The 287310-nt window shown below is 36.9% G+C and overlaps 2 protein-coding genes and 1 non-coding gene across 4 annotated transcripts; 1 reads left to right on the forward strand and 2 right to left on the reverse strand.

Moving 5' to 3' along the window:
- Positions 1-42978: 42978 nt before the first annotated feature.
- LOC131144790 (putative callose synthase 8) lies at positions 42979-216844 on the reverse strand. 2 transcript variants are annotated; one of them, XM_058093652.1, is made up of 42 exons: positions 216379-216844; positions 214595-214695; positions 200083-200174; positions 199867-199984; positions 199643-199753; positions 199017-199136; positions 198735-198827; positions 198559-198650; positions 198117-198243; positions 190428-190565; positions 190277-190353; positions 189888-190158; positions 188467-188592; positions 188259-188376; positions 171427-171755; positions 155511-155563; positions 155346-155406; positions 133662-133743; positions 133517-133566; positions 133119-133205; positions 132910-133044; positions 132729-132823; positions 132560-132644; positions 132315-132475; positions 131996-132119; positions 131826-131917; positions 131613-131742; positions 131262-131413; positions 118916-119022; positions 118681-118803; positions 118415-118504; positions 118220-118288; positions 117856-118024; positions 117658-117772; positions 95363-95482; positions 95173-95288; positions 75895-75978; positions 75467-75579; positions 75154-75383; positions 73949-74797; positions 43553-43738; positions 42979-43463 (listed from the first exon to the last, which is right to left on the reverse strand). In XM_058093652.1, the coding sequence occupies exons 1-42, from the start codon at positions 216596-216598 to the stop codon at positions 43233-43235; spliced, it is 6042 nt and encodes a 2013-aa protein (XP_057949635.1). In that variant the 5' UTR covers positions 216599-216844; the 3' UTR covers positions 42979-43232. The 2 variants fall into 2 exon arrangements, with proteins under 2 accessions (XP_057949635.1, XP_057949634.1); XM_058093651.1 differs by lacking the exons at positions 42979-43463; positions 43553-43738; positions 200083-200174; positions 214595-214695; positions 216379-216844 and adding an exon at positions 54893-54995 and having other exon boundaries at positions 199867-199942.
- On the reverse strand, positions 107075-107182 carry LOC131145281 (small nucleolar RNA R71). Its single transcript, XR_009134065.1, has one exon. It is a non-coding gene; the product is annotated as a small nucleolar RNA R71 (small nucleolar RNA).
- A 44112-nt stretch (positions 216845-260956) lies between the features above and the next one.
- On the forward strand, positions 260957-263725 carry LOC131144791 (uncharacterized). The gene is made up of 5 exons (XM_058093653.1): positions 260957-261946; positions 262082-262139; positions 262224-262307; positions 262488-262623; positions 262759-263725. Exons 1-5 carry the CDS (start codon positions 261343-261345, stop codon positions 263026-263028), a joined length of 1152 nt encoding a protein of 383 aa, XP_057949636.1. The 5' UTR covers positions 260957-261342; the 3' UTR covers positions 263029-263725.
- Positions 263726-287310: the final 23585 nt, after the last annotated feature.

Below are 287310 nucleotides of genomic sequence, written 5' to 3' on the forward strand. Positions count from 1 at the left end.
GGAAGGATTCTCTTCAAGATTTGTGGATCGGATCTTCGTTCTGGGCATTTTCGGGTTTTGGCGTAAAATCGAGGTAAGGCTCGGTTTTCATTTTTGATCCGATAGTTTTGTAGAGAACAGAGTTGTGAGTATATTTTGTACTGTGTTTTGTAGGTTTTGAGAACTTGGTTCGTTGTTTAGGAGTCGTAGAGTTTGGGATTGGTCATTTGGGGAAAAGGTAAGGGGATTCTGTTTATGTCAGTTATTTTTTGAATCAGACTCGGTTGATCTGTGGTTCACGGTCCTGTGTGCGTTTTGGTTACTCATTTGGGGAGATCTAATAGGCAAAACTATGGGTTTTTCATGTTACGATTTTGGGAAAAAAGGGGGTATTGGGTTGTATCCTTGGTTTTTTTGGAAAACCATAAATATATTGTGATATATATTGTGTTGTAGGGATGGCCGTGCCTTGACTTGTTTAAACTGTATATGTTTGGAAAATCATGATTTTAGATTACTAAATGGGTGTGGTTTGTTTGATTTTATAAGCATGCATGGTTGTGTTTTGTTGAAATGCAATAGGAACTGGGTTCCAAGTTGTTCCGGGTACTGAAAGAGTGTCCGAATCTAAATCCAAGGGTGTATGAAATTGCTGGCCATATTTGGCAAGAGTGTCCAGTTCTATATCCGAGGGTGTGGGCCTTACTGGCTGATCACTGAAGGGTGTGGATCCACTAGTTGTACCGGTATGATGCCATGGGAGTTTGGGACAACGCCATGTGCTGGGGACGCCGTGTAATGCGGGCCGGCTTCGGGAAGAAGGGTGTGACGACACCAGGTTGCTTGATCATGTGTGTGCGTGCGTGTATGTACTGTATTGGAACTGTATTGTGAAAATACTGGAATTGCATTGAACTGTGAATGTTTTGTATCATGATAACACTCAAATGCCACACACTGATATAACCTGTATCTGCCTTACTGAGATGTGTCTCACCCCTACTGTACGTACATAATTTCAGGTCCTTCGAGTAACCGGAACTAGCATCCTTGAGTTAGGAGCGTAGTGGTCGGTGTACTGCGGATAGTGCTTGTGTAAGTGCTAAGACTTTTGTTTTTGGGATGTCATTTTGGGTTATGTTTGGCACCCGGGTTTATGTTTTATGTTATAGAGCCTGGATTCCTATTGTATAGACTTTGGTATGGTACTGTATATGTATAGAAAGATCTTTTTTTGCTGTGTATATGACTTGTATATGGATGTGTATAGGGTGCTTGGGAATCCTCACGGGGTCGGACCTTCATTCATTATGCTGTATCTTGGGTTATTTGTATGATACAGGGACATGTTAGATTACATACTCACCCCTGGGTCCCTTTATCGGGTTCGGGGCGTGACAGCTTGGTATGAGAGCTAATCAGGTTGTTAGGTCTTGTAGACTTGGTTAGGAGTAGCTATATGTATATACCATAGCATAGGATGTGGAAAATGGGTAGAGTGGGTCGAGGGTTGTTTTGTTACTAGATAGGGATTTGTTGGTGGTGTTCCGTGTTTTTCCTGGAATGACGATTTCAGTAAAACCATGGCAAACCATTGATGACTTCTGTGTCGGTGTGATAGGACAGACCTAGACTTGAGAGGTGGTAGTTAACATGATTAGTTGTAGATAATTGTGTTAACCGTACTTGTGTAGGAATGCTAATTGGTTCCTATTGGATTTTTATAATGGAGCCCAAGGATAATAACTTGAAGAGTGGCTCCGAAGAGACTGGGAATGATGAGTCCACTTTAGTGCCTCGGGGTTTGACGAGGTAGGTCATGAGGGACATCAGGCGGAGTGTTAGGAGACACGAATGTTCTCCTACGGCTGCGGGGTGTACCATCGAGAGGTTCACACGTATGCACCTTCCGACGTTTTCAAGAGGACCTGATCCGTTGATGGCTGAAGATTGGGTTGAGAAGACCGAGAGGATTCTAGAAGTCTTCCACTGCACAGATAAACAGAGGGTCCTATATGCTACCTTCTAGTTGTCTAGGGAGGCGGGGCGTTGGTGGACTGCAGTGAATCTGCTGGAGAAGCAGAGAGCCGGTGTTTCAGAGATGTCTTGGAGCCATTTCAAGGTGTTCTTTGAGAGATACTTCCCGGTCTCCACTCTTGATGTGAAGAGGATGAGTTTTTTGCTCTGTCGCAGGGAGATATGACCGTGTAGGGTTATGCTACTCAGTATATAGAGCAATCCCGTTTCGCGCCATGTTTGATCTCGAGCGAGTACGAGAATACTCAGAGATTCGAGAAGGGTTTGAGGAAGGATATCTGTAGGCTAGTGGGTATGCTTCAAATTCGTGAATTCTTGGTATTGGTGGATAAGGCCACGGTGATCAAAACTGACATCTAGGAGGATGAGGTGGATTTGGAATCGAAGAAGAGGTCGGTACCTTCTGGGTCTCAGTCAGGGTCTCGTTAGGGATCATGGAAGAAGAAGAGCAAGGGCTCGGGTTACCGTTAGAGTGCTGAGCATAAGAAATCTCAGGCGAGTCAGTCTAGTGATCGTTGTATTAGGTGCCACAGATGGCATAGCGGTGAGTGCCAGCCGTTTGGGGGTAACTGCTGCAACTGTGGTCATTCATGTCATATGGTTCGGGATTGTCATGCGCCAAAGAGGTGTACACCCGCTACGAGTCAGAATCGGGGAAGTAATAAGGTATCTCGGGGAACTTACCAGGCAAACACAACTTCAGTTAGGGTATACTCACTTACTCCAGGGGGTGCTGAGCATTTGGGGAATGTGGTGACAGGTACTTTAATGTTGCTTTTAAATAGAGCTATGGTTTTATTTGATTTGGGTGCGACCCATTCTTTTATATCTGCTAATTTTGTGAAACTATGTGGGATTGAGATCCAAGTCATAAATGAAGAATTGTTTGTAATTAATTAAGTATTTAGGGTAAAGTAGATTACTCCACCCGAGGGCTTGCTGAGAAAGGCGAGTACGCTGGTAATTAATTGTGGGTACCAGAGTAGAGGAAAGCCACTTGTATGGGTGGGTGATCTTCCCTATTTTCGGTGACTTTACCTGAATACACAACCCGAGGGCTTACTGAGAAAGGTGAGTGCCCTGGTGTTAGCACTATAGTAGAGGGAACCCACTTGTATGGGCAGGTGGATTTCCTTATTCTTGGAAACTAACATTAAAATACTGATCGGTTATGGGTATGTGATTGGATGATAAGGACGTTGATCGTATGCGATTATAGGCATGTTATATGGCTTCTTGTGAACTGTGTGTACACTTTAGATGGATATTTTAATTGTATTATAAACACTTTAGCCACACACTATTATAAACTATTTCTTCCTTACTAAAAGTTGTCTCACCCCGACATATGTTAAATCTTTTCAGGTTAACTAGGTGATCGAGCTTAGGTAGCTCCAGGGCGAGGTAGTTTTGTGAGTTAAATATTGTAGATCTGATATATATTTAGTTTATGTTCAATATATATGAATTCTGGATTTATAATATGAAGGATTAGGTTGTAATTATTATAGATCAATGTATGTAAATATAGCACTCTGGTATTTTCTGTTGAAGATACTTATTATTACCGCTGGGTGAGTGGTATCATAGACGCGTGTCGGTCTCTTAGCGCACCGGGCCCGCATGGCGGGTCTGGCGCATTACAATTGGTATCAGAGCATAACGGTCTTGTGGACTTAGGAGGACTAATACCAGAGTATAGGTTTGAATTGAATAAGGGTAGGAATGGGTAGAATAGGGTATTAACAGGAGATTGAGGATGTTTCATAGCTTGGAGGCATAAATCCCTTGACGGACTTCTGTGATTTTCTAAATCAGTTGACGGTTTCAGAAAATCACGGTAAATCCATTGACAGTGATGTTTCCGACATGTGAAATCGAGATTTGAAATCTAAATATTGAAAGTTCATATGATTGTGGATAAATGGATGTTGGATATTTAATTGAGGATATGGATATTAATTTGGTTTTTTTTCGTTATGAAGTGTATGTCAAATATATAAAGATATGGAGATTCTGAATTACCTTTGTTGTACATTTATATTCAGAGATGGATCCTAGAGGCAAGGGTATGGATGAAGGAGGAGGAAGCGAGATGGGAGCTTCCAATAGGGACGAGATTGACACCTCTCAGTTGTTACGAGGAATAGCTTATCAAGTTAGGGAAGAAATGAGATGGGATTTTGGGGGAACAAGCTATCCACCAGCGCACTAGGGTTGCACCATCGATAAGTTCACTCGTCTGAAACCCTCATCTTTTGAGGGTGGCACTGATCCGATAAAAGTTGAGATGTGGATGCAAGAAATGGAGAAAATTCTTGCCATGTTGAATTGTACCGAGGAGCAGAAGGTCCTTTTCGCCACTTTCAAACTGTCCGGGGAAGCTGAATGGTGATGGCTTGTGATGAAACTATTGGAGGAACAGCAAGCGTTACCAATAGCGATGACCTGGGGTCATTTCAAGTAGGTCTTCTACGACTGATATTTTCCTGCCACCACTAGAAATGCAAAGGCAGAAGAATTTTTCAGCTTGACTCAGGGACGCCTCACTATTCAGCAGTATGCCGCTAGATTTCTAGAGTTATCTCTTTTTGCACCTTCTGTGGTTCCTGATGAATATCAGAAGGTGAGGTGGTTTAAGAGGGGCCTAAATAAGAGGATCCACGAGCATATGGTGTGTTTGCAGATTCAGGATTTCACGGAATTGGTGGATAAAGCTATGGTGGCAGAGTCAAGTCTGTAGAGGGGTACGGAGGCATCAAAACGAAGGAAAAGGCCTATGTCTCCACGATCCCAAACAAATTCCAGACAAGGATCATGGAGGGGAGACATAGATGCAGTAGGCCAGGGGTCAGAAAGGAGTGATCGGGGGCAGCAGGGTGATTCGTCACGTCCCCACTGCCCTAGATGTAATTAGTGACATTGGGGAGAATGCAGGGGTAGGAGTCTTATATGCTATAGGTGCGGTAAACAGGGACTTATAGCTCGAGAATGTCGAGGACCTCCGAGTAATGCACCAGCTCCAAACCAAAATCAGAACCAAAGGAACAACCTGGCACCTCGCGGCGACAAAGGCTTGGTGTGCGTCTACATTTTTGGTACACTTGAGGAAGGAAAGACAAAGGGCCCAGGTAATATGCTTATGTGTAATATATTTACATTAGTATATGTGTTAATTTTGTTTGATTTTGCATGATTTTATGTTGCACATGTTAGAATTGCTTGGGATTTGTGAATGAGGTTAGTTAACTTTTTGATATGTAAATGGGTGAGTAACGAATTTCGGGGACGAAATTCTTTTAAGAGGGGGAGAATGTAACAACCCGAGTAATTTTTTTTAAGTAAATAATTTAAGATAATAAAGAAGATAGAAAGAGAAGGAAGAGCAAATTCGAAAAGGTGGCAGCAATCGTTCGTTGACAAACGGATTGGTCTCGTTGACGAATGTTCTTCTGAGCTCGTCAATGAGGGTATGTGTCTTGTCGACAAGGAAATACCGAGAGGGGATTTTTCACAAACTGAAATTCGTCGACGTGTTCACTATTTCGTCGCCAAATTTTTTACACGACACGTCAACGAATCCTCATTTCTGTGGGAATTCTCTACATGTTTTCTCTTTCTTTCTCTCTCTCTCTCTCTCTCTCTCTCTCTCTCTCTCTCTCTCTCTCACACACACACACACACAAAAATTCGGCACTACCACCTTCTCTCTTCGATTTTGGGTCGGATTTCCGCTAGTTCGACAATCTGAGGCCACCACGACACTCCTGGAAGAGTTCTCTACAAATATGCTGGAGTGGATCATCGGTGGGACTAGTTAGGAATTCATCCTAGATTTAAGGTAAGGTTTTTCATGTAAAATTTCGCTTTACCCTAGTTGTAGGAAATATTATATGCGAAGAAATACTGAAGTTTAGTTTTGAGAGATGTAGTTTTCAAGGCATGAACGAGAAACCCTGCGGGTGCAAGACTGGTTATCTTAGGAGGCTTTTCAGGAATTAGGTAAGGGGAAATATTTTATAATAGTTTTTAGTAATTATTAAAATGACTAATTTTGGGTAAAAATCCTACATATACAGGCATAATTTTCTGAACCAAATTGATATTGAAAATACTGTTTTAATTATATAAGTATTAAATTGGGAAAAATTGTGTGGTTGAAACCATTTTGATCATTAAATTATTGTTGAGCTTAGTGGAATGAGGAAATTGTTGAGATTGTGAATGTCATTTGGCTGAAATTCTTGTCTGGTTGAATACACTGATTGGATTGTGAATATTGTTTGGTTGAAAATAATGGATGGTTGAGTATATTGTGGTATTTGTGTGGACATGGTTGATTGGTCAGGTTTGTGATTGATCTGTGGTGTGGTTCATATAAATGACGATATAACGTTGGCAGTGGTATGAGGAGGTTGTTATATCGTACCTGATATAACCGTCATATAACGTTGGCAGTGGTATGAGGAGGTCGTTATATGTACGTTTATACTGGGAGGTAAACATTGGCAGTGGTATGAGGAGGTTGTTTAACTATTTATCATGAACGGGGTGTTTGTTTTGTAATTTGTGTGGTTTAAGCAGTCCTGTGTGGACATTTATACTGTGCTTGATTAGTCCTGTGTGGACGTTGGTGTTGTAGTTGAGCAGTCTTGTGTGGACATTGATGCTGTGTGATTTGATTAGTCCTGTGTGGACCAGTCCTGTGTGGAAACTGATGCTGCGTGATTTGATCCTGTGTGGATTGATTATAATATGGGCGTATGCATGAAATTCTATGAAGCGATTGTGTTGGCTGTGTACAAATGTTAATTAATTAAGTATTTAGGGTAAAGTAGATTACTCCACCCGAGGGTTTGCTGAGAAAGGTGAGTACACTGGTAATTAATTGTAGGTACTAGAGTAGAGGGAAGCCACTTGTATGGGCGAGTGATCTTCCCTATTCTCGGTGACTTTATCTGAATACACAACCTGAGGGCTTATTGAGAAAGGTGAGTGCCCTGGTGTTAGCACTAGAGCAAAGGGAACCCACTTGTATGGGCGAGTGGATTTCCCTATTCTCGGAAACTAACATTAAAATACTGATTGGTTATGGGTATGTGATTGGATGATAAGGACGTTGATCCTGTGCGATTATGGGCATGTTATCTAGCTTCTTGTGAACTGTGTGTACGCTTTAGATAGATATTTTAATTGTATTATAAACACTTTAGCCACACACTATTATAAACTATTTCTTCCTTATTGAGAGGTATCTCACCCCGACATATGTTAAATCTTTTCAGGTTAACTAGGTGATCGAGCTTAGGTAGCTCCAAGGCGGGGTAGTTTTGTGAGTTAAATATAGCAGATCGGATATGTATTTAGTTTATGTTCAATATATATTAATCCTGGATTTATAATATGAAGGATTAAGTTGTAATTATTATGGATCAATGTATGTAAATATAGCACTTTGGTATTTTCTGTTGAAGATATTTATTATTTCCGCTATATGAATGGTATCATAGACGCGTGTCGGTCTCTTAATGCACCGAGCCCCACGTGGCGGGTCCAGGGCGTTACACGCTGAGCATGCAGGGAACGTAGTGACAGGTACCTTATTATTGCATTCAAATAAGGCTTCTATTTTGTTTGATTTGGGTGCAACTCATTCCTTTATATTTGTGAATTTTGTTGGACGGTGTGGGGTTGAGAGCTAAGTCATGAACAAGGTGTTATTTGTTACTACGCCATTTGGGAATGTATCTTTTTGTAGGAGGATGTTGGAAGACTGCCCAGTGGTAATCCAGGGGAAGCTGCTACCTGCAAATCTTGTGGTATACGACATGTCGGGGATCGATGTTATTTTGGGGATGGATTGGTTGTTCTCTAGTTATGTTGTGATCGAATATCGTAGGAAGGTGGTAGTGTTCAGACCTCCTAGGGAGCAAGAGTATGAATTTGTGGGATCATGTGTGCATCCAGAGCCACCGATTCTATCGGCATTGTAGGCGAGGAGGCTACTCTTAGACGAATGTTAGGGGTACCTAACTTGTATGGAGGAACCGCCGTGGGATGAGTTGAGACTCGAGGATATTCAGGTAGTCAATGAGTTCCCGGATGTGTTTCCAGATGATTTACCCGGTTTACCTCTAGATCGTGAGGTGGAGTTTGCGATAGAGTTGCTGCCTGGCAAGGCACCGATCTCTAAAGCTCTGTACTAGAACACTCTAGCAGAACTTCGAGAGTTGAAGGAGCAATTGTAGGAATTACTGGACAGAGGTTTCATTCGACCTAGTGTTTTGCCCCGGGGAGCTCTAGTATTGTTTATGAAAAAGAAGGATGGGTCGATATCCTTTACCTTATATAGATGATCTCTTTGACTAGTTACTGGGGACGCAGGTATTTTCAAAAATTGACTTGCAGTCATGATATCATCAGGTGAGGGTCAGATCGGTGGATGTGGTGAAGACTGCTTTCCGAACCAGATATGGCCACTATGAGTTTTTGGTCATGCCTTTTGGGTTGACGATTGCTCCAACGGTGTTCATGGATTTAATGAACAGGATTTTCCATGAGTACCTGGATCAATTCATGGTGGTATTGATTGACGATATTCTAGTATACTCGAGGAGTTCATAAGAGCACGAGAATCATATGAGGTTAGTACTACAGACTTTGAGGGAGAAGAAGCTGTATGCTAAATTGAAGAAGTGTGAATTCTGGTTGAGTCAGATTGTACTCTTAGGCCATGTGGTTACTGGTGATAGTATATCAATTGATCCTAGCAAGATTGAAGTTGTGGTTGACTGGGTGAGGCCGAAGAATGTGCAGGAGGTTCGGAGTTTTCTAGGACTGGCGGGTTACTATCGTAAGTTCGTGGAAGGGTTCTCTAAACTGTTTGGGCCTCTGACTCGATTGACCAGAAAGAGGTGCAATTTGAGTGGACTAGTGATTGCAAGCAATGCTTTCAGAAGTTGAAGCACCGGATGGTTACTACTCTGATTTTAACCATTCCTTTGGGGGATGGTGGGTTTGTGATTTATAGCGATGTGTCTCTGAAGGGTTTGGGATGTGTGTTTATGCAATAGGGTAAGGTAGTAGCGTATGCTTCTTGGCAATTGAAAGAATATTAGAAGAATTACCCTATGCACGATTTGGAGTTGGCTGCTGTTGTATATGCACTGAAGATCTGGCGACACTATCTGTATGGGGTACAGTGTGAGATCTTCACTAATCATAAGAGCCTCAGGTATTTCTTTACGCAGAAGGAGTTGAATATGAGGTAGAGACGGTAGCTTGAGTTGATTAAGGACTACGATTGCACAATCAGTTATCACCTGGGAAAAGCTAATGTGGTGGCTGATGTGTTGAGTCGGAAGTCAAAACCTGCGGTTGTAACTCAGTGTTACATCAGACGGGATTTGGAGAGCTCGAGTATAGAGTTGGTATCTGAGGATCATCAGGCTTTCTTTGCTAGTTTGGTGGTCCAGCCGACTTTGTTTGAGCGTATAAAGCCGCTCAAGCTAGTGATGCAGAGTTAGCAGAGGTTATGGAAAAGGTACAACAGGGATTGGCTACAGAGTTTAACATCTCTGAGGGAGGTGTGCTGAGATTTGGGACCATGTTATGTGTTTCAAACGACAATGAGATCAGAAAGACAATTATGAAGGAAGCGCATTGTTCTTTGTATACGGTACATCCTGGTAGTACAAAGATGTATCGTGACTTGCACGATACCTTCTGGTGGTGTGGTATGAAGAGACAGATTGCCCAGTTTGTGGAGCAGTGTCTGACGTGTCAGCAGGTGAAAGCTGAACATCAGAGGCCGACAGGGTCGTTGCAGCCTTTGCCTATTCTGGTGTGGAAATGGGAGCATATTTCCATGGATTTTGTGACTGGATTGCGATCAGTACTTCACGAGCAGAATGCTATTTGGGTGATCGTGGATAGGTTGACGAAATATGCTCATTTCATATCGATGAAGGTTGGCTATCCTTTAAGTAGGCTAGCGGAGTTATATGTGCATGAGATTGTGAGAATGTACGGAGTACCGGTGTCCATTGTTTCAGATCGAGACCCGAGGTTTACTTCTCGATTCTGGATGAGCTTGCAGGAGGCATTGGGGACAAAACTTACTTTCAGTACAGCGTTCCACCCCTAGACTGATGGACAGTCGGAGATGACGATATAGATCTTGGAAGATATGTTGCGAGTTTGTGTGTTAGACTTTGGTGGTAGCTGGATATAGTTTATGCCACTAGTAGAGTTCGCTTATATCAACAGCTTCCAGACTAGTATAGGGATGACACCGTTCGAGGCTTTTTATGGTCAGAGGTGTCGATCTCCTTTGTGTTGGGATGAGGTTGGTGAGTGTCAGGTGTTAGGACCTGAACTTGTGCAGCAAGTGTCTGAGAAGGTGGGTTTGATTTAGGAAAGGATTAGATTAGCTCAGAGTCAGTAGAAAAGTTATGCAAATATTCGCCGCCGTGATTTAGAGTTCGAGGAGGGGGTTAAGGTATTTCTGCGTATCGCTCTGATGAAAAGGGTGATGAGATTTGGGAGGAAGGGCAAGCTGAGCCCGAGGTATATTGGACCATTTGAGGTTCTTGAGCGAGTGGGTTTGGTAGCCTACAGGATTGCACTACCCCAGCACTCTCGAGGGTCCACGATGTGTTTCACATATCCATGATGAGGAGGTACGTGCTGGATCCATCACATGTTATTAGTTATGAAAAGTTGGAAATTGGGTATACTTTAGCGTATGAGGAGATACCTGTTCAGGTTCTGGACCGCAAAGTTCAGAAGCTTTGTACCAAAAATATACCGTTAGTGAAGGTATTGTGGCAAAATCATGAGATTGAGGAAGCTTCTTGGGAACTGGAAACGGAAATACGCCGAAAGTATCCATAGTTGTTTTGAGTATTTGTATGTCATCCTACTTTGGGTTGGGATAGGTGGTTAGTCATCAAGAGTGTGTATATTGTGAATTCCTAAGATAGTTTATGTTGTAACCACGATATTCCTCCGCTATGAGTGAGGGTATGTATATATGTATGTGTTATGATGGGACTGCGCTGTAGTAGTCGCCAATTTTCTCTGTAGTTACGTGTATGTATTCAGTTGTATGTATGAGTTTGTGAATGAGAGATGACAAATTTTGAGGACAAAATTTTTGTAAGGAGGGGAGATTGTAAGAACTCGAACTGTGATATATGGGTTTAAATAATTAAAAGAGGGGTAAATTTGGAATTTGAACAAGCTTCGTCAACGAGGCCATAGTTCATCGACGAAGGCCTTGTATCCCTCGTTGACGAAGTTCAGAGGCTCGTCAACGAGGAGAAGCCGAGATATTTTGGGAAACCGAGGATCTCCAGCTCGTCGATGAGGCCACCGCTTTGTCAACGAAGGCAATGGCAGACTCATCGACGAGGACGCCAATTCGTCGACGAAGATGCCCGAGTCAAAGGGCTACAAATAGAAGTTTCATTACTTCCAAGCTAAGAAAACTCAAATATCTTCTCTCTTTCTCTCTAGAACTCTCCCTACTCTCTATCTCTCTAGATTTTTTCATCGTTTGTCTCGAGAATCGTGAATCTAAAGTTACCATGAGGATCGTGGAGGGATTCTCTACAAGTTTTACGGATCAGAATCCCGTTTCTGAGATTTTTGAGTTTTGGCTTAAATTTAAGGTAAGACCCGATTTTCAATTCTGATCTGGTAGTTTAGTAGAGAACAGTGTTGTGAGTATCTTTTTGTACCATTGATTGTAAGTTTTGGAACTTGGTTCGCTGTTTAGGGGCCTTAAAGTTCGAGATTTGCTATTAAGGGAAAGGTGAGGGGAATTGTGTTTATATCGATTATTTTTGAAATCGAACTTGGTAGAACTATGGTTCACGGTCCTGAGTGTGTTTTGGCTACTCATTTGGGGGGGATCTAATGGGGAAAACTATGGGTTTTTCATGATTACAGTTTTGGGAAAAAGAGGGCGACGGGCTGCATCCTTGGTTTTGTTGAAAATCGAGCGTATATGTTGATTTATACTGTGTTATAGGGGTGGCCATGCCTTGACTTGTCTTAAACTGTATATGTTTGGAAAACCATGATTTTAGATTACCAAATGGGTATGGTTTGTTTGGTTATATGAGCATGCATGTGTGTGTGTGATTGGTTGAAATGCTAGTAGGAACACGGTTCCGAATTGTTCCAGGTACTGAGAGTGTCTGGCTCTATATACGAGGGCGTATGAAATCGTTGGCCATAGATTAGCAGAGTGTCTGGCTCTATATCTGAGGGCATGAGCCTATTCTAGCAGATCAGGCCGAAGCGTGTGGATCCACTAATTTAGCGCCGGTACGATGCCATGGGAGTCAGGGACTAGCCATGTGCCGGTGGCGCCGTGTTACGCAGGTTGGCTACGAGCCAACACTGTATGTCGTGGGCCGGCTTCGAGCCGATGGGTGTGACGACACCGGGATCACTGATCATGTGTGTTTGTGCGTGTATGCATTGTTGTGAATTAGTACTGGAACTGCATTTAACTGCGTGTATGTTGCATCATGATAACACTCAAATGCCACACACCGATATAACCTATATTATTCTTTACTGAGAGGTGTCTCACGCCTACTGTACGTATATTTTTATATGTCCTTCGAGTAACCGGAACTTGCGTCCCGGTGTAGGGAGCGTAGTGGCCGGTCTATTACAGGTAGCGCTTGGGTAAGTGCTAGGACTTTTATTTTGTGGGTTACCATTTTGAGATGCGTTGGACACCCGGTTGTACATTGTTTGATGGAACCTTGATTATGTCCTTGTATAGACTCTGGTATGGTACTGTATGTATATAGTAAGACCTTATTCCACTGCGTATATTTTGTTGTGTTTGGATGTGTTAAGGGTGCCTGGGAACCCCACAGGGTCGGACCCTCATCCTTTGTCCTGTATCTTTGGATGTTTTGTATGGTACAGGGACTGGTTGGTTTACATTTTCAGCCCTGGGTCCCATTTCCGGGTTTGGGGCATGACAGCGAGATTTTCACTGACCATAAAAGCCTCAGGTACTTTTTTCACGCTGAAGGAATTAAATATGAGGCAGAGATGGTGACTTGAATTGATCAAGGACTACGATTGCATCATCAGTTATCACCTGAGGAAAGCTAATGTGGTAGCCAATGCGTTGAGTCGGAAGTCAGAGCATGCAACAGTATCTGCAGTTGTAGCTCAACATCATATCTGACGGGATCTGAAAAATCTTGGCATAGAGTTGGTGGTTGGAGATCATCAAACTTTCATTGCTAGTTTGGTGGTCCAATTGACTTTGCTTAAGCATATTAAAGCCGCGCAAGCTAGTGATGCAGAGTTAGTTAAGACTATGGATAAAGTGCAGCTAGGGTTGGCTACAGACTTTAACATTTCTAAGGGAGGTGTGTTGAGGTTTGAGACCAGGTTGTGCATTCCAAACGACGACAAGATCAGAAGGGCGATTCTGGAGGAAGTGCATCATTTTATTTATACGGTACATCCTAGTAGCACAAAGATGTATTATGACTTGTGTGAGACCTTCTAGTGGAATGGTATAACGAGGAAGATTGCTCAGTTCGTGGAGCAGTGTCTAACGTGTCAGCAGGTGAAAGTTGAACATTAGAGGCCGACAGGGCCGTTGTAGCCCTTAGCTATTCCGAAATGGAAATAGAAGCATATTTCCATGAATTTTGTGACCGAATTGCTGCCAGCACTTCATGAGCAGAATGCCATTTCGTTGATCGTGGATAGATTGACAAAATCTGCTCATTTCATACTGATAAAGGTTAGCTACCCTTTGAGTAGGCTAGTGGACCTATACGTGCAGGAGATAGTCAGAATGCACGGAGTGCCAGTGTCCATTGTGTCTGATCGAGCCCGAGGTTTACCTCTCGTTTCTGGAAGAGCTTGTAGAAAGCACTGGGGATGAAGCTTACTTTCAGTATAGCGTTCCACCCCCATACTGATGGACAGTTAGAGAGAACAATACAGATCTTAGAGGATATGTTACGGGCCTACGTGTTAGACTTAGGTGGTAGTTGGTTACAGTTTATGCCACTGGTGGAGTTTGCCTATAATAATAGCTTCCAGGATAGTATCGGGATGGCACCATTCGAGGCTCTATATGTCGATCTCCTCTGTATTGGGATGAGGTTGGTGAACGTTAGGTGTTGGGACATGAACTTGTGCAACGGGCGTATGAGAAGGTGTGTTTGTTCCGGGATAGGATTAAATCGGCTTAGATTCGGCAGAAGAGTTACATGGATGTTCGCTGCCTTGAGTTGGAGTTTAAGGTGGGGGGTAAGGTATTTCTGTGAATCACTCCGATGAAAAGGGTGATGAGATTTGGAAAGAAGGGCAAGTTGAGCTTGAGATATATCAGACCATTCGAGATTCTTAAGCGAGTGGGTCCGGTAGCCTACAGAATTGCGCTGCCCTTAGCACTCTCGACGATCCACGATGTGTTTCACGTATCCATGTTGAGGAGGTACATCTTGGATCCATTGCATGTTGTTAGTTACAAGGACTTGGAAATTGGGGATACTTTAGCATATGAAGAAATACCTGTTCAGATTCTGGTCCGTAAAGTTCAGAAGTTACGTACCAAGGATATACCGCTAGTGAAGGTATTGTGGCAAAATCATAAGGTCGAGGAAGCTTCTTAGGAACTAGAAGCAGAGACATGCCGGAAGTATCCACAATTGTTCTAAGTATGTGTACATTACCCTACTTTGTTTTGGAATAGGTGGTTAGTCGTCAAGAGTGTGTGTTATTGTGAACTCCTGAGACGGTTTATGTATGTAACCATGGTGTTCCTCCACTATAAGTGAGGGTATGTATAGATTGTGACGGGGCTGCGTTGTAGTAGTCATCGATTTTTCTTTCTAGAGTCAAGTGTGTGTTTGAATGAGTTTGTGAATGAGAGATTACAAATTTCGAGGACGAAATTTTTGTAAGGAGGGGAGGTTGTAAGAACCCAAACCGTGATATATGAATTTAATTAAGGAGGAGAAGGGCAAATGGTAATTGAGTAGGCTTCATCGACTAAGCCAGAGTTTGTCGACGAAGGCCCTTTATTACTCGGCGACGAAATGCAGGTGCTCGTCGACGAGGTCACCATCTCGTCGACGAATTGTCTTCAGTACCTCATTGACGAAGTCACCATCTCTTCAACGAGGGCAGCCGAGTCAAAGGGCTATAAATATCTATTTTTATTACTTCCAAGCTAAGAAATCTCAAATCCTCTCTCTATCTCTCTAGAACTTGAAAATACTCTCTCTCTCTAGATTTCTTCGCCGTATGTTGCTGGAATCGTCGATCCGACATTACCACGAGGATCAGGGAAGGATTCTCTTCAAGATTTGTGGATCAGATCTTCGTTCTGGGCATTTTTGGGTTTTGGCATAAAATCGAGGTAAGACTCGATTTTCATTTCCGATCTGATAGTTTTGTAGAGAACAAAGTCGTGAGTATATTCTGTACTGTATTTTGTAGGTTTTGAGAACTCGATTTGCTGTTTAGGAGACATAGAGTTTGGGATTGGTCATTTGGGGAAAGAGTAAGGGGATTCTGTTTATGTTGGTTATTTTTGAAATCAGACTCGGTAGAACTATGGTTCACGGTCCTGTGTGCATTTTGGTTACTCATTTGGGGAGATTTAACGGGCAAAATTATGGGTTTTTCATGTTATAGTTTTGGGAAAGAGGGGGTATTGGGTTGCATCCCTGTCTTTGTTGGAAAACCGTAAATATATTGTGATATATATATATATATATATATATATATATATATATTGTGTTGTAGGGATTGCTGTGCCTTGACTTGTTTAAACTGTATATGTTTGGAAAATCATGATTTTAGATTACCAAATGGGGGTGGTTTGTTTGGTTATATGAGCATGCATGGTTGTGTTTTGTTGAAATGCAATAGGAATTGGGTTTCGAGTTGTTCCAGGTACTGAAAGAGTGTCCGACTCTAAATCTGAGGGCGTATGAAATCACTGGCCATGTTTGGCAAGAGTGTCCGTGTGACGACCTTATTATTTTTCACTCTTTTTTTTAAAATATATAATAAGAAAATCAATATCACATATTCCAGCTCAGCAGATTATAATCCACTTGGACCCGTGGGTACCAGGGATACATTAGAACACAAAACGGAAGCCTAAGCAGCAGGAAACATATAATCACAATATTATAAATACAAAACATCCATCACAATACTATAAATACCAGAGTCACTATATGCACTATATTCTAGTATATACATCCCAAAAAAAAAAATGTAGGGACATTTCCCACAAAATTCAACTGTCCCTACTAAACTTACCCTTCAAAAAGGGCAGACAACAGCTCTAAATCAGCGGGACTTTTCCCGCTCTCCTATCTGGGGCTCCTGAAAAGTTTATAAAATTTTGGGATGAGACACCTCTCAGTAAAGGAAATAAACTAATACCAGTGTGTGGCAACATGAGTATTCCGTGTCATATATATACCATACCGAATATATTCCATAACTGTTATGTCAAATCTGGGAAAACATATATGTCATCAAAACATGACAGAACATACTGCATTTTCATAACATATTTTATCTCATATAATAATAATACAAAAACATTCCTGGTAGGTAGCTGGCTGTTGTCATGTATTACCCCCACATGACTGGGTTGTGTGGCCCAAAAGCGGGACCTGACAATGGTTGGCTGACCACTGCCAAGTCAAAAGTACAGTCTGTAAGTTTGATGGGTCTGCCAGACTTGGTCTGTACACCAGGGGCGCTCACACACTTCTTAAAAACCATATGGATCATCCAATCTCACACTACTCCGTACAACGGTGTTAGCACAAATATTATGATCATGAAGACCATTGACACATAGCAACGGTACCATGCAAGTGCTAGCCTAGACCAAGCGAACTAGGTTCTGATATCATATAATATATACTGAAACTGTGATACATGGATATTTCATATCATTAATTATCAAATCAATTACATCATTTTGCATATATACGTATATCATGAAAATCATCGGCCCGTACGCCGGTATTTCACATTTTATCATAACTCGGCCCATACGCCAGCAAATCATAGCACAACCCGTATGCTGGCAAATCACATCCATAGCTCGGCCCGTACGCCGGCAAATCATATCATAGCACAAATCGTACGCTGACAAATCACATTCATAGCTCGGCCCGTACGCCGACAAATATATATATAAAAATCTGTCCGTACGCCGGTTTTCCATTATAAAAATCTGTATCATAATCACATTCCCAGAAAACAGTATTTCATAACAATTTCTACTCATGCCACACTAACAGGTTTTCCGCATATTCAACATACCATCATTTTCAACAGTATTTTTCCAAATATATAATTTATATATAAATATATTTATTTTCTGAAATCAAATGCTATAAAAATATACATATTTTCATAAAATACTGACTTAGTTTATCCCCTTACCTGATTCTTGAAAAGCCCCTAAGAAAATATGCCTCACACCCGCAGGGTTCTCAACTCAACACCCTGAAAACAAAATTCCCCAGAACTAAAGTTCAATATTTCTAAGCGTATAACACTTTCCTCAACTGTCAAAAATCCAAATATTAAGTAGAAAGCCTTACCTTAGATTTGGGATGGTTTCCACCTTACTTTCACCAACGATTCGCTCCAGCAGATTTGGACAAAACTTCTCCGGGAGTGTTGTGGTTGCTTCGGATTGTTGATCCGGTGTAAATTTAGCCCGAAATTGATGAAAGAGAGAAAGAGAGAACCGAAGGGGAGAGAGAGAAAATAAAAATAGCTTAACTGTGAAGTAAAATCCAGATTTTTCTATATTTATAGAACTAGATTCGTCGACGAGCCACGTCATTCATCGACGAATCCTTTAATAATTTTGTTGACGAAATTTAGTCCTCGTCGATGAAATTCAGCTGGTTCAAAACCTCTTTCGGTATTTCTTCGTCGGCAAAATTTAGTCTTCGTCGACGAATTCTCTTAAACCCTCGTCAACGAAGTCGACTTCCTCCTTCTGTTATTGTCTCCATTTCCCTTCCTCTTTATTATTTAAATGCCATTATTCTTCAGATTGTTACAATCCGACTCTATATCCGAGGGCGTGAGCCTTACCGGCTAATCACCGAAGGGTGTTGATTACGCATCAAAACTGCGTAATTGGGCATCTTAACCTGGGCTTTACGGTTTATATTTTTAATTAAATGTCTAAAATTGTCCAATATTTTAATAAAGTGCCGAAATCATCATTCTTGAACTTTATTGCACTATTTATGAAGTTTTGGTAATTTTTTGTCGCAGGAAAATTCTCGGGAACCAAAACCAACACCTGTTCATATTTCATGCATAACTTTTCCGTATGAGCTTTGATCGAGACAATTCAAATTTTTAGAGAAAGAGGAAAGGATTATCTACAACTTTCATGTTTTGAGTTTTGTGAGATACAAGTTCCAGAAGAGTCAGATTTGCGATGAACAGAGAATGAAAAAAATGAAAAAATATAACAATCCGGGTCGGGTCTCCTATCTGGATCCGGGTTTAGGGCTTTCCCCCCCTATCCTTAAATTCCCTTCTCTTCCTCCCCCTAAGGAGCCAGCCCACGAGGGCTTCCCCTCTCCCTTCTCTTCTTCCTTTCTCTTCTTTCTTTTATTTCTTTCATGTTTTTGTTCTTCTTCTTTTTCAATCTTTCCTTCTCTCTGCATCTCAGTTATTCCTTTCCTTCACCTTATCTTCCTCTACTTTTCTTCTTTCTCCAACCTCTCTGTTTTTTAGCCTCTCTCTCACTTAGCTTCCTCTTCCCTCTGCAACTCCCCGCAGCGGCCGAGTCCCTCCACTGCAGTTGCTCTGGACAGCCACCGCAGCATCAGCCTAAACTAGTCAACACCAGCAACCCTCTGCTTCAGCCATGCACACACTAGCATTAGCTCTGTTCCATGACTCCAGCCTAGCACCACATCTTCCTGCAGACACAGTAGCAGCCTCCACGAGCACAGCAGCTCCAGCAGAGCACAGCAACCTCCTGCACAATCACAGCAACCTGAGCACATTAATCCACTGCCATACCTGCTGCCAGCAACCCATCTCTCTCTCTCTCTCTCTCTCTCTCTCTCTCTCTCTCTCTCTCTCTCTCTCTCTCTCTTCTCTCTTTTCTTTCTTTCTTTATTTCAAAAGTGCAACTGAATATTTCTTTTCTTTTTATTTAGTTATTTATTAGAGTATTTGAAAAACTTGTTTGAATGAGTGTTAAATAATTTTAATTTGTTTTAGTGAAGTTTAATTTTTATTTGTTTATGTTTCTCTTAATTAATGTTACCATTAGATTTGAAGAATTTAATTTAGTTTCTTTTATTTATTTATCGTTCGGTTTAGTTAGGGTCGGTTTTGTTTAAGTTCGTGTTTTATCGTATTCCATTATCGTTTGAATGTTTTTTTTTTTTTGAAGTTTATGGTTGTGTTTAAATTGTGATTGAGGTTCAAGTTCGTGTTAAAGGTTCAATTTTTATTGTATACATTTGTGTCCGATTGAGTTTCCATTATGTGCTTTAATTCCATGATTAATGTTACCATTTTTAATTAGCGCGTGTTTCGATGTTTCCTTAGGTAGATTAGAGTTTCTATTCTTACGTACTCTTTAAATTGAAGCATGCTAGTTTTAGGACTTTAATTTAAGTTTTTGTTTAACTCTCCAAAATCTTGAAAACCCGAATCTGAACTGAGTTCAGTACAATTTAATTTCGATTGGAAGAACGTAAATTTTGAGATTAAACGCATTCCCTGAGGAGACGATCTAGCTCTTGGGCTTAATATTACACGACAGAACTCCTATACTTGGGATAGCTTCCGAGCTGCTCATTTTTCGAGTGAGTCAGGTGTGGATCCACTAGTTGTATCGGTACGATGCCATGGGAGTTTGGGACTACACCATGTTCCGGGGACGCCATGTAATGTGGGCTGACTTCAGGCTGAAGGACAACACCGGGTTGCTTAATCATGTGTGTGCGTGCGTGTATACTCTGTACTGGAACTGTATTGTGAAAATATTGGAATTGCATTAAACTTTGAATGTTTTGTGTCATGATAAGACTTATATGCCACACACCGATATAACCTGTATCTGCCTTATTGAGATGTGTCTCACCCTTACTGTACGTACATAATTTCAGGTCTTTCGAGTAACAGGAACTAGCGTCCTTGAGTTGGGAGCATAGTGGTCAGTGTACTGCGGATAATGCTTGTGTAAGTGCTAGGATTTTTGTTTTTGGGGTGTCATTTTGGGTTATGTTTGGCACTCGGGTTTATGTTTTATGTTATGGAGAAAGACCTTTTTCTTCTGTGTATATGATTTGTATATGGATGTGTATAGGGTGCCTGGGAACCCCCATGGGGTCGGACCCTTATTCATTATGTTGTATCTTGGGTTATTTGTATGATACAGGAACAGGTTAGATTACATATTCACCCCTAGGTCTCTTCATCGGATTCGGGGCGTGACAACTTGGTATCAGAGCTAATCAAGTTGTTAGGTCTTGTAGGATATAATAATATCCTTATATTATATTTTTGGAATCGTTATATTCTCCCCTACTTAAAAAATTTTTGTCCTCGAAATTTTGCTAGACGTAACTCTAATTAAAATCTAGCGTAACAAAATAATATGTTTAAAACTATCTTAACCTACCCATTCCTACCCTTATCATAATTCATACCTATACTCTGGTAAAAATCATTTCTAAAGTCTACAGAATATATATCTTGAGGGTTCTGATACCAAATGTGACGACTCGAACTTGAGTAGGTTCCTATAAATATTTGACAGTGGAAGCACATAAAACCTCAAATACATTTATTACCAGAGTACTAATTACTTTATTAAAACAGTATCTCTAATATTAAAATAAAAATATAACTAAATTAATATTTATGCTAAGCAGCTTTTTCTAATCCCACCCACGCTTTTGCTACGCCACTCTTATTTTCGGCACGCTCTTCAATCCTATTTGTAATATAAAATAATGATTAGGGTGAGACAACACTTAGTAAGTATAGGCTAAATTATTATCAATGTGTGACTAAGATGAACTTTATATTAATTTAATAATTTAACTGTTAAAAACCACATTTTGTAAACAGTGAACCACATATATATATATATATATATATAAATATATAAACTTTTTCTTCAAAACATTATTTAGGCCTAATAAATGTCTCTAATCACATAAATATATAAATATGTATAAAAAAAAACTCCTTTGGCTTATAGGTGTCATGTTTACCCCCATGACTAGGTTGTGCGGTCCAAAGACTGGACTTAGCTAGTTGGCCGACTAGATTTAATCAAACTGTAACATGTTTGTAAATGCGATTTCCCTATCACATCCTGGTTTGGAAGTAGATGTGCATTCAAACTCATACTCAGGACAAATCCATTGTCATCCACCAACACTTACACAACAGTGTGGTTGCACTCATACTCATTTGTAGTTACGATACCGAGCATCCACAACCTTCGAGCTATTAGGGTTCTTAAAACATATAATTATAATTTATGTAATAAAAATAGTATCATAATAATTCCATCATTATAAGTAATAATTATAACATATTAAAAATTCATCCTTGCTTATTTATGCAATAAAAAAAGCTTATGCTACACGATTTGCGTGCTAATCATTATTATAATTAAATTCACATACTTAATTTAATTTAGGTATATTTATGAAAATTTGACATAATTAAGTCCACTTACAAATAAACTTGGATATATATATATATATATATATATATATATAAACATTTTATAAAAATCTGACATAATATATTTAAATAAAATAGTTATAATTAAATTCACATTGTAACGCCTCGGCCTTCTAGGTGGCCTGGAGTGTTACTAAACACACATAACATACATACCTTCCGATACCTTACATATACAACCCGCCCAAACAAGGGAAAAACGAGTGTTTTATACTAATCTGTATAAACATACATAGAGGAAATACAACATCATCTAATACTTACCAGAGTTTCTAACCGTTTCTCATATACATCCATACATAATTAAAACATAATCTGTTACTACACTCCTCAAAAGACCAACACTGACTAACATCTCACCAGCTCTGACAAGGACTATCAGCTATCTAACTCAACCCAGAAGAACGCTAGTGTAATAACCCGAGAAAAAAAATTAAATTAAAAAATAAAATAAAAGTAAAAGTAATTAATTAATTGGTTAAACACTATTAAATTAATGTACCAAATAAACAAGTAAAATTAAATAGTATAAAAAAAAATTAAAAGTAATTATTAATTAGTTAATTAATTAATTAAATATTATTAAATTAAGTAATTAAATTAATAAGTAAAATAAATAGTATGATAAGGAAATATATATATATATATATATATAGTAAGTAATACATGTATATATATATATATATTGATTAAGTTAAAAATAAGTTTAAAGAAAAAAAAAAAACAAACAAAACAAAAGAAGAAAGCCAGAGGCTTCTTGCGAATGCAGAAGCTTTCTGCTTCTTCTTTTCTCAGCTTCTCTCAGTGTCTCCTTTCACTCCTCCGTCCTCTTCTCTCTCCTCAATTTCGTTAGTTTAACGAGCGTCGATCGAAAAACGGAAAGTGCCGTTGGGTTCCTAACTCCACCACCGACATTTCTACTGAAGCAGATTTTTCATAGGAACGACTTAGGCATTGCTTCTGGGGAAAGGTAATTTTTCCCCAATTTCTCAATTTCTGGTAAAATCTGCTGTTGAATCGACGATCAGGCACCACCACGGGGTCCTAATCGTCGTTGTCGTCATTTTGTTGTAGGTAATTTTTCAATTGGGGTTTTTTAGGCCCTACTCCAAAGTGAGAGTGAGATTTGAGAAATTTGGTAATTTGTCTAAATTTAAGGGTATATTTATTTATTTAGGAATTATGGCCCTAGGAAGTATTAAATTAATATTTTATTCATGAATAATTTATTGGAGCTAGGAATTTAATTTCAGGGTCCGGGTGAGCGCCGCAGGTATTTTCAGAGTCCTTGTTGGCGTAGTTCAAGAAATTAGGTAAGGGAAAAAATATATATTAAATCAGAATTTTTATGAATTTAATGGAAAAAATAAATTGTATTATATGTACGTGTATATGTTTCAGTATGGGTAAAATGCCAACTGTTTAAATTATATTTTTTTCGAGCTTAGGGCATTTTATTAGATATGTATATGTGAAAATGAATTGATGAAAGTGGGAAATATTTTTAGGATAATTAAGTAAGAAATGAAAGGTATTTTCAGTATATAAACATTAAATATTGGTTGGCTTATTTTACAGGCAGTGTGTGAATTTTACTATTAAATTGTGTGACATGAGAATCTGTGCAAATATATGTTAAATGTATGAGATGCAGGCTAAGTAAGTAAAACCATGAAAATAAAATATGATATGGACAATGTTGCCTGTGTGTGTTAATGCAACCATGTAAACAACTGAAAGATGCTGGGTAAACAGCTGAAAGATGATGGGTAAAACAGCTAAAAGTGGCTGGGTAAATGTGTCACAGCTAAAAGTGGCTGGGTAAATATGTCACAGTTGAAAGTGGCTGGGTAAATGTGAAACAGCTGAAAGTGGTTGGGTAAATGTATAACAGCTGAAAGATGCTGGGTATGAAATGAAATGAAATGAAAAGGAAAATGAATGAAATGGAAATGAAATGTGCAATGTAAACAATGTAAAATGGGAAAGAGTCACTTAAAGTGAAATGTAATGCAATGTTAAGCCATGAATATAAACAAATGTGTATGATTAAATAATGATAGAAAGAATGATGTATTATGATATTAGAAGTATGTATGTATATAGAACATGTTACGATTGGGCAAAGCGTACCTTTCGTCTGAGGGCTTACTGAGTAAGACGAGCGCACTAGTAGCTTTAGATGTGGCAGTAGCTGCATAACGCGTTAGGGCAGAGGGAACCTACTTGTATAGGAGGGTAGAATTCCCTATCCTTAGGGCCTTTGCCGGTAAACTATTGTTGAATGCGTGAGTACGAGATCAATCTAACACTTGAGGGCTTACTGATTAAGGTGAGTGCTCTAGTATGCTTAAATTGTGACCTTCGGGTTGCTAAATGTTTCAGAGCAGAAGGGTGCTACTTGTATGGGCGGGTAATCACCCCTATCCTCGAGTAATCTCATGGGTTAAACATTTGCATGTGTTTGTTTAGGACCAGAAAATGACTTTCAGTATTATGTTAATGATTTGCAAATATTATAAAATGATATGTATAATCTCATGATGGCCACACACTGAGTTTAATATATTGTTTCTTCCCTTACTGAGATGTGTCTCACCCGAATATGAATTCATTTTTTTTTTTCAGGATTTCTCAGGATCGAGCTTGGGAGCTCAAGATTTTATAACATTTTTGGAAGATATATGAAAAATGGTATATCTTTATGTTAATTTTAATATGTATATTTTATGTTTTATAATTTATGTTTTAAGTCAGTTATGAAAGGATAGTTGTGAAACGTACTGGTATTAGTGAATAATGGTTTGAAGACATGCATATATTTAAATACTGGTGGATGATTAATTTATTATGATTGGTAGTTAGAATTAGTAAACTCTGGTATTATGTTATGTGGAGACTATGGTTATGTATTCCGCTGCGTATATTATGGATTATGGATTATCAGGGATTTTATCAGGTATAACGCGCCGGACCCAAGTTTAAGAGTTCGGGGCGTTACAGATGGTATCAGAGCAATGTCCAGCCGGAAGTGTGATTAGATTCACATCGCCTGGATAAGGAAATATTAGAGTATTAGGTTAAGAATGATTTATACCAGAGTATAGGATTGAGTTGCGATAAGGATAGGAATGGGTAGATTAAGATACCGTTAGGAATTCTGAGTTGTGTTTCGTAAGTTTGGGGGCAGAAATCCCTTGATGGTCTTCTGTGTTTTTCTGAAGAAGTTGCTAGCTTCAGAAAATCATGGTAAATCCATCGATGGTGATGTTTCCGAGCGGAGAAATTCGAACTTGGGATTTGAACTCGAAGGTTAGGTTGGTTGATTTAGGAAGAATAATTTAATTGATGTGATTAAATGGTTTGTGGTCAATTAGGTGTTTGATATTTAAATTGGAGTATATGGAAATTTGTTGTATGAGGTTGACTAGTTGATTTTAGAGGTTATGGTATTAGGAGAAACTAGCAGGAACCACTAGGTAGAGGTGGACGAGCACGTGGTTATACGATGGTCCTGGATGAGGCAGATAAAGCCAAGAGGGCAGGTATGAATTTATGTTGAAGATGATGATGATTTTATTTAATTATTGATGATGCAAAAATTTATTTGGGAGACATATTTATTGAATGGTATGAGGTTGGTTAGTTGGTTTCAAAGGTTATGACATTGAGATATAATGAGTTATGAATTCCTGAAATGAAACGAATTTCGAGGACGAAATTTCTTAAAGGAGGGAAGAATGTAATAACCCGAAAAAAAAATTAAATTAAAAAAATAAAATAAAAATAAAAGTAATTAATTATTTGGTTAAACACTATTAAATTAATGTACCAAATAAACAAGTAAAATTAAATAGTATAAAAAATAATAATTAAAAGTAATTATTAATTAGTTAATTAATTAATTAAATATTATTAAATTAAGTAATTAAATTAATAAGTAAAATAAATAGTATGATAAGGAAATATATATATATATATATATATATATATATATATAAGTTAAAGTTTAAATACACACACACACACACATATATATTGGTTAAGTTAAAAGTAAGTTTAAAGAAAAAAAAAAAAAAAAGAAACAAAACAAAAGAAGGAAGCCAGAGGCTTCCTGCGAATGCAGAAGCTTTCTGCTTCTTCTTCTCTCAGCTTCTCTTAGTGTCTCCTTTCACTCCTTCGTCCTCCTCCTCTCTCTCCTCAATTTCGTTCGCTTAATGAGCGCCGATCGGAAAACGGAAAGTGTCGTTGGGTTCTTAACTCCACCACCGATATTTCTGTTGGAGCAGATTTTTCATAGGAACGACTTAGGCACTGCTCCTGGGAAAAGGTAATTTTTTCCAAATTTTTCAATTTTTGGTAAAATCTGCTGTTGAATCGACGATCAGGCACCACCACGGGGTCCTAATCATCGTTGTCGTCATTTTGTCGTAGGTAATTTTTCAATTGGTGTTTTCTAGGGCCTACTCCAAAGCGAGAGTGGGATTTGAGAAATTTGGCAATTTGGCTAAATTTAAGGGTATATTTATTTATTTAGGAATTATGACCATAGGAAGTATTAAATTAATATTTTATTCATGAATAATTTATTGGAACTAGGAATTTAATTTCGGGGTCCAGGTGAGTGCTGCAGGTATTTTTGGAGTCCCTATTAGCGTAGTTCAAGAAATCAGGTAAAGGGAAAAATATATATTAAATCAGAATTTTTATGATTTTAATGGAAAAAATAAATTATATTATATGTACGTGTATATGTTTCAGTATGGGTAAAATGCCAACTGTTTAAATTATATTTTTTTCGAGCTTAAGGCTGTTTATTAGATATGTATATGTAAAAATGAATGGATGAAAGTGAGAATATTTTTAGGATAATTAAATAAGAAATGAAATGTATTTTCAGTATATAAACATTAAATATTGGTTGGCTTATTTTACAGGCAATGTATGAATTTTACTATTAAATTGTGTGGCATGAGAATCTGTGCAAATATATGTTAAATATATGAGATGCAGGCTAAGTAAGTAAAATCATGAAAATAAAATATGATATGGACAATGTTGCCTATGTGTGTTAATGCAACCATGTAAACAGCTGAAAGATGCTGGGTAAATAGCTAAAAGTGGCTGGGTAAATGTGTCACAGCTAAAAGTGGCTGGGTAAATGTGTCACAGTTGAAAGTGGCTGGGTAAATGTATAATAGCTGAAAATGCTGGGTATGAAATGAAATGAAATGAAAAGGGAAATGAATGAAATGGAAATGAAATGTGCAATGTGAACAATGTAAAATGGGAAAGAGTCATTTAAAGTGAAATGTAATGCAATGTTAATGTAACGTCCCTGAATTTCTTAACATAAAATGTCACATAATAAATCAAATGGTCAACCCGAACCCGTGGGTAGCGGGGACACTTGTCAAACACAGCGGAAAACCTAGCAGCAGTAAACATAAAATCTCAAACATCCAATCATAAAACATAATACCAGAGCTTTCTATAACATCAAAATACTGTTATGATATACAACCTCCAAAAGTCAAAATAACACTAGGATTAAATAACAAAAACTCCTGATCCTAATTCAATGCTTACCCTTCTAGTAGGGAAGCTCCAATCACTCAATGGTGGCTCTAGCCCGCCGGTCTGACTGGATTTCCTGAAAATCATTTAATGTTTCGGGGTGAGACACTTCTCAGTAAGGGAAAATAAACTAAATACAGTTGTGTGGTAACATGAATATTTAATGCATTTATACGTATACAGTACATTTCATAATTCTAAAAACATCATCATATCGTACTGGGTAAACATATATTTTCACATCTGTTAATAAATCATAACATACATAAAATCATCTGTTATAACTGTAGTACTGAAAACAAACCCAGGATGACTAGCTAGCTGGTGTCATGTATTACCCCCATGACGGGTTGTGCAGTCCGAAGGCGGGACCCGACAATGGCTGGCCGACCACTGCCGAATCAAATATGTCTGTAAGTACGATGAGCCCGCCACACCCTGGTCCGGACTGCCAGGTGGACGTCCACACTCTACTAAAAGCCACGTCGACTATCCATCTCTCATCCCCTCATGGGATGGTTAGCACTAATCTGACGTAGATATCTGATCTACACATATAGCTACGGTACCGAGCCCCTGAACTGAACTAAACTAACATCCTGGTGGTGATAACATATAATACATGATCATATATATAACATCATTATGGCCTCGTGCCAAAAATATAGTAATTACGGCCTCGTGCCGAAAACATAAATACATGGCCTCGCGCCAATAACATTAATACGACCTCGTGCCGGTAACATAAATACATGACCTCGCGCCAATAACATAAATACGACCTCGTGTTGATAACATAAATATATGGCCTCGCGCCAAAATTGTTTCAGGTATATATATATTTAGAAAATACATCATTTATCACATAATCGTCAAACCATCACAACATAACTCATATTTTCATAATACCTGAAATCATGCTTTGTTCGTAAAATCTTTCACATCATAATACATTTCACATAAAATAATATTCATGCCACACATATGCTGTTAAAAGTCATACTTCATATTATAAAATCGTGAATTACTAACATCTTATACATACATATACATTTTAATCATCATAGCAGTATTTTCCCAATCGTACATTTCATTCGCAATACACAATATAACATATGCTTTTCTGAAAATAAATTTACTTATAATCAATAATAATTTGTATGGAAAATTACTGCTTTAGTTTATTCCCTTACCTGCCTATTGAGAAATTCGTTATGATCCAAAATTTCACGCCCTTGGCGCCCAAAATTTAACTCCTGCAATTTACATTTTTCCCCAGATTAATTAATCTATTTCTCCAAAATAATACTCATCTAGTCTTCCCTAGGCTCCATATACCTCAAATTAATATTTAAACTATTATTTAACATCCCTAATTAATTTTTCCAAATTTTGCCTGCGGGTCCCAAAATTACCCCCGCGGCGCTCATTCGGGCCCTAAATTCCAGAAATCCTACTTCAGTCCTAGATGCTTAATATTTTAGCATTTATAAATTAATGCTAATTAATTAAAAATAAGTCCCTTAATAATCGCCGCACCCCAAATTTGGGGTTTTGGCCCGACACCCCCACGAGAATTCTGTCACACTAGACTTGTAGAGAATCATCCCTAGATTCTCATGGTGGTGTCTGTTCATCAATTGGGTTTATATTTTACAAGAAATTAAAAAAGAAAAGGGAAAAATGGCTTACCCCAGGGAATACGCTTACGTCGCTCCTACCACCGATCCGCTTCGGTAGAAATGATGGCAGCGGCGAATGGAGTCCAGTGGTATTTTCAGATTTTCAATTGGGCGAAAATTCGTCACGAAATCGAGGAGAGAGGGAGAGAGAACGTGAGGAGAGAGAGAGAGAATACAGAAGTTGCAGAGAAAAGCAGAGAAAAGAAAAGAAAAGAATAAAAGAAGAAGATAGAAGATAGGCGGGGCGTGCCAATTGGAATCTACTTGAAGCTTCAAGCTTCAGGTAGTTTAGTAATAATAATAATAATAATAATAATAATAATAATAATATATTTTTAATTAATATTAATAATAATATATTTTATTAAAAAAAATAAATAAATTTTAATTAATTAATTTTTTTCCTTTTTCTTTTAAATCCGATTAATTAATTAATTAATTAATTAATTAATAATAATATAATATATATATATTTTTTGAAATCAATCCACTAATTTTTTATATCACTTTTTGGGATTTTTACAGTTAAGCCATGAATATAAACAGATATGTATGATTAAATAAGGATAGAAAGAATGATGTATTATGATATTAGAAGTATGTATGTACATAGAACATGTTACGATTGGGCAAGGCGTACCTTTCGTCTGAGGGCTTGCTGAGTAAGGCGAGTGCACTAGTAGCTTTAGATGTGGCAGTAGTTGCATAACGCGCTAGGGCAGAGGGAACCTACTTGTATGGGCAGGTAGAATTCCCTATCCTTAGGGCCTTTGCCGGTAAACTATTGTTGAATGCATGAGTACGAGATCAATCTAACACTTGAAGGCTTACTGAGTAAGGTGAGTGCTCTGGTATGCTTAAATTGTGACCTTCGGGTTGCTAAATGTATCAGAGCAGAAGGGTGCTACTTGTATGGGTGGGTAATCACCCCTATCCTCAAGTAATCTCATGGGTTAAACATTTGCATGTGTTTGTTTAGGACCAGAAAATGACTTTCAGTATTATGTTAATGATTTGCAAATATTATAAAATGATATGTATAATCTCATGATGGCCACACGTTGAGTTTAATATATTGTTTCTTCCCTTACTGAGATGTGTCTCACCCGAATATGAATTCATTTTTTTTCAGGATTTCTCAGGATCGAGCTTGAGAGCTCGAGATTTTATAACATTTTTGGAAGATATAAGAAAAATGGTATATCTTTATGTTAATTTTAATATGTATATTTTATGTTTTATAATTTATGTTTTAAGTCAGTTATGAAAGGATAGTTGTGAAACATAGTGGTATTAGTGAATAATGGTTTGAAGACATGCATATATTTGAATACTGGTGGATGATTAATTTATTATGGTTGGTAGTTAGAATTAGTAAACTCTGGTATTATGTTATGTGGAGACTATGGTTATGTTTTCTACTGCATATATTATGGATTATGGTTTATCAGGATATGATCAGGTATAACGCGCCGGACCCAGGTTTAAGGGCCGGGGCGTTACAGCTAGACTCAATCCCTCGGAGGACATGAAACACATTTGTATACTAGGGTGAGATACCTCTCAGCAAGATGGATTACATTATCATCAGTGTGTGGTTAACATGAGATGTTGTGCTTACATAATACTGCTAACATTAATCATTTAACTGACATTTAAAATTGTACTCAAATGTATATTTGAAAATACATGCTTTCATAATAACATATTGCTCGCTCAATATAGTTTTCTATAGTAAATGTGCTCATATATGCTTAGAATATACAACTTGGTCTGTAGGGCTAGCGTTGTAATAACCCAGATAATTATTGAAATTTAATAATAAAAGAAGAAGGAAAGGAAAATTTCAGAAAGGGCTTAAAGGGTCTCGTCGATGAATTTAGGACTTTGTCGACGAGTATTCTACTGGGGATCGTCGACGTAGACATGTGTCTCGTCGACGAGAAGTTACCGAGAGGGGGTTTGGCAATCTGAAATTCGTCGATGAGGGGTTCATGTTCAGCGATGAACTTCCTTCATGGACTCATCGACGAGATGACGTGTCTCGTCGATGAATCCGAGTCTATAAGTAAGCCAAAAATTAGATTTTTCGCAGAAAATTGCGTAGGAACTCTTTCTCTTTCTAAAAACCGACCCTTTCCCCTTCTCTCTTCGATTTCGACTCCATTTCTCACCTGTTCGATGATCCAAGGCCATCACGACACTCCTGAGAAAATTCTCTTCAAGCTTGCCGGAGTGGATCATTGGTAGGGCTGACTTGAACTCCATCCCAAATTCAGGGTAAAGCTTTTTATTTAGTATTTGCCTTTTCCATAGTTATAGGAAATGTAGTAGTTGAAGAAATACTAAAATTTTGTTTAGGGAGATGTTGTTTTCAGGGTGTTGAACGGGGAACCCTGCGGGTGTAGGACCAGTCATATTAGGGGCTTTCCAGTAGTTAGGTAAGAAAAATATGCTATGTCAGTTAAAATAGAGATTTTTACCAGTAAAATATAGAATATGTTTATGGGTTTTTAGAATAGGAAAATTATACAGTTTTATAGGTTATATTTAATGAGTTTCAATTATTGTGTGGCATGAGAATATTAATATAGTACAGAATTATACACAGTTTTTTACAAAATTAAGATTACATAGTTTCTATAGAATCATGATATACAAATTATACAATTTTAATACAAAACTATGGCCACATAGTACTTACAGAATCATGTTTTACAGTATATATACAGAAAAATATTTTTACAGTATTTTCAGGATCATGATTTACAGTATATACAGACAAGAAGATGTTTTTACAGTTTTCATAGTACCATGATTATACAGTTTTACAGAACCATGATATACAAATCATAGAACCATGACATATAGAAATACAGTTTATTATAGCGTAATGGTTAATACAGTTGATATAAAATCATGGTAAAACAGATAGATTTTATATAGAAAGGTATTATATAGTGTCAGACCCTGATAGACCATTACAAATCAGTTTACAGAGCACGGTACCGTAGCTATTTACAGTTTAGAGTGCAACCACATAACTTAGATAGTATGTGGATTTACAATAGTCGATCGTGCCTATGTAGTTGACAGGCTCCCCATCAGTTAGGGTTAAGGAGGCCGATCTGACTTTCAGAGTATAGTGACTTATCCTAGTAGGCCAGCCAGTGATAGGTCCCGCCTATGGGCCGCATAACCCTATTATGAGGGGTTAAATCATGACATACAGTTATCCATCTAGGGAAATTTTCTCAGTTTTTATATGTATATTCCGATTTACAAAAATAGTAGATGTATCTATGAATATTAGAAGTATTATGAATAGAAAATTCATAAAGACAGTTATGTTAAGTAACATAGATATGATTTGCACATGTTTTTTTATATTCAGTTATCTATGGTATTTCTAAATCAGATTTTACAAATATGTAACTCATTTGCCACACACTAACAATAACATATTTCGGCTTACTGAACATTGTCTCATCCTAGTGATTTAACATTTTTTAAGTGATCCAGTTAGGCGAGCAGATCAGGCTCGCAGATAGAGGGGGCTATAGTATTGCCCTATTTGTAGGGTGAGTATTTTGGGAGGTTATTTTTGTATAGCCCTAGTTTCAGTTGAGGGTATTTTTGGAAATAGTTGTGTATGAATAATTTGGGAAATATTATGATACTCTGGTATTGTATATATATGGTTATGGTTTTATGAATTTAGCTTCTCGCTACTTAGGTTGTTTGTTGTGTCTCAGATTCCATGGGTCCTATCTGGACCGTGATGAGGGTTTGATTTATATTAAAAGTTATCAGAGCAGTGAAATTTCACAGTATATATATATATATATATATATATATATATATATATATTTCTCAGTAGAAATTTTACATTTAATATATATAGGAAAAAAATATAGTATGAAAAGGCAGGTCGCTACAGTTTAGTATCAAAGCCTAAGTTGATAGGTTCTATAGACTCTAAAGTGCAGCGGAAGCAATACCAGAGTATCAGAAAGAATTTGAGGTTTTATTCTGTAATCTGGGTACAGGATTTCCGTGGTGATTTCTGTGTCTTTTCTGGGGTGACGATTTCAGGAAGTTATAGTAAACTATTTTCGGGTCGTGTGTCTAGGTTACAGGATTTGATTTTGAAATTTAGAACAGGGGGAATAGTTAAGTGAGAATATTGGATTTCAGTTGAATGAAATAGAATAGGTTTGCACGGGAGATAGGGTCTTTAAAGTGTGTTCTTTGTTTTTCAAGATGGACCCAGGAAGCAGTGGTACGAACATTGGGGGAGACAGACAAGGATCTTCTAGTATGAGAGGTGGAGATACTGATGCAGTATTGCGCAGCGTCACCCAACAGGTGATGGTTGAGATGGCCAGGAGCTTAGGGGAGCGTAGTTGCACGATCGAGCAGTTTACGCGGATGAAGCCCTCATCTTTTGCTAGAGGAGCTGACTCGATTATAGCTAAAAATTGGGTCCTGGATATTGAAGAGACGTTGGCAGTGCTTCCATGTATAGACGAATAGAAGATAGTATTTGCGGTGTTTAAACTGACAGGAGAGGCAAAACGCTGGTGGAGATCAGTGAGGTTGATTGAGGAGCAGAGGCCGGATTCAATGCTAGTGACATGGATTCGATTCAAGGAGCTGTTCTTTGAGTGATATTTCCCTGCTATCGTTCGGAGCGTGAAGGCAGCAGAGTTTATGCACTTAGTCCAGGGGCAGATGATAGTATCTTAGGATGCAACTCGATTTATTGAGTTATCTCGATTTGCCTCGCATTTGGCACCAGACGAAGAGAAAAAGACAAGAAAGTTTGAAGAAGGTTTGAGGCAAAACTTGTTTGAGTAGGTTATTGGTTTTCGGGCTCAGACATTTGCGGAGGTCGTAGATAGGGCTGCAGTTATTGAGAGTGGCATATAGAGAGGTATTGCAACTCAGAGTCAGAGAAAGAGGCCCACGCCTCAGGGTTTTTAGGCAGGTTCCAGTCAGGACCCATGAAGAGGAGACCGTTATCGGGGAGATCAGAGACAGACGACAAGACCTCGTGAGAATTAGGGTATCCAGACCTACCCGGTGTGTCAGACGTGCAGGAGACGACATTTGGGGGAGTGCCGGGTAGGGAGAGATGTTTGCTATCATTGTGGGAGACCCGACCAAATGGCACGAGCATGCCCAAGACTGCCAATCTAGGTCCCAGCTCCCAGACCCTATCGAGGAGGTTATTAGGCGCCTTGTGGAGGCTAGCAGAGGAATGTAGCCCCAACGAGGGTTTCTAATTTGACGTCGGGTGATGCTGAGACTACCGCAAAGGTAGTGAAAACTACTTTTACTGTTCTACCATATCAACTTATTGTTTATTTGATTCAGGTGCTACTCATTCCTTTGTTTCTACGACCTATGTCAAATTGTCTGGAAATGAGACCTAGTTATTAGATGTAGAATTGTCAGTAGCTACATCATTAGGGTCAGTGATGAGGTGTCGAAGAGTGCTAAGGGGTTATCCAATAGAAATTCAGGGGAGAGTGTTACCAGCTGACCTGATCGTATTAGGTATGTATGGGTTTGATGTAATACTAGGTTTGAATTGGTTGGGAGTTAACCACGCCAGTATTGATTGTCATTATAAAGAAGTTTTTTTTAGACCCCTTGGCAAGCTAGAATTCAGATTTGTCGGTTCACGTGTACGTGCTTCGTCGCAGTTAGTATCAGCCATGCAGGCGAGCAGACTGCTCCTAGATGGAAGTTAGGGGTTTATGGCTTTTGTAAAGGAGGTGTCAGAAAATGAATCGAAGTTTGATAGTACACTAGTAGTAAGGGAATTTCTAGATATTTTTCCAGAAGTGCTACCTGGGTTGCCTTCCGATCGCGAGGTAGATTTTGCTATAGATGTAACTTCAGGGACAGCACTGATCTCTAAGGTTCCTTACTGTATGGCTCCAGTTGAATTGGGAGAATTAAAGGATCAGTTGCAAGACTTATTAGATAAAGGATTTATACGACCCAGTGCATCGGCGTAGGGAGCTATGGTGTTGTTCGTATAGAAAAAAGACGGGTCTATGAGGATTTGTATTGATTATAGGGAGATAAACAAGGTAACTATTACGAACATATATCCTCTACCCTGTATAGATGATTTGTTTGATCAGCTCCAGGGTACACGAGTGTATTCCAAGATTGACCTCAGATCGAGCTATCATCAAGTGAGGGTAAAAGCAGAGGACGCCTCGAAGACAGCCTTCAGGACCAGGTATGGGCACTATGAATTTCTCGTTATGCCATTTGGTCTGACGAATGCCCCAACCGTGTTCATGGACTTGATGAATAGAGTCTTTCACTAGTGCTTAAACTAGTTTGTTGTGGTTTTTATTGATGATATACTAGTTTGCTTAAGGAGTTTTGAGGATTATAAGGCGCACTTGAGACAGATACTGCAGACGCTCAGGGAGAAGAAGTTGCATGCCAAGTTTAGTAAATGTGAATTTTGGTTAGAGAAAGTGTCATTTTTGGGTCACGTGATCTCATGGGATGGTATTTCTTTAGATCCCAGTAAAATTGATGCGGTGGTGAATTGGGCCAGGCTGAAGAAAGTTCAAGAAATCAGAAGTTTCTTGGGATTGGTAGGTTATTACCATCGATTTGTTGAGGGGTTTTTAGCCTTATCAGGGCCTCTTACGCGTTTGACCAGGAAAAATTCTAGATTTGCATGGAATGATGAATGTGAGTAGAGTTTTCAAGAATTAAAGTAGCGGCTCGTCATTGCACCAGTACTGACGATTCCATCAAGAGGTGATGGTTGTGTAATTTACAGTGACGCATCTTTGAAAGGGCTCAGCTGTGTATTGATGTAACATGATAGGGTGGTAGCGTATGCTTCCAAGAAGTTGAAAGAGTATGAAAAGAACTATCTTATTCACGATCTGGAATTGACTGCAATGGTACACACACTAAGGATTTGGAGGCATTACTTATATGGTGAGAGATGTGAAATATTTTCTGACCATAAAAATTTAAAGTACTTCTTTACGCAAAAGGAGTTAAATGTGCGGTAAAGGAGATGGTTAGAACTCATCAAGGATTACGATTGCACCATCAGCTACCACCCAAGTAAAGAAAATGTGGTGGCTGATGCATTAAGCTGTAGCTCAGATGGTACAACGTAGTTAGCAGTAGTAATACATCACCCAATTCAGATGGACTTGGTAAGACTTGGCGTGGAGTTAGTGAAGGATGATCCACAGACATTTATCGCTAGCCTGGTTGTGCAGCCTACACTATATGAAAAGACTAAAGTTGCTTAGGGGGATGACCCAAAATTAGCAGAGGTAATAGCCAAAGTACAGGATGGTCAAGGATAGAAATTCAGCATTTTTGACGACGAGGCTTTGAGGTTTTGCACCAGATTGTGTGTGCCTGAGGATGATGATATTAGGAGAACGATTCTAGAGGAGGCTCACAGATGTCTATACATGGTTCATCCTGACAGTACTAAAATGTATAGGGATTTGTGAGAGTATTTATGGTGGAGTAGCATGAAAAGAAAAATTGCCGAATTTGTGCAGCAATGTTTAATGTGCCAGCAGGTTAAGGCTAAGCACCAAAGACCGATAGGGTAGTTACAGCCATTATTTATCCCTGAATGAAAGTGGGACCATATATTTATGGACTTCGTCACTAGGCTACCACCAGCACCACATGGTCAGAAGGCCATCTGGGTAATTGTTGATCGGCTAACGAAGACAACTCATTTTCTACCCGTTAAAGTTAACTATTCTATGAAAAGATTGACAGAGATTTACATTCAGGAGATTGTTCGACCCCATGGAGTGCCAGTGTCTATAGTCTCAGACCATGATCCACGCTTTATATCACGATTTTGGAAGAGCTTGCAGGAGGCTTTGGGGTCTCAGTTAGCATTTAGCACCGCTTTTCATCCGTAGAGAAATGGTCAGAAAGAAAGAACGATTTAGGTACTTGAGGATATGCTGCAAGCGTGTGTATTGGACTTTGGGGGTAGCTAGACCCAGTATTTGTCGCTGGTTGAATTTGCCTACAATAACAGCTATCAGGCCAGCATAGGCATGACACCTTACGAGGCGCTTTATGGTAGGAGGTGTCGTTCTCCTCTATATTGGGATGAGTTAGGTGAGAGGTGAGTTTTGGGGCAAAAAATAGTGCAGCAGGCGTTTGATAAATCCGACTTATTCGAGATAGAATCAGTGCAGCACAGAGTCGACAAAAAAGCTATGCATATACTCGCCGTCGGGAATTGAAATTTGAAGTAGGTGACCATGTGTTTTTGAAAATAGCACCACTGAAGGGAATCATGAGGTTTGGGAAGAAGGGTAAGTTGAGCCCTAAGTTTATTGGCCAATTTGAGTTACTTGAGAAGATTGGGTCAGTTGCCTATCAGCTAGCTTCACCACTAGCTCTATTCAGAATACATGACGTATTTCATATTTCTATGTTAAGGAAATACATCCCAGATCCTTCCCATATTATCAGTTATGCATAATTACAATTCAGTGATGCTCTAGTATATGTGGAAGCTCTAGTGCAGATCTTAGATAGATAGAAACATGAATTGTGCAGTGAGAAGATACCACTAGTAAAAGTCCTGTGGAGGAATCATGCGGTAGAAGAAGCTTCTTGGGAGCTAGAAGATGAAATCAGATAGAAATACCCACACCTATTTAATGGGACACAACAGTGACATGTAAGTTACAGTAATGATAATTTTATTTTATTTAGTACAATATTATTGTAATGTAGAGTATATGATAGGTAGTGTTTTTGGTTTTGGGAGAATTTTTCTTTTATGGGTATAATTGCTATCTCCCAAAACTGCTAATGTAACCACGGTATTCCTTCGCCATAAGTGAGGGTAAGTAATAAAATAAGTAGCCTATTTTCCTTAATGAATGGCGTTCAATACGGATAGTAAATCTCGAGGACGAAATTTTTTTAAGGAGGGGAGAATGTAATAACCCAGATAATTATTGGAGTTAAATAATAAAAGAAGAAAGGAAGGAAAATTTTAGAAAGGGCTTAAAGGGTCTCGTCGATGAATGTAGGACTTCGTCGACGAGTATGCTACTGGGGATCATTGACGTAGACATGTGTCTCGTCGACAAGAAGTTACCGAGAGGGGGTTTGGCAGTCTGAAATTCGTCGACGAGAGGTTCATGTTCGGCGACAAACTTCCTTCATGGACTTGTCGATGAGATGACATGTCTCGTCGACGAATCCGGGTCTATAAGTAAGCCAAAAACTAGATTTTTCGACGAAAATTGCGCAGGAACTCTCTTTTTCTAAAAATCGACCCTTTCCCCTTCTCTCTTTGATTTCGGCTCCGTTTCTTGCTGGTTCGACAATCCGAGGCCACCACGACACTCCTGGGAAAGTTCTCTTCAAGCCTGCCGGAGTGGATCGTTGGTGGGGCTGACTTGAACTCCATCTCAAATTCAGGGTAAGACTTTTTATTTAGTATTTTGTCTTTCCCATAGTTATAGGAAATGTAGTAGTTAAAGAAATACTGAAGTTTTGTTTAGGGAAATGTTGTTTTCAAGGTGTTGAACAAGGAACCCTGCGGGTGTAGGACTAGTCATATTAGGGGCTTTCCAGTAGTTAGGTAAGGGAAATATGCTATGCTAGTTAAAATAGAGATTTTTACCAGTAAAATATAGTATATGTTTATGGGTTTTTAGAATAGGAAAATTATACAGTTTTATAGGTTATATTTAATGAGTTTTAATTATTGTGTGGCATGAGAATATTGATATAGTACAGAATTCTTCACAAATTTTTACAAAATTATGATTACATAGTTTCTATAGAATCATGATATACAAATTATACAGTTTTAATACAAAGCTATGACTACATAGTACTTATAGAATCATGTTTTACAGTATATATACAGAAAAACGTTTTTACAGTGTTTTTAGGATCATGATTTACAGTATATACAGACAGGAAGATGTTTTTACAGTTTTCATAGTACCATGATTATACAGTTTTACAGAACCATGATATACAGAACATAGAACCATGACATATATAAATGCAGTTGATATAGAAATACAGTTTATTATAGTATAATGGTTAATACAGTTGATATAGAATTATGGTAAAACAGATAGATTTTATATAGAAAGGTATTATATAGTATCAAACCCTGATAAACCATTACAGACCAGTTTACAGAGCACGGTACCACAGCTATTTACAGTTTAGAGTGCAACCACATAACTTAGATAGTATGTAGATTTACACTAGTCGATCATGCCTATGTAGTGGACATGCTCCCCATCAATTAGGGTTGAGGAGGTCGATCTGACTTTCGGAGTATAGTGACTTATCCTGGTAGGCTAGCCAGTGATAGGTCCCGCCTATGGGCCGCACAACCCTATCATGAGGGGTTAAATCATGACATACAGTTATCCATCTAGGGAAATTTTCTCAGTTGTTATATGTATATTCAGATTTACAGAAACAGTAGATATATCTATGAATATTAGAAGTATTATGAATAGAAAATTGATAAAGACAGTTATGTTAAGTAACATAGATATGAGCTATACTGTACGTTATTTGTACATGTTTTCTTAGATTCAGTTATCTATGGTATTTCTAAATCAGATTTTACAAATATGTAACTCATTTGCCACACACTAGTAATAACATATTTTGTCTTACTGAGTGTTGTCTCATCCCAGTGATTTAACATTTTTTAGGTGATCCAGCCAGGCGAGCAGATCAGGCTCGCATATAGAGGGAACTACAGTACTGCGCTATCTGTAGGGTGAGTATTTTGGGAGGTTATTTTTGTATAGCCTAGTTTCAGTTGAGGGTATTTTTGGGAATAATTGTGTATGTATAATTTGGGAAATATTCTGACAGTCTGGTATTGTATATACATGGTTATGGTTTTATGAATTCAGCTTTTGACTGCTTAGGTTGTTTGTTGTGTCTCAGATTCCATGGGTCCTATCTGGACCGTGATGAGGGTTTGATTTATATTAAAAGGTATCATAGCAATGAAATTTCACAGTATATATATATATATATATATATATATATATATATATATTTCTCAGTAGAAATTTTACATTTAATATATGTTGGAAAAAAAAATATAGCATGAAAAGGCAGGTTGCTACAAGCGTCGTGACGCCATCACCTACACGTGCGAATGCTTCCCCTCATAACGGGTTGTGCGGCTCGAAGGCTGGATTTACCGACTAATGCTAAGTCAAACATAATGTAGTACGATGGTGCTTAATCAATCCGTACCCGAAGGCTGCCCAAAGGCTGAGTCATCCGGAATTACTACATCGGATGGAGCCCCAGAAAACCTTTGGGGAGTGCTTTACCCAGGTCACCAATCACCTTTCCCATCCACACTCTCGGTGTGTGGATTGCACCTCTACATACATTTAGCTGCGGTACCGAACTTCAACATGAGAACATAATAACAAGGCTCTACTATCATATATGACAATTTACATTGTATAAAACTGTAATTATAATTCATTTCATAAAATTGTACATATCTCTGCTACATATTTGTTGGATAATGATTCGGTAAAAATCGGCATATCATAGCATATCATATCTCATATCTCATAACTCATATCTCGAATCTCGACATATAACCGTTACATTTTAGTATTTCACAAAACTTGCTTATTTAAGGCTAATTAAAAACTATATTCATGCCATACAATATTTTTCATCAGTTAATTCATTATTATATTATCTACTTAATAAAGTAATTTCTACTGCTAAAACTGAGGTATGAATATCTCCAGGTTGTTACTTTATCAAATATAGGAATATAGTTAAATACGAGAAAAATGAAAAAATAAACCCCACTGTCTTTGGTTAATTTTAAAATAAGCTTATGATTTGAAATAACGATTTTCCAACCGGTGAAAACGTTCATAAAGACCAATACTACACTTTAAAAATATCATACTTAAATTTAAACGGTTGGTTTTTGAAAATAAAGTCGGTTCACCGAGCCCTAGGCCCAGAAACCTTAGAAAAGCCGTAACTAAATAAATAAAAATCATCTTTAGATTCTATTCGGTTAAAACTCTTAAATATATCTAACATAATATAATCTCTTTACCTGATTCTTAGAAACAACCCCAGACGCTCGAAAACTGAACCCAAACTTTTTCCCGAGTTATAGAATCTACTTCGTTAGACTCGTAGAGATTTGTCCCTTGATCCTCGTGGTATCTTCTAATCGTCGAAACTGGTGACGAACGACGAACGATTGAAGAAAGAGTGTAGGTGTGGGTTCTAGAGAGAGAGAGAGAGAAAATTTAGATTTCTTAATGAAGAAGTAAAGAAAAATCCTATTTATAACCCCTTGACCTAGTCAAATTCGTCGACGAAATGGCGCCTTCGTCGACAAACCACAGAAGGCTGTTCGTTGACGAAAGAATGACATCATCGATGAACCCTAAACTTGATATTTTTAGACGTTCTGGATCTTTTCGTCGACGAGACACTGAATTTCGGCGATGAAGCATAGAAGGGCCTTCGTCGACAAGAACATTGACTTTGTTGACGAAGCCTACTGTTCCATGTTGAAATCTTCCTTTCTTTCTTTCTTTCTTATTTAATTCTCGAATTCAAGTCTCTACACACGTACTTAATTTAAATCAGGTATATTTTAAAATAAAATCTGACATAATCTAGCCCCCTCCGAATTTCAATTTCAAGTGAGGGGGAGGGGGGTATCAGATTCACTGTCCTCATCTGAATTTCAATTTCAAATGAGGATGATCTCAATCTTATCATTATTATATATATATATATGTATGTATATATATATAATAATATAATATAATATTAATTAATTAATAATTTAATTTAATTAATTTAATAATAATATTTTTTAGGATAATTTACACTAATCATGTGTATATATTTTTGGAATCGTTACAATTATACATTTTAATTTTAATTTTTTTTAAATAATAAAAAATTGACAATAAAAAAAAAAAACTAACATAAATACATTCTCATAATCTACTTCTTCAACATATGACAATTAAAACAAAAAATATAGAAAAAAATGACACCATAAATTCTTAGACTACTAGTATTTGTGTTACACCAAGATAATGACCTCAATGATGAATAATTGATGATTCTTTAGGGTTTTTCACTATTTAAAATTAGGAGCAATGCTTCTTATTCAACATTAAATGAGTTAAATTAGAATTATTTTAATCCTAAAAAAAATTGAAAGGAATTTAAAATCTTTTATTGTCCAAAAAAGTCAATACTTCTGAAAATTTCAAATTTTATATTAAAATTAAAATATTTTAAATACAAAAAAATCAATTTGGTATGCAAAAACCTTAGAATCCTATGATGTACCTCACCATTTTAGGGTGAAACATAAAATCAGCGCTTTTGCTATTGGCGTAGTTGTGGGTGACTGGCCAACAATCTCTCCAATATTAGCTCCAAGAATGTGATGAAAATTCAAGTTTAAAAAGCTGAGCACATGCAGATGACATACATTGGTTATTACGAAACGCTTTTTATAAATTTTCTGTTATCTAAATGGCAGCTATAAAAGATATAAGGAAAAAAGAAAAAAGAAAAAAAAAAGCATCCTCGAACCACAAGGCTCTCTTCTTTGTGAGGGTAAGAGAAAAGTTATCACTGTATACGGTATTACCCCAACTTTTATGTAAAGATGTTATTTCCTTAAGCTAACTAGTTACAAAAGAGCAACCTTGTCATTAATCTAACGCAAACCTCAGGGCAGCTATAAAAAGGTACAAAATATAATTTTAGAATCATGGCATGAACGACTTGTCCCAAATTAAGCTCTTAACTGATCCAATGTCACAGAAGAGGACAAGTCAAAGACTTAACTTTGCCAAGCACATTTGTTTGAACTGTCCAAGATCATTGTTGAATTTTCAAAATTGTTCATCATAAAACAACAATTATGAGCATCTTTATGAAATTCTACGTTTTAACAGAGAAGAATGGTTTGAACAACACTGCTGTACATGAATGATATATACAAACAACTTCTTTTGCCTACTACCAAAATAGAATAAAAAAGAGAGAAGAAAAGCAGGGAAGAAGAAGAAAAAAACAAAACCAGATCCTGCCAGTATTTCATCTGTGCTTCTCCTTTCCTGCAAGAATTGGTTGTATTTGCAATCGCCTATTGAAAGCCTCATTGAACAGAAAACGAGTTTGGAACGCTGATATGATTGGGAGCCATGCTAAAATAGCTATGGGAGCGAAAAGAACAACACCCATTCCATAGTCATAAGCTCGAACAAGGACCTGGGTGAAGCCCCACAAGCCACTATTCTCTATCCTTGGCCTAGCAGCTTGTGCAACCTTGAACAAACCAGTACAATAAGTAAAGTTCAGAAAAAAAAAAATGTGCTACAGATTTCTCCAGAAAAGTATAAAAGCACTAAGCTTACCAATATTAATCCCCATCCTGTAGGCAAAAATGCTAAACAGCAGACAATTAAGTCCTTCAAAGATAGTTTGCAGACAACAGAAAGTGTAATTATAGTAGATAGAACACCCAGGAAAAGAAGTGCTTTAAATAGTCGGAATATAAGGTGATATTCAGCACTGAACCTTTTTCTTCCCACATTAACTACCTGCAAGGCAATTTGGCTTTATGTTATTGATTGGAGACGAATCATGCACTGGTAAAGAAAGTCCCATGAGCAAACTAGTGAAAGTCAAATCCTCAAAATGATGATAAGTTACTTTCAACCATATGTCGTTAACAAACAAAAGGAATATGGTAAGTAAAATTTCACTAGTTCTTTTAGCAACTGTTGAGATTTTTGATAAAACGAAAGACTTAATACAATGATAGGTCTCTCCCTAATAATATATATCGAATACATTCTAATGACCATTACACCATTACTAACTCTCATGTATTAACATAATACTAACACATTAATACTACTAAATGACTAAAATAACCATTAACACTCACCCTCAAACTGGAGGATAGATATCACGTGTTCCTAGCTTGTTACAAATAAATTTAACATGAGTAATTTCAGGAGCATTTGGTAAAAAAAATCAACAAGCTGCAGGTTGGACTTCACATAAGTGGTGGCAATGAGCTTCTGCACAAGTTTCTCCTGAACAAAGTGGCAATCAACTTTAATGTGTTTTGTTCACTCATGGAATACAAAGTTGGAGGCAATACGAGGAGCAACTTGATTATCACACATCAACTCCATTGACCGAGAATGTGGACAACCCAATTCTTCCAACATGTTTTTCAATCAAACAAGCTCACAAGTAGCGTGAGCCATGGCCCTAAACTCTAACCTAGTATTTGACCAAGTCACTATGGTTTGTTTCTTACTCTTCTAGGAAACCAAGTTACCACTTACCATCAACAAAGACACCCAGTTGTGGATCTTTTGTAAAAAGGTCATCTGGCGGCCCTAGCCCTATCTGCATAAGTATATCCTTAAATATAAGTGTAACCCTGAACTTCATATAAGAGATCTCTTCAAAGTACACTTTTAATATATCTCAAGATGCATATTACTGCATTCCGATGACTTTATCGGGGAATCTAGAAATTGACTCGCAACATTTGTTGCGAAAGATATGTCCAACTGAGAGAATGTGAGATAATTTAAATTTCCAAAAAGTTTTAGTTTTCTTCCTAGGTTAGTCAAACAAATCACCCATATTTGGCACTAACTTGCTACCAAGATCCATGGGTGTACAACTTGGATCCCAACAACCTAGTCTTATCCAAAAGATCAAGAATGCACTTAAATCTTTAGTCTGAAACTTAGTCTATGGAAAATGTTTTAGGCTCTAAATTCCTTCATTATCATCACCTGTAATTACAATATAATCCACATATATAATAAGAAGGATCCTACTTGATGAAGTGTGATGATAGAACACTAAGTGATCCACTGAACGCCATGGAAGGCCAAAATCAAGTACTACAACATTGAATCGACCAAACCATGCCCTAGGAGACTGTTTTAGACCATATAAGGCCCTATTGAGCCGACATACTAAGCCTAACTCCTCCTGAGCAACAAGCCCAGGTGGTCGCTCCATGTAGACCTCCTCCTCAAGATCACCATGCAAGAAGAAAGTGTTCACATCTAACTGATGTAGAGGCCAGTGACAAGTGGTGGCCAAGGAGATGAACAAAAGTACGGGTGTAAGTTTGGCAACTGGGAAAAAGTGTTAAATAATCCAAACCATACACTTGAGACAACAAGACATGCCTTCACACAAGCCACAAACCCATCAAGGTTGACTTTCATAGTCTATACCTAGCGACAATCAAACACAGATTTGTCAGGAGGAAGAGATACTGATTCCCAAGCATCATTATCATGTAAGACACTCATCTCTTCAACTATTGCATTCCTTCACCCAAAGTGGGCCGAGGCTTCAAAAACAAATATAGGAAGGGCAGTAGATCATAAAGTCTAGAAGTGGAGAAGAATTGAAATAGTATTTCTTATTATTGTAAAATTAGGTACAATCTGAATGTCTTATAGACTACAAGGATAATCTAAAAGGAAAGAATAGAAAAAAGGACGGAATGACAATTGCTAACAAATCTCTTAGAATATCTCCTAATGCTTGTCGACCTCAACATGTTTTGTTCTATCATGAAGCACTGGAATGTGAGCAATGGGTATGGTAGATTTGTTATCGCAATACAGTCTCATACGTAGCGGATTAGTGAATTTCAATTCTTCCAATAATTTTTTAATCCATGACACTTCACAAACTGCATGAGCAACTACTCTAAATTCTGCCTTTGCACTACTCCTAGCTACCACATTTTGTTTTTTGCTTTGCCATGTAACCAAATTTCCACCAACAAAGGCACTATAACCAGAAGTTGATCTTCGATCAGTTATACTCCCAGCCCAATTTGCATCAGTGTATACCTCAACTTGTAGATGGCTATGGTCTTCAAACAATAGACCTTTTCTTGGAGTTTCCTTTAAATCTCTCAAGATTCTATAAACTGCATCCAAGTGGTCAGGCCCTGGTGAGTGCATGAATTGGCTTACCATACTGACAACAAAGGCTATGTCAGGATGTGTATGTGATATATATAGTAGCCTTCCAATCAATCTTTGGTACTGGTTTCTATTGGTTACTTCCTCAGGCTTGGCAGGTTGTAGGTTAAGATTAGGCTCTATAGGTGTCTTAGCTGTTTTACACCCTAGTAAACCTGTTTCTCCAAGCAAGTCAAGCACATATTTTCTTTGTGAAAAAATACCTTTTCTTGACCTTGCAAATTCCATACCGAGAAAATACTTCAAGTCACCCAAGTCTTTAATCTCAAATTCATTAGCAAGTATCTATTTTAATTTCTCAAGTTCCTTGCTGTCATTACCTGTCGAAATAATATCATCAACATAGACAATTAGAATAGCAACCTTCCCTTCACTTGAGTGCTAATAGAACATGGTGTGATTAACCTGGCCTTGGCTGTAACCATGACCCTTTACAACCGTCCCAAAGCATTCAAACCAAGCTCTTGAAGATTGCTTGAGCCCATACAATGATTTTTTTTCAATTTACAGACCTTATCTCTGCCAAGATTACCTTCAAAACCTGGTGGTAATTTCATAAACACTTCATCCTCTAGATCTCCATTTAAAAAGGCATTCTTTACATCCAACTGTTGTAAGGTCAGTTAGAATGTACAACTAAGGAGAGTAACACTTGGATTGAGTTTATCTTGGCCACTGGAGCAAAAGTTTCTTGATAGTCAATTTCGTATGTTTGTGTAAACCCTTTTGCAACGAGTCTTGCCTTATATCTCTCTATATTGCCATCAGCCTTGCATTTAACTATAAACACCCACTTGCAACCTACATTTTTCTTTTCCTTTGGTAAATAAACAATTTCCCAAGTACTGTTGTTCCGTAGTGCATTCATCTCTTCAAGAACTGCTAACTTCCAATCCAGATGATACATAGCTTCTTGAATGGTCCTTGGAAAAAATAGGTGAGAAATATTGGATGTAAAGGCCTTATGATTATGAAAGAGTCTATGGTATGATAAATATTTGGCAATGGGGTGTGTGGTACAAGTTCTAATTCCTTTCCTAATGGCCATAGGTACATAGGTCAGTAAATTGATCAATTGGAAGTGTAGTAGAAGGATTACCTGGGATTTCCAAATGACCATTTTTTAAAGGTGATGATTGATTTTGCTATGAAATTGTGGGACGATCCTTAGTATTAGAACGAAACCTGGCTCTAGTATAAACATGAAGCTCAGAAGAGGGATTATTCTATAGTAATTCTCCCCCTGTTTGTGATTCCCTTATGCTTTGTACAAGCAAATTGGGATTTCCATTTTTTTCACTATTTAAAATTTCAATTCCTTGAAATTTTAACACTAAGCAGAAGTTATAACAGTTATAGCAAACTCAATATTTCCCAAGTAGATATGTATGCAGAAGTTCAAACCAAATAAATCATTCACAATAATTTAAGTGCAAGCATACACATATTGAAGGTAAAGAAATAACGGAAAGAGAAAGTGGCACACGATATGTTATCGGGGTTCAGCCAATACTGCCTATGTCCCCGCCTATAGCTCGCAAACCTGAGGATTTCACTAAAACCTTTGCTCATTTGTGGGTGGAGCAGCACCGTTTACAAAGCCTCTCTTTACTAGGCGAGGTAAACCCCAGCCAGATTAACAGGGCTGACCCCAACCTTTACAACCAATCCTTACAGGCTAGATCAACACCCCCTCAGGCCACGCCTGGAATATAACAGATAATTAAATGATTTTTGTGTACAATATCAACGCTTCTCCAATAAGCAAGTATGTACCAATACGCACAATACAACCAATGCACTCACAGATGATAACTATTTATGCTCAAGGTGAGATTGGTCAAGTTATATATTAGCTCTCAATACTATGTGTATATATGTATGTGCGAGAGACTGAGTTCTTTGATTCAAAATAGTATATTTGCAATATGAATAATCAAAGAAAACTCTACAACCCTAAACAAATATCTCAACAATATATTTCGAATGTCAAGCACGCTAGATATTAGGGTTAAAGCTTGCCAAAAGTATTTTTATCAAAAGCACAAAGTAAGCCTTTGAAACTTGCAATAAGGATGCAAGATCGCAAGAAAATATAGAATTTTCCCAAACAATATTTATGAATGAAAATACAATGGGAAAACTTTTAGTTTACTCTCAAAAATCAATATCTATCAATGCAAGTATGAGAGAGAGTAATAAGGTTCAAGAAATAAGTATGAAATGTGCACAATCAATAAGAAATCAAACTCCCTCTCAAGTTGCAATTAGTTTGCAACTAAGGAGTATAACAAATGATTCTCCTCAAAGAAAATAGTTTTTCAAATCAAAGTGTAAGGAGAATGAGTAGTATGCTTTTAAAGATTGAAAGAATTTAAGCAATATGAGGAGTATGAGTATCAAAGAATTTTATAGAATTTTTCTTAATGATTTTTGCTAATCCTCTGTTAATTAAGACAAATGGGAGAGTATATATAGATATTCATGGAAAAATAATCGTTGGGGACATGGAGGTCTTTTTCGAAAAAGATTAATGAATTAATTAAATTTAACCTAAGTTAATTGCGGTGAAAATTGACCAACCCGAGAGGTTCGGTCGACCAAGGGGAAGGTTCGGTCGTCCAAGGCAAATTTTGAACTACAGGTTTGATCGACCACCTTAGGGTGATTCTGAACCATTCGTGGGTTCGGTCGACCAAGACAAAGGTCTGGTCGGCTACTCATCTAGGTTCGGACGACCAAGGCTAACTTGAATTACATATTTGGTCGACCAAGTAGTTAGGGAGTCAAACACTTTATGGTTCGATCGACCTAGGACGGTGCATTCAATAATGGGTCGGTTGACCGAGATAAGTCAAATATTTGACTTTCACCCATTCGGTCGACCGAAGTGTTTATAACGCAAATCGGTCGATCGACCGAGACTTAGTCAAACTATTGACTTTTTGGCCTACGGTCTGTTCGGTCGACTGAGCTAATTTATACTGGAAAGGTTTGATCGACCGGTCGAACCCTGTTTTTAACCTTAAGTTATTTTAAAAACCTTTGTATGAGTTTAAGCTTTTAAGAAAAAGGTTTTGAGTTTAGGTTGGGCCCCCTAAGGTCAAGTTTGGATCCCTACGGTCAGACTATGGTCATTTTGAGCATAAACCTATCATGTATGCAATGCATTATTACAAACCCAAAATATAAAAACCAAATGCATTTACAATTAAAATTAAATGTCTTCAATTTTTTTGCTTGTGTCTTCGTGGAATGCCCCAGATATATATGATCGTGGATTTTCTTCTGGCTTCCAAGTCCCTTGATCTTATGTGTGCTAAAATTTAGACTTGTTCACATACTTAAACACACATAAGATATTGGTGCTTTGTCAGCATCAAAACAGAGATCGGATTAAAAAAGTCAACATTCTTGTTGTAGTCCCTGCCATAGTCCCTTAAGGACATTGAAATACTTAGTCACACTATCTTCCCCTTGTTGGTTCTTGGCAATTTTTTGCTGCAATTCAAAAATTTGAGAATAATTTCCAAGGTCAGAATACATCTGACTAACATTATCCCAAAGTTTTTTTGTAGTAGGATAGCACATGTAATTAGCACTTTGCATTCACAAGACAATCCATAATCATGGAATTTTCAGCATCGCATATAGTATATGATGGGTTTGTTTAGAGATAGCTTCTTGTGGAAATAATTCTCATTAATCGTAACATAGGTACAGGTCTGTACAAATGGATGTACAACATAAGAATAGAAGGAAAAAACCAAGAAGGAAAGAACCAAAGAGGCTAACTTCTAAGGAAACTAAATATTCTAGGATATTCACACATTTACAGCCGAGATTTTGACCAAACAAATTTGAAACTTTCCAACACTCCCCCTCAGGAGGTGTATGAGAGAAATAAAGGAGTTTCCCTACCAATCTTTGGTATTACTCTCCGTTGATCACTTCTTTAGCCTTAGCTGGTTGGAGCTTTATGTTCGACTCTATAGGTGTTTCTGCTGCTTTGCACCCTAGCAGACCTATTTCTCCAAGTAAATCAAGCACATACTTGCGTTGGGAAACAAAATTTCCTTTCTTTGACCTTGCAAATTCCATACCAAGAAAATACTTCAAGTTTCCAAAGTCTTTGATCTCAAATTCCTAAGCAAGGATCTTCTTTAACCTCTCTAGCTCATTGCTATCATCACCTGTCAGAATTATATCATCTACATAGACAATAAGGATAGCCATTTTACCTTCACTTGTGTGTCTATAGAATCCGCTTGACCTTGGCTGTAGCCATGACTTTTTACTACCTTCCCAAAGTGTTCAAACCAAGCTCTAGGAGATTGTTTTAGTCCATACAATGATCTCCTCAATCTGCACACCTTGCTTTTGCCACCTTTCCCTTCAAATCCTGGCGGGAGATCCATAAAGACTTCCTCCTCTAAGTCTCCATTTAAGAAGGCATTCTTTACATCTAGTTGATATAAGGGCCAGTTAGAGTGAGCTGGTAGAGAGAGCAGCACACAGATTGAGTTCATCTTGGCTATAGGAGCAAATGTTTCCTGGTAGTCAATTCCATATGTTTGAGTGAACCCCTTCACCACAAGTCTTGCTTTGTACCTTTCTATACTCCCTTCAGCCTTGAATTTTACTATAAATACCCATTTGTAGCAAACAGGGTCACCAATTTCCCAAGTGTCATTAGCAATTAGTGCATCCATCTCTTCTTGAACAGCCAATCTCCATTCTGGGTAATCTAGTGCTTCCTGAATGGTTCTTGGAATAAACAAATGAGAAACATTTGAAGGCCTTATGAGAATCGGAGAGTCTATGATATGATAGATGGTTGGAAATAGGATGTGTGGTACAGGTTCTAACTCCTTTCCTAAGGGCAATGGGTAGGTCAAGATCAGAAGAATTATCAAAACAAGGATTTGAAGAAGAAAAAGTACCTGGAGTATGTGAAGGAGGACCAACTTGTGTAGGTGATGATGATTGGCCTTGCTTTGGATTTGAAGAAATAGCTCTATTATTCTGATGATTTCTTCTTTGGTATAAACACGAAGCTCAGATGAGGGAATATTTGATAGTACTTCTCCCCCTGTTTGTGAATCACGTATGCCTTGTATAGGTAGACTAGGATTTCCATTATTTTCGCTAGTTAAAGTATCAGTTTCCTGACCCTTTAAAGAGTGGATGTCAATGTCAAGGAAAACATTTGGAAGAGGCTTAGAGGTTTGCCTGAACTCATCTTCAGTTTCCTTTTTCTCCCCCTGAAGATAGTTATGGCCAAAAAAGGGCTGGTTTTCAATAAAAACAACATCCATACTGATATGAATTTTTCTGGTTAGAGGGTTAAAACATTTGTACCCTTTTTTATTAGGAGCATATCCAAAGAAAACACATTTTTCTGTCCTAGGATCAAGCTTGGATCGAAGATTGGTTGGCATATGAACAAAAACAGTGCATCCAAACACTTTTAGTGGCAGGTATGATGTTATCCGACATGTAGGAAACAATTTTTTTAGGCAATCTAAGGGAGTGATGTATTTTAGCACTCGAGTAGACATCCTATTAATAAGATAACATGCAGTTAAAATAGCATCACCCCATAGATATTTAGGAACTTGCATTGAAAACATTAGGGCCCATGCAACCTCTAAAAAATGGTGATTTTCTCTCTTTGCAATGCCATTTTTGTTGTGGGGTTTCACGACAAGTAAGTTGGTGTTGAATACCCTTTTTTGAAAGTTCCTAAACATTTGTTAAAATATTCAGTACCATTATTAGTTCTAAGAATACTGATTTTCGTTTGGAATTGGGTTTCAACCATACTATAAAAATCCTGAAAAAATTTTTCAACCTCAGATTTGTCACTTAATAAGTACACCTAACACAAACGTGTATGATCATCAATAAACGTAACAAACCATTTCTTACCAGAAGAAGTAGTGATTTTTGAGGGACCCCAAACATGAATATGAATTAAATAAAAAAGTTTGGAAGAATGATAAGCTTTTGATTGATAGGTGCTTCGGTGACTTTTGGATATGTGGCAAACATCACAATGAAGAGAATTGCAATCCAGTTTTTTAAATAAGCTAGGAAACAAATGTCTTAAATAGAGAAAACTAGGATGTCCTAGTCTAAAATGCCAAAGCATTATTTGTTCATGTATAGAAACATAATTAGTACTACTACTCAGACCCTGAGCTTGTTTATTGTTGAATAAAGTTTCATCGAAGTAGTAGAGTCCATCAATCATCCTAGTACTGCCAATCATCCTCCCCGAGAGTTGGTCCTGAAAATCACAATGGGAATCAAAGAAAATGAAACAACAATTAGAATCCCGTGATAGTTTACTAATAGACAGCAGGTTACAAGCAAGTTTAGGGACGTGAAAGACAGATTTGAGTTCAATTTTTTCAGAGATTTGGACAGAACTTGTACCAGCAATGGATGAAAAACTTCCATATGCAATTCTAATCTTTTTATTACCAGAACAAGGAGAATAAGATTGAAACAATTGTGAGGTACTGGTGATATGTTCAGATGCACCAGAATCAATAATCCATGGTGCAAGATTTAAGCACAAAGGGTAGGCACTAGAGTTATCACCTGTTTGGGCCAATGAACCAGTAGGAAGACCAGAGGTAGAAGTGGATTTTAGAAGTTGAAGAAGATGATACACTTGCTCAACACTTAAGAAATTAGCTTCATTTGCTTTAAGGACTGCATGATTGCTACTAGAGGGTCCAAATTTGTTGCTCTTCCAGTTTGCTGGCTTTCCATGGAGTTTCCAGCAATTTTCTCAAGTGTGGTGTGGCTTATTGCAATAGTCACACCATACTTGAGGCTTATCTTCCAACCTCCTTTGATTAGAGTAAGGCCACTATGCAGAAATATTGGTAGTAGCCAAATCTGTGTTATTAGCAGCATGAGGAGCAGGATTATTGGCAGCAAGTAGAGCAGAATTTTCCACAGTCTCATACTTCTTTTTCTTCATCATCACACTCCTTCAACAATCTTCTCGTTATACTTCAGAAAATACTTCCCCGAGTGGGGGTAGAGGCTGTCTCCCTAGGATTCTTCCCCTTCATCAAACTCATCATTAAGTCCAGCCAAGAATTTAAAAAATCTTGCATTCTCCACCATCTTCTTATTGTGATTGCAATCAGCAGGATTTTTCCATTCATAATCATTAAATAAATCCAGATCTTGCCATAGGCCCTTAAGAACATTGAAATACCTTGTTACACTGTCGTCTCCTTGATAAGTATTGTTGATCTTCTGCTGCAGTTCATAAATCTGAGAGTAATTCCCCAGGTCAAAGTACATCTGACTCACATTGTTTTAGAGTTCTTTTGTAGTAGAATAGCACATGTAATTAGCACTAATCTCTTCATCCATAGCATTCATGAGCCATGCCATCACCATGGAATTTTCATTATCCCATATAGCATAAATTGGATCTGTCTTCTCGGGCTCCTTAGCTTCACCAGTCAGTTACCCTATCTTCCCTCTTCCACGAATATACATCCTGATAGATCACCGCAGGAAGTTGGCCTCATTCAATTGTATATTGGTAATTTGGACAGAGTAAGGTTTAGAATGGGTAGGTTTGGTTTCAGGTTTAGCTTTGTTTGAAGTTTCAGCCATGGCTACAGCAACAGAAGAGATTAGGGTAAAGTTGAACAAGGAAGAAAACCCTATGGAGATTAGGGTCAGATTGGAGCTACCAAGGGAAACCAGGGTTTACACAAGGCCAAGAGCCGGACCTAGCTCTGATACCATCTAGAATGAGATAGCTTTTTGTGGAAATAAATCTCATTAATCGTAACATAGGTACAGGTTTGTATAAATGGATGTACAGCAGAAGAATAAAAGGAAGGAACCAAGAAGGAAAGAACCAAAGATGCTAACTTCTAAGGAAACTAAATATTCTAGGATATTCACACATTTACAGTCGAGATTCTCTTAAAAAAATAGGAAAGTTGACTAAACAGATTTGAAACTTTCCAACAGTCTGCTTTGTCAGGGGCCTTGGTTTCACCAATACGGTACCCAATCTTATCTCTCCCGCGGATATGCATTCGAACTGACTGAGACCATCTCAAGAAGTTGGCTTCATTGAGACAATTATTTGTGATTTGGACTGAATGGGGTTTGCTATGGGCTACCTTGGTTTCAGTTTTGGTGTTCACCACAGGTTCAGGTTTGGCCATGGTGGAAGTTTCGGAAATTTCAGACATAATGAAGGCTGAACATAGTTAAGGCAGCGAGGCCTAGGTTTTAGAGGCTATGACTGCCGAAAGGAAAAGAAAACCAGGCTCTGATACCATCTAGAAGTGGAGAAGAATTGAAATAGTATTTCTTATTATTGTAAAATTAGGTACAATCTGAATGTTTTATAGACTACAAGGATAATCTAAAAGGAAAGAATAATAAAGCAAAGAATAGAAAAAAAAGGAAGGAATGACAATTGCTAACAAATCTCCTAGAATATCTCTTAAGAATATATCCTAGAATATCTCCTAAGATTATTTACATAATTACAAAAATTTCTCCTATAATCAAGGAGAGTTGACTGGATAAATTTTGAAACTTTCCAACATAAAGTAGTAACAAAACAATAATAGGAGGGTGATAAGAAGTAATAGCAAGCAAATTTTGAAATAGGATGCTATGTACATGAGTTTTTACCTTTCTGGACAGTAATGCGAGGATCAACATTGTGGGAAATATGATCGTTAAACGAGGAAACTAAAAGCATGGTAGTAGAAGCTAGAGGAGACTCTCTTCCTTGGAGCCAACATTGTTAATACACCTGCAAATTAGGACAATTAAGTTGATGAAAAGGACTCAAACTACATGGGGACATAGGTGGATGATGAGGTAAGGACAATAAACTAGAATAGGGAAGATTGGGTAGAGGAAGAACAGCGTATATAAATCCTTAGTACTTATTAAGGCTAACATAATTCGTAATACAGTTAAATATCATTTATGGAATAGGTGGAGTAATACAATATAAGTATCATCATCGGGGCACTTGGGTGTAACCATACTCTTGACCGAATCCTTAGTGTTTTAATCAACCTAAGTTTCACTTAAGATTTAATAAGAGTCGACAAACCAATTAGGTGACCAATCACACCTTGGGAAAATAGACTTGTGGAGACTCCAATCACATCAAACCAAATCAAAAACCCCGTCTCCATCCCATTTTGTGTTAGCCTTTGTTAGTTGGAAACCAATGGGGACAATCTGATGCTAATATCCTATTGATTTCCACTTCAGTTCTACTGGTCAACATATGCCATAAAAGTACTACAACAAGCAAACTGAGCAAGAGCTAACATGCAGACAATGAAGCAGGCTTTAGGTGATATCACCTAATAGGATCAGTTATCGCACCTGTTAGGGCACAATTTTGTCCAACTCAATGACTTGAGCTTGGTATTAGAGACTAGTTATGTTGGTCGAATTATGTTAGTATGTGCGAGTTAGTACGACTATTATGGTAATTGGTATGTACTACTTGACATATATTATAAATAGAGAGAGATGCCTATCATTTATGTTAGGTCTTTCATTTTACCAAAAATCTTAACATGGTATCAAAGCAAGACTAGCCTAACTCAACCATCATTGGAAAACACTAGGGTATTGTTGAGAATTCCACTTGTGAGTTTGGCCCACATTAGAAAAGTTGTATGGATGATGAGTGCTTATATACATGGTTGGGGCCAAGACCTAGTGGCTTAAGATTTTGGGTCAGGTTGGCACTCATCCATGTATATCAAGCCCGCATGTGAAGAACCCCGGTCCTAACAAGTGGTATTTAAGCCAACAATTCGAAGCTCGAGTGTTCATGCATGTGTTCTTGGGATGTTGATCCCATAGATGAGGAGCGGTGGATCCTACGGATGCTAGTCCCGTAGATGAGTGACCTCCCATGGTTTCATGCCCCTCCCATGGTTGAGTAGTGGCTCCTAGTTGGTTGCATGATGTTGAGTGATTAAGGGATGTCTTCCGTTCAAGAAGGAGCGATTGGAACTCACACGTGAGAGGGAGATTGTTGAGATTTCCATGTGTGAGTTTCTCCCACAACGGTGAAGTTAACTGGATGACAAAAACTTATATACATGGTTGGGCCACCTAATGACTTAAGATTTTCCTACAAACTAAATTTCAAACCTAGGACTTGGGACCATTGAAGTACTTCTTGGGTACAAAAGTATTAAGATCTCGTATAAGATTCATCATGTCATAGAGTAACTATGTTCTAGATCTTATAGATGAGACTGGGTTGTTAGGATCCAACCTATTGATAACCCACAGATCCTAATAGTAAGTTAGTGCCAGATTTGGTTTGTTACCTATCTAGGATAGTACCGGAGACTTGTTAGAAAGTTGAATTATTTCACAATTACTCGGTTGAATATATCTTTCACAACAAGTGTTGTCAAATTTTGGAGTCCCCAAGGAAAAGTCACTAGAACGCAATAATTCGCATCTTAAGATATCTCAAAGAGTGTACTTGGTAGAAATCTCTTATATCAGGGTCACACTCGTATTTAGGGGTATACATATGCAGATTGGCCTGGATCACACTCGTATTGGGTATTGTATCCTTGTCGGTGGTAATTTGGTTTCTTAAGAATAGTAACAAACAAGCTGGGGTGGTTGGGTCAAGTGATGAGTTAGAATATAAGGTAATGACTCACAGTACATATGAACTTGTTTGGTTGAGTTGTCAACTGAACAACAATTACTTCTTTCCTTATTTCAGCCCACAATTATTTCCTCATTTCTCCATTCAGTATTCTGTACAGTTAGCATATATTTTTGACAGATTATAGTTTACATGTATAGGGCTAGAATCATGTGGGAACTTATTTGGTTTCCATGTATAGAATTCTTGTAAAGTCTTATATAATATACAAAACTCACGGCCAAACCATTCGGTCATTCACACAATACTTTGACATGGTATCAGAGCCAGCTGACTACTAATTTTTTTTCCCCTCGATTTTTTTTTTGTCTTCTTGGTTTCGGAGGTGTCTCATTTCTGTGGCTGTTGTGGGTTTATTCTCTTATGGAATTTTTTGGTTCTCTATTTTTCGGTATTTCTGTGACTGAGTGTCTGTCGGAACAACTTTCTGTTGCTGTTCTAGTGCTTCTCTATCCTTGTGATTCTCGGCACAGCAGGTTTCTTGGTTCGCAATTTATTTTTAGTGCAGGTAGGTCGATCGGAACAACTTGCTATTGCTGTTTCTGGTGCTTCTCAGTCCTTGTGATTCTCGGCACAATAGGTTTCTTGGTTCACGATTTATTTTTTAGTGCAGGCAAGTTGATCTTGGTTTTCTTTGGGCTTCTAGATTTTCTCCTTATTTAGCATGGACTCTGAACTTGTGTGTGCCAAGTTTACGGGCAACAATTATTCTATGTGGGTTTTTCAATTTGAACTTTTCCTCAAGGGAAAAGATCTTTGGGGTCATATTGATGGCACGAATTGTGCACACAATCCTGATAAATCTAAGGATTCAGCGGCTTGTCCTTCATGGACTGTGCTTGATGCTCGGATTATGTCTTGGCTTCTTGGCTCAGTTGAGCCACATATTGTCCCCAACTTGTGGCCTTATTGCACCGCTCAATCCATGTGAACTTACATAAAAACAATATATCATCAAGATAACAGTGGCCGTCGTTTTCAGCTAGACTATGCAATTGCCATGTTTCAACATGACAATCGCTCCATCCAAGACTATTATTCAGCGTTTCTGACTCTTTGGAACGAATATTATGATCTGGTTACCACGGATGTTCCTATTGCCTCTCTTGCCATTATGCAACGTCTTCACGAGACTAGTCGTCGTGATCAGTTTCTTATGAAACTCCGCCTAAGTATGAATCTATTTGCTCTTCTCTGCTGAATCGCTCTCCTATTCCTTCTATTGATGTTTTTTTTGGTGAGTTACTCCATGAAGGACAATGGCTTAGTACTCATGTTACTCTGGCACAATCTCATGGTAGTTCAGGGTTCGTCCTTATGGCTTATGCTACTCAACGACGAGGACCACCTGCGCATTCTAGCACCTTGCAGTGTTTTTTCTGCAAAGAATTTGAGCATATCGCTGCTAATTGTTCCAAGAAATATTGCTCTTATTGCAAGAAGAAGGGTCACATTATCAAAGCGACATCCGCCCGCAGAATCGTCAAGCCCAAGCATTTCAGACTTCTGTTATTGTACCCCCGACAGTGACTTTTGCAGTCCCCGGCTCTTCTTCAATTGACTCCTCTATTCCTGCACCTCCTGCAGCGAATTACTGCACACCCGAAATGGTGCAATAAATGCTAATTTCGGCATTATTAGCAATGGGGATCCAAGGTAACAATTCTACTAAAATTTGGTATGTGGACTCGGGTGCCTTTAATCACATGACGAATAATCCCACTACTCTGTGTCATGTTTGGCCCTACGCTGGTTAATCTGTTATTCAGACTACCAATGACAACTCTTTGCAAATAGCTCTTGTCGAAGATGCCTCTTCTAAGTTCACTGATGTGTTTCTTGCTCCTCAACTTTCCATGAATCTTATTTTTGTTGGTCAATTAGTTGATAACAATTGTGCTGTTAATTTTTCTGATAATGGTTGTGTTGTGCAGGACCAGGAAACGGGGGAGCCGATCACGAAGGGACCTAAAGTGGGATGCTTGTTTCCACTACTTTTTCCTGTTCCAACACTTTCTCCAATATCATTTTCTCCAATTTCTTCCATTAAATCTTTTGCTTGTAATAATGTTTCAGCTCTTAGTATGGTGTGGCATCGTCATTTAGGTCATCCCAATACTCAGATCTTATCTCATGTATTGAACTTTGGTTTACTTGGTAATAAAGAACATTCTTATTTATCCATTGAGTGTGCTTCTTGCAAACTTGGTAAAAGCAAAACTCTTCCCTTCCCTTTGCATGGTAGTAGAGCTTCTTAGTGCTTAGATCTTATCCATTGTGATGTTTGGGAACCTTCCTCGATTAATTCACATGAAAAATTTAAATACTATGTGAAATCAGAATAGGTTTTCTCTATTTCTTGAATAATTTTGTACAAGCCAATACACAATATTTATAATACAATTGGGTACTCTAAATAAGGAAACAATCTCCTAAAATAATCTCTCTCAATAATATACAATCCTCTACATAAATACCCCCTAAATCACTCCAAGATACTCGGGATTTCTACACTCCCCCTCAAGTTGGATCATAGATATTGATCATATCCAACTTGCAGATGAAATCATCAAAACTCTGTCGGGCTAACCCTTTGGTAAAGATGTCTGTTGTTTGTTCCTTGGTAGGTACATAAGTCATACAAATGGTTCCTTCTTCAATTTTCTCTTTGATAAAGTGTCGGTCTACTTCTACATGCTTAGTCCTGTCATGTTGAACTGGATTGAGAGAGATACTGATGGCTGCTTTGTTGTCACAGTAGAGTTTGATAGGGAATTTCATTGGGATCTATAACTCTTCCAAGAGTTTCCGTAACCACATTCCTTCACATATCCCTTGTGCAACTGCCCTGAATTCAGCTTTAGCACTACTTTGAGCCACTACATTCTGTTTTTTACTCCTCCAAGTCACCAATTTTCCCTATAAAAGGTGCAATATCCGGTGGTAGACCTTCTATCTTCCGCTGATCCTACCCAATCCTCATCTGTAAAAACTTCTACTTCCTTGCTTTCATACTTCTTGAAGAAGAGTCCTTTGCCTGGAGAGCCTTTGAGATACCTGAGGATCTTGTACACAACATCTAGGTGAGTCTTTTTCGGTGAATGCATGTGTTGGCTTACCACACTTACTGCAAATGCAATGTTGGGTCTGGTATGCGATAAATATATTAGTTTACCAACCAATCTCTGATACCTCTCCTTTTCAATTGACATTTCACAACCTTCAACTCTCTTTACTGCTACAATGGGGGTTTCACTAGGTTTGCATCCAAGCAAGCCAGTTTCGATTAGGAGATCAAGGATATACTTTTGTTGAGAGACACTGATACCCTTTTTTGATCTAGCAACTTCCATTCCCAAGAAGTACCGCATTTGTCCTAGGTCTTTAACTTCAAACTCAGCAGCTAGAACTTTCTTCAATCTTTCCATCTCCACTGTATTATCTCCAGTTAGGATTATATCATCAACATACACAATCAGAATTGTTTTCTTACCACTTTCAGACTGTTGTAAAAACATAGTGTAATCTGATTACCTTTGTTGATATCCTTGGTTCTTTATCACCTTCGCAAATCTGTCGAACCATGCTCTAGGAGATTGCTCGAGTCCATACTGGGACTTCTTGAGTTTACATACTCTGTTTTCTTCACCTTTCTTACTGAAACCTAGTGGTATCGTCATGTAGACTTCTTGTTCTAACTCGCCATTTAGAAATGCATTCTTAATGTCAGGTTGCTGTAGTGGCCAATCCAAGTTGGCTGCCAAGGATAGGAGGACCCGAACTGTATTCAATTTTTCCACTGGTGCAAATCTCTCTGTGTAGTTAATGTCATAGGTCTGTGTAAACCCTTTTGCAACAAGTCGGGCTTTATATCGTTCAACATCAACTCTATATTTCACTGTGAAGACCCATTTGCAGCCTACTGGCTTCTTCCCTCTCGAAAAATTCATAACGTCCCAAGTTCCATTCTTTTCCAGGGCCCACATTTCCTCCATGACAGCTTCCCTCCATTTAGGAACCTCCAAGGCTTCCTGAATATTCTTTGGAATTTTTATCCTGTCAAGGTTAGAAGTAAAAACATGACACCTTGTAGACAAAGTTTTATAAGACATGTATTTTGACCAGGAATATATAGTACATGACCTAGTTTGTTTTCTGACTGTAATGGGTAAATTGATGTGATCAAGTGTAGAATTATCAGAAGGAAGCTCATGGTCATCTATTACCTAATCGGGATTGGGCGTGGACTCATGGTTTCTTAGAGCTATCAACGGTTCCAACTCTCTTGGTGCCTCAGGTATGAGATTCTTCCTGTTCTTTGTTTTTGGCTTTCTTGAGTAAACAAGTATTTCCTTATTTTGTTTTTCTGCATCTCCCCCTGAGTTTAAGTGGTCCTTTGTACATGACAAGTCAGGAAATGATGCAATGGCAGGCTCAATATATGGTACAGATTCATCAACAGAGATATATGGCACAAATTCATCAACAGAGAAATCAAAGAATCGATCTTCACTCCAATTCTCCCCTTAAAGAAAGGGCTTTGGAAAGTAAGGAGTGGTTTCAAAGAACGTGACATCAAGGCTAACAAACAAATTTTTTTGTGCAAGATCATAACATTTGTAACCTTTCTGAGTAGGAGAGTAACCAATAAAAAGGCACTTAATGGCACGAGGTTCCAATTTATCCCTATTGTGAGCATGAATATGTACAAATGCTGTACACCCAAAAATTTTCATGGAGAGATTGGAGTTGAGTCGAGAGTTGGGAAAATATTCTTGAAATTTTTAGAGAGGAGTGGCAAAAGAAAGAATTGACTAGGCATTCTATTAATGAGATATGTAGCTGTTAAAATGGCATCGCCCCAAAAATATTTTTTCGTATTTGTGGTGAACATCAATGCCCGAGCCACTTCAAGAATATGCCGATTTTTGCGTTCAGCAACCCCATTTTGTTGAAGGGTATCCACATAGGAACTTTGATGGATGATTCCATTTTCTTGAAGATAATTTCCTAAGATATTATTGAAATATTTTGTACCATTATCCAGTACGTAAAATTTGAATGTGAGTTTGGAATTGTGTTTGAATCATGGAGTGGAAACTGACAAAAATAGAACGGACTTCAGTTTTATCTTTCAACAAGTAAACCCAAAAAATACGAGTATGATCATCAATAAAAGTAACAAATCATTTCGTGTGAGTGTGATTAAGAGAGTGTGAGGGTCCCCATAAATCATTGTGAATCATAGTAAAAGGTCAATATGGTTTGTATGTGGATTTTGGAAAGGAATTACGTTGGTGTTTTGCAAGTTCACAAATCTCACACTGAAGTTCAGAAGATGTTTTATTTGAACAAATGGAAGGAAATAAACCTATTAAGTATTGAAAATTTGGATGACCCATCCTAGAATGCCATAACAAAATTTCACTATCCCTAGAAACAGATGCGGAACCACAAATAGCAGTTTTACATTGTTCACTCATACTTGCCTCCTCAAAGTAGTAGAGTCCCTCACATGCCTTAGCACTGCCAATCGTCTTCCCCGATGACAGGTACTGAAAACACAGTAAGAGGAAACGAATTTAGCAGAGCAATTGAAATCTTTTGTCAATAGGCTAATGGATAACAAATTGCAAGACAACCTAGGGACATGCAGGACAGATTTTAGAATTATAGAATGAGAGATTCGAATACTTCCTTTGCCTGCAACAGATGAGAGTGATCCATTTGCAATTTTAACTTTCAAATTCCCAACACAAGGTGAATAGGATGAGAACAGATGATAAGAATCAGTCATATAATCAGAGGCACCAGAATCAATTATCCGTGGTGATTTGTAATGAGAGAAGGTATTTAAGGCTGTCAAAAAATTACCTCGGTGGGCTAAAGAACTAGAAGGAATACTTGTGGAAGACTGACCCAATGCTTGAATGGTAAAGAATATTTTATAGAGTTGCTCCAACTACTCTGGACTGAATGCGCCTATTGAAGTGGAATTGTTATTTTTCTCACCTTGTAATTTTTCAGCTGGGTTTTCAATAGCAGCTTGTTAGCCACGATTTTTTTGATTTTGTTATGGCTTCCAATCTGCAGGTTTCCCATGTATTCCCCAGCGATTATCTTTTTAGTGGCTCGTTTTGTCGTAGTGCTCACACCAGGGTCTCCCATTTTGTGCCTTTTGACTTGTATCTGCAAGCGTTCTTGAAATTAGGGCAGACATCTCAGGCCCATTATTTCTGATTGGCTCCTTCAACATGACCTTGTGACGACTCTCATCTCGCCTCACCTTCGCGAAGACTTCCCGAGTCGAAGGTAGAGGACGTCTGCCGAGAATCCTCCTTCGCACCTCGTCCAAGTCTCAGTTGAGTCCGGCCAAGAATTCGAAGACTCGTTCATTCTTGAGTCTTCTCTTGTATTGGGTACTATCTCCAGGGCATTCCCATTCTTCCTCAACGCTTAGGTCGAGTTCTTGCCAAAGATTCGTCATCTCCATATAGTAGTCGGTGACGTCTCTCTCTCTCCTTGCTACATCTACCATAGCCGAGTCTTAATATCAAAGATTTGGGAGTAGCTTTGAACATATGAGTACGTCTCTCGGATAGCATCCCAGACATCCTTCGCCGTCAAGGTTTCATGGAGTTTATGAGCCACGCAGTCACCATGTAGTTCTTGGACTTTCACTTCTGCAAAGTTGCAGCGTTAGTTGAGGCGGGCTTCTTCCTCTCGCCGGTAAGGTAGCCTAACTTTCCTTTGTCGTCAATCACAAGTTTGACTGACTGAGCCTATTCATGGAAAATTTTTTTGTTCAGTCTCTCCATCGAGAGTGGAAGGGATGAGTTGTCTAGCCTATTCGAACCCATGGTGGAGGTGGCTTCAGTCTCGTCGTTGAGAGCTTCCGAGGTGCTCGACCCTCTACTGTTGATGGCTCCTTCGGGCATTGCTGACTAGGATTTTGAAACCCTAGCTCTAATACAATGAAATCAGAATAGGTTTTCTGTATTTCTTGAATAATTTTGTACAACCCAATACACAATATTTATAATACAATCAGGTACTCTAAATACGGAAACAATCTCCTAAAATATTCTCTCTCAATAATATACAATCCTCTACATAAATATCCCCTAAATCACTCCAAGATACTCGGGATTTCTACACTATGTGACTTTCAAAGATGATCATAGCAGATTTACTTGAGTCTACTTTCTTCGCTCTAAATCTAAGGTTTTTCGTACTTTCACTGAGTTTCTAGTGTATGTTGACAATCAATTTTCTGCTTCTATTAAGACATTACACACAGATTCTAGTGGCGAATATTTGTCTACTGAGTTTTAGGCATTTTTGTCTTCTAAAGGTATTATTCATCAACGTTCATGTCCCGCTACTCCCCAACAGAATGGAGTATCCGAATGCAAAAATCGTCATCTCCTAGATGTGGTACGTACTTTCTTGCTGGAATCCTTTGTTCCATCCATGTTCTGGGTTGAGGCTCTAAAAACTGCTACTTGATTAATTGTTTACCTTCACAAGTCCTACTCATGGAGTCTCCCTATTTCCACTTATTTGCTAAGCAACCTAGTTACGATAACCTCCGTACCGTTGGTTGTGTATGTTTTGTTCATTTACCTCCTCATGAGCACCATAAATTATCTGCTCAATCTGTTCGATGTGCATTCTTCAGATATAATGTGCGTCAAAAGGGGTTTGTTTGCTATGATCCTACATTACATCGTACACGCATTTCTAGGAATGTCCTCTGTGCCCTCCTCTTCTGCTGTGATTCTCCCCTCCTTTGAGGAGCAGTTCTTGGATCCTCATCAAGTCAGCTCTTGTTTTAAACTAGGTATTGTGTATACGCGATGCTCCCGCCCACAGTCTCTTCCGGTGGCCTATCCTATATCTGATCCTGCCACACTCCAGATTCAGTTAGTTGCAGCACCTCCAGAGCCCCTCCAGAGCCTTTGGTACGTCGCTCTTCTCGAGTGCCTGTACCCTCGAGTAGGTATGGGTTTCCCTCTTCCAGTTCTGGCAATTCTGTTTTGGCTCTTACTGCTGCATTGTCCAATTTAGATATTCCCACATCCTACTCACACTGCCAAGCATGATTATTGGCGACAAGCTATGCAAAAAGAAATTGCTGCTCTAGAGGCCAATCACACTTGGGATATTAAGCCTTGTCTTCCCACCATTGTTCCTTTGGTTTGCAAATGGGTTGATGGAAGTTGGGATCGTTACAAAGCTCGCCTTGTTACACTTGGGAATAATCAGGAATATGGTGTCAATTATGAAGAGACCTTTGCTCCTATGGCTAAGATGACTACTGTTCGTACAATTTTGGCTATTGCTGCTTCTAGTGATTGACCACTACATCAGATGGATGTCAAGAATGCTTTTCTTCACGGGGATATTAAAGAGTGTATTTATATGAAGCCACCCTTGGGCTTGTTTCCCTCTCCGAATTCACATGTGTGTAATCTTCGTCGCTCTCTTTATGGTCTCAAACAAGCTTCTAAGGCCTGGTTTGATAAATTCAGCACCACTTTGTTAAAATTTTCATTCAAGCAGAGCAAGTATGACACTTCATTGTTTCTTAGGAAATCAGACATGGGTATTGTTGTTCTTTTGCTTTATTTTGATGATATTGTGATCACTGGTTCCGATTTAGCTTTACTTGCTTAGCTCAAGACTCATCTCTCAGAGTCCTTTCATATGAAAGATCTTCGGCCTCTCACGTATCTTCTTGGTCTTGAGGTGCATCGTAGTCCCTCTGGTATTTCACTCAATCAACATAAGTATGCTAGTGACTTGGTGGCTATAACTGGCCTTCAGGAGGGTACTTCTGTTGATACTCCCATGGAATTAAATGTCAAGCTTCGCAAAGAGGAGGGTGACTTACTTGCTGATCCCAGTTTATACCGGAAGTTGGTGGGTAGCCTTGTCTATCTCACCATTACTAGACCGGACATTTCTTTTGCTGTACAGCAAATCAACCAGTTTCTTTAGACTCCTCGTCATCTTCATTTGGCTGCTGTTCGTAGGATCATATGCTATGTTTAAAGCACTTCTGCCCATGGTTTATTCTTCCCTGCAGGCAATCTTATTTGCCTTGCTGCTTATAGCGATGCTAATTGGGCTAGTTGTGCAGATACACGTCGTTCCATCACTAGTTGGGGTGTGTTCTTAGGTGATGCATTGATCTCTTGGAAGAGTAAGAAGCAAGGCAGAGTTTCTAAGTCATCTATGGAATTTGAATACTGGGCGATGTCTCCTGCTTGTTTTGAAATTATTTGGGTACGAGGTTTGCTTGTTGAGCTAGATTTTTTTGAGATTGATCCTACGCCTTTACATGCCGATAATACGAGTGCTATCTAGATCACGACCAATCTTGTCTATCATGAGCGCATGAAGCATATTGAAGTCAATTGTCACTCCATCCGTGAAGCATTTGAAGCTCGTGTCATCACTCTTCCACATATTTCCACTGAATTACAAATTGCTGATATCTTCACCAAGGCTCTCACTCGTCAGCGACATTGCTTCCTAAGTAGCAAATTGATGCTTGTTGATCAACCCACATCAATTTGAAAGGGGCTGTCAACGGAACAGCAATTACTTCTTTCCTTATTTCAGCCCACAATTATTTCCTTATTTCTCCATTCATTATTCTGTACAGTTAGCATATATTTTTGACAAATTATAGTTTTCATGTATAGGGCTAGAATCATGCAGGAACTTATTTGGTTTCCATGTATAGCATTTGTTGACTTTTTGAATCCAATCCCGTTTTTATAATGACAAAACACAATTATCTCATCTGTGCATTGAGCCTTTTTAGCAGGATCATTATTTAGCACGCACGGAAGATACAAATGGTAAGCATAATATGGAAGTCACGAGAAACCTAAAGAACATACCATCTGGCTCAATTCATGGAACTAGAAGTGAAGAAGAATGAAGATGCTAGCATTAAGTCCAAGATCTTCATGGGAATGGGTATTTAGAAATTGAATGTATTTACATATGTCGTATGATGAAATTTGAAGCTCAAATATGACCTTAAATTGACCATAGGACCTCCAAGTAACATGAAAAACCTTTTTTATAAAATGCCTAACTTATACAAATGTTTTTAAATGGTTTTGAAGTTAAAAGAAGGCAAAAACTAACTTTTACAAAGGGGTTAGTCAACCGGCCAGTCGACCGAACAGTAAAGATGAGCAATTTTCTTAATCAATTAGTTCTTATCTTAAAGGGTGCTCAACATGAAAGTTATGGGATGTTCTCTTAGCTTTCTATTGATACTAGGAATGTCTAATTTGGAATCGTATAGAAAAAGTTATGGCCAAACACTGAAAGGTATACGTAGTAGAAAAATTCCTTTCATGTTTCTTACGTCCCATTGATGGGCATTTTTATTAATCCATAACTTCTTATCTTAAAGTGTGTTCAACATAAAAGTAGTGTGTTTTTCTCTTAGCTTTCTGTTTACGCCAAGAACGTTCAATTTGGAGTTATATAGTAAAAGTAATGTCCAAAACACTGAGGGTCACTCACGCAAAATGTCGGTTCAGTGCGGATATGCGCAGAATTTTGTTTAAATAAATTGATCCAACGGCCAGAAATCCATCAAGAGGTGGCAAATTGTAAACAAAATGAGTTAGTTGAGGAGGAGGTATATGTATCTCAGCCTATTTCATATAATGATTCATTTATTGATTCATGTGATGATTTTTGTAATAAATCTTGCGATAAATCTTATGAAAAATCATGTGATGAATCTTGCATTATATTATGTAATGAATCATGTGTTAAATCATTTGTTGATAATTCTAATAATGATTCATGATAATTCTAATAATGATTCATGCAGTGTCCCTTGTGACAATATTGCTATTGATGCATGCAATAATTCAAATGATGGATATTATGACAATTCTTGTAACGAATCATGTGTGGAATCATTTGTTGATGATTCTGTTAATAATGCGTGCAATGATTCATGTGATGTGTACTGTAATAAATTTTATGTTGAATCATGTGTTGAATCGTATAATGAAAGCATGCCTTCATATGGAGATCTGGAAAAAGCCTTAGTTAAAATGCATAAGCTTCGAATTAGGATATCTAAGAAGAAAATGTGTTTGAAAAATGAAAATGAAATGATAGCTAAACAATTAAAGGAATTAAAAGATTATCATGCTATTCTAGAAAAGAAGAAAATCATGAAGATTCTGAAGATCACCTGTTTAGATAGAAAAATAGATGAACATCTTGAAACAATTTCCAGGGTTACAAGTGAATATAGTTCAATTAAATCCTTAGAAGTTAAAAGAAATTATATTTCTGAAAAGGGTTCAGATGTATCTCAAAAATTCCGTAGCTATGTCTCATCAAGCAAGAAGAAAAGAAATCAGCATACTTTCCCATGAATATACAAAACTTGCTTATTTTGTAAAATGAAAGGGCATACCTGATATAAGTGTCCATTTAGAGGTGTCCGAGACAAAGACAAGAAAATGACATGGGTAATCAAGAAAGGTTTCAATTGGAATTACACGATCATTTAATTCTTTCTTTGTTCTTAGGACTAGTTATAGGGTAGGTGATGACTAAAAACTTAGAAATGGTCAGTGTCTAAAAAGTCAAAAATTAGTTTATGCACTTACTACATAAAATTTTAAATACTAAGAATCTTGGAAAAGCAAGCCAATATGATTTCTTAGAAGTAATTTAACCAATCTAAACTTAATGAATATATATATTATAATGATCAGGTCAGATATAAAATATTGGTTAAAGCATGCTAACTTTGATTTGTTCAAAGTAAAAGGTTGAAAGCTTAACTAGCTAAAATATCAGGAACCTTATATCTTGGCAATAAGTAACACAAATCATAATATTGAAGAATAAATCCACTTCCAAATGGATTAAAGCATTGTTGTTTAGCAAATAATTCTTATTGCTTAACCTATGCTTAAATATTAAAATCTTAAGTTAAGCAGATCATGTCCATTGCATAAGACTGAGCCTTAGGAAATAAATCATATACTAAGCATCATCTAATCCTAAACTCATCCTTGGAGCCTTAAACCCCTAAATCAGTCATCACTCTAGCCACAAGCACTAATAATCATAAATTCCATATCTATCAAGTGCTTATTAAAAAACATCCTGTTATAATCAAATCAAGGGCATTCTCTAAGGGAATCAAATTGATTATCAAGACATTTTTAATAAATATTCCCTTTGTGCTTAAAATGTAAAATTCCCTAATTTTGATTTATAATTAAGTCATTTCCTTCACAAGAAATCTTTACCATACCATGATCATATCCGGTAAAGATTCATCTATCCTTGGCTCGATCCCTCACTTAAAATTGAGATCGTACTTGTGGGATACCATCCAATGGTGGGATAATCAGAAATACCCAAAGAGCAGTATTCAAAAATTAATATTCTCCCAAATTGCTCTTTGCCTAAGTAGTTGGATATATTCGCTTCCACGAAATATTTTGAATATTATCCACTCATAATGAATATTCTTCTGAACTTAATAATAATTTAATTGTTAAGAGTATTCGTTCAATCTCACTACACAAGCTCTCAAACCTCAAATCAAATCTATTAGAAGTCTTTTTGAATATGTCAAATGGCTAAGTTATTTGTAATAGTTTTCAATTTATATGAAAATGTAAATGACTAAGAGACCTATGCGTTGAGATCCATAAGAAAAGAAGCGATATAGGCTTATGGCCCTGAAGAAGAATCGTTTATGACTTTTTGGTCCTCTAAGCCAAAGCAGGTATAACCAAATATAAATCATTGAAAATTTTAGAACACTCGGCTAAACTAGTGAAGAATGATTAAAAAACAAAGGATATAAGAGGATGATAAGTGCATAATTGAGGGGGAGCACCTCTCTTTCATGATTATATAAATTAGATGTTCTCATGATCTTATTTTGCTTATGTCCATATGCATATGCAAGTACAGCACCACAAGTTACCATTCATATTGTGTTAAACAATCAAATCTCTTTAATGGATGGTAAGTATGTAGTATCATAAACTATTATTGGTTATACAAATTAATGTGGTCAAAAAGGGATAACTATACTGACTGCTAGTGAGAAATGAATTAGTTTATATCCAATATAGTTGTTCTAAAGATTAGGAATAATTGCTTATATTGCTTGGTATGATTAGTGAAATTAATCATTGATAAATATAAGCATTTCATTTCATCTAAGCAAGTATTCAAACTCGTAGGGGGAGCTTTTTGAAAATTATTTCCTATCTTATTATGCTCACCAATATTTTATGCTTAGATGTGCATTGAACATTCTGTGGCATGTACTCAAGTATGATGATCCTATTGAATACTCTAAATGAAAAATATTGAGTTAACCATATGATCTTGTTTTAAAATGCATCGATATAATTAGAGTCTGTATGGTTAATCTTTCTGGTTATATTTTTTTTCAGAATGTCTTAGAGCAAAATTATTTTAGATCTAAAGGGGGAGAGATATTTTTTAAAATGGCATAGTCTACAATGTGTATGAGCTTAAATGACACAAAAAAAGAAGAAGGGGGAGTTATCCTTTTAAAGCTAAGAAAATTTTAAAAAAAAATAGTTTACCCTTTTTCTGATGTCAAAAGGGGGAGAAGATTAATGAGCAAAATGATATACACCTTGTGTTTATGGGGAGAGGATTAATGTGTATATGCTTTATTGCTTTATCTAGACGCATATTGAGCTGAACTTAAATTCTCAACTTGAAATATCTCAGTGTCTTCTTTCTGGATATAATTGAATTACAATGTCTATTTTAAAATTTATGCATTTTGCTCTTGTATTTGTCATCATAAAAAGGGGGAGATTGTTGACTTTTTGAGTTAAATCCCGTTTTGATAATGACAAAACACAATTATCTCATCTGTGCATTGAGCCTTTTTAGCAGGATCATAATTTAGCACGCACGGATGATACGAATGGTAAGCATGACATGAAAGTCATGAGAAACCTAAAGAACGTACCATCTGGCTCAATTCATGGAACTAGAAGTGTAGAAGAATGAAGATGCAAGTGTCAAGTCCAAGATCTTCATGAGAATGGATATTTAGAAATTGAATGTATTTACATATGTCGTATGATGAAATTTGAAGCTCAAATATGACCTTAAATTGACCATAGGACCTCCAAGTAACATGAAAAACCTTTTTTATAAAATGCCTAACTTACACAAATGTTTTTAAATGGTTTTGACGTTAAAAGAAGGCAAAAACTAATTTTTACAAAAGGGTTAGTCAACCGTCCAGTCGACCGAACAGTAAAGATGAGCAATTTTCTTAATCAATTAGTTCTTATCTTAAAGGGTGCTCAACATGAAAGTTATGGGATGTTCTCTTAGCTTTCTGTTGATACTAGGAATGTCCAATTTGGAATCGTATAGAAAAAGTTATGGCCAAAACACTGAAAGGTGTACGTAGCAGAAAAATTCTTTTCATGTTTCTTACGTCACATTGATGGGCATTTTTATTAATCCATAACTTCTTATCTTAAAGTGTGTTCAACCTAAAAGTTGTGTGATTTTCTCTTAGCTTTCTGTTTACGCCAAGAACATCCAATTTGGAGTTATATAGTAAAAGTTATGTCCAAAACACTGAAGGTCACTCGCGCAGAACGTCAGTTCAGCGCGGATATGCGCAGAATTTCTTTTAAATAAATTGATCCAATGGCCAGAAATCCATTGAAGGCCGAGAACTCTTATAATATTAACCTAGAAACCTTAATACCTCAGTTTTTGCATAATATTGAGAGACTTGAACATTCTTGCACATCTCTTGAGAAGTTTTGAATACTCTTACAAGAATCATTGCCTGCATTGCAAAGAACACACTTTTACTTGGGCATTCACATATTCAAGATCTGAGCAAATACACGTGCAACTTCTGCTAAATCTAGGTTTGATCTTGAGGTTGGGAAAAATAGTTTATCGAGCTTTCAATTTTTTATTAATCAATCATCTTCTCCATTATTCGTTTATTGAAAAATCTTTTTGGGAGTAAGAAACTTATTTTCCCATAGTTATTTTTTTGAAAAATCTTTTGGAGAATAGCTTTCTAAAGTTTGAATCCTTGTGATATTCAAAGTTGTATTTTTATTCAAAGAGATTTATCTTATTGGTGCAAAAAGTATTTGAAAAATATTATATAAATCTTTGAAATATTCAAGGCCACATTTTTATTCAAAGATTTAATCGTAAGAGTTATTTGATAGCAAGAACTTAGATCTGCATAATACTCAAAGATTTTTCATCTCACAAACTTATTCTTGAATATTCATTTTGAGAGATTGGAATTATTTGATTGCAAATACTACGAGCCTCTAAATACATATCCTTGAAGGATATTATTTTTGAAATACAGTGTTTAAATCTTTGCAACATTCAAGGTCGTTTATTTATTCAAAGATTCAACTTGAAAAATTATTGATAGCAAGAACATAGATCTGCGTATTATTAAAGATTATTTTTGAAAGGATCTTATTTTCTAATCTTGCATAAAGTATTTTGGAATCAAATCATACGTTTCTCCAAAACATTTATTTATAAAATCATTTTTGGGAGATATTGATTTAAAAGGTAAATTTGTGAAGCATATCATTCATATAACGATCTTATCGTTACATGCATACTGAACTTCAAGTTTTATCATATGAATATGTGTTAGGAATTTTTATTGTACTCATTAGCTTGTTCAGAAGCATTTGAGTGTTCAGGAATTTCATCTATCTATTGTATTGACGGCTCGGGTTGTAAACCGGGAAGGAGGAAGCTGTGCCTTGTGTAAGCAGCGGAATAGGAGGAAGTTGCGCCTCTTGCAAGTAGCGGAGTAGGAAGAAGCTGTGCCTCTTGTAAGCATCGGGTTTGTAACGGGAAGCTCCGTCCCAATTAAAGGAGCGGATTAGTGCAATCCTTGGGGGTTTTGCCCAAGGCGAGGACGTAGGCCGGGTTTGGCCGAACCTCGTTAAAAATTCGGTGTCTGCGCTCTATCTCTCTATCTCTCTTTATATTTCCACACTTATATTCATATTATATCTGTTGTGCATGTGTTAAATATTAATATATTTGAATATCTAAATTACGTGAGAATAATTGGGTAACACTGAATTAATTGAGATATCCACGAATTAAATCAATTGAGTTGTACAATATTGAAATCAGTGTGTTTACAAATTTGTATTTGTAAGTTTGGGTTTTCAATTAAGGATTGTAGTACCAAAATATTTTTAAATACCCAATTCACCCCCCCTCTTGGGATTACACCTAAATTAACAACATTCTTGTAAAGTCTATATAGTATACATAACTCAAGGACAAACCATTTGGCCATTCACATAATACTTTGACATGAAGAACATGTTGGAAGAACAAGGTTTTTCGCATTCTCAGCCTATGGAGTTAGTGTGTGATAATCAAGCTGCTATTCAAATTGCATCCAAGGGCTCTTGCATGAGCGAATAAAGCACATTGAAGTTGATTTCCACTTTATTTAGGAAAAACTTGTGCAAAAGCTTGTTACAACCATTCACGTGAAACCTGATTTGCAGCTTGCGGATTTATACACTAAAGCCTTGCAAGGTGCTCGCATGAAATTCATTTGTAACAAGATAGGAGCATATGATATATATATGATTCATCTTGAGAAGGAATGTTGATGGTTATGTTGGTCATTACCATTATTAGTATGTACTAGAGTTATGTCAGAAAGTGTGAGTGAGGTTATTATGGTCAGTGGTATGTACAACTTGATATATATTATAAATGGAGGGAGAGACCTATCATTTATGTTAGGGCTTTCATTTTACCAAAAATCTCAACAGGGACATTTAATGATTATTTCTTCCTAACAAGTTAATAGAAAATGGGTAGATTATTAAAATTCTCAAAACTAAGCACACATTTAGATCTAGGTTATGCGTAAGTAATATTTCAAATATATAATTACACATGCACAAATGAATAGTGAGGAAATTTACCTTGACAAGTAGAAAAACTGCGAGAATCACGATCCATGAGAGAACATAAACCAGAAAATTTTTGTTCTCTTGCGAGATGTCAAGATGATAGACCAGGCCATATTGATAAATGAAAAACCGAAGAGAAAGTAGTACTTCAATTAACCTTGAACTTATCCTTGAATGATGAAGATGGGCTTGCTCATCATTCCACCAAGATTGCCAGCTCTTATCTTGTGGGATCCCTATACCACCCTGATGCTTGATCCACTTGTTCCAATCTTTCCAGTCATCCACAATCTTGCCCCAGTTGAAACCAGAGGGATTAAACAGAAATGGTGCAAACAGCCACGTGAGCGACATGAACCAGATAGAATATGTGATTAAAACATATGCCATACTGCTTTGGTAAGACCTCCTAAACAAATAATAGACAATCAAAAGGAGCAGTAGTTCGAAACCCTTGACAAAGTGGCTTCGAGAATATAATCTATAATTCTCAGTGAAGCTGGCATGGAACACGACAACTTTACGCCCGGTGGGTCGGTACTTAGCACCCCCATGAAGAATTGTTCGACCATAATAGTGAGATTTTGTTCCAAGGGAGAAAGTGAAAAAAACAGCAGCCAGCTGCAGTTGCATGAGGACAAAATCTTTAAGTGCTGTTAGAAATCCTTTCTCAAGTCCAATCTCTATGACCATAGGCAAGCCTGTCAAGAGTCCAAGCTGGATAAATGACTGGGAGGCAAGAGCTGTTTCTAATGATTTTATGTTTTGCATTCTGGCCTCAAGAAGAAGTGCTTTTTCCAGGCCACTAAGAACCAGGTATAACTGTCCATAGAGGAACACATAAATTCCAATTACCGACAACTGCATACACAACAAATAATTTAGCCATATTTAAACATCAGAATTTTAATTGAGTTATCCCATAAAAGAAAAAGGATAAAATAACCAACTAGTGCATATCAGATAATACAGAAAAAACAGCACTAATATTTGTACCATGATTTTTTTTTTCCCCAGTCAAACCAAGGCAGCACATGGATATGCAACTACATCAGTATCACTATCATGCTATAAATATGCCATGATTTATTATTGGTTATTGAATGCACTCATCTTACGTCCAAGCCATGAGCTGAGGAGAAAAGTGAAGATCAATTTATTTCAACTTCTACAGATTCTAAAACAATATGGCTTATTCTGAGGTTCAAAAAACTTACCAGACTGTTGAAGTAGAACCCAATGGTAGTGAAATAACAAGATAACATCCGAAAGAAATCGAACTGACGTCCGAGGCGGTACATGTCACGACTTAGAGTTTGCTCACTGTTCCCATTGGCTATTTTTGCTTCAAACTTAGATATCTGGTTTAGGCCTACATCACGACCTTTGCCAACTTGCAGGTACTCATGGTATGTAACATATCCCCGCCGCAATGTAGAATTAAATCCTATGTCAAATCAGATTATTTATAACTGCGGATAGAAAAATAACTGATTACATAATTGAAAAACTGAAGTTAGTTATCCCTACCAGCAAAAACATCCTCACTCAAATTAATTGTTTTTGATGCTTTGCTAATGCCACCTCTTGTTATGTGGAATATCCTGTTAAATATATCTGGATGCCCATAATGGAATCGCACCCTGTATAACAAAATAAACAGATAAAATAGAGGTCACTAAGCATTTGGAAACTAGTTAAAATAATTTATGAATTACCATAATCTTAATTTTTTTTTCCAAACAAGCATAAATTCTCAAGGCAATATTTTTAAAAAAAAAAAAATAGCAAAAACACATAAACCATAGAAGTATACATAAATAGCAGACATCACTAACAAAATTATTTGCAAACCCTATATTAGCAGGATAAGAATCTGTCGTTTGGTTGAGTTCAAGTACTAATCAGAATTTTCCACGTACAATAATTAATAATTGCTGAAATAAGGGATCTACTACCTGAGAGGGTTGGCCAGAAGTCTCTGACCAATAGTGACAAAACTGGTCTCTTGGTAAGACATGAACCAAGCTAGAGAGGAAACACTGCAGTAGGGGAGACAAAAGACTTAGATAATGAGTTACACTAATCATAAATACATCTTTTGCACAGTTGAGCTATATTTTTATAAACAACATATCATAGTAGTTCACATTGCTAAGTTTTCTTTTCATAATTTTTGGTGAACAAGCAAGCTATTAGAACAAAACAAGGACCAAACAGGCTATGCAACAGAAAAAGCAAAAAGAGCACAAAGGTTTCCATCCAAGCAAATGAAACCCGGATAACCTTAGTACATAACATCAAAATAAAAGAAAACGCCACCACCAAACATCAAACCAGAAAAACATGGTTGCTATGTGATAAAGATTCTCAAATAAGGCTAAAGCAGAAGCAGAACATCAAAGCAAGTCTACTAAACTCAATATTGTGTGGTTATCTCCAGAATGTGCTAACATGTATATTCTAGTTCGCACAGTATTCTCATCCTGTCATTGTTCTCTACCCTGCCATAAGCTCTATCTTCTATGCCCATGAGTAAATCTGATTGAATTCCTCTCTACATAATTCTAAGCACATTGTTATTCCTTCCCCTCCATACATGTCAAATCATCCACAATGACAAATGGAATTGTTAATGGTTATTAGTGTGTTAGCGTTATGTTAATGAGTGGAAGTTAGGGAGGGTATCATGATCATTTATATATACTTGACATATAGGAACAACGACAAATGGAATTGTCAATGGTTATTTTAGTTATCTAGCATTATTAGTGAGTTAGTGTTATGTTAATGAGTGAGAGTTAGCGATGGTATTGTGATCATTGATATGTACTTGACATATATTATAAATAGAGGGAGAGACCTATCAATGTGTTAGGTCTTCCATTTTACCCAATTATTCAACATGGTATCAGCACAAGATCCAACCTAAACCCTAAGCTCAAACGAAAAAACCAACCCTAAACCAAATCCTAAATCTCAAACCTGCTGCTGTAGAAGGATACTTCACACCACCAAAGACCAGAAGCAAAGTCCAGGAGCTGCCAGAAAATTCTGTAGATGCCAGAAAAATCCTGGAAGCTGCTGTCCTTTCAGAAACTCAAACAAACACCTAATATTTTGCAAAAATAACCACATAGCCACTCTCAGAAACTGCTGATCTGCTGCCCTGTGAAATTTCATAGCTGGAGTCTCCCACACGCTGCCATATGCTGTCCAGAAGCCGGAAGCACCAACTCCATGCGCCAGCGCAGGAGAGTGTTTTGAGCATGATCTGCTCCCATTATTTTTCCAGAATGTTCTAAATACCTCCATACATCATAATATCAAGTTCTTCGTCATGTATTTGTTAAAAAAAATCAAAATTTTTGATTCTTCACTCGGAACACTCTGTTAATGACACTTTGATACAGTTAGAGCTGTGTGCTGGTTTCTTGGGGTTCTGTCTAAGTTTTTTTGGTGCCACGGAAGCCTTATGCAGGTTTAGTCGTCACTCACACATGATGTGTCACCTTGTTTGTGGTTGCTCCAATTGTTCTGATGCTGTGTGTTCGCTTTTTGGGGCTGTGTCTAAGTTTCTTGGTGCTGTGGAAGCCTTGTGCTGATTTATTTGTGACTAGTTCATGGTAGGTCACCTTGTTCGTGGTTGTTCCCATTGTTCCAGCAATAAATCTTGTTATCATTGGTCTAAATCGAGTGTTGGGATGGAGTTCACAAATCCCAAAACTATGGTTCCCTCGTTAGTCACTTGTTTTAGTGAACCGTGTTGTGACTATCTTAGAGGATGAGTACTGAAGGTTTCTATAGCATCAATCGTCTCAACAAACATCTTATCACATTGCATATTTTGCCCAAAAAGGTAATTCTACAGTCTGTATATAATCTAGTATCTCTCCAACTAGTACCTGTGTTATCAACTTTGCTACAACTGACCATGTGACAGGTGCAACCAACTTCTTTTCTACCCTCTAGTATTCTAAAAACTAGCTCAAGTAACCCTTGTTAATGGGTTCACTACTATAGTTAAGGGGATAAAAACTGTAAATCCTACTCCCTCCATCTCTCTTTATTTTTTTTTATACATTCCTAAATCCCCTTTCAATCTCATGTCAGTTGTAAGCTTACAAAGTCACTAAATTGTTATGCAACCTTCTTTCCTGATTTTGTGATTATTCAAGATCTGAAGATGGGGAAGACAATTGGCACATGATGTGAGGCTTGTGGGTTTTACTACTTCGAGTCGCTCTCTCCTCCCGTTGCCTATACAGATGCTGTTACACCACTTCAAATCCATTGCTGCTACATTGCCTACCTTGCGTTTTGTGTCTAATCTTGAGTGAGTCTTGTCAATTGAGAAAACATTGTCATTTTCCCTTTGCTTCCCAGGCCAACAAATGGGCAGTTAGTCCTTTCATGCTAGTCTATTTAGATGTTTAGGGTCGTGGTCGTGTCAAGTCAATGTTGGGGTTTCAATACTTTTCGATGACTACTCCACGATGACCTGGTTGTATTTAATTAAAGATGGTTCTAAGTTGTTTAATATATTTCATACTTTTTATTCTCAAATAAAGACTCAATTTGATATGATACTCAAGATACTTTGCAGTGATAATGCTAAGGAGTACCCCAGTACCCAATTCACTACCTATATGACTAATTCTAGTATAATCCATTGGTCATCTTGTGCTCACACTCTACAACAAAATGGAGTTGCAAATAGACATGTTCTTGAAGTCACTCGTACCCTATTGTATGAAATGAATGTCCCTAAGTTTTTGGAGTGATGCAAGCTCACAGCTTGCTCCCTCATCAATGAAATGCCATCCTTTGTCCTTGGTGGCAAAAAAACCATATTTGGTTATCTTCCTAAGGCTCCTTTGTTCTCCCTTTCTCCTCGTATACTTGGCCATGTGTCCTTTGTCCATCAATTTACTCCAGGAATGAGTAAGTTGGATCCTCATGCTATCAAATGTAATTTTCTAGGCTATTCCTATACTCTAAAGGGGTATTGATCTTATAGCCCTACTTTACATGGATCCTTTGTCTTTGTTGATGTCACCTTTTTTCAGTCTACACCATACTACTTTGATTCTTTGAATTCTTTTGACCTTGATGAGTCTCTTCCTATGGCTTGCCTTCTAGATCTTGATCTGTAATCTGTGCACAATCCGCTTACATCTTCATCCAGTTTAAGTCCTTATTGTTGCTTGGATCATCCCAATTTGTTGGTATACACATGGCAACTCAAGGGAGGAGAGCCTCCTTCAGATTCTACTTCTACAACTTTAGTTCACTCATCAGATTATCTTATTTCCTATTATGTTGATCCTCTAATAACTGTTCGGAAAGGTAAACACACTTGTACCCAACATCCAATCTCTAATTTTGTTTATTGTAATTTTTTGTCACCCTCATATTACGGTTTTATTTATTTATTTATTGATAATAAAAGAAGCTTTATTAGATAGAAAGAAGAGAAGGTACAACGTGTGGGAACAAGGAGCCTGCCCAATAACAACAAAATACCATCAAAGAAAAAAAGAAAAAATAAAAAAAAAAGAAAGCTAAAAACTACAGATCACAAAATAAAACTAGATTAAATTAACTAAGGAAACCCCTTTTCAAACCCCTTTCCATCATAATTTATTGAGCTTTTTTTCAAATTCGCTAACTCTCTTTGATCATTCAACTTTTGGCTTTGGCCATCATCCAATCGCGCTTCATTTCCTCTATAATCTGTCAACTTTAAATCCATTTTGTCCCAAAGAACTTGAGCTTCTACCTTCTTCTTAGGAATCTCCTCCATCGGTGTACGCAAAATTCCATCCCTGTGCTGTCAATTATTAACCAGCTCATCATTTTCAAAATAGATATTCCCCCTAAACCTTATAGGAAGGGAGGATGAACATAGGATGAACCCCTAGTTCGTCACAAAAAATAGAAACATAACCTTATTGTTCTTGAATGTCATCCAACAATAATCCCCCACCACAGTCGAACTCACTAATATTGTTACTGTTTGAATCTGAAAAATCCCCCCATTCCTTTATCTCCTTTCCTTTACTTGGCCCATTGCCGCCCCCAATTTCCTTCTTTACATGAGATTCTTCCACTGTGCTAAATTCTCCTTTAGAATCTCTCCTTAATATCAATGGAACTGACTCACCAGGTTTTTCTCTCTTATCATCAAACAACTTCCTCATTTCAGCACCCATACGAGCTGCCTTCAAACAAGCATCTACAATTTTCTAGCGAAGTCCTGGTGACAATGAACTCTTCTTTCAGTGATGAAGCTTCAAAGCAGAACTTCCCTTTTTTGTCTGTTGGAATTCTGTCTGAATTTGAGAACAAGGCAGCAACATTTTTTTTTTCCCTGCAACACCGAGGAACCTTTTACCCCAACTTCTGTGTTTCTAGTCTTCTACGGCTTTCTTCCCTTTTTTTTGGGTTGGAACTACAATGATTTTCTTTTCCTTTTTCTTAAGTGGGGTTGAGTGTTGGTTGAAATATGGATTGAAGGGGCCCTGCGTACATGGAGAGATGGATGGAGACAGTAACTGAGAACGGTGGCTGTGGCAAGTGTCAACTGAGGATTTTGTGAGTGAAATGAAGTATGTTCTACAAATTTGATGTTGGAAAGGAGAGAAAGAGAGAGAGAGAGAAGAAGAAGAAGAAGAAGAAGAAGAAGAAGAAGATGAAGAAGAAGTTGTGAGGGAAAGGGAGGAGAGAGTTTCAAGCGAGAAGTGCAACAATTAATCTTCTAATTGAATAATCTCTAACATCCATAAGCCTATACTTAAAAGAAACTCTAAAAAAAAAATAGTAAAACTACAAAATAACCTCGAGGTAAATAAAATATCCAAAACAACTCAAAATTAAATTAAACTTCTAAAATAACAATTTCCCAACCAAAGACAAAACCACAATTTCTAAATATTTGGCCAGAATATGATCACCCAGAAATATCCAAAGGTGGTTTCCCATCACTGATTCACACAGTTCATTTACCATATTGAGGCAGGTAACAAGAACTATTTCACTCAATTTCACTCTCCATAGAGTTCATCTTGGAGAAAATCTGAGCATTATCATAAATCTATTATCTACTCCACTGCCTTAAGAGTCATTTTTTTAAAAATATTTCTTGATAATAAAAAAAAGTATATTAGATAGAGAAAGAGAAGTTACAATGGAAGAGGACAAGTGGTTGACCTCAAAAAATAAAATCAAATCAAATCAAATCAAATCAAAAAGTAAAAATAAAAAATTAACAATTAACCAAGGGATCCCCTCTTCAATCCTTTTCCTTCATAATTCACCGAACATTTCAAGTTAGCTAACTCCCTTTGACCTTTTTAGCTCTGTTTTTACACCCATCATAATGCACTTCATTTCCTCCAGGATCACAAAACTTTAAATCCAATTTAGCCATAAGATCTTGATCTTCTAAATCCTCCATTGAAATCTCTTCCAGTGTTTTTGTTAAAATTCCATCCTTGCACTGCAAATCATTAACCAACCCCCCCGGGGCAATCCTTCGAAAGGGGATGGTGTTAGCAGAATTGACAGCTAGATGTCCTATACGTTGGCAGAATTTGTTTAGGATGTAAATAATTTAGTTGAAATATTTTAGTTTATATTTATATTGTATATAACAAAATATTTGGCTGCAACTAAGGCTGAAAACCAGGCAGCATGTAGGGGCTGAACATGTGCCTGAAATTCTGGCAGCATGTTCCTGAAATTCTGGCAGCAAGTGCCTGAAATTCTGGCAGCACTTAGGTGCTGAAAATCTGCCTGAATTTATGGCAGCACTTGCGTAGATTTCTTCTATATAATGAAAGCAAACCCTATGGAAAGGGCATTCAGACCAAAATTGACATGGTATCAGAGCCCCTCTTCTGAGTTCGTTGTTCTCGGTTTCAGCAAGTTCCGTCTTGCTTTTCATGGGAGTCGGTCTTCTCTGTGGTGTTGACGTTGGTGGTTTTTTTTTTTAGTTTTGTTGGGAGCTGCTGGAGTTTTTTTTTCAGTTGCACATGCTGTCCTTGATTGAAGACTACTCATCTCGGTGTTTTCCCTTTTTTTTTCGTGGTGGCTGGGCATCTTTGTGGCTGTCAGCAGTTTTTGTGGTGGTCAACAGCTTCAACTCCTCTTCGTGTGATCGACAAAGGTGCTGGGTTTCTTCCTCGGCTGTGTCATTTTTCATACACAGGGCAGGCTTGCTGTTTATTTGGTTGACTGCTTGGGCTTAATTTTTCTTTGTGCCTTTCATCATGTCTATTGAAAAGACTATTGTTAGATATAATGGATAGAATTTCTCTACATGGGAATTCCAATATAAAATGTTCTTGAAAGCAAACGAATTATCAAATCATATTGATAGTTCTGCTCAAGTTCCTGTTGATGAAAAGGAATTTGCACAATGGGAGGTCAAGGATGCTAAGGTAATCTCTTGGCTGTTGGGGACAATTGAGTCTCACCTTGTGACCAATCTTCGCTGTTTTACTATGGCTCAAGTTATGTGGGATTATCTCCACCGCATTTACCAACAAGATTATAGTGCTCGGAAGTTCCAATTGGAGTTGGAAATTAGTAATTACAGTTAGGGTAATTTACCTATTGAACAATTTTACTCTGGTTTTATTAATCTTTGGAGCGAATATTCTGCTATAGTTCATGCTAAGGTTCCCCCCGCGGCACTCGCTGCTATTCAAGTGGTTCATGCTGAGAGTCAACGCGATCAGTTTTTGATGAAACTTTGACCTGAATTTGAGCCCGTTCGCGCCAATTTATTGAACTGTAATCTGGTTCCTTCTTTGGATATTTGTTTGGGAGATTTGTTGTGTGAAGAACAGCGGTTATCCACTCAGATGGGTATGACTTCTAAGCAGGTATTTTCTGAGGCAGTGAGTGTAGCATATGCAGCACAAGGGAGGGAGGACCAAGTTGCAAGGAGTTTGGTCATATTGCTCGTAATTGTCTGAAGAAAGTTTGTAACTACTACAAGAAAGTGGGCCATTTCATCAAAGACAGTCAAGTGCGGCCTCAACATCGCCAATCCCAAGCTTTTCAGGCTGCTGTTCGCTCCTCTTCTTCTTCTTCTGCGCCACCCACTGTAAGCTCTAATTCGTTTGTTTTCACACCAACAATGGTCCAACAGATGATTGTGTCTGCTTTTATGGCCTTAGGCCTACATGGCACGGCTACTAAGTCAACTTCTTGGATTGTTGATTTGGGCGCTTCTAATCATATGACTGTTAATATGATGGGTCTCCATGATGTTCGTAAGTATCAAAGCACACAATATTCAGATTGCTGACAGCAATACTCTTTAAATTACTGCCGTTGGTAATTTGAGCTCTTCATTTCGCGATGTTTTTATCTCACCTGGAATGTCTACCAATTTGCTTTCTGTTGGTCAAATGGTAGATAATAACTATGATGTTCATTTTTCTCGTGATGGCGTCTTGTGCAGGATCAAGTGTCGGGAATAGTGCTCGTGAAGGGGTTTAAAGTGGGATGTTTATTTCCTTTACTATTTTCTATTCCTAATGTTGTTTCTCTTGCTTGTACAGCTACTGCCAATAATAATGAAGTTTGGCATAAGAAATTGGGTCATCCTAATTCTGTTGTCATGGCTCATCTTATGAAACATGGTTTCTTGGGCAACAAAGATTCCTTTTCTTCTTCTCTTGTATCTTTTGACTGTGCTATTTGTCGCCTTGGTAAAAGTAAAACTTTACCCTTCCCTACACATGGTAGTCGTGCTTCTAATTTCTTTGAGATTGTGCATTCTGATGTTTGGGGTATGAGTCCTGTTATTTCTCATGCTCAATACAGATATTTTGTGATATTTATTGATGATTACAGTCGTTTCACATGGGTCTATTTTCTTCGTTCTAAAGCTGATGTGTTCTCAACCTTCCAAACTTTTGTTGCCTATGTAGAAACCCAATTTTCTACCTGTATTAAGATCTTACACTCAGATTCTGGGGGCAAGTACATGTCTCATCCTTTTCAATCTTTTCTCCAACAGAAGGGTATTCTCTCTCAGCGTTCGTGTCCTTCCACCCCTCAACAGCATGGCGTTGCTGAGCATAAGAATCGTCACCTTTTAGATGTTGTTCGTACATTGATGATTGGATCTTCTATTCCTTCTAGATTTTGGGTAGAAGCCTTATCTACGACTATATATTTGATTAATCGTCTGCCTTCTCCTACCTTGGATCTTGATTCTCCATATTCTCGTTTGTTTGGTGTTTCTCCTGATTATAATTCTTTGCATGTTTTTGGATGCGTTTGTTTTGTTCACTTGCCTCCCATTGAACGTCACAAGCTTGCTGCTCAATCAGTTTAATGTGCTTTTCTTGGCTATAGTAATTCCCATAAAGGGTTTGTGTGTTATGATGCCGATGCTAACAAGCTTCGTATTTCTCGTAATGTGATTTTTTTTTTGAAAATCAATATTTCTTTCCGTCTTGTACTAATCATGTTTCTTCCACTAATTTGCTTCCTCCTTTTGATGACATGTCTAGTATTACTACTCGTTTTAAGCCATGTTTTGAGTATCAGCGACTTCGCCCACTGCCTCTTCCTTCTTTTGAACCGCCACCTGATCCTGTCTTGCATCTGCTCCGCTGGTTTACTAGGGTTTCCCGACCTCCAGATTGGTATGGTTCTTCTTCTTCTACTCTTCAGGCCACTCTTAATACTACCTTTGTGCCTAAGTCTTATTCTCAGGCTTTTGCTCATGAGTGTTGGTGGCAAGCTATGCAAGACACACTTCAGGCTCTTCAGGACAATCACACTTGGGACATTGTCCCTTGTCCTACTCGAGTTAAGCCTATTGGGTGCAAATGGGTCTACACTATCAAGCTACATGCTGATGGTTCTATCGAAAGACATAAAGCTCGTCGGGTGGCACTTGGGAATAGGCAAAAGTATGGGCTTGATTATGAGGAAACAGTCGCTCCTGCGGCCAAAATGACTATTGTCCGCACTGTTATGGCCATTGCTGTTTCGAAAGGATGATCACTTTGCCAGATGGATGTGAAGAAAGCATTTTTACATAGTGATCTAAAGGAAGATATATTTATGTCTCCTCCAGCGGGCTCTGTATGGTTTGAAGCAGGCACCGTGGGCATGGTTTGAGAAGTTTCGTATTACTCTATTGGATTTCACTTTTACTCAGAGTCAGTATGACTCCTCTCTATACTTTCACAAGACAGCCCTTGGGATCATTATACTTCTTGTGTATGTTGATGATATTGTGATTATAGGATCTGATCCCTAGGTAATTGAGCAGCTCCTACAGCACCTCAAATCTTCGTTTCATATGAAATATCTTGGTCCACTGCAGTATTTTCTTGGACTACAGGTTCAACATTGTCCGAATGGTACACTCTTACATCAACATAAGTATACCCAAGAACTTCTTTCATTAGCCGGCCTTCAAGACTATAATTCGGCTCTTACACCTATGGAGGTCAATTTAAAGATGCATCAGGTGGATGGTGATCCCTTATCTGATCCTTCGATGTATCGGCAGCTGGTGGGTAGTTTAAATTATTTCACCATTACTCGACCTGATATCTCGTTTGCTGTTCAGCAGGTCAGTCAGTTTATGCAGGCTCCGTGCCAATCACATTTGGCTGCTGTCCGTCATCTTCTTCGATATCTCAAAGGGACATCTGGCCGCGGGTTGTTCTTCCCTTCAGGGAATTCTTTACAATTGATGGGTTTTAGCGATGCCAACTGGGCTGGATGTGCGGATACTCGTCATTCTGTTACAGGTTGGTGTATGTTCCTTGGTGATGCCCTCATTTCTTGGAAGAGTAAGAAGCAGACTCGTGTCTCAAAGTCATCCACTGAGTCTGAATATCGAGCTATGTCGTCTGCCTGTTCTGAAATCTTATGGCTTCGAGGGTTGTTAGGAGAACTTTGTGTTCCGCAGCTTACTCCTACTCCTCTTCATGCTGATAATACAAGTGCTATTCAGATTGCTGCCAATCCTGTTTTTCATGAACGCACCAAACATATTGAGGTGGATTGTCATTCCATTCATGAAGACTTTGCTCCTCAGGAGATTACTCTTCCACACATTTCCTCTGAACACCAAACCGCTGATGTTTTCACCAAGGCTCTTTCTTGTCCTCGCCATCAGTTTCTTATTGCCAAATTGATGCTTCTCGATCACCCAGCATCAATTTGAGGCGGGATGTTAGCAGAATTGACAGCTACATGTGCTGTATGTTGGCAGAATTTGTTTAGGATGTAAATAATTTAGTTGAAATATTTTAGTTTATATTTATATTGTATTTAACAGAATATTTGGCTGACACTAAGGCTGAAAACCAGGCAGCATGTAGACAATGAACAAGTGCCTGAATTCTGGCAGCATGTTCCTGAAATTCTGGCAACAAGTTCCTGAAATTCTGGCAGCACTTAGGTGCCGAAAATCTGCCTGAATTTATGGCAGCACTTATGTAAATTTCTTCTATATAATGAAAGAAAACCTTATGGAAAGGGCATTCAGACCAAAATTGACATATGGATGTACAAACAATAAGTCCCCTAGAAACATCATTGGAATCAGAAACATTTCCATATTGCTCCCTAATTTCATCCAACAGTAAACCCCCACCACAATCAAACTCACTAAGGCCGTTACTTTCACAACTAATAAATCACCCCATTTTGTTAGCTCCTTTCCTTTACTTATCCCATCACAAGATTTGCCCATCTTCTTACATTATGTGTTCTACAATACTTAAATCTTCCTTTAAATTCCTCTTTAAAATCTTTGGCACTACCTCACCAGAGTGCTTTCTCTTTTCTTCGGACAATTTTTTCATTTCTGCACCCATTAAAGCAATCTTCCAAAGAGTATAAACCTTGGGACCCTTATATTCCACTGACTTAAGGTTTGAGGCATCAGATATCCTTTCCAAAACACCAGAATCTTCAACCACTTTATCTAAGTGATTCTCACACCAAATGTCCCAGGGTTTAAAAAGAGAACACCACAAACTCTGGTTGGTTTTAATTTTTTTCAGAAAATTGAGTACAAGTCCAATCAGATATATACCCTCCAAATTATATATATAAAAGCAGAACAAGAGGCTCTTTTTTTTAGCCTACATAACCCCAATTCTAATTTTTGGTAATTTTGAGTTAAAAAATTAAACAAAATTATAAGAATTGTTAATGGTTATTTAGTCATCCAGCATTATTATTAATTGTACGAGTTTGGTTGTAATAATTGTAAGTTAGTAAGGGTATTATGGTTATTCCAATTGTACTTGACATATATTGTAAATAGAGGGAGAGACCTATAATTGAGTTTAGGTCTTCCACTTTATCCAATTGTTCAACATGGTATCAGAGCATGATTCTGAAACTTAAACCCTAAGTGTTACCACCACCATCAAACCGAAGCCTGAAACCCAAAATCCTCTGCATGTCTATCATCATAGAAGATTTTTCAGCGATACTATAACCCTAGAAAACAGCCAGCAGCAGCAGAAATTCAGACCGGTCGCTGGAATTTTCTGGGCCACACTGCCAGTTCGAGAACGCCAAATCCACTATATATTTGTCAAAACCAACACCATAGTTACCCAGACACTGCCGATCTGCCCCCCATTGAAATCCCACCTCCAGGTAGTGTCCCACACGCCCTCATGCACCGGACGAAGGCTGCCGGGGCCGACCCCACGCGCTGGAGAATGAAGCCACTTTAAGGCATGGTTTTGACCTGAAATGATCCAATCTCTCTATTAACATGTTTTTGGAGCTTTTTGTGATGTTTTTTGCCCAACATCTCACCTTTTTTGATTGCTTGAGTGCGGAACCCAAGGAATGGTTGTTTGATGTTTCATGAAGCAATTTATCAATAGTTATTGAGTTTATTGGGTCTGAAACAGTGGGATATACAGTGCTTTTTGATTCAATGATCTAATTCCTTCCATATATCAAAATATCAAGCTGTTGGAGATGTGTTTTGCTCAAAGATCCAATTTTTTTTAACCATGCACTAGTGGTAATCCGTCAGTTGTAGTTCGGTGTTAGTAAAAGTCATTGGTGACTTTCTTGGAGCATTGACAGTGCTCATAAGCTGTTTTTCGTGAAGCTATGGCAGTGTCATATAAGTTAGTTGGTGATTTCTCCATGGTAGTTTTAGTGGTTCACTTCTCCAATTGTTTCAATGCTGTGAGTTGCTTTTCTTGGGGCTGTGTCTGAGTTTCTTGGTGCTGTGGCAGCTTGTATTGATTTATTTGTGACTTGTTCATGGTTGGTCACCTTATTCGGGGTTGTTCAGATTGTTTCAACGATTAATCTTATGGTCATTAGTCTAAGTTTGTCAATGTTGGGATGGAGTTTGAAAATCCCAAAAGCATGGTTCCTTTGTTAATCACTTGTTTGAGTGAAGCACCACTGTAACTATATTAGAGGAGTATTCAAGGTTTCTTCAGTATCAGTAATCTCAACAAGCATCTTCCCCCATTTTGTCTTTTGCCCATAAAGGTAATCAACCAGTCTGTATGTGATCTAGTATCCTTGCTACTAGTCCTTGGATTATAGATTCTTTTGCCACTGACCATATAACAGGTGCAACCAACTTCTTTTCTGATATCCAGTATCCTAAAAATCTACCTCAAGTTACCTTCGCTGATGGGTTCACTATTGCTGTTAAGGGGATAGGAACAGTAAACCCTACTCCTTCCATCTCTCCTTATTCCGTGGTTATTCAAGATTTGAAGATAGCAAAGACAATTGGCATAGGAGGTGAGGCTCGTGGACTTTACTACTTTGAGTCACCTTCTCCACCCATTGCTTGCACAGTCGCAGCTACCCCACTTCAAATCCATTGTCACCTTGGTCATCCATCCTTGCACAAGTTGAAATAGTTGGTTCCTACATTGAGTTCAGTGTCTAATTTTGAGCGTGAGTCTTGTCAATTGGGCAAGCATCATCATGTTCCCTTTGCTTCCCGGATCGACAAACGAGTGGTGAGTCCTTTCATGCTTGTCCATTATGATATTTGGGGTCCTAGTCGTGTCACATCAAAGTTGGGTTTTGGTACTTTGTTACATTTGTTGATGACTACTCTAGGATGACTTGGTTATACTTAATGAAAGGTTGTTATGAGTTCTTTGCTGAGCTCTTTGCTATCTTTTGTGAATTTTGTTCCCAAATAAGGACTCAATTTGATATGCCAATCAAAGATAATTTGTAGTGATAATGCTAAGGAGTACTTCGGTACTCAATTCAATCCTTATATGACTAGCTTTGGTATGATCCACTAGTCCTTTTGTGCCCACACTACACAAAAAATGGGGTTGTAGAGTGGAAAAAAAAAACATATTCTTGAAGTCACTTTTACCCTATTGTATCAAATGAATGTTCCCAAAGTTTTTTGGAGTGATGTTCTGCTCAAAGTTGCAATCCTTTATCCTTGGAGCCAAAATCCCATATTCAACCATCTTCCGGCTCCTTTGTTCTCCTTTCCTCCCCGTATATTCGGTTGTGTGTCCTTTGTTAATCAGTTAACTCCAGAAGTGGATAAGTTGGATCCTTTTGCTATCAAATGTATCTTTTTGGGCTATTCCTATATTCAAAAAGAATATTGATGTTATAGTCCTACTTTACATCGATTTTTCGTCTATGCTGATGTTACCTTCTCTAAGTCTACACCATACTACTCTGATTCCTTGAGTCCCATTGACCTTAATGAGTCTCTTCCTCTGCCTTGTCTTCTAGATCCAAACGTAGTATCTATGCCCAATCCTCCTACATCTTCATCCAGTTTGAGTCGTTCTCGTCTCTAGGATCATCCCAATTTGCACGTGCACACACAGCGACTCAAGGGCGAAGTGCCTTCTTCAGCTTCTACTACTGTGCCTCTAGTTCCTTCATCGAATGATCTTATTTCCCATGATGTTGATCCTGTTATAGCTATTCAAAAAGGTAAATGCACTTGTACCCAACATCCGATCTCTAACTTTGTTTGTTATGATTTCTTGTCACCCTCTTATTACTGTCTCGTTAGTACTTTGTCTTCTGTTTCTCTTTCGAAATCTATTTCCGAAGCCCTATCCCATTTTGGGTGGAGGATAGCAATGGTTGAAGAGATGCATGCACGACATGATAATGATGCTTGGTATTTGGTATCTCTTCCTATTGATAAGTCTGTGGTTGGTTGTTGCTAGGTGTACATTGTGAAAGACAATCTTGATGGTTATGTGGCTCGTTTGAAGGCCCGCCTTGTTGCTAAGGGGTATACTCATGGTCTTAAATTTCCACGAAATTGTCAAAATTTCCGTCAAAATTTCCAATTTCCGTCACCCTCAAAATCGAAATGGCAGTCGACTTCCATCATGCATAATTTCTGTCGAAATCTCAATGAATCATCCGAAATTTATCTAAACCTCGAAATTTTAACTATACAATGAAATTTCATCGAAATTCAAACGAGAGATTCAAGAGTGAAGTGAAATTTCTCTTTTAATTTATTTTATTGAAACAAAAGGTAAACACAAGTGCTTTTGAAATTATATGAAAAAATAAACTTATAGTAATATTTCATGTCTAAATTATCAATATTTGTATAATAAATAATATTTAAATGAATTATGAATTTCATTTGCATTAACTGAATCTGTTTAATGTACATTATCTTACAAACATGTTTGATACACATGCTATTTTACAACTTTTTCACCCCATACAAAACATAGATGTATTTAATTTGTAATATATTAGTCTTAAAACTTATATTTTTATATTTGTTAACCATTTCTAAAGTTTCACAAAGAATTCCATGTTTTACTACTAGTTTCTATTATTTTTTCAAATCGAAATTTCCCTCGAAATTTCCGTTCTTTTGGAGCTTCGAAATTCAAGTCGAAATCGAAATTTAAGACCTTGGGTATACTTAGGTGTATGGTTTGGATTATTCGGACACATTCTCTCTGGTCACTAAACTTGCCTTAGTACGTTTGTGCATTTCTTTAACCATCACTTGTCATTGGCCTCTACATTAGTTAGGTGTGAAGAATGCTTTCCAACATGGTGATCTTCATGAGGAGGTATACATGGAGCAACCACCTAGGTCTATTGTTCAGGGGGAGTCAAGCTCAATATGTTGACTTAAGAAATCATTATATGGATTAAAACAATCTCCAAGGGCAGGGTTTGGCCATTTTAGTGTTGTAGTACTTGAGTTTGGACTTCATCGGTGTGCAGTAGATCACTATGTTTTTTTATCATCATACTCCATCTGGCAGGATTTTTCTTATTGTGTGTGTGGATGATATTGTGATAATTGGTGATGATGATCGAGGCATCCAAGACCTAAAACTTTTCTTATAGAGTAAGTTTCAGATCGAGGACTTGGGACCATTTGAAGTACTTCTTGGGTATAGAAGTATCGAGATCTCGTGTAGGAACTTTTTGTCACAGAGAAAGTACGTTCTTGATCTTTTAGATGAGATGGGGCTGTTGGGATCCAAACCTGTTGATACACTTATGAATCCCAATACTAAGTTAGTGCCAGATATGGGTGATTTGTTGCCTAGTCCAAATCGGTATAGGAGACTTGTTGGAAAGTTGAATTATCTCACTGTCACCCGACCAGATATATCCTTCGCAACAAGTTTTGTGAGTTTTGATTCCCCGAGAACAAGTCATTAGGATGCAGTAATGCTCATTTTGAGATATCACAAAGGTGCACCGGGGAGAGGTCTTTTATATCAGGATCAGGGTCACACTCATATTCAGGGATATACAGATGCAAATTGGGTCGAGTCACCTTCCGACCAAAAATCCGCAAGCGGGTATTGTATCTTTGTCGGTGGTAATTTGGTGTCTTGGAAAAGTAAGAAACAAATTGTGGTAGCCAGGTCGAGTGCTGAGTCAGAATACAGGGCTATGGTGCAAACTACATGTGAACTTGTTTTGCTAAAGAACATGTTGAAAGAACTAGGTTTTCCATATTCTCAGCCTATAGAGTTGATGTGTGATAATCGAGCTACATTTCATATTGCCTCCAACAAACAAAGCACATTGAAGTTGATTGCCATTTTATTCGAGAGAAACTTGTATAAAAGCTCATTACAACCACTCATGTGAAGTTCGAGTTTCAGCTTGCTGATTTGCTCATTAAAGCCTTGGGAGTTGCTTGCGTGAAATTCATTTGTAACAAGCTAGGAGTATATGATATATATGTTCCATCTTGGGGGGGGGGGGGGGGAGTGTTAATTGTTATTTAGTCATTTAGCATTATCATTAATTGTTATGAGTTTGGTTGTAATAAGTGTAAGTTAGTACAGGTATTATGGTCACTCCTATTGTACTTGACATATATTATAAATAGAGGGAGAGATCTATCAATGAGTTTAGGTCTTGCATTTTACTCAATTATTCAACAGTTAGATTACCACTTTACCTAAAAGCTTAAGCTATTAGGTTGTAGGCCAACAATGTTTATCAAGTTTTAGTACTCCTCTGCACGTCCAGCCCGATGGCATGTGGAGAGATAAACACATGATAAATAGCACCCATGATAGGGAACACAATAATTTTTTTAAACACCACATAGTAAACGCGGGTAACAAGACTAGAACCCAGGACCTCCTAGTAACCAACTCTGATATCATGTTAAACTACCACTTCACCTAAAAGCTTAAGTTGTTAGGTTGTGGGCCAGCAATGTATATCAAGTTCTAATACAATCAAAACATTTTTGTACAATTTAATAAATAATATTTATTCAACTCTTTTTAAAAAATAAAAAATACATTCTTTAAATGTATGGGTAGATACATCGATTAATTGCATGTTTTGTTTATAAAATATCCTAAATTGGTCAATTTAATTTTTATTCTTCATTCTAAGTCATATGCATTCTAAGGTATATGCTATTAGTTGGAAGTATAATAACGATACTTGTAGTAATTTAAAAATTTATTAATCAAATTGAATTGAGCAATTAGCTCTTGAAATAGAATAATAAATAGAAAAAGAAAAACCTTAACGATTTATTTTTGTTATGTTTTAAATTATATATTCATAATAATATTTGACTCATAAAGTTGTAAAAGACATATATATTGCAAAGTTCTTAAAAAAATAAATAGCCATTATCCTGTGCATCGCCTGAGTCACTATTAGTAGGTTCAAATCTTCAAAAGAATTGTAAACAGTAAAAATTGTACCAAAGACCACCAACTCAGCTGACAGAAGCAAGCGCTGGGGCAGACATCAGCAATCCACTGCATGGACTCTGCCTAGCTAGGGAAAGGACTTACATTAGTGATCTTGGGGATATGAATTATCTCCACCATGGCTTCAATTCAGTAAAAATAAAATATCCCCCACGCACAATAGAAAAAATTATCTCTGCATCTGACAAATACACAGTAGAAAAATTTATGTGTGCATCCCCCAAAGGAACAACTCAGTAGCAGTAAATACAAAATGAGTCCATGTAATGGTTAAACTTGGCAATCATTTTTCTTGGGTTATCTAAAGTACCAATTTTTTGGACAACAATGTCACCGTGAGCAACATCTTGATCAAAGAGGATCCTTTCAAGGAACATATGATCCTACATCAAGTGGATAGAAATCTGACTGTCAATAGACATCAATCACCTCAGGATCCAAACTAAGCTCACCAAAAAAAAGCCCCCAACAAAATAGCTTCCTTGACAACTGTTGTAATTAAAATATACTCAACCTCTGTAGTAGAAAGTGCAACCATAGGCTGCAGGAAACTCATGAATAGAGCCATGCAACCTTGCAAATGTTCTTTGCTCAGATTAGACATACACCTACTAAACACACTAACAGCATTTGCAATGTCTGGGCATGAGCAAACCATGATATGCATGATGCTGCCAACTGCAGTGGAGTGTGGGACTTGTGACATTTAGTCAGTGGAGACAAAGCTCAAAGCTTAAAGTGATCAGAAAGAGTACTCAAAGGTTTGGCATTTTTTTTTTGTTTTTTGTTTTTTGTTTGTTTTGTTTTGTTTTGTTTTTGTTTTTTGTTTTTTTTTTGTTTTTTTTCTGTTTTAATTTTATGCCAAAGTGCTCTAAGAGCTTCTGAATGTAATTCTTCAGACTCAAGTACAACCTTCCTGCTTTTCGAACACTGCATAATCTCCATATTAAGGATCTTGTGGGTTGCCCCTAAAGCTTTCATCTCAAACAGACCACTCAACGAAAGGCCTTCTGCTTGTTGATATTTGACATATTCTTGGCAGCAGCCAGCAATAAATATGGAGGTGCAATCCCCAACCACATTGGCTGTGCTGATCAACCGAGAGGAACACAAATACCAACCCTAGAGTATTTTGAGGCAACGGATGTTGTACATACCAGAGTCTAATCCTAATAACAAACCCTACAGATGCTAGGTCATGTGAATCCAAAACACACCCTATTTGAAAGCAGTCCCACACCACCAACTTTGGTTTTCCTGCAACTCTTAACCCTATGTTTGATTTGCAGGATGTCTACTTTTTGAATAGATTAGTTATAATAGGTTAGTTACAATTAGTTATACAAAAAATTATGTTGATTCCATAAATCAAATAACAATGCGAAACTTTTTATGAATCCATAATAAGGAATACATAAAGAATAACTATTCCCATATTTCACCGTGGGAATTTCTACTTCTTTCTTATTACATGTTGAATAAAATAATAAGAAACATATAAGAAATAGCTATTACCTACATTCCTAAATTTTCACTATATTCCTTCTTATTCCAAGGAATACTTATTCTGCGAGTCAAATCAACCGTAAATTTTCAACTAAGATATTATGATGAATATATAACTTGGAATAACTAATTAGGGAACAAAATAAATAACTTGCAATTTGTTCCTAAATTTGTATACCTCTGCTCATTTCAAAAAAATTAATGCATGAAAATATCAACTTGACCTTTAAACTTCTTGTATATAGAACTCAAAGGTTTATTTTACTGCAACTAAAAGAGAAGAACTGCTACAATTCTTAAACTTACATAGTCTAATTAATATTTTCAAATATTTACCATAATTGATTCCTTATCTTTGTTTTTAATATTTACCACGTTTAGATGCTTTACTATGTTTTTGCGAGTCATAGAATTATTATTAATAAAATGTAATACCACACAGCAATATCTAGTTGTTTTATTCAGGATATAGTAATGCTAATTTATAGGGCAACAGGAGCTAACCTTCCTGTGAATATGTTTTCCCTCAGACCAAGTATTGAAGGAGGTCGCTGTCCTTGGTGTATAAGAAATTCTTGTAAAAGATTTCTCATTTTTAAAGCTTCTTCCAAATAGTTGTCCTGTAATACAAAACATCTTAATAACAAAATGCATATCAATCAGTAATCTCTATGGACTTACAGGCACAACATACTTGATTCATATCAATTGTTTGAAGAGCTTCACCACGCGTGAAGATTATTGCATGATTTTGATTCTCAGGTTTCCCTTCTCCAATGTTTGGAGAACCAGGAAGCTTTATGCGATAAATTTCCTGTAACAGGTAAGGAAAATAGTGTGCCCTTTCAAACCTTACATAGTTCATACTTAGATAACAACATCTTAAATCGTAACAATTTAATATGTTGCAAGAAAAAAAATGATGCTGCAATGCATCTAAAGAATTGGAGTGCCCTCAGAAGATAGGAGAATAATTCATTATGACATAATTAATCCCACAGCTTATATTCCTCAAGTTATATATGTGTGTAAATCAAATTTTATATTTTAAAAATGTTACACAACAAGGCTTCATAGAACTAATATTGCAAAATGATAGTTTTAGGACTTCAACATTAATACAATACAATGTTCAATTGAACCCTTAAATCTTTTTTAATTTCTGCACTCAAGGATTTAGATCTCTGTTGGTCAAGCAAGTATAATTTACAACTTTATGAGTTAATTTATTGACATGCACAATCGCCCATTATCTGTAGTTGACTAGATGAGCTGAGTCTGCTGACCATGGTCTTAAATTTTCACAAAATTGTTGAAATTTCAGTCGAAATTTCCGATTTCCATCACCCTCAAAATCGAAATGGAAGTTGATTTCCGTCCTACATAATTTCTGTCAAAATTTCAACAAATCATTCGAAATTTATGAAAATCTCAAAATTTTAGTGAAACTTTTCAAAATTTGAACTATGCAATGAAATTTCCTAGAAATTTAAATAAGGGATTTAGGAGTGAAATGAAATTGCCCTTTTAATTTAATTTATTTATTTTTATCGAAACAAATGATTATTACAAGTGCTTTAGAAATTATATGAAAAAATAACTTACAATAACATTTTATTTAACCATTCATTTTTAAATTATCATTATTTGTATAATAAATTATATTTAAAGGATTTATGAATTTCATTTGTATAAACTGATTCACTGAATATGTTTAATGTACATTATCTTACAAATATGTTTGACGCAAATATTATATTACAACTTCTCCACCTTATACACAACATAGATGTATTTACTTGTAATGTATTAGTCATAAAACTTACATTATTATGTCTATTAATCATTTCTAAAGCTTCATAAAAGAATTCCATGTTTTACTACTGACTTCCATTATTTTTTCAATTTGAAATCAAAATTTCCATCAAAGTTTTCAGGGGTAAAACATGGAATTCTTTTATGAAGCTTTAGAAATGATTAATAGACATAAAACTTCGATGGTGACTTCTACCAGTGATTTTGTCACCAACTAATATTTTCCTTGTTTTAACCATTCATTCCTAAATTATCATTATTTGTATAAAAAATAATATTTAAAGGATTTATGAATTTCATTTGTATTAACCAATTCACTGAATATATTTAATGTACATTATCTTACAAATATGTTTGATGCACAAATTATATTACAACTTCTCCACCTTTATGCAGCATAGATGTATTTGCTTGTAATGTATTAGTCATAAAACTTACATTATTATGTCTATTAATTATTTCTAAAGCTCCACCATGGAAGTTTTCAAGGGTGATGTGGCATATATCAATTAATTTTTAAAATATCTAGTTATAATTAACATAGAATTATTTATTTTAAAAAAACTAGCATGTTCCCCTGTGATACATGAATAATATTATTTACTCATATTTTAGGAATCTTAAGAAAAAATTTTCAGCAAGTTTTGTGTATCATAAAAACTTAAACATGAAAATTTTCCCATTTTGAACCCGCACCTATATGATCTCTAAAGAAAAATATTCTAATTTTTGGATTTTTATTTATTTTGAAAAGTCTTTAGAAAAAGAACTGTTAGAAATATGGATTTAGGGATCTTTCATTCTACAGAAAATTAATTTTGAAATTTTGGGATAAAAAAATGAGATTGTATTGCAAGTAAGCTAGGGTTAATGATAGACACCATCCCTAAATAAGGCATCCTAAGTGATAGGAACCTAGAATAGGGCCAGTATGCCACCACTCTAGCTTATTAAATTTGAATGGTAAAAATTGAAACACTATAGACCATCACTTCTAGGTAATGACAATCAAGTGTAGGAACCATGGTCATGGGCCGCTACTACCAATTAATGCACCAAAGTAATAGAAATCCCTATGAACCATTACTCCTCAATCATGTGGATTAAAGATAGGAGTGGGTCTCACCTTATGACCATCATTCTAGACCTAAATGATTTTAAGCAATAGGAATTCACATTAAAGCGCATAGAGTCAACATGTCTTTATTTCTAGGAAAATAAAAAATAAAAAAATAAAACCAATTTTGATTCAAATCACATGGAGAGGCATCCTACAAAGAAGTCCAGGGTTGGGAATTATGCTTTAAATAAAGAAGGTTAATGAACTTTGGAAAAGGCCATTGACCACCTCAATTCGCCCTTTCAATCTTCTTCTTATGACAAAATTGTTGTTTTTTTAATCTTTTAACAAAATTTTCACACAAACAATCACATGTATATTCAATCAAAGAAAGCATGAAATGAACATTATTGATGAAGAATAATGTAATCATCAAGCATGCAAATACATCCAAATAATTAATAAAACATATTTGCGCAAATACATAGCATAATCGTTGGTCTATGACTCAACACCTAAATCCAGAGGAAGACTTAAGATGAGCAATCCATGGGGAGATTAATAATAAAAAATGCAAATTGTGCACAATGATTTGACGCTTAAGCCTATGTGGAAGGCCTAAGTTGAGCAAACAATGTGGACTCAATTTATGATAAACAAAATAAAAAAAGAACGAAATTCTAACATTAATCTAAAACACAAAAAGGTGATCTGGCTATATGGGTTTGCACTTATCACCTTCTTGAATAGGGAATCAAACTGATAAATAACTGTCTAGATCTCTAAAATTGAAGTCAGTGCCCCTGTTTTTCGGACACCATTTTTTAGGAATAATATCACAACACCTCTCCCCATCACCAGAGACACAACTACTTGAAAGTCAACCCTAAAAAGTTCCTTTTCCATCTGATTATGCATGTGGTCCCATGCGCTGGCAACAGAATTTCCAGCCACACCTCTTCGGAATATACAGTCTTTTCTCATCACACCATCACCATCACTGGAATCGCCTCCCCCAGTCAACCTTAGCACTGAAACCCATTGCAAAGACACTGCAGGCAATGTGCGTCTCATGCTGCCGATGCATTCATGGAAATTGCCACCCCTCTTCTGCTACATTCATAATTGTGAAAGCAGTATCACAGGCATGATATTTTTTATTTTCTCCATAACATTTAGAAGCTGATATAGTAGTGTTTGGTCCACATTTTTGACAGTCAATTGACACTGCCAGCATCAAGAATCAGATTTTCATTGCTTTCATATGTGGATTTCCTGTGAGGATTTTGTTGGTCCTTGCAATACACCCAAGATTAATAACTTAAAGACATATGCGAGAGAATGGGACTCTTAAGTTTGAGAAAATTATAGGAATAAGCTGAGAAAGATTGCAAGGTTGTGCTTAGGGTGTTTTGTAAGGTCTCAAATTCTCCCACTCACTTCGATTAATGTTTGAATGATTATGAAGTCTGGTGAACTTGCATAATTCCAAGGTTCATATTTTCATTAAAGAAAATAGAAGGAAAAAGCGGCTGCCCTTTTCCATATGAATTCCTTGGACAATTACTTGCTTGCATCATAGTCCCGCTATAAACCACTAGCATATTGTACATCATAGGACTATGCCTCATCATATACACTATCTTCAATATATTTAACGCGTGTGCAGTGTAGTAGTTTTAGGATTCACGTCACTTGTAGTAAAGTTTAATCTTCCTCAACCCTAATGTATCGTATTACATTCTTCCATGGATACTAACATGACTAATGAAACCATCTCCATTGAGCTTGCACATGTTGATACTCATTGATTGTTTGTTTAGACACTCGCCAGGACTCTAGGCCAAAATTTTGAGCGATTTAGTGAACAACTAGCACAAGTTCATAACTTGTTATGTATGAGCCCTAGTGTGGAAGACCTAGATCACTTAAAAAAATCTAATGAGACTCCATATTCTATTCATCCTGCTCAGGGAGTTCCTACACATCTCTACATGATTAGTCAGGCCCCTAACCACCTCATAGACTCGTTTCAATCCTCCAAGCTCAACTTGCCCTAGAGTCTAGCTGTCTAGGTTTGAAGAGGATAGTTTATATGAGATTGATCATGCAAGTACAGCTTAATTCTAAGCATCTCCCACACCCACTAAGCATGGTCAAGTGGATTCAAGTGACATCACTAAGAGGGACAAGGCTGATGTGCATGGTTATGATGGAAAATTAGATCCTAGTACCTTCATACATGGTAAAACCTAATATAAGTACCATAAAGTGTAAGTTTCCCATACCTAGACTTAAGTACATGCTTGATATGTTAACCAGCTCTAGTTGATTGAAGATTGACTTGCACACTGGGAACAACCAAATTTAAAATTATGCCAAAAGATGGGTGAAAAACTGCATTTAAGACCTAGAATGATTTATTTTAGTAGTTGGTCATCCTGACTTCTCAACACCACTAGCACCTTTATGAGGGTTATGACGCATTTATTGCAACCATTAATAGGGAAATTACTAGTTGTTTATTTTGATGATATACTCGCTATAGTAGGACTAGAGGGTGCAATTGGTACATGTTTGTTAGGTTTTATCAATTTAAGGGAAGCCACATTGTACACTAACCTAAGAAGTATAGCGTTCTCTTGCCTAATGTGCTCTTTCTTTGTTGTGTTGTTTTTGTACAAGATATAGCAATTGATATTGAGAACATTAAATTCATTAGGGAGTGGCCAAAGCCTAGGAATATTTTTTAGGCTTATAGCTTTCATAGTTTAGCTACTTACGATGGGCCATTCATTGGGTTTTGGAACTATTATGGTTCCCCTCACTAATTGCATTAAGAAAAGAGGAGTTTCATTAGAACCCTTCGGCTCCTAGAGTTTTGGGGGACATTAAGTAGAAGATGACTGATACTGAATTTAATAAAGACTTTGAGGTCGCTTATGATGCCTCGACGGGTAGGTATAGGTTGAGTTTTGAGCCAAGCAGGGCACCTTTTAGCATTTTCAGTGAAAAATATTCATAGGCTATACAAAAATGCAAAACATATAACGAAAAGTTCTACATTGTGGTGAGTTTATTGTGGGTTGTTGCAATTTTTTGACCACCTTTCTCTGTGGTATTCGAATTCATTTAAAACACCGAGTGTTAACATGATGATTGGGTAGAGTTTCTTGGAGTATACTTTCGTTCTTAAACATCACCCTCTGGCATTGAGAGTAAGTTAGCAAATTTTAGTTGACTTGTAGTCATAAGAGCTGAGATCATTAGATTTGATTGCTTGAAAGATGAGTATTCTAGTTTTGCTAATTTTTAGATCATTTTTAAGGAGGTGGGAGGGGGGGGGGGGTATCACGCAAGGCCTCCAAACATTCTCATCCATGAGGGTTATTTGTTTAGGGGCACTAGGTCATGCATTCCATGCAATTATTCAACGACTTCTAAGTTTGGGAATTGCATGTTGATGAGTTAGCTGGTCATTTTCGTATGGTTAAGATCATGCCTCATTTGAGGATAGGTTTTATTAGCCTTCTTTGAACAGCGATGTACGTAGGATAGTCTACGCATATTGTATTGCAATGCATGCCTTGGAGAGACTAAGTATCGAATTTGTTCTTAAGACTCCCTAAAATAGATAGAGGACACGATTTCATCTTTTTTGTAGACTTGTAGTTAATCAGTTCTCTAAAATGGCACATATCATCCTATGCAATAAGATCTCCAGTGCTTCCCATCTAGGTAAGTTGTTCTTTAGAGAGGTGGTCAATTTGCATGGTTTTTCCATATCCATGGTGTCTGATAAGGGCATCAAGTTTGTTAATTAATATTTTTTTATTCTTTGGAAGATTTGTGGCACTAATTTGATGTTTTATTCTGCTTGTATTCCCAAATTGATGGTCAAATTGTGGCACTACAGATCTTCTTACATGTGTACTGAGTAGGAAAAAAAAGGCAATTAGGACTTCTTGTTACAAAATGTCAAGTTTGTTTATAACAGTTCGGTGAATAGATAAGAGTCCTATTGAGTGTGTATTCGGTTCCAAACCACGTGCACCCGGTAATATTGATCCTTTGCCCCAAGATGTCCATATTTCAGAGCCAGCTAGTAACATGGAATGTAAACTTGCTCCTGATGTGCATTATAGAGCTAGAGAATTCAATGTTGTTGATAGTGTCATGGTTTGCATTAGATATGAATGCTACCACAGAAAATCCTTAAGAAGCTCCATGCCTATGCCACTGGATGCCCTTTCTCCACCTTTTAGAAATTTGGGCCTAATGTATATTTGCTTGATTTGACTGATCATAACCATTAATCCATTTCTATATGGACGATTCAACACTTTAACTAAGGTAGCTTTACGCCTCCTGCTTTGTATTCTAGTGTTGATGGAGATTCTGCAGTTCTTGAAGTTCTTCCTACTTCTCACCAAAAGACATAGTTAAGGCTATTCTCGATGATGAGATTGTTTCAAATTCTATATGGCTTACTGAAGCTGCTGTCCATGAGTGTGCTAATGAGTTGTTGGTCATATTTGCGGACACATTCTTTGAAATCAAAATCCTTTTAGCCTACGACTATGATGAAGGAATGATTTCATCATTTACGCCACCTATCCAGCATACTAATTATCAATGTAGATTTCGGATAACATGCATGAATTAGACCTTGTGAAGTATAATTTTATGTTTTGTTAGGTACAAAAGAAGGGGAAAGAGATATATTTAAACTTGCTAAAGTTAGAGAAAGGAAGAACAAGGACTTATAAAATGTAAAATGTATAAAATGTGAGGATGTTGGTTAAGGACGAATATACTAAAGAAAGATGGCGAAGTTACTTTAGTAAGTTGTTTAATGAAAACCAAATAGAAGGCTTAAACTTAGAATTGTCAAATGAGAAAAAGACTAAAAATAAAAGATTTATTCGCAAAATAAGAGTTAACGAAGTTAAGTTTGTACTAAAAAGAGATGAAAAATGGGAAAGCTATGGGACCAGATAACATCCCAATTGAAGTTTGAAAATGCTTGGGTGATAACGGAATTATATATTTAACTAATTTATTTAATACAATTGTAAAAACTAAGAAAATGTCAGATGAATGGAGGAAAAGCACTTTAATATCTATATACAAAAATAAAGGAGATATTCAAAATTGTAATAACTATCGTGGAATTAAACTTGTCATACAATGAAACTATGGGAAAGGGTAGTTGAACAAAGATTAAGGTTAGAAACGAAGGTCTCAGAAAATCAATTTGGTTTTATGCCTGGGAGATCTACCACATAAGCTATTTATCTTTTAAGAAGATCAATGGAAAAGTTTAGGGAAAAGAAGAGGGACTTGCATATGATATTTATTGACCTTGAGAAAGCATATGATAGGATACCTAGGGAAGTTCTATGGTGGGTTTTATAAAAAAAGGGTGTATGTTGTAGGTATACTGATGTCATTAAGGATATGTACGATGGAGTAATGACTAGTGTAAGGACTATAGATGGAGAAACTAGAGAATTTCCAATTACCATAGGTTGTATATCAAGGGTCTCCTTTGAGTCCTTATCTTTTCGCTTTAGTGGTGGACCAATTGACTAAGAGTATTCAAAAGGAGGTTCCATGGCGTATGTTGTTTGTAGAAGATATTGTATTAATTGACGAAACTAGGGATGGAGTAGAGACTGAGTTAGAATTATGGAGAGAAGCTTTGGAAACTAGAGGCTTTAGGATAAGTAGAAATAAGACAGAATATATATAATGCAATTTCAGTAATGGTAGGAGGAATATTGGAGACAAAGTTAAACTTGATGATGAAGAAATAAGTAGCACTTGTAGATTTCGATACCTTGGATCTATTATGCAAGCTAAAGGAGAAATTGAAGATGATGTAATGCAAAGAGTTAAATCAGGTTGGGTAAAATGGAGAAGTGTTTCAAGTGTGCTCTGTGATCGTAGAATACCCTTAAAATTGAAAGGGAAGTTTTATAGGATAGCTATAAGACCAGCTATGCTATATGGATCGGAATGTTGGGCGACGAACAAACATAATATCCAAAAAGTAAAAGTTGCCAAGATGAGAATGCTTAGATGGATGAGTGGTATAACATTGAAAGATAAATCAAGGAATGAACATATTCATGGTAAGTTAGGTGTAGCTCCTATAGAAGATAAGATAAGGGAGGGACGACTTAGATGGTATGGACACTTGCAATGTAGGCCAGATAGTGCACATATGAGGAAGAGTGACTTAGTTACTCTTGGGGGGGGGGGGCAATAGAAGGGGTAGGGGTAGGCCTAAAATAACTTGGGAGGAGAAAGTGAGTAAGGATTTAATATCCTTGAATCTATCAAAAGAAATGGTTCATGATCGCATAAATTAGCGGAAAAGGATTCATATAGCCGACCCCACTTAGTGGGACTAAGGCTTGGTTTTGTTGTTGTTGTTGGGGTTTCTAATTATGTGTTTTAGTTCTTTGTAGGGTATAAATACTTCAGTAGCTGTTTGTTTGGGACAATTATCAATTGGATTCAAAATTGTGTTCCCCCTTCTCTTCCCTAACATATAGCCCTCTTCTCTTCCTTTCTCCTTTCTCATCCTCTCCTTTATTTCCTTATCTCTCCCTTTATTCCACTACTTTTCTACCTAACAAACCTTGTGGGTGTTTTTGGGGGGGGGGGGGGTTGGTGGTGTTGGCTCAAGTTAATTGAAATGAATGTTCACTTGGAATCACTTCCCTAGTAGCTTGTGCCCATGAAAATGACTACAATCTCATGGGAATATTTTTATTTTCGGGGAATAAAAGATTATAATTTTTGGCATAACATGGGCATTATTATTTCAATTAGACTACCATAATAGCCCTAAACATGCAAGAATAATTAGGTACATTTTTGTGACGTGCATATGCACATACAATAATAACTCTAAGTGGGCTCGGATGCACTAGGGAGCATGTACTATGATGACATGGCCGCCACTATCCTCTTCCCTTTGGCTTTCATACCTTTCATCCCTTACAACCAGGCCCCTCCTCGACTGCCTCTCAGTGCCACGGCACTGCCACCACCGGTGGTCGGCAACCGCCACAGCATCTAATCCTGCAGTACCACCCCCATCATCAGCCCCATTATGCTTTGTACGCTCCTCCCCCAGCTCCTCTCCATGGCCAGGCTTTCCCTGGCAAGGTCCAGAACCCTGTTCATTGCTGGGCTCCCCAAATACGTTAAGCCTCATGAAATCTACAATCATTTTCAGGAGTTTCTAGGATTTGAATCTTCACATCTGCGTACTGATGAGTGTACGAAAGTGCTCTCTAAATACCCTATTATTGGACTAAAATTGAAATCATTGGAATTAATGTGTATTCTTGAATTGAGTTTCTATTTACTTTGGGATACTCTTAAGCAGATTTTTATGTTTAATTTCAGAGTTTATAAAAGAGCAAGTCAAAGGCCAGTCAAATTCAAAGGAGGACTCTCATGGGGTTTGAGAGCAATTTGGATCAAGAAAAAAAAAATCACAAGAGGAAATTGCAAGCCTGTCCAAATCTGAAATTCACTAGGAGACAGCCCGAACATATTTCTGTATTTTAATCATAACTCTCTCATCTGATATCAGATTGAAGTGATTCAAGTGGCGTTGGAAAGCTTACGGAAAGAGTTACAATTCATTGTGAGATAGTATTTCTCTAATCCGGATGTTTACTGAGTCAAAAGTGGGCCGCAATCCAAGCCCAGAAACCAGAGGATATTTTTCAGCGTTTTTATTTTTATTTTTTATTATTCCGTTTTTAGGTTTTGTGGAGGGACATATATAAGCTTAACTGTTTTGTGAAGAAGAGGGGGCTGGAGACTTGAAGGTTTTCTCTAGAATCTATTTGTTTTTCAACTTAGTATGGAGAACTAAATTCTCAAGTAGGGCTAGGGATGAACTTGCACACCAGGTGGTATTTTAAATTTATTTTTAACTTATGTATTTGATTTTCTATTACTAAACTCTTTTGTTTTATCATTCTCAATTCATTGTTGTTCTCTTCTCCGAAAAATCAAAGAATTTAATTTTTTTATGGATTCAGTCATGCTTTTTCTATTGAATGGATTAGTTCTTTGATTATGTTTGGATCAATTATTTATCTATATTGATTTACTTCTTTGCTGCAATATCGCTCCCTTAGTATGGAGAACTAAATTCTCAAGTAGGGCTAGGGATGAACTTGCACACCAGGTGGTATTTTCAATTTATTTTTAACTTATGTATTTGATTTTCTATTACTAAACTCCTTTGTTTTATCATTCTCAATTCATTGTTGTTCTCTTCTCTGAATAATCATAGAATTTATTCTTTTTATGGATTCAGTCATGCTTTTTCTATTGAATGGATTAGTTCTTTGATTATGTTTGGATCAATTATTTATCTATATTGATTTACTTCTTTGCTGCAATATCGCTCCCTGAGTATATTGTCGTCGTTGGATTTTCTCAATAGGGATAATAATTTACGTATTCTAAAAGTGGTGAATGATTTTTCAAAGGGTTACATTTGGATTAATTTTGATTTATAAATCCATACCTTCTGATTGGGAATTTTGGGAATTGAGTTCCCAATTGAGTTATTCAATGAATTAAGAATAATTAAAATACCGTATTTGTGCAAGGGATTCTTGACGCTTTACTACTCATCAAATTTGGGTACTTTTTCCGTTCGTCACCTTGCCTCACTTTAATTTGCATTTAAATCAATCTTTGTTTACCATTAATCATTTAATATTTTTCTTTAGTTCTTTTGTTCCTTCTGCTATTCTTTTAATTTGTCTCACTGTGGAATCGACACCCCAAAGTTGTACTACAACTACAGCGTTATTCTTTGGGCGTAATCAAATTTTGGCACCATTGCCTGGGAGACAGTAGAAGAATTGCTAGACAAATTTTCTTTTCAGTAGTTTGTAAAGGCGGTAACTTCGTTCCCTTTTTTAGCTTGCTGCATCTTTATTTTATTTTCTTTTCTTTTTGTAGTTTTTTTTAGTGTAGCATTTTTCTCTACCTTACATACACAGGTAAAGAGACGCCTTGGGTCAATTTGCTTATAGACCTATGTCAGAGTCGGAGTTTGATTTTTCTAATTATTTTGTTTGACACTTCTTCTAATTCTGAGGAAATGAGTGAACACAAAGATCAACCCACAAGGACCCTTCAGGATTACCTCCACCCTACACGCACAACCACACCATCATGCATCATGTTTTTAGCTAATGCTCACCAACTGGATTTCAAAACAGGGATGATACAGTTACTCCCTACTTTTCATGGCTTGGAAAATGAAAATCCATATTTGCACATTAGGGAGTTTGAGGAAGTAGTTGTGACTTTTCATAGTCAAAATGCAATTGATGATGTTGTGAGACTTAAGTTCTTTCCTTTCTCTTTGAAGGATAGAGCTAAGAGTTGGCTATACCCGCTGAGACCACAATCTATTGGGTCATGGAATGAGATGACTCAGGTCTTCTTTAATAAATACTTTCCCCTACATAAGACCAACCCTTTAAAAAGGCAAGTCTCCACCTTTGCACAAAAGGACAGTGAGACTTTGTATCAGTCTTGGGAGAGATTTAAGGAGTTGTTGAGTATGTGTCCTCACCATGGGTATGAGAATTGGCGCTTAGTGAGCTACTTTTATGAGCTACTTACACCTAGAGAGCGCCAATTTGTGGAGATGATGTGTAATGGTGAGTTCTTACATAAAGATCCTGATGAGGTCAAAGAATTCCTTAATGAGCTTGTTGAAAAAGCTCACACTTGGACTAGACCTAGTGCTACTGAGAGAACAAATTGGTCACGACCTGCAGGAAACCCAAATGGTGGTGGAATTCACCATCTTAGGGAAGAGGATAACCTAAAGGCTAAGGTTGAGATGCTCACTAGGGAGCTAGAGGTGTTAAAGACTAAAGAGTTAAAGCCAACACATGTGGCTAATCATGCAAAGATGAGAGGGATGTATAAGGAACAATGTAATGCCTTAGGTATGTACAAGAAGCCTTTTACACCTTTCTCTAATACCTATAATCCGGGGTGGCGCAATCATCCCAATTTTAGCTGGAAGTCTGAATACCAACTGCCTGCACAACCCCTTAGATCATATCCTACACCATTTCATGCACCTTCATCTTCTAGGAGTCTTTTAGAAGACACTTTGCATGCTTTTATTGAGGCATAGGGTAAAACTAACCAAAAGTTTGAATCTTTGATTACGCAGGTTGTTGAAGAAAACAAGGAGATAAAGAGCAAAGTGTCCAAGTTGATGAGCTCCTTGAGTGTGAATGAGCGAGGTAAGTTCCCTTCTCAAGCTCAGTCCGCACCCCATGGTCAACACATAGCGTAAGAGAATTTGAAGGATGTGAATGTCATTGTGACATGAAGTGGTAAGTCATTACACATCCCAACAACAAACAAATCAGAGGATGTGGAAAAGAATCAAGATAGTAGTGATGTTGAGCTACCCAAGGAACCTGAGGTGACAAAAGAGTCTTGTTAAGGTACCATTCCCTCGAGCTTTAAAATCAAGCAAGCAAACTATGGATCCTAACAATGAAATCCTAGAGAATCTAAGGTAGGTAAAAATCAATCTTCCACATTTGCCTGTGATTAAACAAGTTCCTACTTATGCAAAAGTTCTCAAGGATTTGTGTACAGTTAAGACGAAGCACCATGTGAAGAAGACATCACTTCAGATAGAACAAGTTAGTGCTCTAATTGAGCAGCGGATTCCTCCCAAGTATAAAGATCCTGGATGCCCAACCATCGCATGCAGCATTGGAAATTATGAGTTTGGGCAAGCTTTGCTCTAATTGGCATTGGAAAGCTTACGGAAAGAGTTACAATTCATTGTGAGATAGTATTTCTCTAATCCGGACGTTTACTGGATCAAAAGTGGGCCGTAATTTAAGCCCAGAAACTAGAGGATATTTTTCAGTGTTTTTTTTATTTTATTTTATATTTTATTATTATTATTATTCCGTTTTTAGGGTTTCGTGGAGGGATATATAAGCTAAACTTTTTTCTGATGAAGAGGGGGCTGGAGACTTTACGGTTCTCTCTAGAATCTATGTGTTTTTCATCTTCGTATGGAGAATTAAATTCTCAAGTAGGGCTAGGGTTGAACTTGCACACTAGATGGTATTTTCAATTTATTTTAACTTATGTATTTGATTTTCTATTACTAAACTCCTTTGTTTTATCATTCTCAATTCATTGTTGATGTTTTCTTCTCCGAATAATCCTAGAATTTATTCTTTTCATGGATTCAGTCATGCTTTTTCTATTGAATGGATTAGTTCTTTGATTATGTTTGGATCAATTATTTATCTATATTGATTTACTTCTTTGTTGCAATATCGCTCCCTGAGTATATTGTCGTCGTTGGATTTTCTCAATAGGGATAATAATTTACGTATTCTAAAAGTGGTTAATGATTTTTCAAAGGGTTACATTTGGATTAATTTTGATTTATAAATATATACCTTCCAATTGGGAATTTTGGGAATTGAGTTCCCAATTGAGTTATTCAATGAATTAAGAATAATTAAAATACCGGATTTGTGCAAGGGATTCCCGACGCTTTACTGCTCATCAAATTTGGGTACTTTTTCCGTTCGTCACCTTGCCTCACTTTAATTTGCATTTAAATCAATCTTTGTTTACCATTAATCATTTAATATTTTTCTTTAGTTTCTTTGTTCCTTCAGCTATTCTTTTAATTTGTCTCTCTGTGGAATCGAGACCCCAAAGCTATGCTACAACTACTGTGTTATTCTTTGGGCGTAATCACGTACTCGCACCAAACATCACATCCACTTGCTTTGACTGTCTTCTTGGATCAGCCTGCACACTCCCACCAAACATCACATCCACATGCGGTTGGAATATGCAAAATCACACAAGGGAGTGTGAGGGGAATGCGAAGGAAGGCGAAACAAATGCAGCAGAGCAAGCAAGGGCAGGAGAAACAAAATGATCATATGCAGTTTAGCACCAAAGTAACAACTGAATGTCAATAGTAGCTATTATTGGCTTGCCATTATTTTGAAAACTCCCACTATGGAAAATTGGAGTTTAATGCCTCCTCATATCTCTCCGCAAGGATCCTAGGTTTTTCTTGATTTAATGTTGTCTTCTAGGAGCCAGGTTTGGCTAGAAATGCTACAAATGGTCAGAAAGAGAGAATAAAATTTAGCAGAACATATTATCATACCTTGGGCTATAGTAGTGTTAGGATTAGTTTGCTTGTTTAGGATTGGAATAATAGAAGACCAAAATCAGCATATGAGCACAAACATGATACAGAATCTGGTTCCCACTTGGATGATGGTTGTCATGATCCTGCCCCCGTAACCCACTTGCTTTATTTCAAACTTATCTATGTGGAACCTTATCATACTTTAAAGGGTTTAGATAGATGAGAGGAGTGTGGTTTATCGGGAAGAGAGGGAAAGGAGGGTTCATCTGTGTAATGAGTTAACAATTGCTTTCGTTCAATGAATAAATAAGTTGGAGTCAGAATTCTAGGGTTCCTTGGGCTAAGGTTGGGGATTGCAATACTAGATTGTCCCATAGTTGCTAATGGGAGGAGATAAAGTGTTTTGTCAAATCTTAACATACAGCTTATGCTTAGCAAATTGGTACTAATATGGTATCAGAGCTGGTTACTAGGAGGTCTTGGGTTCTAATCTCGTTGCCTGCATTTATTGTGTAGTCTTTAAAAAATTATGACATTACCACTAATGGATATTATTTACCACGTATTTACCTCTCTTCATGCTATCATGTTGCACATGTGGGAGACTGTTAAAGCTTGATATACATTTTTAGCAGAAAACCTAGCGACTTAAACTTTTAGATGAAGTGGTAATCTAACATGTTTGATTAAAGAATTGGAATTCGATTTAGGTATGATGGTAAGTGGTCAATTGCAGATTGAGGAAGGAATTACTAACTTTTTAAAATACCTTTGAGGATTGTGGGAATAGGTTGTGGTGGAGGAGCTTGATTGGGAACTAACTGGGGAAGAGTTTGCTAATTGGATATAGACGTCGTTTGAAATGGAAGAGATGAGGAAGGCAATGACGGAGATTGATAAAGATAAAGCTCCAGGAGCAGATGGTTTTACTTTGGCTTTTTCCAAGGATAGTGAGGATGTTTTGAAGGATGATGTAATGAGTTTCCAGGGAATTTTATAAAAATGATGTGGTCTGTAAGAGCATTAATTCCTATTTTATTGTGTTCATTCCCAAAAAAGAGAGGTCATGGAAGGTGAGAGATTCAGACCAATTAGTTTAGTCACTAGCATATATAAGGTTCTTATTGAAGTCTTGTTGAGGAGACTTAGGGAGGTGTTGGGGGATTTTATTTCATTAGCCCAGTCCGCTTTTGTTAAAGATAGATAAATTCTAGATGCAGTTTCGGTAGCCAATGAAGTGGTAGAGGATGTTAAAAGGAGAGGTAAACAAGGCATTATTTTGAAATTATATTTTAAGAAATCTTATGATAGGGTTAATTGGGGATTCCTCGATAAAGTGATGGTTAAGAAGGGATTGGGGTTCTTAAGGTGTAAATGAATCAAAGGTTGCCTTAGTTTGACCAATTTGTCTGTGATTATTATTCGTAAGTTTAGGTAGTGGTTTGAGATGTCTAGGGGGGCTAAGACAAGGGGATCTGTTATCTCCGTTCTTGTTCACAGTGGCTATGGATGGTTTGAGCAGGTTGGTGTCACATGCCCAGGAATATGGCATGTTTAGGGGTTTGGAGGTAGATAGGGATAAGGTGGAGGTGCCTCACTTACAATTTCTTGATGAAAAATTTTCTTTTTAGAGAATAGTATGGGCAAATTTTGCAAGGTACTCACTTTACTAAAATTTTTTCAGAAGATTTCAAGACTAAAAATTAATTTGGTTAAAGTGACTTGATTGGCATTAATTTGAGTAGAAGAGAGTTGGAGGACTTTAGATTTTCTTGCAGGTTGTGATTTGTTGTCTTCGCCCACTTTGCATCATGGCATTCCTTTTGTGGGTAATCCGTTGACCACTGCTTTTTTGGATCCAGTGCTTAAGAAGATAGGGACGAAACTAGAAGGGTGGGAGAAGGCTTATAATTTCCTTGGGTGGTAGGATTACTCTCATCAGTGCTTGTCTCTTTAATATTCCTATTTATTGACTATATCTTTTTAAAATTCCTATGAAAGTATCCAGGAGTTTAGAGAAGCTTACGAGAGATTTTTAATGGTCTGTTATTAGGGAAGGTTAGAGAGATCATCTTGCTAGTTGGGACTTGGGAACCGGTTAGGAGACCAAAATCTGAGGGACGCCTGGGCATTGGTAGTTTGGTTTCTAAAAACATGTCTCTAATAGGCAAATGGTAATGGAGATTCCCCTTAAGAGTCAAGTTCCTTATGGCGCAAAGTAATAAAGAGTATGGTGTTCATAAGAATGGATGGGATACTAAGGGGAGTAGAATTGGTTCTCATCCATACAGCAACAACAAGAAGCCTTAAGTCCCACTAGGTAGGTCAGTTATATATGAATCCTTTTCTGCCAATTCATCTTATCCAAGGCACTTTCCTCTGCCAGCTTAAGGACTATAAGATCCCTTCTCACTAACTCATTCCAGGTTATTTTAGATCTAGCTCTGCCCCTCCTACAACTACTAATAATAAATAACTCACTCGTCCTCGCTGGAGCACTACTTGGCCTATGCTTCAAACGATCAAACCATCTAAGTTGCCCCTCTCTTATCTTATATTCTATAGGAGCTATGCCTACCTTATTTGCGAATATGTTCATTCCTTAATTTATCCTTTAAAGTTACACCAATCATCCACATTCCAACAATTTTTACTTTTTGTATATGTTACTTCTTAGGTGCCCAACATTTTGATCCATATAGCATGGCTGGTCTTATAGCCATCCTATAAAACTCCACTTTTAATTTTAAGGGTATTCCTATGGTCACATAGCATGCTTGAAGCCCTCCTCCATTTTAGTCAACCTGCTAACCTATGTATTAGTATTACATCCTCTTCATTCTCTCTCTCCGCTTGCATTATTAATCCAAGGAACCAAAATCTACTAGTACAATTAATTTCTTGATTATCAATTTTTTAGCTTATCTCCAACATTCCCCTTTACTTGGCTGAAGTTACATTTTATATATTTTGTCTTATTTCTACTTATTCTAAAGCTCAGAGACTCTAGAGTTTTCTCCAAAGTTCTAACTTGTTCTACTTCATTTATACTTTCATCAATTAGAACAATATCATTTACAAACAACATACACCAAAGAATCTCATTTTGGATCTTCCTAGTGAGTTCATCAATCACTAAAGCAAAAAGATATTGACTCAAAGTAGAACCCTAATACACCCTTAATGTGATTGGAAATTCCATAGTATCTCCTCCCTTAGTCTTAACACCAAGCATTACTCTATCTACATATCCTTGATGACATCCGTATGTCTACTGCATACTCCCTTCTTTCCAGAACCCACCATAGGACTTCCCTAGGTACTCTTATCATATGCTTTCTCTAGATCAATAAAAACCATATGTAAATCCCTCTTCTTTTCCCTAGACTTTCCCATCAACCTTTTTAGAAGATGGATAGCTTTTTTGTTGACCTCCTTTCAAAAAAAAAAGGGCAGCCCGCTGCACAAAGCTCCCGCGTATGCGAGGTCCGGCGAAGGGGCGGACCACAATGGGTCTATAGGACGCAGCCTTACCTTGCATTTTTGCAAGAGGCTGTTTCCACGCCTCGAACCCATGACCTCCAGGTCACACATCGACAACCTTACCGTTGCACCTAAGCATAACCTTATTCTTTGTTCAATTACCCTCTACTATAGTTTCATCATATGACTCTTAAGTTTGATTCCACAGTAGTTATTACAATTTTGAATATTACTCTTGCTTTTGTATAAAGATATTATTGTGTTTTTCCTCCACTTCTCCGACATTCTCTTCGTTTTTAATATAGTGTTGAAAAGATTTGTTAACCATACACTTCCAATATCCCATAGACACATCCAAACTTCAATTGAGATGTTATCTAGTCCTATAGATTTCAAACTTTTCATCTTTTTTAACGCCATCTTTACTGCATGAACTTTGATTTTAAGGATTAATTTTATATTTTAAGTCTTTTCCTCGTTCGTCAATTCTAAGTTCAACCTTTCAATTTGGTTTTTATTGAACAACTTATCAATGTATCTTTGCAACCTCTTGTTTATTTCTTCTTCTTTAACCAGGGCATTATCATTCTTATCCTTTATACATTTTACCTTACCTAAGTCTTTGCACTTTCTTTCTCTAGATTTGGCAAGATTATATATATCTCTTTCTCCTTTTGCATCTAGTCTCATCCATGCCCTTGGAAATTTGTCTCACAGATTTCTCGTTTTTTTTTTTTTTTTCATTCATTTTTTTGTTGGTGTTGGGGATAGAGTTTGTTTTTTGGAATATAATTTGGAAGGGTGAGACTTCGTCAGAATACCTTGTGCCTCAATTGCATAGACTTTAATTTGTGCATGATTCTCCTATATCTGAATTATGTTCTTTTAATAAGGGTCTTGAGTCATGGGAATTCCAGTTTGTAGGAGTCCCAATGAGAGAGGAATAGAAGAGCTCACCATTCTGTCAAGCATTAAGAGTTCATCATTCTCAAAACCAGGGGAAATAGTAGGCTTTAGATTGAGGACTCTTTAGGTTCATTCTCTTCAGAGTCTTTTTTTTGTTCATCTGACTAAAAACAATTATTCCCAGTCCTTTTCATCTAAATAAAGTAGTGTGGAAGACTGCTGTTCCTTTTAAAATTCGAGCTTTCATATGGACTTTGGCTCCAAGGTCATAATTTTCGATTTCGACTCAAATTTCGAAGCTCCAAAAGTACGGAAATTTCAACAGAAATTTCGATTTCGATGTAAATTTTGATTTCGATTTGAAAAAATAACGGAAATCAATAGTAAAGCATGAAATTCTTTGCAAAACTTTAGAACTGGTTAACAAACATAATAATGTAAGTTTTAGGACTAATATATTACAAGTTGAATACATCTATGTTGCGTATGAGGTGGAAAAGTAGTAATATAGTATATGTATCAAACATATTTGTAAGATAATGTACAATAAACATATTTAGCTCATACAAATAAAATTTATAAATCATTTAAATATTATTTATTATACAAATAATGATAATTTAGACATAAATGGTTAAATAAAAACCCTGCTGTAAGTTTATTTTTTCATATAATTTCAAAAGCATTTGTAATAATATTTTGTTTCGACAAAAATAAATAAAATTAATTTAAGAGAGAAATTTCACTTCACTCCTAAATCTCTTATTTGAATTCTAAGGAAATTTCATTGTATGATTAAAATTTCGACAAGTTTCACTGAAATTTCGGGATTTCAATAAATTTCAGGATGATTCGTTGAGATTTTGATGGAAATTGTGCAAGACAGAAATCGACTACCATTTCGATTTCGAGGGTGACGGAAGCTGGAAAATTCGACAAGAATTTCGACAATTTCGTGGAAATTTAAGACGATGTTTGGCTTTCAACAAGGCTAATACAAATTACTTGCTTCGGAATTCAGATTAGGAGGCCTCCTTTTGCATCAAGTCTCATCCATGCCCCTCGAAATTTGTCTCACAGATTTCTGGTTTTTTTTTCATTCATTTTTCTTATGGTGTCGGGGATAGAGTTTTTTTTTTTTTTTTGGGAATATAATTTGGATGGGTAAGACTTCGTCGCTATTCGGGAAGTTTTTTTTCTTATAGTTAGAATACCACTTTACTTAAAAGCTTAAGCTGTTAGGTTGTGAGTCAACAATGTATATTAATCAGGCCTTTAACAGCATAATGTTGATTTGGACTAAACTTGGAGGCTTCAAAAAATGATGAAAAGTGAAGCATGGAATTTTTTTATAAAACTAAACTATTAATAGACATAATAAGGTAAGATTTAGAACTAAAACATTACAAATAAAATACATCATGGTGTATAAGGTGCAATAATTGTAATACAATAACATTAAACATATTCAATTAATATAAATGAAAATCATAAATCAGTTAAATATTATTTATTACACAAAAAAATATATTTTAGACATAAAGCTCAAATTAATTATTGTCTTTCATATCTAAGATTAGTTTTTTCATATAATTTCAAAGTCTGAAAGTCAAGATAAATATCAAAATAATTGTTGTAGTTTATATCTAAGATTAGTTTTTCATATAATTTCAAAGTCTGAAGTAATTCATATCCTTCTCGTAATAACCTTTAGTTTCAACAAGAAAAGAAGATGACTGAGAGAAATTTCTATTTGGGTTTTGAATCTCAAATTTGAATTTGAAGGAAATTTCATTCTATAGTTAAAATTTCGAGATTTTGATAAATTTAAGGTGATTCATGGAAATTTCGATGGAAATTTTGTAAAAAGGAAATTGATTGCCATTTCCATTTTAAGGGTGGTGGAAAGCAGAAATTATGACAATTTCATGGAAATTTAAGACCATGCTCATGTTAATTAGCAACGAGTCTGTTTCTGCACCTTGAACTACATATTGTTGAGCTTTTGTACTCTACATTTTGCTCCATAAGGAAATGCACATTTTTATAGCATATTATTTTCTACTTCTTCTTTGATACTTCTTGCTTCTTCCTGTTGTTGTTTAAAGAGAGAAAACAGAGACAGTACAGTGCAGAAGGTGTCTTCCTAAATGAACAAGCAGACAAAATAAATAAATAAACAAACAAATAGATAAGCTTCGAGAAGGTAAAATAAAAAGAGGGGGGGGGGGGGGTTAACTTCAAATCATCAGTGCCAGCCTATCTCTCTGGAACTCCATAGAGCAAATTCATTTGAAGCAACCTGATGAGAAAGCCCAAAGTAACAAAAGAAATCCAATTCTATCCCACAGCAATGATAAAGTCAGTGAGAGTCCATTAAAAATATGGACATTTTGTTCCAACGCAGTGCCCCAAAGCAGTGGAAACACCACAAGTCAACAGTCATCCAGCATCTTTATCCCTACTCTAAAAGAAGTAAGCAGGAAACTCCAGCAAATCCAAGCATACCCAATTCTTCCAGAATAAACCAAATATGTCTTCTCAGGATATTATCTTGTTAATTGCTGTAAGTTAGAAGAGGTGGAAACAAATAGTCTGTGGAAACAATGTATTGTGTCATGGCCCATACTGCTACTGAAATTGCTTGGCTTCTTTGATTCTATCTTTGCCTCTCTTTTATTTCTTGGTCCTTTGAACTGTGAGAAGAGGGCAAACATGACCCTGATTTAGCACAATTCAACTTCCTATGAATGCACGAAGCACATCCAGATTATCACTTTGTCTGCACCATCAGCCGGGTTATACTGATTCACCATTTCCTCAGTACAACTTGTTAATCTCTTCAGAAAATTGCATGTTGCTTACATATCTTCACCAAATCACTTGTTTTTGCATACATCATCCACCTATTTGCATGAGCCCCATTTCAATTCCTAACTAGATTGACACACCATGAGTTTATTTAAGGTGGCATGGTAGGGAGGAGAGGTGTTAAGAATTGCACATAGTTAATCTTTTTGATAATTTTTTTTTCTTTATAAGGGCGTTTTTTTATCATTTTGCAACTAGCCTGTCTGTACTAATAGCCTTGGAAGTTACAGTGAAATGTGCCTAAATAATCAGAGTTCAAATTATTCAAGTACATGATACTGCACAAATGCTTTATTTCTACTCCCTGCACTCTTTTAACACTAGCATTATCATTCCTAAATACAATTCTTTTTGGTCTCTCTTCTGTCCATGTTTTTCTTGGGGTAGGGGATCAAGGGAGGGGTTTGACCAACAGAAGCTGCCTCCCCCTCCTTGGATTCACTTCTGGCTCGGGTATTTTCCAGTTCCACCTTAATTCTTGTGATTAATTAGCTGGATATTTTCCAGTATTTCTTCCAGAAAAAAGAGATGATAATGCAGCATAACAGCATGAAATTTATCAATGCTGATGAATATGAGACTAATCTTTTGCTTCATGAAAACCGTAATAGAATCTATGGTACATTACCTGGTCATAGCTACCAACAGCTTTTAACAGTATTGAAGCATAAACTTTTTGAGGGTTATCAACAGCCAAATTCTCTTCCTTCTCCTCAACATAAGCAACACGCAGAGATGGGTACCTTCAATCAATAGGTGCATATTTGCTATGACTTAGCAAATTAAATACTTCTCCAATACAGTTGTTTAAAGAGTGAATGATTACCTTATCATCAAATCAAGTATGTCTTGTGCCTGGGGATCCCCAGAAGATTTTTGTGAGCCAAACTCTTGACAAGAAATGACATATGTGAATTTCATGTCTGCTAGAGCATCTAGTTGAGCCGACAAGGCATCATTCCCCGCTTCAACAGCATCATAACCTTTAAGAATATCTGGATAATAGAACAAGCAATTGGGGAAAATGTGTCTCAGTGAAATTATTCTAATTGGAAAGATCACAAGCCTAGAAACAGCCCATATGTTGGGCTCTCATTGTAATAAGGGCAAGTACAGTATCATCTATTAAACTCTGCACACTATCATCAATGAAATCCAAAATTTCAATTTAATGCAGTGATACTACACACCTTCATCTTCCGCCATGTCAAGAAAAGCTTGTAATTTTATGGCTTTCCTATAGTACATCATTCCTCTAACTGTTAGAACCATGAGAGGCATTAGAAAAAAAAAAAAAAAGAGGTTCAATGCAGGACAACTGCATTATCTTCTAGCTGTGGATCAAAATATAGCTTCATGGAAGGTTACTGAAATTTTCAATTCACCTGTTCTGCTTAGCGTTTGCCCTCGGAAAGAAGCCCAATTTCTACGTTCTTCAGGATTGTCATCCAAATTTCCACACCCTGTGCATTCGTCTAATAAAGAAAAATAAGAGTAGGTGCCAAGAGTATTAAGTGCTAAAATATATTTATACATATATATATATATATATAGGTATGTACATATTTATGTATACATATGGATGTCTTTTGCAGAATATTTTTTTTATCAGTATCCAATTTCACAAAAAGTTACTGGATTTTTCCTTCACCTGCTCTTTTTGGCATTTGCTCCCCAGGAGCAGCCCAATATCTAAGCTCTTCATCCTTTCTTTCACTTTCTAATCGATCTGTAATTCCACACCCAATGCGTTCCAAGAAGTTTTTCCACTCATCTAGGTAAACAAAATAATAGCCAAATGCCAGAAGTTGAACTCAAACTTCATGGAATTAAAGACACACACACATATATATTCTGAAAGTTCCCAAGCTGTAAACCATAGTAACCTGGATATATTTTTTGCATATAATAGATAATAGAAACGCCTTCCTGGCTTGAACTAAGCTCCTTGAGTGAAAATTTGACTTCTTCCATATAGTGTGGAGTTATAATGCTGCAACCAAAAAATTGTTCAGAAGATCAGGGTAAAATTTTGGACATAAATTTTCCCTCATAAAAAAAAAAAGAATGCTAAAAAAGGCTTTAATTCACAATAACAATCATCATTGTCATTGGTGGATGCAAGTTTCACACAATGAATTTTGCCATAATGCTAGAAACCATACAAGCTGCAGGAAAAAGGTGAAGGATAATAGTAATTCAAGAGCAGTCCTATTGAAGAAATTAAGAATAAAACATGGCTCTTAGTAACAAAAGATACTCCAGAATTGTTCATTCACAATAGAGAGTAACAGTCTTCATCTCCTTTATAGCACTTAAAGGTTTTTCAAATTCCAGCACACAGTGTAAGTGTGCAACCAACATAAATGCTTGATATAAGTTAAAATCATGCCATCAGAACATAGGTGGGCTGATTAACTGAAACAACCACAAGTACAAGTTCCAAAACATAAATATGCATTATACTAATCCTCTTGAACTTCCCACAATAAGTTCTTTCCAACAATAACTCTGCCACAAAAAATCCTAAAGGAAAATGCAACCTGAGAAAATAATCTCAGGGAAAGTGAAACCTCTCTTTTGTTCCTTCTAATATGGATTGAGGTTCTTTCACAAGAGGATTAAGCACATTAAAGTTGAGTGTCACCTCGTTCGAGAAAAGCTTTTGCAAAAGCTTATCAAAACTGCTCACATGAAATCTGGGTATCAATTAGCTGATTTCAATGGTTTAACAAGTCAATTTATTTATTTATTTTTTTTTTTTTTTTTTTTGGGTGGGGGGGCAGCTTGAGGGAAAGTGTTATAGTGCTATTTTGCATTAGGGGGTATTATCATCCTTTTATGTATATGAGATACATCATATATCATAGTGAGAAACCAAATCATTCTGTAAGTTCTCTGGTTATCAGAAATTTTTTATCCTATTCCATTCCCTCTTCAACAGAACTAAAGTCATAGCAATAGAATTAAAGTTCTTATAAGAAAAAAAGAAGCCATATTAAAAGCACACAATCCTCAAGCTCCACATATACCTATCTCAAATACAGCTCGTCCAAACTCTTCCACCTCAAAAGGCTTCTCCAACTACAACTCTTTATAACCCAAAGTAGGAGACCAATCCAAATACAAATATTATCAAGATCAACAATTTGATTTTAAATACTATGGATAATATTGCTTGATCAATCTAGTTTAATTCAAATGTATTAAAGACAAGGTTTTCAAGGGTATTTGAAGCAGAGTACGCATGGCTTTTAAAATTCAAGCATCATTGGAAGGAACATGTACGTCCTCAAGATTTGTAGAATATAAACTCATTAAAAGAAGATTCGTGCTTGCTTAGGGGAATTCTTTGAATATTTGAATTCAGAATATCTTTACTCTGCAGCCTGCCAAAACAACATAAGGAGAAGCTGGCATCCGATCTATTCCAAATAAGAAAAGAAAATGTATTAAGAAAAGAGCAAACAGACATTACATTACAACAACACAACAACAACAAAAACAAAACCAAGCTTTAGTCCCACTAGGTGGGGTCGGCTATATGAATCCTTTTCCGCCAATTTATGCGATCATAGACCATTTCTTTTGATAGATTCAAGGATATTAAATCCTTACTCACTATCTCTTCCCAAGTTATTTTAGGTCTACCCCTACCCCTTCTACTTCACCCCACAGTAACGAAGTCACTCTTCCTCACAGGTGCACTATGTGGCCTACGTTGCAAGTGTCCATACCATCTAAGTCGTCCCTCCCTTATCTTATCTTTTATAGGAGCTACACCTAACTTACCACAAATATGTTCATTCTTTAATTTATCTTTCAATGTTATACCACTCATCCATCTAAGCATTCTCATCTCAGCAACTTTTACTTTTTCGATATTACGTTTCGTCGTCGCCCAACATTCCGATCCATATAGCATAGCTGGTCTTATAGCTGTCCTATAAAAATTCCCTTTCAACTTTAAGGGTATTCTACGATCACAGAGCACACTTGAAGCACTTCTCTATTTTACCCAGCTTGCTTTAGCTCTATGCATTACATAATCTTTAATTTCTCCTTCAGCTTGCATAATAGATCCAAGGTATCGAAATCTACAAGTTCTATTTATTTCTTCATGATCAAGTTTAACTTTGTCTCCAATATTCCTCATATCATTACTAAAATTACATTTCATATATTATGTCTTATTTCTACTTATCCTAAAGCTTCTAGATTCCAAAGCTTCTCTCCATAATTCTAACTCAGCCTCTACTCCGTCCCTAGTTTCGATAATTAATACAATATCATCTGTAAACAACATATACGATGGAACCTCCTTTAGAATACTCTTAGTTAAGTGGTCCGTCACTAAAGCAAAAAGATAAGGATTCAAATTAGATCCTTGATGTACACCTATGGTGATTGGAAATTCTCTAGTTTCTCCATCTATAGTCCTTACACTAGTCATTATTCCATCGAACATATCCTGAATGACATTGGTATACCTACTACATACACCCTTTTTTTCTAAAACCCACCATAGGACTTCCCTAGGTATCCTATCATATGCTTTCTCAAGGTCAATAAATATCATATGCAAGTCCCTCTTCTTTTCCCTAAACTTTTCCATTAATCTTCTTAAAAGACAAATAGCTTATGTGGTAGATCTCCCAGACATAAAACCAAATTGATTTTCTGAGACCTTCGTTTCTAACCTTAATCTTTGTTCAACTACCCTTTTCCATAGTTTCATCGTATGACTCATAAGTTTAATTCCACGCTAGTTATTACAATTTTGTATATCTTCTTCATTTTTGTATATAGGTAATAAAGTTCTTTTCCTACATTCATCTAGCATTTTCTTAGTTTTTACAATTGTACTAAATAAATTAGTTAACCATATAATTCTGTTATCACCTAAGCATTTCCAAACTTCAATTGGAATGTTATCTGGTCCCATAGCTTTCCCACTTTTCATCTTTTTTAGTGCAAATTTAACTTTGTTAACTCTAATTTTGCGAATAAATCTCTTATTTTTTGTCTTTTCCTCATTTGACAATTCAAAGTTTAAGCCTTCTATTTGGTTTTCATTAAACAACTTACTAAAGTAACTTCGCCATCTTTCTTTAATGTCTTCGTCCTTAACCAAGACAATATCATCCTCACTTTTTATACATTTTACATTTCCTAAGTCCTTACTCTTCCTTTCCCTAACTTTAGCAAGTTTAAATATATCTCTTTCCCCTTCTTTTGTACCTAATCTATCATACAAACTATTAAATGATCCATATTTAGCTTCACTAACGGCTTTTTTTGCATTTTTTCTTGCCTCCTTATATTTTTCAAAGTTATCTCTGTTTCTACATTTTTGCCACACTTTATACCAAATTCTTTTTGTCTTTATGATTTTTTGTACATCTTTATCCCACCACCAACTCTCTTTGCTATTCGAGAATCATCCCCTTGATTCACCGAAAACCTTTTTTGCTATTTTTTTTAATAGAGCTAGCCAATCTATTCCAACGAGTATTTGTAACTATCCCATCCTCTATGGTCCAATCCCCATCTTTGATCATTTTATCTTTAAATTTTATTATATTTTCTGATTTTAGGTTCCACCATCTAGTTTTCTTACACTGGCTAATTTTATCATTTTTCTTCCATTTTTTAATATATATATCTAACACTAAGACTCTATGTTGTGTGGTTAGGCTCATGGTCATAAATTTCCACGAAATGGTCGAAATTTCTATTGAAATTTCCAATTTCCGTCACCCTCGAAATCAAAATGGCAATCGATTTCCGTATTGCATAATTTCCGTCGAAATCTCAACGAATCATCCGAAATTTATCGAAATCTTGAAATTTTAGTGAATTTGTCGAAATTTTAACTATACGTTGAAATTTCATCAAAATTCAAATGAGAAATTTAGGAGTGAATTGAAATTTCTATCTTAATTTATTTTATCGAAACAAAAGATTATTACAAGTTCTTTTGAAATTATATGAAAAAATAAACTTACGGTAACATTTTATTTAACCATTCATGTCTAAATTATCATTATTTGTATAATAAATAATATTAAAATGATTTATGAATTTCATTTGTATTAACTGAATATGTTTAATGTATATTATCTTACAAATATGTTTAATGCACATACTATTTTACAACTTTTCCACCTTATACAAAACATAGATGTATTTAATTTGTAATATATTAGTCCTAAAACTTATATTATTATGTTTGTTAACCATTTCTAAAGGTTCACAAAGAATTCCATGCTTCACTACTAATTTCTATTATTTTTTCAAATCAAAATCGAAATTGACATTGAAATTGAAATTTTCATCGAAATTTTCGTACTTTTGGAGCTTCGAAATTTGATTCAAAATCGAAATTTAAGACCTTGGTTAGGCTTTCACCTGGAATAACTTTACAATTCTTGCATGATAAACGATCTAACCTCCTAGTTAAAAAAGAAATCTATTTGACTTCTATTTTTTCCACTTTTAAAGGTTATTAAGTGTTCTTCTCTCTTCTTAAAGCAAGTATTCATTATACTAAAATCATATGACATAGCGAAGTCTAAAATCATCTCCCCAGACTCATTTTCATCTCCATATCCATATCCTCTATGTATCCTCTCATAATTTTTATTATCTCTTCCAACGTGCCCACTCAGATCTCCTCCTAAAAATATTTTCTCAGTCCTTAGTATGCCTTCAATAAAACTATCCATATCTTCCCAAAATTGTCTCTTAAGATTTTATGCTAAGCCGACTTGAGGAGCATAAGCACTAATGATATTTATTATCTCTTGTCCTAATACCATCTTGATTTTTATAATTCTATCCCTTACTCTAGTTACACCCACAACGCTATCTTTTAAGTTTTTGTCTATAATAATGTCTACTCCATTCTTATGTTTTTCTTTTCCAGTGTACCAAAATTTAAATCCTGATTTATTAATTTCTCTACCTTTCTCCCCCATCCACTTAGTTTCTTGAAGGCAAATTATATTAATTCTTCTTCTAATCATTGTATCCACAATTTCCACGTCCCTATATTTCAAATTGTTAATCTAATCCTAGTTTCTTGAACTAATGTCTTTACCTGCCCATGTCCAGAATGATGCTGGAACCCTCACATATTTGACACCATACCCGGGCGCCAACACGGCTCGTCGCTTCAGGACAACGACCTAACCCACCCTCGCCCACTTTTTGCTACACTAGGGTGGTTCAAGTGCAACGCGTTGCTTGTGGTGCACGCCCTAGCAAATATTTGGGGACAAGAAATCTTCCAAAAACTGCCAATAAAAGAAAAACAAAGGAAAAAAAAAAACAAATGAAACTAAATAAGAATACCCCATTTTAAACTCTTTTCATCATAACTAATAGAACAATGCAAGTTTGTCCATTCATGTTGCCCTTTCTTTTTCTTTCTCTTTGATTTACCGCCATCCAACCAGACTTCTTTTCCTCTAGGATCAAACAGCCTCAGGCCCACCTGGTCCAACAATTCTTGAACTTCTAAATGCTTCCCTAATCTCCTCTGCTGGGGTGGGCAAAATCCCATCCCTACACTGCTGCTCTTTGCACAGACCATCATCCTTAAAAACAGGAATATCCTCAATAGCATGTGAGTATCTCCAAGTAAAGCCAATGAATCAGAGGCATGTCCATATTGCTCCCACAACTCATCCAATAATAAACCACCATTACAAGCAAATTTGCTAGTTATCACTCTCATCATCCAACATATGATCCCATTTCTTTATTTCCTTAAGACATTCACCTTTGCTCATCTGAACCAAGCTTTTCAGCATTTGAATATTCCCCTATACACAAATTTCCCTCAGCATTCCTTCTTAAAGATTTTATCACCACCCAATCCAAATTATCTCAATTCTCATCAACTTGTTTTTCAAAAAAATAATTTCACCGCCCCCTAACCTCTGTCCAGTGGTAATACCTTGCTTCCCCCAAAGTCTTATCACAATTATTACCTTTACCATTATCTCATTTGCTCTAAATAACTTCCACGCTCTATGTCTGAGTCGTGTAACACAGGTCTGGTTCAACCCAGTGAGGAGTAATTAATAGGGATAGAAAACCTTTATATTCCAATAGTTAAGCCCAGCAAAAAAAAAAATCAGAAATGGAAAAGAGTCCCAGTTTCTGCCTATTTACTACGGTGCACTGCAATTACTAAGTTGGGAAAGAAAGCCACATTCTAAGTGGCCACCATTTGGCCAAAAGCAGTGGGTAGCCAAGACTGAAACTCAGATGGTCCAACTTTCTACCAAAGACTATCAAAGTCAAAAATCTACACGCCAAGCCATTGGTGATCTACCTTAACAACAAGAGAATATCAAGAGGAATTTTGGCGAGAGGAATGTTGTTGCTGATGTATTTAATTGCAAGAATAGATAATAAAGCATGAGCAAGCATAATGTCAAGGGTGCAATGGAAGTTGTCAGTAACACTGTTAGTGGTGATCAGTTTCAGAAGGTGAATAATAATAGTGGAAGCAAATCAGGAAGTACTGGAGAAAGGAATTAAGATAAAAGGAATTAATCAAAGGTTGTACACAACTAAAACTTTAAAGAGAAATAATGGCAGAAGTTTTCTATATTGGAGAGTCAGGCTGACTTGAGGAATGGATCAAAAAGGAGGTTAGTGATGGTGGTTTGTCAACAGCAAATAAAATATGGGGTAATGAGTCTTATTAGTCTGACTATGATAATAGTGATTTTGCATGCAATGGATGTTTGCTATTGAACGAATTTGGTGACCAATATGGGTACGATTTGGATTCTTCAGATTTGATGAATGATATTTTCCATTTGTTTGCAATTTTCGAAGATGATGGCATGAGTTAATACTTAATAGATTCATGAAACTGATCTTTAAAGCAAGTGTATTTCGCCAACTCCCATCTTTTCTGAGGGAATGAGCAATGATGGATGAGATCAGCTCGTGGTTGTGTGCTCCAAGAGTACATCAAGTTCAATGAAAGTCCACACGAATTATCGAATTTAAAGTGCTCTATAAGTTATGATGGCAAGTTTTGTGAGAGAGACAGCTAGAATGTCCCCCTCTCTCTCTCTCTCTCTGCCTCTCGTGAAACTGAACTCTCTCCCCATGTGCATACGGTGCCATGAAGCCTTCTGGTATAGGCTATGATGGACCAAACGATACAGATCAAAGGAAAATCCTTCAATCTGCATTTGGACAAAGGTCAAGGGGATCTCATTTTTGCTCATGGTCGAGAACAATGCTGCTCGCAAAAGGTAGGTAAGGCTATCAGAATAGGCTGCATCATGGTTTGCTAATTGGTTGTCAGTTTTTGGTCAGATGGAGAGGGGTTTTCAGAGTGTTTTCAAGGATATTATGCAATACTGGTTGTTGATCAGGCAGATAAAGGTGGGAAAGTTCTTGGAGTCAGGGTTGGGATGGAAAAGTAAGAGATATTTTGTGTTCATTCCTGATGGTGCAAAGGGTGATCGATGGCAAAACTTTGCAAGTGTTTTGAGAGAGCTAGCTAAGGAGTTACAGAAAGATTTTGGTGGTCTAGTTGCAGATGGTCCTCCACGCATCTGATCGTGGAGTCTAGCTGATGCTGAAAGGCAATACAGGCAAAGGCGAGGGTCGTGACTCGTGACAGCCAAGCTCCTTCTGGAAATCAAAGTATGGTGACTAAAAGGGAATAGAGGTGCTCTAGATCTGGTGATGCAGTTCAGAAGAAGGTCTCTGGACTTTCGAAGGCAGTCCAGTTGTCGCAAACCAACTGGAGTTGTATAAGAAGGAAGCTAGGGTTCTGGCAGGGGGTGCGCTCTTCTCAGAGGTAACTAGGGTTGCATTTGGTCAGAAGCTGCGAAGAGGAGTGGGCTGGGAGGAATGCTTTTCGTCTTGGATCTGGCTCAATTAATTGAAAAGGAAGGTACCACTTTTTTATATAAACTGGGACATTTATTTGAGCAAGCCCAAGGTTTAGGTAATTCTGAGTTGGACTCTAATGAGGAGTCTAAAGGACCTTATTCTTTGGGCTATATACAGAAGGTTAATGGAGAGAGTCAGGATGTTGGCTGGGGGAATGGAGACCCAGCTAAATACTTTCCGGGTCTCAAGAATGAAAAGGCCCAGATTTCAGTCCCTAGAGTAGGAAACGAGCAGTGGGAAGGAGAATGCTAGACCTTTGGTAATGAAATACATTTCCAGTCTCTAACACTTCAAATTTCGAGTCGAGCTGAACGAACTCTGGATCATACCCAAAATATTGGTAGTTCAGAGCCAGAACTAGACCATGGTGTTAAACAACTAACTACTCTTGCACAACATTCATATTCTCTGATGTGGAATTGAAGCTCTTTCTCTGAGTTCTCTCTTGAAGCGTCCAAGTGTTTGGATCTTTGCTCAACATACAAGATTGAAGCCTTCAAACCCTAGCCATCACCAGACATTGCAGCAGCGCAGCATCCATTGCCTGGCATTGTTCGTTGAAGGCTTTAATCCTCTTTAAGAATGGTTTTCGTTTTCTCTCATGTAACAACCCTCTCACCCTCACGTGAACACGAGCAAGGCCGTATTAGCAGGAGGCGATATTAAAGCATTTGGTGGAGATTGAAGGAAAATTCTTCGAACTGAGATTGGATAAAGAGGGGGAGACCCATTTTCTGTGCATGCTCGAGAATAACGCTTCTTGAAATAGGTGGGTTAAATTCACAAAGGAGGCAGTTTCCTGGCTCACCGATGGTCTATATACTTCTGTTCAGCTGGAAAGGGGTTCCAGAAGCGTTCACAAGCGAACTTCCATTGTTGGATGGCGATTAGGTGGACGTGGGAGGAGAAGTTTCTGGAATTAGGGCTGAGGGGGAAAGGTAAAAATTCTTTCATGTTCATTCCTGGAGGTGTCAAATGAGTTGGACCGTGAAGGTTCGTGAATGAGTACTGTGAATTTACGGAGGAAATTTGCCACAATTTTGAAGGAGCAGGAGTGGCAAGCACTTCAGTCCCCAGATTGTGGAGTAAGGTGATGATGAAAGGAAAGGTAGGCAAAGGTTGCTCAAGACGTCCACAATCAGAAAAATTAAGTCTTAGCTGTGGGGCTGATCTGCGATTGAAGGAATTGGGGGTGCTGTTACCAGATTACAATGCGGCTCGATCAGAGGTGAACATCGATAAGGTGCAGGGAACTTGGGTTCAGGGTTGCTGCTAATCTTGCAGAGGTGACTCAGGCCACGGAAGGGGACAATGGGAGTACGAATTATAGGCCTGGTCATCTAGTTCTCATCCTGGAATTGGGTCAAGTTTGCAAGAAAGGTGGTGCTTCTTTTTTAACAAACTTGGGCAATTTTATAGCACAGGCCCAGCATTTTGATAAGAATGCTATGGGCCTTTCTCTGGATTCAAATGAAGTCTCGTATAAACAGGGGCTTTCACAGATAGGCCTCATATCTAAAAAGGCCCAGGGCAAGGATATGGGTGTTCAGGCCCTTCCCTTGCATGACCCTGTTTCTGGACAAGCCCATTTTCCTAGCCAAAATTTACATACAGGAGAGGTGGGTATTCAGCAAGATGTTAATGAAGTACAAAATCTTTCTCCAGCTCTCCAAAACAAGCAAGATTGGATCAAAATTCAGAGTGTAATCAGGATGATTCTAATTTTATTTTGAAATCAGTTTGTGGAGAAGAAGATAATAAAAGAAGTATCAGATTGGCTGTTGATTCTGGTTTTGCAAGGATTAGAGGCTGGTGTCGACAGGATTAATGAAAACAAAGAAGCTGGATTGGGTGGGAAGTTTGGTGTTTCAGGATTTAATTCTGAAAAATCTAAGGGTCCTAAGGTGTATGTTCTTTGAAAGGCTGCAATGATGGGTGCATAAATGAAGAAATTATATGAAGCAGAAAGAGAGCACTCTAGTAAGATACAGCCAAAGGTTATAAGGAGAGATTTTGAAGGAAAGTTGACATTGTGGAAGATACACTTGCTAAGATGAAGGATATAGCAAATGATGGAGTTAGCAAAGGAAAGGAGGTTAATAAATGGGGACATTGTTCAGATAATGATAGTGATAGTACCAGCGAATTTGACTGTGGTGGTGGTTTGCTGTTGGATGAGATTCGGGAACAAAATGGATATGCTTTTGATTCCTGCAATGTTCTTGGGGATCTATCATATGTACATCCTGCTCCGATAGAAGGATTGGAGGGGGTTCCTATTTTTGAGAACAATGGGTTGGATAATAACCTGCAGTGCAATGATGGAATTTTTCCTACACCTGTGGAGGTGATTTCTAGGAAGGGCTTAGAAGCCCAAGATATAATGGATAAATTGCATTTAAAAATGTGTGATGTTAGTGGAATTGAAAAGTGCTTTGATGGGAGAAAGTACAAGGGAAAGAAGGGTCACAAGGAGCTTGCAAATTTAAAGTGCTCAATGAATTAAGATAGAAAGGGATTGATAAGGGGTTTTCTAGGATAGGAGTGCTTTTTGATTTTTTTTTATTTTTTATTTTGATTTTTTACTTGTTATTTTTTATTTTTCATCTTTATTATTATTTTTTGTTTTATTTATGCTTTTTATTTTTTCAGGTGGACCTCTTGTTCTCTTAGGCTATAACTTCTCTTTCTCAACCTAATAAACCTTCTTTAATTAACAAAAAAAAAAAAAAACCTAGATCATGGTGTTAAAAATGCAACTAGCCATGATGAGGGTTCAAAAGGTGGGGCGGAAAGAAGGAAAAAACTAGGACCGGTTTTGCGGGATATTGATGATGTCTTGTGTCTGGATTCTGATAGATTTGAGGGAAGTAAAGTGTATGCTTGTCGAAAGGCAGCTCATATAGTTGCTGAGATAAGAAAGGTGTGTGATGAGAACAGATAAAATTCTGGTTTAACGGGCAAAGTTTTCAAGGAGAAATTCTAAAGGAGAACTTAGTATAGTGGAAGACTCTGTTACAAAGGAGGTTGGGTGTGGCAATGGGGAAAGAAAAGAAAAGAACAAGAGGTCAGAAAGTGATGATTTTAGTGAATTTGACTGTGGTGGGGGATTGTTGTTGGATGAGATTCGAAAAAAAAAAAAAGTACAAGTACGTTTCTGATTCTTGCAAGGGGGTAGGGAATTTATCTTATGTTCATCATCCCCCATTGGATGGTCTGGAGGGAGAATCTATTTTTGATAATGATGGTGTTAAAGCTTGATATACACTGTTGGCCCACAACCTAATAGTTTAAACTTTTAGGTTAAGTGGTATTCTAACATCGTATCAGAGCTAGTTACCAAGAGGTCCTGGGTTCTGGTCTCGTTGCTCATGTTTGAATAAAAAATTATTGTGTTCCCTGTAATGGATGCCAAGTGCTGTCAGGCTGCACGTGCGGAGGAGTGTTAAAGCTTGATATACATTGTTGGTCCACAAACATAATAGCTTAAGCTTTAAGGTAAAATGGTATTCTAACAGATGGTTTGCTCAACAATTTACATAGTAGGGATGGAATTTTGCCTACCCCCATGGAGGAAATTCAGAAGGACTTACAAGCTCAAGATTTTTTGGATAAAAAGGATTTGAAGTTGAGTGAGATTGGAGAAAATGAAGTATGCTTCGAAGGTGGCAAAAGTCGAAAGTTGAAGGGTCGAAGGGAATTAGCGAATTTGAAGAACTCGGTAAATTATGATGGAAAGGGTTTAAAAAGGGGTTTCCTTGGTTAATTTTGTCAAGTTGCATGTTGTGATCTTCTGTTTTTTTGTTGTTTTGTTTTTCCTTTTTCCTGTTTTCTTGTGGACTCCTTGTCCCGCAAGTTGTACCTTCTTTTTTCCCTATCAAATATACTTTTTTTTATTACAAAAATAATAATAAATTATGATGGGAAGGGGTTGAGAAGAGGTTTTTTCTGATTTGGTTGTATTAGGGCTTCTATTTTATTTTCTTTTGTCTATTTGGTTGAGGATTCCTTATCCTGTTTTTGAGTGTGATTCTTTCTTCTCATTCTTAATAAATTTATTTCGCTATAAAATATTAAATAAATAAATTTTAATGTTTTCAATGTGCACCTCCTTAACATCATTAGGAAATGTAGTATGTGTTGAAGAAATATAAACAAACACAACTTTCCTTGCTTCGGTGAAAACACTTTTCTATATGTATTCAGTGAACAAGCTTAATACACAAGTTAAGATAAAAAAAAAAATAAGATGCTAAATGACCAGAAAATAAAACAGGCAGAATGACAGAATGCTTTGACCTGAGTGACAACATGTTGCGCACTTTAGGAGCACTTGGTATATCCATAAAAAGGGAAGTAGCAAAGAATGAAATGCGCCTCTGAGCCTCTAAATTTGCAGGTATATCCATTGCAGTATCTTTAACAGTAAGCAACAAATGTAAACGCTTGATCTGTTATCCACAGATTAAAACAATTCAGAATTAAGATATACAGATCTATATCGTGTCTGTGTATGTAAACATGAAACAGTGGAAATATTATGTAGCACACAAAACTCTTACTGACAACACTTTCAAAGCTTAAAGTCAAAATATGACTTGACCCAAGTGGGAAAGAAGACAACACATTATAAAAAGAAGTTAAGACCACCTGTTGATTCAGGGGGGCAGTATCGGGCAATGGAAAATTAATAGATGCAAATAATTGGGGTTCAATTACTCCAGAGAAAAGAGTTGGACCATTCTCCATTGATTGGGAAGTGTGAAGCAAACTCAATATTCTGCACGCATTTATAACAAAATTTCTTTAAGTGACTCATTTTCTTTGAATTGAAAAAGGAAACAAATTCTGAATGTTGCAGACCTGGAACCATTTTTCATCATATCATTGGTTATGAGCTCAAAGATATCCTGGAGTATTTTTGTAACTTCATAACGGTGTCCATTTCTGTCAACCTTAATATGTTGCACAACATGTCACTAAGAAACAGAACACTCAAAACTTAAACAAAATCTTTGAAATGCAAGAGTTACCAGAAGTTCAACTAAATCACCACATTTAGCCAGTAGAGCTGAGAGCTCACTCATCTTGAAGTCCTCAAGGAAACTGGATTTTCCTATGCTTTCTTCAACTTCAGCCACTATGCATGAAACAATCCTGAAAAGCAGAAGTACAAAACACCATAGATTCCATAATGAGAAGCTAAAAAAATTATGTTTATAGAATCCATTACATGATCCTGGAAAAAAAGAACCAAAAAACCCTGATATAGCTCTCCCTGCATCACTGACAAAAGCACAAATGATTAAAAGAATTTTTGAACCCAAAATTATAAACAGAAGAGTAGACTACCTTTCCTCCAGATCACCAACAAGAAGAAATTTAAATATGTATTTTAGAGATTCATAGCATTCCTTTACAGCAGAGTACATATATGTATCTTTTTTAATCTTTCTGAAAAGTTTTTCGTCCCTCCCAACAAAATCTCTTGCAATGCTCAATGCTGTTGAAAACTGGTAAGAGTACAAGAATACATTACACACGTCGATAAAAATAATCGGAATTAATAAAAAATTTTAAAAATATAGGGACTGTACCTTATTTGCTAGAAGGAAAACAGGCCAACGAACAATTCCAGAAAATAACTCCGATGAGAAAGGTATAGTCATTAATTCTAACTCTCTGTTTTTATTAAGAATATTTTTATCAGGTGTTTACCAGGTGATGGCAGTGGAAAATGACTCTTAAGAATAAATCAAAAGCAACCTGTTGCTAATCAAGTCCTCTGATCGAAAACTGTTGATAATTTGGTTCCACACCAGAACAAACTTGGCAAGACCTTTTTTCTCATTTTTTGACACCTGAGACAATAGCAGCCTCAGCAGGAAGAGAACAAGAAACGTTTAAGAAGTTTAGAAACAATATCATCAAATCAAAAATCATTTACCTTCTGAAATCTCCTGTAGGAAAAACCTTTTCTGCTTTTCTCCTGATCTTTCCGAGACGCAGGTGGGATAAGCAAAGCATTGAATGCAGAAGGCAAGGAGTGGAATCTACTCCTAAGCATACCTAATGTCCGAATCTGTACATAAAAGGAAGTGGGAGATGAAATACATACTTAACAAACATTACTTTGCTAACGAAAAGACAAATTACCTCACCAAGATGATGCAAAATGCCATAAATACCACCAAATAGTGCACAGTACACTGAATACCATATCTGCACGTCCATGAAATACACCTGAAAATAAACAAAATTCAAAAATGGTCGACATCAAACACTTGGACTACACAGAACGTAATATTGATCAGAAGGCATTGAAGTATTAAATTTATCTTTACTGCAGAAATTGGTTGAATTATGTATTTATGTCACTATTTGCTTTCCATGGGTGAACTGGGCTGGTCCACATGCTTGAACAATTCTTTTGAGTGGGTAGCGTAAAACAAGGGGAGTCCATTAACCAATTAAATACAAGAAATCATACAGAATTTATTATTGCAGGTTGAAAAAAGAGAGGAACTTCTGCTGATATTTTGGTATATACTAACAAGTATTATAGGAGCCCAAACAGCCAAAATTGCTCCAGCATTATTCTTGACTGCATCAGTAAGACAAGTTTTGTTAGAAACACAAGTGCACGAAATTGAGACCAGTATTAAATTGTTTAAATCATGAGGTAGGAAATGGACTTGCCTTCTGGGAAAAGCTCATGCCAATCATATCTTTCCACACCAATTTTCATGATCTTCTTTGTAGGTGTTATGAGTGGTTTTATCTGCGATTAATCAATTGCTTGACATATAACTGGTCTATAAGTTCACATGCATGCAAATGTCTATAAATAATCAAAAATAAGAATGATAATACAGCTATAAGTTATAACAATCCCAACTAAAGAGCAATATTTTACAGTTTCTACAACAGTAATGATAAAAAAGGTAATGATTGTATGCAGACTACTTGCTTATATCTTAGCACAGTACAAAAGGCTAACATCCCCTATCATGAAGTTGGACTGTATGGATTAGGTTGTCAATGGAGGATTTGTATGGAGTTGGATGTCAGTAGGTCAATCCTGATGCCTTTGAAGCCAGGCTAAAGGCAATGGATCCAATGTCAGAAAGGAGCATAAGTGCCAGGCAACCAAAAATCAGCACAAAACTCTGCAACCAAAATCAGCTCTAAACCCTTGAAAAGTTTGTGAAACAAGTTAGAAAAGAAATGGGAAAACTTCTCACACAAAATTGGATCCCATCAATTGTGGCTGACTCACCAATTATGCCTCCAAGGTTGTGAAAAAGGTGTAAAAGGTCCTATTTCTTATCAGGTATCTGAAATTTACATTGAGCACAATTGTGGTGAATTGGTCAGTTTCAATCAATAGAAGCGTGAAGGAAGCTAGGGTTCTGGATGGTGCAGAGACAATCATAGAGGTGGCTAAGACTGTGTTCAGGGAGGAGGCGGTGAAGAGAATTGGTTCGGGCTCCATGCTTCTCTTTTTGGACCTGGCCCAGGTAACTAAAAGAGACGGTATTTCATTTTTTACTAAATTGGACCAACTAACTAAACAGGCCCAATGTTTAGGAAAGGTTGATTCAAGCTTTAGCTTGGATCCTGTTGGACACCCACTTTATTTAAAAGCTTAGGCTGTTAGGTTGGGCCAACAATGTATATCAAGTTTTAACACTTCCCCGCATGTGTAGCCCAATAGCACATTGAGAGAGCAACACATCGCAATAACACCCATTACAGGGATTTTTTAAAAAACCTCACAATAACCACGAGCAATAAAACTAAAGCCCAGGACCTCCTGGCAACTAGCACTAGTATCATTTAAGATTCCCACTTTACCCAAAAGCTTAGGCTGCTAATAGGGGTGTACAAAAATTACTAAAAAACCGAGCAACTGACCGAAACCAAACCATTTGAGATTTCAGTTCAGTTTTCAGTTTCAGTTGTCAAATTTTGAAATATTATGTTCTTATTTGTACAACAATACTTAATTATTTCTGTTAGTTCTGAACATTATTCACCAAAATAGTTTATTTTTGCATTATTATTAGTATAATTAAACTCATTCAAAAAAAATTTAAAATTTGAATAGGAGTATTTAACTATTTATAGATGTGGATGAGGGCAATTTCCCGTTCCATAAACGACGTGGGACAAGTGGTTCCATACTTCCTATTTCCCTTTTCCATTCCCGCATGTTCAGTCTTCATAAACCACAACTCACAGTAGCAGACTGTGCACTGCAGCAATCCTCTTTGTCCCACCTCGACTGAATAGAAAAGCTGGGAGTGTGCTTGTTGTTATTAAAGAACAGCTTGGACCCCTTTCTTTTCATCTGCGTGGGTTTGAGCTGAGCAAGCAATTTCATCTGGGCTGTAGACCTGCGTTTTAAGGGAAAGTTAGAATTTCCCTTCAAGCCCAAATTGTTATCCTTTCATTTGAGCTCAAAAAATTTTAATAACTGGTTGCAAAACCAAACCGAACCGGTAAACCGGGTTAACCATTTTAACCAAACCGCAGTTATTGGTTTGGTATCAATTTGGGAATTTATAGAACCTGTTGAGATTTTGACTAAAATGAATGACCTAACTTCGAGATAGGTCTCTCCTTCTATTTATAATACAAATCAAATACAGTCTAATGACCAAAATACCCTTACTAACTCTCACTAATTAACATACTAATACACCTAATAATAATAATAATAATAAAAGACTAAAACAACCTTTAACACTCCCCCTCAAGCAGGAGCATAAATATTATATGTTTGTAGCTTGTTACGAATAAATTTAACAAGAGCACCCCTCAAAGCTTTGCTAAGCAAATCAGCAAGCTGCATGTCGGACTTCACGTAAGTGGTAGTAATCAGCTTCTGCACAAGCTTTTCCCAAACAAAATGGCAATCAACATCAATGTATTTTGTGTGCTCATGAAAGACTGGGATGGAGGCAATATGAAGAGCAGCTTGATTGTCACACATCTACTCCATAGGCTGAGAATGTGGAAAACCCAATTCTTCCAAGTCATAAGTAGTGTGAGTCACAGCTCTATACTCTGATTCAGCACCTGACCTAGCTACCGCAGTTTGTTTCTTGCTTTTTCAAGAAACCAAATTACCACCAACCAAGATATAGTACCAAGTAGTGGATCTTCGGTCAGAAGGCGACCCAGCCCAATCTACATCTGTATATCCCTAAATATAAGTGTGACCCTAATTTCGATATAAAAACCTCTTCCAGGTGCACCTTTGAGATATCTCAAGATGTGAATTATTGTGTCCTAGTGACTTGTCCTCAAAGAATACAAATATTGATTCACAACACTTGTTGCAAAAAATATGTCCGGCCAAGTGACCGTGAGATGATTCAACTTTTCAACAAGTCTTCAGTATCATCTAAGATTAAGAAACAAATCGCCCATATTCAGCACTAACTTGGTATTAGGATCCATGGGTGTATCAACCAGTTTTGATCCCAATAATCCAATTTCATTTAACATATCAAGAACATATTTCCTTAATGACAAAACAATTTCCATACGAGATCTAAGATACTTCTATACAAAATAAGTATTTCAATGGTCCCAAATCTTTGGTTTCAAACTTAGTCTATAGAAAAAGTTTGAGACTCTAAATACCTTTATCATCATCACCTATAATAACAATATCATCTACATACTCAACAAGGAGGATCCTGCCCGATGAAGTACGAAGATCAAACACAAAGTGGTCCACTACACACCGTCGAAGACTAAATTCAAGTACTACATCACTGAATTGACCAAACCATGCTATGGGAGACTATTTTAAACCATCTACTGCCTTCTTGAGCCAACACACTAAGCCTAACTCCTCCTAAGAAACAAACCCAGGTGGTTGCCCCATATAAACCTCCTCCTCAAGATCACCATGTAAGAAGGCATTCTTCACATCAAACTAATGTAGAGGCCAACGACAAGTGGTAGCCAAGGAAATAAATAGACGTACTGATGTAAGTTTGGCAACTAGAGACAAAGTGTCGGAATAATCCATACCATACACCTGAGTATACCCCTTATCAACAAGACGTGCCTTTAGACGAGCCACAAAACCATCAGGTTGCCTTCCAGAGTGTACACCTAGCGACAACCAACCACAGACTTATCAAGAGGAAGAGATACCAAGTCCTAAGAACCATAATCCTATAAAGCATTCATCTCATCAGCCATGGCATTCCTCCACCCAGAGTGAGCTAAGGCTTCCAAAACAGATTTAGGAAGGGTAGTCGATGATAAAGCAGTAACAAAACAAAAATAGGAGGGTAATAAGAAGTCATACCAAACATAGTTGGAAATGGGATGTTGGGTACATGTGCGTTTACCTTTCCGGACAGCAATGGAAAGATCAACATCATGGGAAATGTGGCCATTAGACGAGGAAACCAAAATCATGGTAGTACAAGCAAGAGGGGACTCTCTTCCTTGGAGCCGCTATCGCGAATACACCCATAAATTAGAACGATCGAGACAATAGGGAGGGCTCAAACGGCATGGAGACATAAATGGTTAATTGCACAAGGACAACAAACTAGAATCTAGAAGACTAGGCAGAGGAAGAGACTCAATGAGATCAAAAGCACTCAAGGACTGGGTGTAGTAAGGTGTAGGCTCAAAAGGTAACATCTTGAAAAACAAATAAGCGATGCAACATAGTATTATAACAACGATATCCCTTTTGAGTATATGAGTAGTCTAGAAAGACACATTTTACAGCACAAGTAACCAACTTATCCACCCCAGGAGTTAGTTGATGAACAAAGGACGCACACTCGAATATACGAGGAGATAGGGAAAATAAAGGTGAATTAGGAAAGAGAATGGGAAGAGATAGTGAGTAAGGATTTAATATCCTTGAATCTATCAAAAGAAATGGTCCATGATTGCATAAATTAGCAGAAAATGATTCATATAGCCGACCCCACCTAAGCGGACTAAGGCTTGGTTTTGTTGTTGTTGTTGTTGTTGTTGTTGTTGTAATGGGGTAAGGAATTTTTAGCAATAAGAACATAGGATGGGATCATGTTGATCAGATAGCAAGTAGTAAGTAAAGCATTACTCCAAAACACTTTACATACATGCATTTGATAAAGTAAGGTGCGAGTGATTTCAAGGATGTGTATATTTCCTCTCTGGAACCGCATTTTGTTGAGGAGTGTGGACACATGATGATTGGTGAATAACGCCAAATTGAGTCATATAAGTAGTGAAATGTGTACTGAAATACTCTTTAGCATTATCACTCCGAAGTATTCGAGCTGGCAAACCAAATTGAGTCTTTATTTCAAAAGAAAGGCACAAAATATATGAAACAACTCATAACAATTTTTAATTAAATATAGCCAAGTCATCCTTGAATACTATCCACAAAGATTACAAAGTACTGGAAATCCAACTCGGATACAACTCTACTAGGACCCCAAACATCAAAATGGACTAAAATGAAAGGGCTTACAGCCTGTTTATTGACTCGGGAAGCAAAAAAGGACATGATGATGCTTTTCCAACTGACATTAGACACAAAACTCAAATCATGAACTAGACATGCCAACTTTTCCAATGAAGGATGACCAAAGTGACAATGAATTTGGAAAGGTGTGGCAGCAGTAGTGCAGGTGGTAGAAGGAGATAGCAGCTTAACGTGATAAAGTCCACCAGCTTCACGCCCTCTGCCAATCATCTTCCTTGCCTGAATAACCACAGAATCAAGGAAGAATGTTATTGAACAATTCATGGATTTAGAAATCTTTCTAATGGACATAAGATTGAAAGGAAACTTGGAAATATACAAAACCAAAGGAAGAGAAACAGAAGAAGTGAGATTTACAGTCCCAATTCTCCTTACGGCAACGATTGATCCATCAGCAAGACTAACACAAGGTAAATTTGGAGGATACTGAAGAGTAAAGAAGAAAGTAAGTATACCTATGATATGATCAATGGCAGCTGAGTCTATAACCCAAGGACTAGGATGAGAAGTACTGGGTGACAAGCATGTTGTGGGACTACTTGTTTGGTTAAGAGATGCAATGGGAAGAGAAGCTTGTTGTGAGGCTTGATACTGCAAGAACTTGGAATACTCTTCCTCTGACATGAATTTAGTACGTTGCCACCCACTTGGACCAAAAGGGGTGGAGTAGTAGTGGCTGCATTGGAAACACGTGAAGGTTAACCATGGAGATCCCAACACTGCTCAATAACTTCTTGTAGAAATAATTCTCATTAATTGTAACATAGGTACATGACTGTATAAATAGATGTATAACAGAAGAATAGAAGGAAACAACCAAAGATGCTAAGGAAACTAAATATTCTAGGATATTCACACATTTACAGCCGAGATTCTCTTAGAAAAATAGGAAAGTAGACTAAACAGATTTGAAACTTTCCAACACTCCCCCTCAAGTTGGCTTGAAGATATCTTCCATGGCCAGCTTGCTAATGAAGTGTTCAAACTTTTTCTTTAGCAGTCCCTTTGTCAGTATGTCAGCTACTTGCTTAGTTGTCGAGATATCTTGCAGACAGATTACTCCCTCATCTATTTTCTCCTTGATAAAATGCTTGTCTACCTCCACAAGTTTAGTTCTATCATGAAGAACTGGATTGTGAGCGATAGCTATTGCAGCTTTATTGTCACAATACAGTTTCATTGGTAGTTGATTAGTAATCTTTAATTCTTCCAGCAACCTTTTGATCCATAGTGCTTCACAAATTCCATAAGCAACAGCCCTAAATTTTGCCTCTGCACTACTCCTTGCCACCACATTTTGTTTCTTGCTGCGCCATGTTACTAGGTTTCCTCCAACAAAGGTGCAATAGCCAAAAGTTGATCTTCTATCAGTGATACTTCCAGCCCAATCTGCATCAGTGTATACTTCAACTTGTAAATTCCCATGTCCTCCAAATAATTAACCTTTACCTGGAGTCCCTTTTAGGTACCTTAGAATCTTGTACACAGCATCAAAATGCTTGGGTCCTGGTGAGTGCATAAATTGACTTACCACACTTGTTGCAAAGGCGATGTCAGGGCGTGTATGAGAGAGATAAAGGATTTTCCCTACCAATCTTTGGTATTGCTCTATGTTGATCACTTCTTCAACCTTAGCTGGTTGGAGTTTTATGTTCGGCTCTATAGGTGCTTCTGCTGCTTTGCACCCTAGCAAACCTATTTCTCCAAGTAAATCAAGCACATACTTGAGTTGGTAAACAAAAATTCCTTTCTTTGACCTTGAAAATTCCATACCAAGAAAACACTTCAAGTTTCCTAAGTCTTTGATCTCAAAGTGGCATGTGTTTATTCATCAAATTGTTGAAAAAAAAAAAAAAAAAGCGGAAGAAGAAGGATAAGCATTATTATTCAATGATCTGAAAAGTTGGAGAGTACATCAAGTGAGAAGTGTGGTCTACTGAGATATTTATTAAGATTCCGTTTGTATGTACTTGGAATTTTTGAATCCTTTTCATTTTTTTTTCATATAGCCCCGAACCCAAGCTGCGTTACAACTTTTTGTGTTGATCATTTTGATCCTAAGTAAGCTTTTGGAAAGAGTAGTGGAAGTCTCATTTGTTAGTGTTCCTATCATAAGATCAATGTTTGCTTGTTGCTTGTACATAAATGCCTAATTCCCCATGAGAGTGTGTGTACACCATTGTCAACTCCATAGAGAGAATCCTCACACGAAACACTTTTGTACCCATGAGTTATGGAGTTGAACCTTTTGCTTGAGATGTTCTTCATGTTGCATGTGTCAAGGCTTCTGGTTAGATGGATATAGTTTGGAACACACACACTCTGTGGATTGCTTTAGGTGGATTGCTTATGATAGGGTTATTGAAATCCTAAGATTGTTTTGATTTGTGAATCTGCAAAATGTGAATTGATGGGCCATTTTATTATTTTCTTAGTCTCTTTCATCTCTTATGCATGGATATTGCTAGGGACTAGCAATAAGCAAAGTGGGGGGTGTGATAAGTGTATGAAAGTGCTCTCTAAATACACTATTATTGGACTAAAATGCTAAAATGTGAATAGAAATCATTGGAAATAATGTGTATCCTTGAATTGAGTTTCTATTCACTCTGAGATACTCCTAAGAAGATTTTTATGTTTAATTTTAGAGTTTATAAAAGAGCAAGTCCAAGCCCAGTCAAATTCAAAGGAGGACTCTCATGGGCTTTGAAAGCAATTTGGATCAAGAAAAAAAAATGAAAAAAATCACAAAAGGAAATTGCAAGAATTCCAAGTCATAAATTCACTAGGAGAAAGCCTGGACATATTTCTGTATTTTAATCAAAACTTTCTCATCTGATATTGGATGGGCGTGATTCAAGTGGCATTGGAAAGCTTACGAAAAGAGCTACAATTCATTGTGAGATAGCATTTCTCTAATCCGGACATTTGCTGGGTTCAAAGTGGGCCACAATCCAAGCCTAGAAACTAGAGGATATTTTTCATCGTTTTACTTTTTATATTATTCCGTTCTAAGGGTTTTGTGAAAGGAGATATATAAGCTAAACTTCTTGTGAAGAAAGGGGAGACTAGACACTTTAAGGTTTTCTCTAGAATTTATTTTTCTTTCATCTTAGTGTGGAAAACTAAAATTCTCAAGTAGGGCTAGGGATGAACTTGCACACTAGATGGTATTTTCAATTTATTTTTAATTTATGTATTTGATTTTCAACTACTAAACTCCTTTGTTTTATCATTCTCAATTCATTGTTGATGTTTTCTTCTCCAAATAATCATAGAATTTATTCTATTTATGGATTCGGTCATGCTTTCTCTACTAAATGGATTAGTTCTTTGATTATGTTTGCATCAATTATTTATCTATATTGATTTACTTCTTCGCTGCAATATCGCTCCCTGAGTATATTGTTGTTGTTGGGTTTTTTTCAATAGGGATAATAATTTACGTATTCTAAAAGTGGGGAATGATTATTCAAAGGGTGACATTTGATTTAATTTTGGTTTATAAATCTATACCTTCCGATGGGAAATTTTGGGAATAAAGTTCCCAAATGAGTTATTCAATGAATTAAGAATAATTAAAATACCAGATTTCTGCAAGGGATTCCCGACGCTTTGTTCGTTCTTTGTTCGCCACAATGCGACACCTATGGTGCTTCTAGTAGTTTATGTTGATGGCATCATCATCACTAGCAATGACCAAAGTAGGATTGCAGATGTCAAGTAGTGGCTTCAAGAAAAAATTAAAATCAAGGACTTGAGTACTCTGTGTTTCTTGATATTGCGATTCTACGATGTAATGAAGGGTTGAATCTATCTCAATGAAATTATATCTTGGCGTTGCTAAGCAAGATTGGTATGTTGGGAGCTAAACTGATTGATACTCCTGTGGATCCCTTTATGAAGTTGTCTAAGGACTTTTTTTGATAATCACACTGAATAAACCATGGTAAATTTAAATCAATTTCATAAAATTTGCATGGTTATTACTTTACTTTGGTATTGAATCAGTTGATACTTGACACTAACTCTATTCTGCATTAACTAAGTTATGTTAATTGGTATTGGGAATTTTATTTAGGTTATTAGTTTCATGGTAGTCAATTCCATATGTTTGAGTGAACCCCTTCGCCACAAGTCTTGCTTTGTACCTTTCTATACTCCCATCAATGAACCAGAAGGAAGACCAGAGGCAGAAGTAGATTTCAGCAGTTGAAGAAGATGATCCACCTATTCAGCACTTAGGAAATTAGCTTCAATGGCTTTAGGGACTGCATGATTGCTACCAGAGGGTCTAGAATTGTTGCTTTTCCAGTTTGCTGGCTTTCCATGGAGTTTCCAGCAATTTTCTTGAGTGTGGCATGGCTTATTGCAATAGTCACACCATACTCGAGGCTTATCTTCCAACCTCCTTGGATTAGAGTAAGGCTGCTGTGCAGAAATATTGGCAGAAGCCAAATCAGTGTTACCAGCAGCATGAGGAGCAGGATTATTGGCAGCAAGTAAAGCAGAATTTTCTAGTGTCTCATCCTCCTTTTTCTTCATCATCACACTCCTTCAAAAATTTTCTAGATGTACTTCATAAAATACTTCCCCGAGTGGGGGTAGAGGCTGTCTCCCTAGGATTCTTCCCCTTACTTCATCAAACTCATCATTAAGTCCAGCCAAGAACCACCATCTTCTTATTGTGATTGTAATCAGGAGGATTTTTCCATTCATAATCATTGAATTAATCTAGATCTTGCCATAGGACCTTAAGAACATTGAAATACCATGTTACACTGCCTTCCCCTTGATAAGTATTGCTGATCTTCTGCTGCAGTTCATAAATCTGAGAGTAATTCTCAAGGTCAAAGTACATCTGACTCATGTTGTCCCTGAGTTCTTTTGCAAAAGAATAGCACATGTAATTAGCACTAATCACTTCATCCATAGCATTCACGAACCATGCCATCAGCATAGAATTTTCAGCATCCTATATAGCATAAGATGGGTCTGTCTTCTCAGGCTCCTTAGCTTCACCAATCAAGTACCCTATCTTCCCTCTTCCACGAATATACATCCTGACAGATTATGACCACCGCAGGAAGTTGGTCTCATTCAATTGTATATCGGTAATTTGGACAGAGTAAGGTTCAGAATGGGTAGGTATGGTTTCAGGTTTGGTTTCGGGTTTCAGGTTTGGTTTCGGGTTTAGCTTTGTTTGAAGTTTCAGCCATGGCTATAGCAACAAAAGAGATTAGGGTAGAGTTGAACAAGGAAGAAAACCCTATAGAGATTAGGGTCAAATTGGAGCCGCCAAGGGAAACTAGGGTTTACACAAGGCCAATAGCCGGACCTAGCTCTAATACCATCTACAATGAGATAGCTTCTTGTGCAAATAATTCTCATTAATCGTAACATAGGTACAGGTCTGTATAAATAGATGTACAGCAGAAGAATAGTAGGAAAGAACCAAAGATGCTAACTTCTAGCAATGGGGTTTTGTAGGGTTAGGGTTAGTCTTTAGTGGGGTTTTTTTTAGGCTATATGGTTGGTTTTGTGAAATAAAGAAGGGTGGAGGTGGATCTGAGAAGGGCAGCGATGGGAAGGTGTTTCGTATGATGGCTAAGTGTCATAGGGTTTAGGTTGGATCAAGCTCTGATACGATGTTGAGATTTTGAAAAACTGAATGATCTAACTTGAACAATGGTCTCTCCCTCTATTTACAAATCAAATACATTCTAATGACCATAATACCCTTACTAACTCTTATTAATTAACATACTAACACATTTAATAATAATACTAAAAGACTAAAATAACCTTTAACAAAACCAATAATTTCAGTTCAGTTATCAGTTTAGGGTCAAACCAGACCGATGAGAACCGATTACACCTCTAATTGTTACATTGTGGACCAACAATGTATATCCAGCTTTAATACTCCCACGCACGTGCAGCACATCATGTGGGGAGATAAGCACACGGTAGATAACACCCATTATAGGGAATATAGTAATTTTTCAACACGACATGATAAACATAGACAACAAGACTAGAACCCAAGACCTCCTGGTAACCAACTATGATACCATGTTAGACACCCACTTTAACTTTAAGCTTAAGCTATAAGGTTGTGGACCAACAATGTATATCAAGCTTCAACATATCCAAAGGGAGGCTCCCCTTATATGGGGTTCCCACAAAAGGATCTCAGTGGCAATTTGACCGATGATTTGAAAATTAGGGACCCAGGTACTGCCATACTAATTTCAGATAATGGACAGGCCCAAATGTTGCTATTACATCTCAGAAGACGAGTATTGGGGAGGAAGATATTTCCTCTAGTAAAGGAATTTTTATTCAGCCTCTAGTTACTAGAAATATGAATCGAACTAACCAAGAGTTGAGGGTGCTCATGATGCTAGAAGATTATATTCGGTTCAAGAATTTGGTGATAAAAGTTTATCTAGTTCCAAAGACGTATTAGAAGGTGGTGCAAAAGAAAGTAAAAAAGAGGCAGGTTTTAGGGGGGGGGGGGGAATCTAATTATTGTCTTCCATATACTGATCAATTTTAGGGTAACAAGGTTTATGCTCACTGAAATGCAGCTTGTTGGGGTGTTGAGATCAAGATATTGAAAGATAAGAGAGAAAATTCTGATGAGTCAACAACAAAGTTACCAAAGAGAGACTCTAAAGCAGAATTAAGCATTCTGGAAGTCTATCATGCTAAGAAGAATGTAAGAGGTTCTAATGAGGCTACAGATGGTAAGGAGGTAAGGAAATGGGGGATTTTTCAGATTCAAAAAGTGATGATAATAGCAATTATGATTGTAGTGGGGGTTATTGTTTGATGAGATCAAGAACAATATGTGTATGTTTCGGACTCTTGCGATGAAATAGGGGATTTATCTTATAACCATCAACTCTATCCACTGATGTTGGATGGTTTAGAAGGAGTTTCTATTTTTGATAATGATGAGTTGGTGAATAAGTTTCAGTGTGGGGATGAGATTTTGCCTACACTAGTGGAAGAGACTCCAAAGGAGTTAGAAGCTCAAAATCTTCTAGATAAAATGGATTTAATGTTGAGTGATATTGGAGAAAATGAATTGTGTTTGGATGGTGGCAAAAGTCCTAAGGTGAAGGGTCAAAGGGAATAAGCAAATTTGAAGAGTTCAGTAAATTATGTTGGAAAGGGTTTGGAAAGGGGGTTCCTTGGTTAATTTTGTTTAGTTCTGTTTTAGAATCTCCTGTTTTTTGTTTTCTTTTTTTTTTTATATGGTGGAATCCTTGCCCTCGCACATTGTACCTTCTCTTCTTTCTATCTAATGTACTTTCTTTTGTTATAAAAAAATTAAAAAATAATTACAAGTTATTTTACATTTGCGTTCTTGCAAGAGGTCATGCTGGGATTGGCCATAGAGACACATGGCAGCCCAATCTTAAGATGTTCTAAAAATTTTTGGCCTAGTGCCTAGTGGGCTCAAATTAGGGTTCACTCTAGGGATTCCCAGCCCCTTATACTTTCCTAAGCTACCTAAGTACCTGCCATGTGTCATTGTCCCCCACTTTAGCTATGTGTAATAGCCTCCCAATAATTCATTTCTTTTCATCAATTTAGAAGTGACATGGCATCCTCTTATTGAAGGATGACATCTCACACCCTTTTGCCTCTCCTTTTTAAATAGCCCCAATCATTCTTCAAGAGGTATCCTTTTTACTCTCTCTCTCTCTAATCCCTTCACTTTGGATTCCTATTAGTTCATGGAATTCCTTCAGCCATCATAAGGCCTTCACCTGCCACAATCCATGCTTGAGCTTCTTGGGAATTGCCTAGTTCTCCTCTCTATGCTTTCTCAAGAGTATGCATTACTTGTGCATAACAAAGCTCTCCAACCACAATTCATTCTTGAGCATCTTGGGAATTGCCTGGTTATCCTCTCCGAGCCCTCTCCTGAGCATTTATTACTAGCGTGCAACAAAGCTCTCCACCCCTTTGAAGAACCCCCTCCACACATGTCAAATTGAGAGTCGTTTAAGGTCACTTTTCATCTTTGTTTCACTGTGCAGAAACCTTGGCAGGATGCAGTGTGCATTAATGGTGATTTGCTGATGTGGAGTTACACTCTGTTTTGGGTATCTGCAGTTGCTGTGTGAAACTCTGTTTCTGAAATCTGCTGTTGCTGTGTTGCTGTTTGCTGGTTGGTTGCAGCATGAACTGCAATCTTGTATCAGTTTCTGGTGTTTTTCATTGGCGTTCGAAGACTTTAGCTCCTCCTCTTGCATGCACCCAATTCTAGTTACTGCCAGCCATCATACATGACAAAGAAATTCCTCATAGGATATTGTAACTTATGTTCCATAGTCAGAGCAGCCCTCTTGAAGTTCTGATTTCTGCTCTGTGCTTGTGTGTGCTGCCTGATTTTGCATCAGTGCTGTGTTGTTCATTCCCAATCTGGTGTGCACTTATTGTAGCATATTGGGGGTGGTTTTGATGGCTTCTAAAGAAAGATCATAGCCATCAAATTGGTTGGATCCTCCAACTACCTCTTATGGTCTCAGGCAGTACATGTGTGTATTAACGCAAAAGGAAAGTCCAAATATTTGTTGCATTCTCCTCTCTCCAAACCCCAAGGACTGTGAAGATTGGATGAAAAAGAACGACTTATTGGTTATGTGGTTGTGGAATAGCATGGAATCACCAATTGCTGCAAACATGATGTTTCATAGAACAGCGAAGGCCATATGGGATGATCTCCATGAAAGCTTCTCAAGAGTCCTAACATAAAAATCAAACTCATGTTTTTTACCCATATAAGAAGTTTTTCAAATATGACCAACAAGGAAAACCTATTAGTGAGTATCATAGCACTCTAAAGGGTATGTGGGAGAAACACAACATGTATCGACCAATTAGTTCCAACATTGATATGATTAAGAGGCAAAGGGCAGAGTTCTTGGCGGCCAAGTTTTTAAATAAATTGCGTCCACAGCTTCAAACCATCTGCGACCAGATTCTTGCCGGTGAATCCATTCCATCTATGAATGAAGCATATGCTAGAACCCGAAGGATCACCAAAGATGACTCTCCATTTTCTTCTCAGGCTTCTTCGTGCAATAGTTCAGCTATGGTTAGCAGTACGTTTACCCATGGACAAGAAAGTGCTAGAGGACGAGGACGAGGACAAGGTTAGGATGGTGGTCATGGTAAAAGTAGTGTATCAAGACAAGGAGTTCGTCAAGGAAATTCTTGCATTTGAAACACATTGTGATGAGTACAATCATACTATTGATTGATGTTGGGTTCTCCATAGGAAACCAACTTGGGCCTATAAGTCTCTTGCTGAGGTGATTCTATGGTTGATACTTCTAGCGCACTCCATTAAGGAGTTGAGTACATCATCTACCATGTCCTCAGAGGAGTATAACAATCTTCTCCCCATGGTTCAACAACTTCATACCCAATATTCTACAACTAGTGCTACTGTGGCCCATTCAGGTTCAATTGGGTTTCTTGCCTCTTCATCCTCCTCACCATGGGTTATTGACTCCAGTGCCTCCTCCCATAGGACAGGTAATCCTAATTTATTTCAGTCCATAAACCCACTACTTTACACTCAAAGGTCACTCTTGCTGATGGTTCGGATACACCGGTCTTTGGTTCCTATTTATTCTATGTTATACATGCCTAAATTAAATTTCCCTTTAACTTGTTATCAGTTAGTCAATTAACTAAATCACATAATTGTTCTGTGACCTCCTTTCCTTCTCATTGTGTTATTCAGGATACCCAAACAAAGAAGAGGATTGGTGAAGGGATTGAGAAGGATGGTCTGCACTATTTCGATGGTGGTGGTGGTGGTAGATCTAGTTCTTGTCATACAGCTTCTTCAATTTTGGCGTTTCTCTGGATCAATGGCATGCTCGTTTAGGTCATCCATCACTACAAAAGTTGCAAGAAGCTTTTCATATATTCAAGTCTATTTCTTGGTTTGAGTGTTCTGCGTATCTATTAGGAAAACATACTAGGATATCTTTTCCATCTAGGGTTGAGCCTCATAATAAATAATTGTTTTCTCTAAAGCATTCAGATATTTGGGGTCCATGTAGAGTCAATAGTTTGACTGGTCATGAATATTTTCTGTCTTTTCAGGATGATTTTTCACGTATTACCTGGATATCTACTAAAAGACAGGACTGGATTTTTTAATGTATTTACTCAGTTCTATAAGGAAATAGAAACCCAATTTGGCATTAGTATTCAAATTTTTTGATCTAATAATGCACTTGAATTAGTTTAAAATGAGCTTCAAACCTTTTGTTTGGCCAAAGGAATTATTCATCAAATGCTATATGTACATAACCCTCAACAAAATGAAGTAGCTGAATTGAAAAATACATTTACTTGACATAGGATGGTCTCTACTCTCTCATATCCTAGGTCTTAAATTTCGATTTCGACTCAAATTTCGAAGCTCCAAAAGCACGAAAATTTTGACAGAAATTTCGATTTTGATGTCAATTTTGATTTTAATTTGAAAAAATAATGGAAATTAGTAGTAAAGCATGGAATTCTTTGTGAAACTTTAAAATTGGTTAACAATCATAATAATATAAGTTTTAGGACTAATATATTACAAATTAAATACATCTATGTTTTGTATGAGGTTCGAAAAGTTGTAAAATAGTATGTGTATCAAACATATTTGTAAGATAATGTACATTAAACATATTTAGTTAATAGTTAATACAAATGAAATTCATAAATCATTTAAATATTATTTATTATACAAATAATGGTAATTTAGACATGAATGGCTAAATAAAATGTTACTGTAAGTTTTTTTTTTTCATATAATTTCAAAAGTACTTGTAAAAATCATTTGTTTCGATAAAATAAATTAATATGGAAATTTCACTTCACTCCTAAATTTCTCATTTGAATTCTAACAAAATTTCATCGTATAGTTAAAATTTCAACAAGTTTAACCAAAAATTTCGAGATTTCGATAAATTTTGGATGATTCATTGAGATTTCGACAGAAATTATGAAAGACAGAAATCAACTACCATTTCAATTTCGAGGGTGATGGAACTCATAAATTTCTACAATTTCATGGAAATTTAAGACCATTTTCATATGCATGTTCCTAAAATCACTTGGACCGATGCTTTTCTTACAACTTGTTCTCTAAATAGGATGCCTTCCAGTGTGAAAAATTCCCCTCCCTATTGTGTATCCAAAAAACATCCATGTTCTTTATAGTGTCCTATGTCTCTGGGTGCACATGTTTTGTTCATGTTCCACATATAAGTCAAAAAAAATTCTCTCCTTAGGTTGTTAAATGTGTCTTTATTGGCCACTCGAGAACTCAGAAACAATACAAATGTTATGATCCTAGTACTCACAAGAAATATGTTAGTGCAGATGTTACCCTTTTTTAAGGGACAACTTATTCCTCTAGTGTTGGGTCCTCATTGGATGAATACATTTTGAGTCCATCAATGGTTTCTGGCTCCCCTTCATGCTTTGATCCTCAAATCCCTACCCTTATTCCTCTAGAGAAACATATTGATCCTCCTCTGGATCCATTAAGTTTTTGACCCAAAGAAACAATTGAGGGTTTATGAATGACAAAAAATAGGCACAGACATCGCTACCACTATGCGCCTTTTCTACCCTCCATTGTTTTGACATCTAGTTCACGAGATCCACCCCAATGTGATTTGGATTTTCTAATTGCACATCGGAAAAGTACTCAAACATGTACTCAATAGTCATTAGTTGCTTATCCTATTGCTCATTTTGTTTTAGTTCAACACCTTCCTAGTCCCATGCACTCTTTTTCCTGGTCAATGACCTCTATCTATGTCCCTTCTTCACATGCTAAAGCACTTGCTAACCCTGGGTGGAAGCATGCAATGGATGTAGAAATGAATGCCTTGACCACTCGGGGACATGGGATTTGGTGGATCTTCCTCTTGGTAAGGAATCAATTAGGTGTCATTAGGTGCACAGTGCACACTATCAAATATCTTCCTGACAGCTTTATTGAACAGCTTAAGGCTCGATTGGTCGCCAATTGATACACTCAAGAACATGGCATTGATTATTTTGAAACCTTCTCTTTGGTTGCTAGATTCAATTCTGTTTGTGTATTGATCTCTTCAGCAATTAATTTTGATTGGCCTTTATACCAATTGGATGTGAAGAATGCGTTCTTGTGTGGATATTTGCAATAAGAGGAATACATGGAGCAACCTCCTGGGTATGTTGCTCAGGGGGAGGATTGTGAGATATGTAGGTTGCGTAAGGCCATTTGTGGTCTTAAGCAGTCTCCTTGAGCCTGGTTTGGCAAATTTAGTGAGGTGGTGGTCTCTGCATTTAGTTTCATTCAGTTTTACTCTGATCATTCGTTCTTTGTTCGCCACAACGCGACACCTATGGGTCTTCTAGTAGTTTATGTTGATGGCATCATCATCACTAGCAATGACCAAAGTAGGATTGTAGATGTCAAGTAGTGGCTTCAAGAAAAATTTCAAATCAAGGACTTGAGTACTTTGTGTTTCTTGATATTGAGATTGTACGATGTAATGAAGGGTTGGATCTATCTCAATGAAATTATATCTTGGTGTTGCTAAGCAAGACTAGTATGTTGGGAGCTAAACCGATTGATACTCCTGTGGATCCCTTTATGAAGTTGTCTAGGGTTTTTGTGATAATCACACCCAATAAACCATGGTAAATTTAAATTAATTTCATAAAATTTGCATGGTTATTACTTTACTTTTGTATTGAATCAGTTGATACTTGACACTAACTCTATTCTGCATTAACTAAGTTATGTTAATTGGTATTGGGAATTTTATTTAGGTTATTAGTTTTTTTTGGGGGGGCGGGGAGGGGGGCTTAGATTAAAGGAATTTAAGAGGGACGTGCTAAAACAAAAATCACATAAGAGTTGGGGCAAAGGAAAAAAAAGGCTGGGGCATGCCAAACCAGGTGTGCACCTGGCAGAAATACAAACCAGAAGCTGGCAGTACGGCACTCCAGCAGCAGACACCTACAGGACACCTGGCAGCTTTGTAGGAGCTGCTGTGCTAATGTATTTTAATCATTAGGAATACCAGGAAAAAAAATAAAATAAAAACACACCTTGCCAATTGCTGGAAGCCCTAGTTCTAGAGAGATAGAGAGGAAGGAAGAGAGAAAAACCTTGCAGAAAATCAACCAACACCACGAATTTCCTGGCAGAACCAGGAGAAAATACCCAGAGGAACCTTAAAACAAACTGGAAAAGCTGATAATCAAAGTAGATGCTCTTAATTTTTCATTTATTCATGTAAGGATTTTGGGCATTCAAAGGAAATAGGGGGAGAATCTTGCATGGAATTAAGTCCTAAAAAGAAAGCTTTAAGCTTGTTATTTCGAATTGTTTGATGTGGCTACATATACGTTCTCTTTGATTATCATAACTGCATATTTTGTTCAGTTGGGAAATTTTCATGTGATAGGTATTCATCTTGTAGGGATGACGGTTTTACTCGCTATAGCATAGCTTGTGTATGCATATGTTGAATTGCTATTGTGTGAAATAGATAACACCGTGTGTTGTTGTGGTTGTGATATTGTAAAATTTGAGCAAGGATCGTGTCTCCCTTGGGTGAAAGGCCCTAAACCTCTGGAGGATATTTCTGCGTGAAGTGTTTGTTGGCCAAGTTGGAAATTGGCACTTGTTGAGACAAGAATTACGTTTGTTTGAGACGATAATACTATGTCGAAATAAGATTGAAATTCTTACTGCTTGAATGATTTGTGATGGTAAAACCAGATGAAGAGACTGCATAGAACAAAAAGCGAGTTAATGCACAATATGTTTATGCATGCATATAAGATATCACATTTTAGAGCATTGATGTGTTCAAATGAAATAGGCAAATTAAGAATGTCTACTGAGCTTGTGGTTGCTCACCCTACTTCTTAACAATTTGAGGTTTGAACTGAAAGAAAGCTCCATTTGTTAGATTTTCCAAGAGGTTGCCACTTTTGACATGTACTACAGGTTGGCAAGAAGATGTTAAGCTTGTGTTTTGTTGGAGTTATGTTTTAGTCTAGGAGGTCTGAAAACTGTTGTATGTAAAGTACAGCCCAATGCACACAGCATGTCAATGAGAATGAAACCTTTTTGGTTACTTACGAAATACATGAATGTACCTTGTGTTTTATCAAATACTCACTCCTAATTTGCCTCTTACTTGCAGTCAAATGATGGCTTTGCAAAACATATTCTTCGCTAGGCCTAGTGTCTCTATCAGATTCTGGATGGAGTCATGGGCAGTCACGTGCCAAAGATAGGGGTGTGACAATGTTGGACTAGACTTCGAAGATAAACGTCAATATAAGCAGTTGGTTGCCCAGTTGATCTACTTGACTGTCGCTGGACCTGACATATCTTTTGTTGTGGGGGTAGTGAGTCAGTTTATGGAAAATCTCTAACAACCATATTGTGATGTTGTTTGTAGGATTTTAAAGTATCTTGAAGGTTCTCTTGGTAGAGATTATGATATATAAATGCAATAAAAATGAGTTCAATCCGGAAATCAGGGTGTAATGGTTGGGAGAGAAGACCTGTGCTGTCAGTGTGGAGGTGCACAGTGCACTGCAACTGAAGGAACACAGGGCTTTGAAGACAAATACCATTAAAAATTGATCGGAGTTGATCGACCATAATGCGAAGGTAGCTTGGCTCCAGATGGAGCTGCAAATCTCACAGAGGCGGCTGGGTTGCATTTGGGGAGGAGATCACAAAGAGAATTGGGCCGGGACGTATGCTCCTAAGTTTGGATCTAGCCCAAGTGATTGAAAAGGAGGAGCTTCTTTTTTATCTAAATTGGGGCACTTATCTGAATAGGCCCAATGCTTGAGAAAGTATGATTCAAGCTTGTCTGTGGTTCCAAAGGGATGTTCTCCTCATTTGGGTTTCTCGCAGAAGTCACGGTTGTAATCGGGCCCATTTTTTGGAAAATGGTGACCCACTTCCTTGCTGGATCCTGATGATGGCTGGCCCAAAGTTTTGCTCCCAGATGTCAGACCATTTGTATAGGGAAGGTGGACTTTCAACCCCCTGTTAATGGAATGCATACCCATTCTCCAGTTCTCCAAGTTGTGCAAACTCACCAAGCTTCAGAGCAATTTCAGAATGTTAGCAGCTTAATTTCGAAACAAGATTGTGGTGTTAAAAATGTTTCTAGTTTTGAAGAGGGACTAAAAGGCGGTACAGAAAAGGGAAAAAAGAGAATAAGCTAGTTCGGGGAGGAGGGGGATCTGATGTCTCATGTTTTAATTCTGATAGATTTAAGGGTAATAAAGTTTATGCTTGCTGGAAGGCAGCTCGTATGGCTGCTGAGATGAGAAAGGTATTTGACCTTTGCAGATAAGGGAGAAAATTTTGGTCAGTCAGTGCCAAAGTTATTAAGGAGAGATTCAAAAGGAGAGTTAAGTATTGTGGACGACGTTCATGCTAAGAAGAAAGTCAAATTAGTAATGGACCTAGTAAAGGAAATGAGGCAAAGAAAAGGTGGAACCTTTCCGATTCGGAAAGTGATTATATCAGTGAGTTTGACTGTCGCAAGGGGGTTGTTTTACTGGATGAGATTCAAGAACAATATGGCTACATTTCTGATTCTTGTGATGAGCTAGGGGATTTACCTTATGTTCATCCACCCGCATTGGAACTTGGAAGAGTTGGAGGGAGTTTTTATTTTTTATAATAATGGGTTGGTTAATAATTTACAGCGCAAGGATGGAATTCTGCCTACACCCATGGAGGAGATTCCTGAGGAGTTAGCAATTTAAGATCTTTTGGGTAAAATGAATTTAAAGATGAATGATATTGACGTAGATGAAGTGCATTTGGATGATAGAAAAAGTCAAAAGATGAAGGGTCAAAGAGAATTAGAAAAGGTGAAGAGCTTAGTAAATTATGATGGAAAGGCTTTGGAATTTTATTTTGTTTATTGTTTCTTTCTTTTTTCTTTTTTCTTTTGGTGTACTTTTTGTTTTTAATTGGTGTACTTCTTGTCCCTGTACATTGTACCTTCTTTTCTCTCTATCTAATATATCTTCTTTTTTATCAAGGAAAAAATGGGTGATTTCCTGTTGTATCTTGTTATTCCTAGTTTCCTAAAAAGCGAAGGGAGACTGGAGCAGGTGATTTTCCATGGAAAATAAAGGTCCAACAATATTCAACTTTTTCCACTAGGAGGCAGTATGACGCAGAATTCTTACTATAGATAATTTAATAAAAAGAAGCCAGTTTATATTTAATAGATCTATGATGTATACAGAGCAAGGAGAATCTGCTAATCATCTTCTCCTACACTGGGATTGGAAAAAGGCTACACGCAGCAGAAAATGTTGGGAAAGGGCTGGCTGGCTTGGAGAGATTTTAAGTGCAGGAAACGAGATCCCTGAGATTTCATTCATCAAGCAGTGTTCCAATCAGTTTGGAGATGGAGAAGCTAAAGCATTCAAATGAGTGGAAACCACTTCATAAAAACTGAAAAGAGGATCTCTGTCTTACAGAGAGGTTCTGGCTGTGAGAGTGTTTATTCCTTTGAAGGTTGTGGGGAGTGTTTTGTGGGGTATAATAGTCTATAAGTACCTTCTTTTGTACAGGGATGACTCCCCCTTGGAGTCTGTTTAATTATATAATTACTTTCATTTATCGAAGATTTTTAAAATTTCTGGTGATGAATCAGGACAAATGCAGCAAGGAGCAATGATTTTTTTCAAATTTTCCCCACAAAATTCAGTATAAAAAACAATTTCAAATTGTCAGCGAGTTCAAGACTTGAATTTACAAGAGAACTGACCTCAAAATTGTAGCTGAATGCGAATTTGCTCAACAATAGCATCAACCAGAAAAACGTATACCTACACCAAACAGAAAGAAATAAAATAAAAAGCACCCTGGGAAAAGATCTTCAAACAAATACAAAGGATCAAATAATTCTTCACAGACAGGGCATAGATTATACTTGAAAAGAGAAATCTGTCTTTCTTGCATTCCACGTCCAACATATAATCTGGGCTACATGATAAAAACAAAATTTTCAAGGAAAATTCAGGATACACATAGCCAATCAGTGATATAGAGAACTTCAAACAAATCACAACATAAGTAACACATAACCATGAGTAGAAGGGACAAACATTACCAAATCCAAAATACTGCAGAGATCATTAGCAAAAGATCCATTATATATTACTGCAAAGTCATTTACTTATAATAACTTACGTATGACAAGATGATGTAAATCACAAGAAGCTAAATTAAAAAGAAAAAAAATGCAAAGACCAGAAAGACATCTAGGATTCGCTCGGCACTCTAATGTGGAGTTTTCTTGGTCTGTTCTCAGACCAGCCTAGGCACAATTGGTCCAAATTGTGTTCTCTTCAAGGGAGAAAATTTTTAATTTATTATATTTAAATTTTCTTTGATTTTTAATCAAGGGAAATTCGTATTTTCTGGTTAGAAATTATAATTTTGTCCACATATCATACTATCTGTTAACTGATTTGGTTAAAGAATATGTTCTAAGAGCTTGGATTTAGGCATTCACAGCCTAGGGAGTTTGTTGATGGTTATTTTAGTCATTAGCATTAGTGCACTAGTATGTTAGTAAGAGAGAGTTAGTAACGGTATTGTGGTCATTGGTATGTACTTGATGTATGTTATAATAGAGGAACAGACCTATCATTGTGATTAGGTCTTCCATTTTTACCCAATTATTCGACATTGTATCAGAGTTGGTTACTAGGAGGTCCTGGGTTCCAATCTCAACACCCACATTATTATGTAGTGTTTAAAAAATTATTATATTTCCTATAATGAGTGTTATCTATCATGTGTTTATCTCTCCACGTGGTGTCAGGCTGCACAAATAAGGGAGTATTAAAGCTTGATATATATTGTTCGCCCACAACCTAAAACCTTAAGTTTTTAGGCTGTATTTAATGAAAGACCACTCAAAGTTGTTTAATGTTTTTTATGCCTTCTGTGCTCAAATAAGGACTCAGTTTGATATGCCAGCCCAAACACTTCATAGTAATAATGCTAAGGAGTCCTCACTACTCAACTCACTAACTATATGACTAACAGCAAAATGGACCCTATTGTATCAAATGCCATCTTCGATTTTTGGTGTTAAAATCACATATTTGATTTTCTTACCAAAGGCTCCTATTCTCCCTTCCTCCTCGTATATTCGGTTGTGTGTCCTTTATTCATGAGTTAAATCTAGGAAGACACAAGTTGGATCCTCGTGCTATCAAATGTATTTTTAGGGTTATTCCTACACTCAAAAAGGATATCAATATTATAGCCCTGCTTATCATCAATTCTCTATGATGTCACCTTTTTGGAGTCTACACTACTATTCAAACTCCTTCAATTTTGTTGACCTTGATGAGTCCCCCCCACTACCTAGCCTTCCCGATCTTAATAGTACTCTATCTTCCATTGCTCTTCCAAAGTCTATTTCTGAAGTCATTTCCCATTCTGGGTTGATACCTTGGATCTATTATGCAAGCTGAAGGAGAAATTGAAGATGATGTAATGCATAGAGTTAAAGCAGCTTAGGTAAAATTGAGAAGTGTTTCAAGTGTGCTTTGTGATCGTCGAATACCCTTAAAATTGAAAGGGAAGTTTTATAGGGCAGCAATAATACTAGCTATGTTATATGGATCGGAATGTTAGGCGACGAAGAAACATAATATCCAAAAAGTAAAAGTTGCCAAGATGAGAATGCTTAGATGGATTAGTATAATATTGAAAGATGAATTAAAGAATGAACATATTCGCAGTAAGTTAGGTGTAGATCCTATAGATGATAAGATAAGAGAGGGGCGACTCAGATGGTATGGACACTTGCAACGTAGGCCACATAGTGCACCAGTGAGGAAAAGTGAGTTAGTTGCTGTGGAGGGTAGTAGAAGGGGTAGGGATAGACCTAAAATAACTTGGGAGGAGATAATGAGTAAGGATTTAATATCCCTGAGTCCGTCAAAAGAAATGGTCCATGATCGCATAAATTGACAGAAAAGGAATCATATAGCCGATCCCACCTAGTTGGACTTAAAGCTTGGTTTAGTTGTTGTTGTTGTTGTTGTTGTTGTTGAGAGATGCATAGGCTGCAGGATAATAATACTTGAGAGTTGGTACATGTAGAGAATGGGAATGAATCAATTGTACATTCAATTGTGTATTCTTTACATACTCAGGTCCCTATTTAACATGTACATGGAGAATAAAATATGGAGAAACAGAAAAGGACACAACTTGCAGTTGAGATGTATTTTTAGCTTCGGTGGGGGGTCTCAATTTATAGCCTCTAGCTTGTGGCAAGATCTCATGGTAGGTGGCCGTCATTCACCAACCGTGGCCATTGTTCACATTGCTGGATTTCTACACTCGCCCTCAAGTTGGGTCATAAATGTTGACCATATCCAACTTGTATGTGAAATCATCAAAACTTCGTCGAGGGAGCCCTTTGGTGAAGATGTCGGCTGTTTATTCATTGGTAGGAACATAAGTCATGCAAATGGTTCCTTCTTCAACCTTTTCCTTGATAAAGTGTCTGTCCACTTCTACATGTTTGGTCCTATCATGCTGGATTGGATTGAGAGAGATGTGTCCACTTCTACATGTTTGGTCCTATCATGCTGGATTGGATTGAGAGAGATGCTAATGGCTACTTTGTTATCACAGTAGAGTTTGATAAGGAACTTTACCGCGACATGCAACTACTCCAAGAGTTTTCATAACCACAGTCCTTCACATATCCCTTGCGCCACTGCTCTAACTCTTCTTCAGCACTACTTCTGGCCACAACGTTCCGTTTTTGCTTCTCCAAGTCACCAAGTTTCCCCATACAAAAGGTGCAGTACATGGAAGTGGACCTTCTATCTTCTACTAATCCTACCCAATTAGCATCTGTGAAGACTTCTATTTCTTTTCCTTCACATTTTTTGAAGAATAGTCCTTTGCCCGGAGATCCCTTGAGATATCTAAGAATCCTGTACATTTTTTGAAGAATAGGTGACTTTCCCTTGGTGAATGCATGTGTTGACTCACCACACTTACTGCAAATACAATGTCAGGTCTAGTGCGTGATAAGTAAATTAGTTTGCCAACTAATCTCTGATACCTTTCTCGTTCAACAGGTTTTCCGATGTCTTCTCTTCTTTTTCCAGCTTCAATGGGGGTATCGCTTGGTTTGCACCCAAGCATACCAGTTTCAGTTAGGAGGTCTAGGACATACTTCCTCTGAGAAACACTGATTCCCTTCTTTGATCTAGCAACTTCCATCCCCAAAAAATACAGCATTTGTCCCAAATCTTTTACGTCAAACTCAGTGGCCAAGACTTCTTCAACCTGTCCATCTCGGCTATGTTGTCTCCAATTAGGATGATGTCATCAACATATACAATCATAATTGTATTCTTCCCATCTTCAAATTGCCGGAAGAACATAGTATGGTCTGATTGTCCTTGCTGATATCCTTGGCTCCTAATCACCTTTGTAAATCTATCGAACCAAGCTCTTGGAGACTGTTTGAGTCCATATAGAGACTTTTTGAGTTTGCAAACTCTTTTTTCTTCACCCATTTACAAAAACAGGGTGGTATTGTCATGAAGACTTCTTCTTCTAATTCGCCATTCAAAAAAGCATTCTTGATGTCAAGTTGCTGGAGTGGCCAATCCAGGTTGGTTGCCAAGGCTAGGAGAACTCGGACGGTATTCAGTTTTGCCACAGGTGCAAAAGTCTTTGTGTAGTCAATGCCATAGGTTTTAGTAAACTCTTTTGCAACAAGGTGGGCTTTGTACTGTTCCACTGTCCCATCATCTTTGTATTTCACAGTAAACGCCCATTTGCAACCCACTGGTTTCTTCCCTCTCGATAGATTCATCACATCCCACACTACATTTTTTTCCAAGGCTCGGATTTCTTCCATAACTGCCTCTCTCCATTCAAGGATCTCAAGGGCTTCCCACATATTCTTTGGAATTTTTATCCTGTCAAGATTAGAGGTAAAAGCACGACACCCTCTAGACAAAGTATTGTAAGACATGAATTTGGAAATGGGATGGAGAGTACATGACCGAGTTTGTTTTATGAGAGCAATGGGTAAATTGTGATCAACTTGTGCAGGTTTATCAAAGGAGGACCCAAGATTACTTGAAGACATTACCTAATCAGGAGTGGATGAAGACTCATGGTTGCTTGGATCTATCACTGGTTCCGACTCTTTTGGTACCTCAGGTATGAGATTCTCCGTGTCCTTTAATTTTGGCTTTCCTAAGTAGACAAGTATCTCCTTGTTATATTGTTTTCCAGCATGTCCCCCTGAATTGAAGTTTTCTTTTGTATTTGGCAGATTAGATGCACTTTTCAAGACAGGCTCAATGTTTGGGATAGGTTCAGTGTTTGGGACATGCTCAGGTTCAGTAATAAAGGTATTGAAGCCCAAAACTTGAGCTTCTTTACTACTCAAAGTCTCCCTCTAAAGCGAGGGCTTTTGGAAGTAAGGAGTAGTTTCAAAGAAAGTAACATCAAGACTAACAAATACCCTTTTGTTGCAAGATCATAACATTTGTACCCTTTTTGGGTAGGAGAATATCAAAGAAAGACACACTTGAGGGCGCATGCATCAAGTTTATGTCGATGACGTATATAGGCAAAAGCAGTACAACCAAACACTTTGAGAGAGAGATTTGAGCTGAGACAAGAGTTTTTAAAAAATGCCTAGAATTTTTTAAGGGGTGAGGCAAAATAGAGAACTCGACTAGGCATTCTATTAATGAGATATGTAGCTGTGAGAATGGCATCACCCCAAAACATTTTTGGCATATTGGTAGTAAACAGCAATGCACGAGCTACTTCAAGGATATGTCTATTTCTTCGTTCAGCAACCTCATTTTGTTAGGGGGGTGTCAACACAAGAACTTTGATGAATTATTCCATGTTCTTGGAGATAAATTCTCATAATACGATTAAAATATTTTGTGCCATTATCTGTATGCATAATTTGAATTTTTGTGTGAAATTGTGTTTGAATCATGGAATGAAAATTGATAAACACAGAACGCACTTCAATTTTGTCTTTCAACAAGTATACCCAACAAATACGAGTGTGGTCATCAATAAAAGTAACAAACCATTTTGTGTGGGTACAATTGAGAGTGCTAGATGGACCCATCACTATGAATCATAGTAAACGGTGAGGTTGGTTTGTATTTCGACTTTGGGAAAGAAGTACGTTGATGTTTTGCAATTTCATAAATCTCACATTGAAAATCAAATGATGTTTTATTCAAACAAATGGAAGAAAATAATTGTCTCAAATACTGGAAATTGGGATGACCCTTTCTAAAATGCCATAACAAATTATCACTATCCTTAGGAACAGATGTAGAATCACAGATAGCAATTTGATGTTGTCCATTCACATTAGCCTCCTCAAAGTAGTAGAGCCCTCACACTCCTTAGCACTGCCAATCGTCTTCACCGATGATAGGTCCTGAAAAACACAATGAGAAGGAAGAAATTTAGCAAAACAATTGGAATTCTTAGTTAACTAGCTAATGGATAGTAAGTTACAGGATAAATTAGGAACATGAAGAAAGGACTCTAGTATGATGGAGTCAGAGAGTCAGATATTCCCTTTGCCTGCGACAGACGAGAGTGATCCATCTGTAATTCTAACTTTCAAATTTCCAGCACAGGGTGAATATGATGAGAAAAGATGATAGGCATCGATCATGTGGTTAGAGGCACCAGAATCAATAATTCAAGGAAGTTTTGGATCTAGAGGTTATACTCAAGGCTTGCAAAAAATTACCTCTTTGGGCTAAAGAACCCGAAGAAATATTTGTGGAAGACTGACTTGAAGTCTGAAAGGTAGAGAACATCTTGTAGAGTTGTTCCAACTTCTTAGAGTTAAATGCACCGCTTGAATTTGAACTATTACTGCTTTTCTCCCCTTGAGGTCTCTCGGCTTGATTATCAACCGTGGCTTGGTAGCCCCGATTTTTGTTGCCTTGCCATGGCTTCTAGTCAACTAGTTTCCCGTGTATCTCCCAACACGTCTCCTTAGTGTGGCCACTAGAGACTGTCTCCTTCAACATCACCTTACGCCTACTTTCTTCTCGTCTCACTTCTAGGAAAACTTTGCGTGTTGAAGGTAAGGGACGATGACCCAGAATTCCTCCACGGACATCATCAAGGGCTCGATTTAAACCAGCAGGAAACCCAAACACCCGTTCATTTTCGAGTCGTTTTTTTTTTATATCAGACACTATCTCCCGAGCATTCCCACTCTTCCTCGAAACTCAGATCGAGTTCCCGCCAAAGAGTAGTCATCTCCATATAGTAATCTGTAACATCCCCTTCTCCCTGCTTCATCTACCATAGTCGCGTCATAAGCTCGAAGATTTGGGAGGAGTTCTCAGCGTTGGAGTAGGTCTCACGGACGGCATCCCAGACTTCCTTCGTCAATGGCAGGAAGAGATAAGTCCTCCCGATCAACGGCTTCATGGAGTTCACCAACCACACTATGACCATGGAGTCCTCCGATTTCCAATACTAAAGGGCGGCAGCTTCGGTTGGGGCAGGTCTACGTGTCTCGCCGGTAAGAAATCTGAACTTTCCCTTGCCATCGATCACAATTTTGATCGATTGCGCCCATTCTCGAAAATTCTTGCCATTCATATTCTCCACCGTGAACTGAAAGGACGAGTTGTCGAGTCCTGTTGAGCCCATGGTGGAGATAGCTTTGTTCTCACCCTCGTGAGATTCAGAGATCATCAAACCTCTGCTTTGGCCGACGGTTTCCACCATTGATAGCTAGGTTTAATCTCCTAGCTCTGATACCATTGATACCATGTAGAGAATGAGAATGAATCAATTGTATATTCAATTGTGTATTCTTTACATACTCGGGTCCCTATTTAACATGTACACAGAGAATAAAATATGGAAAAACAAAAGAGGACGCAACTTGCAGTTGAGATGTATTTTTAAGCTTCGGTGGGGGGTCTCATTTTATAGCCTCTGGCTTGTGGCAAGATTTCATGGTAGGTGGTGGTGGCTCACCCACCATGGTAGGTGGCGGTGGCTCACCTATCATGGTAGGTGGCCGTCATTCACCAACCGTGGCTGTCGTTCACACTCTTGGCCATCATTCAAAACCCGTGGCCGTCGTTCACACTGCTGGATTTCGACAATACCTCTTCCTCCTAATAAGTCTATAGTTGGTTGTCCTTGGCTGTACACTATGAAGGTCAATCCAAATGGTTTTGTGACTCGATTGAGGGTCCGCCTTGTTGCTAAGGAATATACTCAGGGGTATGGTTTGGACAATTCAAACACATTCTCCCCTGTCACCAAACTTGCTTCAATACATTTGGTCATCTCCTTAGCCACTACAAGTCATTGTTCTCTACATTAGTTAGATGTGAAGAATGTTTTCCTACATGGTGATCTTTAAGAGGAGGTCTATATGGAGCAACCACCTAATTATGTTGCTCAAGGGGAATTAGGCTTAGTATGTGGCTCAAGAAGTCCTTATATGGTTTAAAACGGTCTCCCAGAGCATAGTTTGGTCGATTTTATCCCCATACTCCATCTGACAAGATTTTTCATATCAAGGATTTGGGACCACTAAAGTACTTCTTAGGTAGAGATGTATCAATATCTTGTATGGCTACTATCTTGTCACAAAGGAAGTATGTTCTTGATCCTTTAGATAAGATTAGGATGTTAGGATCCAAATCAGTTGATACACCTATGGATCCTAATAGTATCCTATTGCTAGATATGGGTGATTTGTTGCCTACCCCAAAGACAATACCAGAGACATGTTGAAAAGCTGAATTATATACCAAACAAATCTTTTGCAACAAGTGTTGTGAGTCAGTTTCTGGATTCTCCGGGAGCAAGTGACTGGGATGCAATAATTTTAACCTTGGAGAGGTCTTTTATATCAAGATCAAGGTCAAACTCCTATTTAGGGATATACGAATGCAGATTAGGCCAGTCACCTTCCGACAAAAGATCAACAACCAGGTATTGTATCTTAGTTAGTGGTAATTTGGTTTCTTGGAGGAGTAAGAAACAATTGCGGTGGCCAAGTCAAGTGTTGAATCTGGTATAAGGCCATGGCTCATACTACATGCGAACTTGTTTGGCTGAAAAACATGTTGGAAGAACTGAGTTTCCACAATTTCGATCAATGGAATTGATGTGTGATAATCAAGCTGCCATTCATATTGTGTCCAACCCTGTCTTCCATGAGCAGACAAAACACATTGAAGTTAATTACCACCTTGTTTGGGAAAAACTTGTGCAAAAGCTCATTAGCACCACTCATTTGAAGTCTGATTTGCAGCTTGCTGATTTTTTTACTAAAGCCTTGGGAGGTGCTCGTGTTACATTCGTTTATAACACGCTAGGAACATATGATATATATGTTCCAACATGAAAGGGAGTGTTGGTGGTTATTTTAGTCATTTAGTATTATTAGTGTGTTAGCATTATGTTAATAGGAGAGTATGTAATGGTATTGTAATCATTGATACGTACTTGATATATATTATAAATAGAGGAAGAAACCTATCATTGTCATTAGGTCTTCCATTTTACCCAATTATTCAATTGAGTTGATCAAACCGCTATTCCTATTTCTTTTTTTTTATAGAAAATGAAGATATCATTAATAGAAAGATAATTTACAAGAAGGAGAGTAAGAAATCTCCCAAGATAAACTGAGAATCTCCAAGACTTAACAAAAAACATAAAAAAATGCCCAAGAAAAAAAATCATCCACTCAACGTGCTCCTCCAACCTCTTTGAAACTCCTAAAATCTTGCCACTTTAAAAAGTCCATACTCGACACACCACAAGGAGGCCAAATATTTATTTTCTTCCCAAACTAGCATCTGGTTTAATTTTTTTCCCAGAAAAAATCTGAGTATTGCATTTCATCCATAAACCCCATAATATTGAGAAAAGCAACACTTCCATAAAGTTGCCCTGTCCTTTCTTCTACCAAAGCCTGCAAAGGATATTTCTAAAAAGTCTTCCACCGAGGGAGGACAAACCTAGATTTCTCCCATAATGCCAAAAAGATATTCCAAATATTCCAAGCAAATTCACATTGCAAAAGAAGGTGAGAAGTTGTCTCGAGTTCTTGTAACAAAGCACACATACATTGGGAGAGAGAGAGCCTTCATAGGTCTCTTAATTTGCAACAAGTTATTAGTATTTATCTTATAGAGCACAACCAACCAAGTGAAAGAATTTACTTTAAAGGGAACCTTAGCCTTCCACATAGTATAGTATAGCAAGAAACAAGAGTTGGAACAAAATCAAAAATTCAAAAAAAGATTTGCATGAAAACACACCTAACTGGTCCAAAGACCAAGAATGAACATCCCTCCCCAAAGAAAGGTCACTCCAACTCAATAAAGACAACAAAGATGACCATTCCACCATCTCCCTATCGTTCAGAGGTCTCCTAAAATGAAGATTCCAAAAAACCAAAGGACTACTCAATTCACCAACAAAAAATAAAACGGCTTTATTTTGTGATTGTCTACAAAGAAGATGGTGTCATCAGAAAATTGGAGGTGCAAAACCACCACACCCTCTCTCCCCACTTCAAGATTTCTAACCAAACCCCTCCCCACCGCCCTATCCACCAACCTATCAAAACATCTGCTACAAGGACAAACAAAAAAAGGGGATAAAGGGCCTCCTTGTCTAATACCCCTCAAAGCAGCAAACCAAGATTTAGGCTCACCATTCAAAATTACTGAAAAAACACACATTAGACAAACGACCCCTAATCCAATGATGCCAACGCACACCAAAACCCTTTCTCCTAAAAACTCTATCCAAGGAACTCTAACTCACTTTATCGTAGGGTTTCTCAAAATATATTTTAAATATGAACCCCCTCTTCTTATTCCTACAGATATCCTACACCACCTCATTAGCAACTAAAATAGCATCCATTGTCTGCACCCACCCCCCCCCCCCCCCACCCCCCAAAACAAACGTGCTTTGAGCGCTAGAGATGGTATCATCAAGCACCACGCTCAACCTATTAGCTAAGACTTTACTAATAATAACAAGAATAATAGGTCTAAAGTCATCCGCTTTAATAGAAATAGATTTCCTCAGAACAAATACTATAAAGGAGGAATTAATACTCTTACTAAGGACTCTATTTTCATATAACTCGCTAAAAACTTTCAACAAATCCTCCTTTACTATATCCCAACACTCTTGAAAGAAAGCAATATTAAAACCATCTGGACCTGGACCATCCCAAAAACCACCCCCATAACTTCCTCCTCATCAAAAGGTCACTATAAGCAACACATCTACTGAACACGCTAAAAACTTCCAGCTCATACTCCTTTACTATATTCCAACACTCTTGAAAGAAAGCAAGATTAAAACCAACTGGACCTGGAGCTTTATCCCCTTCCATCTCAAAAACCACCCCCCTAACTTCCTCCTCATCGAAAGGTCTCTTTAACCAACGCATCTGACAGCAGATATAGGATTCTAGCCTAATCCCTCTATCATTAGCTTGTCGTGATCCTCCTCCAAATACAAGTTCCAGTAATAACAAAAGCAATGTGACATTGATTATTAGACACTATTCCATCCCCCACATCTAACTCCCTAATCAAATTCTTACTTCCTTTTCCATTTTCTAATTCTGATGTCACCAATCACCTTCTTATTTCAAACTTTCAACTTGTACTTCAGGCATTTCAACTTTCCCATGAAACAGAAGCCACCCCAACCCCTTTCCAATTTCTCTGCCCTAGAATCATTGACCGAAGGCTTGAAGGCTGCATGATCCAACCACATATTCTCAAATCTAAAAAGCGTGGGACCCCAAGAACCTTTCTAGATTTCAACAGGATTGGAAAATGGTCAGACGTAGTCCTAGGAAGAACACAATGAGAAAGGTTCGGAAACTCATCCTCCCACTCATTCCCCAAGGGAATATCTTTTAAACCACAATCCCTAATAAGCAAATCAAAATTCTGCATGCTAGTTGTTACTCTACCACCCTCTTTCTTCTTGTTGGGAAATCTCATTGCATTAAAATCACCTCCCATAATCCACCTAGGGGAACAAAAACCAAAGACATAGTACAACTCTTCCCCAAAAGAACTCTTTAGGGTTAGTCTAGTAGGCCCATACACATAAGAAACCCACCATTGACCCCTCCTTCTCGCAACAAAATAACATAGAAAAAGGAGAAATAACCAAACAAAATGCCCAACTTGGTTTGAGAATCCCACATAACTAGGATGCCACCAGAAGCACTGCACAAGGGTAAGAATTCCCACTCCCTTCTGCACACCCCTATATATTCCTAACAACCCCCCCTCCAAATCAACCTCTTCTAGTTTAGTCTCCTAAATAAGGACAATATCTGAGAGTATTTGTCCAACACTTCCTTTATCAAACTCCTCTTCCTAAACCCCCCTAGTCCTCTTAGATCCAACTAACAAGCTTCGTAATTTAACTCACTTACTGCTCTAGGAAACCCCTTTTTTGCACTCATAAGTAATATAAGAAACCAGATTTTTAAGTTCTTTCTAGACTTTCTTTTTCTTATTTCATAATACCTAGGACTTAGGCCTACCTTCACCAGGTTTCCAACATTATTTAAGAGCTTTAACCTTAGATACCAGAGGATTTTAATAGTGTCAAGATTTTCTCTCTCGCCGCCCTTACAACTAAACTCACAACCCTTCCTCCTCCAATTAAAGTCCTCCTTAAGGCAAAAAGTTTCCAAAGAAAGAACAGGTTGGGTAGGAAAGGGTAGAATACCTTCGCTAATTCTAGACGGGCCAAGGTCCTCCATAAAAAGATCTCCCATCCCAAAAAGAAACCCCCCAACATCACAAGAAGGATTAATAGAATTACTCCTAGGAGAACAAATAAACCCAAGGCCAAAACCAATACTAGAAGGCATAAGCCCCTCAACATTTAAGACTATCAAATGATCATAATTGTAATTAATGAGATTAATACTTGCTTAAGCAATTTTAGGAGGTGGGTGAAAGCAATCTCTGTCTGACTATTGTGATATCATTACTGACTTGACACCCTTAGCCAACTCTTCACCCTCATTCTCTTATTGTAACTTTCCAATTGACCTGAATAGATTAAACCATTCTCTATTTCTTGAGAGGTAGTCTCCTGCCTTATGATTTTGCTACCACCCTTTCTTAGACATTCAAGAATATCAAATACATCCAAATATTTCGACTGAGAAGAGCTCATACATACATCCTCAAATTCCTGAATCTGTTCCAAAATCAAACCATTAGTATCCTCTAACAAGTCTACCAATTCAATATCGAAGTCTTGCAAAATACACCGCTATTTGGCCTCACAAAGATTTGCGCTATATTTTTCCCAAAGTTTTGAATAATCTCATTCTTTTTAACCGCTTCTTCCATATCTAAAGATTCTACATTATTTGCAACTTCCCTCTCTCCTTGAAGTGAGAGGTCAACAGCAAGTTTTAGATTTTCTTGTGCTACTATCTGAGAATATCCTTTGTTGGACGAGGACTACAATGCTCCATACAGCCGCTCAACTGAAGTCTAAATATAAATTATCTTATTCATTTTATTAAGCCCTTGGGGTGGTCGGGTTCAGTTTTCATTTGTAACGAGCTAAGAGCATATAATATATATATGCTCCAGGTTGAGGGGGAGCAACCCACCACTATGTCTTGGTGAGGGTATTATTGCCCCTTGTTGTACATGAGATATATTATAAATAGAACAAGGGACCTAAATTTTTTGTGGGTTCTCTAATTATTAAAAATTTATCAACACAAATAACGAGTTTGAAGCCATTGACTATGAGGCTTTTGTACTTGGACAATCAAAATCCAAGATTTGTGTATCCTTGGTAACTCTAATCGTATTGTTGATGAATGGGGAATTTGATCTCAACAAACCTTCAAACACATACAAAGATATCCTCTATCACCAGGGGTTAATGGGGTGCTATCCAAGCATGTTTCCTCTCAAGAAGCTTAGGTAGGGTTGAAGTGAGGGCATCAGCATTGGTGCAGAGAAGAAGGTCCATCCCTCTACCATTCACTTCAAAGGGCTGGGTAAATCTAGCCTGCCATGGTTAAGGATGCCTCTCAACTCCAAAGCTCATGTGCGAACTCTGCAAAACCTCCAGGTCCTCAAGGAGTGTAATTTCATTGTTCAGGACTAACACTGCTCATACATTGATCTCCTTTAGAACAGAATAAAACCCAGTGATGGTGAAGATACCCATGCTATTAAAAATAAGGTCTAGTGGAGTTCTTTGCAAGACAAACAGCTTCACCAAATATCTTTTTCTTGGGACAATTTTCAAGGTCTTTTTCCTGTGCCGAAAGCAGACCATTTCATGGAATAGGTGCATTCAAGTGTGTGTGAAGAACAACAGGAAGGAAAGAGAGTCTAATGGCATTCAGATATTGCCTGCTATAAGCCCACCATGTAGAAGGATTCTTCTAGCCACAGTAGAATGTGCATGCCTAGCCAACATGATGATAATGTCATCCACGTTCCAGCAGTTGCACTCCACAACTTGGTAACCATACATCCTCTCCACAATAGTGATTTGACAAGACCTATAAACCCCCACCATTGAATGCTTTAACAAATGGGTGGAGGCTATACCATTAAAGAAGGACACAAGCTAGAGCGTCAATTCATCGAGGAGCATATCATTTGTTGGTTTGGAGTTCCAAAATGCATCCTCTTCAGCAATGGTATTCCCTTCATCAGCTCAAGGTATCTTGCTGTGATTTCGGTCACGTGAAGTCTACTCCCTACTACCCTAAGTGTAATGGACAACCAAAGGTGAAAATTAAGATTCAAAATGCTTGTTCACCTGCTCATCTGAAGGCCTGTCACATGTCACTCATCACCATACCCTTGCCCAGCAGGCCCATCTTCCAGCCAGCCTCAACAACATACTTACTGCTTCATCTATTTTAAGGACTCAATAAGCCAGTGATAGACTTGCCTAAATCCACAGTATACTAGAGGAGATCCAGATCTAGTACCAAATGTAACAACTCAACCTGCCACAAATGTGTTGAATAAGCTGCAACCTTGCTTACATGTATGTGCTGCTGTAACATTGCTTACCTGTAGGTGCTTAAGAACTGCATAAGCTGTAACAGAGAGTTTTTTAACAAACTTACAATAAACACGGGTGACAAGACTAGAACCCAGGACCTCCTGGCAACCATGGCTCTGATACTGCGCTAGATTACCACTTTACCTAAAAGATTAAGCTGTTAGGCTGTTAGCCAACAATGTGTATCAACCCCTTGACAGAAATAAGCAACAAACTACATTCTCCTGCTTACCTTCAAACATTAACATTACTGGAAAAGAAAAGATCTTATCACTTTTACACATCCCATCCTCAAAGTCAATACCAAACACATAATCAAAATATGTTTCATTGAGGATAATATCAAAGAACAAATATGCATAACCTTGGACCAATACCTTAAATGCGTACCAAATTTTCAAAATACCAGCTAACACATCATCAGTAACTTAATAAAATAGGCATGATGATATTCTGAATATGCAATATATTAGTACCTTTCATGATTCGGCTTTTTTATGCAATATCCCTCATTCCACAGCCTAGTTTATTCTTGATTCATCAAAATTAATTGGTAGAATCAGTCACTCAAACTAAATCTCTAAAATGGAACTGAGAATTTTATTTTTAAAATTAAAATTCAATAATGTTAGTATTGCGTTTTATTTAGATTTAATTACTGCCTCCGTATTTATTTTTTATTTCTTCATCCTTTATTCAGGTTTTGGGAAAATTTGGGTTGTTAGGATAAAAACTCTTGAGAATTCTTAACATGAATGCTCATCTTTCTATGGGAGTTCATTATATTTTAAATATCCTAAGATTTTAAAAACTGCATATCTGGGATATTTTATTGTACCTTTTATGGTTAGGATTTTTACAAAGATCAATGGCATTAAACATTACGGTATTAACTTCTACAACGCGGCGTTGTCACATATCTATTTACTATTGTGTTAACAAGATTTAAAACACTGATATGTGAAAAATCTCAAACTAGAATCTCAGAAAATAAAACAAAGGAGTGTTTGAGAACCATATCATTATTATCATCATAATCATCATCACTTGACTGTGAGAGGTCAATATGCAATGTATAGATTCTTATTATTATTTAAAATATGTAATGAGAGGATGAATAATTTTAGTTGCTCCAATGCATCATTATTTCCCAACAACGAGGGGGGAAAAAAACATAGATAGAAGAAAACAGAAGGTGGAAATATTTTAAAACAGAAACAGTAAAACTGGAATCTCAGAAGGAAAATAATAGTAAAGAGAAAAAAAAGAAACACAGGGACAACAAAAATGAATGTATATCCCACATACACAATACATACACATACACATACACAGACAGGTATAAACCAACTGTCCTTTACCAGCTCATGCCTTCAAGATTCAAAAAGAAAAGCAGTCTGCCATATGCCCATACCAGATCACTTCTAAACATTTCATGTAGCTTAATCCATCTGCGCACAAATATATATACAGCACAAACATACACATACACAGAGAGGTATAAATAAGCATATGCCTTTTCACTATCATTTACCCACTCATGCCTTCTAGTTTCAGAAAAAAAATGCAGCAGTCTGCTATACCAGATCACTTGTAAACATTCCTTGTGGTGCAACATTCAGAATTAAACCACAGGCTCACAATTTCTTTAATCCAAATGGCATTATAAAGCAATGGTAAATCAGTAAAAGGGATCTTACCTGTGTCCACCAAGATAAAATTGAACATATCCAGAAATTTGACGTTTCAATGTATCTTCTAACGGAAGGAATGAAAAATAGCACCATTTCAACTGCATTAGTCGTCAAGTAAATCATAACAGCAACCATATATGAAGAAAAGCACCACTCTCGAATCCATCTCCCATATTGTGCAGATTGACAAGTATACTTTCTTCCAGAATTAAAATAATATATGGGAAGAATTACAGTCCATATTGCTGCAAGAACCAACTTCAGCACAAATTTAAGGATTTGAGAGAAGTCCATCATTTGTCTGGCTTTCCATGTAAAAGAAATGTCAAGAATAGCTGCAAAACAAATGTCCTCTTAAATTGCTATTAGGTTTCATGCACAGTGTTATTCTTTTTTTCTTTTGTGTGTGTGTAACTGCTGCCAGGGCACCCCCCCGGGGGGCGGGGATAAATTAATACAACAATAGACAAGAACTAGCAATTTAGAAAACAAAAGAAACATGTAGTCATTAGAAAAAAAAAATCTAATTAACAACTGCATTCCAATATTCAGAAGGAAAACAATTAGGTATCTCCAAAAATGTCACTTCCCTACTAACAATTCCAATTCGCCATAATGAAACTATCGCATGGCACAAGATTGTTAAATTTGTGCAGATGTTCCACCACATTTTCTAACAAAAGGCCTCGAACTCTCCTTCTACACATAGCAACAATGAAAAGAGATGCATGCACCTTTTTTCCCAGGCTGCAGGGATATTCATATAAAAAAGGAACAGTTTGCTAATAAATTAAAACATTTTCCATCTTGAAATATCTCGCCTGTACAATCTTAATAAGAAAATGTCACTTACCTACTAACAATTTGAATTCGCCATAATGTCACTTTCCCACTAACAATTTGAATTCGCCATAATGAAACTATCGCATGGCACAAGATTGTTGAATTTGTGTAGATGATCCACCACAATTTCTAACAAAAGCGTAGAACTCTCCTTCTACACATAGCAACAATGAAAAGAGATGCATGCTCTAGAATGAGATAGCTTCTTGTGGAAATAATTCTCATTAATCATAATATAGGTACAGGTCCGTATAAATAGAGTACAGCAGAAGAATAGAAGGAAGGAACCAACAAGAAAAGAACCAAAGACGCTAACTTCTAAGGAAACTAAATATTCTAGGATAATCACACATTTACAGCTGAGATTCTCTTAGAAAAATAGGAAAGCAGACTAAACAGATTTGAAACTTTCCAACACTCCCCCTCAAGCTGGCTTGAAGATATCTTCCATGGCCAGCTTGCTAATGAAGTTTTCAAACTGTTTCTTCGGCAGTCCCTTTGTCAGTATGTCAACTGCTTGCTCAGTTGTCGAGATATATGGCAGACAGATTACTCCCTCATCTATTTTCTCCTTGATAAAATTCTTGTCTACCTCCACATGTTTAGTTCTATCATGAAGAACTGGATTGTGAGCGATAGCTATTGCAGCTTTATTGTCACAATACAGTTTCATTGGTAGTGAATTAGTAATCTTTAATTCTTCGAGCAACCTTTTGATCCATAGTGCTTCACAAATTCCATGAGCAACAGCCCTAAATTCTGCCTCTGCACAACTCCTTGCCACGACATTTTGTTTCTTGCTGCGCCATGTTACTAGGTTTCCTCCAACAAAAGTGCAATAGCCAGAAGTTGATCTTCTATCAGTGATACTACCAGCCCAATCTACATCAGTGTATACTTCAACTTGTAAATTCTCATATCCTCCAAATAAGTAACCTTTACCTGGAGTCCCTTTTAGGTACCTTAGAATCCTGTACACAGCATCAAAATGCTCGGGCCTTGAAGAGTGCATAAATTGACTTACCTCGCTTGTTGCAAAGGCTATGACAGGATGTGTATATGAGAGATAAAGGAGTTTCCCTACCAATCTTTGGTATTGCTCTCTGTTGATCACTTCTTCAGCCTTAGCAGGTTGGAGTTTTATGTTCGGCTGTACAGGTGTTTCTACTGCTTTACACCCCAGCAGACCTATTTCTCCAAGTAAATCAAGCACATACTTGCGTTGGGAAACAAAAATTCCTTTCTTTGACCTTGCAAATTCCATACCAAGAAAATACTTCAACTTTCCTAAGTCTTAAGTCTTAAATTCCTGAGCAAGGATCTTCTTTAACCTCTCTAGCTCATTGCTATTATCACCTGTCAGAATTACACAATCTACATAGGCAATAAGGACAGCCATTTTACCTTCACTCATAGCTCTATAAAACAGAGTATGATCGGCTTGACCTTGGCTGTAGCCATGACTCTTTACTACCTTCCCAAAGCGTTCAAACCAAGCTCTAGGAGATTGTTTTAAGTCCATACAATGATTTCCTCAATCTGCACACCTTGCCTTTGCCACCTTTCCCTTGAAATCCTAGCGGTAGATCCATAAAGACTTCCTCCTCCAAGTCTCCATTTAAGGAGGCATTCTTCACATCTAGTTGATATAAGGGCCAATTAGAGTGAGCTGCTAGAGAGAGCAACACACAGACTAAGTTCATCTTGGCTACAGGAGCAAATGTTTCGTCGTAGTCAATTCCATATGTTTGAGTGAACCCATTCGCCACAAGTCTTACTTTGTACCTTTCTATACTCCCATCAACCTTGAATTTTACTGTAAATACCCATTTACAGCCAATAGTCTTCCTCCCCTCCGGTAGGTCACCAATTTCCCAAGTGTCGTTAGCAACTAGTGCATCCATCTCGTCTTGAACATCCAATCTCCATTCCGGGTGATCTAGTGCTTCCTGAATGGTTCTACGAATAAACAGATGAGAAACATTTGAAGTAAAGGCCTTCTGAGAATCGGAGAGTCTATGATAGGATAGATGGTTGGAAATAGTATGTGTGGTACAGGTTCTAACTCCTTTCCTAAGTTCAACGGGCAGGTCAAGATCAGAAGAATTATCAAAACAAGGATCTGAAGAAGAAAAAGTATGTGTGGTACAGTCTCATCCTCCTTTTTCTTCCCCTTACTTCATCAAACTCATCATTAAGTCCAGCCAAGAATTTAAAAATTCTTGCATTCTCCACCATCTTCTTTTTTGTGATTGCAATCAGCAGGATTTTTCCATTCATAATCATTGAATTAATCCAGATCTTGCCATAGACCCTTAAGAACATTGAAATAACTTGTTACACTGCCGTCTCCTTGATAAGTATTGCTGATCTTCTGCTGCAGTTCATAAATCTGAGAGTAATTCCCAAGGTCAGAGTACATCTGATTCACATTGTTCCAGAGTTCCTTTGCAGTAGAATAGAACATGTAATTAGCACTAATCTCTTCATCCATAACATTCACGAGCCATGCCATCATCATGGAATTTTCAGCATCCCATATAGCATAAGATGGGTCTGTCTTCTCAGGCTCCTTAGCTTCACCAGTCAAGTATCTTATCTTCCCTCTTCAAAGAATATACATCCTGACAGATTGTGACCACCGCAGGAAGTTGGCGTCATGCAATCGTATATTGGTAATTTGGACAGAGTAAGGTTCAGAATGGGTAGGTCTGGTTTCAGGTTTGGTTTCAGCCATGGCTACAGCAACAGAAGAGATTAGGGTAGAGTTGAACAAGGAAGAAAACCCTATAGAGATTAAGGTCAGATTGGAGCCGCGAAGGGAAACTAGGGTTTACACAAGGCCAAGAGCCAGACCTAGCTCTGATACCATCTAGAATGAGAAAGCTTCTTGTGGAAATAATTCTCATTAATCGTAACATAGGTACTGCCGTACAGGTCTGTATAAATAGATGTACAGCAGAAGAAAAGAAGGAAAGAACCAAGAAGGAAACAACCAAAGATGCTAACTTCTAAGGAAACTAAATATTCTAGGATATTCACACATTTACAGCCGAGATTCTCTTAAAAAAAATAGGAAAGTTGACTAAAGAGATTTGAAACTTTCCAACACATGCACCTTTTGCCCATGCTGCATGGATATTCATATAAAACAAGAACAGTTTGCTAATAAATTAGAACATTTTCACTTTGAAATATCACGCCTGTACAATTTTAATACGAAAATGCATGGACTCCAGTAAGAATTTAGGCTCCAATTCTGGACCTCATTGGATACTGATTTTCCCCCATTGAACCACTTAGGGTTAGTTTGGTCCCTCTTCTAAGATGGATTTCTCCTTTTAAAAGCTGGGTGCAAACACATTTGGTAAACAATTCTTGGAGCTTCTAAGAAGCTAACATTTAACATTTTTTTGGGAGTTTTTTTTTCTTGAATAAGAAAGAATTCAATAGAAAAGAGAGAAATGAAAGTTATGAATTTGAAGCTTTTACAAGATAAAAGCTGACCCTTTTTCAAATGATTATCCCAATCCATAGGTGTTCCTATCGTCTTTTTCCAAAAAATACAAAATTAACCAATCATTATTTAAATTTCCAAAATGGCATATCCATTTCGGTAATTTTAGAATGTTTAATTACTTTAAAATTTTTCATGGTATACTCAGGATCTGTATTTTCTTTTCAGTAACTGCTTTTTACGAGCTGCCAAACAATTTTTACAACAACCTAAATTAGGTCCTTTTCATTAGCCACAGGAGGGCCAAACTAAGCCTTAGTCAAGACTCTAGATCACTTTTAGCATATATTCTACTAAGACCACCTTACAACATACCAGCAAGGGAGAAGTGAGTGAGTAACAATCCTCGTGAAGATTACATTCTTCTCCAACCATAAGCACCAAATAATGGCATAATTTTAGACCTCTAAAGGGCTTTCCTGACCTTATCCTCTCCAAAACCTTTAAATAAAGAAGACAAAATGTGGAAATACCGATCCCTGATTTTCAGGAATACAGCTGCAGCAATTCTGATTTTATTTTTAGTTGACTAGGTTAATTTAGGAATAAAGAGATTCTGGAAAATTCTTGATATCTCTATTAGTTTGTTTACTATTTTGTAGTTTCCTATATTTGGCTAGTTTCCTGATTTTGTGGTAATTTGTATCTTGTTATCGAATATAGTGAGAGGAACTTTTCTTCCTTCCATTATATACAAGTTGTACATTGATCATTAAAAAAAATAAGAGAATTATTTTCTTCTCTAAAGTCAACATGGTATCAAAGCCACCTCTATACCATAGATAGATGACAAAAAACGGGATGATCATGGCTCAGCAAAGTCAATCCTGCTCCAAAGTCACCTCCCATCCTGAAACCTCAGCCTCAAGCAGCAATGGAGGATCAGATGGCAATCTTATGCCCATTACAGGGCACAAACTCAATGGAAAGAATTATCTTCAGTGGTCACAAATAGAAAGGATGTTCATTTGCAGAAAGGGAAGAGATGACTACCGCACCGGAGAAGCAGCCCCACTAAGCAAAGAAGATCCAGAGTACAGAACATGGAAGTCAGAGAACAACATGGTGATGTCCTGGCTTATCAACTCAATGGCAAATGAAATAGGAGAAAAATTCCTATTGTATGTAACTATTGGAAAGTTTCAAATATGTTTAGTCAACTTTGCTATTTTTCTAAGAGAATCTCGGCTGTAAATGTGTGAATATCCTAGAATATTTAGTTTCCTTAGAAGTTACCATCTTTGGTTCTTTCCTTCTTGGTTCTTTCCTTCTATTCTTCTGCGGTACATCTATTTATACAAACCTGTACCTATGTTACGATTAATGAGAATTATTTCCACAAGAAGCTATCTCATTCTAGAGTAACCGCAAAGGATATTTGGGACACAGCCAAAGAAAAGTATTCTAGCTTTGATAACTCATCCGAACTGTTCGCTGTTGAAAGTATTCTTCACGATCTACGCCAAGGAGATCTCATAGTCATTCAATACTTCAACACTCTCACATGGAATTGGCAGCAATTAGACATGTTTGAAGAATACGATTGGAACAGCCCAGAAGATGGAATCAAATAATGGAAAATCATTGAAAAGAAAAGACTGTATAAGTTTCTGTTCGGCCTCAACAAGGACCTTGATGAAGTTCAAGGAAGAATCATGAGGCTGAAACTACTACCTGGTATTCAAGAGGTGTTTTCAGAAGTTCGCGTGGAAGAGAGTCGAAAGAAAGTGATGATGGGACCACCAACTACGGCTCACAGCCATGAAGTATCTGCACTCTCAGTTCAAGGGCCTCAACATCCAGCTGGAGACAACAGACTGAAAAAAGGACAACCTTGGTGCGATCACTGCCGGAAAGACTGGTCACACCAAGGAGACCTGCTGGAAGATTCACGGAAAACCTGCCGATTGGAAGCCCTCACATCCATTCAATAACAGAGAAAGCCGTGGACATTTGGCTTCTGGTGACGAGAACCACACACAGCCAGAACAAAGTCTATTCAGCAAAGAACAAATGGAAATTTTGCAAAAATTGATCAACCAGCAACAATCCTCCAATACCTCAGTCATTGGAACCAGATCCTTGGCTCACAAAGGAAATATTTTAAACGCTCTCAGTGCAACAAGAGAGAAAATCAGCCCGTTGATTGTGGATTCAGGAGCATCCAATAACATGACTGGAGATACAAGGATTTTTAGTACTTATAGTCCATGTCATGAAAATTTTTTGGTCAAAATTGCAGATGGATCTCTCTCAAGAGTAACAGGAACAGAATCTGTGGTTACATCAAAGAACCTCACCCTAAACTCTGTCCTCTTAGTCCCAAACTAAGATTGCAATTTACTTTCTATTAGCAAACTCACTCAAGAGCTTAACTATGTTACTAAATTCTTCCCTAACTCGTGTGAATTTCAAGACTTGAATTTGGGGAAGACAATTGGCAATGCTAAGATGTGCTCAGGGCTCTATATCCTCAAGGTTTGTGATCTTCCGGGACAACAAACACGCAAGGCAGATTCAGACAAGGCAAACAATCAGTCTACAAAAATTTCTTTTTCTGTTTCTCCTTTCAATAATGATAATGCAACTATGTTATGGCACTATAGACTAGGTCATCCAAATTTCGTGTACCTTCAAAAACTTGTTCCATCATTATTCAGCAATAAAAATCCAAAAGATTTTCACTGTGAAGTTTTCCAATTCGCTAAACATGCCGATAACCCTTATTCAATTCAAAAATATAAAAAATCCCATCCCTTCTCAATGATCCATAGTGATGTCTGGGGACCTTCACGTATCAAAAGTATTACTGGGACTCTCTGGTTTATTTTATTTGTAGATGATCACACTAGGATCACTTGGGTGTTTCTCATGAAATAAAAATCAGAGGTTGGGCAAATCTTCAAAAATTTCAACACTATGATTCAAACCCAATTCCATACCAAAATAAAAATCTTTAGGACTGATAATGAAAAGGAATACTTCAAACACATTCTCGGAGATTACCTACAAAGTCAGGGCATTATACACCAAAGTTCATGTGTCGATACTCCTCAACAAAACGGAGTTGCGGAAAGGAAAATTAGACACATTCTAGAGGTCGCTAGATCACTTATGTTTTCCACTCATGTCCCAAAACACCTCTATGGGGAAGCCATACTCACAGCAACTTATCTCATAAACTGAATGCCTTCCTGTGTCTTAAACTTCCAAACACCTTGTCAACTCCTTCTTCACTCTTATCACAACACCCGAATTGTCCCAACAATACGACTCAAAGTATTTGGGTGCTCCGTGTTTGTCCATATCCTCCGACAACACAGAAGTAAACTCGACCCCAAAGCACTCAAGTGTATATTCCTTACTCTCCAAACCAAAAGGGGTACAGATGCTATTCACCGGTTACAAAAAATACTATACGATTCCATGGATGTTTTTTTCTTTGAACATCAACCTTACTACCCAAATCTGATATTCAGGGGGAGAAACTCATATAGGAATACCAGCTTTGGGATATTGATGCCACAACAACCAACAACCACCCAATTCCACAAGTCACCATCCCTCCTATCTCAACTACTCCAACTCCTACTTCAAACAACAGTCACCAAAAATAGAATCTGAAAATCTTCCACCTCCTTTAACTCCTGTCCAACGTCCAAAACCTACAACCAATGGTGAATTCATTGTATATTCTTGGAAGGAGAAGATTCAAGAAAATTTAAAGCAACAAGCACCTCCTGAGCAAAGTCAAGAATTTGACCCGAATGCAAGAACACATGAAACTTCACTAGATAACACTAGCTCTAAATTCATCACTAGTGAGTCCATTGCTAATGACCTTGATTGTCCTATTGCTCTAAGGAAAGGTAGGAGGCCATGTACCAGTCATCCAATCTACAACTTTGTCTCTTATTAAGGGTTGTCACCTAGCTTCCAAACATTTGTGGCAAATTTGAACAAAGTGCAGGTTCATAACTCCATTCAAGAAGCCATTTCAATTCCGGAATGGAAGACTGCAGTATGGGAAGAAATGCAGGCACTAAAGAAGAATGGAACTTGGAACGATTCAGACCTACCGAGTGGGAAACATCCAGTAGGATGTAAATGGATATTCAACGTCAAATACAAGGCTGATGGAAGTGTGGATAGATTTAAAGCCCGACTGGTTGCAAAAGGGTTCACTCAATCCTATGGCATCAACTACCAAGAGACGTTTGCACAAGCAGCCAAATAAAACACTATTCAGGTACTACTATCATTGGCTGCCAATCTTGACTGGCCTCTTCACCAACTTGATGTTAAGAATGCCTTTCTCAATGGGGACCTTACAGAAGAAGTCTACATGGACATTCCTCCTGGCTTTGAAACACAGGCAACTATGAATAAGGTATGTCAGCTCAAGAAATCCCTCTATGGACTGAAGCAATCCCCGAGAGCTTGGTTTGACAAGTTCAACAAAACAACGAAGTATGGGTACTCCCAGTGTCGAGCAGATCACATTTTGTTTATCAAACACTCAACCAAAGGAAAATTGGTGATTCTCATTGTGTATGTAGACGACATCATCTTAACAGGTGACAATGAAGGCGAACTGATCAAGATCAAAACCTTACGTGCCAAAGAATTCGAAACCAAGGATCTTGGGAGCCTAAAGTACTTCCTTGGAATGGAAGTAGCCCGGTCAAGAAAGGGCATTTCAGTGTCACAATGGAAGTATGTACTAGATCTTTTTAAAGAGACAGGAATGCTTGGGTGCAAACCAGCTAAAACACCCGTGGACTCAAGTACTAAACTTGGAGGTAATAAGAACAGTGTTCAAGTGGACAAAGGCAGATATCAAAGACTTATTGGGAAGCTGATTTATCTCCCGCACACCAAACCTGATATTGGGTTCTCGGTTAGTATTTAGTGTAGTCAGTCAATTCATGAATGATCCAATTGAAGAACATATGGAAGCTCTCATCCGGATACTGAAGTACCTTAAAATGACACCAGGTACAGGCTTGTACTTCAAGAAAAACACAAGGAAAGATATTGAAGCGTTCATTGATGCTGACTGGGCCGGATTAATAACTAACCGAAGTTCAACATCTGGTTATTGTACGTATGTGTGGGGAAACGAAGTAACATGGTGAAGTAAGGAACAATCAGTAGTTTCTCGGAGCAATGCAGAAGCAAAGTTCAGAGCTATGGTACTCGGAATTTGTGAGGGAATATGGCTGGAAAGACTAATGAGGGAACTAGGAATCATCACTTCTGATCCAATGAAGGTATTTTGTGACAATCAATCAACTATTAACATTGCAAAGAATCCAATGCATCACAACAGGATAAAACATGTGGAAATAGATCGCGACTTCATAAAGGAGAAGATAGAAAATGGGATAGTTAGTCTGCTATACGCGCCAACAAGTCAACAAATAGCAGATATCCTCACTAAAGCATTACCAAGGAAGAATTTTGATGATCTGAGTACCAAGCTTGGCTTGATTAACATCTACACCTAGCTTGAAGGGGAGTGTGGAAATACCTGATCCCTAATTTTCAGGGATACCGCTGCAGCAATTTTGATTTTATTATTAGTTGACTACGTTAATTTAGGAATAAAGAGATTCTGGAAAATTCCCGATATCTCTATTAGTTTGTTTCCTATTTTGTAGTTTCCTATATTTGGCTAGTTTCTTGATTTTGTGGTAATTAGTATCTTGTTACCGAATATAGTGAAAGGAGCTTTTCTTCCTTCCATTATATACAGGCTATACATTGATCATTAAAAAAAATAAGAGAGCTATTTTCTTCTCTAAAATCAACACAAAGGCTATCACATGAAGTAGAAACACAATTCTCTCCAAAAATACCAAGCAAAGTATTACACAAGCTCTGAAAAAAAAAAAAAAAAACCTAAGAACGAGTGTGCACAAGCTCCTCCACTAGTAAGGCAAAGCATACACACATCTAAAGACAATGCCCTACTTAGTCTTCTTCTCTTAAGCAAATCATTGGCAATAGGGGCGAGATTAATGAGTTGGCACCTTTGACCAACTTGCTTGATTCTTTTCATGTTAATTTGTGGGGTGATAAAAGGGTTTATAGGTTAGATCCTTGTGAGGAACTCCCTTGAGAGTCCATTTTATCTGAGCAGACAGCTTGCCCTACTTTTTGATTTGGAAAGATAAAGTTCCTCAAATATAAAAGCTTTTATCTGGACTGCAATCCTAGAGAAAATCAACATCAATGACTTGCTTCAGAAGAGAAGACCTAATCAGGCCCTGTGGCCACACGTCTGTCCTTGAGTGGGGAGACACACTCACATTTTTTTCTGCACCGCCCCTTCACTTTGTCAATTTGGAGTAAGGTATTGGTATGTTATGGTGAAAACAGGGTTTGCCCCTCCATGTTGAAGGCTTTTTGTACTATTACATTTAGGGGATTTGGCAAGGATAAGAAAGCTTTATGGCAGTGCACTGCTATGGCAATTATGTGGTGTGTTTGGTTAGAATGATAGAATTTTCAAAAGTGTAGCTACTCCTAATAAATTGTTTTTGGTTTGGCTTGCAGCTTATTATCCTCGTTTTATTTTCCCTTGTTGCTGCATCTTCTTTTCTCTTGTAATACGATTCTTTGTTTAAAAAAAGTCATTGGTATTAAGTTTATTCAGGATTGAAGCTGTTAATGGTGATTTAGTCATTTAGGATTATTATTATGTTTTAGAGTTATGTTAGTAAGTGAGAGTTAGTAAGGGTATTATGGTCATTGGTTTTGTACATGACATATATTATAAATAGAGGGAGAGACCTATCATTGAAGTTAGGTCTTCCATTTTACCCAATTATTCAACATGGTATCAGAGCATTATTCAGAAACCTAAACTCTAATAATTACAACCACCAACAAAACTGAAGCCTAAAACCCAAATCCGCTGCATCTCTACCATCATAGAAGAATTTCCAGCAACACTATAGCCCTAGAAAACAGCAGCAGCTACTGAAAGTCAGATCAGTCGCTGAAGATTTACTGGGCGACACTGCCAGTTCAGTAACCCAAAATCTACCATAGACTTTGCAAAAAAACAACACCATAGTCACCCGCAGACACTGCCGATCTGCCTCCCCTCTGAGATCCCGTCTCCAGGCAGTGCCCCACATGCCCTCACTCGCCAGTCAAAAGCTGCCAGGGCCAACCCCACGTGCCGGCGCACGAAGCCACATTCAGGCATGTGTTTTGGCCAGAATTCATCCAGCAGTGCGTGAACCCCTCTATAAACATATTAATGGAGTTTTTCATGACGTTTTTCCTGTCCAAAGATCTCACCACCTTTAATTGCTCATGTGCTGCACCCAAGGAATTGTTGTTTGATGCTTCGTGAAGCTGTTTGTCAATGGTTACTGAGTTTATTGAGTCTGAAACATGGGTTTCATTCTGCTTCTTATTCAATGTTCTATCCATAGACAAAAATATCAAGCTGTTGCTCATGTGTTTTGCTCAAAGATCCAATCTTTGTTTTGACCATGCACTCGTGGTAATCTGATAGTTATTTTCGAAGTAAAGGCCATTGCTGAGCCTCTTGGAGCAATGGCAGTGTTTATAAGCTGTTTTCGTGAGGCTGTGGCAGTGTTATATAAGTTTGTTGGTGATTTGTCCACAATAGTTTCCTTGGTTAACCTCTCCAATTGTTCCAGTGCTGTGTGTTGGTTTCTTGGGGCTGTGTCTGAGCTTCTTGATGCTGTAGCAGCCTTGTACTGATTTATTTGTGACTCGTTCATGATGAGTCACCTTGTTCGTGGTTGTTCCGATTGTTCCAGCAATTAATCTTGTTATGATTGGTCTCAGTTTGTGACAATTAGGATGGAGTTTGCAAATCCCAAAACTATGGTTCCCTCGTTAGTCACTTGTTTGAGTGAACCACATACTGTGACTATATCAGAGGAGTATTCAAGTTTTCTACAGTATCAATCATCTCAACAAGCATCTTATCACATTACATATTTTGCCCAAAATAATAATCCTACAGTTTTTATGTCATCCTTCCCACTAGTTCTTGGGTTATCAATTCTGCTGCCACTGACCATATAATAAGTGCAACCAGCTTCTTTTCTGCCTTCCAATATCCTAAAAACCTACCTCAAGTTACCCTTGCCGATGAGTCCACTATTGCTGTTAAGGGGATAAGAACAGTAAATCCTACTCCATCCATCTCTCTTTCTTCTATTTTACATTCCTAAATCCCCTTTATCTTATGTCAGTTAGTTGGCTTACAAAGTCATTAAATTATTCTGTCACTTCCTTTCCTGATTTTATGGTTATTCAGGATCTGAAGATGAGGAAGACAATTGACACAGGACATGAGGCTCGTGGGATTTACTACTTCAAGTCATTTTCTCCTCCCATTGCATGCACAGCTGCAGTACAACACTTCAAATCCATTGCCACCATGGTCATCCGTCCTTAGAGAAGTTGAAACAACTAGTTCCTAAATTGAGTTCCGTCTCTAATCTTGAGTGTGAGTCTTCTCAATCGGTAAAACATCATTGCATTCCCTTTGCTTCCTATGTCGATAAATGGGTGGTTACTGGTTAGTCCTTTCATGCAAATCCATTCTGATATTTAGGGTCCTAGTCATGTCACGTCAAAGTTGGGGTCTTGGTACTATGTTACATTTGTTGATGACTACTCCAGGACGACTTGGTTATATTTAAGGAAAGATCATTCTAAGTTGTTCAATAAATTTTGTGCCTGCTGTTCTCAAACAAATATTTAAGTTGAAATGTCAGTCAGAATACTTCAAGTGATAATGCTAAGAAGTACTTCAGTACCCAATTCATTACCTATATGACTATGGTATGATCCATCAGTCATCTTGTGCCAACACTCCTAACTCCTCAACAAAATGGAGTTGCAAAGCGGAAAAACAGACATATTCTTAAAGTTACTCGTACTCCATTGTATCAAGTGAATGTCCCCAAAATTTTTCAGAGTGATGTTCTGCTCACAGCTTGCTCCCGCATCAATAAAGTGCCATCCTCTGTCCTTGGTGGTAAAATCTCATACTCAATTATCTTCCTTAAGGATCCTTTGTTCTACTTCCCTCCTCGTATATTCGGTTGTGTGTCTTTTGTCCATCAGTTAACTCTATGAACGGATAAGTTGGATCCTTGTGCTATCAAACGTATTTTTTGGGCTATTCCTATACTCAAAAGGGATATCAGTACTATAGCCCTACTTTACATCGATTATTTGTCTCTGTTAATGTCAACTTCTTTGAGTCTACACCATAATAGTCTAATTCCCTTCCTCTGCCTTGCCTTCTAGATCCCAACCTTTTATTTGTTCCCGATCCTCTTACATCTTCATCCAATTTGAGTCCTCCTCATGGCTCGAATTATCCCAATTTGTAGGTATACACACAGCGGCCCAAGGGAGGAGAGTCTCCTCCCTACTACTGTCCCTCTAGATCCCTCATCAAATGATCTTATTTCTCTCAATGTTGATCTTCCTATAGTTGTTCGAAAAGGTAAATGCACCCAACATCCGATCTCTAATTCTTTTTGTTATGATTTCTTATAACCCTCGTATTACTATTTTGTTAGTATTCTTTCTTCTATTGCTCTTCCAAAATCTATTTCTAAGGCCTTGTCTCATTCTAGATGGAGGACTGTAATGGTTGAAGAGATGCATGCACTACATGATAATGATACTTAGGATTTGGTACCTCTTCCTCCTAATAAGTCTGTGGTTAGTTGTCGTTGGGTGTACAATGCGAAAGTCAATCCCGATGGTTTTGTGACTTGTTTGAAGGTCCGCCTTGTTGCTAAGGGATATACTCAGGTGTACGGTTTGGATTATTTAGACAGATTCTCTCTTGTAGCTAAACTTGCCTCAATATGTTTCTTCATCACTTTAGCCATTATTTGTCATTGGCCTCTACATCAATTAGATATGAAGAATGCTTTCCTACATGGTGATCTTCATGAGGAGTTCTATATGGAGCAACCATCTGGGTTTGTTGCTCAATGGGAGTCAAACTCAGTGTGTCGGCTTAAGAAACCATTACATGGATTAAAACAATCTCCTAGAGCACAATTTAGCCGATTTAGTGTAGTAGTACTTGAGTTTGGCCTCCAACAGTGTGCAGTAGATCACTTTGTATTTTATCATCGTACTCCATCTAGCAACATTTTGCTCATTCTATGTGTGGATGACATTGTGATCACTGGTGACAATGGTTGAGGCATCTAGAACCTAAAGCTTTTACTACAGAGTAAGTTTCAGACCAAGTCTAAAAGGAAGTATCGAGATCTCGTACGAGAACTGTCTTGTCACAAAGGAAGTATGTTCTTGATCTTTTAGATGATATGGGACAATTAGGATCCAAACTTGTTGATACACCCATGGATCCCAATAGTAAATTAGTGCCAGATATAGGTGATTTATTGCCTAACCCAAGACGGTACCGGAGACTTGTTGGAAATTTGAATTATCTCATAGAAATTTGACCAAATATATCCTTCGGAATAAATTATGTGAGTCAATTTCTTGATTCCCCGAGAACAAATCAATAGGATACAGTAATTCGCATTTTGAGATATCTCAAAGATGCACCAGGGTGAGTTTTCTTATATCAAAGTTGGGGTCAAACTCATATTCAGGAATATAAAGATGTAGATTGGATTGAGTCACCTTCCGACGAAGATCCAATACTGGGTATTGTATCTTTGTCGGTCATAATATGGTGTCTAGGAAAAGTGAGGAATAAATTGTGGTATCCAGGTCAAGTGCTTAGTCAAAATACACTACATGTGAACTTGTTTGGTTGAAGAACATGCTGAAAGAACTAGGTTTTCTACATTCTCAGCCTGTGGAGTTGATGTGTGATAATCAAGTTACTATTCATATTGCCTCCAACCCGGTCTTCCATGAGCAGACAAAGTACATTGAAGTTGAATGCCACTTTATTCAAGAGAAACTTGTACACAAGCTCATTACAACCACTCATATGAAGTCTGAGTTTCAGCTTGCTGACTTGTTCACTAAATCCTTGGAAGGTGCTAGTGTGAAATTCATTTGTAACAAGCTAGAAGCATATGATATATACGCTCCAGCTTGAAGGGTAGTTTTAATGGTTATTTAGTCATTGAGCATTATTATTATGTGTTAGAATTATGTCATAAGTGTGAATTAGTAAAGGCATTATGGTCATTGGTATTGTAATGGACATATATTATAAATAGAGGGAGAGACCTATCATTGAAGTTAGATCTTCCAGTTTACCCAACTAATCCACAGAAACCAAGTAAAAGCCTTTAAAACAGTTCTATTTTCCATTTCCAGTTTTCTTAAAAATTACAAAAATGCCACCTTGCTTTTAGATTTCCAAAAAAAATTGACTATACCTTCCAGCTTTTCTACACGAATGTTGGGAAACTAGAAAGCAATGTGGCATTTTTGTAATTCTTTGGGAAACTAAATGGAAAAATAAAATTGTTTGCCACAACTGAATAGGTCCTTAGTTTTCCAAATGAAGGAATGTAAGGGAAACAGGAGCGGCACAACGAACAGTCAAATGAGCAAAAGAATATTTAAACAAAAGTTTCCAAAAGCATCCAAATCCCAATTCCTTCTGTCCCTCTCCAAAGAAGTACAAAAAAGCACATTCAATGAAAAGACCAATTCATTTGACTCCCCCTTATTCAATCATTCATTCCTCACAAAGTGAAAATTCCATAACTCCACTCCTCCGAGTTTAAGGGGCAAAAAAATCAGAGATTGAGACTGGTGAAGTCTACACAAATGAAAAAAATGGGAAAATAATCGAATCAAATAGCCTCCCCAGCCAATGATCCTCTCAAAAACAGATTCATTCCTGATTACCAACCCTATACTGAACATGAGGGAAAAATAAAGATGGGATGCCTGTGAAAGAAATTTCCACAGGCTTGCATAAGTAAATATAACCCCAACTTTGGCTTCCTACCCATTCCATAGAAAGCCATACTTACTACGGGATACTTGTACCAAAGAGAGTTGGCGCTGTAAGGGAAACTGCCATAACCACAAGTCTCCCAACACAAAAGATGACCCCTCGTCTTATCACCCTTACCTAACCACAAAAAATCTTCCATTAACTTATCTAACAGTGTGCAAAACAATTTTCACTCAATGACAATGCAATATTATTATTTTCTTAAATGATTATATTGTTCTTCTGACTTTTCTCCCTCTTTTCATTAAGTTTTTGGAATGATAATGCATAAATATTGTGGTTCAGTCAATCCTATTTTCTTATCTAATTTTCACTTCACATGATTTCTCACTATCAGAGTTTCCATTAGCCAGCATGCGAACTTCCCACAATAAACTAATACAAATCTGTTCAAGGCTAAGCATTGCAATGGTTTCTAAAATCATATTTGCATAAACTCATCACTTCGGTAAAATAAGCTGCCTTTAAGACATGCAATTTACGAGTAATAAATACCTTGTACAAATTTAAGAATTGCAGATGTAATAAAGATGCTCATAACGTCCTCAAAAACTCCTTCATCAAACACTTGAAATGGAGATCCCAAATCATGACATGCCATGATTATCAAGGCCTAGGAAGAAACAAAGGAGCTCAGCAATCCTGCTAAAGCATCCAAAAGAAGTAAGTTGTAACTAAACCTTCACACTACTTTTAGAAAAACCTGAAGAGAGAGAATGAGGAAGCTCCACATTCTATCAAAGCTCCTAAAAATATGCAAAAATGAGCGGATCTCTACAAAATTTGTCTTCCCTAACCATTTTTGTTCACAAGCATCCTCTGCAATATCCTGAAATTATGAAAACAGAAAACTGCGTCAAACACACATCAAGGAACAATTTGGCATTAGGAGGAATAGACACATGGCTGGTACCAAACAGTCGTGCTTCCAAGAGTGGGTTTTTTTTTTTTTTTTTTGGGTGCACTAAAAGACACAAATAACAGGTTCAACTGGTGCCTACCCAATTTTAGGAAATTTTAAACCAAAACTACTCCAAATATTTTCCCCAAATTCAATGATGAAAAAGGATAAATGGTGTAAATGATTATGCATCAAAAATGGGAAAATGGTGTAAGAAAATAGTCCGTTAAAAGCAATAATTTTCCCATGCTTGTAGGAATTCATTTATGAGAATTAATTACGCAACAAAGAAATGCCAACACTTATACAGCATTATTATTTTTTACTTGTCAATTCTTTGAAAACTTTCAATCAAAGGAAAAAAGAATAAAAATGGGAGTTCAATAGCACCTTACCAAGGCTAAAAGTCAAATGTAAAAGTCAATTGCCCAAGCATACAACAAGAGCACGCACATGTTATGCAACCTTCTGTTGCAAACTCTTAGGAAAAAAAAAGAACCCTATTGTGATTCATGATACTTTGGTAGTAAAAAACAACTTGATAAAAGCTTCAGCTGTAAGATTGATCTGTGTCGATGATTTAATACACCTCCTAAGAGTCCTCCCACACTTGATGAAAAAGGTAACTCTAAGTAATGAGAGGTAAGCATTATGCCTTGAGACTTAATAGCTCAGCATTAGATAACCACTTGATATAAAAGCTTAAGCTATTAGATTGACGTTTACGATAGTAAAATAATGAACATAACAATTATGATAATGATAATAACAGTAAGAATAATGTTTTAATAAAACTAATATAACACAATAGTTTGTTTTAAGGAAATTTTAGGTCTTAAATAATTTTTTGATATTAAAGCTTAAGCTGTTAGAAAGAGGTGTAAGACAGTAAAATAATTGACATAATAATAATGATAATGATTATAATAACTGTAATAATACTACTATTAATAATACTAATATAAAACAGTAGTTTGTTTTAAGGAAATTTTATGTCATCTAAAAAAAAGGTTCGTAATATTGCTCAAAAGTTGGCATGGAAGATCCTAACACTGTCAGGGTAATCAACGCCCACAAAAGTTTTACATCATAACGAGAACAACCTGTCATAGCCATATTTTATACAAGCATAGCATGAAAGGACAAAGCATACTAAGTGAGAGATGAAAGTAATGCGGATATTCATATACTAAGCTTGAAAATTAAATGGATGAGTTCCTTACTGTGGCTTTAAATGATAAAATGCCCCACACTCTCTTCAACAAGTCAAAAAAATCTAGATGAATAAGATGACTTTGCATTATAATCTGCATGTCTGACACAATATTGTCAACCCCATTTTCCTCATCTACATTTTCTTTTATCTTCCTTTGCCCTGTTGCAGCCTTACATGATGACTGGGAGTTTGAATTAATGGGATCATTAGAAGACCGGGTACAAAAAAAATCATGGTTTAGTCGCATGGGCCAACCTATTTGGAAACAATTAAGTGACCTGCAAAATATAACAGCAATAGTGACCACAAACTTCAATGTGCAAAGTTTTTGAAAAAGCTTGCCTTTCAGACTAGCAAATAAACAGAAAGAAATATGAAACTGAATTTAATTCTAACCAGAAAAACTCATTCAGATCATCATAATTCCTCCATGTAGAATGGTCAGCAGTCCCATTTTTGCTATTCTCAGCTTCCTTCAGTGTCCAACACAAATTTTAGAAACTAGATTGAAATAACCAGCAAAGGGAAGGAGCAGCTTAAATAGTACCTCATATATAACCCTGTATAATGGGGTTATTACACTGTTAAGAAATGACTCTGGCCCCCCTCCATATGCTGGCTGAACATTGGCCCAAGTTGTCATGATAATAGCTCTAGTTAAAATGCCATGCAAATCGTAGGCCATCTGAAAGAAAGCATGCAGAAAATTGTTTGAAGAAAACACATAATGAACATTCATTTTTTAATATATATATATATATATATATACATACAAAAAATAACCCTATTCTGAATAGGATAAAGAGACAATACAAGAGGCAACATGAGAGAGATGGCTGGAACACTCGTATTTTCAAGAGGAAGAAGACTTCTTGGTCTTTGGTTCAGAATAAGATTCAAATATTTGGCTTCATCGTGGGCTGTTGCTGCTGGCTGTTTCAAGGGAACATCCTTTGAGGATGTTCAGAGGAAGAAGACTTCTTGGTCGTTAATTTGGGATAAGATTCAAATATTTGGCTTCATTATGGGCTGTTGCTGCTGGCTGTTTCAAGGGAATGTCTTTGAGGATATTCAGCATGACTTATTTACTGTTTTTGTATTAAATTTTTTTTTTTGGTTTTTCTATTTTTCTTACTTTGTTCATTTTAGGAGGATTTCTTATTCTCTTGTCCTGTACATCGTTCCTCTATCAATAATATTCCTTTCTTTTCCAATAAAAAAAAATAATCTGAAGACCTTGTATTTGTGACGACTATGCTAGCACTTGGCCCAAAAGCTTAATATGGGATTTCTTTTTTAGGGCAGGTATAAGATTTGAGGGCAGATATGAGACTTGAGGACTTCCACAAATGAGAGCCTTAATACCCTGTTAAACTAGGGGTTGAACTGAGAAGCTTAGGGATTATTTGGAATCTTCTCCGTTCTTTGTTTTTCTGTTTTTGTTGCAGTACAGTACGGAAACAGGTGGTTGTAACCCATCTGTCTAGATCCCTAATTTTTAGTTCCATTGTAGTTTTTCAATTGGTGTGGCAAAAAAAAGCCAAGTAGCTATTACAACCTGTTGCTGCAATACTTTCACATGCAGATTGCAGAATTAACTATCTGAGAATAATGTCTATATTTTCCTAATGAAGAAAATTATAGTAAAATTTCGAATGTGAACATAAAATAAAATGTAAATTTTGAAAAAAAAAATGGAAAAACATTTTCATCATTTTTCATTTTTTCAGCATTCACATATAATAGGATTATTCCTTGTGCACAAAGGAGAGAATCAAAATGTATAACTATCAACTTCATATGTAACTTATACTCTTTATTATAATATCTTTTTAGCTGTATTCCTCTAAATTTTTTATTATTCAAATTATACTATAAATTTATAATTCACTAAGGCTTACAATTGGTGTTGAGGCCTGATGGACATTGTTGGCCCATGACCTAAGAGCTTAAGCTTTTAGATAAAGTGGTATTCCAATAGTTAGTGTAGATCCTAATGCCTATTGATGCTTGTATTAGATTGGGTTTACTGAGTTGTCAGAGTCACATTGAACTAGAGATGTCTTAATTATGGAACCTCAAGGAGCTGATAGGATGCCTATAACCCACATGAGTTATTAGAGTAGAGAGGTCAGGTTTGAGTTATTAAAGAGGACTGATTTGTCAATCCTCTACACCTCATTGCCTAAGCAAGTTGTGCAGTAGCTTATCTGGCATCACAATTTTGTAATCCTCCAACACATCTTGGCAATAGGAACCCGCTCTAGTCCTACATCGTCATCTATCACCAAGGAGACAAGATACGTGGACTCCCCTCTTCCAATCCCTTTTTGAGTTGCATAGCTGAGAGGAACTTCTCGATGTCCCCTTTCTATGCTATAGCTTGTACCATGAAAAAGGGAAGTACTTTTTCCTTAGTCTCCCTTAAGAATTCCATTCCAAGTATCACTTGGAAACCATCCATTGGAACGGCTGTGAAATTCACATGTCCTGCCCCTTATCCAAGCTTCATAGTCACTTGCATAGCTACTCCCAAACTATGTTGAGTTGCGGAGTTATCCGCTTTCATGCATCTTCAGTCCTTCCCCAACTTTGAATGGAGACTCTATACTTCCAGCTGCAAAACAAAGTTAAAGGTAGCCCCATTATCCACCATTGTTGGGCACTCTTCCCATTGATATGCAAATCCACAAACATTAATCCTGGAAACTTATGGCTCTTGTATTTGCACCTCCAACGCATTGAGTAATTGCATTAAACCCATCCTCTATGTTTCCTCCTCATCCTCATCTTGTCCTTATGTCATCTCTACAATGGAAGCTTCCAAGGCATTGAGCGATGACTTGTGTCCCCTCAGCAACTCTGTAAGGGACTTAATACGATGCATGCAATCTTATTCTTCCCATTGCAAGTGTTAGAAGACCAAGACAAGAAGCTTCCTTTGAAGTTGTTGCCTTGGTGTAAGATCCCTCACTTCTAATTCGCTTCTCTTGAAAGATTTTCCATTATTTCCACATAACAAGCCACTCTCCTTAGGCGTCACACAACTCCCTCTAGCATAATCAATCAAGCGATCCACACCAATGTTCCCAATAGGAAAGTCTTGGAACTCTTTGTCGATGAAGTTCGGTCATTACCAACGGTTTCAATCCTTCAAGGAAATAGAAAAGTGTGTCTTTCTTTGACATGTCTCAGATATCTGACATCAAAGCAGAGAATTGTTTAACATACTCGATCATTGTACCAATGTGCTTAAGATCTTATAGTTTGCGCCAAGCATTATAATCAACATTTTCACAAAAAAATTAAGCCTGGTGCTCTCTTTTGAAGTCTACCCAATTATCAATTACACACCTTCCATTATGAAAATCATCGTACTTGGTATGCCAACATATCTTAGCATCACATAGTCATCGGCCTAAATACTTTTGCCTCCTCCGAGTCGGTCCAAATCAAACAAAAGTATTGCTCCATATCAAATAAGAAGTTCTCCAACTCCTTCACATCACAAGCACCCCAGACACTCTAGGTTCTGGCACCCATATTCTTCTATACTACACTCCTGTAAAATTGGAATTATGGATAGCACGAACCATCAGGTTCACCTTAGCAGTAAGCTCTCCCAAATAGTGTTGTAGTGCTTCAATGCACCATGGAAGTCTTCCAACAATTCCTCTATGAAAACTTGCTATTGTTTAGGGGATCCCTTCAATACATCGATCCGAAAGTTGGGCCATCTTCATCACAGCATGGCCAAATTGTTGGTTGTCTTATCTTGCGCCTATAGTGCACAAGTCTCTCGGTGCTAGTGCATGGCATGGTTCACCTATCGATGATTCACATAAATCCCCATTTGGAAAGCAACTTAAAACACAAAGCAATTAATCGAGCTCTAATACCAATTGTCATAGGCCAAACACTTCAAACCTTGTGAAGGATCATGTGGCACTAGTTATAGCAATATAGCTTAGCTAGTCAGTTAATATCTTTCACCATATAAACTAATCACATCCATCCAATGCACATGCAGTATAGCTTAGCTAGTCAGTTAATATGTTTCACCACATAAACTAATCACATCCATCCAATGCACATGCAGCAGATGCACTAAGCAAACATGAAAGCAAATGAGAGTCACGCGATAAACCATAAAGTAGCACAATTCATCATTCACACCTCTGAAGGCAACATGTGTTTGGTGATGGACCCACATAGGCTAAACACAATTACAAAAGCTAGTTTGTTATACATGATCGATGACCACTCACCCTCCCTTAAAGAGCTTTCCATGCTATTCTAGCTTTGGCACAAGGAAACATCAAACTGACCGACGAAGCAATCTCTCATTACCCTTCCCATGCACACAAGACAAGTGGTCATAGGCAAGAATAATGTGCTGAACAAGCTTGGCTTGTGACACTACCGTACTATTCCTTGCTCACCCACCAGACCACCATCAACTGCCCTAATCGAACCTTACTTTCATTTAGATTCTTCAGGGGTTGTTCAAAGAAGCTAGCCCTTCTGCTCAAACTAAAACTGGTTCACTCTAACCAACCTCAAAGGTTTAGTCCAAATGGCCTAAATCTTCCATCATAGCTTTGCACTGAAATTGCCAAAGACGCTAAGTAATGATAGAAGGAATTAACCCAATAAAAATGCCACGTTGAGAATATTTTTTTGCTAACGAAAACCAATGAAAAACACGCCCCCACCAGGTTCCCACAATGCAGGTTTGCAAGCCCAAAAAACAAGTAGCTCTATCCCAAATAAACAAAGCCAATTCCCCTGAACTCAGCACATGATCAAGCGTTTCATTTGTCCTGTTAAGACAATAATCACATCTTGCGGCAAGATAAATACCACAACGCTGAACACACATATCCACCGACAAACAATTGAACCGTGCCTTCCACATGCACACTGAGATTTTTTTTGGGAGAAAATTATGCCATATCCACTCCATACCCGGATATTTGTCTTGCTTTAATCTGATAATTTCCCAAGCACTAGATAACGAAAATTTTCCATCCAAAGTCAGCTTCCAAATTTGCTCAAAATTCCACCCATTCTCATCCCACCAATCCCTTACCTGGATAAGAGGACAGGAGATGTCCTCCACCATTAAACACAGTGGTCCAGAATTCAGCCAGCGATCGAACCAAAATGAGACCCAACCATCATGAACTCTCCAAATGGTGTTCTCACAAACATCTAGCAAAACCTGCATCAAAGACTTCTAAAACCTCGAACAACCTGAATAATTGCTAGCCAGAGAAAGATGACCTTTTTTTAACATATTTAGCCTTAAAAAATCTTGTCCATAAATTATCCATTTTCAACAAACGCCAAACAAATTTCATATGAAGAGATCTCTGCACCTCCACAAAATCTCTAATTCCCAAACCTCCTTCCAACTGAGGAACGCAAAGATTCTTTCAAGCCCGCCATTTACGCTAAAACTTTCCATTTTCCTCTCCCCAAAAGAAAGACAATAAAATAGAGTTTACCTTCTTCAGGATAGAGCGAGGAACGTCAAGCACAACCAACAAGTGAGAAGCCATAGATGACAGAACATGCTTCAACAAAATTAACCGACCACCTTGCGACAAAAGCTTAAGCTTCCAACCCGCCACCTTTGATTGAATTTTATTAACCAAAGGATTTAAATCTCTTTCTTTAAGACGACCAGACACAAGTGGAATGCCCAAGTACGTTGTAGGAAAGGAACCTTCAGGAAAACCCGAGGTCCTCATAATCTCACGACGCCTTGAAATATTAAGAAGCTTAGAAAAATACACATTAGATTTCTCCTTGCTAATACATTGACCCGACAAATTTTCATACACCTCAAGCGTCTTCAACAAATTCCGAAAGGACCTTGCATCTCCATTATAAAAAATCAATAAATCATCTGCATAAAGAAGATGTGAGATAATAGGAGCACCAACAGGATGAAAAAATCTACCAATCTTGCCAGACATAAAATTATGATGCAACAACCTAGACAAGACTTCTTCCATCAATATAAAGACGTAAGGCGAGAGAGGATCCCCTTGTCGCAATCCCCTCATTGGTTTAAAAAAACCTTTGAAGGTGCATTTGTTTGGAGGTCCATTTGTTTTTGGATTAGGCGCATTTTGGTAGAGCACTTGGTTCTGCAATCCGGGTCCAAGGGGTTTGATTTATTTGATTTACCATGAATAGTGCTACATAACCGTAGAAGACAATGTACAGTTGTTTGGGAGAAACCATCAACAGGTTTTGTGAAGTTGAATGTTGATGGAAGTTGTAGAGGTAATCCGGGTCCGTGTGGGGGTGGAGGCACTATTCAGGATTCCTTTGGCAATCTCAGAGGTGCCTTTTCTTCTTATTTTGGCCAAGGTACGAATAATGAAGTTGAGATGCGTGCTTTGCGCATGGGGGTGTTGTTATGTAAGGATCTTGGTTTTTATAATATTGTTATTGAATGTAACTCTAAACTGATTGTTGATTGGATCAATAATGATAATTGCACGATGTGGTATTTATGGGATTTTTGGGAGGAGATTGTTTCGAAGCTTCAAGGTCTTCAGTTCTCTATTTGACACATTTATAGAGAGACTAATCAAGCGGCTGATTACCTTACTCGTCAAGGCGAAGAAGGTATGATCTATCGATTTGAGGAGGTGGATGAGCTCCTGAGGAAGCTTAGAGGCATATTGAGACTTGATAGTCTCGGTGTCCCTAGTATTAGAGGTTAGTGTTCTGTCTTTCGGTTAGGCTTGCGTAATTTATTTGGTTGTTTGTTCTGTCTTGTTCTGTTTTGGGCCATTTGGTTAGGCTTGTTTAGTTTTGGTTTTTCTGCTTTTTGTTTATGTTTGTGGTTGTTTTTTGGAGGGTTTTATTGGTTATTTGTAATCTCCCAAAGGCTGTGCTTGTAACCACGGTTTTCCTCCGCCATAAGTGAGGGCTCATTAATAAATTTGGGACGAGGCCGCTATGTGGGTGGCTACTGGTTCTTTAAAAAAAAAGACACAAATCAAACCATTTAGCAAACCAGACCAGCTTGGATAGGACAGTCCAACCAGCCAGCAGATTCGTTATTCAAAAAATTGATTTTTAACTTGGCTTCAAGAATGTTCAAAACTTCAAATATAGTCTGAGCAAAGCTTAATTCTATACTTTCCCCTCTTATATCAATACTTGATCCTAATTAGTGGATTTGAAGGGAGACCTCCCGTTCTAGTAATTAAAGAAGAGGTACTCCCGCATGAAGAGGTGGTTGAGGAAGCTACTAATGAGACTGAAGAACCACTACACATCACGAGCTTGAGCCCCAACCTGTTCGACTCATCATTCTAAGTAACCTTTCCAGCAACACGTCCGCAATCTCTTCCATCACACAATCCGATTTAGTTTTGAAGCTGGCATTTTATAATGGTCTTCTGCAAGCCTGGTCACAATCTGGGTTCTTCGTCCTTCAAGTTTTTTAAAATCTGAGGTCAAGCTGTTCTTGCCAGACTACCACCTTACATAAAAGTTTAAGTTGTTCAGTTGCAGGCCAACAAAATGTATCAAGCTTTAACACTTTCCTCACACATGCAGCTCAATTGCACTTGGAGCAAAAAACAAATGATAAATAAAACCCATTACATGGAATAAGATTTTTTTTTAACCATCACACAATAAATGCAGGCAACAAACCTAGAAAGCTGACAGGTTGTGGGCATAATAATATTTATCAAGCTTGAAGTGTTAACAGTTCTAACTGGAGGAGAACGATGCAGCATGCAAGCAATAGTTTCTATTTCCTAATTTTTATGGTATTTTCGTTTTTTTATTTAGGGTACTTTTATGAGGATCATATCTTCAAGATTCTGGGACATTACTATCTTGGAAATTAGAATTTTAGCCTATTTAGGTTTCTTAAGTTAGTTTTCGTATTCTCCACTATAGAAGGCCTTCTATGTATTAGTTTTAGTTAGAATGGATATGAGGATTTAACTTGTTGGACATTGGTCCCGCATCACTTTTCTAGTTCCCACAGCTTTTAAGTGTCAAAACAATGAAGCCCTGATTCCTTTGGTGTCTTAGTTTATGTTTTTGAAGTTTTAGAATGAATCATCCAATAATGCAAGCAAATTGCCTTTTTCAGCTTGAAATTTAAAGCATATTGTACTGTGTTTTACGAGCAAAAATGATAAGTGATAGTCAGTTATAAGGGGAAAATAGCAACACAAAATTTTCAGCTTACTTGGTGAAAAATATAACTGAGACATTCTGGCATAAACCTCACGTTTGCAGCCTCTCCCCATATAAGAAGATAGAGCGCTAGATATAAAAGTTTATGTTGTTGAGCTTCCAGCTTCACATGTGGCAACCTGCTTAGGCAAATAAATTACTAGAGTGGAGAAAAACAGTGATAGCAAAGCACCAACAACAATATGCAGAGAAGTAAATGAAAATAGAAATCAAATATAAGAAGAAATCAACACCAATCATCTGTCGACAGGAATAGGGGGGAAAAAACCAATTGGGTGGAGAAAAAGGAACTGTTGTAAACACTAGTCCAAAAATAAAGTATGGCGCAAATGAAATGAATGGAATAATACAGCATATGGCTTACAACAAGGAGATGGGAAAAAAAAATTAACAAATGTTTCTTTTTCTCTTGAACAATATATCACATGGCTTACCGAATATTGCTTTTTCTCCCCAAAAACTTGCACCAATTTGTATAGTTTTTGAAGAACTTTTTCATTAGCTCATTTACAGCTCCATCCCCTAACTAATATTGCAAGAAAAACATATACGTATATTAAAAGAATAGAAACAATAAATTAGAAGTTTTCAAATTCAGTAACAAGAACACCTTTGAAATGCATGTCTGCTTATGAGGATGCCGAATATGGGTGTTAGCAAGGAGTAGAATCAGATGCTCCCTCTGGTTGGCTACATTACCTTTCTGACAAAAAGTAGAATAAAAATGTCAAGAAAAAGCCTATATCTAGAAATAACTTGAATGAATGGCGCATCATTCAAGAATATTTTCTGCCAAGTGCCAACTCCACTATCATATATGATATATGATGCAATAAAATATTATTGGTGGAAGGGCAAAATGAAGAAATGAAACATAAATTCTAAATATTACCTGAAATCCAAAGCAATGATATAGCCAATCAAACAAATCCACTAGAGCCCCTTGCTGTTGAAAATCTTCCACAAAAGGTAACCCACGAATATTACGAACAGCTGCGACTGCAGCTTTGATCTGTACCATTTCATTAATTTGTCAACATCATCATCCCATGCTATTAAACTTTGGAATTGCTACTGCTGAACAAACTGACATTGCTTGGAACTTAGATCAAATTCCATTAGAAGGCATATCTGATTTTCTATAATCATGCTTGTTAGATTACCACTTTATCTAAAAGCTTAAGCTGTTAGGTTAAGGGTCAAGGACAACAATATATATCAGGCTTTTAACACTCCCCACACATGCAGCCCAACAATACATGGAGAGATAAACAATCAATGAATAACACTCAATAATTCCTTAACAAACTTACATTAAATGCAAGCAACAAAACTAGAACCAGGACCTCCTGGTAAACCAGCTGTGATACCATGTTAGATTACCACTTTAACTAAAAGCCTAAGATGTTAGGCTGTGGGCTAAGTGGCCAACAATATATATCACGCTTTAACAATGTTGGAGTCATTCTATCTGCAGAAAAATACAAAAATTAAATATCAGTTAGTGAAGCACCATACCTCAGGTAGTTGCATGATTGCAAACCGAGCACCACCACGAGCCAGGGGAAGAATGTTATATGGAACAAAGAACTTGGATTCAGTTTCGATGTTGTCACCGTTAGCAAAGGCCTATAAAGGGAATAAGCAAAAGAAATAAAATAAACCAGAGGCATGCTACATGATTGAATCAAATTCTGTTGTCATGAGAGAAAATAAGGGAGAAATGCAAGAAAAAATAAAACCTGAGGGTCGGCAGCTTTTGTAAATGTCTTTAATACTTCTGACAAAACTTTAGCAACTTCCGATGCAGTCATCAATTTTTCCTTATAAAAATACTGACATGACTTTACAGCTCCATTTGGCTAGGTTCAAACTTTCGATACCAAATAGAAATCAACTAGAAATAAATACAATACAACATCCAGGAGAAGAAAATCAATTACCCATTTTCTAAATCATGTATTACGTAGTCATTGTACTGATGATAGACACGTTTGAGTTCACGCAAATCACTCTGTTCCTTCTTCCAACTCTTAGTAGCTTGCTCATCCTAAAAACCAATAAGAACAGCCCCCAAAAACAAATCAATGAGTATCTGACAGTATACTCTGACATTCATAGGAAAAAGCAAATCTCACTAATCTATTAAGCACTACTATAAAAACCAAGAAACTGCTAGAGGAAAGGAGGAAAAGCAAGTTAATACCTATAGACAAAAACAAAGGTGACATCCAAAATTATAATAACTATCACAGAATTAAACTTATAAATCATATAATGAAACTGTGGGAAAAAGTAATTGAACAAAGAATAGGATTAGAAACAAGGGTCTCAAAGAATCAATTTGGTTTTATTCCTAGGAGATCAACAACAGAAACTATTTATCTTTTTAGAAGATTAATGGAAAAGTTTAGGGAAAAGAAGAGGGACTTGCATATGGTTTTCTTTGACCTAGAGAAAGCCTCTGATAGAGTACGTAGGGAAATTCTATGGTGGGTTTTAGAAAAGACGGGAGTATGCAGTAAGTATATCGATGTCATTAAGGATATGTATAAATTATGTAGAATGATAATAAGCGTTAGGACTATAAGGAAAAGAGTCTAGAGAAATTCCAATCGCAATAGGTATACATCAAGGTTTTGCTTTGAGCCTTTCTATTTTCACTTTAGTAATAGATGAACTCACTAGGAATATCTAAAACAAGATCCCATGGTGTATGTTGTTTGAAGATGATGATGTTTTGATTGTTGAAAATGGGAGTGAAGTAGAATCTAAGTTAGAAATATAGAGAGCAGCTTTAGAGTCTAGAGATTTTAGGATAAGTAGAAATAAGACAGAATACATGAACCGTAATTTCAGCCATATAAGGAGGAATATTGGAGATAAGATTAAACATGAAAATCAAGAAATTAATAGCACAAGTAGATTTTGATTCCATAAATCTATTACGCGGGCAGAAAGAGAAATCAATGAGAATGTAATACATAGAATTAAAGAAAGTCAGGTAAAATGGAGGAGTGCTTCGGGCGTGCTATGTGATCATAAAATACCCTTCAAATTAAAAATAAATTTCTATAGGATTTCTACGAGACCAGCCATGCTTTACTTGGGCAACTAAGAAACGGAATATACAAAAAGAATAAGTTGTCAAAATGCAAATGTTAAGGTGGATGATTGGTATAACAATGAAAGGTAAAGCAAGGAACCAACTTATTCGCACTAAGTTAGGCATAGCACCGACAAAAGATAAGGTAAGGGAAGGACAGCTTAGATGGTTTGAGCATTTCAAACGCAGGTCAAGTAGTCCTACTAATGAGGAGGAGTGCGCTAGTTATTGTTAATGGTTATTTAGTCATTAACATTACTGTTATGTGTTAGAATGATGTTACTAAGCATGAGTTACTAAGGATATTATGGTCAGTGGCATTGTACTTGAAATATATTACAAATAGACGGAGTGAACTATCATTGAAGCTAGTCTTCCATTTACCAAATTATTCAACATGGTATCAGAGCATGATTCAGATTCCTAAACCCTAATTTCTACAACCTCCATCAAAACCGAAGCCTAAAACCCTAAAACTGCTGCATGTCTACCATCATATAAAAATTTCCAAACAACACTATAGCCCTAGAAAATAGCGAGCACCTGCCAGAAGTCAGACCAGTTGAAGAAATTTCGTGGGCGATACTACTCGTTTAGGAACACAAAGTCTACTATAGATTTTGCAAAAACAACACCACAGTCACCCACAGACACTCCCGATCAGCCCCCACCCCACTGAAATCCCATCTCCAGGCAGTGCCCCACGTGCCCTCACTCGCTGGTCAAAGGCTGCCAATGCCAACCCCATGCGCTGGTGCATGAAGCTACTTTCAGGCAAGTTTTTGCACCTGAATTTATCCAGCAGTGCTCAAATCCCTCTATAAACATATTAATGGAGTTTTTCATTATGTTTTTTGTCCAAAGATCTTGCTTTTTTAATAGCTCATGTATGGCACCTAAGGAATGGTTGTTTGATGCTTTGTGAAGCTGTTTGTCAATGGTTATTGAGTTTTTTGGGTCTGAAACAGTGAGATTTGCCGTGTTTTTTATTCAATGTTCTAATTCCTTTAATACACCAAAATGTCAAGCTGTTTGGAAAGTGTTTTGGTCAAAGATCCAGCCTTTGTTTTAAGCATGCACTTGTGGTAATTTGTTAGTTGTTGTTTGGTCTGGTGCTAGCAAAGGTCCTTGGTGACTCTCTTGGAGCAGTGGTAGTTTTAATAAGCTGCTTTGTAAGGCTTTGACAGTGTTATATAAATTTGTTAGTGATTTGTCCACAGTAGTTTCGATGGTTCGCCTCTCCAATTGTTCCAGTGCTGTGTTAGTTTCTTGGGGCTGTGTCTGTATTTCTTGGTGCTGTGGCAACCTTGTACTGATTTATTTGTGACTCATTCATGGTGGGTCACCTTGTTTGTGGTTATTCAGATTGTTCCAGCAATTAATCTTGTCATCATTGGTCTAAGTTTATGACTTGTGATGGATTTTGCAAATCCCAATAGTATGGTTCCCTCATTAGTCACTTGTTTAAGTGAACCGTATATTGTGACTATATCAAAGGAGTATTCTATAGTATCAATCATCTCAACAAGCATCTTATCAAATTTCATCTTTTGCCTAGAAAAGGCAATCCTACAGTCTATATATCATCTGGTATCTTTCCCACTTGTCCTCAGGTTATCGATTATGTTGCCACTTACCATATAATAGGTGCAACCAACTTCTTTTCTGCCCTCCAATATCCCAAAAATCTACCTCAAGTTACCCTTGCTAATGGGTCCACTATTTCGGTTAAGGGGATAGGAATAGTAAATCCGACTCCTTCCATCTCTCTTTCTTCTGTTTTATACATTTCTAAATTTTCTTTCATGCACATGCCAGTTAGTAAGCTTACAAAGTCACTAAATTGTTCTGTCACTTTCTTTCCTGATTTTATGGTTATTCACGATCTGAAGACGAAGAAGACAATTGGCAAAGGACATGAGGCTCGTGGATTTTACTACTTTGAGTAGCTTTCTCCTCCCATTGGCTACACAACCGCAACTACACCACTACAAATCCATTGTCGCCTTGGTCATTCATCCTTGGACAAGTTGAAACATCTAGTTTTTTCATTAACCTATGTGTCTAATCTTGAGTGTAAGGCTTGGAACATCAGCGTGTTCCCTATGCTTCACAAATGATAAATGGGTGGTTAGCCCTTTCATACAAGCCCATTCTGATATTTGGGGTCCTGGTCGTGTCATATCAAAGTTGGGGTTTCAGTACTTTGTTACATTTTTTGACGACTACTACAAGATAACTTCGTTATATTTAATGGAAGATCATTCTAAGTTGTTTAATATCTTTTGTGCCTTCCATTCTCAAATAAATACTCAATTTGATATGCCAATCAGCATACGTCATAGTGATAATGCTAAGGAGTACTTCAGTACCCAATTCACTACCTATATGACTAATTCTGGTTTAATCCATCAGTCCTCTTGCGCCCACACTCCACACCAAAATAGAGTTGCAAAGCAAAAAACACAAACATATTCTTGAAGTCACTAGTACCCTATTGTATCAAATCAATGTCCCTAAAGATTTTTGGAGCAATGCTGTGCTCACTCATCAATAAAATGTCATCCTATGTCCTTGCTGGTAAAATCTCTTCCTCCTCATATATTCGGCTGTGTGTCCTTTGTCCATCAGTTAACTCCAAGAACAGATAAGTTGGATCCTTGTGCCATCAAATGTATTTTTCCAAGCTATTCCTATACTCAATAGGGATATCGATGTTATAGACCTACTTTACATCAATCACTGTCTTTGCGGATGTCACCTTTTTTGAGTCTACACCGTACTACTCTGATTTCTTGTGTTCTGTTAACCTTGATGAGTCCCTTCCTCTGCCTTGCCTTCCAAATCCAAACCTATTATTTGTGCCCAATCCTCCTACATCTTCATCCACTTTGAGTCCTTCTCGTCACTTTGGATCATCCTAATATGCAAGTATATACATAGCGACTCAAAGGAGGAGAGCTTCCTTTAGCATCTACTACTGCACCTCTAGATCCCTCATCAGATGATCTTATTTCTTATGATGTTGATCTTCCTATAGTTGTTCAGAAAGGTAACTTGTACCTAACATCCAATCTCTAATTTTGTTTGTTATGATTTCTTGTCACCCTCGTATTACTATTTCTTTAGTACTTTGAATTTTGTTGCTCTTCCAAAATCTATTTTTAAAGCTCTATCCCATTCTGGGTGAAGGACTACAATGGTTGAAGAGATGCATGAGCTACACGATAATGATACTTGGGATTTAGTACCTCTTCCTCCTAATAAGTCTATGGTTGGTTGTCATTGGGTGTACAATGTGAATATCAATCCTGATGATTCTGTGGCTCGTTTGAAGGCCCACCTTGTTGCTAAGGGATATACTCAAATGTATGGTTTGGATTATTCAGACACATTCTCTCTAGTAACTAAACTTGCCTCAGTACTTTGTTCATGTCTTTAGCCACTACTTATCATTGGCCTCTACATCAATTATATGTGAAGAATGCTTTTCTACATTGCGATCTTCATAAGGAGGTGTATATGGAGCAAGCACCTAGGTTTGTTGCTCAGGGGGAGTCGGGCTCAGTGCGTTGGCTTAAGAAATAATTATATAGATTAAAACAATCTCCCAAAGCATGGTTTGGCCGATTTAGTGCTGTAGAATTTGCTACTCACTTTGTATTTTATCATCAAACTCCATCTAGTAGGACTCTGCTCATTGTGTATGTGGATAACATTGTGATTACTAGTGACGATGATCGAGGCATCCAAGACCTAAAGCTTTTGCTACAAAGTGAGTTTCAAACCAAGTACTTAGGACCATTGAAGAACTTGGGTATAGAAGTATCGAGGTCTCATATAGGAACTGTCTTGTCATTGAAGAAGTATATTCTTGATCTTTTAGATTAGACGGGGTTGTTGGGATCCAAACTTGTTGATACACCTATGGATCTCAATAGTAAATTAGTGCAAGATATGGGTGATTTGTTGCCTAACCTAGTTCGGTACCAGAGACTTGTTGGAAAGTTGAAGCATCTCACAATCACTCAACCAAATATATCCTTAGCAACAAGTGTTGTGAGACAGTTTCTCAATTCCCTAAGAACAAGTCACTAGGATGCAATAATTCGCATTTTGAGATATCTCAAATGTGCACTAGGGAGAGGTCTCTCATATCAAAAACAGGGTAACACTCATATTTAGGGATATACAAATGCAGATTGGGCCAGGTCGCCTTCTGGCTAAAGATCCACAACTGGGTATTGTATCTTTGTCAGCGGTAATTTGGTGTCTTCGGAAAGTAAGAAACAAACTGTGATGGTCAAGTTAAGTATTGAAATCTATTTGGTCGAAGAACATGTTGAAAGAATTAGGTTTTCCACATTCTCAACCCGTGGAGTTGATGTGTGACAATCGAGCTTCTACTCATATTGCCTCTAACCCGGTCTTCCATGAGCGAACAAAGCACTTTGATTGCCTTTTTATTTCTGAAAAACTTGTACAGAATCTCATGATGTGAAGTCTGAGTTTCATCTTTCTGATTTAATCACTAAAGCCTTGGGAGGTGCTCGTGTGAAATTCATTTGTAACAAGCTAGGAGCATATGATATATATGCTCCAGCTTGAGGGGGAGTTAATGGTTATTTAGTCATTAACATTATTATTATGTGTTAGAGTGATGTTAGGAAGTGTGAGTTAGTAAGGGTATTATGCTCATTGGTATTGTACTTTACATATATTATCAATAGGAGGAACCTACCATTGAAGTTAGGTCTCCCATTTTACCCAATAATTCAACAGTTATTGTTATCGGTATTAGAAGGGGTAAGGGTAGATCTAAAATAACATGGAATGAGATAGTCAATAAGGATTTAATAACTCTAAGTTGATCGAGGAAAATGACATCAATCATGTGAATTGGCAATAAAGAATTCATGTAGCCGGCCCCACCTAGTGGGCTTAAGGCTTCTTGTTGTTCTAGTTAGAAATAGGAAATTCCATGCAAAATAAAATAGGCTCATCATTTGTACTTAGTGTGGAAGATGTGACTGTAAACACCCCATCAAGTGAATCCCTTGGCGACCAATCGAGCTTTATACCGCTCTAGAGAACCATCAAATTTATACTTAACTGTAAACACCCATTTGCACCCTACAGTTGTTTTTCCTCTTGGTAGATCAACTAACTCCCACGTGCCATTTTTTTCAAGAGCTTTCATCTCCTCGAAGACAGCCTCCTGCACAGTATTAAGAATCTCTATACAAGACAATTGTGAGATAAAAGCACGAAAAATGGGTGAGAGATTTTCATATAACACATAATTGGACAATGGATGTTGGGTGCAAGACATCACACCTTTTCGGACAGCAATGGGAAGTTCAGAATCATCAAACTCATAATTGGAACCAGACTCGAGTTCAGAACTAGAGGACTCAAAACTCAAAAATGAAATAGACTGAATATGAAGTAAAGGCTCGGTGAGGACATTACCTAGAGGTAGAGGGCTTACGGATTCTAGACAGTGTAAAGGATTGGACGACCCTTTCTTCCGAGTTGTCCTCTGTCGCAAGTACACAATGTCAAATAGTACCAACGTTGTGATTTTTTTTTCTATTTCACCTTTGTTAGTCATTATAGGATCATGTACACCATGAGATGGCACTGTAGGAAGACCTGCCTTTTCAATATCTAAAAAACTCGACTCACTTTCTCCTGGTATAATAAAGCTTGGGTTTTCAAGTTGAATAATCAAAGTTGGAGAAGGATCATTTTGCAAGTCTTCAGTTTTGAAAAAATCATGAAACATAGCCGAAACTTTGCTTTGGTTCTTCCCCCCTACCCCCTCCCCCTCCTCTTGAAATAACTTAGGAGGAGATAGTAAGGATTTAATATCCCTGAATCGGTCAAAAGAAATGGTCCATGATCGCATAAATTGGCGGAAAATGATTCATATAGCTGACCCCACCTAGTGGAACTTAAGGCTTGGTTTTGTTGTTGTTGTTGTTGTTGGTTCAAAACATTTATACCACTTTTGAGTGGGAACATAGCCAACAAACACACATTTTGTGGCCTGGGGTTCAAGTTTTCCTTGATTATGACTATGAATATGAACAAAAGTGGTACAATCAAATATCTTTAGTGGTAAAGAAGAAGACAACCGATTTGTTGGATAAAACTTATGAAAAACATTAAAAGGTGTTTCAAAGCTTAAAACCTTATTAGGTGTTCTATTTATGAGATATGTAGCAGTAAGAACGGCTTCACCCCAAAGATATTTAGGTACCTGATTGGTAAAAAGCAATACCCAAGCTACTTCCAATAAGTGTTTGTTTTTTCCTTCAGCCAAACCATTTTGTTGCAGAGTTTCAACACAATAGCTTTGATGAACAATTCCTTTTTCAAGAAAAAATTGGCCCAAAATGTTTTTGAAATATTCTCGACCATTATCACTCCGCAATAATTGAATATTTTTTTAAAATTGTATTTGTACCATGGTGTAAAAATTTTTGAAAATTGTTTCCACTTCAGATTTTTCCTTTATCAAATAAACATAACTTAATCTCGTGTGATCATCAATAAAGGTCACAAACTATTTTTTGCCAGAATACGTAGATGTTCTAAATAGGCCTCAGATATCACTATGAATCACTGAAAATGGTGTAGTTGGTTTGTAGGGTTGGGTGGAAAAGGATGCACGATGATGTTTGGCAAACTGACAAACTCCACATTGAAAAGAAGATGGACTTTTATTCTGAAATAAATTGGGAAACAAGCATTTTAAATATTGAAAACTAGGATGGCCTAACCTATAATGCCATAACATGATATCATTATCTTGAAAATAGAAACAGAATTTAAGCAGGTACTTTGACATTGTCTACTCGAGTTAGGTCCATTGTCAAAATAGTAGATTTTGACAATGGAGTCCATCTTTTTCGTTAGCATTGCCAATCATCCTCCCTGTGGTCAATTCCTAAAACTCACAATAAAAAAGGTAGAAATTAGCTTGACATTGATGATCAGAGGTAATTTTACTGATGGACAACACAATGCAAGACAAATTTGGAACATGGAGCACATCATGGCGAGTTAACAACGAAGTGAGTTTGATAGTTCCTATCCTAACAATTACCGAGAGTAAACCATCTGCAATTTTGGCCTTTTTATTGCCCAGTTTGGAGCAACTAAACATATGATCAGTTGTGCCAGAATCAATTATCCAAGAATGAACAAAATTAGGAATAACACCTAAAAACCCAATAGCAAGAGAGTTACCCTTCTGTACCTAAGAACAAGACGGAGTTAAGGACAGTTTTGGAGATTGAAACAATTTGTAGAGGTGCTCTAATTGCTCCTTGGTAAAAAGGACTGCATTTGAGTTGCTAGAACGCTCTTGAGTCTCTTCAACAGTGGCTTGCTTGGTAGGCGTGACTGTCACGTTTGGATTTTAGCTTCCAATTTGCTGGTTTACCATTAAGCTTCCAACACGTCTCCTTCGTATGCCATGGTTTTTTGCAATGCTCGCACCATGGTTTCTTATGCCCATTGAGTTTTGTAACCGTGAGATGAAGGGCTGAATTCTGGGAATAGTTATCAGTAGATACAAACTTGGGAGGATTGGGTGGAATGGTTTCGAAAGTATCAGAAGAGCCAGTAGGATTTCTTTGGGCGCCGGTCATCACCGACTTATACGACATCATCAGAAGAAAAGAGCAAGAGGCTCTAATTCCATGAAGGATTTTTTAGAAGAAGAATAACCATTCTTATTGAATTTCAAGAGACACGATTACATGAGAAGTAGTCAAGGAAGGCAACTAAATTAGGAAGGCCACAAAATCAGCAAATCAAATCAGCAGATCTCTAGGCTAGAAAACAGGAAATTGAAACTACTAGAAACTAAAATAGTAATTTCAGATTTTAAAAAATAAAATTTCCTAATTTATTCGCTAGAAATCCGATAGGTTTCATTTTTAAGTTAGGTTTCAAGAAATCCTATAACAAAGTCAATTGGAGTTCATTGAATAAAATCTTTGTAAGGAAGGGATTTGGGGAGAGAAGGTATCGGTGGGTTAGGGGTTGTATGTAATGTATGTTTTTGGTAATAGTGTAGTGAGCCTAAGTCTTAGTTTAGTGCCTCAAGGAGTACAGACAAGGTGTCCCACTTTCCCCTTTTTGGTTTGTTTTAGTAGCTGATGTTTTGAGTAGGATGGCGAATAGGGCAATAGATAGGGGGCTTGTCAAAGGGTTAGCAATGGGGAGAGAGGGAGTGGTGCTTTCACACCTTAAGTATGCTGACAACACCATTTTATTTTTAGATGATTCATAGTGCTTCTTTCAAGAGTATTCTTTATCTATTTAAGAGGGTGTCTAGGCTAAAAATAACATAAGGAATAATGGTTTAGCATCCATTGATGTGCCTGATGAGTGTGCATGGGAGTGATCCCCTGATGTGGGGTGTCGTTTATTGGATTGGCCTTTGACAACTGTGGAAATGGTGGCAAAGCATTTAGATGGTTGGAAGGGAGCTCCTTCCTCTCTTGGAGGTAGAATAACCCTTATTCAAGCTTTTCAGTCTATATCCTACTGTATTACTCGTCAATTTTTAAGATTTTTGTGGGATTGCTAGCAAGATTGAGAAGATCAAAAGAGATTACTTCGTCTAGAGTCAAGGGTCATAGGGATCATTCAGTAAGTTGGGATGTGGTGTGCAAGTCTAAATTGGAGGGAGGGTTGGATCTTGGAAAGTTGTTGTTTAAAAGCACTGCTCTTTTAGCTAAATGGCTTTACCGTTTTCCCCTAGAGGATCCTTCCCTTTGGCATATAATCATTAGAATAAAGTTTGGGTTGAGTGCGAATGGATGGGATACCAATGCTAGTTTTCAATGCTTTTGGAGAGCCCGTAGAAATCTATCTCTCATATTTATCCCTAATTCACTCCTCACACTAAATTTGCGGTGGCAAGGAGTTCTCAGATTCCTTTTTTTTGGAAAGACCCTTCGTCGAGGAATGGTGTTTTATCCACATCTTTTCATTATCTCTTCTACTTGAGCTCAAGGCAAAATAACATTATTTATTTCTTTGCCAGTGATTTGGACAGTCCTTTGGCTTCTTTGGATTTTCATTTTAGGAGACCTCTTAATGATAAAGATTGGTTGGCCTGCCCTCCTTGTTGTTTTTGTTAAATAATTTCCATCTTTCTTCAGGGAGGGATACTTGTTCTTCGTCCTTGGATCACTCAGGGGTATATTCTTGTAAATCATTTGTGAGTTCTTGACCCATTCCAATTCCTCTTTTCCACTTTATCCTATTATTTGGAAGGCCAAACTAACCCCAAAAAAATTAAGGCTTTAATCGGGTTGATTGTGCTTAATAGAATAAATACCAATAACTTGTTACAGATGAAGAGTCAATTGAATGCACTTTCTAGATGTTTGTGTGCTTTGCTATAATAATTCAAAGACTGCATCTCATCTTTTTTTTGCACAATGACTTTGCATGGAGGATATGGAACAAGTTATTTGGTGTTCTGGGAGAAAGTTGGGTTTGTCCAGAGTTGTGAAGGAACCTCTGGATATTTCATTTGTGGGTTTTGGAAGGAGGAAGGATAGGGCTGCATTATGGAAATGCAGATTTTTTTTTTTTTTTTGGCAGTGTTGTGGGTTTATGGTTGAAGGGCAGCATGGATCTTTTCGAAGAAGAAATTGAATTGGTTGCTGGTTTGGGAAAGATTCACCATATGCCATCGTTGTGGTGTGTTGGGTTTGGGAATTTCAATGGTGTGAGCTTTCTGGGAGTTTAGCGACATTGGAGCAATGTGTTGGTTTGATTTTGGGAGTTGTGGTTTTGTTGTCTTCTTTTTTTTATTTTTGTTGCTCGTAGATCTTCCTTCTCGATTGTTCCATATCATAGTTACCAGAAAACACTAACACCCTAGTGAACCACATTACGAGTGCTCCAAAACATGGTACATTTTTCTTTTTAGAATGCTAAATCTATCAATCCAAAGTTTTAATTCAATTTTTTCACATAACATAATTTTTTATTAGTCAAAAGTCAGTATCGTCACATATGAAGTCTATTTCTATTCTCATTAATCTATTCCACAATAGAAAATCTCTTATGCATTAGAAACACCTCAACGTCCTCTCCAAAATGTACATGTGCCATTAGACTTTTTTCACCAATATATCTATTTAAGCATACCCCCAACATTCCACATTTAGACTTTAGAGCATGTACCATAGACTCCATTCCCGTTCCACGAACCAAACATTTCATGTTCTTGGTAACATTGTTCCAAATTTTTATTGGGAGAAGTCTTATTCTCCTTTTTAAGTAATTCTTAATCTATTGATGAAATCTCTTCTTTTGCTATCCAAAAAAAGATGCAGAAGCTTGAGCAAGTATATTAAAGCTCGAGTTGAGCTTGACTAGAGCTTGATCTCATCTTAAAATTCAATAAACAAGCTTGAGCATAGCAAAGCTCGACTTGGCTCGGCTCGTTGGCAGCCCTATAGAGGTGCACTATCACTTCATCAAGGAAAAGTATTGCGAGGATGGATTGAGATGAAGCACATTAAGATTGAAGACAAAGTGGCAAACTTGCTTACTAAATGAAATGCGGTGTCAAGTTCGAAGGATTCAAAAGGCATCTTGCCACAAAATTTTGATCATCATTGTTGAGAGGTAGTGTTGATAGATTACCAACTCGCTCTCTCAAAAAATTCTGTCTCTAGAATAATACATCTCTCTTTCTCCCTCTAGAATTCTGTCTCTTTCTATAAAATTCAAGACACATGTTACTGTCTTGCTCTAGGACACTTGCATAAAATTTTCAATAGGTTTCGTAACCAACTTACAGCATTAATGCAAGGTGTTGAGGAAAAGCACTTTAATACCTATATACAAAATAAAGGAGATATTCAAAATTATAATAACTATCGTGGAATTAAACTTATGAGTCATACGATGAAACTATGAGACATGGTAGTTGAACAAAGATTAAGTTTAGAAACGAAAGTCTCAAAAAATCAATTTGGCTTTATGCCTGGGAGATCTACCATAGAAGCTAAATATCTTTTAATAAGATTAATAGAAAAGTTTAGGAAAAAAAATAGGGATTTGCATATGGTATTTATTGACCTAGAGAAAGCATATGATAGTTACCTAGGAAAGTTCTATGGTTGGGTTTAGGAAAAAAACGTGTATGTAGTAGGTATACTGATGTCATTAAGGATATGTACGATGGAGTGATGACTAGTGTAAGGACTATAGATGGAGAAATAAGAGAATTTTCAATCACCATAGGTGTACATCAAGGATCAGCTTTGAACACTTGTCTATTTGCTTTAGTGATGGACCAACTAACTATGTGTATTCAAAATGAGGTTCCATGGTGTATGTTGTTTGCATATGATATTGCATTAATTGATGAAACTAGGGCTAGAGTAGAGATCGAGTTAGAATTATGGAGAGAATCTTTGGAATCTAAAGGATTTAGGATAAGTAGAAATAAGATAGAATATATGAAATGTAGTTTCATTAATAGTAGGAGGAATATTGGAGACAAAGTTAAACTTAATGATGAAGAAATAAATAGCACTTGTAGATTTCGATACCTTGGATCTATCATGAAAGCTGAAGGAGAAATTGAAGCTAATGTAATGCATAGAGTTAAAGCAGGTTGGGTAAAATGGAGACTTCAAGTGTGCTTTGGAATCGTAGAATACCATTAAGTAAAAGTTGCCGAGATGAGAATGCTTAGATGGACGAGTGGTATAGCACTGAAAGATAAAATAAGGAATGAACATATTTGCAGTAAGTTAGGTGTAGCTCCTATAGAAAATAAGATAAGGAAGGAATAACTCAGATGGTATGGACACTTGTAACGTAGACCACATAGTGCGCTAGTGAGGAAGAGTGAGTTAGTTATTGTGGGTGGCAGTAGAAGGGGTAGGGGTAGACCTAAAATAAATCAAAAGAAGATAGTGAGTAAGGATTTAATAGCTCTGAATCTGTCAAAAGAAATGGTCGGAAAAGGATTCATATAGCTGACCCCACCTAGTGGGACTTAAACCTTGGTTTTGTTGTTGTTGTTTTTATAGTAGTTTTCTTTTTAAGTCCACTGCTTGCAATTCTCAACAAAAGTTTCTACAACATCATTTGGACAACATTCCTCCCAAGTAGCTAAAACTAGGAACCAGTCTATTCTAAACTAAGTAGAGTTCTCCCTAAAGTTAGACCAAGTGAACATCCAAACTAACAAAGGTAAATCAAGCAGAAAGTTTCCATAACAAAGCCCAAAAGTGCCTCAACTCTAAGGTATCCAATCTCATCCTTTATAGGGATAAAGGACTCAATAGAAATCCCTTCACAAACGCAAGGAAAGTTCCTTCAGGGCCTGTTTGGAACTGGAAAATATGAGAGAAAGGAAAGGAAAGAAAAGAAAAATATAAAGAAATCTATTTTTTCACGTTTGTTTATCTAGCAAAGAAGGAAAATAAACTACATAGCAAATCAATAAATAAAAATTTGATTTTATAATTTCTTAGCATTTGAGTTTTCTTAATTTTTAATCATTTTAAAATAATTTTTTTAATACTATTTAATGTAGAGAGAAGATACAAAAGAAAAATGTGTTTCCTTCTTATTTCCTTTTCATTTCCTTTCCTTAAACAAAAATCTTAATCCAAACGCGCCTTCAATCCTTTGCCATAAAAGATCCCTCCTTCCATCACACTATCACAGTAACCCACATCAACCCTTCTTTCTTCTCTATAGACAAGAAACCATGAAGTTCCTCCGGAAAAAAAGTCCCAACTCACAACCAAGGTTGGATTCTATGCGAATCTTTTCCTTAATTTATAAATCCTGCTTTAAATATTCTTCTGAATTAGGGATAAAATAGGAAAATGAGTAAATATTTTTTTTTCTTTTTTAGATTTGCAAATTGCAATGCTAGACAAAAGAATCAATAGAATTCACTATTAATTCTATCCATTTCAAGTAGCATTATAGGATTTCGAAATGAATTGAATTTTGAATTCGATTTAAATACGACTCCAAGCATAGTGTTTAAACGATTTTTTCACCACTCCCTCTTCTCAACATCATACATACCCCGAACATTCCTTATGGCTTTCATTTTCCTCTTCTGAACACGCTTCAGAAACCAGCGGTAAATGTTCCGACCGAAACTGAACCTTTAGCCATTCATTAGCGTTAAAGTCTAGTACCATGGACAAGCATGCCTTTCAGTTCATGGTATGTACCATTGGAAACCAGTTTTAGTAAAATTCTCCATGCAAATTGAACCTCTGTAACTGCATTCTTGAGAAATTTTTTTTCATGGTAGTGGAATTTGCTTCAATCTGAATCACTACCTGCACGAGTCGCTGAAGAAGAACGGTTTTAAATTGCCGAACACCTCGCCCGCTCGAAGTGCGATCCAAGCTATGCGCGATCACGAAGGCATGAAACCGGCCTGCGCACAGAACGCACTCCGAAAATTGTGAAATGCAGAACACATTTTACTTCCGCGAGTTACATAGGCAATTCATATTTTATTTATAAAAAAATATATAATATGAAGTAAAATGTATAAAATTTAATTTATACGACATTAACATTTGAATTTTATATTTTTAATTATTCGCAATAAAATTTATTTTTAATACTATTTGTTTTTTCCTTTTCTGTTTTTTTATATTTATGCAATTTTACCAAAAAAAAACATACTATTAGTTTTTAAAGTTTGATTAAATAATTCATTACCCTTTTACTTTAATTGATATTTAACTCTTTAAACTTTCAAAAATATTACAATATCACACATAACTACAAATATATTCATTAACTTAAAAGAACAATAAAGGACTGCATATATTATAAGAAATCATGTCCTTGAATTTCTTCCATAAAAAAATTTAAAAAATAGTTATTGAGAATTTAAGAACAATAAGGGCATGTTTAATTGTACAAAATATTTTTTATTTTTTAAAATAATTTTAAAATTTTAGCAAATTTTTTAGATTTTTAAAATTCCAATCTAAAAGGTCAAAATTAAAGAGATAGTTAAAACATTCAGAATAATTTTTCATTTTTTCCTTTCAATGTTTCAAAATAATTATTAAAAAAATACTTATTTCTCAATTTTTTAAAAAAAGATATAAGAGATAATATTTAGAATCATGAATTTAAGACTTGAATTTAGATTTGAATTGACTTAAAAGAAATTCAATACATAATTCATATAAAGGGAAATCTAAGATTCAAATTAATAAAAATATTTTTTTTATATTTTCATATAATTTTAAAAATAATTTTTTTATATTTTTATATAATTTAAAAAATAATAAAATTAAGATAATATTTTTATAGTTATTTTTAAAAATTAAAATTAAAGTATTTGTACAAACAAATAGTATCAAAAAAAATTTTGTTCATTTGTTTCATAGAAATAATGAAAAAATAAAAAGTAATTAGCTTTTTTATAATTTTAAAAAAACCAAAATTAAAACAAGCCTTGAGATTTTTTTCCAAAAAAAATAAAAAAATCATAAAAACTAACAAAGCTATGTAATTGAGCTAATTGGCTCAATCCAAGAGGAAAAAGAAAAGAAAAAAAAAACATATCTCTCGTACTAAAAATCAAATATAAACATCAATAAAAATTACAATAATAGACTTTCAGATAATGTGTTTGAATAATTAATCTCGCCAATCATATGTGTATTTACAAAATATAGAAAGAATTGATTTATTTTTTATTCTAAAATATCACTATATATTTATTAATTGAATAGCAAAACAAATCTATAATTAAAAAAAATGCTAAGTATTGCATGATTAACTTATATCCAACAAGTAATGTATACATATTTAATAAGCAACACATAATTATTTATTACCAAACTCATAAATAATAATTGATTCATAATTGCATCATTTTCTAGTGTTTATCTTTTAGAATATACCCTAGGAATTCAAAATTAAAGAATAGATGTTAGAAAGATTAAAGAATAATTTAATTAAGGTATAATAAAAAGAGATTTAAACAAATAATTAATCATACAAAAATTAAATGAGAAAAGTTACAAAGAAATTGTTCGGCCACATGTCACAAAAGGCCAACGCCCCAACAAGGCAAGAATAAGAAATGTCTTACAGAGATATGCGACGCGAGGCTCCTGTGCTTCAATCTGGTTCGCGACGCGAAGAAAGGGGCGGATTTGGAGACCTAAACTCACCGGCAACCTTTCGCTATCAAAGGGCTCTAGAAGAATATGATCGCGACCGTCGGTGATGGACCGTATAATGGGGCTTCTGCTGCTATACTCTCTGTCGCTGCTTCCTTCGATGGGCTCCGAGACAACGATTTCCGCCATGACCGGAACTCCTGAAAAGCCTGTGGTGTGAGAATGATATGCGCGGGGGCGCGGCAGAGTATATATACAGGATCTTCTTCGTTTGCTTAATGCGATGTGTTTGCTGCTGCTTTTGGATGCGTGAATGGAAAGAGGGCTGTGATCTTTTGCTTTTGCTTTTGAAGCTGCTCTGCGGAGCGCTTTTTTTGTTCTTGTTTTTAGTGATCTGTGGGAAGGAAATGAGAAGGCGAGGAGCTCTGGATTGCGTAGGAGTTCGATTGAGCTGCTTTTCAAAAAGTGTCATGGGCGGTTTTTTAATGTTAGAACACTGTGCGAGTCGGGAAAGGGTGAGTGGAGGGGTGGGGGGTTTGTTGCGGGTGCTGGGTTGCATTGCAATACTAGGGAATACTAAGGACAAAAGTTTTGAAAACGAAAACTAAAAATTAGAAGTAAAAATGAAAACTAAATAAAAAAAAACTATCAACGTTTGGTCATATCACTAATCTGAAAAATCAAAACTAAGTGATGAAAACTAAATAAAAAAAACTATCAACGTTTGGTTATATCACTAATCTGAAAAATCAAAACTAAGTGGTGGAACTTGTTTAAGAATGTTTGAATTTGTAAATAAAGGATTCAAGGATTAAGAAGTGAGGGATGAGTTTTACTCTTCAATATCTCTTATTGTGTGATTTATATATAATATGAAGAAAGACTTGCATATTAGTGACTTTATAAACTTTTCACTAAAAATTTTGTAATTAAGTAGTTTGAATTTTTTTCAAGCATATGTGATACCGTACCAATAGAGGGGCACCGTATTCTCATGAGACCTAAACTTTTTTTCCTAGATGAATTTTTAGCGAAACAAATAAAGAAAGTTGTTGATTAAAAACTTTAACTCTATGTTTAGAGAGACCTTAGACTTATAATTGTATTGGATTTAGATAAAATGAAGTATACGAGTATATTGAAATTTATCCAAATCCAAATTTAAGATCCAAAAGTCATGCTCTCAAAACTACCTCAGTATTAATCACTAACATTTCTTGATGATCTTTTGTTTTGGTGTGATGTGATAAGAAAATTAGTAGTGTGACATGGGAGAAAACCACTCATGACATATTAGATTTGAAATTCATCCTGCCAAACGTCACCAAAGTATTAATCACTAATATTCCTTGATTATCTTTTGTTTCGATGTGGTATGATAAGAAAATTGGTAGTGACATAGGAGAAAAACCACTCATGACATGTTGGAGTCACCGGAAAGTAGAGATAATTCAATCATCTTCGTAACCTGGCCATTCAAAAACTAACCCTCTAAATAACCTTTAAAAAATCACTTCAAAGTTAGTGTTTATGAAAAGTAGGACAACCAACTTGACTAAGATAACTTTTTCAAATACCATAACTGTAACGCAACCCTTAAACTCGGGTCGGGTGCATTATATCTGATAAAATCTTGATAATCTATAATTCAATACATACGCAACGAAAAATAGAAACATAATCTCCATAAGCATAGTTCTACAATACCGAGATTCCATAATACCAGAGTTTACTATATCCTAACTAGAAATCCATAAAATTTATCCATCACCTGCATTTTCCATAGATACATACATCTTCAACACATTTTAGTATATTCACAACCATTTCTCTCACAACATCCTTAAAACATAACGACATAAAACATAAAACATAAAACATAAATATTTACATCCCCAAAATAGTATCAACATATACCCTGTTTCTTAATATTCCTCAAAACTAAGTACCCTCGAGCTCCCTAAGACTAACCTCGAGGATATCCTGAAAAAGAAATATTCATATTCGGATGAAACACATCTCAGTAAGGGAAGAAACATATAATTTAAAACATGTGGTTAACATGAGGTATAAAGATATCATTCTAATACAATTGCAAATCATTAACATAACTCTAAAATCATTTTCTGAACCTAATCAAACACATACAGAGATTTAGTCCACCAGATTACTCAAGGATAGGGGTGATTACCCGCCCATACAAGTAGCACCCCTCTGCTCCGATACATAGGTAACCCGAAGGTCACAACTGAAGTATACTAGGGCACTCGTCTTACTTAGTAAGCCCTCAAGTATTAAATTGATCTTGTACTCACACAATTCAACAATAGTTTACCGGCAAAAGCCCCAAGGATAGGGAAATTTATCCGCCCATACAAGTAGATTCCCTCTGCCCTAGTACATTATGCGACTACTACCACATCTAAAACTATTAGTGCACTCGTCTTTCTCATCAAGCCCTCAGGCGAAGAGTATGCCTCTCCCAATCGAAACATGTTCTACATACATAGATACTTCTACTATCATAATACTTTATTCCTTTTTGTCATTATTCATTCATACACATCTGTCCATGTCCATGGCTTAAACATTACATTTCATTTCACTTTAAGTGACTCTTTCTCATTTACATCGTTCACATTTGTCATTTCATTCCATAATCATTCTATTGTCATTTCACTGCATAACATTTTCATTTCATTCCTTCGTACTACAACTGGTCTTTAGTCACCATTAGTTAGTCCACATAGAAATGCGCTAGAATCTACTAACAATTAGTCCACATAGAAACGTGCTAGAATTTACTATCATGGTTGTCTTTCAGCTGTCTTACATTTACATAATTGCATTTAACATACACAGACAGCATTGTCTATATCAAATTTTATTCTCAATACTTTACGTACTTAGCCTGCATCTCATACATTTAACATATATTTGCACAGAATCTCATGCCACACAACTTAACAATAAAATTCATATATATTTCTCGTAAAAAAAGTAAACCCACATTTAACATTTATATACTAAAAATATATTTCATTTCTTATATAATTCATCAGAAATTACTTTTCACTTTCATCAGTTCATTTCCACATATACATAGCTAAATAAGTGGTCTTAGGCTCAAAAATCATAATTTTACATGGTTGACATTTTAATAATTCACATAAAAATATACATATAATATAACATAAATTATTAGCTTTAATTTCATAAATTATGATTTAATATATAATTTCCCCTTATTTGAATTCTCGAACTACACCGACAGGAATCCCACATAGATACCTGCGACGCTCACCCAGACCTTGGTTCAAAAACCATAGTTTTATTAAATCAACCCTAAATAAAATACTATTTAATATTTCATAGGGTCATAATTTCCAAATAAATAGTTATACCCGCAAATATAACCAACTTGCCAAATTTATCAAATCTCACTCTCGCTTCGGAGTGGAGCCTAGAAAACCCCAATTGAAAATTTTCCCACATCAAAATGACAACAATTGTGACTAGGACCATGTGGTGGTACCCGATCGTCGATTTAACAGCATATTTAAAGAGAAATTGAGAAATTAAGAAAAAATTGTCTTACCCCAGGAATAGTGCTTACGCCATTTTCACGACAAATATGCTCTAGTAGAAATGTCGGCAGTGGAACTAGAAATCCAACGACACCTTCCGTTTCCCGATCCGCCGCAAATTCGTCGAGAAATTGAGAGAGAGGTGGAGACGGACGTGAGCTAGGGCGTGCAGAAGGAATTTCAGGGGGAGGGGTGCGTGAGTCTCTTTGTCTTTAAATACAAATTCATCTCCTAAAGCTTAGAAGCTCCATGAGGGTTAATCTTTATATATATATAATATATTATAATAATGTATTATATTATATTAGTATATATTAATATGTTATGTTATATAATTTAATTAATGATTAACATTACTTAATTAATCATTTAATTTAATTAATTACTTAATTCAATTTAATTTAATTTTAAATTTTATTTTATTTTTTATTTATTGATTGATTTATTTATTTATTTACTTTTTTTTTTATCACTACAATAACACTCTTATCGATTCTATTAATGATTTAAGCATCAGTGGGACTTCTTAAATCATAAACTTCGATTGCTCATGTTTTTACCTTGTCTACTACTACCAAAAATTTCATGAAAAAAACTATGAAGCACTACCAATGATAAGAAGATAGGATAGAACTTTTATCAATAGATTGATGCTATTTGTAGAAAGCAAAACGGAAAAACCCGACTTTCTTGCATCTTCAACAAAACTCTAACATCAAGTCAACTTTTGGAAGAATATTATTATTTGTCATCATTTTCTTGCCTTGGGGATGATCCACAAGATGCACCTACTTAAAAATCTTTTAAGAACATATGTTTAATCCTCGCAAGAACAATTCCAAGAAATGTAAGAGTAAATAAAATTGCAGTGATTCAAAAAATTAATTAATTAATAATTATTAAATTAAATAATATAATATAATATAATATTATATTATATTATAATATATATATGTATAAACCTTCCTGAAGCCAGTCAGGAAGGAATTTAAATTCCTTCAAGAGCCCCCCATTCTCGCCATCTCTCTCTCTCTCTCTCTCTCTCTCTCTCTCTCTCTCTCTCTCTCTCCTTAATTTATTCACCAATTCTCGGCCGATTAAAGAACGGAAAATACTACTGGGTTCCATTCTCGACCGCCAACATTTTAACCTCTCGACCGCCAACATTTTAACCGGAGTGGATTCATGATTAAGACATCGTAGACACCACTTTTGAGATAAGGTAAACTCTCTCTCTCTCCTCCCTTAATTTTTCCTTAAATTGTTAGCCAAATCGATGATCGGATACCACCACGGGGTCCTAACTTCGACTCTCGTCATTTTTATCGGAACAAATTTTTAATTTGGGGTTTTCTAGATACTACTCCAAGGCTAGTATTGGAAAATTATGATATGAATATTTTCCTTATGATAATCATATTGTGAATAACCATTTAAAGTTGTGTGGCATGAGGAATATGAAATAACAGTTTTATATTACAAATGTGAATGATACTGAAATATATGATTTGTACTGAGAAATGTTGATATACTGTTATATTTTATGCAGATATGAAAATACGAGAAACCCATAAATATTTTTATATAGAAATGAAGATATGAGAAGCCCAACTATATTTTATATAGAAATGATAAACGCAATATACAGATATGTTTTTACTGAGAATTGATGATATATGAAATATACAAACATGTTTTACACAGAAATGATGAAATGAGATGAGAATTATACAGAAATAATAAGAATTACAGAAATGATGAAATAAGAAATACACAGATATGTTTTACACTGAAATGATGATATGTGAAATACTTAAAGATGTTTTGTACATAAATATTGAATAGAGAATTATACAGAAATGATGATATATACATATATATATATATATATATATATATATGTAAGACTCATGCATTTCATGAAAGATACATCTACATTAGTTCTAGGTTGAATAAGTTTTTAGAGGCAAAATTTTAGAAGTCTCATCGATGAACCCTATGGCCTCGTCGAGGAACGTATGAAGGCCACTCGGCGATGAACAGTTTTCTCTCGTGGAAGAAAAAATACGAAGAGCCCAAAAACTTCAAATAGTGCTCTTGTCGACGAACAACTGTTGTACACTCGTCGACGAACATACCCATTCGTCAACGAAGGTCGCAACGCAGAAAGACGTTCTCTGCGCAAATACGGACGAAAACCTTTATTTTTAAATGATCCAATCACCAGGATTTGATCAATTGCCGATAACACTTATAAACCTAATCTCTAAACCCTAAAGCATCACTTTTTGCATATTATTGAGTGCCTTGAACTTTTTCCCTACATTCTGAGAGCCTTGAACATATTGTTGAACTTGTGGCTGTACTCCAAAGATTTTACATCTAGTTTTGGGCATTTGTTACGTTGATCAAAAGACATTCACGCACTTACTTTGCAATTGTTGTTGGTATTAAGGTTTGAGTAGTTTGAGCATTCAAATCCTATTTTCTTGTTTCCCACTTTCATTATATTTAATATTTTTTTGGGGGCAAAAATATTGTTGTGTATTTTATATTCATTTATTGAATAAAATACTTGAGAAAAGTTTTTCTAAAACTAAAATCTTTAAGATATTCAAAGCTATATTTTTCATTCAAAGATTTGGTATTTGGTTATTGCAAAAACTATTAGATTGCAAATTCTAAGAGCTTCTAGACACATATTTTTGAGGAAAAATTTTCTAAAATATTATTTAAATCTTTGCGATATTCAAGGTCATTTTTTTTATTCAAGGATTTATTTTTACAAATTATTTGATAGCAAGAACTTAGATTTGCATATTATTCAAGACTATTTTTCTGAAGATCTTATTTGCTATTCTTGCATAAAGTGAGTTGAAATCAAACCCTAAGATCTCCAAAGTTTTTTTTTTTTTTTAAGAAATTATTTTTGGGAGATATTAATTAAAAATAAATTTGGGAAGTATCACATTACTCATACGACGATCTTATCGTTACATACATGTTGAGTTTCATCTTTTATTACATGATTATGTACTAGGAATTCTATTGTACTCACTAGGTTGGTTAGAAGCATTTTGAGTTTTGCATAAATTGTAATCTTTATATTGTATTCACGGTTTAGGCTGCGAACCGGGGTTGAGGAGGAAGTTACGCCTCTTGTAAGCAGATTATTATAAGGGAAACTCAGTCCTAGTTTAAGGAGCAAATTTTTAGTGACATTCTTGAGTGGGTTGCTCAAGACGATGACCTAGGCTGGGGTAGGCTGAACTAGGAGTGAGCAAACAGTCGGTTTGGCCAGATTCGGTTAATTAACCGAATTAACCCAAAATTTCGGTTAATAAATTTTGTTAACCGAACCGACCGAAAAGGGAGAGCTACCCGAACCGAACCCAACCGAATTCCTTTTCGGGTAATTCAGTTAACCGAATCTAACCGAAATAATTAAAATTAATTATTAAAGAATGGAATATGTACCTGAATCACTGAATCAATCCATCTAGCTACTGGAAAAGGGATTTGGGATCGAGATCGGGACGAGAACAGAGAACTGGGAAGTGGGAAGTGGGAAGAGGGGCTTAGTTGCCGGCGCTTAGGGCCTGAGCCTCAAGCAAAGCAATGAAGATTGAAGAGACGATTTGGGAAGAGGGAGGAGGAGAAGTGGAGAAGGACTACCTGCTAAGTCTGGCGGAGGGAAATAGAAGAAGGACTGAAATCTGAAGGAGAAGGAGAACTGAGGTCCGAGATCAAGAGGGGAGACTAGAGAGGCTGCGGCGCCGCCCGATACCGAGAGGGGAGACTGGAGAGGCTGCGGCGCAGAGGAGACTTTGAAGGAGAACTAGAGAAGGAAAACTAAGGGTCCGAGACGCCGAGACGGAGTCATCGAGAAGCTGCGACGCAGATGAGACTTGAGAGGACATGAACAGTTGGCCAATCGGGGCCGTCTGGCACAGAAGAGACTGGAGAGGACCTAACATATATATCTATTTTATATTTAAATTTTAATTAATTCTTAATTCAGGTAATTCAGTTAACCAAATTAAATTTTTTCATAACCGACCCGATAACCGATTACCTGAAATTTAGCAAACCCATAACCAAACCGACCGACCCTTATTTGTTAACTGAACTGAACCGACCGAAATTGATCAGTTAATTCAGGTTTCCCCGAATTATGCTCACCACTAGGCTGAACCTTGTAAAAATCGTGTTTGTCTTCTCTCTTCCGTTAATTTTTTTTAATTTCCGCTTGCATTGAAATTATCTACTTGTTGCGTATGAGTTGAATATTTGGAAAGTTTGTGAGTAATTGGGTAAAATTGTATACTTAATAAAGACATACATTAAATTGATTAATTGTGAAACATTAAGCTAGTTGTTAAGTGGCTTGCAAGTTTATAATTAATAGTTTTCAAAATTAGTTAATACTGGAATTCACAATTCACTCCCCTCTTGGGAAAACATCGGAATTCACAATTTATATATATGTAAACATAACTTACAGTATAAAATGTTATTTATTATGATACCATAAAACTCATTTTTACCATACATTGATAATAATATATCCTATACTTATTAAGCGTTGTCTCACCCCAATCATTATTTCATATTACAGATAGGATTAAAGAGAGCGCTAGAAATCAGAGAGACGTAGCAAAAGCGTGGATGGGATAGAAAGAGCTATTTAGAATAAATAGGATATGTTTTTGTATGTTAGAATATTTAAGAATGTTAAATTTGTTATATTTGTATTTTAGAAATTTTTAAGGATATTAATTTGATATTGGAGATATTGTTGTAATAAAGGTTTTTAGTACTCTCGTATAATGTATCTAAGGTTTTATTTGCTTCCGCTGTTTATATTTATTAAATTATTTATAAAAAGTAACACCCTAAACCCTTACCGGGTTTTGGGCGTTTCATCTATAGTGAAGGCACATACTAAGATTTTAAATTATAAGCACACACCACTTCTCGAGCCTATAGTCATTACTATCCCGTTTATCATAAAATCTAAGGAAAATGAGTTTTATAACATTTATGTAATTCCTTTTGAAACCCATTCTTCCTTTGGTCCAAGGGGCTTGCTTTCTTGATTATCTATGCCATCTTTCTATCCTTGCCTCAGGCACCTCTAAATGGGCAATTATATCGGATGTTTACTTTTATTTTACAAAAATAAGCAAGTTTTGTATATAAGTGGAGGATCATGTTTATTTATTCTATTTTTGCTCGATAAGGCAAAAGAATGACTATAGGGTTTTCCAGATGATTTTGAACCCTTTTTAGAACACTTATTTCTTTTTACTTCTAAGGGTTTATTTGAATTATTCTTCTCACTTTTAGCATTGGATTTTATTCCACGATGATCTTCCATTTCTTCCTCCAAGTAGGTAATTTTCAAAATCTTCTTAAATTTTTTCCTCTCTAGAATAGCATGATACTCTTTTAATTCCTTTAATTGTTTAGCCAACTTTTTATTTTTATCTTTCAAGAATATTTTGTGCTTAGACATCCTCACTAGAAATTTATGCATTTTAAATAAACATCTTTCTAGTTCTTCATACGAAGGCGTGATTTCATCATTCAATTCAGTATATGATTCATCACAAGAATTATTACAATTATTATCACATAAATCATTGCATGTATAACGCTCAGACCCTCTACGTGGGCCCGGAGTGCTACTAATCCATTCATTTACCTGGTAATATACATTCTAATATCATGTACGCAGTGGAAAACATAAATATAATCTCCACAAATATAATACCAGAGTTTACTATTTTCATCACCTATATGCTCATATATACACATCTAGTATTCACAATCATCCATATCTTAGAAAACATAAAACATAAAGCATAACTTAATATACATCCAAAAAATATCGTCAAAATTATACCATTTTCCCTTCTATAACCCAAAAAAATGTTGTAATAACCTTTAGCTCTCTAAGCTCGATCTCGTGGAGGTCCTGAAAAAGATAAATTTATATTCGGATGAGACACATCTCAGTAAGGGAAGAAATAATATATTAAATCAACGTGTGACCAACATGAGGTTTGTAAATAACATATTTTACATCATTTTCAAATCATTAACATAATTTCTGAAATCATTTTCTAATCCTATTCAAACATATGCAAGGTATTTTACTCACGAGATTATTTAAGCATAGGCATGATTACCCACCCATACAAGTAACACCCCTCTACTCTGATACATTAGGCAACCCAAAGGTTACAGCTGAAGCATACCAAGGCACTCACCTTACTTAGTAAGCCCTCAAGTGATAGATTAATCTCGTACTCACAGAGTTCATACAAAAGTTTACCAGCGAAGGCCCCGAGAATAGGGAAATTTACCTGCCTATACAAGTAGTTTCACTCTACTCTGGTACGTTTTGCAGGCTACTGCTACACCTAATACTTACCAGTGCACTCGCCTTTCTCAGCAAGTCCTCGGGTGAAGAGTTTGCCTCGCCAAAGCATAACATGTTCTACTAGCATAAATATTAATAATATCATAATACATTATTTTGTCGATCATTATTCTATAATTCTCATCTGTTCATGTTCTCAGTTTGACATTTCGCAGCGTTTCACTTTACGTGACTCTTTCCCATTTTACATCGTTCACATTTCACATTTCATACTCATTTTTCATTTCTTTCAATTTCATAACCAGCATCTTTTCAGTCGTTGTTAATTAATCTCGACATATATTCAGCCATGGTTGGTCAGTTTCGACATCCTTTCAGCCGTGGTCAGTATCTTTTCAGCCGTGGTTGGTTAATCCCGACATCTTTTCAGTCATTGTTGTTTCTATGGTTGCATTAACACTCACATGCAATATATTTCATATATCATTTTAATATTCAGTTTATTTCTTGTATATCCTACATCTCATATATATGTAACATAATTCTACACAAAATTTTTATTTTGGTCATGCCACACAATTTAGTAGTAAAATTCATACATATATTTCCTATAAAATAAGCCAACCCATATTAAACATTTATATGCTGAAATTATACCTTTCATTTCTTACATAATTATCCTGAAAATATCTTTCACTTTCATCACTTCATTTTCCCATATATGTATCTAATAAACAGGCCCTTAGCTCGGAAAACATAATTTAAATGGTTGACATTTTTAAACCCATACGAAAACATATACACGTATATATAACACGATTCATTTTTCATTAAATTCATAAAAATTTTGGTCTAATATATATTTTTCCCCTTACTTGGTTTCTTGAACTACGCCAACAGGGACTCCGAAAAGATGTCTGCGGCGCTCACTCAACCCTGATTCAATAATCCTAATTCATTTAAATCAACCCTAAATAAAATACTATTTTAATATTTTCTATGCCCATAAATTTCAAATAAATAATTATATCCTCAAATATAACCTATTTACCTAATTCCCCAAGTCTCACTCTCACTTTGGAGTGGGCCTAGCAAACCAAAATTGAAAATTTACTCAAGCCAAAATGACGACGATTGCGACTAGGACCCCGTGGTAGTGCCCGATCGTCGATTTAATAGCGAGTTTAATGAGAAATTGAGAAAATAGAGAAAAGTTACCTTACCCTAGGAATGGTACGTATGCCGCTACCACGACAAATTCGCTCCTGTAGAGATGTCGATGGCAGAGTTAGGGACCCAACGGTACCTTCCGTTTCCCGATCGGCCAAAAATCCGCCAAGAAATGAGGAGAAAAAGAGACAGAGACGGAGACAAAGGAGTGTACGTTGAAAGTTCAGGGGGAGGCGCACCTCTTTGGAAATTTTCAATCTCCGGATATATATATATGTATATATAATAATATCTTATTATTATATTATATTATATTATTTAATTAAAAATAATTATTGTTTAATTATTTATTTTTATTTTTATTTTAATTAATTAATCTATTTATTTATTTATATATATATATATTTTGGATCACTACAGCATGTATCATTTTCAGGATTATCACGTGTGCTATGAGATGATTCATCACATAATATATAACGGGAATCAACAGGGGAATCATCACATGACACATTTAATGAAGGAGGTTGAGATACGGTTACCTCCTTATCAAGTACAACCATTATCTCATGATTCACTATGTAATGACCCGAATAATCATGGTATTTAAATAATAAAGAGGGGGGGAAATGGAAATGGTAACAGAAGGAGGCAGCTGACTTCGTTGATGAATGCCAATAACCTAAGAAAATTTAGTAGGTCCTCGTCGATGAACACAAGGGATTCGTCGACGAGGGTACAAGAGGGCCTCATCGACGAAGACAAGTTTCGTCAATGAGAAGATACAGAGAGAAGATTTTTAGATGTCTGAAATTCATCAACGAGAGTGCAGGTTCATCGACGAACTTTCTACAGGACTCTTTGATGAGGTGACGTGTCTCGTCGACGAATCCGGCTCTATAAATAGCTGAAACTCAGATTTTTATGCAGAAAATTTACAGAAACTCTTTCCCTCTCTCTCTCCTCTCTCTACGGTCTCTCCCTCCTCTCTCTTCGATTTCGGCCCCGTTAGCTGCCGGATCGACGATCTGAGGCCACTACGACGCTCCTGGGGAAGTTATCCCTAAGTTTGTTTGAGTGGATCATCGGTGGTACGAAATTGGATTTCATCCCAAATTTAGGGTAAGGCCTTTTTGTTGAAATTTGACTTTCCAGCAGTTGTAGAAAATGTTGTAGACGTAGAAATAGTAATTTTTTGTTCTGAGATATATAATTTTCAAGGTGTTGAGTAGAGACCCGTCACAATAGGGGATTTTTGCAAGAATCGGATAAGGGAAATATGCTATGCTAGACAATTCTAGTATGTTTTTGGTATAAATTACACGTTATTACCAGATTATTATTCACAGCAGAAATTTATACAGTTTATCAAGTATGTTTAATATGTTTTAAATTACTGTGTGGCTTGAGAATATAGATATAGTACAGAAACATGTTTTATAGTATTTTTTCAGAGTTATGTTATATAGAATATACAGACAGTGAATATGTTTTATAGCATTTTTAGAATACCGTGATGATATAGTTTTATAGTACCATGACATACAGATTTACAATTAATCTCAGAAACACAGTTGATATAGATACAATTTACTACAACGACATGGTTAATACAGTTATTACAAAATCATGGTAAAACAAATAGTTGTATTTATAGAAGTACTATATAGTATCTGACCCTAATGGACCATTAAACAGTTTACAGAGCACAGTATCGTTGCTATATACAGAATAGAGTGCAACCACCTATTTAGATAATATGTGGTAGATAAGTCGATCGTGCCCATGTGTGGACAAGCTCCCATTAGATATGGGTTGAGAAGGGTCGATCGGACTGACGAAGTATAGTGGTTTATCTTGGTAGGCCAGCTAGTGATAGATCCCGCCTACGAACCGCACAACCCTATCATGAGGGGCAAAATCATGACATACAGTTATCCATCTAGGAAAGTTTTCAGTTATTATTATATGTGTACAGTTTCACAGAAACAGGGAGTATACATGTATATATATTAAAAGTATTATGTATAGAAACCTAAAATATAGATATGTTAAGCAACATGGAAAAGGTGGTGGTTTATATTACTTGTGTTACAGATTCATTTATACATAATTATATAAAAATAGATTTTCATAGTATTGTAACTCATTTTCCACACACTAGCAGTAGCATATTTCGTCTTATTGAGCGTCATCTCATCCAATTAAATTGACATTTTTCAAGTGATCCAGCTAGGCGAGCAGATTAGGGTCGCAGGTAGTGGGCTTCAGTCCTGCCCTATTAGTAGAGTGAGTATTTTTGGGAGATTGATTTTTGTATAGCTCTAGTACAAATGAGGGTGTTTATAAGGAACAGTTGTATATGTATATTTTGGGAAACATCTTAGCACTCTAGTATTGTGTATTTAAGTGCTTATGGTTATATGGATTCAGCTTCCTGCTGCATAGGTGGATAACTATATATATATATCAGAAGGTATTTGAGATACAGAATTTATAGTATTTATTATTTGAAAGTCATAAGATATTCATTAAATATAGCAGGTCGTTATAGTTAGCACTTATTGATTATTTGAACTTGGAGCATCCAGAGTGATAGTTTTTTCCTTCGTAGACACTCCATACCTCCTATCCAGCTCTTCCCAAGTATCTCTTGCACATTTTGTAAGAACCCAACCTGTGATATATGGAATAAATAAATAAGAAAATGACAAAACAGTGAATTGAGCAGGCTTCGTCAACGAAGTCAAGGTTCATTGACGAAGGCCCATGCAGAGGCTTGTCGATGAGGAGAAGCCGATAGGTTTCGAGAAATTCAGAAATCTCAGGCTCGTCGACAAGGCCACCGCTACATTGACGAACTACCTACATTGACTCGTCAACGAAGATGCTTCCTCGTCGACGAGGTTGGCCGAGTCAAAGGTGTTATAAATATCCATTTGGGTTGCTTAGAAGCTAAGTTATCAAGTTCTCTCTCTCTCTCGATAAGAACTCGAACTCCACTCTCCCTCTTTAGATTTCTTCGCCGTACGTTGTTAGAATCGACGATCCGACATTACTGAGTTAGTATCTGACATATATTTTACCCAGATACGTACAGATTGTGTGGTATATAGTTTTATTAAATGAATTATTTTTCAGTTTTATTATTATGTAAATTGTCATATATGCATTTAGGGCCTTTTGTATATCAGAGATATGTTATGAGCATGGTACCGGGGCCATATCTGGATAGAGGTGCAATCACACGTGTAACGCCCCGAACCCTTTAACCCAGGTTCAGCGCATTATACCCGATAAAATCCTGATAATCCATAATATATGCAGTGGAAAACATAAACATAATATCCATATAACATAATACCAAAGTTTACTAATTCTAACTATAATCCATAATAAATCATCCATCACCTGCATTTCCATAAATCTACATAACTCCCAAAATATTTCAGTATTTTCACAATCATTCCTTACTCAACAGCCTTAAAACATAAAGACATAAAACATAAATATTTACATTCCCCAAAATTAACATAGAAATATACCCTTTTCTTTTTCTATTTCCCAATAATGCTATAAAAACCTCGAGCTCTCAAAGCTCGATCTCGAGGAAATCTTGAAAAAGATAAATTTATATTCGAGTGAGACGCATCTCAGTAAGAGAAGAAACAATATATTAAACACAGCGTGTGGCTAACATGAGGTATATAGATATCGTTTTAAATACATTTGCAAATCATTTTCGTAACATTAAAACCATTTCCTGATCCTAAACAATCACGTGAGGAGATTTACCCACAAGATTACCCAATGATAGGGATGATTACCCGCCCATACAAGTAGCACCCCTCTGCTCTGATACTTAGGTAACCCTAAGATCACAATTAAAAGATATGAGAGCACTCACCTTACTCAGTAAGCCCTCAAGTGTAAGATTAATCTCGTACTCACACAGTTCAACAATAGTTTACCGGCAAAGGCCCTAAGGATAGGGAAATCTACCCACCTATACAAGTAGGTTTCCTCTGCCCTAGTACGTTATGCGGCTACTGCCACATCTGTAGTTACTAGTGCACGCGCCTTACTCAGCAAGTTCTCAGGCGAAAGGTACGCCTCGCCCCTTCGTAACATGTTCTACGTACATACATACTTCTAATATCATAATACATCATTCTTTCTATATTATTCAATCATACACATCTGTTCATATTCATAGCTTAACATTGCATTGCATTTCACTTTACGTAATTCTTCAACATGACATCATTCACATTGTCATTTCATACCATGTCATTTCATTGTCATTACATAATATTTTCATTGTCATTTCATACCATGTCATTTCATTGTCATTACATAATATTTTCATTTCATTTTTTTATCATTACAGCTGGTCTTTAGCCATCATTTGTTAGTCTACAGCTCCTTTTAACTGTCATCAGTTAGTCTACACATAAGTGTGCTAGATCAACTAACATGGTTGTCTTTCAGCTGTCTTATGTTTACATGGTTGCATTTAACATACACAAGCAACATAGTCCATTTCATATTTTATTTTCAATGCTTTACTTACTTAGCCAGTATCTCATATATTTAACATATATTTGCACAGAATCTCATGCTACACAATTTAACAGTAAAATTCATACATATTCCTATAAAATAGGTCAACCCACATTTAGCATTTAAATATTGAAAATACAATTTTCATTTCTTACATAATTATCCAGAAAATTCCTTCCACTTTCTTCAGTTCATTTCCATAAATACATAACTAAATAAGTGGTACTAGGCTCAGAAATCATAGTTTTACATGACTGGCATTTTAATAATTCACACCAAAACATACATATAATATAACATAAATTATTACTTTTAATTTCATAAAATCTGATTTAATATATACTTTCCCCTTACCTGATTTTTTGAACTACGCCAATAGGGACCCCGAAAAATACATGCGGCGCTTACCCGGACCCTGAATCAAAAATTCTAATTCCATTAAATTAATCCTAAATAAAATACTATTTTAATATTTTGTAGGCCCTTAAATTCGAAATAAATAAATATACCCTTAAATTTAACCAAATTATCAAATTTCTCAAATCCCACTCTCGCTTTAGAGTGGGGTTTAGAAAATCCCAATTGGAAATTCACTCATGTCAAAATGAGGACGATCGCGATTAGGATCACATGGTGGTGCATGATCGTCGATTCAACAGCAGATTTAACGAGAATTTGAGAAATTAGGAGAAAGTTGCCTTACCCCAAGAATGGTGCCTACGCCGCTCCTACGACAAATCTGCTCCAGTAGAAATGTCGATGGCAGAGTTAGGAATCCAATGGCACCTTTTGTTTCCCGATCAGTCGAATATTCGTCGATAAATGAGGGAAGAGAGAGAAGAGGAAACAGAAAGGCAGAGAAAGGAGAGCATGAGACTGAGAGATGGCTTGCAGGAAGCTTCTCTCTAAAGCTTCAAGCTTTCTTTCTTTCTTTCATTCGTTTTTTTTTTTTACTTACTTTACATATAACATAATAATATTAAATTCATTCATTCATAATAATTTTGTTTAAAAAAATTTATTTAATTATTTATTTATTAAATTTAATAATATTTAATTAATTAATTAATTAATAATTACTCTTACTTTTTTTTTTCATTCTATTTCTTTTTATTAATTTATTTAACACATTAATTTAATAATGCTTAACTAATTAATTGATTAATAGTTTTAATTAATTATTTTTTTTTTCAGTTAGAGTGTGGATAAAGAAAGGCCATTGGTGACCTGGATAAAGTACTCCTCGATGTAGTAATTCCAGGGCTCCATTCGATGCAGTAATTCCGGATGACTCTACCCGGGTAGCATCTCCGAGTAAGGGTAGGCATCATCGTACTACTACAAAGACTGACTTAGCTATTGTCAGACGGCTATATGCTAGGTCCCGCCTTCGGACCACACAAGTTGTCATGGGCGGAAGCATGTTAGAGCAAAGTATGTGAACGCACGTGACGACCCTAGTTCTACAGACCAGGTTGTATCTTCTAGGCATATATGGACACATTTACTATAGAGAGGGCTATATTGAGCCAGTGGTATGTTAGTATGAAAGTATGCATTTTTAGATTTATAGAGTAATACAAATTTTCAACTGCCAATTAAATATATTTAAATGTTAGCAGTATATGTACACACGAAGTCTCATGCAAGCCACACACTAATGATAATATAATTCGTCTTACTGAGAGGTGTCTCACCCTAGCATATAAATGTTGTTTCATGTCCTTCGAGGGATCGAGCCTAGCATTCTGTCGGGCTGAGTTTAGACAGTAGACAGTCCTTGCCAGAGTTGGTGTGTAATGCCCCGAACCCTTAAACTCAGGTCCGGTGCATTATACTTGATAAAATCCCTGATAATCTATAATCAACATATACGCAGCGGAAAACATAAACATAATCTCCATATAACATAATAAACCATAATCACTAATACCAAAGTTTACTACCCCTATATAACATCCATACTATCCATCCAATACCTGCATTGCCATAAATACATATCTCTCCAAACATTTCAGTATTTTCACAATCATTTCTTTCATAACTGACTAAAAACATAACGACATAAAACATAAAACATAAATTTTATACATCTCAAAAGTAACATAGAAATATACCCTTTTATTTTTCTATTTCCCAATAATGCTATAAAAATCTCGAGCTCTTAAAGCTCGATCTCTGGGAAATCCTGAAAAAGATAAATTCATATTTGGGAGAGACACATCTCAGTAAGGAAAGAAACCATATATTAAAACAGTGTGTGGCCAACATGAGTTTATAATCAACATAAAATTTAATATTTGAAGATCTTTAACATAATTCCTGAAATCATTTTCTGAACCTAATCAATCACATGCAAATATTTAACCCACAAGATTACCCGAGGATAGGGGTGATTACCCACCCATAAAAGTAGCACCCCTCTACTCTGATATATAGGCAACCCAAAGGTCGCAGCTAAAATATACTAGGGCACTCACCTTACTCAGTAAGCCCTCAAGTGATAAATTGATCTCGTACTCACACAGTTCATACAAAAGTTTATCGACAAAGGCCCTAAGGATAGGGAAATCTACCCGCCCATAAAAGTAGGTTCCATCTACCCTAGTATATTATGCGGCTACTGCCACGTCTGTAACTACTAGTGCACTCGCCTTACTCAGCAAGCCCTCAGGCGAAAGGTACGCCTCGCCCAATCGTATCATGTTCTACATACATACATACTTCTAATATCATAATACATCATTCTTTCTATCATCATTCAACATACACATCTGTTCATATTCATAACTTAACATTGCATTACATTTCACTTTAAGTGACTCTTTCCCATTCGTATCATTCACGTTTCACATTTCATTTCATTACATTGTCATTCCATCGTCATTTAATTGCATAACGTTTTCATTTCATTCCTTTGTACTACAACCGCTGTTTAGCCGTCATCAGTTAGTCCATATAGAAATGCGCTAGAATCTATTAACAGTTAGTCCACATAGAAATGAGCTAGATCTACTAGCAGTTAGTCCACATAGAAATGCGCTATAATCTGCTAACCCGGCTTTCAGCTATCGTACATTTACCCAGCATCTTTCAATTATTTACATGGTTGCATTAACATACACAAGCAACATAGTTCATGTCATGTTTTATTCACAATGCATTACTTACTTAACCTGCATCTCATACATTTAACATATATTTCCACACAGCATTCTACTTACTCATGCCACGCAATTTAGCAATAAAATTCATACACTGCCTGTAAAATAAGCCAACCAACATTTAATGTTTATATACTGAAAATACCTTTCATTTCTTACATAATTATCCTGAAAATATTTCCCACTTCCATCAGTTCATTTTCACATATACATATCTAATAAACTGTTAGAAAAGGTGTATTCCCATGAGGGGGGGGTGAATTGGAAATATTAAATTTTTTTCTAGGTTAAGTTAGAAGTCAATATGTTTTGGTAACCTAGGGTCCTTCTACACGGTTCCAAATGTGCTGATAAATAAAATACGTGGAATTTAAATCATGCACATCATTCATACAATAACATATAGGTGCGGTAAATATAAAGTGCTGAAATGTAAATAGACATACGAAATGTTATCGAGGTTCGGCCAACTGTGCCTACATCCCCGCCTCTAGCTCGCAAGTTAGAGGATTCCACTAATAGCTCACTTAAGGGTGGAGCGACATCGTTTACAACTAGGTTAAATTAACACAGAGCTGACCTCAACCTTAACCAGGTCAATTAGCGGGGCTGACCTCAACCTACACACCTTAACAGGATGACGCACCTAGCTTTCCTAACCAGGTCTAAGCCAATCCGGGACTATTCCAGGGCTAGTCTCCCTCTTCAGGTCCGTGCCTGGATATACAACAAATGTGTATATAATCAGATGGTATAGTGATTGTGCTTTCATGTAAAGCAGATATGTACCCAAATGCGCGCAATAGCGTACACCACATTATGATTCAATATGTAAGCTCAATGTGGTCTAAATGTTCCAACTCTCAAACATATTTTCTATCAGTGTAATGCATACGCGAGAGTGTCAAACAAGCAATCTTTGTATCACAAGGTATTCAGTAAATAAGTTCACACAAAGATGCTAGCCAAACAATATATATGTATATTTCAATAAGTGGGTTTTCTTAATTGTATGATGCTCTAATAATGTATATGTTTGGTTTGCAAAAAATGTATAATCTTTGTATTCAGCAAATAATATATGAGTGAATGAATATTGCAACAAAGATCACTATTACAAACACAAATATCTTTTCACAAATATATCAATATAAATCACACAAGATATTTGAGTATTTTTTGAAAATGATTTTGCAACCCAAAGACAAATACAAGCTTCCTAAGAAATTGCAACACGAATGCAACACTCAGAGGCCTAAGCAAGTCTTCTTAGGATAGGCTTATTAGCAAAAGCCACCTAAGAACACTTAGGTTTAGCTCTCGTGAAAATCGAAGCAATCAATCAAGAATGGGAGAGCAAACCTATTTAGACTAACACTCAATCAACTTACAAAGGGTTTAATCAGTGTGAGAAGGTAAGTCTAAGTGTAAGATGTTCAAAGAGGAGTATTATAGGTTTTTGGATTTTCAAAGAATTCTCCCTAACCAAATCTGCTAATCTCTCCATAATTTGCACAAATGATCTCATATATATAGACATTGGAGAAAATATGACCGTTGGGAACCTATTGGGTATTATTAGGAAAGTTTAATGATGTTTAAAACATTTTAACCCTGTTTAAAAAATATTAACTGCGGTAAAAAATCAGGACAACCCGAGAGGTCCGGTCGACCAGAACAAGTTCGGTCGACCAAGTCTCATATGCTTTGGTCGACCAGGGAAATTTTGAACTAAGGGCTCGGTCGACCAGGAGAGGGCGATTTCCCAAATTTCTGAGGGTTGCTCGATCAGAACATTTTGAACTACCTGGTTCGGTCGACCAGACCGCTGGGAATTCTCCTAAGGAACCTCCGGTCGACCAGGTAGTTGGAGTACAAAAAGGGTCCGTCAACCAGATAGTCAAATTTTTGACCCCAGGGGGTTTCAGTCAACCAGGAGTTTTGAACTATACTGGTTCGGTCGACCAGGTGGTCAAACTTTGACCAGAAAGGGTTTCGGTCGACCAGGAGTTTTGAACTGAAATGGTTCAGTCGACCAGGACCTTGGTCAACAGTTGACCCAAACCTGTTTCGGTCGACCAGGGCAAAATGAACTACCTTGGCCGGTCGACCGAAAGTGCACCAAGTGTGCATTTCGGTCCCGTTTCGAAACATATAAACCCTATTCAAGTGCCTAATACATGCAAGTGCAAAAGTGAGTATCCTAAGGTCACTTGGGGTCCAATTTTGAATACACCGAAAAAGTCCGGTGTCGGTCGACCGAAACCATAAGGTCTTTCTAAGGTCATTTTTCATTTACGGTTTGTTTGAGCTTACGTATTATCATGCATGTGATGTGTGTGAGCTTATTACAAACTAAAGACCTATTTACTATTACAGACATTTCCTACTTAAATATTACAGACCCGATTTACAACAAATCAATTATATCAAGGGTCTTCAGAGTCTTCGTTTTCCTCCGGGTCTCTGAGTGCCATCATAGGATACTACCAAGATAAACCTGCACATCAACTCGGCAGTCATTAAATACCTGAGTATTTGTCATAATCAAAACAGGGTATGACCCATAGGGTCAACATAAATAACCCTAAACTCGAAAAAAAATATAATTTAAACAATTGGCATTTTACCCATACCTAAACATATACACGTACATATAACACAATTTATTTTTCCAATAAATTCATAAAAATTCTGATTTAATATATATTTTTTCCCTTTCCTGATATCTTGAACTACGCCAACAGGGATCCCGAAAAATACCTGCAGCGCTCACCCGAACCCTGAATCAAAAATCCTAATTCCATTAAATTAACCCTAAATAAAATATTATTTTAATATTTCCTTGAGCCATAAATTCTAAATAAATAAATATGCCGTTAAATTTAGCAAAATTTCCAAATTTCCCAAATTCCACTCTCGCTTTAGAGTAGGGCCTAAAAAATCTCAATTGAAAAATTACTTATGCCAAAATGACGATATTGACAACTAGGATCCGGTGGTAGTGCTTGATCGTCGATTTAACAGCAGATTTAAAGCAAAATTGAGAAAATGAGAAAAAATTACCTTTCCTTAGGAGCAGTGTCTAAGCCGTTCTCATGAAAAATATGCTCCAGTAGAAATATCGACAATGGAACCAAGAATGCAACGACACCTTCCATTTCCCGATCCGCTGCAAACTAGTCGAGAAATTGAGAGAATGAGAGAGACGGAGACGGAGGAGTGGATGGACGAGCAAAAGACAAAGAAGAAGAGAAGGTGAGAGTGACTAAAATCCTGAGAGGCGTGAAGAGGTACGGTTTCTAATTGAATTGGATTTCAAATTGAAATTCAATTCATTTAATTCTATCTTTACATTATTTTATATTATATATATATATGTATATATTTATTACTTCAACAATATATAAACCTTATCCTTATATATATATATATATATATATATATATATATATATACCCATCATATAATTTACTTAATTAATTCAATTTAAAAATATTTATCTAATTAATTAATTATTTTATTTTATTTTCATACTTTTTAATTTTTTTATTTAATACCTTAATTTAATAGTGTTTAACCACTTAATTAATTAATAATTTTAATTATTATTATTATTATTTTTTGGGTTATTACATGGTGAGATGTTAGACAGTGTCTATCTTTTTTGGGAATTGTAATAGTAGATTACGTTTTTAGTTATGCATGTATGTATGTTAGTTATGCATGTATGTATGTTGGGAAACTGTTAAATACTTTGTAACTTTTTAGAGGATGTATGTTTTCCGCTGTGTATGCTTATACAGATCAGTATGGAACACTCATTTTTCCCTTGTTTGGGCGGGTTGTATATGTATGGTATAAGAGAGATGTATGTTATGTATGTTTAGTGGCACTCCGGACCCACCGAGAGGGTCGGGGCGCTACACTTCCTGTAACGACCTCTTATTTAACTGGGTTTTTTTTTATACACTATAAAATTTATAATGCTCTGATATCAAACTGAATTAAACCCAACCATCAACTTAAGCAGCGAGAAGCAGAAATCAAATAAGCATAACCATATGTAATTATATACAATACTAGAGTGCTAAAATATTTCCCAAAATATATATATATGACTGTTCCCCAAAATACCCTCGACTGGTTAGGGTTATACAAAAATACTCACTCTACTATCAGGGCAATACTGAGCCCCCTCTATCTGCAAGCCTGGTATGCTCGCCTAGTAAGACGAAATATGCTATTGATAGTGTGTGGCAAATGAGTTACAATATTATGAAAATTTGTTGCCATATATTCATGTATAACTGAATTTGTAATTACAATACAAGTAATATAAACCACCATCCTTTCCAGGTTGCTTAACATATTTATACTTTAGGTTTCTACTCAAAATACTTCTAATGTACATAAGTATATTCTCTGTCTCTGTAATTCCGTATATACATAATAATAACTGAAAACTTCCCTATTGCTAATTGTATGTCATGATTTAACCCCTCATGACAGGGTTGTGTGGCCCGTAGGTAGGATCTACCCTGCTTGGCCGACCAGGGTAAACCACTGTACTCCTCAGTCAGATCGGCCACTCCTCAACCCATATCTGATGGGGAGCTTGTCCACGTCTGGGCACGATCGACCTACTACCACGTATTATCTGAACAGGTGGTTGCACTCTGAACTGAATATTTGTAGCTACGGTACCGTGCTCTACAGTATGGTCCAATAGGGTCTGATACTATATAATATATTTCTATATACAACTATCTGATTTACCATGATTCTGAAAAAACTGTATTAACCATGACACTGAAATAAACTGTAACTGTGTCAACTGTATTTTCTAAACTAAACTATATTCTGTAAGTCATGGTACTGAAAATTGTATAATCATGGTACTGGAAACTATATAATCATGGTATTTTGTAATTACTATAAGACATATCTACTGGCTGTATATTCTGTAAAACATGCCCTAAAAATACTGTAAAACATACTTCTGTACTATATTTATATTCTCAAGTCACACAGTAATTTAATACATAATATTCATAATTAATAAACTGTACAAAGTCCTGCATGAATAATAACTTGGTAAAAATATACATTTCATATTGGAGATCATTTTAGAATTACCTAGCATAACATATTTCCCTTACCTGATTTATGCTAAAATCCCCCTACTGAGACGGGTCCTACACTCGCAGGGTTCTCCACTTAACACCTTGAAAACCACATTTGTCATGACAGAATAGCAATATTTCTTGGCCTACATCATTTCCTACAACTGTAATAAGGTCAAAAACTAAATAAAAGGTCTTACCCTGGATTTGGGATGAATTCCAACTTCGTCCCACCAACGATCTACTTCGGCAGACTTGCAGAGAACTCCATCAAGAGTGTCGTGGTGGCCTCAGATCGTCGATCCAGCGACTGACGGGGTCAAAATAAAATAAAGTTGGAAGGAGAACCGTAGGAGAGAGAAAGAAGGAAACGCGACGCTGAATTTATGCGTTTAACCGAGGTTTTGCACTATTTATACCACGACATTCGTCGACCAGCCAAGTCACCTCGTCGACGAGTCTTGTAGAAAGTTCGTCGACGAACCTACGCTCTCGTTGACGAATTTCAGATTTCCAAAAATCCTCTCTTGGCATCTTCTCGTCGACGAAACTTGCCCTCGTCGACAGGACCCTCTTGTACCCTCGTCGACGAATCTCCTATGTTCGTCAATGAGGCTATGAGAAAATCCCTTCGGTTATTATATTCAAAAGGCAATGTCGTCGACGAAGTTGACTGCCTCCTTCAATCTTCTCTCCCTCTCTATTATTTAAATACTATTATTCTTCGAGTCGTTACATTCTTCCCTCTTTATAAAATTTCGTCCTCAAAATTTATTATCTATATTAACTTCTATCATCCCCATAAAGGCAAATGGTTTACTTATTTTATTACCTGCCCTCTCTTATAGCGGAGGAATACCGTGGTTACATGGGTAGTCCTATGAGATTATAACCATGAAAGAAAATTTCCCCCAAAACCAAAATACTATCTAACCTATGCTCTACATTACAATTACACTGGACTTAACAAAATAAAATTACCATCCTAGCATATACATCAATACTGTAATTCATCAAACAAGTGGGGATATTTCCATCTGATTTCATCTTCAAGCTCCCATGAAACCTCCTCAATCGCGTGGTTTCTCCATAGAACTTTTACTAATGGTATCTTCTTGCTGCGCAATTCTTGTTCTTTTCTTTCTAAAATTTGTATTGCAGCTTCTTCATATGCTAAAGCTTCACTAACTTCCAATTCTGCATGGCTGATGAAATGGGAATGATTTGGGACATATTTCCTTAGCATGAAAACATGAAATACGTCATGAACTCGAAATAAAAATGGCGGTAAAGCTAATCGATAAGCTACTGACCCAATCTTCACAAGTATCTCAAATGGGCCAATAAACTTAGGGTTCAACTTACCCTTCTTCCCAAATCTCAAGATCCCCTTCAGTGGAGTTATTTTTAGAAATACATGATTACCTACTTTAAATTTCAGTTCTTGGCGGCGAGTATCCGCGTAGCTTTTCTGCTGACTCTGCGCTGCACTGATCCTCTCTCGAATAAGTCGGACTTTATCACACGCTTGCTGAATTATCTCTCGACCCAAAACTTGCATTTCACCTACTTCATCTTAAAAAAGAGGAGATCGGCATCTCTTACCATATAATGCCTCGTAGGGTGTAGTGATCCTAAAAAAATAAAAAAATAAAATAAAAAAATTAAAAAAATATTGTTTAAAAAAATTAATTTAAAAATAATATTATTAAAAAAATTAATTAAATAAAAATTTTAAATAAATATAATAATAATATTATATATATATATATATATACACATATATCAGGTTTCTTGAAGGATCACGAAACATGATTTTTATTTTATTTTATTCCTTCTTCTTCTTCTTCTTCTTTCTTTCTTTCTCTGCGTCAATGCACTCCTTGTCTCTTCTCTCCCACTCTCCTCCATCTCTTCTCCATTATTCGGCCGATCAAAAATCTGAAAATATCGTTGGACTCTACTCACCGCCACCGACATTTCTACTGGAGCAAATTTGTCGTAGGAGTGGCGTAGACATATTTCCTGAGTACAGCCAAATATCAAACTTACCTCAATTTCCTTTAAACTATAAGTCACATTAACGAACGAAAATTGCCTGGAGACTTGTGGGGATATTCTCTACAATCTAGCTGGTGCGGGTTTTCGAATTGGAGTTCTGAGGTCCCAATCCTAAATCAGGGGTAAGTTTGATAATTTAGGCTTTAATTAGGATATTTAGGGTATTCAAAACTTAGAGAAATTTTAGGAAAAATTATTTTAGGAATTATGATGAATAATATGGTGAAATTTGAATTTCAAGGTTTAAGGGTTTTTGAACACCTAGGGCGTAGGCCGCAGTGTTAGTGGCCTTTTTCACGAATCAGGTACGGAGATTAAGTTAAGTTAGTAATTTTATGAAATTTGAATCAATTAAATTGTTATGTTTATATAAATTTATTTATTTATTCATTAGGGAATTTAAAGGCTATTTTGGAAACCAACCGATCAAAATGGATTTTTCAAACTTAGGATATATGATATGGTATTTTTGAATACAATGAACGGTGGAAAGCTTGTTTGGTTATATGAATTTGTTCAAATGTGGAAAATCGTGTGACAGATATACTGAATTGGTTGAGAAATACTAGAAATGCTTGTGAAAATACTGGAATTGTTTATGAAATGCAGGAGTTTGAACTAACGGCCAATGGCCGGGTGTTATTTGATTAGCTAAAGGCCAGGATTATTATTTGACGGCTGAGGACCGAGTTTTAATTGATGGCTATATGTCGGATTGTATTTTGTGGTCGGGGACCAGATTTTTGGAATAACAGGAAATATATGTGAATTGATATTTTAAATGGTGATTTCTATTACCTAAATTGCATTATATGCTTTAGGAACCCTAGGAACCAGTGTATTGTGAGCATGGTATCGTTGCTAGTTAGACCATATGCACCCACACTGTCTGGATAGAAGTGTAGGAGGTGCAGCCAACTGCCTGCGTGAGGTTGAAGTAAGGGCGTCGGACCTGCAGCTTTGCTGTGGATGCCTGCAGATGTGTTTGCAAAGGATGTTGTATTTGACTTTGTTTGGGTTGATCACCCAGGACATTAGTCCAGCCTTCAGGCCGCACAACCCATGCCATGGGGATGTAAATGGCATGTTTGTCACAAGGAGTGTCTTATATGCATATCTGTTAATTTATGTGAATATGGTTAATTAATAAGATAACTTCAAGGGCTTACTAAGAAAGGTGAATGCCCTGGTAGCAGTAATGGTACTAGAGCAGAGGGAAGCTACTTGTATGGGTGAGTAATCTTCCCTATCCTGGGCTAATTGTGTGTGTGGGTTTAAAATAAGAATGTTTTCATAAAAGCGTTTATTTGCTTAGAGAACTGGTTATTTTCTGTACACTAAATGCATGTTGGCCACACACTGACATTAACTTAGTATTTCCTTTACTGAGTTGTGCCTCACCCCTACTTTACAAACTATCTTTTCAGGAAATCCTAGAGATCGAGTCTAGTGGGCTAGAGGAGCCGAGCTAGAGGAGTCGGACTAGAGATTTTATAAAGGTAGTGTGTAGATAGAGATTTTATTTTTGTTTAGCTTTATGGGATGTAATTATGTGAAAATGGATATATTTGTGTATAAAGATAGTTAGAACTTTGGTAATGTAATTTGAGGATTTTATATTTTATTTCTCCTACGTATGTGTGTTTTATATTTGATGAATAAGGTATCAGGTACACTGACGTCACTAAAGTAGCACTCTGGGCCCATGTGGCGGGCTGGGGTTGGTACATAGGGTGTCATGCCGATACTAGTCAGATAATTGTCATTATAAGAAAATTCAACTAGCGACAAAAATTGAATCTAGCTATCTCCATAGTCTAGCACACAGGCACGAAGTATATCTTCTAATACCTAGATTGTTCTCTCAGTTTGACCATCGGTCTAAGGATGGAAAGCAATGCTGAATGCTAGCTGAGTCCCTAGTGCCTCTTGTAAACTCTTCCAGAACCGCGATGTGAAACGGGGGTCACGGTATGAGATTATGGATACCGACACTCAATGGGGTCAAACAATCTCCTGTATATAAATCTCTGCTAACTTGTTCATAGGGTAGCTAACCTTAATAGGCAGAAAGTGTGCTGTCTTTGTCAACCTATCAACTATTACCTAGATGGCATTCTGACCATGTAGCGTCGGCGGTAACCCAGTGACAAAATTCATGGATACATGGTCCCATTTCCATTTGGGAATGAATAGTGGCTGCAACTGACCAACCGACCTTTGGTGCTCAGCTTTAACTTGCTTGCACATCAAACATTGCTGTACAAATTCTGCTATTTCCCTCTTTATGCCACTCCACCAAAAATAATCCCATAGACCCCACTACATTTTCGTACTGCTAGGATGAATAGTGTATAGAGAACTGTGTGCCTCCTCTAAAATCGTCCTCTTGATGTTGTCATCCGCAGGCGCGCACAATCTGGTGCAAAATCTCAGAGCCCCATCGTCGGCAATACTGAATTCCTCTCCCTGACCATCCTGTATTCTAACAAGCACCTCCACTAACTTTGGATCATATCTCGGAGTAGCTTTAATTGTATCATACAGTGGAGGCTGTATCACTTAACTGGCAATAAACACGTGAGGATCATCTTTCACTAATTCCGCATCGAGCGTTTCCAAGTCTATTTGAATTGGGTGCCGAATTGCTACTGTTAACTGCGCTGCATCCTCTGACTTATTGCTCAAAGCATTAGCCACCACATTCTCTTTACCTAGGTGGTAACTGATGGTGCAGTCGTAATCTTTGATGAGTTCTAACCATCTCCTCTGACACATATTCAACTCTTTCTGTGTAAAGAAATACTTTAGGCTCTTATGGTCAAAGAATATTTCAAACCTCTCGCCATATAAGTAATGTCTCTAGATCTTCAGTGCATGTACAATTGCAGCCAATTCCAGATCGTGAGTAGGGTAATTCTTTTCATACTCTTTCAACTGTCTTGACACATATGCCACCACCCTACCATGCTGCATGAGTACACAGCCAAGCCTTTTGAAAGACGCATCATTGTAAATCACATACCCATCACCTTCTGATGGAATCGTCAGCACTGGAGCAATGACGAGTTGCTATTTTTATTCCTGGAAGCTCTGCTCACACTCTTCATCCCACACAAACCTGGCATTCTTCCTCATCAAACGCGTGAGAAGTCGTGATAAAGCTGAAAACCCCTTAACAAAACGATGGTAATAACGTGCCAGTCCTAAGAAACTCCTAACTTCCTACACATTCCTTGGCCTGGCCCAACTCACTATCGCATCGATCTTGCTGGGATCCACTGATATACCATCTCCTGAGATCACGTGGCCTAAAAATGCAACCTTCTCAAGCCATAACTCACACTTGCTAAATTTGGCATAGAGTTTCTCTTCCCTGAGTGTCTGCAGTACCTGCCTTATATACACCTCATGATCCTCAAAACTCCTCGAGTAGACCAGTATATCATCAATAAAAACCACCACAAACTGGTCCAAATACTGGTGAAAGACCCTATTCATCAAATCCATAAACACAGCTGGGGCATTCGTCAAACCAAACAACATAACGAGGAATTCATAGTGCCCATACCTTGTCTTGAAAGTTGTCTTTGCTACATCCTCTACTTTTACCCTCACCTGATGATAACCTGATTTGAGGTCGATCTTGGAATATACCAGTATACCCTAGAGCTGGTGAAACAAATCGTGTATATGGGGTAGAGGATATTTATTCTTAATAGTAACCTTGTTGATTTCCCTGTAATCAATACACATCCTCAAGGACCCATTTTTCTTTTTTACAAACAACACTGGAGCTTCCTATGACAATACACTGGGTCGTATAAATCCCCTATTCAGCAAGTCTTATAACTGATTCTTCAATTCTCCTTATTCAGCTAGAGCCATACAGTAGGGAACCTTTGAAATCGGTGCCGTCCCTGGAGGTAAATTTATGGACAAATCCACCTCACATTCGGGAGGCAGCCCTGGTAGCTCCTCTAGAAAAACATATGAAAAATCTCGTATACTGGGGTACTGTTAAGCTTTGATTCATTCTCTGTCACTTCTTTTACAAAAGCTGCAAACCCCTGACCTCCATTCCGGAGTAATCGGCTTGCTTGCACAGTGGATACCAACTGTGACAGAGCACGTACACATGAACTAGCGAATCTAAATTCCTGCTCACCATGGGGTTTGAAAACTACTTTTTTCTGATGACAATCAATACTAGCGTGATTAACTGCCAACCAATCCATACCTTGAATTACATCAAACCCACACATCTTAAACACAATCAGATCTGCTAGTAATACTCTCTCTTGAGTTTCTATAGGATAACCCCTGACTATCCTTTTACATCGTAGCACTGACCCTGACGGTGTAGCTACCGACAATTCTATATCTAATGACTGGGTCTCACTTCTAAATAATTTAACATAGGATGCAGAGATGAAGGAATAAACGACACCTGAATCAAATAAAACAATAACGGAATGTGATAAAACAGTAAATGTACTTGTCACCGCATTCGTAGCAACCTCTGCGTCACCCGGTGTCAACGCGTAAATCCTCGTTGGGGCCACATTCCTCTGTTGTTCTCCACGAGGCGCTTGATAACCTCCCCAATATGGCCTGGGAGCTGGGACCTGGTCTGGCTGACCTGGGCATTCACGTACCATGTCGTCGAGTCTCCCACAGCGATAACATACGCCTCTGCCCACCCGACACTCTCCTAAATGATGTCTCCCGCACATATGACATATCGGGTAAGTCGACGTACCATGATTTCCACAAGGTCTTGTCATCTACCTTTGATCTCCCCTATCACGACCTCCTCTCCATGGACCCCTACTGGAGCCAGTCTAAAAGCCCTGAGGCATAAGCCTCTTCCTCTAACTCTGAGCCGCTATACCCCTCTGAATACTACTCTCAATGATCGCTACTCTGTCTACAATCTCCGTAAATGTCTGAGCTTTGAAACTAATCACCTGCTCAAATAAGTTCTACCTCAGTCCTTCTTCAAACTTCCTTACCTTTTTCTCTTCATTAGGTGCCATATGTGGAGCAAAACGCAAGGTTTTGCACTATTTATACTGCGGGATTCGTCGACGAACCTGCACTCTCTTCGATGAATTTTAGACTTCCAAAAATCCTCTTTCGACATCTTCTCATCGACGAAACTTGCCCTTATCGACGAGACCTTCTTGTACCCTCATCGATGAATCCCCTGTGTTCGTCGACGAGGCCATGATAAAATCTTCTATCACTTCGAACTTTAGTAATTGTGTATCCCTTTTCATTTTGTACTTTCTTGCATAGATTTATAAATTTTTCGCATGCCTCATCTTTATGACCTAAGAATAGTATCCATGTGTATCATGAAAAATCATCAACTATGACAAATGCGTATGATTTTCCTCCTAAACTTTGAATTTGGTTTGGTCCAAATGAGTCTAAGTGTAACATTTGTAGTGGCCTCGTAGTGGAGATCTCTTTCTTCTTCTTCTTAAAGCTTGTTCTTGCTTGTTTTCCTAGTTGGCATGCATCACAAATTTTATCTTTCACAAATTTAGTCTTAGGCAGTCCCTTAACTAATTCTTTCTTAATGAGTTTTGAGATTAAATCTATGTTTGCGTGTCTTAGTCTCCTATGCCAAATCCAACTTAATTCGTTCATGAAAGATAGGCATGTCACACTTTGTGTAATTAAGTTATCAAAGCTTGTGGTATATACATTTTCATGACATTTAGCAATGAAGAGTGTCTTATTATCAGTTTTGTATTCAACTATGCACTTGTCATGCTCAAATGATACTTTGTAACCTTTATCACATAGTTGGCTTATGTTCAATAAATTGTGCTTTAAACCTTCAACTAATAACACATCATCAATAATGAGTGAGGAATCATTACCGACATTACCGACACCTGTGATCCTTCCCTTAACATTATCACCAAAAGTAACAAACCCTTCATCCTTGAGTATGATGGATGTGAATTTTGATTTATCTCCGGTCATGTGGCGTGAGCATCCGCTATCCATATACCATTTATCTTTTGAGGATGCGGATCTTAAGCAGATCTGTAAGACACAATTAAACAACTAGCTTTGGTACCTAGATTGTCTTGGGTCCAGGGGGGTTAGTGCTAAATTGACCTTTGACTTTCCATACTTTATTTATTTTTACATCTCTATTTTTGAAAGGATAATCGAATTTTATGTGACCCAACCTTCTACATTTAAAGCATGTAGTATATCCATAATGATTTTTAGTTGGAACAAATGACTTTGATTCTTTTGTAAAATACCCCATGTAAAGATGTCTTTTCTTCATATTTTCTTTACCATTAAAACCGAGCCCTTCTTTTTCTAGAGAATTTCTTTGAGATCCTAAGAATTTTTCAAAATTGTTTTGTCCTTCAGTAAATTTATAGATAATTTCAAATTTGTCTTTGAAGTCCTTTTCTAACTTCTCAATTTTCAAATCTTTATACTTTATGAAAGATGCATGGGATTCATTTTGGTGTTCAACAAGAATTGAAAGTTCTTTGACTTTGTTTCTTAACTCATAAATTTTCCTTGTTTTCTTCTCAAGCATTTTAATAGTGTATAAGTATTCTTGTTTCAGTTTATCATATGACATCATATCATTTTCATTTTCAGATTCACTAGAATAGTGTGATGATGATGAAAGAGATGATTGTACCTCAAGGTCATCATGTGCCATTAGACAGAGATTGGCAACCTCGTCGTTGCTGGATTTATATTCTGAACTGCTAGTGTTGTGTGTATCCCAACCGACTTTCAGCGCCTTCTTCTTTTTCTTTGAAGCTTTTATGAGTTTGGGGCACTCAGGCTTGATATGTCCAACTTCCGACAACTGTAGCATATTGGTGGATCCTCCTTTTTTTTCTTCATGCTTTGCTCTCCTCTTTCTGATTTAGAGTTCTGAAATTTTCTGTTGAACTTTTTGTTCTTCTTCAAGAACTTTCCGAACTTCTTTGTGAGCAAGGTCATGTCATTATCCGTTTCGGAATCGCTTCCTTCACTTGATTAGCTTGATGATGCCTTAAGTGCAGTGACCTTCTTAGCCTTGCTTTGCTCATTTTACCTCTCGTTTATCTCTAGCTCATAGGTGATGAGTGATCCAATGAGTTCGTCCACCGACATCTCCTTGAGATTTCTCCCTTTTGCTATTGCAGTAGCTTTAGCTTCCCACGCTGGAGGTAATCCCCAGAGTATTTTCCTGATCAACTCATAAGAAGGGTAAGTTTTTCCAAGAGCATTTAAAAAGTTAATGATGTGTGTGAATCTAGTGTACATGGATTGTATGGATTCATCAACCATCATTTTAAATGCTTCATATTCACTAATGACCATGTCTATCCTGCTATCCTTTACTTCCTTAGTGCCTTCATATGTAACTTCTAATTTTTCCCAAATTTCTTTAGCTGAGTTACATGCTATTACCGTATTAAATTCATTGACATCTAGTGCACAGAAAAGTATATTCATGGCAGTGGCATTACTTTGAACTGACTTCCAATCCTCTTCAGTATATTCATCTTCAGTTTTAGGTACATTAATCTTATCAATTACTTTCATGGGAATGTGATTTTCCTTAGTCACAATTTTCCAAACCTTCCAATCTACGTTTAGTAGATATATGCTCATCCTACGTTTCTAATAGGTGTAATTTACACCACAGAAAATGGGTGGTCTAGTGGATGAGTGTCCCTCACCAAATAGAATTACACCAATGTGTGCCATGTGATCGTTTTATAAATTAACTATTAAGTCTAAGTAAACCCGCTCTGATACCAAATGTTGATTAAGGTGTAATCCCAAGAGGGGGGTGAATTGGGTATTTAAAAAAAATTCTAAGGCACTTAGTTACCTCTTACACCTTTCTTATAAATTTACCAATAAATTCTTGTTACTCAATTACTTAAGTGCAAGACTATCCTATCTATGCACACAATATACACAAATTAAATGTAATGCTGAAAATAAAGAGTGAAGGGAAGAGAGAAGACAAACACAGTTTTACGAGGTTCAGCCAACTTGGCCAACACCCTCGCCTTGAGCAACCACTCAAGGATTCACTAAAACCCTACTCCTTAAAGTGGGGTAGAGCTTCCCGTACAATCCGCTGCTTACAAGAGGCACAGCTTCCTCCTACTCCGCTGCTTACAAGAGATACAGCTCTCTCCTCACACACCGGTTCACACCCCGAACCGTGTATACAATAAAATCTGGAAAATACACTGAAAAAAATGCTTCTAACAAAAGCTTGTGAGTACAATTCAAATTCCTAGCACATTAACATATGATATAACTTGAATCTCATGAATGTATGAAAAATGATACAATCGTTTGATGTATGATATGTGTCAACACACAAATTCGTATTTAATCAAAACTCCCAAGTAAAAATATATTTGAAATGCCTTGGAGTTAACTAGGGTTCTTGGTTCACTTTGTAAAGATGCAAAAGTATGTTTGAAGTGAACTCGTTAACAAAATCTTTGTCTTTCATACAAACTCAATCAAAATCACAAAGCTTTATTTCATGTATTCAATCACAAACTGAGAATATTAATTTTCAAAAAATATCCCTCAATTAAATGTATAGTTGTAAGTACAAAGGATATTTAATCAAGTAGTAATATAACTAAAATATATATCCTTTATAAAACACACACTTGAATCAAAAAATCAATCAAGCAAGTTAAATAAGTTTTCTCAAGTAATGATCTTCTCAAAAATATATTTTATATGAATAGGCACACTCAAGATCAAAACTTTTCAATACTTAGTCAAGAACAAGCAATGAGATGAGATGAAAAGTCACAACACTAATAACTTGAAAGATCAAACCTCAATACTAGATTGAAGTCCAGTAGAGTAAACAAGTTCCATTCGAAAATCTAATTTGATTTGCCTAAACTTGAAGATTTTAAATTGATGTATAGGCAATCGTATAATACTTTTCAATGATCTTGCAACAAGGTGTGTTCTTCTCTTGCTTGTGTGTCTAACTTGTGTTCTAGGGTTTAGATATTCAAAATATATAGTATATTACCTTTAGGATTGATCTCAGTCATTGGATCAATAAGATAGCTCGTGAGTCTTTTTAATAAAAAATAGATTTTTAGGCTTTCCCGCGAGTTCAGGCAACCAAAGTTGACTTCAGGCTCCTGAAGTGGCTACTTCAGGCGCTTGAGGTTCTAGGGTCAGGCAACCGAGGTACCTCGGTCAGGTTCTGTCTTTCCCATTTAATTCTTTAGGCTACTGAACTTAATCTTTAGACTACCGAAGAAATTCTTCAGGCGCCTGAGGTTAACTTCAGGCTACCGAAGTCCCCTCCTTTTTTATTTCCTTTTTCTAATTAAAAAAATACTTTGCTCTTTTTCTTGGGCTTTTTATAAAACATATATTTCATGATTTTCCAAACATTTATAGGTCCATAAAGATTCCCTAACGATGTACATGAAATGCATGAATCCTAACAATCATTCTAAGTTATGAGCCTCAAATTAAATCATATGAAAATGTAAGTACATGAGATCTACCCATTCCCAAAATATCCTTAAACTTTACCACTTGCATCTTGATTCTTATACTCTTTGAGTTCCATGGTGCTTTCTAAAAAGTATAAGCTTTACTTTATGGCCTCCATGACTCAATATCTTTTCGTGCATGCTCAGTGTAAGTCATGTTCACAAACTCAATGCACAGATCAAATATCAAGTGATTTGTCATTATCAAAATAGGATTGGACTCGTAGAGTCAACAGAGAGTATTTTGATTACCCTGGTTATAGGGTGAGTTTTTGACAGAATTTTGTATTTTTGGGACAGATGATGCTGGAGGGATTTGTTTTGTATGGCTATGGTTGATATATATTGGATTCTGGTATTGTATGGTATTTACATATATATATATATATGGTTATGTGATTTGTGTTCCGCTGCTTAGGTATGGATATAGATATATAAATAATAATAAAAAAAAATATAGAGAAGTATGAGGGTGTTACAATTGGGGTATTAAAATATAATTTAATTTGAAAACTAGCCGTTTTTCGACCATTTAGGCTTTTTCTCCACGGACACCCTTTAGCTGTTTAGACATAACTTTTTCTATACATGTCAAAATTGGAATTTATTAGTATCAACAAAAAATTAAGAGAAAATTCTACAACTTTCATGTTCAACACCTTTTAAGATAAGGAGTGATTGATTGATAAAATCGCTCATCAATAAGACGAAAGAAACATGAGGGGAATTATTTTGCTGCAGATACCCTTTCGTATTTTGGACATAAATTTTATTATAGAACTCCAAATTGAACGTGCTTTATATCAACAGAAATTTAAGAGAAAATAACACAACTTTTATGTTGGATACTTTTTAAGACAAGGAGTGTTTGATGGAGAAAAGTGTTCATTAATGCGACAGAAGAAACGTGAAGGGGTTTTTTTAAAGAAACTTATTTTGGAAAAATTTTTTCATGAAAAGTTTATATGTCCTAAGGTCAATCTAAGGTCATTGTGTGATGCCCCAATTTTTGTACCAAATTAAATAATCACTCGTCATCAACAACATCCAAAAATTGGCCACGTCAACAATCCTACTACCATTCATACGACCCAACCCACAATGGGTACCGAGTACATAGTCATTTTATTTATATATCCTAATAGCAGAAGATAATACATACTTAACAACCAGAATATAATACCCAGAGTATCAACGTACACATATACACAATACCATCCCATGCCCAAAAACAATACGACCCTAGGAAATCACACCTTCCTAGTCCACCAAAAAACACACTCTGTGTGTGTCAGGGTCTCAGCTCCCTATGATCATAGAGCTCTATCACTAGATCTATCCTTGTTCCTTGAAAAATTTAGATAATTTGGATGAGACACATCTCAGTAAGAAGAAATAAATTATTTACAGTGTGTGGTCATATGAGTTCAGTTATAGCATGCTTTACTTTTCAAAATAACATTTCATCTGAGAAAATACACTGGCAAATATATTCTCATAGTCATATAGATATACAACACAAGATTTTATAAGCTTTAAAATCATTTCTCAAAATCAATCATTCCAACACATTTTTACCTGTAAAGTTCTTGAGAATAAGGAAGATTACCTGCCCATACGGGTAGCTTCCCTCTGCCCTAACACGTTATGTAACGGCCCGGTCCTTTATACGGACCCAGGTGTTACTCACTTATACTTAATACATGTACTTGTTCAAGATACGTAAACATCCCGCCCTAACCAGGGACATACAGGTATAATTTATACATAGTTTCGATGTAAATGTCATGGAAAAACATAAACATTTACTGGGATTTCATTGAGTCTTATACCAGAGTTTACTAATACATCGACAAATACATATATACAGAATTAGAATAAATCCTGTTATTACAACCCTCCAAAATGGAACTTTATCTTAGTTTAATACAGGATCAAATGCTTACATAAGTTAAACCAACAATAATCTCCCTAATCCCTCTAGCTACTAGGACCAACGAATTGATCGACTTGAAAACAAAGGTTGTATAATAGGGTGAGACACCTGTCAGTAAGGAAGAAAGTATTACAACAGTGTGTGACTGCATATATGCACATTTTCATGCAAATTCATACATTTGAAACATTTGTTTATATTACTGTAACATATAACATTTATCTGCCCATCAGTATTTAAATCATGCCTATGATTATTAGAACAACGACTAGCTTGTCATACATATATTGCCTATTTACCCCGTGGCACGGGTTGTTCACTGATATTTCCAACAATGCCCTGTTCGTGCAGGCATATGTCAAGTATCTATATATAGTCTGACTGCCCCCATCTAGTTTATTGATTCACCAGTGGTTTCATTACACCTGCTAACCGACCATCTATGTACCCACACTGATTTTAAACATGAGTGGTTGCACTGTACCCTTCCAGCTAAGGAATATTCCTTGCCATTGGGAGTATCTTTCAACACCATTACTGAAGCTTTTTTCAACTTCTTACATTGGAGTATCTTTCAACCCCTATTACTGGAGTATCTTTCAACTCCTTTTGTAGCAAGTTGTGGTTCCAATTATCATATATACAATTTATAGCAAAATACAATAACCTGTGCAATTCCAGTATTTTCACAAATTCAGATAATCACATCGAGTTCAAACCGGCACCTATCCACTCGATTTACCATTTTTACATATATATAGCTTGGTGTATAACGGGCCTCTATTTTCCACATTTTCAGTATAACAAATTGGGGCTCCGTTCTCATAATATATATCAATAGTATAGAAAATTCATATATATTTCATTTCAACATATATCACATGAGTTTAGTCCAAAAATCCGCTGAATGATATAAATCCAGTAACCATCACTTAAAAAGAAAAGTAAAGGATTCAAACATCTCCTATTACAATATAAATGCAAATAAGTAATTTTGTCATAAGATTTGGAGATCATATGCCAAAATCTTCGTTTTTACCAAAAATCGTAAAATCGTAAAATCGACATTTCTACTTGGTAGAATTTAGCAAATAAGTAGTTAAATCATACATATAAATATAAACTAGCTTTTTAGCGGTTTAGTTTTCCAAAAATGTCGTTGTAATCAATTTTCCCTTACCTTAAACTCAAAACGAAACTTCGTACAAAACGGTCTAAACCGACAACCCGGTATCCTCGAAACCTAAAAACCACAGAACATAACCTTACTATAACTTCGACCACTATCCAAATATCCAATCAAAATTGAAATCAGATCCTTACCTCGATTTTTGGGAAAGCCAAAAAATCTTCAAAATAACGATCCGATCCGCTAAAGTAGTAGAGTTTCCTCTTCTGATCCACGCAGTATCCTCCGTTTTTGGAAACGGACGACGAATAGTGAAGAATCTTAGAAAGAGAGAAATTTCGTTGGTAAAGAGAGAGAGAGAGGGCTTTCAGAAAGAAACTTGGCTTCTAAGCAACCAAAAGGGATATTTATAGGGCCTTTGACCAAGTCCAACTCATCGACGAGGCGGCGTCTTCGTCGATGAATCCACCACACAGCTCGTCGACGAACCCAAGTTTCGGATATTTCTCTGACCCGCTCGGTATTTTCTCGTCGATGAGGCTCTAAATTTCGTCGACGAGGGTTTGAAGGACTTCGTCGACGAATGTGACTCCTTCGTCGGTGAACCTAGCTTATACAGGTTTGGGTCTTTACACGTTATGCAGCGGGTATGGCCACATCTGATACCTATCAGGGCACTTAACTTACTCAGTAAGCCCTCAGGCGGAGAGTTTTACTTCACCTCAATTATTTATATTATTAATTCACACAGTTTTATTTCTCAATTTTATCATTCTCTATTTCTCAATTTCCATTCTTTCTTTCATTTCTCATTTTAGCCAATTTTATCATTCTTTCACTTTCCTTTTCCATTTTATTTTTCGGCTCATGAGTATCCTTGGTATCAAATACCAACATTGCATTGTAACTCATGGCCATGCTAAGGATCTTTCTTTCCACGCCATGCTTCCCCCCATGGTCAAGATTGTGCGGCCCGAAGGCTGGATCTAACCGCAGTTGGCCGACTCAGTTAGATCAAAATATAATATCGCGTCTGTAGTACGACTGGGCGGCCTATAACCTTGATCCGGACCCAGGGGGGCCAACAACCGTATAAAATAGTACAGTGGACTGTCACGCCACACACTCCAAGAGTCCGTGTGGTTGTACTAACACTACTAGCAACGGTAACATGCTTAATATCATAACCATCCATGAGGGTTCACTACCAAATACCCGCAATCATTATGCGGTATTGACATTTCATCAATCATATTCCAGTATATCACAATTCAATTCAATATAAATTTTCTCATCATTTTCTTTGCACATTTCATCATCTCGTAATAACATATATCATATTTCACGTATTTTTCACTTTTTCCCAAACTACTCATACCGGTAATTTGTACAAATTCATTTCTCATGCAAATAATTTCCACTCCCATATAAATATCATAGTTCATTATTTTTCACTAATCACATCAATCATTCTCATTTCATTATTTTCTCAGAAAATACCTATCGTTATATTTCACATTGCTCAACACATGTCATGTGCCACACACTTTTCATCTAATATTCATAATATATTAATTTCAGACTCCAAAGGATCACAAATTACCGTTACTCAAATGCCACACAATTTATCTGATATTTATATCATAATAATTTTCAGGCAAAATACAATATGCTCATTTTCATATATTAATTCAAACGGTAATTCTAAAAATACTACCATAATTTATTCCACTTACCTGACTTATTGAGAATCTCGTTATGACCCAAATCTTATGCCCTTGGCACCCGAAATTCAACTCTTACAATTTGCATTTTTCCTAGACTAATTAACCTATTTTCTGAAAAGAATACCCATCTAACCTTCCCTAAACTCCATATACCTCAAAATAACATTTAAACTAACATTTAATAGCCCCACTTAATTTCCTGAATTATGCCTGCGAGTCTCGAAATTACACCCGCGGAGCTCACCCAAACCCTAAATTTCAGAGATCCTACCTCAATCCGAAATGCTCAATATTTTAGCATTTCTAAATTTATTCTAATTAATTAAAAATAAGCCCCTTAATAACCCCGTACCCCAAATTTAGGGTTTTGCCCACGACCCCACAAGAATTTTGACCTGCTAGACTTGTAGAGAATCATCCCTAGATTCTCGTGATGGTGTTAGTTCATCAATCAGACTTATAATTTGTAAGAAATTGAGAAAAAAAGTAGAAATTGGCTTACCCCAAGAGATACACCTACCCCGCTGCTACCACCGATCCACTTCGATAGAAATGACGGTAGCGAAGAATGGAGTCCAACAGTATCTTCTGATTTTCGATCGAGCAAAAATTCGTCCCGAAATTGAAGAGAGAGGGAGAGAGAACAAGAGAAGAGAGAGGGACTGTGCGCAGAAGCAGAAAATAAGAAGGTAAGAAGAAAAAGGAAAAAGAAGGGGGCTCGCACAGCAATTGAATCCTCCTGAAGCTTCTACTTCAGGAGGTGTTATATGTTTATATATATAATAATAATAATAATAATAATAATAATAATTAATTAATTAATAATAATAATAATATATTTTATTAATAAAATAAAAATAAATTTTAATTATTGTATATTCTTTTCTTTTCTTTTCTTTTCTTTTTTTAAAATTTAATTAATTATTTTTTATTTTTTTTTTATTATTTTTTTAAAAATCACTCCACTAATCTTGTATAACTATTTTTGGTGTTGTTACACATTGAACTTCAAATTAAATCATGAGGAATGCATGCACAATTAAACCTAATTAATTATTACAATCCAAAAAATAAATAAAGTCTTTATGCCTTTTGCTCTTCTAAATCCTCGTGGAATATGCCGATTGGTATGAGCTCGAAGTACATTTATGACTTCCATTTTGCATCCTTCACTTGTGCTCCTAGAATTATAAACATGTACATTCACTAAGTATACAAGTGAGATGTTGTGGTTTGTCATAATCAAAAGAGGGATCATACTCAAAAAGTCAACAAATTGTAAAATTCTTGTTTGAATACATTATTTGATGAGACTTTGATTTTCATTCTTAAAATTATATTTTAGGAATATGGATTTTACTTCTTAGGTTTGAATTTGCGTAAATTAGACAAAACTTAATACAATTTTATTTAAGTTCGTATAAATTCACATTCAAGGTTCAAATTACTTGTTCCCTAACATGGGATATATAATTATAATTGAAACAAATAGTCAAAATACAAATTTTTATTTTCTTTTCATCTTCTTTTTTCAAACAAAATCACTACTTTGAACAAAACCATAAATATTTGTTTCCATTTTGTGTAATTTCCTTAATTATCAACTAACCGGAGCACTCACTCCATGCTTGCTCACATTTTTTTAAAGAAATTTTATACTTGTTTTGAGGAAATAATTGTATAGAAGATGAATAGGAGTTGAAAGGTAAATAAAAATGTTGATTATGAAAGCAATTATGATTAATTATAGGGGCGTTTTGTGGTAATCTTGTGCGATTATATGTGTATATTGGGACAGTTATGGGTAGTCATAGGGGATTTTGGATAGTTCAAAAACCATATCAAGAAAGGCGATTCCACCCATCTCCCATTTCATATTCCTAGTATGAGTCTCCTAAATCTCAAAGTGGAGACTTTCAATAAGGATGTCTCAAATTGATAAGTGAATGCTACCTAAGAGACTTTTGAGTATGAATTTTAGGTCTTGAATCTAGAATTGTGCGGATTTGAATAAACTTCATATACATTATATTTTTTTCAAAATTTATACAAGTCCAAAATCAAAACCTCTCCCAAATACAATGTTAGTATCAAATATCAAAGATACACACAATTAAACATATTATTGGGTATCTATGAGTATTAAACCTAAAAAAAAAAAAAAATTTCTTTTGAGAAAGACTTGCAAGGGGCAATCTCTCTATTAGGACTTCAAACTCTCCAATCAACAGGTTAGTATTTAGGCTCATACAAGTAAGAGGTATTACTTGGTATGGATCCTAATAATACGGTAGTAGATCTATATATTAGCGATTAGAGGCTTACAAATTCTACATGGAGAGATTGCCCTCGCAAGTCTTTCTCCTTTTCTTGTGTGCATAGGGCCACGTGATCCATGACATTTTTTCACTATAATTTTATATTTATTTTAAAGAAACAAGTGGAGAAAATGAATAAGAGTTGAACAATATTTAATTTGATTAGATGATCAATTACAGGGATGAAGTGCAATGTTCTTCCTAGTATTAGAGAATTATTGATTAAAGCATTAAATTTGATACATATATGTCTTTGTGTAGATCAAATGTCAACTTCTTATTTCCTTTCTTTTTTCTTTTTGATTACATAGGAACTCCAGCCACTAACAAGCCTTTCGGACCCCCCTAGTGCGGTACCAAACCTACGGATCGGCGTCCTCCCCATAGGTCTCGTTGATCAGGTAAAGTCCGGAATGCGGATACACGATTTCCGTGCATCAGTTGGACGTTCGGCCAACCTGACCCTTGGGACACATCTCCATTACCAACCACAGTCCCCATTGGCTCATAGAGAACTCTCACCATCTACGGTCTCCGCTGGTTCACAGAGCGAACTTTCACCATTCACGGTTCCCGCTGGCTCACAGAGTAAATTCTCACCATCCACAGGTACCGCTGGCTTTGTGAGTGTATTTATCTGAAATTGAACTCCTGATACTCCTTCTTACGTGTTGATGTCTTTCCACCGCGTCATGCTTGTGTTGGCTCTTATTTCCTTTTTTTTTTTTTTTTAATATTGCCGGGTGTCCACAACCATCAACGCACGTCCATTTTATGGTCCGCACGCACCGGTCGTGACTAGTCCCACGCCCCGTGATGGCTACCCCACACCACCACGAGGAGGTTAAATCAGGAGTCAGCTGCATGAATCGAACCCGGGATGCCAAGTCCTTTCTTCTTCTTTTTTTTTGGGTATGTCCGGGTATCCACCTACCGTCAACGACGTCCATTTTACAGTCCGTCGCACCGGCCAGTGACTAATCCCACGCCCCGTGGATCCGGCCCCACATCACCACGAGGAGGGTAAAGCAGGAGCCCAGGGGAGGAATCGAACCCGGGAGGCGCATTGCTGACCTCGTGAGAGGCACACCCGGAGTTCGCTCGACCACCTGAGCTACGCCCTGGGGGCATGCCAAGTACTTTCTTGACATAGTAGATAGTTGCAGAGCTAATATGACATCTTATCATGTCTAGTTAAAAAATGTGCACTTCTCGTGATAAAAAATTATTAGATTAGGTATATTATCTAAACATGTCATATTTTAGACAAATAATAATTTTATTTTATTTAAATTGATAAAATCTAAATTATGCTAAATTTTATTGATTGCACAAAATAAATAATTTAATTATTTGTTTAAAATATACACAATTTTACATAATAATTTTTCTTTCAAACTAAACCTGAATCTTGGATGATTTGGCACCTCGTTGATTTTCTCCTTCCATAAAAAAAAAAAAAAAAAAAAAAAAAAGGTTGTTAAATTTAGATATCTAACTACCTTTTCAATAAAATAAAATAAAATAAAAACTTTTCTACATCTCATAAGCTCCGTGGGCAGGCAACTTCGGATGGGTTTTGCACCCGAGCGTGGAACCTCAAGTAGGTCTTGTGTTTGATCGGTACAAAACATTATTAAGTTAAGCAGTATAATTAGGTTATATTTTAGATTTAAATAAAAAATTATTTATTTATTATTACTTATTTAAAATCAGAGGTGGTTAATTTAGGCAATCGAATAATTTAGACTAAGATAATGACATAATAATTTAAAATCAAATCATCAAATTTTGAATAATTTGAATCAAGCTTTCTCAACCTAATAATTTCTCGCATTCGCTAGCAATTGGGAGACAGAGACCGAAATTAAACAAACGATCAAGTAGCAAGAAGCGTGTCATCGTCATCCTCGTGGTGTCGTCAAGAAAAAGCAAAGCCCCTCACGAGAGGATGTATGGCATACCCCGACCGCCCCCATGTTCTAACTCACACCTGCGCCCCCCTTCCCCTGTCCCCACCTCCCCCTTTTTTATAAACCTATCACCACTGGCCACTGCCCACCGCATCCCCTCCCACCATGATCATACTCCATCAATCCCAATTCTCCTCCATCGATTCCCATCTCACGAATTGAGTTCCCTCGCCATCTCCTACCGTAATCTTAATCAATCAAAGTTTCCCAAACACCCATCGATTAGCTCTGGTTCAAAATTTCAAAATGTGCAACGCCAAGACCAGATCGCCGACGACGAGCTCCGTCGACGGCATCAACTGCAGACCGGTTCTTCAATCCGCCTGCAACCGCGTCGCCGGCGTTGATCGCCGTCGCCATTTTCCAATTAATAAACTCTCGCCCAAGTCTCCATCGACAGCGGCGGCGCCTCCGATTTCTCCGAAAAAATCGAAATCTCCGAGGGGTGCCGGGCCGCAGGGCGTGAAAAAGAGGGGCGGGAGCGACGTCAATGGGTTGAACACGAGCGCCGAGAGGGTGAGTATTACTACTACGGCGGCTCCGAAGACTCTGGCGAGTAGTTTGGAGAGGAAGAAGTCGAAGAGAAGCGGCGTTAGTTGCAGCGTAGGCGAAACGGCGTCGTTTACGTACTCTTCGTCTCTGATCGTGGAGGCGCCAGGGACCATAGCGGCGGTTAGAAGGGAGCAAGTGGCGCTTCAGCAGGCGCAGCGCAAGATGCGAATTGCGCATTACGGGAGAACCAAATCAGGGAAGTCTCTTGATTCTAATGTTAATGTTAACGTTCCCGCCGCAGCAACGGCCACCGCTGCCGGAGAAGAGAAGAGATGCGGTTTTATCACTTCCAATTCAGGTTTGGAATCTCTCTCTGCTGCGCTTTTTAAGAAAAATTAACTTTGAGATGCACTTAATTGCAACATGCTTTGGGTTGGTTTGTTTGTTTTAATTGTTCACTAATGTAATTAAATCTGCTAATCTGCACGTCTAGATCCTCTCTACGTTGCTTACCACGATCAAGAATGGGGAGTCCCCGTGCACGATGACAAGTAATTCTCTCTCTCTCTCTCTCATGAGTATATATATGATTGAAAGCTGAACGAAAGCTGAACTATGTGCTCTTGGGGGTGCAGAATGCTGTTTGAGTTGCTGGTGCTATGTGGCGCTCAGGTGGGTTCAGACTGGACTTCAATTCTCAAGAAACGGGAAGACTTCAGGTGGGTTTATCAGTTTTTAACCCCTTCTTTGGTTTTAAATTTTCTTTCCCCCCAAACACAATAGATTGCAACTTAAAAAATTAAAATAGAGATAGAATTTTCTCGAGAAAGTAGAGCAATTAGCTTATCTGTGTAACTATATTTTAATTGCTTTTTTTTTTTTATTATAAAAATGTTCAGGAAGGCATTTTCGGGATTTGACGCCGAAATCGTGGCCAACTTCCGGGAGAAACAAATAACGTCAGTTAGCGCAGAGTATGGCATCGACTTAAGCCGCGTTCGAGGTGTCGTCGACAACTCCAACCGTATTCTCGTGGTACAGTAACTAAAAAAAAATCTAAATTAATCTCTTTTCATTTATTATTATTTTTAAATAAAATCCTTAAATCAAACCATGCATACAATTAATTAATTAACTTTGTGTAGTCGGGTGTGTAACGTGTAATAACAGATAAAGAAGGAGCTTGGGTCGTTGGACAAGTACGTTTGGGGATTTGTAAACCACAAGCCCATCTCCACGCAATACAAGGCATGGCACAAGATCCCGGCGAAGACCTCTAAGTCGGAGAGCATAAGCAAGGACATGGTGAGGAGGGGGTTCCGATTCGTCGGTCCGACCGTGGTTCACTCCTTCATGCAAGCAGCCGGCCTCACCAACGACCACTTGATCTCCTGCCACCGCCACCTCCACTGCACCGCCCCTCCCCCTCCTGCTTCCTAGAATCCAATACGGATAACTAATAATCCCATGACAACTCCTCAATGCATAGTTTAAGAAATTAATTAACCAATTAAAAACTAAGCATACTTAATGATTTAGCTCTAGCCAGCTCGCTCGCTCGATTTCTAACTATTTTAACTTTTCATTTAGCTCGAGCTAATAATTATTGGTTGTGTATGATATATATACTATTAACTACGGTGTGGGGTGTGGCGACTACTGAGATGATTAATTAATTAGTGGGAAAGAAGTTAATCAATTAAGGTGGGTGAAGGAGACAGACAGGATGCATGTGCAGTGGCGGGGGCAAGGCATGTGGAGGTGTCAGAAGCTAAGGCTTTTATTCCGTGTGGCCATCTCACCTGCATTATTTGGTTGCTTTAACAGCTAGGCTGCGGGGGGAGTACTGCGAGCGGGACCACCTTTGATCAAATCTCCATTGCCTTTGGAATTTGGATACGTGATGTATTATATATACCATTATGACGCATATATAATTGTATTTCTACCTAGCTGCTTCTTTTGGCTTGCGTGTTCGAGTGTTTTTGAGTGAGTGGGAGTACCAAGTAAAAACCCCATGTGTGTTGGGGTTGGTGTGGACAGATTACAGATATATATTGATTTGGGTGTTGATTTGTAGATGTGTGTTAATAAGCTTTGCTTACTAATTAAGTAGACTATGTTAAAGTTGTTGACATGATAAGTTTGTTCTACAGCTTCACACTTTGTTTTGTGTTTTTCCCCTTTTGTCAATTATATATTAATTTGAAAATCATACATGTTGTCTTGGTATAATTATTCAAATACTTCATCTTATAAGTTTCTCCTCTTTAAGAATTTTCACTTTGTTTTGAGCTTTGTCATGCATGTTGATTTGAAAAATATATTGTTTTTTTATTACAAAGCAATTTTTGCTACATAGAGTTAGGTTTGGTCATATTGTACGTGTTTTCTTGTAATATATATATATATATATATATATATGTATATATATATATATATAGACAAACACATAAACACACACACACACTTGTTTATCTTGCAATGACTAATTGCAGAAGTGAGTGAAGATTCATCTAATAACAAATTAAAGTGATAGTTGTGTAATCCTTGTCAACTTTTCCTATCTCTCTTGTCTTAGGAGAACACAATCACTATTTAAGGTAAACCATAACTCAGTTAATCTTATCATATATGAGTGTTAACTATGTGGGTCAATTACAAAAATAATCAAATAGGTTGTAACTAATAAGAACCCCTTATAATATTATTATGTTAAGTTAGTGGAGGGCATTGAAGAATTCAATTGGAAATTTCATTTCCAATTCTACAGCCTTCTAGAGTTGGCCACCCAAATTAGATTTCCTAGGCTCTACAACCGTGAGTCATTTCCTTCTCTCTCCTCATGCTCTCCCACACTCTCTCTAGATTTCTCCTTCATTCGTAAGCCAAATCGACGATCGAAAATCACCACGATGATCTAGGAGCATTTCTCTAAAAATCTAGCGGAATAGATTTTTGAATTGGACTTTCCTAACACCACTCCAAGGTTAGGGTAAGATTTAGGGAATTCAACAAATTTGATGTTTTCGGAAGTTTAAAATCATTTATTTGAAGTTTGTGGGTTTAGGAAATGTTAAAATAGTATTTTACCGGGAGTTGAGTTGATTAAACTAGGATTTATGAATTCGGGGTTTGGGTGAGTGCCGCAGGCCCAATTTTGGGATCTCTGCAGGCGTAGCTTCAAAAAACCAGGTAAGGGGAATAGATTAAGCAAGTTGTTTTTTAAATTCTATAGGTTAAAGTGGAAATTATATGTGTATGCATATGATTATTATGCAAGTTTTGAAAGTCAATCGTTTAAACTGAGGTTTTTGAGCCTAGGGTTGTGTTAATAACTATTATTTTCGAAAATGAACCAATTAAAGTAAAGAAAAAGGTTACGGGATTTAAGTAATGGATTCTTTGGATAATTTGACTAATTGAAATGATTGGTTGGAATTGTTTTACATTTTCTAAAATTGATCAAGATGAGTAGGGTTAATTATCTCCGTTTTTCTTATTAACGCTTATTTTGAGTATTAGATAAATTGTGGAGATAATAGTAAAGCAGATAACAAACATAGATTGACTTATTATTCCAGTAGTTATATAAATATGTGTATTATTCAAATCGTGTGACATGAGGAAAAATGAAAATACTGTGTTGAGTTATGAAATATGTATAATATGTTGAAATACTTAAATGCGTTGGTGTCACAACCTGCTCATTTTCCACATATATATATATTTATTTATTTATAATAATATCATCATGAAATCAATACCACACATCTCTCATTCCAGCTCAGCAGATCACAATCCACCTAGACCCGTGGGTACCAGGGATATATCAGAACATACAGCAAAAGCCTTAGCAGCAGAAAACATACAATAATGTACATCTCAATACCATATATTACAATATACTAGAGTTGCTATAGTCTACAGTATTTCCATATATATCCCAAAAATCATATCTACGGACATTTCCCACAAAATCTAATTGTCCCTACAAAAACTTACCCTTCGCAGAGGGTAGATAAACAACTCTAAATCAGCAGGGCTTTTCCCGCTCTCCTATCAGGGCCTCCTGAAAAATTTGTAAAATTTAGGAGTGAGATACTTTTCAATAAGGGAAATAAACTAATACCAGTGTATGGCAACATAAGTATTCTGTGTTTTACATATATCATATATAACATATTCAGTATTGTTTATCAAATTTAGGAAAACATATATCAAAACATGGCAGAACATACTGCATTTTCATAAACATATCTCATCTCATACAATAATAATAACATAAAACAACTCTGATAGGTTAGTTGGTTGTTGTCATGTATTACCCCCACATGACCGGGTTCTGTGACCCGAAGGCGGGACCTGACAATGGTTGGCCGACCACTGCCAAGTCAAACAGTAGTCTGTAGGTCTGATGGGTCTGCCAGACCTGATTCGTACACTAGGGGCGATAACAACACACTTCTTGAAAATAACCACATCGACCATCCAATCTCCCACCACTCTGTACAGCGGCGTTAACACAAATATCATGATCACGAAAACCATGGACACATAGCAATGGTACCGTGCAAGTGCTAACCTAAACCAAGCCAACCAGGTTCTGATATCATACACATATACTAAAATCGTGATACATGGATATCTCATATCACTAATTATCAAATCAACCATATCATTTTGCACATATACGTATATCACGAAAATCATCGGCCCGTACGCCGATATTACACATTTTATCATAGCTCGACCAGTACGCCGGCAAAACATAGTACAGCCCGTACGCTGGCAAATCACAGTCACATAGCACGGCCCGTACGCCGGCAAAAATAGCATAGCCCGTACGCTGGCAAATCACAGTCACATAGAACGGCCCATACGCCGGCAAACATAGCGCAGCCCGTACGCTGGCAAATCACAGTCACATAGCACGGCCCGTACGCCGGCAAACATAGCACAGCCCGTACGCTAGCAAATCACAGTCACATAGCACGGCCCTTACGCCGGCAAACATAGCACAGCCCGTACGCTGGCAAATCATAGTCACATAGCACGGTCCGTATGCCGGCAAACATATAAAAACCTCGGCCCGTACGTCGATTTTCCTATCATAGAAATCCATATCATCCACGTTCCCAGAAAAATAGTATTTCACAACATTTTATACTCACGCCACACAAACGGATTTTCACATATTCAATCATATGATCATTTTCACAGTATTTTGTAAATATAAAACATATATATAAATACATATACATTTTCCGCAAATCAGATGTTAAATATATATATATATATATATATATATATATATATATATATATATATATACATACATACATACATTTTCTCAAAACAAAACTAACTTAGTTTATCCCCTTACCTGCTTCCTGGAAAGCCCCTAATAAAACTGTCCCGCACCCATAGGGTTCCTAACTCAACACCCTGAAAAGGAAAACTCCCAATATTAAAGTTCAGTATTTTCGTACGTACAACATTTTCTATAACTATCACTAAGTCAAATTCGGCTTAAAAGCCTTACCTCAACTTAGATATGATTCCCTATGTTCCCAATTCAACACCCCTGGAAACAACATTGCTCAGAATTAAAGTTTAGTATTTCTAAGCGTATAACACTTTTATCAACTGTCACAAATCCAAATATTGAGTAAAAAGTCTTACCCTAAATTTGGAATGAAATTTAACTTCATTTCCTTGACAATCTGCTCTGGTAGACTTGTAGAGAATCTCGCCAGGAGCATCGTGGTGACTTCGGATTTTCGATCCAACGTAAATCTGGCCCGAAATCGACGAAAGAAAGAGGGAGAACTGAAGGGGGGAGAGAGAGAGAGAGAGGAGAGAGTTAGCTTCTTAAAGAAGCTTAAAATCTGGATTTTCATATTTATAGAACAGGGGATTTCGTAAACGAGACATGTCACCTCGTTGACGAGTCCTTCATTAAATTCGTCGATGAGACCATGTATTCATCGACAAAATATAGGCTGCCCCAGAACCTCTCTCAGTATTTTCTCATTGACGAAGACCTGTGTTCATCGACGTATTTTCTGATGCACTCGTCGACGAGGCCCTATATTCGTCGATGAGTCCTGGCCATTTTCTTGAAATTATGGTTTTCCCCCAAAATGCAACGTCGTCGACGAAGTCTACAACCTCTTTCTGTTTCTGGTTTCCATTTCCCTTCCTTTATTATTTAAATACTGTTTTTATTTAGGTCGTTACATTTGGGATTATATTATTTCGATTTGTTTAATCAGAGCAGAATATTAATGTTAAATTGCAATGTATGGTTTGAGAACTTCGATGGACCATAGTATGCACGATATCGTTGCGAGAGTTATGAAGAGCTTAGTGCAACCACATGTCTTAGAGAGAGTGTTGGTATTGAATAGTCGATTGAGCTGTGAAGGGTAGAGTCCCCCCTAGAGTCTAGACCAGCATGGGAAAGCCAATTGGACTAGCAGACTGAAGATTTGGGAATTGATTTAACTCTGGTGGGCTGACCAGGGTTAAGTCTAGCCTATGGGCAGCACAACCCGTCATGGGGGAAGCATGTTGATTTTTATCCATCTGGCAGTGAGTTCTAAAATAATATTTGTAGATTTAACTAAAGTATAATAGAACAATGCATGTAAATACAGAAAAGTGTATGTGAATATAGAATATAGGAAGATAGAGGATGTGAAATGTGATAACAGAGTATGTGATAGGAGAACTATAACGACCCGAAGAATAATGGTCTTTAAATAATAAGAAGAAAGAGAAATGGAAACAGGAACAGAAGGAGGTAGTTGACTTCGTCAACGAACGCGAAATTTTCTATGCCTCGTCGACGAACACAGGGGATTCGTCGATGAGAAGATACCGAGAGAGGATTTTTGTAATCCTAAAATTCTTCGATGAGGGTTCAGGTTCGTTGACGAACTTTCTACAGGACTCGTCGACGAGGTGATGTGGCTCGTCGATGAATCCCGTAGTATAAATAAGGTTAAACATGATTTTTCAGTACATTTTTCTGCGCATAATCTCTTTCTCTTTCATCCTTCAGTTTCTCCTCCTTCTCTCTAAGTTTTTGGGTCGGATTTTCGTTGGTTCAACGATCTCACCACGACGTTCCTGGGAAAGTTCTCTGTAAGTCTGCCAGAGTGGATCGTTGGTGGGGCTAAGTTAGAAACCATCCCAAATCCAGAGTAAGACTTTTTACTCAATATTTGCCTATTTGAGAGTTGTAGAAAGTGTAGTACGCGTAGAAATACTAAACTTTAGTTATGAGGAATGTTGTTTTCAGGGTGTTGAGTAGGGAACCCTGCGGGTGCAAGACTGATTTTCTTAGAGGCTTTACAGGACTCAGGTAAGGAGATAAACTAAGCTAGTATTTTATGAAAAGTATGTATAATATATTAGCATTTGATTTCAGAAAAATAAATATATTTATATATGATTTATATTTGGGAAAATACTGTTGAAAATGATGGTATGTTAAATATACGAAAAAAACCTATTTAGTGTGGCATGAGTAGAAATTGTTATGAAATATTGTTTTCTAGGAATGTGATTATGATACGGATTTTTATAATGAAAAATCGGCGTACGGGCCAAGATTTTTAAATATGTTTGCTTGCATACGGGCCAAGTTATGTGTATGATTTGTTGGCGTACGTGCCGAGCTATAAAAATGATTTGTCAGCGTACGGGCCAATGATTTTCATGATATGCGTATATATGCAAAATGATATGATTGATTTGAAAATTAATGATATGAAATATCCATGTATCACAGTTCCAGTATATGTTATATGATATCAGAACCTCATTGGCTTGGTCTAAACTAACACTTGCACTGTAATAACCCCAAAAAAGGGATATAGAAGATTAGTGGAGTGATTCAAAAAAAAATAAATAAATAAATAAAATTAATTAATTAATTAATTAATTAATCGGATTTTAAAAAAAGAAAAACAATAATGAACATTTATTTTTATTTTTATTAATAAAATATATTATTATTAATGTTAATTAAATATATTATTATTATTATTATTATTATTATTATTATTATTATTATTATTATTATTATTATACTTCCTTTAGGATCATTCCTAAAGGAAGCAAAGTAATAAAAAAAAAAAAAAACTTGCAGGAAGGTTTGCGCAGCTCACCCCCCCCCCCCAACAGTCTTTGAACTCTCTCTCTCTATCTCTCTCTCCTCTCATTCTCTCTCCCTCTCTCCTTAGTTACGTGGCGAATTCTTGCCCGATCAAGATCAGAAGATACCGTTGAGGTTCATTCTCCGCTGCCGTCATTTCTACCGGAGCGTATCGGTGGTAGGAGCGGCGTAGATGTATCTCCTATGGTAAGCCAATTTTCCCTTTTTCTTTAATTTTTTGCAAAATATAAGCTTAATCGATGAACGAATACCACCACGAGAATCTAGGGATGATTCTCTACAAGTCCAGCGGGACGAAATTTTCGTGGGGTCGTCATGGACAAAACCCCAAATTTGGGGTACGGGAGTTATTAAGGGGCTTATTTTTAATTAATTAGTATTAATTAAGAAATGCTAAAATGTTGAGCATCTAGGGTTGAAGTAGGATATCTGAAATTTAGGGCTCAGGTGAGCGTCGCGGGTGTAATTTTGGGACTCCCAGGTAAAATTCAAAAAATTAAGTGGGGCTGTTAAATGTTAGTCTAAATATTAATTTGAGGTATATGGAGCTTAGGGAATGTTAGGTGGGTATTATTTTGGAGAAATAGATTAATTAATATGGGGAAAATGCAAATTGTAGGAGTGAAATTTCGGGCGCCAAGGGTGTAGGATTTGGGATTCTAGCGAGACTTTCAGTAAGTTAGGTAAGGGGAATAAATTATAGCAATCTTTTTAGAATTACTGATGAAACTAATATGTGAAAATGTGCTTATGGCATTTTGTCTGGAAATTATTACGATATAAATATTAGATAAATTATTTGGCATTTGAGTGATTTTAAGTTGTGATGTTTTGGAGTGTGAAAATAATATGTTATGAATATTAGATGAAAATTGTGTGGCAGATGACATGTGTTGAAAAATGTAAAATATAACGATGGGTATTTTCTGATAAAATATTGAAATGAGAATGATTGATGTGTTTAGTGGAAAATAATGAAATGGGGCATTTGTTTGTGAGTGGAAATTATTTGTATGAGAAATGAGTTTGTACAAATTATTGATATGAGTATTTTGGAAAAATATGAAAAATACGTGAAATATGATATATGATATTACGAGATGATGAAATGTGCACAGAAAATGATGTGAATATTTATATTGAACTAAATTGTGATATACTAGAATATGATTGATGAAATGTCAAAACCGCATAATGAATGCGGGGATGTGGTAGTGAACCCTGATGGATGGTTATGATATTGAACACGGTACCGTTGCTAGTGGTGTTAGTGCAACCACACGGACTCTTGGAGCGTGTGGCGTAACAGTCGACTATGCCATTTTGTAAGGTTGTGGGCCCCCTGAGTCCGAATCATGGTTATAGGGCGGCCAGTCGTACTACAGACGCGATATGTGATATGATATTTGATCTAACCGGGTCGGCCAACCGCGGTTAGATCCAGGCTTCAGGCCGCACAATCTTGACCATGGGGGGAAGTATGGCGTGGATAGAAAGATCCTCAGGGTGGCCATGAGTTACAGACGCGATGTTGGTATTTGATACCAAGGATACTCATGAGCTAGAAAGTAAAATGAAAATGGAAAGTGAAAGAATGATAAAATTGGTTAAAATGAGAAATGAAAGAAAGAAGGGAAATTGAGAAATAAAGAATGATAAAATTGAGAAATGGAACCGTGTGAGTTGATAATATACATATTTGAGGCAAAGTGAAACTCTCCGCCTGAGGGCTTGCTGAGTAAGGTGAATGCCCTGATAGATATCAGATGTGGTCATATGTGGTTGCATAACATGTTAGGGCATAGGGAAGCTACCTGTATGGGCTGGTAATCTTCCCTATTCTCAGCAACTTCGCGGTAAATATGTGTTGGAAATTATTGAATTTGAGAAATGATTCTAAAGCTTATAAAAGTTTGTGTTGTATATATATATGATTATGAGAATGTGTATATCAGTGTATTTTCTTAAATGAAACGATGATTTGAAAAGTAAAGTGTGTTATAATTGAACTCATATGGCCACACACTGTAAATAATTTATTCCTGAGATGTGTGTCACCCAATTTATCTAAATTTTTCAGGTAACATAGACCGACCGGGTGATAGAGCTCCGTGATAGTAAGGAGCTAGAACCTTGATATACAGGGTGAGTTTGGACTAGAGAGGTGTGATTCCCTAGGGTTGTATTATTTTTGGGTATAAGATAGTATTGTGTAAATATGTATGTTAATACTCTGGATATTGTTTTCTAAATGATATAAATATACTGTCTTCCGCTGTTAGGTTTTATAAATAAAATGACTTTTTACCCGGTATCCAATGCGGGTCGAGTCGTACGAATGGTAGTAGGGTTGTTGACGTGGCCGATTTTTAAATGTTATGGATGACGTGTAATTATTTATTATTATTGAAAAAAAATTATTCGAAAAATCGGGGCATCACGTGCACAGTACCGTTGCTATGTGTCCATGGTCATCATGATCATGATAGTTGTGTTAACGTCGCTGTACGAAGTAGTGTGAGATTGGATGGTCGATGTGGTTTTTAAGAAGTGTGTGAGCGCCCTAGGTGTACGGACCAAGTATGGCAGACCCGTCAAACTTACAGATTGTACTTTTGACTTGGAAGTGATCGACAAACCATTGTCAGGTCCCGCCTTCGAGCCACACAACTCAGTCATGTGGGGGTAATACATGACAACAACCAGCTAATCTACAAGGATTGTTTTCGTGTTATTTTTTATATGAGATGAATTATGCTATAGAAACCATTATGTTCTGCCATGTTGATTAAATATGTTTTCCCATAAATGATGTATATACAATTTTACTAGTTATGTTTATGATTATATGTATATCACAAGAATGCTCATGTTGTCACACACTAGTGTTAGTTTATTTCCCTTACTGAGAGGTGTCTCACTCAAAATTTTATAAACATTTCAGGAGACCCTGATAGGAGAGCGGGTAAAGCCTCGCTGATCTAGTACGGTTGATCTGCCCTTCCAGAAGGGTAAGTGTTTTGATAGGGTCGGATGTATTTTGTGGAAATGGCCCTAAGACATCTTTTGGGTTGTGTATTGAGTATATATAAATATATACAGTGATTATAGTAACTCTGGTACTGTGATGTATGGTATAATGAGGTGTTTATGATTTATGTTTCCTGCTGCCCAGCCTTCCGTGATGTATTTCTAATGTATCCCTAGTACCCAAGGATCCAGGTGGATTATGATCTGCTGAACTTTTTGATATTGTTTTTATTATAAAAAAAATATGGAAATTAAGCAAGTCGTCACAAGAATAGAGCATGTGAAAACAAATGTTATGAAGAGTTGGGTTTTACAGAGTTAATGACATACAGAGTAAATGTAACGACCTACCTAATTTACCATATATATTTTTTTCCATAATAACATTTAATATAATAAGTCTGATATCCTATTCAACTGAATAGCATAATCAACCTGGACCCATGGGTATCAGGGATACACCCAAAAATACAACTGTCACGCCCTGAACCCGCTGATAGGTCTGAGGTGTGAGTATAGTAACCTAACCTATTTTTGTATCAATTCAAACATACATAATACAATACAATAAGAGGGTCCGACTCTGTGACGTACACGGATACCCTATACACATACACAAATACATCCATACTCATTAGTTACGCAGCGGAAAAGGCTTCATCTATCTATATAACATACCATACCAGAGTCTGTACAAAACTAGGATACACAACCCATACAATACTAAGGTATACAATCCCATAAATATTGTACATACTCTAAGTGTCTGCAAAAACCATCACGACAACCCGGTTACAAAATCTCGTACCTAATTAGGCACTAACAGTAGCTAACGACACCCCCTGCTTCCGATTGCTAGGATGCTAATTACAGCTACCTAATGGACCTGAAAACATTGTACGTACATTCGCGGTGAGACACCTCTCAGTAAGGAAGAAAGCAGGTAATATCAGTGTCTGACATACCAGTGTTATTTTACGCAAAACATAACACTATACAATACGATACAATTTGAAAACATTTCCATATAATTCCATACAGTTCCAGTATTTTCACAAACTCATTCTAGTACGTACGATACCCAAAACATACGGTCAATGTTGTCACACTAATGTGCAACTACGCTATGAAACTCGAAGCTTCAAGCGATTACATTGGCAATACGATGTAGCTCACACTAATACACAACTACTTCATGAGCCCGACGTTCCACAGCGATTACATTGCCAACACGCAACTACTCCATGAAACCCGAAACTTCGCGGTGATTACATTGCCATACAATGTAGCTCACACCCCTCGGTGACCAACCGGGATACGTACTGATATTTCACACCCTCGGATATAGAGCCGGACACTCTCGCCTACTGTTTTCACACCAATACATGGTGTAGCGTACGATAACTAGCCGCCACATAGTTGTTTCGGCGTACTGTAATTAGCTGCCCCTAGCTGATTTCACAAAGCCTGGAATCATTTTGGAGCTCACACTCCTATACATATCAGCGTACGGTAATTAGCCGCCACATAGCTGTTTTACAAATACCTGGAACAATTAGATGCAACTATACATACCACACTTATTTGGTTTATGGCAAATCATATCGGTTTCCAATTCAAGAATACAGTTTATGCAAATATGGATAACATTCATCTCAATAATACAGTTTAAACAAAATGAACGGTTTTCTAAACAAAGTAAAGATGATACCCCAAATCCCCAAATTTTCCTAAAAACTGTAACCCGAAAATCCTGTATTTTTACCCGATAGATTTCCCCAAATAAGTTACCAAAACATACATACGATCGTAGCCTACAAGCTTACTGATCCTGATTTAAAAAATAAACTAATATAAATTGAATTCCCTTACCTTATCCCAAATTCCAACTACGAACTCTACGGTCCCCAAAATTACGAATCGAGACTCCAAAACCTACAAATCACAGTACAATACATGCTTACAATTCATACTACTACACATATTCTAAATCAAGAATGAAAACTGAGTCTTACCTCAATTTTTGTCTGAAACCCGAAAACACTCAAAACGAGATTCCGATCCGCTAGAAACGTAGAGAATGCTTCCTTAATCCTCGCAATAACGTTGGATTTACAATTTAGGCAAAGAACAGCAAAGAAATCAAGAGAGAGAGAGAGTTCTTCAAGTTCTAGAGAGAGAGGGAGAGGATATTTTGAGATTACTTAGCATAGAAGCAATGGAAACTGATATTTATAGCCCTTGGCTCGGCCGCCCTCGTCGACGAGTCTACCATGGCCTTCGTCGACGAAGCAGTGGCCTCGTCGACGAGCCTGAGATCTCCAGTTTCCTAAAATCTCTCAGCTTCTCCTCGTCAACAAGCCTCTGAATTTCGTCAACGAGAACAGAAGGGACTTCGTCGACGAACTTTGGCTTAGTCGACGAAGCTCGCCCAAATTACCACTTTACCCTTCCTTCAAATATTAAATCCACATACCACGATTCGGGTTCTTACAACAACTTTGATACCTAAGTAGCAGGAAACTAATCACATACATATCATCCAACCAATCACAATACTAGAGTACTAAACTTGTTATATATACAATCATCCATCAAAAGGTCAAAAGTACCCTATGGTCTAGACCTAAAAATAAACCTGACCTAAGCTCAACAACTCGCCCTTCAAACAAGGTAGCCCCACCGATCACTACTATGGTGCAGCTCTATCCGCTCCTCTTCCTGGATTTCCTAAAATGTTTATATAGTTGGGGTGAGACACATCTCAGTAAGAGAAATAAACTAATATCAATGTGTGGCATTATGAGCATTTTCATGTTATGCATATAAACAGTATAATAAACATATTTGGTAACATATGTCCGTAGCAGAATTGTATAAAATATGATTTGTCATATCATCATAAAGCATACTAGATTTATATACATGAAAATCATCTTATATAAATGTAAAATATTGAAATAACACCTAGGATGGATAGCTAGCCGATGTCATGTCTTACCCCCACATTACTAGGTTGTAGAGACCCAAACCTGCACCAGCAGGATTCGTCGATGAAGGATCACATTCGTCGATGAATTCTTTGAAAGCCTCATTGACGAAATTTAGAGCCTCTTCAACGAGAAAATGCCGTGAGGTTTTGGGGTTTCTCAGGAAATCCTCGTCGACAAAATCCAGGTTCTCATCGACGAATTTTGTGGTGTTTCGTCGACGAAGACGCCGCCTCATCGATGAAGGGAACCGAGTCAAAGGTCCTATAAATATCCCATTTGAGTTGCTTAGGGGTTAAGTTTCATTCAAAAAACTCTCTCTCTCTCTCTCTAAGCTTGGAATCTCTCTCTCTCTCTCTCTCTCTCTCTCTCTCTATGATTCTTCGTCGTTCGTCGTCCGTTTCCAAAAACGGAGGGTACTACGTGGATCAGAAGAGAAAACTCTACACTTCTAGTGGAACAAATTGTTGTTTCAGAGAGTTTCGGGTTTTCCTAAAAATCGAGGTAGGGATTTGATCTTGGTTTTGATTGGGTATTTGGTTAGTACCAGAAAAGATAGTAAGATTATGTTATGTGGTTTTAGGTTTTCGGGATCTCGGGCTGTCATTTTGGACCGTTTTCGTACGAAGTTTCATTTCAAGTATAAAGTAAGGGAACTTGATTACAACAGTTATTTTGGAAAACTAAACCGCTAAAAAGCTAGTTTATGTTATTATGTATGATTTAACTGCTTATTTGTGAAATTCTACCGAATAGAAATGTCGGTTTGACGATTTTATGGTTTTTGGTAAAAACAAGGATTTCGACGTGTGATCTCCAAATTTTACAAATGTTGTTTATTTGTGTTTATGCTATAGTAGGAGAGGCTCGAATCCTTTATTTATTCAGTTAAACTATGTATATTGAATTTCTATCATTTAGCGGTTTTTGTATCGAATTTGTGTGATATATGTTGATATGGGAATGAATGAATTTTCTATACTATTGATATAAAATATGGGAACGAAGTTCCAAATTTTTTATACTGAGAATGTGACTAAACAAAGGTTGGTGATACACCGAGCCGCATCAGTAAACAAAGAGGGGTAAACTGAGTGGAAAGACGCCGGTTTGAACCCAATGCTATTATGTGAAATTGTGAAAAATACTGGAATTGTACAGGTTATTTGAATTTATGATACATGAAACCATAGCTTGAGAGTCCCGGGAGGTTGAAAAATACTTTCTTGCAGGGTGAAATGAAACCACTGTTATATAATACGACGCGATATCGTAGCTAGATGTACACATGCAACCACACATATTAAACGATGTGGGTACCAAGATGGTCGGCTAGCAGGGTTAAACCATTGGCTGATATTGGGCCAATGGAGGCGGTCGGATCGTATGTAAGTACTCGGCAGTGTCTGCATGCACAGGGCATTGGACGAGTACCAGTGCACAACCCAAGCCATGGGGTAAAAAGGGATATTTTGCCGTTGGTCATCTGATAAATCATTAAATGGTTGAAATACAGATGTGGGAATTTTTGTAATATGAATAATGATATACCTGATGCAAAACTGTATTGAAAATGTTTGATTTATATTCCAGATGTTGAATGAAAACATGCATGTATGCAGTTACATACTGTTGTAACTCCTTCTTCCTTACTGAGAGGTGTCTCGCCCTATCTTACAGCTTTTGTTTTCAGGTTCGTCCATGTGTCGGTCCTAGTAGAAAAAGGGACTGGGGAGGTTATTTTGGTTAGCTTACGTAAGCATCTAAATCTTATATTAAACTCGATGAAAGTCCTTTTTGGAGGGTTGTAATATGACGATTATTTTAAGTCCAAATGTATGTAAATTATGGATGTATTAGTAAACTCTGGTATAAGACTAGTAGAAATCCCAATGGATGTTTATGTTTTTCTGCGACATTTACATCATGATCATGTATGTTTTACACCCGTATGTCCCTGTTAAGGGCGGGTTGCTACCATATCTTGAACAGGTATAGGTATTATGTATGAATGAGTGACACCTGGGTCCGTATAAAGGGTTGGGTCGTTACAAGGTTATGCAGTCTGAAGGCGGGACCTAACAATGGTTGGCCGACCATGCTAGGTGAATCATAAGTCTGTAAGCACGATGGGCCTGCCCTTACCTAGTCTCGGATTGCCAGAGGAACTACTCCACTCTACACTGAAGCCACATCAACTGCCGTCTCCCACACTACCGGTCGTGTTGTAACACTATCATAATTTTGAACATATAACTACGGTACCGTGCTCCTGAAACTGTACTAAACCATCCCATGCGGGGTCTGATATCATATAATAAGTTCCATATACTGAACAAAGTTGTTTCGTATTTCACAATAATAACTGTCGTGTACATATTTCAAAAATTATGTCTAATCAAACTTGATTATGGCATCTGCACCAACATGAACCTCGACATCTGTGCTGGCATAACATAACATGAAACATGGTATCTGCGTCGGCATAACATAACATGAATCACGACATCTACGTTGACATAACATAATATACTAAACATAATTTTTTTGTACTATTTAAATATATAAAATCACGATTCCTGTACCGTTTTATACTTGTCAAGAAAACTATTATGTAGAGACTCGAATAATTATAGTAATTAGGTAATAAAAGAAATGAGAGGAAAATAAATTTTTATAAGAGGGTGCAGCAGGGCCTCGTTAACAAGCAGACTATTGGGCTCGTCGATAGGGACGTGCGTCTCGTCGATGATAATTTATCGAGAAGCTTGTTCTAGGGTTTGAAACTCCTAGACAAGGAGACGGTGTTCATCGACTAGATCCCTTCATTGCCTCGTCAACGAGGCGATGTGTCTTGCCAACGAGTACACGTGGACTAGCTTTCTATATAAAGCTGAAAATTATTTTTCGTGCGGGAATTTCATATCCAATTCACTCTCTCTTTTTAGAAAATGCGTCCTCTGACTTCTCTCTAGGTTTTTGGCTCCGTCTCTCCCCAGTTCGACGTTCAAAAGCTACCATAGTGATCTTAGGGAGATTCTCTACAACATAACTGAAGTAAAATTTCAATTTGAGAAGTTTGGGAACCATCCCAAAACTAGGGTGAGTGGATTATTTGAGCATTTTCAGTATTACCCAGTTCATTGAGGTCATACTTAGTATTATATGCGAATATACTCGATTTTGTGAAGTAAAATTAGAGTATTATATTTTCAAGAATATGGTGTTTTGGGACCCTGCAGGCATGGGCTGAGAATCGAGTGAATATTTTTAGGAGCCCAAGTAAATTATAATTCAGAAAAGTTACGAGTATGCAGGTTTCGGAAAATATAGTTGATTTATTGGAAATATGCATATATGTCTAATTTCAGGATTTTGGAGATAGTACGTCGTGAGTGTAAGGATAAAGTTGGAGGGTATTATTTCAGGATTTTGGAGATAGTACGCCGTGAGTGTAAGGATAAAGTTGGAGGCAAGCCTTCCAACCAACTAGGTAAGGGAAATATGCTATGCTAGTAAATTCAAAAATTTTATTTGTAAATTTTAGTATTTGTGTATCAAAGTACAGGGTTTTAATTATACAGTTTTTACAGATTTTAGAACACGAGTTTTATTAATAGTGTGACCTGAGTAGATATTTGATTAGTACAAAATTAATATAGTTTTTCGGAATACCAAGAATTACAGCGTATATATATATAGACGGACGTATATTTACCAGACATTTATTTACATATATTATACAGACAAGTATTTTATAGTAATTACAGAATGCCATATTTTCCAAAACCATAACACTCAGACATTACAGATTATCCAATCAGATATTACAGTTATTATAGTTAGATATTATAGTATTTTCAAATCAGATTTATAGTGTTATGGTTATTTTGGAATCATGATGAAAACAGTAGGATATCTATAGAAATAATATATATAGTATCGGACCCTGATGAATCAAGTTATGTTCAGTTAGTAGAGCACGGTACCATTGCTATTTTCATATCAGAGTGCAACCACATAACTCAGATAGTATGTAAATTCTGTCAAACCGTGTCTGGAGAGGTTGCAGTCTCCCCAATATTATGGGTTGAGGAGGCGGGTTTGACGAGGTAGCTACCAGTTCCGTGCCTAGGAGAGGACGCAGTTTGGCCGGGCTGAGGATTGATAGAGTACAGTTGACTTACCAGGTAGGCTAACTAGGATTAAGTCCCGGCTATAGGCCGCACATGCCTGTCATGAGGGGTTAAATCATGACGTATAGTTTTCCAAGGTAAAATTTCGGTTATGTATATGCATATAGTTTACAGAATATCAACAATATGGTATGATACTAGACGTATGAAAAATAGAAAAGTTAGATATTACAGTTATACTTTAAACCATGATAAATGCGAGTTATACCGTATATTGATTTATCAACTTATGTAGTTTCAGATATTCTCATTATTATATTTATGAAACTCAGTCACCACACACTAGTAATAGCATATTTCCTCTTACTGAGCGTTGTCTCATCCTAGTGATTTAACATTTTTTAGGTGATCTAACTAGGCGAGCAGATCAGACTCGCAAATAGAGAGTTCTTTTATTTTGCCCTATTTATAGAGTAAGTGTATTCAAGGGATTATATTTTTTAGCAGATGATATTGAGACGATGTGTAATATGTATATATATGGTTTGGAAACACTGAATTCTTGTATTGTAAATATGGGTGTATGACTTTATGTTTTCCGCTGCATAGGTGTGTCAATTTGTGTACAGGGATACCTCAATACCCATTTGGGGCCTGAGATATTATAGCAGGTATTATAGGAGTATCGGAGTAAATAATATATAAAAAAAAATGGTGAAATTTTTGGGTCGTTACAGTTTGGTATCAGAACTTAGGTTGTTAGGTTCTATAGACTCTAGAGTACAATGAAAAATAATATCAGAATATAGGAATAAAGTCTGGAGAAAGATAGAATAGGATAACAATGAATTAATGTTAGGGAATCGGGATGAGAATTTAGGGTTCTGTTCTACGGTTTGGAAGTAGAGTTTCAGGGTGGTTTCTGTGCTTTTCCTAGGATGACAATTTCAGGAAAATCATAGTAAACTATCGACGATTTCTATTTCCATATGGTAGAGCTAGACCTTAAATTAGTGATAAGGGGTATTTTAGCTTGTATAGTATTGTAAGGTTCGAATTCTTATAATAAATTGGTGATATTGCAGGATGGACCCAAGAGGTAGTAGCGCTCACACTTGTGGAGACGATAGAGCAAGGCCTTCTGGTGCAGGAGGCAGGGATTCAGATGCTATGTTACGTAATGTGGCTCAGTAGGTCATGGCTGAGATTGCCCAGAGCTCCAGGGAGCAGAGAGGTTCATCAATGGCTCAGGGGTGCACGATAGAAAAATTTACAAAGATGAACCCACTAGCATTTTCAGGAGCGGCTGATCCTGTAGTTACAGAGAACTCGATATAGGAGATAGAGAAGATTTTGACAGTGCTTCACTGCACCGATGAGTAGAGGGTCCTCTATGTGATGACCCAAAGAATAATGATATTTAAATAATAAGAGAAAAAGAAATGGGACACAAAAACAGAATGAGGCAGCAGGCTTCATCGACGAAGGCGAACAACGTGGCACTATGAGTTCGTCGACGAGGGTGCATTTTGTCGACGAGAAGGTACTGAAAGGATGTTTTGGGCGACTCTGAATTTCGTCGATGAAGGGGAGAGTTCGTCGATGAATTTCCTCTTGACCTCGTCGACGAGGTGACGTGGTTCGTCGATGAAGCCCATAATATAAATAGTGCAAAATGGTAGTGATTCCAAAAAAAAAATAAAAAAATAAAAAAAAAATAAAAAATTTAAAAAATTTAAAAAATTTAAAAAATTTAAATTTATTTTAAATTTTTATTAATAAAATATATTATAATTAATATTAATTAAATAATAATAATAATATTATTATTGTTATTATTATTTTCTGCATGTGATTGTTAGGTTCAGAAAATGGTTTTAATGTTATGATAATGATTTGAAAATATATTTAAAATTATATCTATATACCTCATGTTAGCCACGCTCTGTGTTTAATATATTGTTTCTTCCCTTACTGAGATGTGTCTCATTCGAATATGATTATTTTTTTTTCAAGACATCTTCAGTCGTCTGAACTTGCGGAAAAATTTAAAAATTTAATTTTTAATGTAAAAATACGCGATCTAATTTTTGATCCAATGGTTAAGATTCATTCTAAGGGTAAGATACTTATGTAATGAACATCTAAACCCTAGTGCCCCAAGGAGAAAATAAGAGAACAAACCTTTGGCATACGATTGAAGAGATTGCACGTTTAGCACAATTTTGAACACACTGCTGAAACTTTTGCCTGGGATTTCAAAGTTCTTATGTCGAATCTGAACTAAGGCTACCTCGATTTTCAAAAGACAATTTACCAATCATTGTGGAATCATTTTGGTATTGAGGTTTGGTAAATCGATCTGCACGTTAATATTTATTCTCATAGAGTTTTTCATCTAAATTGATTTGCTTGTTGATATATATTTTGCAAAAAACTTTTCATCTCAAGATCCATTATTGAATATAAGTTGAGTGATTGATCTTGAGTGTGTTTGCTTATAGATTATCTAAATAAGATCACTACTTAAGAAAGGTTTTCGTCACTAGTTAAATAGTTTTGATTCAAGTGTGTATTCAGTTAAATGCCCTATACTTTAGATATCTTAAAACCACTTGATTAAATATATTTAGTGTTCATAACTATATATTTTATTGAGGGATATTTTCTGGAAAACATTATATTCAGTTTTTTATCTTTGAAAATCATATATATATATATATATATGCATATTACAAAGATCGTATTGTGGTTGAATATTTGATAGAAAGCTTTTTGATTTTAATCGATATAATATTCAAGACAAAACTTTTGATAAGTTCACATTTGATATTCGTGCAATTTCGCAAAGTGAACTAGAACCCTAATTTTCTCCAAAGCTTTTACTTATATCATTACTTGGGAGATTTGATAAAAAAGAAATTGGTTGAAGTTTCATCATATGTATATGTGATAGGTTTCAATTGTACTCACTAGCTTTGTTAGAAGCAAATTTTGAGTTGTTTTGCAAATTGGAAATTATATTGTAATCACGGTTCGGGTTGTGAACTGGGTGAGGAGGAAGTTGTGCCTCTTGTAAGCAGCGAATGTAAGAAAAGTTCTGTCCCGGTTAAAGGAACAGGGATATAGTGGAATCCTTGAGTGGGTTGCTCAAGCCGAGGACGTAGGTCGGGTCGGCTGAACCTCGTAAAATCATGTTTGCTTTCTCTCTTCTCTTATCTTTTTATTTTTCACACTGCATTTTATTACTCGTATTTCATGTGTGTATGTATGAATAACTCCACGCACACTTAATTGGGTAAAAAGAATTCATTGATAAAATAAATTTAAATCAGCCTCAAACTCCTGCATTTAATTTTTTAAACAAAAAAATGGAAATTAAGTGGTAAATAATCTGAAAGATTTTTAAAATACCCAATTCACCCCCCTCTTGGGATTACACCAACATTAACAGTTTTGAGCTGGATGGTGTTCTAAATTTGCATATGCATGATTTAAATGCTTTACTGGGCAAAGTCACAGGTCTGAGTACTGGACGGAGGGATCGTACAGTGTATGGGCCTGTACCCTACCCTAACCCCGGGAACTCTCACTTGTAATGATGCTGAGTTTTATATTATCAAGGATTTATATATGTACTATATATATACATTACAGTATTGATAATGTGCAATCTATGTAACCATTTTCAAATAATAATATAACTGTACAGTCATACATTGATGTAATATTTTCCTCCTTACTAAGATGTGTCTCACCCCAATCTTACGACCTTGTTTCAGGAGTTAAAGGAAATCAGTCCTAGTCTTCTAGAGAGGTTGTGGAGCATAGGGTCCTGTTAGTTAGCATAAGCTTTTGTATGAGTATTAGGTCATTAGCTTGATTGGTTTTGGGAATGTAATACAGTTTGTCATGACCTACTCATTTTTCACATATTTTTTTTTTATAATAATATCATCATAAAATCAATACCACATATCTCACATTTCAGCTCAGCTGGTCACAATCCACCTGGACCCGTGGGTACCAGGGATACATCAGAACATACAGCAAAAGCCTACGTAGCAAAAATCATATACATCTCATCATAATGTGCATAACACATACCAGAGTATTACAAACACTATCTCTCAGTATATACATCCCAAGAATGAAATCTAGGGACTATTCCCACAAAACCTCACTGTCCCTACCAAAAACTTACCCTTCAAAAAGGGCAGATAAACCACACTATGTCAGCAGGGCTTTTCCCGCTCTCCTATCTGGAACTCCTGAAAAGTTAATGAAATTTAAGGGTGAGACACCTCTTAGTAAGGGAAATAAACTAATACTAGTGTGTGGCAACATGAGTATATCGTGTTCTACATATACCATACATATCATATCCGGTACTGTTTATCAATTCTGGGTAAACATATTAATATCAAAACATAGCAGAACATATTACATTTCATAAGCATATCTCATCTCATATCATAATAATAATAATAACATAAAAACAATCCTGGTAGGTTAGTTGGCTGTTGTCATGTATTACCCCCACATGACTGGGTTGTGTGGCCCGAAGGCGGGACCTGACAATGGTTGGCCGACCACTACTAAGTCAATAGTCTAGTCTGTAGGTCCGATGGGTTTGCTAGAACTGGTCCGTACACCAAAGGCGATAGCACACTTCTTGAAAACAACCATATCGACCATCAAATCTCACACCACTCCGTACAGCGGCGCTAACACAAATATCATGATCACGAAAACCATGGACACATAGCAATGGTACCGTGTAAGTGCTAGCCTAAACCAAGTCAGCCAGGTTCTGATATCATATACATATACTAGAATCGTGATACATAGATATCTCATATCATTCATTTTCACATCAATCATATCATTTACACACACATATATATATATATATATATATATATTCGTGTATCATGAAAATCATCGGCCCGTATGCTGGCAAATCACATAGCACAACTCATACGTTGGCAAATTACATAGCTCGGCCCGTATGCCGACAAATCACATAGCACAGCCTGTACGATGGCAAATCACATGGCTCGGCTTGTACGCCGGTAAATCACATAGCCCAGCCCGTACGCTGGCAAATCACATAGCTCGGCCCGTACGCCGGCAAATCACATATATATATATATATATATCTCGGCTCGTACGCCGGTTTTCCCATCATAAAAACCCATATCATCCACATTCCCAGAAAACGGTATTTCACAACATTTTATACTCATGCCACATAAACGGATTTTCACATATTCAATTATACGATCATTTTCACAGTATTTTGAAAATATAAAACATATATACAAATATATATACATTTTCCGCAAAGAAGATGCTAAATATATATATACATACATTTTCTCAAAGCAAACTAGCTTAAATTATCCCCTTACCTGATTCCTGCAAAGCCCCTAACAAAACTGCCTCGCACCCACAAGGTTCCTAACTCAACACCCTGAAAATGAAAAATCCCATAATTAAACTTCAATATTTCTAAACATATAATACTTTCCTCAATTGTCAAAAACCCACATATTGAGTAGAAAGTTTTTACCCAAAAGCATTCAAGTTTAACACCAGAGGGGTTCCCTGACCAATACCCTGAAGTTGAAAACCCCCAGTGTTAAATTTTAGTATTTTCATGCGCACAACAATTCTTATAACTAGCGCAAAACCAAATATGACTTAAAAAGCCTTACCTCAATTATGGGATGATTTCCAACTAGCTTTCTCCCACGATCCGCTCTAGCAGATTTGAAGAGAATTTCGCCAGGAGCGTCGTGGTGACTTTGGATTGTCGATCCGGCAAAGATCTGGCCCGCAATTGAAGAAAGAAGGAGAGAGAACCGAAGGGGGGAGAGAGAGAAAGAGTTAGCTTCTTAAAGAAGCTTAAATCCAGATTTTCGTATATATAAAACAGGGGATTTCATCGACGAGCCCGTTCTTCGTTGACGAGTCCTTCACAAATTTCGTCGACGAGACTCTGTATTCGTTAACAAAATTTAGGCTGCCTCATAACCCCTTTAGGTATTTTCTTGTCAATGAAACCCTGTGTTCGTTGACAAAATCTTTAAAGCCTTCGTCAACGAAATTCTGTGTTCGTCGACTAAGCTTGGCAGCATCCCTTCTTTTCCCAACTTCCATTTCCCTTTTCTTTTATCATTTAAATTTCATTTAAAATCCGGGTCGTTACACAATTTATGTTTTAGATATAGTTGAATATATGTAAGAAACATTTAGATACTCTGGTATGTCTATTAGAATCCATATGAATGTTTATATTTTCTGCAATATATGTGAGTACGGATCATTATGAAATACCTGTATGTCCCTATTTAGGGCGGATAGTTATGTATGTTATCAGGATTTGTACAGGATATGTATGTATAGTAGCACTATAGGTCCGTATTAAGGGCTGGGGCATTACAGGAGAGATTGCATGTCAATTGAAATCCAATTACAATCTTCCAGTGAGATTGAATCAGGAAGCTTCTTTAAGCTTCTTGATACTTAACTTATTTTATATATATATATATATATATATATATATATTATAATATTGTTAAATTAAATTATATTATATTATATTACATTATATTAGTATATTATATTATTAAATTAATAATTTTTTATTATTTAATTAACTAATTAATTAATTATTTAATTTAATTTTTAATATTTATTTATTTATTTTATTTTATTTTTGTTTACACTTTCATGGATATGATTTTTGGGGTCATTAAATATTTACTTCTGCTGTATAGTTATTTATAGAAAGTAACACCCTAGACCCCTACCGGGTTCAAGGCGTCACATTTTTGTTATATATATTATAATATCTTTTATCTTTATCCATATATATATATGTATATATATATTAATTAATTAATTAATAATTTAATTTAATCTAATAATAATACATTTTTTAAAGAATTTTTACCCTAAGAATGTGTATATATATATATATATATATATATATATATATATATATTTGGGATCATTACAACACTCTAGGACTCATCGAGTCCTATGAGAAATTGCTTCAATCTGCGTCTCTTATGGTACGCCTCACGAGAGCAAATGGTGTCATTATAAGATCCTAATTCATCTCATAATTTTTGTAGCCTTGTGTAATAAGTTACAATAGTCATCTGATCTTGAGCAAGACAAGCAATGTCCCTCTCAATTTGAAAAATATGAGGGGCATTGTTTTGAGAAAAACAATCCCGAAGGTCTTCCCATACCTCATTGGCGGTGGTCGAAAAAATGATGCTATTTGCAAGATCCTATATGAGTGAATTGAGAATTCAAGAGAGGATCATATAGTTGCGTCTTTTCCACGAAGCATAGTCATCTA

This window comes from Malania oleifera, chromosome 12, assembly GCF_029873635.1.
Source record: "Malania oleifera isolate guangnan ecotype guangnan chromosome 12, ASM2987363v1, whole genome shotgun sequence".
Lineage (NCBI taxonomy): Eukaryota > Viridiplantae > Streptophyta > Magnoliopsida > Santalales > Ximeniaceae > Malania > Malania oleifera.

Coding starts and splice junctions, on each gene's coding strand:
- LOC131144791 (XM_058093653.1), top strand. CDS start 261,343: ATGTGCAACGCCAAGACCAGATCGCCGACGACGAGCTCCGTCGACGGC. Junction 262,140..262,223: donor GTCCCCGTGCACGATGACAA/GTAATTCTCTCT, acceptor TTGGGGGTGCAG/AATGCTGTTTGAGTTGCTGG. Junction 262,624..262,758: donor ACTCCAACCGTATTCTCGTG/GTACAGTAACTA, acceptor GTGTAATAACAG/ATAAAGAAGGAGCTTGGGTC.
- LOC131144790 (XM_058093652.1), bottom strand. CDS start 216,598: ATGGCGGAAATCGTTGTCTCGGAGCCCATCGAAGGAAGCAGCGACAGA. Junction 198,244..198,558: donor GGGAGAAAAAGCAATATTCG/GTAAGCCATGTG, acceptor TTGCCTAAGCAG/GTTGCCACATGTGAAGCTGG. Junction 190,354..190,427: donor TATACAGGGTTATATATGAG/GTACTATTTAAG, acceptor TGGACACTGAAG/GAAGCTGAGAATAGCAAAAA.